The 246118-nt window shown below is 38.3% G+C and overlaps 15 protein-coding genes and 1 pseudogene across 28 annotated transcripts; 8 read left to right on the forward strand and 8 right to left on the reverse strand.

Annotated features, from left to right (window-relative positions):
* Positions 1-22949: 22949 nt before the first annotated feature.
* Positions 22950-39159, reverse strand: LOC121512230 (hydroxylysine kinase-like). The gene is made up of 5 exons (XM_041791398.1): positions 39102-39159; positions 32577-32885; positions 27573-27715; positions 25365-25542; positions 22950-23389 (listed from the first exon to the last, which is right to left on the reverse strand). Exons 1-5 carry the CDS (start codon positions 39157-39159, stop codon positions 22950-22952), a joined length of 1128 nt encoding a protein of 375 aa, XP_041647332.1.
* Positions 39160-40019: 860 nt separating this feature from the next.
* Positions 40020-48597, reverse strand: LOC121512828 (hydroxylysine kinase-like). 3 transcript variants are annotated; one of them, XM_041792313.1, is made up of 6 exons: positions 48546-48597; positions 47859-48032; positions 43985-44290; positions 42738-42880; positions 41943-42120; positions 40020-40803 (listed from the first exon to the last, which is right to left on the reverse strand). In XM_041792313.1, the coding sequence occupies exons 3-6, from the start codon at positions 44286-44288 to the stop codon at positions 40361-40363; spliced, it is 1068 nt and encodes a 355-aa protein (XP_041648247.1). In that variant the 5' UTR covers positions 44289-44290; positions 47859-48032; positions 48546-48597; the 3' UTR covers positions 40020-40360. The 3 variants fall into 3 exon arrangements, with proteins under 3 accessions (XP_041648247.1, XP_041648249.1, XP_041648248.1); XM_041792315.1 differs by lacking the exons at positions 47859-48032; positions 48546-48597 and adding an exon at positions 46226-46323 and having other exon boundaries at positions 43985-44155; XM_041792314.1 differs by lacking the exons at positions 47859-48032; positions 48546-48597 and adding an exon at positions 46226-46323.
* LOC121512232 lies at positions 46802-48213 on the reverse strand (annotated as a pseudogene).
* LOC121512830 (hydroxylysine kinase-like) lies at positions 48040-67430 on the reverse strand. 4 transcript variants are annotated; one of them, XM_041792317.1, is made up of 5 exons: positions 56506-56593; positions 50510-50832; positions 49991-50133; positions 49575-49755; positions 48040-48597 (listed from the first exon to the last, which is right to left on the reverse strand). In XM_041792317.1, the coding sequence occupies exons 1-5, from the start codon at positions 56541-56543 to the stop codon at positions 48593-48595; spliced, it is 690 nt and encodes a 229-aa protein (XP_041648251.1). In that variant the 5' UTR covers positions 56544-56593; the 3' UTR covers positions 48040-48592. The 4 variants fall into 4 exon arrangements, with proteins under 4 accessions (XP_041648251.1, XP_041648252.1, XP_041648253.1 ...); XM_041792318.1 differs by lacking the exon at positions 56506-56593 and adding an exon at positions 67293-67430 and having other exon boundaries at positions 48040-49755; XM_041792319.1 differs by lacking the exon at positions 48040-48597 and having other exon boundaries at positions 49519-49755; positions 50063-50133; positions 56506-56596.
* Positions 64926-92980, reverse strand: LOC121512826 (hydroxylysine kinase-like). 4 transcript variants are annotated; one of them, XM_041792308.1, is made up of 5 exons: positions 92845-92980; positions 75935-76240; positions 68703-68845; positions 68193-68373; positions 64926-67465 (listed from the first exon to the last, which is right to left on the reverse strand). In XM_041792308.1, the coding sequence occupies exons 2-5, from the start codon at positions 76236-76238 to the stop codon at positions 67023-67025; spliced, it is 1071 nt and encodes a 356-aa protein (XP_041648242.1). In that variant the 5' UTR covers positions 76239-76240; positions 92845-92980; the 3' UTR covers positions 64926-67022. The 4 variants fall into 4 exon arrangements, with proteins under 4 accessions (XP_041648242.1, XP_041648241.1, XP_041648239.1 ...); XM_041792307.1 differs by lacking the exon at positions 92845-92980 and adding an exon at positions 80321-80625; XM_041792305.1 differs by lacking the exon at positions 92845-92980 and adding an exon at positions 80321-80625 and having other exon boundaries at positions 75935-76243.
* LOC121512827 (hydroxylysine kinase-like) lies at positions 91073-99680 on the reverse strand. 3 transcript variants are annotated; one of them, XM_041792310.1, is made up of 5 exons: positions 99598-99680; positions 98217-98567; positions 94387-94529; positions 93878-94058; positions 91073-93017 (listed from the first exon to the last, which is right to left on the reverse strand). In XM_041792310.1, exons 2-5 carry the CDS (start codon positions 98518-98520, stop codon positions 92575-92577), a joined length of 1071 nt encoding a protein of 356 aa, XP_041648244.1. In that variant the 5' UTR covers positions 98521-98567; positions 99598-99680; the 3' UTR covers positions 91073-92574. The 3 variants fall into 3 exon arrangements, with proteins under 3 accessions (XP_041648244.1, XP_041648245.1, XP_041648246.1); XM_041792311.1 differs by having other exon boundaries at positions 98217-98522; positions 99598-99650; XM_041792312.1 differs by having other exon boundaries at positions 98217-98525; positions 99598-99647.
* A 1524-nt stretch (positions 99681-101204) lies between these two features.
* dynlt2b (dynein light chain Tctex-type 2B) lies at positions 101205-148439 on the reverse strand. Of its 2 annotated transcripts, XM_041792322.1 has the most exons (6): positions 148312-148439; positions 147984-148117; positions 146436-146505; positions 145844-145907; positions 145648-145738; positions 101205-102844 (listed from the first exon to the last, which is right to left on the reverse strand). In XM_041792322.1, the coding sequence occupies exons 1-5, from the start codon at positions 148356-148358 to the stop codon at positions 145691-145693; spliced, it is 363 nt and encodes a 120-aa protein (XP_041648256.1). In that variant the 5' UTR covers positions 148359-148439; the 3' UTR covers positions 101205-102844; positions 145648-145690. The 2 variants fall into 2 exon arrangements, with proteins under 2 accessions (XP_041648256.1, XP_041648255.1); XM_041792321.1 differs by lacking the exon at positions 101205-102844 and having other exon boundaries at positions 143568-145738.
* nmur1a (neuromedin U receptor 1a) lies at positions 120344-127075 on the forward strand. The gene is made up of 2 exons (XM_041792304.1): positions 120344-121276; positions 126696-127075. The coding sequence occupies exons 1-2, from the start codon at positions 120358-120360 to the stop codon at positions 127073-127075; spliced, it is 1299 nt and encodes a 432-aa protein (XP_041648238.1). The 5' UTR covers positions 120344-120357.
* A 1411-nt stretch (positions 148440-149850) lies between the features above and the next one.
* LOC121512614 (receptor-transporting protein 3-like) lies at positions 149851-151702 on the forward strand. The gene is made up of 2 exons (XM_041791972.1): positions 149851-150022; positions 151057-151702. Exons 1-2 carry the CDS (start codon positions 149874-149876, stop codon positions 151385-151387), a joined length of 480 nt encoding a protein of 159 aa, XP_041647906.1. The 5' UTR covers positions 149851-149873; the 3' UTR covers positions 151388-151702.
* A 961-nt stretch (positions 151703-152663) lies between these two features.
* On the forward strand, positions 152664-154329 carry LOC121512479 (receptor-transporting protein 3-like). Its single transcript, XM_041791762.1, has 2 exons — positions 152664-152927; positions 153490-154329. Exons 1-2 carry the CDS (start codon positions 152779-152781, stop codon positions 153833-153835), a joined length of 495 nt encoding a protein of 164 aa, XP_041647696.1. The 5' UTR covers positions 152664-152778; the 3' UTR covers positions 153836-154329.
* Positions 154330-155893: 1564 nt separating this feature from the next.
* Positions 155894-160659, forward strand: LOC121512233 (5-hydroxytryptamine receptor 3E-like). The gene is made up of 10 exons (XM_041791402.1): positions 155894-155920; positions 156023-156077; positions 156373-156536; positions 156652-156696; positions 157016-157122; positions 158061-158230; positions 158422-158585; positions 159289-159499; positions 160001-160189; positions 160376-160659. The coding sequence occupies exons 1-10, from the start codon at positions 155894-155896 to the stop codon at positions 160657-160659; spliced, it is 1416 nt and encodes a 471-aa protein (XP_041647336.1).
* A 1721-nt stretch (positions 160660-162380) lies between these two features.
* On the forward strand, positions 162381-166914 carry LOC121512234 (5-hydroxytryptamine receptor 3A-like). Its single transcript, XM_041791403.1, has 8 exons — positions 162381-162527; positions 162710-162754; positions 163511-163617; positions 163803-163972; positions 164088-164248; positions 164759-164969; positions 166336-166542; positions 166628-166914. Exons 1-8 carry the CDS (start codon positions 162381-162383, stop codon positions 166912-166914), a joined length of 1335 nt encoding a protein of 444 aa, XP_041647337.1.
* Positions 166915-169361: 2447 nt separating this feature from the next.
* Positions 169362-175160, forward strand: LOC121512505 (5-hydroxytryptamine receptor 3A-like). The gene is made up of 9 exons (XM_041791803.1): positions 169362-169416; positions 170873-171033; positions 171142-171186; positions 172672-172778; positions 172987-173156; positions 173267-173427; positions 174225-174435; positions 174509-174718; positions 174889-175160. The coding sequence occupies exons 1-9, from the start codon at positions 169362-169364 to the stop codon at positions 175158-175160; spliced, it is 1392 nt and encodes a 463-aa protein (XP_041647737.1).
* A 1233-nt stretch (positions 175161-176393) lies between these two features.
* LOC121512235 (5-hydroxytryptamine receptor 3A-like) lies at positions 176394-182882 on the forward strand. The gene is made up of 9 exons (XM_041791405.1): positions 176394-176398; positions 178580-178727; positions 178857-178901; positions 179002-179111; positions 179325-179494; positions 179712-179872; positions 180702-180912; positions 182287-182580; positions 182668-182882. Exons 1-9 carry the CDS (start codon positions 176394-176396, stop codon positions 182880-182882), a joined length of 1359 nt encoding a protein of 452 aa, XP_041647339.1.
* Positions 182883-187968: 5086 nt separating this feature from the next.
* LOC121512236 (5-hydroxytryptamine receptor 3A-like) lies at positions 187969-205077 on the forward strand. Its single transcript, XM_041791406.1, has 9 exons — positions 187969-188020; positions 190035-190195; positions 190321-190365; positions 190511-190617; positions 190861-191030; positions 191253-191410; positions 191614-191824; positions 204326-204535; positions 204722-205077. The coding sequence occupies exons 1-9, from the start codon at positions 187969-187971 to the stop codon at positions 205075-205077; spliced, it is 1470 nt and encodes a 489-aa protein (XP_041647340.1).
* Positions 205078-208298: 3221 nt separating this feature from the next.
* On the reverse strand, positions 208299-236120 carry rubcn (rubicon autophagy regulator). Of its 3 annotated transcripts, XR_005992075.1 has the most exons (22): positions 235879-236120; positions 233276-233429; positions 232753-232836; positions 230408-230567; positions 230110-230216; positions 229229-229460; positions 226811-227236; positions 225626-225718; positions 225026-225141; positions 224581-224779; positions 223831-223938; positions 222820-222894; positions 220549-220609; positions 220153-220285; positions 219871-220016; positions 219191-219255; positions 218705-218943; positions 216130-216191; positions 215856-216009; positions 215613-215706; positions 210839-211069; positions 208299-210459 (listed from the first exon to the last, which is right to left on the reverse strand). XR_005992075.1 is itself a non-coding variant. In XM_041790840.1 (21 exons), the coding sequence occupies exons 1-21, from the start codon at positions 235914-235916 to the stop codon at positions 210930-210932; spliced, it is 2886 nt and encodes a 961-aa protein (XP_041646774.1). In that variant the 5' UTR covers positions 235917-236120; the 3' UTR covers positions 208299-210929. The 3 variants fall into 3 exon arrangements, 2 of the variants coding, with proteins under 2 accessions (XP_041646774.1, XP_041646775.1); XM_041790840.1 differs by having other exon boundaries at positions 208299-211069; XM_041790841.1 differs by lacking the exon at positions 222820-222894 and having other exon boundaries at positions 208299-211069.
* Between the last annotated feature and the right edge of the window lie 9998 nt (positions 236121-246118).

The raw sequence follows: 246118 nt of genomic DNA on the forward strand, positions 1-246118 counted from the left end.
CCTGAAGTGCCGCCTCTAGAACACACCAGTGCTGGGCCAGGGCTTGCCTGCCCACCTCACCTGATAATTGAAAAAACCTATAGGAGTAGATGTATTTCACTGACCTTCCACTTACTCTACACCTTGAAGGGAAGATGGCGCTAAATCTGCTATCACATTTATAATACATTATAAAAGTTTGGTTTCATATTCATCCCTGTTTTAAAATAATTTTTTTAGAAATTGTATTGACATATAAAACAGCTAACTGGAGTGAATGGGATGGGAGCAAACACTGCAACAGGTCGGACTATAAACCAGATCTCCTGGATGGAGTTTCAAACGCTGTGGGTCAAATGTGAATGACTCTGTTCTCTCTCCCAGACTTTAATCACGAACAAAAAGCTCTGTCCCTTAGGAGCTACACATCCACTGAAGTTACTATGAAGTGGAACAAGCTGTCGGATTGAAAGACTATTGAGGAGTCCCTGATATGCCTCTTTCTTAACTTGTGTTACTACAGGTCAGCCAGGCACTTGTTGTGAGGTCATGTCTCCGCTTTCTGCTGCTTCAGGACATGACTTCAGGCTGTCACTTCCCTTTCTTTCAAACTCTAAAACAACACTCTGTTGTTTTCTCTGTAATTGAAACCCCATGAGAGGGAAACTGAAGGATCAAACTTGTGGCTAAGGGTCATCCCCACAGTGCCTTATTAGCTGGAAAAGGTCATTAGCACAACAAAGCTAATCGTCAGTGTCAGCGAGGAAACTCAAAAAAGAGAGTGGACCAGAGTTGCATCAGTTGACGGGCTTAAAGCATTAAACTGGATCATCTCTCAGGTAGTGGAGCGGGGCTTTGAATGCATCTCTGTCAAGTTAGAACAAGAGAGCAATACAAGGCTAACACTAAAGTCTGTAATATCCAACTAAGACACTGAAGGTATCTAATATACATTTTTTAAACATTGTTATTTCAGTGTTATGATGATACACCTTTACAATGATAGAACATTTTTTCTGTCTAGATGAACAGAAACATATTTCACATCTACAAGGTTTAAAAGGACATAATGTCATCAATGTATCTAAAAACTCCCTACAATAAAAGTCAAAAGACTTTAGAAAAAATGGCATGCTTTGTAAATATTTACAGCCTAAATGCAAAAAATGACCTTAATTATGACTCTATTCCCTGAAAGGGTTTTAGACAGAGATTCAATGGTACTGTTAATTATAGTATGGCAGTGAAAGAAGCATCTCAATACAGTTGTGGACATGTGACGGTTTCTAATGGTACGTCTTCAGGGCAAATAGAGTAGTTTAAGTGAGCAGAGCAAAGGATGATGGGAACTACAGTTACTATCCTCCCTTGAGTACCCGTCATTCTTTGCACTCCACTCGCTAGCTTGATTGAATAGTGCAAAAATGGTGAATGGTTCGAGTGGTGAGGGATAACCCAGGGGAAAATGAGAATGTGGAGTCTCCAATGACTTTTAAATCTGACGTGTAGAAGCATTTTGGTTTCTTAGTGTTTAGAAATGAGAAAGGAGAAAAGGTGACAGACAAACAGAAACAACTTGCAGACACCGCCACATTGCAGTGTCACACTTGATGGGGAGTACGAGTAACATGAAGAGCAAGTCATCATCCTGAAAAGATTCACACAGATACGAGGATCAAACTCCAACCAGGCCAAAAGACTTTTGAGGGTGCGTTCACAATCCCACTTCCCCACAACAGCATGAGGGCTCAACAGATCACAAGTTGTATCTGTGAATATTAATCCAAAGACCTACAGCTGTTTTCAGTGGTGGGCAATGAAGGTTTTAGAAGGTTAGTAAACGTGCCAGAGCCAAAGTTAAAGTTCATGTTTTTTAGCCATGTGCACACCTACAGCAAGTTTTTGTACTTTTAATATTCAAAGTGAAATTGTTGTTGAATAAATGCTAATGTCACTTTTTTTCAAGTCTTAATGTGTGGTTTTTGTGGGGTTTCTTTATACCGGAATACATACCATCAGGTCAGCCCACAGATTTGGCTTTGGGCATGAACAAGAACAGAAGAATGGGGCCTCCCCAGTGGTGATTTATTCATAGTATCAATGCATATAGATCCAGAGGTGTCAAAAGAATTCACATTTATTACTCAGGTAGAAGTACAAATTCTAGGGTTTAAAAAGACTTTTGTAGAAGTTGAAGTATCAACTCAAGCTTTTTACTCAAGTAAAAGTATAAAAGTATTGGTTTCAAAACTACTTAAAGTATTAAAGTAAAAGTAATGTAAGGGGGAAAAAATGTCATTAAGGACAAAAGTTTATGCCATGGCCACAGGGGCCTATAGTGCACTACCTCACCTCCCCTAAAAACATTTTTCTAAAGGCCATAATGACTATAATGTTATATTGAAATGTTAATGTTGAAAAATTTGGGATGCACCTGTTTCAGCCACATTTATGCCCATTGAAAATGAAGGCATTTTAGAACAATGAAAATACATTCAAGAACCATATATGTGTACTACCAACCTTCTCGCTGGTGCTTGGTTGGGACATTTCACTCCAGTTCTCTTGAGTCTCTGCCACAGACATCTTCGTACTAGGCTACATACGTCTGCTATTTCCTTGCTGGAGTGTGACGTGATTTGTGTCATGCGCAGGTGCGATGGGTTGTGCACAAACCAACAGGGTGTTGGAATGGTATTATGTTTGTACTTCTCATCCAACCACAATCAAATTCACTCTATCCAGATGACGCAATTTATTTGGATAGGTTTTTGGGTTCTTTATTTGTGTTTTTTTGAACAATGACAAGCCGGAATGAAAACAAGCTGAAACGAGAATGGCTGTCTGAGGCGGCAGATCCACGCCTAAGCAGCGCCAGCGAGGAACTCACGCTCCCATTGATTACTATGGTGTTCAAAATTCTAAGTGCAAGAAAAAAGTTTTGGAGTTTATAGAGTTTGAAAGATGCACGCCCGGTCAAGGAGATGAGTCATAGCATAACAGAGAAAAAGACAGCGAATTGTAGCGAGAGTACTCACAATGCTAGGAGGAATAGAGGAATATTCACCCTCTGCCATGACTTCCACACATAGCGAAGCCAATGCTTTGCCTCACCGTGTCTCCACCCCACCGGGGGGGGAGTAATTGGCAAATTAGATTTTGGGAGTAATCCCGATCACCGTCTGGATCCAGGAAAGTTTTTAAAGAATTCCTCACTATCGGGAGATAGGGCTGATGGCGGAGGTCTGCGCTTTCTGAGTGCTTTCCTAGTTTGGTTCTGATGTTTAAATTATTTATTTGTTCCACTTTTGAAACCCTGTAACCACTTCTGCCACTACTATTTGCCACTTTTTTACCAATTTCACATTTTTAACTCATTTTATTTCTGTTTTTAAAAAGGGGGTTTACATTTTAAGATGGCTATATACTACAGTATATAGAATAAAAAGTTATTTGTTGCTTTGATAAGAGTGACTATTATTTAGGTAAAAAAAAAAAAAAGGTACGGTTATCATATTACTATAACTTAATAATGGATCATGATTTTTCTGACCTCCATGGGTCCCCCATATGACAGGGCCCTTGAGAGCCCTTGCTTTTATCCCTTTTTATCTGTGGTCTTGCATACCTCACTGTGGACTTGTTACTGAAGTATTATCATACTGTGAGATTTTGATACCATTACATCTAGAGATATTGCATTTACAAGCAAGGGGTGAACATGAGGCCCAAGACTTTGACTTTGACCTAAATCCTTCAAAGTCAAAGCAGTTCATCATTCAGTAAGAGTGGACATCTGTAAAAAGTGGGGGGAAAATCCCTTAAAGTGTTCTTGAGATATCACATTTACAGGCATAGTATTAACATGACCCAAACCTTTAACCCCAGCAGTTTATTCTTGAGTCAGAAAAGACATTTATTCAAAGTTGAAAGAAAATCCCTCAAAGGGTTCTTACTGACATACACATGAACATAAGACAACCTGAAAGCATAAGATATTTCTAGCACAGAGATAAGCAACAAAGTGACCTAAAAATAGCAAAGTATTGCACATAAAAACAAATTTGATAAATTCAAATCTGATATTTTGCATCTTCATTGCCAGATAAATTAAATAAATGAATCATGTGTTTATGATGATTATTTTTTTGCTCATAAAACACCAAAATCTACAAAAAATGGACAAAATTGGAACATGAACCCATCTTAGTGATAAATATCCTGTGTTTTGAGTGTACTGTTACATTTCTACTTTCAAAAAACAAATCAAACACTTAGCTGATTGGTATCTGAAAACTAAAAAAGTCATAACAGAGAAAAGAATCAAATCAATCATTAGCCTATATCACTTTCACTATTAAGTATAAAAATAATCTGTAGGTGTTGTTTGCGGTTGTCAGTAAATCTCTATAAAAAGTGTGTTTTGACTATGACGTATAAATTTAGCATGCTTTAAATCATGAAAATTAAACAATAAATGCAACTCCACTAGTAGTCCATGCCATCTAAATCTAAAGTGACCTTATTCTTTTCATTCATAGCTAATAAGAAGGATTATGGGAAATTTATTTACAAGTCTATTAGCACAATTATCCCCATTAAATTTGACATTAAAGCCTATTAACACCCCCCCTTCATTGGTGGTGGTTGGGTGGATGGGTGCACACTGTCAGGCTTTGGAAAATTCCATCTTGGCATTTATGCATAAACAGATTTACATAAATATACAAGCAAGTACAAATCTACGTTTTCATGCATATGCACAAACATTTCAAACATGTATAAAATATTGCCAGGCTGAGATTTAATGGTCCCTGTGGGCTAATTAAATACACATGCATACAAGCTTGTTTTAACATAAAGCAAATAGTTAAACAGACATAAACAAGAATGTTTTTTTCTGCTTTCCTGCTTCTGATCCAGCAGGCGGACAGACGCCTCTGTGTCCTCCCCTCACAAGAGCCAGTATGTACAAACGCTGATTTATGAGGCTGCTGCATGCCGCCAAAACAACGCCTCTGACCTCCTTTCCCACAGTCCTCTGTCCTCCCAGTCGATCTGCAGACGCTCAGTGCTGAATCTGTTTCATGGAGTGGGCTGTAGACCTATGTCAATTATCCTTTGCAAAAACACTAGAGAGAATTACAGCACACTAACAGTCAGACAGATGAGTTCAAGATCATTAAAAATAATAAATGCATTTTTACTAGTGCTGTCAATTGATTAAAAAAAAAATAATCAAGTAAATCACATCACTATGCTGTGATTAATCATGATTAATGACAGCATTTCTTTAGTTTTAATAATTTTTAGATTTTTTACTGAACTTTATGTACAGTACTTTGAAAGCACTTTTTACTAAAAAAAAAACCTACTATTATTATTATTACTATTATCATTATCATTATTATCTAAAAATTAACATTTAAAATATTACCATTTACTTGCATTTTTGTTTGAGATAAATTAGAACAAGTATGGTGTTAAACTAGAGTTTTTAAACCTATTAGTGTTTTGTAAATCAGAGTGTCTTAATTCACTGAGCAATGCTATTTATGAGTTGCTAACAAGCCCAGAGGACAAACACATCAGGTACAAAATAACTTCTGCTGTAAAGTGAATGATCAGGTGTGCTGTTACCCCAAGGTAGCTGAAGTTGCTGACTCATGTCCAGTGGTCTCATCAGTGTAAAAAATGTAGCTCGGGCCAGCTGCCCCACTTTAGTTGCCTTTTTAGCTGTCATACAGTTCATGGATTCTTGTGACAGAAGTTCTCATTCTCGATGATGACTTTAAGCCCCGTGTCATCAATGATGTCGATGGTCTGCAGTCTCGCATTAGCGATCACATTAGTTAGCTTAGATGTTGTCGTTTTGGGGACAAATCTGGGTCTGCTGGACTGCGCCGGTGTAGCTTGGCGTCATGGCTTGATCCTGTGTTGTTGAGCCCAGAGGTGGTACTATATTATAAGTATAAGTCACATCAGTCAAAAAATGCGTCATGAAGAGGAAAAAAACATATATAAGTCGCACTGGACTATAAGTTGCATTTATTTAGAAACTGACACACCGTTGTCCGTGCTTTGATAGAGAGGCGGTTGCGTTGCATGAAGCGGTAACACCAAGACGGCCCACCTGCAAAGTCATTTATATTCATCTCCTTGGCAACTACCAGGGCGTGGAGCCGTAGCTGTACCGTTGACAAGCCTCTCCTGGCAGCACGTTGTTCAAGCACCCATCTGTGGACTCGTTCCTCCAGCTCGGGCCATCTTGCTTTCAGCCCACGATTAGCTTTCTTTGTTTACTTCATTGCAGTAAGAGTAACCGCTGCTTTTTGCCAGTCCCTCACAAGTTTCTCACTCACTCCAAACTTTCCTATTGCTGCTCGATTACCGTTTTCTTTGATTTTTTCAGTGGTACAGGAGCAGCATATAGTTGTCACAAGCCTAGAGCGCCCTCTCATGACTGTAGACGGTAATGTTTACTCCTTGTGCATGTCAGTCAATATGAATTAACATTAAAAAACATGTTAAACTATATATATTTTGATATATAGGTCGCACCTTACTATAAGTTGGAGGACCAGCCAAACTATGAAAAAAGTGCAAATTATAGTCCGGGAAATACGGTACTTCAGACTCGTTGTGCTTCGGTGTAAAGACAGTTCATCACCACAGTATGTAAACATAACTTTTGTTTTATCCAGACCTCCATTAGGCAGCCTTTTTAATCAAAATTTGCCGTGAAGCAGACCTGGGTCTGTCTTTTCACTCATCACTGCTGGCTGCGTTTGACCCACCTTTAACCTTTTCACCCAAGGATGTAAACATCTGCACAGGAGGACTACAGGAGGAAGTTGTGGTCAAACTTAATCATATGATGAAATTGCGTTATTATTTTTTTTAACGCGTTAACCTTTCCAGATTAATCACAAGCGTTAACGTATTTACATTAACAGGCATAATTTTTACTGATAAGATTGCAAGGGAAAACTTTAGTGTTTATGAAGTAAATTGTATCAATCCAGTGAGATAAACAACTATTTAAAGAATGATTTTCTTAAGCCATGAGACAAACTGGAGTTGAGTCATAGAAATGACAAGATAACAGGCGATGGGGAGACTGGAGCAGACACAAAGAGATGGGTCGATACAGAAAGTATATAAAGACTTGAAAAATAGAAACCATTTCTTCCTGAGGTTATTAAAAGGGGAATAAGCAATCGGAAGCAGGACAGCCTTGTTGGGTTAAGGGGTAAACTGGTGCAAAATGGTAGGTTAAGCAAAAAAATCTTGTTACTTCAAAGATTCTTTGTGAGTCTGACGGTTAGCCTGAAAACTGCAACATTGTCTCTATATATCAAACTTATATGCAGACTAACTGAAAACTAACTACTGTGTATGGTGTACACACTGGGGTAAATGGTAGCAGTATTAGAGGCAGAGTAAAGACGGCTAAATTTATACAGAATCCAGGTCCAAAACCTGACCTGGGAACTATAAAGTGTTAACAATATCCGACAGACATTTTGGAGTCATGTTCATGTCACAACAGAAAAACAAGTGGGAAAACACGTGGTGAAGTAGTAATCAGTGAATTGAAGGTCACATATTCTATCCTTTTAAGACAAGTTTATATTGTTCTCAGAGATTTTTGCATGTCTAAAAAAACCCTCTGTTTCAGCTCTGCTCAGAACGAGCTGTTTCTGTGCCTGTGGCTTTAAATGTTAATAAGCTCTCTGACTGTGCCCCTCTTGGGAAATGGATCTGGCTTAATGGATGTGACTCTCCAGCTGGCAGCAGAGAGGACGATCAGGAGAGGAGGGTGAAACTTTACTCCAAGTGGGGAGGGCCAACTAAACCTAGGGGCACTGCTAACTCTCCACATGACATCACGAGGGGAAAATCTGAGAATGGCTTGTTTCAGCACACATTTTCTGAAAGGTGTGTTAACAAACATCGCTATCTAGGTCTCCCAAACTAAACTGAAAGTTGCAGTGCAAATATCTCTGTCTTTGGATAAACTGGAGGACAGTGCATGACTGCAGGAGGACCTACAGGGGAAACGTGCAATTCAGGAGAGCGACGGGCAGAGAGCAGGAAGGTAAGGCACAAGCAAGGCCACCCATAAGGGGGGATAAAGGGGCCCAGCCACAGTGAGAGGCCCATGAAGGGTGGGAAAAACATAGTCGATCCTAAATAATAACTGATATTTAAATGATATTTGAAATTACTTCCGAAAGCAACAAAAATGAACATTTTTCCTGTATTCCTTTAGAAAATGTATTGTTTCTAAATGTAACCCCTTCTCTGAAAACAGACTTTGTACAGTCTTGTCAGGACATAATTGAAAGTTAAATAACTGGAAAGGAAAGGACAAGAAAGGTGGTATATTTGACCCCTTTAATGACCTGTTAGCAACCTTTTTCAGTCAGCTTCAAAGTTTAGCCTGGCTTTAGGAAAAAGTCAAGACAAGAGGCTAGCACTAATGTCACTTAGGTAAACAATGAAGGGATGCGAGATGAAAAGTGTCAGAAATTTTCATATCTGCCAGTAATACTGTGCATCCCTAATGTATTAATATTGGTAAATCAGATGCAAGGAGGGCCCTTTAATTGAGTCAATGAGAGGCCCAGCCATTTCTGTGGAGGGCCGGGTGCAAGTGTGCACATGGGTGCAGACATAAACCACTCCTCTCGTTCAGAATGAAATTTCACTCTTTAGCAGATCATAACCTTTGCATCTATGTAAACACAGCTACTGAGTAGACTAAAGCTCAAGAAACATCTGTCGAATGTTAAGTGTTACTTGTAGGGCTTGGCGATATATCAGGATTGGTGAGTTTTGTGTAGGTTTGTTTCACCCGTAATGAGAAAAATAATCATTTTATAATCAGCGATAGTAAACAACACAGAAAACATTTCAGAACTTTCCATACACTGTAAATGACAGAGTATTTCACAATTACTACATTCTTTTTTTATTAGTAAAAGCTTACATGAAGTCTTTTTCAAAGGAGAACAATGTGCTAAATTTGACTTGATATTGATTTGTAACCTTTCTGCATACAATTTTTCAAAAATCCAATAAAACAATCTATTTTAATCACCATACTGGTGTCATTTAGGGCTGAATTAAACATTATACAGAGCACATTTACAAAAATATTGCAAAATATATCATGTATTGCAATATAGCAAAAATATATTGGGATATAAATTTTAGGCCATATTGCCCAGGCCTACTCGTATCTAGGGATGAGATGAGACACCTAGCTCATGAGAGATGCTAAGATGGGATTTGGATCCATGAGAAAAAGACGAGACAAGATTTTTCACTATTTTTTCATTCCGGTAAAAAACACTATTATTTGAGAGATAGGATGGTGGATAGAGCCAGAAACAGGGATGAGAGAATGGGGAATGAATGTACATGGGGCACTACCTAACCAAAAGACCATCTGTGCCCCTACCGGCAATTTTTAAGTGTCTGGCATGTTTGTTTTCTTTGTAATTTCCAGTTTGGTGTGTTTGTTTACGCCATGGCAGCTGCTCCATCTCTGTAGCATAGTGGCCTAGCGAGACAGTTTTCACCTCAACGGGAAATCTCGTGACGTTTCGAGCCTGCAAGATCTTGCAGTAAAAAAAAAAAGTGTCCTATGCTTGCAAAGAATTTAAATAATGGGAGAAGGCATCCAGATGTTCCAGAATTTTCTGATGTGAATTGACCCCAAGCAACCACTGACCCAATTCCACCATGATGAAACATGTCATCACCGTGTACAAAGACAAACATGCTCTATTGTTTCGAATCGTGTCCCATAGCTTTGTGACATATGGTGTTGTGGCATGTTGTAATGTTTTCAATCAGACTGTTTGCCTCGTCACATAACTTAACATTTACTGTTAAAATCGATCCGTTTGTTGCCTTGAAAGCGCATGTGGTCAGATCAAATTGCACTAGTTACTTCGATTTTATTCACATTTGCTTTGACTTTAAGAGGAGCAGTGCATTTTACTATAACTGTAATGAATCTGTGGATCTGTGGGGAAAATGATGCAACCTTTCATTTCATCACAACATTAAAAAATGTTTTAATGAAATCATGATCTTCTATCTACATCAATAATCTACTTAAATGTGTTTCCACTTAACGTAACAGAAAACTCTCTAAACAATGATACAATATGCTATGACGGACATTGTTTGTAGATCAGAGGGTGCTGAGGAGACCAGGCCGAATGAGTTTGCAGGAGAGCCTTATGGGTAGGATGTATTTTTTGATGTTAGACATAAAGAAGGCGAATGGAGGCCAACAACAGTCCTCTGAGACTTTGCATCATGAAGTTGGATGTGAAAGGTCATGAGAGGTCAAGCTGACCCCCTCAGTCATTCACAATGATTCACAGTTTAGATGTCCACACCTCCCACTCGCACTATTTCCCCCCTCTGGTGGCATCTGCGATGTCATTTCCTCCCAGACTATATTTCTGTAAACACATGCACACATACTTTATCAGTCCTTTATTATACACAGCCAAACTTCATAGAGCCACATCAAGGCTCTTATCAGAAACACATGTCCAGGGTGTAACTATCTCATATCCCCATATTAACACTGAGAAGAATCAAAATATTATGCTCTTTAGATTGAGCACCGAGAAACTAATGAACAACAACAGACGAAATGAAAGTGTTTTAATTCTGTTTCTCTCAATCTCGCCTACAGCCGGGATACAAGAATCAACCCCGAGTCACCTCAATTTCTGCCCTCAAAGAAGGAGGAGATTTGGCAGAATTACTGGAAATTACATGTTGAATTAAAAGCACATTTTATCTAAAAACAGAGGGCCCGTGACGGGAAACTGCGCCGGAGAAAGCTCTCTGATGGCTTAACTGCTCCTGCCACCCTGCACATTTTTACATTACTTTATTGTTTCAGTCAAATAGCTTTCTCCCCCTTAGCATTTCCTAACTTTTCTTCTAGTGGATGTCATTTGTGTTGAAAGAGAGTGAGATAAACACACTTTCAGCTGTAGGAAGACACTGACTCTTACATCGCTCCTAAAACTTTTGGGATTATTGTTGTTTTTTTAATAACGTCTCTCACACTGAAGCTCTCACACTGCAGTCCAGAATAACTGTTTATACACTCTGAACTCATTCAGTATTAAAACACATAAACTCGCTCACCTTAACATACTGTGCACGCTCAGCCAACCTTACTACTGACTACCACATCTACTCACATGGACTTGGCCTGACCTGTGTCCAGCTGGACAGCCAATACCTCATTTAACAATCATGAAAAACAACAAAGTTTCATTCTATTAAACATGACTTCATCGAGCTGACTCCTGTAAACAGGTTTGCCCCATCACCATGTGCTGTTTTGATTCAACATATTGACAGATAACCCCAACGGCATAAAACAGATGCAAACGTGTTTAATAAAAAGGCGGAATAGCCAGAGGTGGAGGGAAATAAAACAAGCCTTTTGCTGTGACAGAGAAACAGCTGTGACAACAAGGCACAAATTAATCAGAGCCACATACTCCAACAAAGTCTGTTCATTTTGTCATTGCCTTTACTCTAGCGTGAACCCAGCCTGAAAATGCTGACTGATTTATGGTAGAAGTTTAAACCAGGGGAACTGGGAAAGAAAGACTGGGTATACCTTTTGTTTCTTGTGTTTTAGAGAAAGTGACAGTAAAGGGTGGAAAAGGAGAGTGGGAACATGCCTGCCCACAGAATTGGTTGGGCCCCTGAAAAACTCAGAGAATGGGACCTCCTTAGTTGTGATTTATTCACAAAATATCAATGCATGTGTGTTTGATCAGTTGCATTGGCTAACAGTTGCGTCATTTTGGAGCAGAAAAGTGTGTCAAGCGACTATTGGGTTTTGATGGTGAAATTATTTTATATGTGTTCATATTTAACTACTTGTCACCACTGTTTTACTCGTATATTCCACTTTTATGCCTTTTTTTGGCTACCCCCTTTTCACAACTTTAGACTTTTTTGGAACATTTTTGACCATCTTCAGCCGTTTTTGATACGTTTTGCAACTTCTAATCCACTTCAGCATTTTTTACTTGTTTCAAATGTCTTTATTCCCTTTTCACTACTTTATCAAGCCATTTTTTTATTTTTTTTATTTTTTTTTTTATTTCTTTTAACCAATTTTTGCCATTCTTTTTGGCCACTGTAAAACAATTTTTTCCTCTCTTAAAACCCATTTTGCCCACATTTCCAGCCAATTTTTGCCAGGTCTGACCTAATTTTGCCACTTTCTACCAATTTTTGCCTCTCTTTAACCTCTTTTAACTCCTTTGGCCTTTATGCAACATTTTTGCCCCTCTTCACCAATTTTTGATAGTTTTTGCCCCATCGTATCCATTTTTTGCCACTCTTTAACCCCTTTTTCACCACTTTCCTGACGATTTTTTGCAACATTTTTGCCCCTTTTTCCCCTCTTTTTTCTCCGTTTGTCAGTCTTTAACCTCTTTGCACCCTTTTTGGATTTTTGCAATGTTTCTGCCACTCTTATGTCACTTTTCATACTTTTTGCCACTTTGTGCCCATTTTATCACTCTTTAACCCCTTTTTACACACTCTAGCATGGAATACAAATTAGAATTTAGTATCTTACCTTATGTAAAGCAATGGTAACTGTTTCAGCCCACTCTCATAAATTCTACTCAGCTCTCTTTGTTGATATTAAACTGGACGCTTCTTTCTGAATAAGTAACTGATGTTCATTAATACATCAGCAGGCTAAACCACCTGAGTGGCAGATAACTGATATCTTTAGCTGGTTCTTAATGTTGAACATATAGTGCCTCATGTTGATATGTTTTAACGAGTTCATGCTTTAATGTCAGGATGAAAAATAATCTTTGTGCTATATCTTGAAATAACAAAATAAATAAGAGGGTTTAAGAACGAACGTCTTCCTGAAAATGGTTGTTGAAAGTATTAGCATAGCCTACTTATTCGGATTTAAATGAGTGACAGCTAGAAACACCATATTTCCTTTCTTTTATAAGCAGCATATAAATGACCGCATTATGCTTTCATGAAACTGACAGAAACCAGCACCAAACACTTTTTCATCTTTCTCTGTCATCAGTTTTCCAGCACTCAGAGGAAACAAAACGTGAACCTGTTTGTTGATGCTGCTGCTAATTCTTTTCAAAGGACTGACAATGCCTTTTAAGCAAAAACTCTCAAATATCTGGAATAATTACAGTCCTATTAAAATCCTTATTCACATTAGATCAAAGCTATGTAAATGTTTGTATTACTGATCTGTGTTTGTAGCAGCACATGCTAAGTGAGTCTGCATGCACTGCCACGATGGATGAGTTTTTCGTGACGTGAAATTGACAAGACTTAACCGTTAAGAGTTACGTGTCCACTGTGTGGCTTTGGGGCATGTGGGGGTGTCAGAAACTTTCTTTCAGTGTCAGACATGGTGTAGATTTTTATACTCTGAATGTCACCAAGTTCATCCATACATTTTCTGTGTGGGAGGATTCAGATCACAACGCCACAGAGTCAGACGATGTCAAGAATGTGAATCACAGGACGGAAAAAGTTGAGAAAGAAAGTACTTAAAGCTTCCTTTACTGTCTTTTTAAACAACTTCCTACTTGCTAAAGGCAATGGTTTAAAGCTTTATCAGAGCTGTTGCTGCAAAGTTTTCTTCTATTTATTAAATCAATATCATCTTCAACCTTGATGAACTATCACAACCGGATCAACCCTTTAAATCTGCAGTATTACAAACTTACTGGTTTGTTTGTTACCTTTCTATGGATAATTCATTTAGATGACAATGTGTACATCTAGCTTACAAATGCACAAGGGTTTAGAACTGTTAGATAAGCCTTGAAATCCATGAAAGAAAAAGCACAAAGTGGACTAAAACAATGATGAAGAAGCTTTCTGTCCAGTTCCAAAAAACATGGATGAAACTTTGGTAAAGTCAAAAACACAATAACCATGAGGATGGCAGTGGCATTTTACTGCAAAGATAAATAGAAACAAATAAGCCATCTGCTCTTCAAATCATAAATAACCAAAAAGAATGAGCCATTATAAAATGTACTTGTCTTAAGAGACCCCTTGTCGCAAATTCGTAGTACCTTCAAGGTCCACAAGATATCCAAGATCCACACTTGAAGACAGTCTGGCTGCAGACTGTTCATCTTTGATGGCTGTATTCACAGTTATCTCAGAATGGAAATGCACATAAAGACTTTAGAAATAAAATCAGATTAAACTTCCATTTAGGTCAGGGTAAGGGTTAAGGAAAGGGTTAGGATACCGATAGTTAAAGGTAATAAACCTGACCTGCAGGTCTGTAGCTACAGTAGCTTTAGCTACGTTTGCTAAAGCTCACTTAGCTACATTGGCTTATGTAGCAATGTTAATTATGTAGCTAAGAAAGCTGTGCCAGCTAAAGTTTGCAAAGCTAAAGTTAGTCAGCCCAGCGTTTAAAAACACTTTCTTGACACATTAAAGGAAATAAGCTTTTTCAAAAGTGGCAACGCTCCCGGCTTTGTGGCATGATGGACGTGAGCTACATGCAAAGGTTTTTGGGACAGTAAAGCAGCAGAGGTTGGAAGGGGTTGCCACTTTTAAACACTTTTACTTTCTTAATATGAGGAAGTGATCCATGACAGAAATGTTAGTTTATTGTTAAGTAAATATACCTTGTGGAGTTCAGTTTTTATTGAAGACTCCTTAATTTATAAAAGCCAGTGAAGAACTGAAGTGGATGACGTTCTGTTGCTGTATGCCTCTATTTCATTCAGTTGGGCCCTGCTGTTTAGCATTCTTCCTATTGCATCCACACCAAGCAGCTTCTGAGCAGCTGTGTGGCTCTTTTCATAACATTTGTTTTGCCATGTGGAGTGTGTGATCCTATGAACTCTCAGCCTATAGTATACTTTTTATCTTTCCAATCAAACCAGCACTTCATAATATTTTATTAAAGAGCGGGGCTGTGAGCAGTGTTGCAGTAGTTACTCATTTAAACTAATCCATTACACATAAGTGCTAACTTTCAAATTTAAAAAAGAGGTTACATTACTTAGTTACTCCCAGCTAAAGTAACTAATTACACTATTTTATTACATTACTTTTGCATTACTCAACAACTGAGATCTTCTGCAACTCAATTGCCAGTGAAAAATACAATGATAAAAGTTACAAATTCCAAAATTAGTGTTGTCCAAAGTAATGGCACTATTTTATGCATTAAAAGATGAAGGGATACGTGAGTGATGTCAAGAAGTGATGTGCTCCCTGAAGTTAGTCAGCAGTCGAGTCCATCTGTCATGTGAGTCAACACTAAAATTAGCTTAAATCCTTCCTCTAATAAAGAGGACATACAGAAGACCTCTCCTTTATGCTATTTGATACAAAAAAAGGTGACAGCAAAGTTGTAAAAATCAGATGAAAACAGCACCTCACTGCAAAATATGTCAAGAACAAGGCTACAGAAGGTAGCGTTTCCTCCACCATATATGCTGTCTTCCCCTGCCTCTCCCAGCTTTTGTGGTTTCCTGTTGCTGTTGTTGAAAATCAAGTTTTGGCTGCCTGATGGGTGTCGGCCTCATGCAGTTATCTTTAACCTCAGTTGGCCTCTTGGGGTCTCTGGCTTCTAGCTTTGTGTTGCTGCCTTTGCAGGTGTTTAGAAAGATTTGATGTGGCGTTCACAGCAGTTGAGAGATGTTTCTGGCCTGGGCACCATTAACACTTCGCTGTCACATTCTTGTCCTTTTGTGCAACAAATCCAAAGTAGTGCTTATACCTCCTTGAATCTAAAGATGTCTTTACTTTTCTCTCTCTCCTCTATGAACTCAAGCTACTGTGTCCGTCACCCAAACCAAAGAGTGCTGCCTGAGTGGGCATTGAAACTCTTGATTGGTTTTCTTGTGCTCCCATTTTACACATACTTGTATAAAGTACAAAGTAACACGTTACTTTGTACTGAAAAGGTGAATGTGGCTTTTAATGCCTTTATTTGGACTGTGGATAGGGTCAGACAGGGTTGAAAGAGTGCTGGAATGACATGTGGGAAAGGAGACATATCTTAAACTGGAACCTAGGCCGCCCACGAAGCAGAGCGAAGCAGCCATTTGCACTACACCATGCATTGGGGTAAAGTTTCAATAGTGTCAGGTCACAAGAAGTTTTATTTATGGCATTTGCTGTGCGTTTCAGGATTCTACACTAGTATAATGATCACAACCGTATAAAGGACACAACCAACTTTTTAGCACAAATAAATGTATTAAAAATGTGTTTTATACACTGAATTTTAGGGTAATTTGGTTAGTCAGTCCCTCAGAGGAATCAGACACCTGCCTCCTCCTCCCACAGACCCACTCAGAGAGTTCTTATACTTTGCCAGTGACTCAGACATCTTTGTAAATCCAGTCTGTCTAATCGATTAGCCACCCCTCTATAAGCACCTCCCTTATGTAGGAGCAGTGAGAGACCGCTGTGCTTCCCACCTGCTCTATTCAGTTAGGCCCGCCATGACGCTTGTTGTAGCGAATGAAGAGACGTCCAGTGAAGAAAGTCCCATGTGATAATGTGTGAAAGCTGAAATGAATTCATGCTGATGGCTTTCTTTTTCTCTCCCATTGGTGAGTTTGATGGGGAATAGTTTTTGATGGAAGACAGAAGCCAGCATCTGTCTGTAGAGCCCAGACGCTCTGAAACAAGCTGATAAGATGGAGAGAGTCGCCGACGGCTTACTAATTATGGCCTATGTCTCCTCTTTGGCTTTACTCCCCACAGTCAAGGGCTTCCCTTTTGTTCTCACATGGACACTGTCGTGATTATGATTCTGTGAGAAAGTTGTCACTCTTTAAGGTGACTCTTGAGGTATTCTTTCTCATTGAATACTAATTAAGACACTAAGTTAAAAGGAATGAGGGACTTCTCAATTCAGAGAAGATGCAGAAAATAATAGCACAAAGCTGTTCAATAAATGTTATTAAACTACAGGCTGGGACTGCAGTATCATTAGGTAATGGACTCACATTAAAGTGTTTAATCTGTTAGCTCAGGACCTTGCCAAACTGCCAACCAACTTAACAAATGAGAACAAAGTTGTTAACAGAGAGACACCCATTAGCCTTTATCAAACTCTGACATCTTGGCCACCATAGATGGTGCAGGAATTAAGCTAATATCAATTAGTATACAAAAGCGTGTCAGAGATCCATGAAGTAAATTAGTCCAAACACGTCGACTTGGCAGCTGCAAAGGCTAGCACATCTGTGCTGTCCATTTATAGATGGAGGTTTTTTAAGGAATTAACAACTGAAAAATACATCCTGTAAGGTTTTTTAACCTCAGGTTGATTTAAAGGACCACACATGCCAACATTTTTCTTTGGGGTTTGAATGTTGTTACTGTGTCTTTGCTAGGCAGTTTTGTGAAATGCAAGAAAATATAAAGTTTACTGGAGGCCAGAACTGATCATGTATGTTAAACAGACCTATTTCATTCAGAAACAAAATTTAAATTAGCTTAGTGGCTCTATAGCGAATGCACACTTACATCGTACTGCCTTCTACCATTCTGCCCACTTTGGCTGAAAAATCCAAATTGGCATGACGTGGTATGACACCTGACACTTGAATTTTTTTGTTTTTAGTCAATCTTTCAAAGGTGTTTGGCACAGTGGACCACACTGCCAAAGCAAAGCCTAATTAGAGCAGGTCTGTCCCAACAAACTGTTTCCTGGTTTGACAGTCACCTTACAGATGAAACACAGGTAGTCCAGGGGCCACTCCTTTTTATTCATCCTTCACAGTTTGTTATATGAACATGTTTAATGGTCTTCTCTGTCTTCACATAGGCTTAAACACTGGTGTGTTCTTATCTACATGGCTATTCTCGGTCTACTTCCTTCATGTCCTCTGACCTACTGTACATGAGTCAGAGGAGCTCCAGAACTAAGAGGGCTATGGCTACAGACCATATGTCTCTGACAGCCACCCTGACAGACTGAGACACCATAGGCTATATCTCAGAAAGGAAATGCTGGTAAAACCAAAGTGAGGTTGTTACATTCATGAATTAACCACATTTTAAACATTACAGACTACGAAGTATTCATAAGAAAACAGAGAAAAAGGTCAGGGGTCTTTTCAGGGATTATATTATGTATCAACCTTATTAAGAAGTAGTTACATAAATGGTGGCTCAATTTTGTTTTTGTTAGCTTTAGCTAGCGCTAACATGGCTACGCTAACTATGTAATTTACTACATAAACCCTTGTAGATAACTAAGCTTTAGCAAAGTGAACTTTATCAGTTATAGTTTAAGCTAAGATAGCTACATAGACTATGATCTACATAGTTTACATAGCTGCTTTTTGAGTTTAGCTTTAGCTAAGTTAGCTGTGTGGGTACATTTGTTACATAGCTACATTATCTATAGCTAAATGAGCTTTAGTAACATGAACTTTAGCGAATGTAGTTAAAGCTAACATAGCTACATATATAACGTATCTATGTAGCTTGCATGGCTGCTTTTTTAGCTTAGCTTTAGCCTTGTTAGCTATGTAGCTACATTAGTTATATAGCTACGTTATTTATATTTGAGCTTAGCTTTAGTAACATGAACTTTAGCAAATGTCACTAAAGCTAACTTAGCAACATATAGATTACATAGAATGCTTCTTATAGTAGCTTCTTTTTTAGCTTAGCTTTAGCTACACAGCCACATAAGTTAAAAAGCTCTGTTTTCTACGTAGTTTACACAGCTCACAGAGCTGCATAAGTTATGCCTGCTGTGTTGGAATGTTTTCATGGAGACAGACCTAACCCTAAGCAGAATGTTTACTTGGCTTTATTAAATGTTTTGTAATCAGGTTTTGCAGGTCAGATTTTTAACTCTTAACTTCTGGTATCCTAACTGTTACCTCAACCCTTACAATAGCCCTAAAGGAAAGTTTATTGCGATTTTATGTTGAAAGTTTTAGCAGTTCCGTTTTGTGATATATGGTCTCTCAGATGAACGTCCTGAGAGTGGCCACTTGACTGTCTTAATAATTATAATTATAATACAAGCTTGGACTGATATAGCACCTTTCATGACGCCCAAGGTCGCTTTACAGAAGAATGGAAGACAAGAAGCAACAAAAAAGACAAACAGTAAGTCGAGTCTATGTAGGGAGGTATGTTTATGAGAGACTTTAGGCTGTGATGAACAGGTGGTGCTTGAGGAGTCTAGCTGGAACCTACCGTCCTTGTTCTCAGCAGTTTTTCTTACTGTCTGTCCCAAGGGTAAGAACTTAACTTGGAAAAAAGGCACTTAAATTTTCTGCTGTCTTTGCCAGGAATGAATTACAAATGGACTTGAAACTTCTGAATGTTTTAAGAGGAAGTTGAATGACTTGGAGGCAGGCACATCTGTTTGTAGATATTCGGCCTGATCTTTGTGGTTTTCATTATTGTGACCTAATTCTGACAGATATTTGCTTATTTGATTATTTCATGTCTTTCTAGTATGTCTGGCTGCTTATTGTCTGGCTGTAACTGTGTCAATTGTGCTGCTGCCTGTCTTGGCCAGGACAGTCTTGATAAAAAAGATTTTAAACTCAATGAGGTTTTCCTGGTAAGATTAAGGTAAAAAAACCAAAACAAAACAAAAAAAACGTTAAATTAAAGACTGGCGCATCAGATCACATAATCAAGCGGAAAAAGGTAAAACAAGCTTTGGAGCTTTGGTCATCTTAATATTTAACATATCCAACCACAAGTTGTAGATTCTTTTAAAAACTTTATATTGTGTTTGGTTTGGGTCACTTTACATTACTTTGTAAAACTATGCTATTGTGGATGCCAGTGGCCTGGTGGTTAAGCTCATGCACCCCATGTACAAAGGCTGTAGTACTTGAAGTGAGTGGCTGAGTTTAAGCTACTTCCTCACATATCATTCTCCTTTCTCTCTCTTACTCTCTACCCGGTTTCCAACTTTGTCCACTGTCCCATCCGAGTATTGGCATAAAGACCCCTCCAAATAAATCCTTAAAACTGTGCTGTTGCATTCATCCTGCTTGTAAACCTGCAGATCTTTTGCCCATACACTGTAAAGTTTCATGCAAAGTGTACGGTCTCAATGCAATAACAATCACTAAGTATATGTGTGTTGCAGTTCACTGGGTTGTAGATCTGCATCATTTATTGCACCCAGTTTATCTGTAAGGCAAGGCAAGTTTATTTACAGAGAACCATCCATACACAAGGTCATTCAAAGAGCTTTACAAAGGTAAAAACTGAATGTTTATAACACTAAAATTATTAAAATAAAACAGAAAGATGTCAGAATGAATTATAATAAAATGTAAGTCAAGTAACAGCTTATTACTTGTATAGTGATCACTTGATTTTAAATCAAGTAAAAATCAGAGATTAATTGACTTAAAAAGATTTGTTTAAAAGAAGCTGAGATGAAATTGAACTCATGGGAATGCAGCAGTAAATGAAAATATTTTAAGACCTGTATGAGAAGAGCTAACAAGTAGAATGCCTCAGTTTTTCTGGGAGTTTGCTCTGCAGGTGAGGAGTATAGAAACTAAAACTCCCTCACCCTGCTTGGTTCTGGGAATAGTAAGTAACTCCATCCCAAAGGACCTGAGGGGTGTGGATATTTCATTGGGCTAAAAGATCAGATAGGTGTCATGGGCAAAGACCATCAAGGGCTTTAAAATCAATCCTTGGACTCACAGGAAGCCAGTGAAGAGATCTGATGACTGCTATGTCTGAGCTAATCGCTACATGAGTGGTAGCCATTGCTACCATCTTGTAGTACAACTAAACCCTGGCTGTAGCTTCGGCCTGGTTCTCCTCACATGACGCAGACTGGTCTGGTCAATTCTCAGTCTAAGCACAGTCAAATCTAAATGGAGCTTTGTGAGATGGACATGGAATCTGGTCAGTCCATGTGCTTTGTAAGGTTATCCTTTTTCATGTCTCTTGTCATTCATCCATTTATTCCCTTTTTGGTGATGTACCAGTGAATACTGAGCAACCATTCTTTCAGCATAGGTGGCAGATAACAGGTAGTAAACAAACCAAAGACATTCCTGTGATGTAAGATCTTTATATTCTCCAAAGGACTCATTTTTGTAGAAACTTTCCCATGATTAACTCCAATGCTGTTTGAAAAAAGGAGGCAAACATTTTGCATCAATACAACTGTAAGCACCACTGGGATGAAAACAATTATGATGAAGTTGACTAGGTAATGAAATCTTGATTAATAGCAATTAGTATCATAGCCATAATAGCACCCTTAATACCTTTTCATTAGTTGTTTGAAAGATGTTTGGCCCTTTAATGGTATCTCTGACTGAAATACATTTCACATACTTAGATCAAATATGTTCTCATCCAAAAGTAAAACACTCATTCAAGTAAATGTGAAATATTTGGGGCATTCAAATGCAGCCAATATTGCTTAATGCATTCCTGAGTAAAGCCCTTTTTTTTTTCAAATCACTGTATTCTGTCGTTACAAACCTGCAGATCGGTGGTCTTTGGAGTGTGAATTAAATTTCTCTGCTGTATTTAAAAAAGGTGCAGCGTAGAACTTTAGCTCTGTTATGAAATGCCAAGAGGATTAATGGCACTGATAAGTGGGGATGGCATATTAAGCAAAGTTTTAGAGTTAGCCCATTTCTGCTCTACTAGATATTTATGATACTGATTTTTTTTTAAGCGTTAACAAAAACAAAAGAGAGAAAAAGAAAAGAGGGAGGGAGTGTGAATCAAAAGGGAGACAGTGCAAAGGTTCAGATGTGTTCTCCTTCGGGTTGCATACCGTGAACTAAAGGGAAACAGACGGAGAGCGAACGTGATCACAGGCACACATTCACAGACGCACACTGTGACTTTTTCTGCATGACTGGAGGAACATATCGAGGACTGCAGCAGGGGCAGAGGGCAGATGGTGCTTTTGAGGTGGGAGGGTGAGATGTGGAAAGGTAAGCAAAGTGTATGTGAGTGTTTAACAAAGAGGTTTGGAGTACAGTGGCATTTATTGGTCAAGTAAAACAACAATAAATTATATTTTGGTCATATTCAGTGGGCCCTAATTACCTATCAGTTCACAGTAATAACTGGTATTTATCTAGTATTTTTTTTTTTTTTTTTTGCAATATTACGGTTGTACTTACCTTGTAAAACATTGGGATTTTACCCAGTAATAACTTGGAAATTTGGAAGTATTAAGTATTTAACTAGAAATAATGTAATAATTATCACATAAAGCCTTGTAATATTGTGGCATTTCTCTGGTAATTAGGTGTTTTTTTTTACCCTAATCTGACCCCCTAACCCTAACTTAACCCTAACTCTTTAGGAAGGACTGGGCCAAATGAAATAAGTACCTGCAAATTATCAAGCAACTTCTACAGAAAATGATCATCTTATTTCTAATAAATGCTAATGCTAAATAGAGTTAGAAGGTTAGGGTTAAGCTAAAATACAACCTGATTATCAGAGAATTGCCACAATATAATGAAGAACTTGAAGTAATATTTCTATTATTTTAGAAGTGATAGAGCTGATTTTAGGATGAGTCTTTAATTGTATCAAATTTTGGTCTCTTTTTTACAATTTCAGAGTGTAACTTTTAGTTCACATGCTTTGAAAACTCCAGATGTTGAACAGCAAAAAGGTGAAAGAGGTTCTCCACACCTCAAAGGACAATGTGAGTGATCTGTGATTGAGTCAAATAAGGTTTTGAAGCCTGAATGTGCAAGAAAATAACTGATTTATTAAAGAGGGAGATTTGCTGACATGAGTGGGATGATGTCTCCATCTAGTGTTCATATTTTTGTTTTTAAGTCCCATAGCTTTCCACAGCAAAGGAAAAGTCCTTTGTATTAATGCAGATATGCTTTGTGAACACATTTTCCTTCCCTTGATAAGCATTAATTGTCTAAGAATGTGCTTGCGTCTGTGAACCATTTCCTCTCCACTTCTGTCTTGCCAAGCCCCCACAGTTTGGTGAGAAGCCGAGTCCCACTTTTGGCTGTAGTCAGGAGATATTCTTTGTTGTCTGGGTATTTTTTGGCATTAAACCTGCCATAAACCAGAGACTGGCAGAAGCGACCGAGCACCAGCAGGAAGAGGGAATCCTTTTCATCGTTGTTGAGCAGCATAATGCTCTCCCATCCTGCCAGCACTGCTCCACCTACATCCAAAGGACGGGGATCTTCCAGCATCAAGTACATGATTGTTACTGCCAGTTCAAACACGTAGCAGTCGTTCATGAGCAGAGAAAAGTCCAGGACCCCCGACACCTGGTAATGCCCATCATCAACGGGTGTGACAAGGATGTTCTGGTCGCTTAAGTCCCCGTGTATTATTCCTGTAAAGGACAGCAAATACTGTTGGCTCCATGTGTGTGCAGCATTGATTGAAGCTAAATAATTAAACCTTGCACTAAAAGATGGAGCTCATTTTTTAAACTGGGGTTTATGAGGTGCTAGTCAATAATATGAGTATATTTCTCAGAGGAGATGATGGTCAGCATGGCCCCATGATTAAGAAATAAGTCACAGTACCAGCATGCAAGCTAGGTAGACTACGTTTTTTGTGACTAGTGTCACACAAAATTATTTTTTCACCTCTTTGTGTTCATTTAAGAAACTGCTTTTTTAACTAAACCTTTTGAATCCAACCTGGCACAGTTTGTTCTGACAGCTAAAAGGGTTGTATCACTGTATGGTAGTACTTAATAAATATCCCTTTTAACAAAATTCCCTCCAGTAGGCTTTGTGTTACACATTTTCACTGTTTTCCATAACAACATCTCAGTTGCCACAGAATCTGGGCTGACGCTAGCATTTGTCAGTATTTAAAACATTTTACATTTCTTGGTCACTTGCTAAGATACACTATATTGCCAAAAGTATTCACTCACCCATCCAAATAAGTGAAATCAGGTGTTCCAATCACTTCCATGGCCACAGGTGTATAAAATCAAGCACCTAGGCATGCAGACAGTTTCTACAAACATTTGTAAAAAGAATGGGTCACTCTCAGGAGCTCAGTCAATTCCAGTGTGGTACTGAGTTAGGATGCCACCTGTGCAACAAGTCCAGTCGCGAAATTTCCTTGCTCCTAAATACTGCACAGTCAACTGTCAGTGGTATTATAACAAAGTGGAAGCAATTGGGAATGACAGCAACTCAGCCACCAAGTGGTAGGCCACATAAAATGACGGACTGGGGTCAGCAGATGCTGAGGCGCATAGTGCGCAGAGGTCGCCAACTTTCTGCAGAGTCAATCGCTACAGACCTCCAAACTTCATGTGGCCTTCAGATTAGCCCAAGAACAGTGTGTAGAGAGCTTTATGGAATGGGTTTTCATGGCCAAGCAGCTGCATCCAAGCCATACGTCACCAAGTGCAATGCAAAGCTTTGGATGCAGTGCTGTAAAGCATGATGCCACTGGACTCTACGGCATTGGAGGTGCATTCTCTGGAGTGACGAGTTGCGCTACTCCATCTGGCAATCTGATGGATGAGTCTGGGTTTGGCGGTTGCCAGGAGAACGGTACTTGTCTGACTGCATTATGCCAAGTGTAAAGTTTGGTGGAGGGCAGATTATGGTGTGGGGTTGTTTTTCAGGAGCTGGGTTTGGCCCCTTAGTTCCAGTGAAAGGAACTGAATGCTTCAGCATACCAAGAGATTTTGGACAATTCCATGCTCCCAACTTTGTGGGAACAGTTTGGGGATAGCCCCTTCCTGTTCCAACATGACTGTGCACCAGTGCACAAAGCAAGGTCCATAAAGACATGGATGAGAGAGTCTGGTGTGGATGAACTTGACTGACCTGCACAAAGTCCTGACCTCAACCCGACAGAACACCTTTGGGATGAAATAGAGAGGAGACTGAGAGCCAGGCCTCCTCGTCAACATCAGTGTGTGACCCCACAAATGCACGTCTGGAAGAATGGTCAAAAATCCCCATAAACACACTCCTAAACCTTGTGGAAAGCCTACCCAGAAGAGTTGAAGCTGTTATAGTTTCAAAGGGTGGACTGAGGTCATAGTAAACCCTATGGATTAAGAAATGGGATGTCACTTAAGTTCATATGCGAGTCAAGGCAGGTGAGCCAATACTTTTGCCAATAAAGTGTATTTCAGTCAGTAACAATTTGGTTCACAACTGATAAGAAACAAATACAGTGGAAAAAACACTGTTATGAAATAGGCACCAAATTAAACATGAGTATCAGCATGCACTCTGTTAAGTTGTTTATGATTTTAAAAAAGTAAAACAGGATGTTATCATGTAAAGACTTTGCAAGTGAAAGAAAAAGTGATGTACTTTTATTACCTCTTTGAAAAGAGCTGATTTTGGGCAGCACATGGGATTTATACTGTTGAATGACTGCTCTGACGATGTCCTGCAGAGGATCTCCATCCATCACTGACAGGTAACTCTCCACAAGAGGAATATTAGACAAGCTCCAAACTTCATCTTTTTCTAAGACACCCATGTCTGGAGATGCCAGCTTTAAGAAAAAAACATTTTCTGTTTTAATATATATGTTACAAAATTTTTTCATACCTTGAAGGTGCTAGAGAAACGATGTGGACACCCTACCTGTTAATTGTTGAATTCAGGTGTTTCAATCAGACCTGTTGCAACAGGTGTATAAAATCAAATACCTTAGCCGCAAATTGGAAGACCACATAAAATCACAAAGGGGCATCAACGACTGCTAATGTGCATTGTGTGTTAAAGGGGCTCTATGCAAGATTTAGAAAAATATCAGTGTAGCGACACCGCCGGCCATTAAGTGAACTACAAGAATATTGTGTAGCTCACCCACCACGGCACGCTCCTTCCTCATGAACAGGTCTCCGGTTTATCAGCTGATACACACGCAGACCAAGGTGATTTACCGGCATCGTGTATACAGAGGAGGTAAGTGAAGTAACACTTAAAAGTTCCACCAACTGAAAATGAAAATGAATAAAGTATATTTGAACCTCTAGTGCGGACACGGCACAAAGGCTATTAAAAAAGGATGATATTTTCGCAACCATTTCTATGAATGAACAACTTAGCCACTTAGTGCAGCACTGACCAATTTAATTGTCTTTTTACGTGTGTAATGTGTGATGTGTATTTAATGGGACGCGTTTTAGAGCAGAAGCAGCAGGGCTAACGTTGCTTAGCTCTGATAATGGTGCCTCAACCACAGATATCAGATAGCTGACATTATGTTTTTAAGATATTTTACAAACTAAGTATCAAAACATAAACTCAGTAAGTTGAGTCCAGTGCCAGGAAGCAAGAAAAAGATGAAATATTATCCGGAAAACACTAAATGAGTAACGTGACATCCATCGATATTCATCCTCCATTTCCCCCTGCGTCTGTTACACTCTCTTTTAGCATGACTGGCTTCAGCAGATAAAACTGTCTTAGTTTTTTATGTTTTCAGGGAGTTTGTGTGGGTGTTTGGGCTGAGCTAGCCGGTCGTTTACTGGCGGAAGCAGCCTTCTCCATTCAACACGCCGTTGTCAGATCTTGCTTCTGACAATAAAGTATTATCAAATCAAATCAAATCAAATAAACAGAGCAACGGGGTGCGCGCATTACATAGTACCCAACATCACTTCCGTTGAGATTTCGCTAAAAATTCAGCCCGAGTTCTTCACAGAGAAACGACTCCACAGGCTTATACAGGCAAACAAGGAAGACATAAAGAGCCTCATTCTTCACATCGGGATAAAGTGCGCACCATTATATACTCAAAAGTGGGAAGTTTTAAAAGCAAAAATCTTACATGGAGCCCCTTTAATGTCCTGCCCTGTGTAAAGCCAGTTAAGGTTTGTTCTTACACCACCCCCTGCCTGTAAAGTCTTTGTATGCAGAGTTAAGTTTTGTTTTTACACTGCCCCCACTGCCATGTAAGAGCCTTGGAGAGCAAGCAGCATTTGATTCATCTCCTGCAGGATTATTTTTGCATTGTTGCCTTGGACACTAGTATGGTGTTTCTTTATGCTTTGTGATCGGGATAGAGGCAGTGGGTCATTTTTTAGTTTGTACTTTGTATTTGTGACTGCAGATGTGTAAGTAGTGTAGTGTAGTTTTGGCTAGCAGAGCTGCCCCCTAAATGGACACAAATTCCTACAAAAAACTTCAAAATCTTGAGGAAAGCCTTCCAAGAAGAACAGAAGCTGTTATAGCTGCAAAAGGAGAAAAGGGGAAGGGGTGGGGGATGGAGGCTCAATATTAAAATAAATTTTGAACACAGTCTCATTACAGTCCCTGTTGGTGTGACTGTCAGGAAGCCAAATACTTTATCTACATAGTGTATTTTGTACAAACCGGATGCATAAATCGACAGAAAGCTGAGCTTCATGAGCATGTGTTACATAAATTCACTATTGAGATGGTGTAACAAACATGCTCTGGCATGACCCAACATGTATTACTTCCATTTGTGCATTTGCAGTTGTTAGAGATGAGGGGTTATCTTAAACAACATCTGAAAATGTCATTTAACTAGTTTAACCTTTAAGAATTTACCTGCTGTAGTGTCTTATCAATGGTTGCCACCAGTGTCCCAACATGATACAGATCTTGTGTTTTGACTGGAGACTTGGCAATGGTATTTCCTGGGAGATAAGTCATCAGCCTCACACAGAAGCTCTGAGCACCATGTCCACAGTCTGAAAGAATAAAAAAACATACAAAACATTTCAATGTAGTCCCATAAAAAAAACATCACAGCCAATTACACACTGCCTTCAGGAGACATGACTATAAAAGGGTTGTATTCTGTGTAATTTTGTTAATTCATTGTTGATTAGTAGGGATGGGCGTTTCAAAGAAAAATTTAACCGTTTATTATTGAAGAAGTGCCCTGCAAAAACTCTTTAAAAATATGGGTATAAATATGGCAATAATAAACTGTGAACTTATAAGGAAGCTATTTTTACAAGAACAGAGCTCAGTGATTGTTGTTCCTTGATTAGACCTCTGACTGGGTTCCTTCCTCTTCCAAGAGGGTCTGGCTGCAGCCCTCGAGCAAACCTCTACGCTGGGGCGTTTGGCTGGAGACCTCTACGGTGGGGCAAAACCTCTTCGCTGGGGCGTGACGTCATTGCCAAAGCCTACGCTTGGGCGTGCAGCTTGTTAGCTGTTGTTAGCATGACCTAGCTGTTGTTAGCATGACTACACCACTGTGCTTATGACACATTAGCATAGCCCCCCCCAGTGTACGGGGCTATGCAACTTCAGCATTTTTGATATTTTTGGTATGTAAATGTAGGGGAGTGTTGAGTACACCACCCCTCGGCTTGTCCTTCTTTTTGGACGCTTTTCAGAGGAGCTTATTGGCATTTGTTTGCCTTATCATTTGTTGGCGAAGCCCCAGCGTACAGCGCTATATTTGGGCGTGCAGCAACACACCCCGACCCCTACGCTGGACCGTGCAGACGCCGCCCCGTACACTGGGGCGTACGGGTCTACGCTGGACCGTGCAGTAGCAGACGCTATTAAACCCTGACTGGTTCGGTTTAGGTGTTTAAATCCGACTGGTTAGGTTTAGGCATTAAAATCCGACTGGTTAGATTTAGGGTCAGCCTGTCGGCAAGCAGATAGAGCTGAAATTTCATTGCGGGTAATATACGTCACGCCCCAGTGTAGAGGTCCACCAGCTCAGGCAATATACATCACGCCCCAGCGTAGAGGTTTCGCCCCGGCTGAGAGGTTTCGCCCCAGCTGAGAGGTCTCCAACCGAACGCCCCAGCGTAGAGGTTTGCCCGAGGGCTGCAGCCAGATGCCTCTCTCCTCTTCAGTGATTGTTCATAACTGATGTAGATTTATGATAAGCCTAAACCAATCAAGAAAAAAGTTTGCACTTAACTTCATTTCCATCATTTTTGGCAAGAGTTTGACAGAAATTTGAAGAAATCTCTGCATCTCTCTGAAATATAGTAATACCGTCAACTTAAACACATAAAAATATATATATATTCTTCTTTGTCATTTATAGGAGGTAAACAAACAGCTGTTAATTGTCAGAAGCTGCTGTCTGGCTGTAGTATTATATTACCACCAGATGTCAGTAAAAACAACAGAAAAATATACAGGTTAATAAGTCACATGAATTTTTTTATTTTTCAAAAGTTAATAAATATTCTAAAATTTGAAAAACATGCCACATCACTAATGATAAGAAGAGTGTAGCAGTTCCCTAAGCTATGGCTTCCACAATTGATATATTTAACTAAACATACTGGTTTATCTTATAGAGAGATGTGTTGGGTTGTTAATGCTAGATTTTGTTTTTGTCAAAATATTAACAACTATTATTATAATTATAAATATAATTAAATACAATTGTTAATCAAGATTCATAAGTAACGGACACCACCCTGAAGACAGGGAAAAACAACCAAGAAGGGCCAAAATCCCAACACTTCACTGGAAGAATGATAAATTAATGAATTAATTCCCTGAGAGGAGATGCATTTCTTCTTATTTCCAGTCACCTGCAGTCAAAGTTGTGCAGGCCACAAGCACCACCAAAGGATAAACAGATAACAAACGGGGTACACAGGAAAATCTGGGGAGTAATTTCTCCAGAGTAAAAAATGTATTTTACTCAAAAATTGTAAAATGTACTTTTTATTGAGTATATTTCCAGCCACCATGAGAGTTGGAGTAAAAATACAGAGTAAATTCTGCACTTAAGTTTCAACTCAGCTGCCATCACTTATGGACGGTCACAGCTGCAGACTCCTCACCAGGTAATGAACCTTCAGACACCTTTGTACTACAGCTTCTTGTCAAGTAACTCCTCTTCAACCTTTGATTATCTAATGATTTTTCAGTAAGTTTTCTTTAGCCTTGTCTAACTCCATTTGTCTTCTTTTTTTTTTTTGTAGTGTCTCTGCCAGTGCTATTTCCAACCACCAGGGCTTGACATTGGCACCTGCCAACTAGCCAAATGCGGGTGGATTTCGGCCGTGGTGGGTAGCAGCGTGACTCTAACTAGCCACGATGGCGGGTTGAATTTATCAGTGTCACAACTTATGCTTCACTCTGAAAGTGCTTGTCAGTTAGCCCTTATGATTTAGGCTTGTTACAGAGAGGCTGTTCGGCACATAAAAGCTCAAATTTACCTCCAAAATAACTGAAAAGCGGCTGGTCTCTTCATCCATCCGTGCGTATTTTACACAGCGCCAAGGGCTTTGATGCTGTATGACACGCACAAACGCCACACACACAGACATATACGGACACACACTTGCACTGACGTGTTGGTTAGACTGAAGGCTTCTATCTGTTTAGGGAAAATGTTTCAGAATTTGCAGAATAAACTCAGACCTGAACTTTTTCTTTCTGCTTTAAAGTGCCTTTCTGTCCACGTGCGTCAGCGCTGTTTATGTGTGTGCTCTCCAGGTGTGTGTCTCTGTCGCTCATGCGAGCCAGGGTGGGCAGTGTGTCTAAATATTGTTTAATTAATATTCCATCTTTATTCTTTGTTTATTGAGGGTGATCTAAATGATAAAAACCTCTGCAAAGGTGCACATACTTTAAATGTCATTGAAACTTTTAAACATTTGTATATTCAGGGTTAATTATAAATTTGCCATAAATTGATAATTAACAGTTATAAAAGACAAGAGAAACTCTAAGGCAGTGAGAAACAGAGGCAGAAGGATCAAAGTCTGTAACTGATCATTTAGGAGTCCAAGAGAATTTAACTGGACAGTGATTTTTTTTCTTCTTATACATCTGTTGTTTAACGTTCTCCAAATGTGAGCTTCACCGCTAAATGTAAGTCATCTATTATTTGATGAGATATTAGATACACATATGAAAACATTTCCTCCATACAGTGTAGAGCAGAGGACAGGAGAAGTTGGACACTTAAAGGAGACATATTATGCAAAAATCACTTTTTCAGGCTTTTCTAACACAAATATGTGCCCCTGGTCTGTCCACAAGCCCCTCAAATACCAGAAAAATCCATTCCCTCTCCCCCTCTCTTTCTCCACCTTTCAGAAAATGTGTGCTGAAACAAGCTGTTCTCAGATTTAGCTCCTGGTGACCTCACCAGGAGTGTAAGCACCCGCCCCCAGGTTTGGTTGGCCCTCCCCCACTTGGAGGAAAGTTCTGCTCTCCTCTACTGATCCTCTCCACTACCGGCTGAGATGCTGGATAGCTCAGTGGGTTACCCTGCTGACTACAGTCTGGGAGGTTCATGATTCAAATCCCAGTCAAGTTCTAACCTTTGGATAAAAATGTCTGTAGTACCAGGAGTACTGCATCCATTTCCTGAGAGGGGTGTTGTCAGGGGCAGAGTCAGACAGCTAATTACCATTTAAAGCCACAGACACAGAAACGGCTCGTTCTGAGAAGGGCTGAAACAGAGGGGGTTTTAAACATACAAAAATCCTATACTGGAGTGTTTTTTTCAGCAACAAACTTCACAGGCATGTTTTGGGGACCTCTGAGACCAATTTAAGCTTGTCTTAAAATTGTATAATATGTCTCCTTTAATATTCTCTGAAGATTTGTCAGAGTGATAATTAGAGCTGTTCTTGTATTCTGCTGTAGCTTTTTCTAATAAACAACCAGTTAACAGTATTTTAATTTTAGCATAAACTTGATACCCATTAACAAAATAAAAATCTAAGAGTTTTGACTCTTAGATGACTGTCTCTGACAGTCTGACCCATATCTCAGTAGTGTGCTGTTTCATATGTACAGGCAGAAGTGCTTTATTAAGAGGAGAGCTGATATTGCTCATATTGGTGAGGGAAAGTAGAGCATGTGTCATATCATACCCTTTGTACCAAATTTGGCATATAGCTCAGAGTTACCAAACACCAAAGTTGTGTGGAAAGCTAGTGGAAATATTGAGTGGCTAGTAAGTTTGCAGAACCACTAGCCACTGTGGCTGATGAGCAAAAAAGTTAATGTCAAGCCCTGCCAACCACCAGCCAGTACACTCACCATCATTTGCACTATTGTTGTCAAACTTCTTTAATTTTACCATCTTGTGTCATGCTCTGCTCCTGAGTTCTTGTCACAAATATTACTCTGCAAGCAGAGTGAATTTTACTCCAAATAGACTGGGACCAAATGTTATATTTTTCAGAGTAAAATTTTACTCAATTTGAGTAAAATTCACTCATGTAAATTTACTGTGTAGTGTGTTAGAAGCAATAGTCAGCTGACAAACTTAACCTACCTGTTTTTGTGGAGTAAACCTACATTTCTGGTCTGAATGATTTTTCTCTGCTATTGCCAGTGCCAGCTGTTCACTATTATCTAGTTTCTCATGCACTCGAATGACACCATGGTTGTAAGTTTGTGTTGCTAGGAAGTAAGACCAAAAAAAATGCTGAAAATTCTTGGAAGTAAAAGCAAAATAAGTTTGTAGGTCCTCATTTATAAAATAATAGCTGTAGTTGTAAAGGTGGGATTGACTCCTATACAGCAATATACATAACACACACTAATTACAGTCATATCACAAAGGACCTTAACTGGACCAACAGTTACCCTACCTACCTTTGTCCTCCATAACCATGAGCTTCCCTGTTGCAGTGGGAACAGCCGTCTGGGCAGGGACTCCATGGCTGTGCAGAAAGGACATGGCAAAGGTCTGCAGCCCCAGCAGAGCGGTGTTCTTACTCTCCCTTGAGTTCATAATCTTCAGGACATAGTGGGTACTGGACTGATCCATCACAAGGAAGTTCTGATCCATGTAACTGGGCAGGGTGGAGATCTCAGTCACTGTCAGTCCATAGTGCTGCTGTGCCAGTTTGGTCGCTTGCTTCGGACTAAAAGTGGGCCTTGGATTGTCATCAGATTTATTATCTGCACACAAGAGAGAAATAATGGGACAGACGTCTTACAGACTAAGGCTGACTTAGAATATTTGTTTCAAAGACAAAAGGTGTACTGATGATATGGTTGTCAAAATAAAAGATACTTCAATACTTTTCGAAATAAAGTGTTTGACAATTGCTCATTATGACACATTATTTTAGTGACTAGATCTAAAAAATAGAAAAACAGTCTAAATTGCACAAAACACTGGCAATGATCTGTCAGTTCCTTGTGACTAAAAGTAACCCTGCATATTGACACACAGTGACTTCATTAGATGATCATCATTGTTTTTTACATGGATGTTGCAAAGATGCATACTTGATTTTGAGAAAATTTGACATGTAGGCTGGTGTTGTGCAATGCACTTTGGGTAGTAGTATCAAATGGCTGTATTGTCCTCCACCCTTTAAGCCTTTTTGACTTTAACCCAAGTACATTTTTAGTAAAGAAGAGACAAGAACAAGGAAGAAGTTATTGCAATGAAGATCAAGGTGAGCACAACTGGGACTTTTTTTCTTTAATTTTCTCAAAATGTAGACACAAGGGCCTGTCTGAACCAACAAGACTCCAACGAGGAGTTTTATCACTCAAAAGTGATTTAGGAGTGTTCTTAGCTCAACTCTGAGTGCTTTTTATATACATCACTAAATGTACTTGTAAAAAATATGCTAGTAAAAAATAAAATCAAGTAAACTCATGTTTACTCATTAAAAATGCACCTGAAATTGATTTAATTCTGCATTTATCACTTTGAATTTTTCATTTCTAGTCGCACTTGAGTTCAGAAACATAAATGTTGATCAAATAAATTATCATTAAAGCAATTTCCTTTCATAGAATTACCAGTCATCATAATGGTTAAAGTGAGCCTATTCGACACTTTGTCAATAGAATTAATACGGCCCTCTTGGTAACCAAAGTTGCCCATCCCTGTGCTGATACTTCTATCAGTTCTTAGATGCTGAAAAGTCCTCCTCACTATTCCTGGCAACTTCTTACCTTAAGAGCTCTACAGGGGCTATAATGCTTTGTGAATAACTTTTTTCGTTTCCAGGATTTAGTCTTGACTGTGAGGAGAAATTCTTACAATTCTAAGAATTATCTTAGAATTCTGTTACTCGGGGCAACTCTGTGGACTTAGGATGCTTTATGAATGCACACAGAGGTATATTTCTTTGTAACCTGCATATAAAATACATTAATATTAACCTAATATAGACAACATGTCTTAACATGTCTATAAAAACAGAAATTTCACAATATTTGCTGCCTCAGACTTCCATTTTTGTCACTGAAAGATCAAAATGGTTAATGAATTGTTCGATTTCAGAATTATAATTATTATCCTTATTATTGATATTGGATTTAATTATGTTTATAGCTGGTATCATACTTGTATATTTATAAAATAAATTTGTATTATAGTTGTTATCAAACACTGTAATTTTGTTTTGTATAGAGCTATTATTTATAAAATTGATTTTTTTTTTCCAAACAATATTCCTGTGTACCTGTACTGCACAACAGTGGCAACAGACTCTATTATCTATCAATATTCTGATCTTATACCAAAAGCTGTCATAAAGCACTCAGATTCCTGCTAAAACATTGACTTGGAACTAGATTTTTTTCAAGGAAATAAACAGAGTAACTAAAAAAAATTAAATCAGCTCAATCAGATACTTTATATGCAGTACATGTAACAATACTAAGGTTTTGTAAGGCTTTGGTTTTAAAAACATTTTTAAAAAATTGTTCTTCTCACCCATGTCTTCAGCAGATGATGTGGAGTACCAGGAGAAAAGCTCAGTGTTTGCCTCAAAATTTGTTCTTCAGCTTTTAACCTACAGTTAGCAGTCAGCCCGGTCCAACTTGATTCCCCCCCCCAGAAGGAAAAATGGTTTACATATTTGTACAATTTTACTGTCATCTTGTGTAGTCTTGTTCAGGCTCTGTGTCAAATGTCATTTTGGTGTTTCTGATATTTCTATCTCCACAGATCTTCTTAGGGATGGCTAAGTTACTTCAAGGCCCCAGGTCAAGCTCTAACATCAGGATTGGGGACTCTCCTCTCTTCCTGGGCTTATCGTCTAAATTCCTAGCTTTGGATAAGAGGCTGTTTTTTTTTTGTTTGTTTGTTTTTTTTTTTTTTTTTTCTACCAACCTGTGTGTCTGAGCTTGCAGAGACAGTTCAACTTCAGAACAAGTTAACTTTGAGGTCAGTCAGTGTAGTCTGTGCTCTCATATTTTGGGTTATGACCAAGGTTAAGGTAGTGTATTGTGTATATTTCTGACTCTTTTTTTTATTTCAATTAATTTTTTTAAGTGTGAAAACTTTACAGTTTACCAGAAATGACATAAGCTCAGAATGATGGGTTATCACAGCATTAATTTTACCTTCTGAATTGTGGAATAAATGACAGGTTAAGGCGAATATTTGCTTGTCCGATTAAAGCAAATTACTGTAATATGAAAAAGGTCTATGATGCAAACAATAATATAACGCTGACTATAATTCAAGTAAAGTCCTTTAAAAGTTCTTTAGCTTTTTTTCTGCTGATAAAGCCCCAGTTTTTAATTTGCAGCCTTATAGAAGAGTAGGACTTCATAATGGCCAGAAGAGGACAGTATAATGAAAGATCTAAATATGTAAGCCCTTCAGCTGAAGATTTTTAACCCTCGTTTCTAAATTTACCCCTTAAATGAGGTTTGTAATGGAAAATTAGTGATACCATCATATCAATGTTATATATTAATAAAATATCAACTTATCACGATGATAAATTTAACTCTAATCATCACAACTACAACAAGAAAGACATTATAAAAAGCACATCAAGTGTGCATCAGTCAGTCTTTTTGTTTTGGTATAATATTATTGAAATAAAAGTTCATCAGACTAATTTTTAAACACCATTATTACCATCTAACTGAGATAGTTCCTCCTCTTACATAATAGCATGAATCTGCAACAGGGCAAACTTCAGATGTTAACCATAAAATTTTGTGAAATAGGAAACTAGCAGCTTTTAAATAATTAAAAGATATTCTGGTACAGTTGAAAAATATATATTACAATGCAGGTCAAAGCTGTAAGAGTAAATTATTTATATGACTAGTGCAATGGAATCCCTTAGTTGACAGTAGCAGATTTAAAAAAGATAAAAACGTTGATATAAAACCCTCTATGGGCTAAGCTCATTTATAAAGATACTACCTATACTGGTGTCTTTTAAAAACTGGTGTTACATCACTGATACAGAGTACTTATACAACATGATACTAGGCACACAGAGGTGCAGCAAAGCCTAATTGACCTTGTACTGTCTAATATTTCTTATACAAGGTAGAAGATTGAATCTTTATCTGCTGCTGTCTTCCACAGGATGACTGGATCAACAGGGTGCTTGCTGATACAGACCTCGTCAGACACTTCCTTACTATTTCTATTTCCAGTCAACATTTTAATGATTTTTTGTTATCACCATGATTGTGCTGTGGTATATACACCTTTGTCTGTGTCTTTATAGACCAATGATCTCACATTTTCTATGCTGGGGTTTGATGAGCCATGACTTAGTGTCATTGAGAAAAGTGGACAAGTGTCTTAAAGACGTCATACCTCTTTCAGTTAGCCTGGCACGCCAGATGGATTTGTTTCACACGCCCATCTGGAAAACCACTCATAGACAGTGACTGGGAAAGGGTGGAGTATTTGAAAAAACTTGGAGGGTGACTGGATGAACGTTCTGTCACATCTTTACGGGCCAATCAGAGCAACAAAACACGTGGCGTAGCCACTACCAAGCTTTGCCTGTACCTCAAAAGTTGAACTTCTATAAATTCAAGATTCATCTCATGCAAAGGGAAATATTCCAAGACTTCTTTTTTCATCTTGATCATTTGGGCTCACATCTCACAAAAAAGAATTCATGATCTCAATGTTTTAGAATATTGTGGAAAAGTCCAATTTGCAAAGATTTCCTGAGCCTTGTGCCATGCCCACAGTCTAACACGGTGGGAAAAAGGGACAAAACATGCAAATACAAACTTACAATAATCTTACTCTGTATGATGGCAAAGTTTGCCAGTTGTTAGTGCTTTAGTTGGACCTTTGGCAAAGTTCCATTTTCTTAAATGATTGTGCATATGAATGTAGACTTACAATAGGCCTATAGGAAGCTGTATTTAAACTTCACACTTGACTAGCTAGTTGAGATGTAACCATGGTATAGCATTGACAATGGCGCTGCTTAATGGACATCTGACAGTTTCAAATAGTAGGTCTTCAGGGCAAAGTGGTTAATGAACTGTACCCATCATCCTTTGCGCTCAACTCACTGGCTTGATCTAACAGTGCCAAAATGGTTAATGTTACGAGTGGCGAGGGAGAATCAGTCTATGGAGAGACCCGATCAACTTAAGGTTTTGAAATTGTGGAAGCTCCAGCAACTTACAGGTGCATCTCTGTATCTATTCCAGAAATTCAATTCAGAAAGTGAAACTTGTATATAATACAGATTCATTACACACAGACTAATACATTTTAATGTGTATTTCTTTTAATTTAGATGATAATGGCTTACAACTAATGAAAACCCAAATTCAGGATCTCAGAAAATTAGAATATTACTTTAAACCAATTTATAGAAAGGATTTTTGACACAAATGTTGGACTACTGAAAAGTATGAACATGTATAGCACTCAATACTTGGTTGGGGCTCCTTTTGCATGAATTACTGCAACAATGCAGTGTGGCATGGAGGTGATCAGTCTGTGGCACTGCTGAGGTGTTATGAAGCCCATTCCATGCCTCTCCTCTCTTCCTCCAGACTCTGGGACATTTATTTCCAAATAAAGTACAAAATATACTTTCATCTGAAAAAAGGACGTTGGACCACTAAGCAACACTCCTGTCCTTTTTGTCCATAGCCCAGGAAAGCCGCCTCTGACATTGTCTCTGGTTCAAGAGCAGCTTGACACTAGGAATGAGACAGTTGTAGTCCATGTTCTGGATACATACGGTGCTTAACAAATTATTAGACCACCAGCCAAAGTAAGGTTTATGCCACAGCTGCCCTAAATTAACAGCATTGGTAATTACCAAAGTCATTTTTTTTGTTTCTGCAATGGTTAATACACCAATATGTAGAAGCTCTTTAACCCAAATGATATTTTTAATGCTAAAATATAATTATTATTGTTATCCATGAATTTTCAAATTTACTGATTTACAAAAAAAAGAAAAAATAGTAAAGCACATTATTATTTCTTGATTACTATGTCAAATTATAGTTATTTACTTGCATTCCTGAACAGAAAAAAGAGTTTTAGTGGTTGAATGTTATGCTTGATTAATTTCTGACTTCTCAGAGAAGCCCAGTGAGTCAGCTCAAATTTGGGTGAATTCAGTTTGAAATTCCTCATTCCTGTTCAAAATGGTAAAACGTGGAGAGCTCACTGAAAATGAAAGAGTCCGCATTAAAGCACTTCATGATGCTGGATGGTCTAAAAAAATTTGTTTTGCACTGTATTTCTCTTGAAGCACTGACTCCAGCTGCAGTCCAGTCCTTGTGAAGCTCCCCTTAATTCTTGAATGGGCTTCGTTTCACAATCCTCTAAAGCAAGGGTGTCAACCTTATGGCCTGCCAGCAGGTGCCATAGTTGTAGTCGTTTGGGGAAAAAGATTGACATTTAAAAATATATATTAATTTTCAATATTTACTAACTTAGGTGTTTGAAATCCCAATTTTCACTCATTTTTCATGATTTATCTATAATATAGAAAAAAATCATAATATGATGCAATAAATGAATTAAATAAGGAACACTGGACTCTCTTTAGAGCAGGGAGGAACATTGTAAAAAGACGCACAGCAGAGCGCACAGCAGCGTAGCTGATTCTTCACCGCCAACACGCTGTCCATAAAGAGGCTGATAAAGACTGCATGATTTTAAAGACTGAAGGAGAAGGATTTATTTTGTCTATTTCTTTTTTGTTGATTTATTTATTAAGATAAAGAGCGTAACCACTGTCCACAGCTGCACCTCTCTCTCACAGAGTCCGGTCCAGTCTGCACCTCAGTTTTCCTGTTTCCTTCCTTGGGCCTTTAATGAATGTCTGAGGTTTTTGCCTTGTCAAACCAAACTTCTATTCCTGTGGGGGACTGAAGCTGCTCCCAGGATGACAAATACTTTACCTGTGAAACTGTCAGCCACAAACGTGGACATCGTCTCTCGCCTCTGGCGATCCCTCATTATAAAAATGTGTGATGCTAAACTAATATCAACTAAATTTACTTATAGAAGATTTAATCATATGTCAACAAGAAGTGCAACTAGGGTCTTGATCACTTACGCTAAAGCGGGACATCATCTGTCTGCTAATAAAGAAACAATTTTTAATTTGCAGCTTAAAAAAAGAGTAGGACTTCATTATGGCCACAAGAGGGAAATACTATATTTTTTTAACACTTCATCTTAAGACTTAACACCCATTTCTAAATTTGATCCATTAGATTTCTTAAAAGGACAGATTTAATTTCTAGCAGAGCTTGAGTAGTTTTCCAAAGAAGAAGGGAGTAAAATTGCAGTGTCCAGATGTGCAAGCCTGACTGAGACCTATCCACACAGACTCAGTGCTGTGATTGCAGTCAAAGGTGACTCTACTAAACACTGACTTGAAGGGTGTGAATATTTATGCTGTCACTTATTTTACATTATATATTTTCATCTAATTGACATCACTTTGTGGAAATGTGTTTTCCCTTTGACATTAAAGAGTTTTTTGTACTTTTATTTTTGTCAAAAAAAGCCACATTGACAATGATTGACTTATAAAATTAACAGGTAAAGACTGCACGCAATTGTCATATAGTTCTAATAACTCTTTCAGTGGTTTGGCAGCCATTTCCTTACACTGTAATTCTGATGTTATTCAAAATCTGATTTAAGCCTATTCTTGTTGAAATAACACATAAAAGACCACTCATAAAGTAATGATACAGAATTCCTCCACAACCAAACAGGATATAGCACACATGTTGGAAAAAAGGAAACAGATTTCAAAGTCTTCAGTTCCTTTATTGGGATGACTGGCACTGGATAGAAGTATAAAATGGTTCATATTTGGACCCAAACAAGTCATTTAACACACAAAGGAAGTTAAGGTCGCATCAAATTAGAACATAAGCCTACACAGAAGTATGGTTCATAAAAAATACATACAGTAAGACATACAGTATATGATGCAAGAGTCGAGTAATTTTCTTTACAAGGAATAAGAAGTTTTAGAGGAAATAAAAAGCATTGGTAGGTTACATTATGTTAGATGTAAATCTCAGTAACAGTAAACAGTAAAAAGACAAACGTGACATTATAGATACAACAAACATGCCTTATCAATGTAATATTGTCACTTACTAGGGCACAAAATACCCTGTTTTGTAAATGGCTTATATCACTTTCCACCATTGTACTGAGCAGCGCTCTTAAACCACACCCTCTCCACCTGCACCTTTCCCAGCTCCCACAGTTGTTGGAGAGTCTTATCACCTCCTTTGGAAACATTCATCAGATACTCTTCATTTTCTGGGTATGACATCATAGAGTTGCGAGTTAAAACTAACAACTGGCATAAACGGCACAGCACCAGCAAATAGAGGCAGTCTTTCTCCACCTCGTTCAAGGGAAGGACACTTTCCCAGCCCGCCAGGATGGGTCCACCCACCTCAATGGGATTAGGGTGTTCTGTCATCATGTGCGTGATGGTGATGGCCAGCTCACAGATGTAATAGCCACTGTTCATGTCCCCGAAGTCAAGGATGCCAGAGATCCTGTATCCGTTACTGTCATCAGGTTGCACAAGAATATTGAGGTCATTGAAGTCACCATGGATAATGCCTTAAAAAAGGATAACAAAAGTTGTTCTTTTTATTAAGTAGAACCAATGTGCATATGTAGACAGAATACATCATGCAATGAGAATCCCAAACTGAGTCAAAGGAGATGACAGGTCTCTTGTTTTAGGGTTTAAAAATAAAAAAGGAGTACAAAAAGGAAGAGTATGTGGACATTTGAGAGTACAAACATTCTTGGTAATGGACACCACATAGGGAAGCATCCTAATTAACAATGGTCATTTACTATAACAAAATCTAACAATTGTTTTTATGCCTTTTGCTATCTAAATCTGGCTTGAGCAATATTAGGAAAATATCTATTATGAATTATCGTAATAAACAAAAGAGTAGAAATTAGCTATAACTCAAATGCTTTCTGCTTTTCTCCAGGTTTCCCACTATACTTGCGATTTATAAAAAGTGTCCATCCTGAACAAAAATGCATTTAATCCAAATAAATAAACTACTGACTGCAAAAGAAACATGGTGTGAAATATGATCTTTTTTTATCCATCCATCCATTTTCTACACAACTTATCCTTTTGGGGGTCACAGCAGGCTGGAGCCTATCCCAGCTGTCATTTTGCAAGAGGCGGGATTCGCCAGGCAATCACAGGGCTGACATTTACCTGTAGAGACAGACAACTAGGCATGTTCACACCCACACCTACGGCCAATTTAGAGTCACCAATTAACCTAACGAGTCTTTCTTGGTGGGATTAAAACAAAGTACCGGGAGAGAACCCACACATGCACAGAGAGAACATGCAAACTCTGCAAAGAAAGGCCCTGAATGAAAAGCGAAGCTTCGTGCTGTGAGACAACAGCGCTAACCCCTGCACCCCCTGCATGGCCTGTTTTAATGCCAAGTAAAATCCACATTTATCATGACAAATTAAAAATTTTGCTATATGTTTATTGGATTGCTCATATTGTGATAATTATGAAATTACAGCTGAAATCAAAACTTATTTTGAAAAAGCCATAACTATATTTTCCTCGAAGGCCTGAGTAACATTAAAAAAATATTATAACCATGTTCAAATGCAACCAATCAGAATCAAGCATTTCCCCAAACAATGTTAAAAGTTTTAATATGATAAAGAAGAGGAGAGTCTAATCAGTAAATATCATACTCACACTTGCGGAAATTGGAGCATTTGGGAACCACAGCGGTAAACTGATGAATGATAGAGTTCACAACTTCCTGTAGAGGATCTCCATCCAACACATGGATGTATTCTCTCAAGAGGGGAATATTTGACAGACTCCAGGTGAAATTCTCTCTCTGCAGCACTTCAAGATGAGGGTGCTCCATCTGGAAAATATAATAATAATATAGAAGCCGTGTTAAATTTGTCAACTAAAACCTTGACTAAAAATATTAGTCAACTACCTTTATTCCATGACAAGGACTAGACTAAAACTAGCTGAAAATAAATCTTGGGTGATAAAAATTTAAGTTTAGTCTTTGTCATGGAGAATGAATGAGAAAAATTAACTCTTTATGGAAGAGCAGATGACAAAGAACAGTACACTTGAGAAGTTAAAGGAAGTTGAGTACACTCTTTCTCTGTTTTTAACCACCTGTATGTATAAGCAGGGTGAAATTTGTCGAGGCATATTGATTGATCAGATTGATCAGTTGATCAGATTGATAATTGGGCCAAGTTGACCCACAGGCAGAAAGTAGAGTAGGTCTGATCTAGTCCTTCTGTTCCTACATAAACTTATTTAGATTCTCAAGCAAGTACGGCTGACAATAGAAAAGATGCAATTATATGAATTCATGACATACTATGGGAACACCAAAAAAGAAGGAGCAGTTACACTTTACAAAGGATGGTTGCATAAAACACTCAATTTTTTTTTTTTTTTTTGTTTAAAACAAACATAATTGATCTTTCAAGTTCATAATGTTTCTGCGGTTTATACCTTCTGTAGGATTTGGTCCATTCTGGCTGCTGTCTTGCCTGTTTCATACAGTAACTGAGGTGTTAAAGGAGCCTTAGAAATAGTTATTCCAGGTAGGTAAGTCAACAGGCGCACCAGGTACTTCTGACAGCCATAGCCGCAATCTGTCAAAGTTAAAAACATCATAAGTATCCCATCTGTTAGCCTTGCTCCCAGCAAACATAGAGCGCAACCTGCATGTTGTGGCCTTGCATAAAGACCTTCCTCTGTAGATATATGTTTGGCAACATCCAAGTAAAAGGCCATTAGTATTCAAGCTAGTCGCAATAAGTGACCAAAAAGGGGTTTTAAATAATGAATACAAATACATTCACTATCAGATCTACCAGTGTAGATTCATTCTTCATCATCTTGAGAAATTCCAGTCTTGCTAGAAATGCTTCTATAAGATCTACAAAGGCAAGGATAGGATCACTTTAATGATGCAATGTCTACCTTCCAGAGGGATGAAAAGTTGCTATGATTTATGTTTCAAAAGTTATTTAATATTTAATAACCTTTATCACTTTTTGTTATATACAACATTGTCAGTCTGGAGAAGAAGATAAAGGAGACTGAGATGGCTTAAGCTGAGCTGTTTACTTCGTCTCAGCTGAGGAGAAACAATCAACACAGTATGAGGTTGAAGCCAGATTTCTAAGGAAGCCCATAGTAGTTCACTCTCTTATATGTAACTCAAAATATGATGACTCCACTCAGTGACCTCCAGTGCTAAGACGTACAGGAGTCACACTTTCTCTGTCTTAGATTCACAGACACACAAGCTATGAGGAAACAACCTTGACCATAGGCACAAACAGCATTTTATCTAACTCAAGCTGGTGAGTTTAGACTATAAACCAAAGAGAAGAGTAGAGACAGCTAGAGTCTCCACTCCAGACAATACAGCTTGACCTGGGCCTTGAAATAACTTAACCCTCAGACTATTTGTGGAGAAAGGAATATTAGAAATCTGAGAAATATAGGAAATTTCCATAACAGTGGCAGAGAGATCATTTTTGTCTAAAGTAAACTACTATTAAAAAACACCATGACAAATTTCTGTGTGTGTTTGTTGTGAATATCTTTACCAGAAATGTGTACAGAAACAAAGAAAATTGTCATTTTTTTTATGCCAAGGCCTTCATCTTATGCTGCATGAGTGAAAAAAAGAATCAAGCATGCAACATGACATTCCTACAGTCTAAACTGTGTGAAGGATGTCATACCAATTTCCTCAAGGCTCGTGAGCTGTCCTGAGGAGGTGGGCAGCGCTGTTTGGGCAGGAAGTCCGTTCTGCTGCAGGAAGGACATAGCATATGTCTGCATCTCGATCAGATTGGAGTTCTTACTGTCCTCTGAGTTCATGATCTTGAAGACGAACTCGCCACCTTTGACAGCTGCCACATAAAAGTTCTGGTCATTATAGCTCGGCAGTGAGCGGATTTCTGATGGAGTTAGCCTGAAGAGCCTTTTCACCACCTGATCCACCTGAGGCTGGCTGAAGTTAGGTTTGACATGCTGGGCTGCCATTACTGCTGAATGAAGTAGTTAATCCTGGTCAATTTCATGTGAAGTTTTAAATGAGAAAATGACTCCAACACAAAGATGAAGACACAGGAAACTCAGGTGGACTACGTTAAGCTGGTTACATTATGTCTTGGCCAAGGAGAAACAGTGACATCAACATTACTGTGAGGCTGAAGCCTGATTTCTAATCAAGCCCAGAGTAGTTCAGCCCTCTATGCCATTAGGGCGTCTAACTTTGATCATAACCCATAATATGAGAACTCAGACTCCAATGATTTGGGTCTTGAAGTAACTCGACCATCCCTCAGAAGATCTGTGGAGCCAGAAATATCAGAGATAGAAATTAAATTTGTCCAAAAGGTCTCATTCAACCTGTAGAGATTTTAATTTATACGTTTCTGAATATTTTTTATTTTAATCCTTTTTAAACTTTCTGTTATTGTATTTTTATCCAAGTTTTATTTATTTTAACCTTTATTTCATTTATATCATTTTATTTTATTTGTTTGGGTTTTTTTAACTTCTCCCTTGTGTTCATCTTTTATGATTTTATTCATTGTCCCTGTATTATGTCCTCCCTGTTTCTTGTGAAGCACTTAGGGCTGCAAGCTATGTATAAAACGTGCTATACAAATAAAGTTGAGTAGCTCAGTATAGCCTACAATATGGATGTGTTTTACACCGCATTAAAAATACAACCATAACTAGAGCATACTGCTTGTCTACTACATAGTTATGGCACACAATGCTACAATGTTTAGCCTGAGGAATGTATGGTTATATTTCATCCTGTTTGTGGCAATGTCAGCAGACCTGGGTAATGTACGGTTAAATTTTTAGGATGTCAGCAAGTAGCATATTTTCCTTGTGGTAAATATGTCTTTCAAGTATACCTCTTAAAAATAGCTAGTTTTAACACTACATGAATGCTATGTGGTCACAGGTCAGGCCAGGGTCAACTGGCGCTGTCCAATGTGCTGAAGGAGAAGATCTGCTGTTAAATCAACGGAAATACTCCATCCAACTTACATTTATTTACTGACACAGTGTTTTATTTTCTTTCAGCGGTATGATCTGTGTAGTATTACTACCTCTGTACTGTTGAGAAAATAAAATCTGCATCGAGTCACCATCAGATCTCAGCAGATTCCTGTGTTATGACTCTGTGTGGCTGTTGCTGTTTGTCATCTATAATGCTTTTGCAGAATATGCACAGAAAGGGTACATCTGTCCCCAAATTACTACGCAATGGTGAAGCATCTGTGTGCTGGTGAGTTAGTGTGTAGCTACTGCACAAGGCTGCACCTGCAGAGACACTGTTCAGTCCAGCATAAGGTGAACATTAAATCCACTGACTGTTTTGTGTGATTTAGACAGTGTCTATTTGATTCGCTTGCACAGTTTTAGAGGTCGCAAAGTCGCCTAATCATTTTGATCAATACGTGCAGATCCAAATGTGTGTCTCCTTCAGAGGTGCCAGATATTTCACAGTGAAAAATCTGAACTTTTTCACCACTAAGTTTTCAACATTTGGTGTAATCGCAAACCACAGTCACATTTATCTTATAGTCAGCAGTTAACACGGTCACTATTATCATCGTGCCACCGTAGACGGTTTATTTTTTTCTCTATGCACTACTGTGTATATTTTCCTCATCGCATTATGTCGACTTTGCATATTCGATTTAAAACTTTGCCAGGAAGTTTATTTCGGCAATCACGTAAGCTACCTAGGTCGCCAGTAACAGGTAGCTAGCTAGTACCACACCATTAACACAAATCCTTGAACTGAATCATACTGACTCGAGTCAGTAGAAATTTCCGTGTTACTTATAGCAACAGTGCTGTCGGTCACACATGGAGATAGCGGTAGGCTATATGAAATAAAAAATTAGGCTAACGGTTCATAAAAACACATTGTATTACAACAGAAAACCTACCCGTCTCTTTGTAGACCTGTAGCCTACTTTAGACAACCACCTGATGAAGTGCAGCCCTCCAAAGCATGGGAGTGGCCGGGAGGAAGACCTGGGGATGTAGTGGGCGTTTGGGGAGGAAGCCAGCAGAATCTAAACACGTTCAGTGGATGTTTGATATTAGTAAATTCAATTTAAACACACAAGATTTATTCAAAATCTTGATCACACGTTTTCCTACTATTTTTATTTACATTTACTTGATAGGCAAGTTGTAATCTGCTGGGGGCTCTCTGTCTCACTTCTTTTTGACGTCTCTGACTGTATAATTACAGGTGCGAGATATGCAACCGGTTTTCTGGAATGGAGGCCATTGTTGCGTGTAGCAACCTGACCCAGACATAAAATTTTGGTCCTTACAAAATCACTGTCTTTCTGCAAATGACGATCATGTAGGACACATGTAGGATACTATCATGAAGGACACATCATGTGCAGAAGTGGAAAAAGTACATGGCTATTGTTCTCAAGTAGCCTACAGTTACTTTGGTTATAATTTACTTAAGTTTAAGTAAAAGGAAAACACTCTGCTCAAGGGAATGATGGGGAACCTTGCCCACACAAGAAGTGCTTTATTGAAACAAAATTGTTTGAGTATGTTCATGTAAAAATTGAGAATAACAAATATATAAATGACATATCAATTGTAGATGAAATATGTGTAATAATGTCTTGCAAGATTACTGTTGAGTAATTTACAAAATATTGTTTATCTTACACATTGTCTCAAGCAGAAGTGAGGTGAAAAGTTTGGTGTTTGCCTCAAGCTTTCCCATCAGCCTTTCAACCACACGTTTGTGGTCAGTACAGTCAAACTAGACTAACATCCACAAGTAAAGTGAACAATTATTTTGTTCCTACTAGAATTTTACTCTGCATTGTATAATCTTGATCATTCACAGGGGTGAATAAACTAAACCTGGAAAATGCAAAAAAACTTTCTATTACAAGCTGTTTGACTGCTGAACCATGGATCCATTTTTAGTGGCAACATTTAATACTTAAAGGGGACATATTTTACCATTTTAAGACAAGTTTATATTGGTCTCAGAGGTCCACAAAACATGCCTGTGAAGTTTGTTGGTTAAAAAAAAACAGTATTGGATTTCTGCATGTCTAAAAAGAGTATCACATTTGTCAATTTAGGAAAACTGACTACTCAGAACAAAAAGAAAATTTCGGAAGATACTGGTGAATGAAGCCCAGTAGTTTTAATCTAAAATGTCTGTAGTCTAAGAGTAATTTTTTTTTTCCAAACGTGCACAACAAAATTTTTTTTTTTTTTAAAGTGATCTTTTAAATGCGGCTCAGTGTAACACCTCAAATATCACTGTCCGTCATTGTACTGAGCAGCGCTCTGAAACCACACTTTCTCCACCTGCTCCTTCCCCAGCTCCAGAAGTTCATGGAGAATTTTATCACCTCCTTTGGAAATACTTAGCACATACTCTTTGTTTTCTGGGTACAACATCGCAGCGGAACGATTTAAAACCAGCATTTGGCAGAAACGGCACAGCACCAGGAAATAGAGGCAGTCTTTCTCCGCCTCGTTCAAGGGAAGGACACTTTCCCAGCCCGCCAGTATAGGTCCACCCACCTCGATGGGATTGGGGTAAACTGTCATCATGTGCATCATGGTGATGGCCAGCTCATAGATGTAGTAGCCACTGTTCAATGTCCCCGAAGTCGAGGATGCCAGAAATCCTGTAGCCTTTACTGTCATCAGGTTGCACAAGAATATTGAAGTTATTGCAATCACCGTGGATAATGCCTTTAAGAAAAAAAAAAAAAAAAAAAAAAAAAGACATTTAGTTGTTCAAATGGAGCCAACTTGCATTATCTAGTCTCTGCTAGATATGCAGACAGAATACATAGTGTCAAAGAGGATGAAAGGTGTCTTGCTTAAGAGTTCACACAAAAAGGAGGAATATGCAGAAAATTTGGGGGCCCATAGAGTCCAGATCATGAACACTGAATAGGGAAGAATCCTGATTAACCACAGTCAACATTAGCTGTAAGAAAAAAAATAAATCACAATGTTTTTTATTTTAATGCATTTCACTATCAAATCTGGCTTGAGCAAAATGAGAGAAACATCCTCAATACATAGCCATAATAAACATAAATTGAAGAGTATAAATTAGCTGTAACTAACAGTTTCAATGTCTTGCTGCTTTTCTCAATATTTCACAATAAACTTATACTGGTAAAATATTGCACCAAAATAAATATAGTTTTAGTAAATTATTTTTTGGGGGTTGTAGGTAGGAGTTGATTTGTTTACACAAAGAGCAGATCTAGGGCTGACAGCATGGGAGTGGCACTGGGAGTCTAGACTGGAGAAAGGAGCACAAAAGAGGTTATAATCTCCAAGGAAACATTACAAAAATCACAAAAGTCCTCAAAGACAAAGCTTGAGGTTGAACCTGTTATTACACTGGATGATAGCATACTCTGGCACCCTCTAAGCTTCAGTCAGGTGAATATAAGCAGGAGCTAATTGCTTCCAATGAGTTGTAGTTGAGTAACTGAGGAGCCTCAGTGCCTCTAAGCCACTCCCACCAGCTTGCAACAAAGGGAGAAAAAAGAAACACAAAAAACACACAACCTTCTAAACCTGAGACTGACTGTTCTAAATAAGTTTTAACATATATTCTGAAATGGAATGCACACAGGACTGTTATATCCCCAATTTGACTGTAGAGGGCAGACAACCCCAGGTATTTTGTGTGCATTACAATGTTTCTCAAGGTTTTCTCAAGGTTTTGTCAAGTTTTGCCAGGTTTAGCCTCATTTATTAATCAAAATGTGTTTATTGCACATAACTGGATGCAAACCAATAAATGTAAACTGTAGAGATGCAATCTGGTCATTAAAATGATTACAAATGGGATTTTTTTTTTTTTTTTTATGTTTTTTTTTTTTCCTTGGGCGGTCCTCAGTCCAACGTTGGGTTCCTAAATTGGCCCTCAGCTATCAAAACTTTGAGAACCCCTGTTCTAAACAATAGCTAAACCTACTACAATCTTTAGAGAATTTTTTTTTTAATTGATTTTAGTGTCAAATGACAGACTCATTTATCACAACAAATTCCAGCTTTTGTGGGATGTTTATTGAATTTATAGGACTGTAGCTCTTATCAAAACCTTTTTATACAAGCCATAACTCTATTTGGCTTGTGAAGCTTGAGAGCCAGAGTAACACTATAAACACCCATAACCAGGTTCAAAAGCAGCCAATCAAAATCAAGTATTTAATCATCAATAATTATAATAGAGTAGAGGAGAATCTATTTAGTAAATATCATACTCACACTTCCGGAAATTAGGCTGTTTAGAGATCACAATGGTCTTAAACTGATGTATGACAGAGTTTATAACTTCCTGTAGAGGATCTCCATCCAACAGATTGGTGCATTTTTCCAAGAGTGGTATATATGACAGGCTCCCGTTGAAATTGTCTCTCTGTAGTACTTCAAGATGAGGGTGTTCCATCTGGAAAAATTTAACAATGATTTGGAGGCAGTGTTAATTTTGTAAACTAAAACTACCACTAAAATATCAGTGTCAGTATTGTCATCAGTGTATTTTCAATCAGTTTAATTACTGATAGTGCATTCAGTGCCGATAAAAGTATACACCTTCTTGGATGTTTTACCCTTTTATTGATTTTATAAATCAATCATGGTCAATGTAATGTGGCTTTTTTGAATGATTCTACGGTGTATACCTTCTGTAGAATTTGGTCTATTCTGGCTGCTGTCTGGCCTGTTTCATACAGTAAATGAGGAGTTAGAGGAACCTCAGAAATAGTTGTTCCCGGAAGATAAGTCAACAGGCGCACCAGGTACTTCTGACAGCCATAGCCGCAGTCTGTCATAGATAGAAACACAAGAGTAAACCTGCTGTTAAAAAACATAAAGCACAACCCGCATGATTTGGCCCTGCATAAAAGCACACTTATCAGTACTAAAAGCATTTGTGTATTAATTTTAGAGAGCGTTGGGGTTTATGCATTTGATTGCTTCCATGTAACCAGTTGAAGAAGACAGTCTACAGTGTTATCTTGTTCTGCAGTTACAATATTTGTAACATTTCCTCTTAAAGCAGCCAAATTGCTTGTAGGTGTTGCCTACTTGACTTCCTCAACAATCTTCCCTCTGCTTTGCTGCTGCAATTAAGAGGATATTTCTGTCTTGCTGTGCAACATGTCATTACTTAGATCTATACTGTGTGAAGGATGTCATACCCATTTCCTCAAGGCTCATGAGCTGTCCTGAGGTTGTGGGCAGGGCCGTTTGGGCAGGAAGTCCGTTCTGTTGCAGGAAGGACATAGCATATGTCTGCATCTCAATTAGCTTGGGTTCCTTACTGTCCTCTGAGTTCATGATCTTCAAGACGAACTCGCCACCTTCACCTGCTGCCACATAAAAGTTCTGGTCATCATAGCTCGGCAGTGGGCGGATTTCTGATGGGGTGAGCCCAAAGAGCCTTTTCACCAACTCAGCCACCTGAGGCTGACTGAAGTTGGGCTTGACATGCTGAGCTGCCATTACTGCTGAATATTGTTTCCTGAAATACAAAGAGGCAACATGTAATAGTATTGTTAATAATAACATCTATTGTAATCTTCATTTAGAAAATGGGTTTGAAAGCAAATTAAATTTGTCTTTAGCATGTACATTTTGAGTACATTTAGAGACAAGTACTTTTACTTCTACTGAAGTGAGTTTTAACTAAAACAACTGCACTTTTACTTGAGTGCAATGCTATTACACTTTTTTCACCTCTGTTAACTGCCCAGTGGCTCATAATTTAGAACGAGAATGATTCCACATCCCAAAACAGCTGTTGTACATAGCGACTGTAGTGTTGATATCTGAGGGTTAAACAAAGTTGATTTTTACTCCCAAAGTTTAATATTAGTCCCATTTCGAGTCTAATAGTCTTCAGGAGTTATTTGACAGTGTCGATCCACCAGTGTTAGTTCAACTTTGTAAAGAGTAAACTGATCTAAGCCTCGCCAAGTGCGATTTCAAATCTAGGAGAATGTGTAGGCAAAGTTCCCCATCATGCACATGGGCAAAGTGTTTCATTGTGTGATGATGTTGTCTGTTGTACAGTGATCCCTGCATCTTTTGGTAATGTTTCTGGTGGATTATTGTTGTTTTTGATGTGAGACACATTTGCACCATGAGTGAAGTTATCCACTGAGTTTGTGTTTCTGCCTGTGACTTTAGTTGTTCCTGAATGACACAAAGTGCATATTCTTCATTGGTATGCATTGCATTGCTATGAGGTTGACTCTCTGCTTTGTTCTTGCCAGAGGAGACCTACCTTGCCACAGACTGTTGTGTTTGCCAGTAAGGAAAGATCATATTATACTGTACAACTCCTGAGTAGCTACTCAGTACTTGAAGCAAACTTTAGATGAAATACTTTTACCTTTCACTTGAGCAGATCTATAGACTAGTACTTTTACTTAAGTAAATTTTGAACAGAGTAACTGTACTTTTACCTGAGTACAACAGTCGTGTGCTTTTTCCACCTCTGGTATGGGGGAGCTGGTCTTTTTCAGTCTTTTCAAAAGCAGATTTAAGGTGCTGAAGGAGGATGCATCAGGTTGTAGATGACTGATGACTTTGAGCTCTGTAACTTAGGATTGGTTGATCTGTGTGTGTGCTATGTGTCATGTCTATAACTTTGTCAGTTGTGCTGCAGCCCATCTTGGCCAGGACTGTCTTGTAAATGTGATTCTTGATCTTTATCAGGCTTTCCTGGTTAAATAAATTTAAATGAATATTTTTTTGTAAGAAAACCAGTTGAATCTCTCACATCAGCAATGATACAGTCTTAGAGGTGTGACTTCACCTGAACAACCTGGTTCAGAATCTATTCTCTTGATATTTTTGACAATATGGAAAGATCACATTTTACTGTACAATTCCTATAGCTACAAAGTAAACTTTAAATAAAATGCTTCTACTTTTACTTGAGTAGAGTGAAAGACCAGTAATTTTACTTTTATTTAACTATAATCAGAGTAACTAAACTTTGACTTGAGTATAATAGTCATGTACTTTTTCCACTTCTGCATTAACCCAGTGCTATGCTGTCTTGGGTCAGGGTCACCTGGAGCTGTCCAATGTGCTGATCCTGGAGCAGAAATGCTGCCTTTTTGTCACCAGTGTGCAGCAGGCGGAAGATCTGCTCTCATAATAAAAGACACACTTTAGCAGAGTTGCTCTCTATGCTCTTTGAAATTACAGTGGTTGAGGCGGACAGGTTTAAGAGGACATGCATGCTTTATTTAGTGTGTAGATGTGTATGTGTGTGTAAAAAATGGAAATGAAATAACATTAGCTGGAAGCAGTAGTATTGGTATCGCTATGTGGCTAACACAACTAAATAGACCTAAATGTTCAAGTGGTCATACAAATTATAACCAATAATTACAATCTAACTTATATAACAAAGCTGCTGTTAGTCCTCATAGAACGTCAAAATAGGGCACAGAAACATACAGGGAATTAGTCAGTGTATTTTCTGGCAGATCCATTTCCTGGTTGAAACCAGACTCAAAAAACAGGAGAACTGTCATTATTCTGATTTTTTCATTTTTGACCAAAAATGGAAAAAAAGAAATATGAGTCAATTTTCCATTTTTGACCAAAACTGGGAAAATTGAAAACAAGCTTTTTTTTTTTTTCTGTTTTAGACCACAAATTGAAAACAAACAAACAAAAAAACAAAACAAAAAAATGAGTTGTTTTTCAATTTTTTCATTTTGGTCACAAAAATGGAAAACAAATAACATTTCAAATAGAGGATCTATTTTTTTAATAAAATTCATGTATTTTGTGTTCTTCATTTAATGAAATACTTGAGGAAAAGGAAATCATGTGATCATTGGGAAAGCAAAGCATTTCAAAATAAAAATATGTATATGTATATGTATATATATGTGTGTGTGTGTGTGTATATATATATATATATATGAAATAAGAATAAAGGATTTAAAAAGAGGTAATAACATTATAGTCCATTAAAATGCCAGTACATTAACAACTTGCATCATTTATCATACATTGTATATAGAGCATTTTGGCCTATTATAATACTGTAAAATTCAATGGATAGCTCTTGTTTTGATATAGAGGCTTTTATTTTGAAATGCTCACATTTCCCAGTGGGTCACATGATTTCCTTTTCCGCAAGTATTTCATTAAATAAAGAAAACAGAATAACAGAACTGAAAAAACAAAAATTGGACCCTTTTTTATGTTATTTGAAAATTAAAAAACAGAAAAACAACTCATTTTTCAAGTTTTTTTTTCATTTGTGGTCAAAAATGGAAAAATGGCTTGTTTTTCCATTTTTCCATTACTGGTCAAAACCAGAAAAATGGAAAATTGGTTGATTTTTTTAGTTTTTACCATTTTTGGTCAAAAACAGAATAACAACAGTTTCTCCTGTTTTCGAGTCTGGTTTCAACCAGGAAATAACCTTGCAAAGCAGATGGATATGCCCATTTCCTTGTTTTTCACTGGCAAATCCATCTTGAAAGCTCCTGTCGGAACCGTTTTGGCCCGGTTAGAAAGTGACAGGACCAATCAGCAACGAGGGGCAATACTTTCAGGCAAAGCGGAGTCATGACGTAAACAAGCAGCAGCAAGAGCTGGTGCAGTTATGGAGGAAAAGATTAGCGTGGATGCTGCTAAAGCACCAGTTTTATCAGAACTTGACAACATTTCTTCATTAAAAGAAGAACAAAGAACAGCAGTGAGTTGTTTTCTTTTCAAAAACGACAAAAGTCAAGTACTTTCCTGTCTATAGTCGCCATATTTCTCGTTAATCCTCAGTAGCTGCGCACACAGCTCGATAGCGGCTACGTCACGTGTTTTGTTGCATTGATTGGCCAGTACAGATGTGACAGAACGTTCACCCAATCATACTCCGAGTTTTTTTCAAAGCCTCTGCCTTTTCTCAAACGTTTCCTATTGACGCTTTCCAAGGTGAGGGTTTATTCATTCATTTTTGTAACCATTATTTTTATAGATTATAGGTCAGTCTTCTTCTCCACCTGCCTTCCAGGTAGCTTTCAGGACCGGCAGGCAGGTTCGTATTTAAAAATCGCGTTTCGCTCTTTCTTTTCCCAAAACGTTGCCGAAGAAAACATGGCAGTTCGTTATGTCAGCCTCCGTGAGGGCGACCCGCAGTAATGTAAATTTAAAAAGTTTTATTCTAATTTTGTAAAAAGAAAACGAAATTTTAAAGGAGATGATTGTGCACTTATTTTAACATACTTCACACAAATATATAAACATTATATCCCATTTACACCATTTCTGTTCGGCAAAATGCAGCCAAATTCTACACACTGTACCTTTAATCCAATCTCTTTAATTTGAAGACCTGTGTTTCACAACCTCTGTGTGCTGTAGGGAAAATAAAAGTATTCTTTTGACGACAGCACAACTGTTGTCTATAAATGATGATTTGGCAATAAGGTCAATATGCATCTAAGGGTTACATTTTCTTCAAATTACTGCACAATGGCCAAGCCTTTGTATGCCAGTGAGATAGGGTGAATTAGATTGTTTCTGTTGGATTCATTTGCACTGTTTTATAGTAGCAAAAGTTGCCTCATAATTTTGTAAGTCAGCTGCAACAAAGCTGGTGGACACTTCATTTTAATCATACAGTACTTGCCAAGTGTGGCCCTTTTCTCTGTTGTGTGTTGTTTCATGTGTGCATTGAGATGGGATTTAAGCCTATTGAAGGAGAGCGTACTTTGATTATGAAGAAGGGAGAAAGTGTGTGATTTCCTCCAGAGCAGCCAGATATCTGTGATAAATCTGAACTTTTTTACCTGTTTCAACAAAGTTCTGTTTAAAGTATACTTTCCATTATTGCTATGTTCTTATTTAAATGTTCTCAATGAGAAATCTGAGTGTCTGATGATCTGATGAGGTGTTTTGATGTTTTAATAAAATAACAAAGCATGTGAATTTTCCACCAGAGGTCAAATGATGCACAGCCAGTTTTTACAGAGCACACCCAGACTCTATTTTTTGGCTACCCTACAGCTGTGTTTTTCAAAGTTAAAACAGATGGTCTAAACTTAAGTCCTCAAAAACACATCTTTGTTTAGTGTAGTGTATTTTAGGCATATATCTAGCCCATAGAATCATAAAGAAAATGATATTCAGCAACAAAACCATATATAATACTGTAGATCAGAAAAGACTCATCCACATGTAGACATCCTTTTTCTGGAATGGTAAAAGGGATTTTGGGAAATCATTAAGTACTCCTTGTTAAAGTTGATTTGCCTGAAGTCTTGAAAGTGGTCTCGGACTTCATTGTAACCACTCCTGAATCGTCCACGCTGAACAGCATATTATGCTGCTGTTTTTGGCAGAGTTCAGATGAGGAAATGAAGAACAGTCTTCCAAGAAACAGGCTATGTCAATATTTGTCAGATGTTCATGATGTGCACCACCGATGTTTACTGGATGTTTTTGATCAGGGAAGAACTGTTGAGGTTGGATCAGGAGTCAGCTAAGGTGGAAACTTTTAACTATAGCCTATTAAAACAATGGCTTTGTCTGGGACTTCCGGGTTTCCTGCAGCATAAATATCTCATCAAAACTTAGCATCGTTCATTTTACCAGTTATTTCAAAATAAGAAAAAGAAACTTATCTTTAAGTTTTCAACATTTTATGTAATCAAGACAAACAAAATCGCATTCATTTTGTAGTCATCAGTTAGCACGGTCACTATTATCATCGTGCCACCAGAGACGTTTTTTCCCCTCTGTGAACCTCTTTAGGCTATTCTTTTCTTATCTGTTAATTTTAAAATTAAAGTGAAAATGTTAGGTCGAGTTTGCATATTCGACTTAAAACTTTGCCAAAAAATTTCATTCGGAAATCACGTATCCTGGATTAACAAAAGTTCGCCAGTAAAACTGACAAGTACCACAGTATAAGCATTGTTAACGGCAGTTTGTTTAAGAAAAGAATTAATGAGAATGTTGTGCATGCGGTGAGAAATAAAAACTGTACCATACTGACTCTGAATATGAATAAGAAGGAAGTTACGCGTGTTATAGCAACAGTTCTATCAGTCTGGTATAACTGTATCCTCGATATATTTATATTATATTCAACACACAGACATAGCTTTATGTAATAACGGTTCATGATAAAACACATTCATTCTTCTAACAGCTGACCTACCAGTTTCTCTGTAGACGTGTAACTTCCGTCAATGGCATCCACCTGATGAAGTGTAGCCCTTTAAAGCAGTAAATGCTGTGGGAGTGGCTGAGAGGAAGATCTGAGGATGCAATGGAAATTTGGGAGGGGAACCTTAGCCGAATCCGCTCAATCTGTTCAATTATTGTTTGGCATCAGTTAATGAAACCTAAAGTAAAAAGGCTACACAGGATGTGTTGTACATTTTTTTCCCCACAATTTTGTTATTAATGTGATCTTGTGAGGGCTCTCTGCCCCACATTTTTGGACATATCTAAGACTGTATCATTACTAATGTGAGAGGGTCAACTGGTTTCTCACAAAACATATTCATTTAAATTTATTTAAACACCTACAACACCGACAACCCTTCTTTATAGGCTGCTCAATATGAAACTTAAAAGTCAAAGAATCATCAATCATATATACAAGGTATTTATAGAAAGACACAGACTCAATCACATCACCCTGAGACATCGTAACAAAAGGCAGGTTCAGAGGTTTTGTCCTTGAAAACATCAAAGAAACTCATGAACACATCTTGAGTTTGGTTTTGTCAGGATTCAGAACCAATTATAACTCCCACAGTGTCCTGTACAGAATCAAAGGCTTCTTATGAGCAACAGAGAGCCTGATGCTGTGCAGCAGCAGCGCAGTAAATGACAGTGTCATCCACATATAAATGAAAATTTGCATTTAGTACATTTTGACTGATGCTGTTGTATAAAGTTTAAATATCAGTGGTCCAAAGATTAAGCCCTGGGGCACTTCATTTTTAACTTAAAGACATTTAGATGTAACACCTGCAGCCTGCACACAAGGCATTCTGTTTGATCAATCATTATAAAACCAACAGACTGTCCTGTAAACTATTTATCAAACAGATTTATGGTTGTGTCTCTGACCCACAGAGGGCATTATTTTGGTACTCTCCATCCATCAAAAAAATCAGTCTCTGTGCACAACACATACGGAATGGTAATGGCAGAAAGACATACTAAATCTCTGTCTTGATTTTGGAGGTCAGATGTCATTTTATGCATCAACTTGACCCTTGTTCTCTCAAGTCGATTATAATGGCTTGATATCTAGATTATTGTAGGACTTTTGTCTTGTAGGGACTGGACAACTTTGACAGACAGGAAATATGGGGAGAGAGAGAGGAATTTTCTCTATTATTCATATCTTCAGTTAGCATAGGTGTCATGGAGAAAACCAGAAAACCATGTAGAAAATTCTTCTCTCCTCTTTCAGTGGTTTGGCAGCCAATTCCATATTATTCTAATTCTAATGTAATTCTATTTTTGTTGAAAGAAAAGATGTGAAAGACCACTCATGAAGCTATAATAATTCCTCCATAACCATACAGAGATATAACATAACACAGGAACTGTTTCATCTCACTGGTATAACTAGGGATGCACAACATCTGGCTTTTGCCTGATATTTTCAATTTCATAGCCATAATCTCACTCCATTGCCACAGGTGTATAAAATCAAGCACCTAGGCATGCAGACTGTTTCTACAAACATTTGTGAAAGGATGGGTTGCTCTCAGGAGCTCAGTGAGTTCCAGCGTGGTACTGTGATAGGATGCCACCTGTGCAACAAGTCCAGTCGTGAAATTTCCTCGCTAAATATTCCACAGTCAACTGTCAGTGGTATTATAATAAAGTAGAAGCGAATGGGAACGACAGCAACTCAACCACGAAGTGGTAGGCCACGTATGACGGAGCGGGGTCAGCGGATGTTGAGGCGCACAGTGTGCAGAAGTTGCCAACTTTCCACAGAGTCAATCGCTACAACCCTCCAAATTTCATGTGGCCTTCAGATTAGCTCAAGAACAGTGCATAGAGAGCTTCATGGAATGGGTTTCCATGGCCAAGCAACTTCATCCAAGCCATACATCACCAAGTGCAATGCAAAGCTTTGGATGCAGTGGTGTAAAGCATGATGCCACTGGACTCTAGAGCAGTGGAGACGCGTTCTCTGGAGTGACGAATCACGCTACTCCATCTGGCAAGCTGATGCACGAGTCTGGGTTTGGCGGTTGCTAGTAGAACGGTACTTTCTGACTGCATTGGGCCAAGTGTAAAGTGTGGTGGAGGGGGATTATGGTGTAGGGTTGTTTTTCAGGAGCTGGGCCCCTTAGTTCCAGTGAAGGGAACCTTGAATGCTTCAGCATATCTTTGCTCCCAACTTTGTGGGAACAGTTTTGGGATAGCCCCTTCCTGTTTCAACAAGACTGTGCACCAGTGCACAAAGCAAGGTCCATAAAGACATGGATGAGAGAGTTTGGTGTGGATGAACTTGACTGGCCTGCACAGAGTCCTGACCTCAACCGGACAGAACACCTTTGGGATGAATTAGAGCGGAGACTCAGAGCCAGCCTTCTTGTCCAACATCAGTGTTTGACCTCAAATACGTTTCTGGAAGAATGGTCAAAAATTCCCATAAACACACTCCTAAACCTTGTGAAAAGCCGTCCCAGAAGAGTTGAAGCTGTTACAGCTGCAAAGGGTGGACCGACGTCATATTAAACCCTATGGATTAAGAATGGGATGTCACTGAAGTTCATATGTGAGTCAAGGCAGGTGAGTGAATACTTTTGGCAATATAGTGTAGCTTTATGCTTCATCTTAGGATGTGAAGCATTTTGGCACATATGTATATTGGGTGTTGGCACATTAGTTAGATACTGACAAAAATGTTCATGTCTGTCAATCTGGTAATTGATACATAAACCTTTTATTTGCTGGTACTGATACTAAGCATTCCTAGTTGAATGTTAACTGTTTGCTTAACCTCTTCATTGATAAAAATCCATCATCCAACATACTAATTAATGGCGCTTTGCCCGTGGAGAATACTTAGTCCCTTAAAACAATATTTAATCATGTATGTTACAACTTATCAGCCTCATTTTCTTAACTTCAATGAAATAATTTCTGTAAGAGTGAAAACTTTACATCAGCAGAAATAAAAAAACTCAGAATGTTGGGTCATTACAACATTTACTTTAACTTCTGATTAAACTCGGAATTAATAACCTGTTACCATAAACATTTGCTCTTTCATTGACATAAAAAGCTGTAATGTGAGAAAAGTATACGATTCAAACAACCATATTATAAGGCTGACTACAACTCAAGGCAGTTCCTTTACTTTGTTGCTAGAAAATCACCAAGCTTTAATTTGCAGCCTTAAATGGGGCAGGACTTTGTGGTGGCCACAAGAGGGCAGTATTAGATTAGATTTGCATGAGAGGAGAAACTTCATCTGAAGACTTTTAACATCAATTTCTACATTTTTGCCATCAGATTTCTTCTAAGGTTAGATTAAGTCATCAACATTTTTTTTAATTTCTGAATTTTTCATTGTAAACATGGTGTGTGAGAATCCAGTGGCACTACAAATATAAGAACCCACTGTGTTTGACATACAACAAATATACACAATGTGCAAACTAAATAAAAATAAATACTACCCCCTATTGGTTAGCAATGCAACAAGTTACTGTAGCTGAAGTAACCTTCAGAAAACATGTACATGGTGCAAAACAACTACAAAAGGATAGTGAAAGGGGACCAAACCTTTGTACTATCAGCACTGTTTAAACCATTGTAATCAGTCTCTTAGACACACACATACAGTGCTTAACAAATTTATTAGACCACCTGTCATATTTGTCTCAAAAACCATCCAGCATCATGAAGTGCTTTAATGCAGACTCTTTCATTTTCAGTGAGCTCTCCACGTTTTACCATTTTGAACAGGAATGAGGAATTTCAAACTGAATTCACCTTTTTATACCCAAATTTGAGCCAGCTCACTGGGCTTCTCTGAGAAGTCAGAAATTAATCAAGCATAACATTCAACCACTAAAACAATTTTTTCTGTTCAGGAATGCAAGTAAATAACTATAATTTGACATATTAATCAATAAATATTAATGTGTTTTACTATTTTTTCAGTTTTTTTGTAAATTAGTAAATTTGAAAATTTGTGGATAACAACAATAATCATATTTTAGCATTGAAAATATCATTTAGGTCAAAGAGCTTCTACATATTGGTGTATTAGCCATTGCAGAAACATAAAAAATTATTTTGGTAATTACCAATGCTGTTAATTTAGGGCAGCAGTGGCATAAACCTTACTTTGGCTGGCGGTCTAATAAATTTGTTAAGCCCTGTACATGTTCCCTGAAGGTTACTAGGTCTGTCTGTGGCTCAGTTTTTTGCAGCTACTGTAACCTGTTGCATAACTATCCAATATGTGGTAGTATTTATTTTCATTCACTTTGCATATTTTGTTTTCGCAAAACAAATCAAAGACGCTTTTAGTTCAACTTAAACATTAAAGTTAGAATGTTGAAGTATGTTGTGAAACTGTAAATAAAAATGCAAATATATGCTATTAAACAAACAAAATATCCTTATTTTCAAATGAAGAATAAATTAACCACAAACTCCAAATGTGACATGCAGGTATCTTTCCAGATATTTGTCAGTAGGGGGCAGTGTTTAAAGAACACATTAGAGAAGTGTTCTGTGTGGTCCATTTAGTCTGTTTTATATCCCCCATTATTGTCCTTATAGGGTAAATAGGTCCGAGTTCTTATGGGTTAACTGTTTAGTGGAGGAAATATCCAGCATCTAGGAGGACCAACATCACCCTGTACTCCATCAGTTTGAACTGTTTCCCCTCTGGAAAAGACTAAAGGTCAATCAATGTACGCACCACCAGACTCATGAACAGTTTTGCCCTGAAATCCATTCTGAACTCTCTTGAAAGCCCAAAGACAATGCTATAACTGTGCAATATCTTGTTTGGCTTGTAACTGAAGCTTTTTATCAACCTTCTCCACAATAAAATGATTAATATATCCCTCCAATGTGTAGTTTAGACCTTTTTGGTGACTTCTAGATGATATGCGATCTTTCTGTCTCCAAAAATCATCAATGGCCTCCTGCGAAATGTCTCCTACTGTGACAACTGCCATAGCGCCTGTCACTGAATGTTCATTGTTTGTCCGAGTGAGTGGAGGGGGCGTGGTTTAGCCATAGGTCAGTTGGGTAGTGTAATGAATGTACATGTGATGGTGTTGGGCGACATCTCCTTCACTGGAAAAACAAAGCTTGTCGCCATTGGAGTCAATCTCAAAGCAGACAGATATTGAGATGAGATTCTGAAACCAGTGGCAATCTCATATCTCCACAGTCTGGGACTGAACTCTGTCCTTCAAGATGACAATGATAACTCCCCAGAGCATGGTTTTTCAGAGACTACTTCCAGAGTTTGGCATAGGGGAGAGTGGGGTGAGTTGTGCCAGTTTTTACTCAAGTGACTTTAAAGTAAGGCCATGACAGTAATGCCTCCAATTTAAGTATGTACATTTATTTCAGGATGTGGTGCATCCCTGGGAACAATAACTTTGGATCTGAAATAAACTGTTTAAGAAATATAGCTTTCAGAAAAAAAGTGGTCTTGTGGCACAACTTGCCCCTGGTGCGGGGTAAATTGTGCCTTTCGGGAGAATACGTTGGGGTAAATTGTGCCTTTCGGGAGAATACGTTGGGGTAAATTGTGCCAGTCATTATTGAAGTAAAACAGAACATTTTAATCTCATAAACTGTAACACTATATAAAAGCAAGACAAATTCAATACCAAATTACTCTTTTAATTTTTATTTAGATATCGTCACCCTATTAAACTAATGGGATAAGACATATTTTGTAGTTTTTGGGAAAACACAAAAAACCTAAACCTATCATTTCATACATAGAACGCTGTCTGAACGCGTTCTGAACTGTCTGAACGCTTACAGAACATATACAAATAAAGTGATTTAGGCCAATTTCTGAACATCCCATTGTGACTTAGGCCACTTAAAAAAGGAATAAAACTGCTCTTTAATAACATAGTGCAAACTCAAAACTGAAATCAGTGTTAGCTACATTAAACAAATGACAGGTAAATCAAACACAGATGAGGCATGCCCATCACCTCACTTATCCAGCTGATCTTGGCCCTTCTTTGCTGGGTTCTAGGTGTGTAGGTCTCGGTGTGTGTTTGCGTGTCTGGGTGTGTGGGACTGGGTGTGTGAGTCTGGGTGAGAGGGTGTGTGGGTTAGGGTCTAGGTCTGTTGGTCTGGGGTTTGTGTCTCTGGGTGTGTGGGTCTGCATGTGTGGGTCTGGATTTGTGGGGATTTGGGTCTGGTTGTGTGGGTGTCAGGGTTTGGGTGTGTCTGTGGGTCTGGGTTTGTGGGTGTGCCACTGGCACATTTTAACCCAGGCCCTTTGGCACAAATCACCCCCAACCCCACTATTTTGAAAAACTAGCATGATCCAGCAAATTAGAGCCAGCATCATGCTAACTGTATAGACTCATTGTATAGCCTACTAAAGCACTAAAACATGTGTGAAATTTTTTCAAAGTTGTCTATTGTTCAGAAACAACAATCAAAAAACCTTTTTACTTTGAAAGCAAAAAACAGTTTTTTCAGCTAAAATGTGCTTATCTCTCATGCCATGTGTCTCCCTTTTATGCAGAATGAGTAAAATGGATAGCGCTTCAAAAATATGTGGTCACATAACCAATTTCTTCTATGGTTTTCTATAAACAAGGGGTGGCACTACTTCCCCTTTGGCACAAATCACCCCACTCTCCCCTATGCAGTACAGCGACTTCAGTCGTTTTCAGCAGTTCCACGCTTACGTGGATATTTCCTGAAACTATCCCGTCTTTACAGAAAACTTTTTCAAAACAAAATGCAATATATCGTTTTCAGCTCCGTGTGGACAGGACCTACAAGGGAAACAAACAGGCTTTCCAACGGTATAGATTTATTGCCAAGAAGCATTGTTACAACAAAGAAAAAATCTACCTGACACACATTTCCTTACTTTTTCTGCTAAGTTCATGTTGGAGCACATGTAGTGTCAGGTGATACTGAGCTTACTCTAAAATAAGTTCAATGTTGTAGTCAGGTTTTTATAGCACCAGACAGCAGCTTGTAAAATAAACAACTTTTAGAGAACTTACACTTATAGCTTTTTGCCTTGAGCTATGGATAAAATGTGCCATTGTGGCAAAAATTAAGATATCTGGGTTACTGGTGACAACTGACTGTATTTCTTTTTCTGGAGTTTAATTCTCGAGATACCTCTGCACTAACGGTAGCCAGGATGAGAGGTGTCGCATTCAGGCTAACTGCTTGTTTGTCAAGAAGTCTATCCAGGCCACATTTGTGAACCTGATATCTCAAGAACGCTTTAAGGTATTATCTTCAAACTTTGCACAAAAGGTGCACTCTGACTCAAGGATGAACTGATTAGATTTTGGAGGTCAGAGGTTACATGTCAAGATCAGTGGGCCTTACCTCCCCCTCCACCACCCAAGTTTGACATGAGGCTACACTTGGACTTCAGAGGGAAGTGAATTGCTTTTAGCAGTCTGAGGTCATTGCATGCCTCAATTTGCCCAACAAAACGTCAAAAAATAACAAATTTCTGTGATTTCTACCAGTCAAACCAAATGCTGGAGTTTGATGAGCTACAACTCAGTGTCATGGAGAAAAGTGGCAGCCATGTAAAAACTGGATGCAATTGTCATACAGTTACAATACCTCTTTGGGTGGTTTTGCAGCCAATTCCAAGCATTTTAATACCAATGTTATTCTTATTCCAATCTAAGCCAATTTTTTACTCTCATAATCTGCTCTTTCCTCTAGGAGAGGTACAGCATCATGCCACGCCAGGCGAAGTGTGCTCTAGCCCCTGTCAGGGCACCTCAACTTAAGCTCTGCCTCCCCCACCCTATTGCTAAGCTCTCATTCTGCTGATCTTTCTCATTTTCTCCTTTGTACTTTTTTCATTTTCACGTGTAATGTTTATACCAGGAATAGTTGTCTTTCTTTAGTTGCAGCTATGAGTCATTCTAGGGTAGGTAGTGTCAGCGTTGTCACTATCTGGAGCTTGCATGTAGGGAGCATTGTTAAAGATGACATTGCTGTTAAGGCTGTGTTGCCATGTGGTAAGGTAGGTAAGATAATGATGTCTCTGCTATCTGGAGATCACTGTTCAGCCCTCTGGAGGCGTTTTGGGACTAAAATGATAAAACACCGGTGAAGGAGGGTTCCAACATGACAACCCTGGCAAAGGTTTCTTGATACCCATCAGTCTGCACGGTTGACTTGTGGAGGTAAATAGTAATGGATTAGGGATTTTTTTTCTGAGCGCTGATCCTTTTTGTAAGGCACAAGTATCTTGTGATTCTTCAGAATTGTTGAAAGAACAGATGCAAAAGACCACTCACAAAGTTATAATACAATTTTCCTCCACGACCAAGCAGAGCGATAGCACACATGTTGGGAAAAAAACAAAAACAGACTTTGAAATGAAGCCTTCATTCATTTATTTGGATGGCTGGCACTGAATAAAAGTATGAAACCTGATCACAAAGAAGTGATTTAACACACAAAGGAAGTTAAGGTCCCATCTAACTACAATATGAACCTACACAGAAGTATGGTTTATTGAAAAAATATACAGCAAGACCTTCAGTCTTAACGCAGGAGTCAAGTAATCTTATTTTGAAGGAATAAAATGATATCAGAGAAAATAATGAAGCCCTGGTCAGTTACATTATGTTGGGTGTACATCTCATGAATAGTAAACAGTATAAAGACAAACTTTACTACAAGCATTATGGATACAGCAAATATGCCTTATCAACATAATACTGTCACTTATTAAGGCACAAGATAACCTGTGTGAACTAATCCAGCAGCAAGTTATGTTACTATCAAGTGTTAAAACTTGTTGTTTCTTTGTGTGAATAGACAGACATTTATAGCTGCACCACCAAATTGGGGTTGTTCAAGACCATTCTCTGCCACCACATTACTGATTTGTTTTCTTCTCAGTCTTTTAAAATAAATGTATTGTTCAAACAAGAAAATTAGTCACACATAACACTTGAAGAGAGGCTGTTGTGTGACTGGGTGGGTTTGTTCGTTTGTTAGTTTGTTTGTTCGCAACATAACTCAAAAAGTTGTGGACAGCTTTTGATGAAATTTTCAGGGAATGTCAGAAATGGCATAAGAAAGAATTGATTAAATTTTGGGAGCGATCCCGATCACTGTCTGGATCCAGGAATTTTTTAAAGGATTCTATACTGTTAGGAGATAAGGCTAATGGCAGAGGTCTGCGCTCTCCGAGTGCTTCTCTAGTGTGTGTTTGTTATTTGGACGATTTATTCTTCGACAAAGAGGGATAGGCAGGACTGTGTTTCAAACATATGTAGTCATTCAATTATCTTCTGACCTGACACGCCAGATGGATTTGTTTTCACACATCCATCTGGAAAACCTCCCATAGACAGTGTTTGGGAAAGGGCAGGCCTTTGAAAAAAACTCAGAGGGTGATTGGATAAACGTTCTGTCACATCTTTATGAGTCAATCAGAACAACAAAACATGTGACGTGGCCGCTACCGAGAAGTAAACTCCATAGAGAACTGCATAGCATGAACCATTGCTACTGTAGACTTTTGTCATTTTTGAAAAGAAAGCAACTCAGTGCTGTTCTTCGTTCTTTTAACAAAGAAATGTTGTCAAGTTCTGATAAAACTGACACTATAGCAGCATTAACACTGATCTCTTCCACCAAAATTGCACCAGCCTCTTGTTGCTGCTTGCTTATGTCATGACTCCGCCACATCCAAAAGTACTGCCCCTCGTTTGCTTTGCAAGGTTAGTTATCCTCTACTCTTCAAATCACTGTAATGTTAAACTTGACATGCAATACCATACACATCACTGCATGATTTTATCACAGTTTAAAGTTCTTAAATTTCTACAAAGACATGACACTGAAATAATTTTTAAATACTATTTTTTTTTAGAAAATCCCTGACAAAAATAAAAAAGATCCCTTTATCCTCACTGGTCTTAAAAACACAAGTAAGACAAGTAATGCCTCATAACATTTAGCTTGTCAGCCTGTCTTGTTTTCAATTTGAATACAATATCTACCTAAAGAACTACTGAGGTGTATTGTTTCAGTTGGCATAAAGAGCATCATCATTTTTAGACATTATGTGAAGCATTCATGCTGCCTCTCCACTTCTCGCTTTAACTCTGTGTGGCTTCAGTGTTTGCACATGGCCCTGCAGTCTCAAGCCCATATCTGGAAATTAAAGAGACATTTCTCTACTCAAATTAGGAAAACACATGCAAGCTTCCAGCTAACATGGACATGGCATTCATCAGATTAAGAAAACAGGTTCTTCAGAACAGATTTAAGTGTAAAATTTAGGAAGATGCTGGTGAATGAAGCCCAGTATTTTACTTTAAAATGCCTCAACTATCAGAGTAAAACCTTTTTAAATTTTCCAAAAGAGCACAAAATACTATATTTCAAAAATCATCCTATAAATGTGGCTCAATGTAGTCACCCAGTCAAGCATTATTTGTAAATGGCTTTCCTTAGATATCACTTTCTGTCACTGAACTGAGCAGCACTCTCAAACCAAACCTTCTCCACCTGTGCCTTTCCCAGCTCCCACAGTTGTTGGAGAATCTTGACACCTCTTTTGGAGGTGATCATCAGATACTCTTCATTTTCTGGGTGCAACGTCACAGAGTAACGAGCTAAAACCAACGACTGACAGAAACGGCACAACACCAGCAAATAGAGGCAGTCCTTTTCCGCCTCATTCAAGGGAAGGACACTTTCCCAGCCTGCTAAAATGGGTCCACCCACCTCAATGGGATTAGGGTGTTCTGTCATCATGTACATGATGGTGATGGCCAATTCATGGATGTAGTAGCCACTGTTCATGTCCCCGAAGTCAAGGATGCCAGAGATCCTGTAGCTGTTACTGTCATCAGGTTGCACAAGTATATTGAGGTCATTGAAGTCACCGTGGTTTATACCTAAAAAAAATAGTTTTGTTGTTTTAGTGGACGCAAGTGCAAATGAAGTCTCTGCTGATAAATAACATAGTGACACTCAAAATCCCAAACTGAATCAAAGGAGACGACAACTCTCTTGTTTTAGGGTTTGACTATGAAATGGATAGCATCTAACACAGGGGAATTTGGGGGTCCATAGTGTTCTGTTAATGGACACCACATAGAGAAGTATCCTGATAAACCATGCTCATCTTTAACCATGAGAAAAAATATGGCCATAACATTTTTTATCAGTGCATCTTACTATCAAATGAAAAGACAAGCTAGCAGTGGAGGGAGAGAAAATGGGGTACAGTGAAGGGAATGAGAGAGAGGAGCATGCAGCGGTGGACAATCCAGGTATAGAGAGGAACAAAACTATAGAAACCAACTATAACCAGCTATAGAACTATAGCTGCACTGACTCATTTAATAATAACCACCCTTAAACAGTGTAGCATAGTCAGAGATTCTAATAGTACTTTTTATAAGGTGTACAACTGACACCCAGCAGTTATCATGATCAAGCATTTACTCAAAAAATCTTAAAGTAGCAATTTCTATGTGAACAGCACTTTTAAAAACAAGGGTTTACAATGTGCTTTGACATGCAGAAAAATAAAGCAGCACAAATCAAACAAGAAAGAAAATCTTAAAGTATCAATACAACACAGTAGAGGAGACTGCAATGAGTAAATATCATACTCACACTTCCGGAAATCAGAGCGTTTGGGGACAACGGAGTTCTTAAACTGATGCATGATCGAGTTCACAACTTCCTGTCGAGGATCTCCATCCAACGCATAAATGTATTTTTCCAACACAGGAAAATATGACAGGCTCCAGGCAAAATTCTCTCTCTGCAGTACTCCAAGATGAGGGTGCTCCATCTGGAAAAATGTAAGAATGATACAGAAGAGCAGATGGCAAAGAGGTATGTCAATAACCATTTTCTCTGTTCTTAACCACCTACAGTGTATGTACTGTTAGCAGTGAGGAGTTTGTCAAGGCATATTTGTTTACTGTTTTAAAGGAGGAAAACCTAAAATGAAACCCACTAAGGTGCCATAAAAATAGCTTTCCTTTAGGGTAGAGCTTTACAACACAGAACTGCAGCCTAATAGTAATGACCTTTCTTAATCATAAGCATATAGTACTTTGATAATCAATAAACACAACAAAACAAATACAATGTTCATAATGTTTCTGCAGTTTTTACCCTCTGTAGGATTTGGTCCATTCTGGCTGCTGTCTTGCCCGTTTCATACAGTAACTGAGGTGTTAAAGGAACCTTAGATATAGTTTCTCCAGGTAGATAAGTCAACAAGCGCACCAGGTACTTCTGACAGCCATAGCCGCAATCTGTCAGAGGTAAAAAAATCATAATTATTCCTGCCGTTTGCCTTGCCCCTGGCAAACATAAAGTACAACCTACATAATGTGGCCTTGCATAAAAAAACATACTTATCAGCTCTCAAGCATGTGTGTATTAATATTAGAGAGCACATAAGCTCATAAAAAAAGATCAGAGCCCAACTTTGCTTCATGTTTAAACTGGTCGTATACTTTGCATTATGTTTTGGATTTATCCCGGTTTAACGTCAAACGGCTACACATGCTCTACATGAGTAGCAGACGTGTTCAAATGGTTACACATTAATTTATACCTCACAGACAGATCAGCAAATATCACTGTACTGCTGTGCAGAGGGGGAAATGAAGCAAATTAAGAGGACACAGCAGAAGGTTTTTTTAAAGGAAACCTAAATTCTGGAAATTTTAAATCAATCATTGCTTCTAATTGTATCACTTCAATCTTTTTAAATAGCTACGTTTAATTGTTTGTGGAATTTTACATTGTAGAACTACATTTTATGGTTGTCAAAAGTATGGGTGCTTTAACTCCATTTTGAAACCAAATGTTTAGGTTTGAAACCTAACTATACGAAAGCTTTAAAAAAAAGGAAGGCTTTAAAAAACAGATCCATTCATTCATTTCTGTTGCATGGCAAATTAAGAGTGTGACAAGAGTTCTGAAAGCAAACCGAAACTGAAACAACAAGCACAGTTAACAGGAACAAAGTGAATTACAGGAGGAAAACACTAGTGAAAGTTTTAATAAGATTTGTTTTTTTTTCTTTCAAGTAATGAAATAGCTATCACACTAAGGCAGAAAAACAAAGAATTTTTTAGTTAACAATTTTTACTATCTCATTGACCTGGAAAAAAAGAGCAGATTTTTTTCATATAAAGGTTTCTTGTAATTCTGAGTGAGGCTATTACAACCTTAGATTTAAAAGCATTATGTTGATGTTTATTTTATTTTCTTGGAAACATCCTTCTTAAAGTAAGGTGAAGGAATTAACTATATTCAGTCAAGGCCTTTTTTCATGGTGACTGAGGTATTCCTCATATAGAGTTTTGCCATGTCTCCGTACAATAAACTTTGATCGATTTTGGGGCCGAAACTAAGCATTTTTAAATGATCGGCGATCAGCAATTTGATCCGATCAGCCCAGCCGATCATTTACATCAGTTGCCGTAAATGGAGCATAATTTATGACAGGCCGTAAATGCCCCAGTAACAACAACGCAGCGGTAGCAACTTTAGCTTTCATGTTTTAAAAATGTCAGCGGTGTGGAAAACCTTCAAACTTGAGAGCGAAAACAGTCCAATGGCCACTTGCAGCATCTGTAACAGGACCGTTTCACGAAGTGGTAGCAGCAGAGCTGCGTTTAACTCTACAAATATGATCAGTCATCTCCGATCAAAACATGAAGCGGAATACAGAGACTTTACAAGAGCAACAGGCAGCTTCACCGAAGATACACACTCTGGACTTTAAGAGAACAGACAAGTACCCTCGGGGGAGCGATAAGGCAAAAAAGATAACAGAAAAAGTGGTTGAGTTCATTGCGTTGGACAACCAGCCCATCTCTGTGGTGAAACTCTAATCTAGATAATTATGAGTATCGGATTGGGACTCGGTGTTGGAAGATATTTAATATTAAAAAATCGGATCCGGATCGGGGCCAAAAATGCTGATCGGGACAACCCTAGATAATACATCCCTGTTTCCATTTAAATCATGTTTCTGACAAAATGAGGATTTTCTAAAATATGATAAAAGGGGCTCAGCTAGCCTCTTAGCTCAGCACAAGGCTCCTCAAGACTCTTGTGTCCCTTCATCTGGCTAGACGACTCTAGACTCTAGGTCTGCTGGACTGAGTATTTGTGATATTGATCGCCTGCATGCCAGGTAAATCTATTAAAATTTGGAAAAAAAAAAAATCTTTATTTTGTAAAGTACAGGGATTGTAATCAATGTACGTAGAAAGTTTCGGATGATAATTACAATGTACAGGTTGATTTAAAGCTGTAAAGTAGGTTACTAACTTTCCTTCACTCCCATTTATTCCTAACAAATGTCCCCCATTTCCTGCCCCCCTCCCCCATCAAGCATTCAGGATCATGTGATTGCAAACAATCTATTAACGCTTGTAGTGACAAACCTGTGCCAGAAGTATGCACAAAAAGAAAAAATGGAAATTTACATTTTTTGTGAAAAGGCTTTACTTTCATACTGTGGTAGTTAAAAAGCTTTCAATCGTTTTATTTATGGTAATAGGAATGAACTGAGGTTTACACTCTTGGATCATGTATCTGCAGCACGTACATATGTAAGTGTTTGCAATTTTCCATCATGAAGTTCTTGTAAAGTAACAACCATAAATCTTTAACAGTGCCATAACTCTATATTCTAAATTCTCTGATTTAGGTGTAAGTGGTGATGCAAAACATACTTGGATGCTGTTAAAGAGAATTCAACAATGACCTGATTGGAAAGTGCTGGCTGCTAAGGTACTGTCACTCTTGCATGTATATCCTTCACTGATGAACATGAGTCAGGATTTTACACAACCACTGCACAAGCTTTTTATTAAAAAAACGGTTACAGCACAGCACAAAAAAATGATACACTGCTCTAAGAGCATGTATTTTAATTTGCATATTATGTTGTATTTATTTGTAATTTTTCAAGTGAGGAGATATTAGGCTGTTTTCTGTTTAGCCTTTCATTTTGCATATTTTCTTGTTTTCTTATTTTTTTGTCTTATCTTTAATATTACTTCCGGGTGCTGAGAGAGTTGGCAGCACATCGCAGCAGCTCCGACCTCTTCTCTATCTTTTCGTCGCTTTTTTGCTATCTTTTGTAATTTTTCTACACTATTTTTGTGTCCAGTTGTTTGCATTGCCGCAGCTTTTTAGTTGTGGTTAAGTTGCAGACATTTTGTGTTTTTTGAATATTTGTCTACACTCGGGAGGAACTCCTGTGCTTCAAACATGGAGCAGGATGTCCTGCTGCACATATCCCAGAGGAGAAATGGTGAGGATATCACCGAGGGAAATAAGCCAGTGTGAAAGCCAGAGAGAGGAGAGAGAGGGACAGGAGAGTTAAACCTTCCCTGCCATCGGTCATCATGGGGAACATGAGGTCACTCGCAAACAGAACTAATGAACTGACAGCCTTGGTTAACAGCAGGGGAACACACCGGACAGTGTTATTGATCTGACTGGCTTCACTCTGGTCTGAACGGACTGGGAGAGACAGAGCGGTAAGAAGAGGAGAGGAGGTCTTGCCGTTTTTGTCAACACAAAATGGTGTAATTCCGGACATATTACTGTGAAGGACTGTATTTGCACTCCGGACGTGGAGCTTCTGGCTGTGCGTTTACAAACCTATTCTCTACCCAGCAAGTTCTCCCATGCCATTGCTGTCCTCGTCTACGTGCCCCCTTCAGCAGCTGCAGCCAGCGCAAGTGACATCATCCACGCAGCGATCACGGGGCTGCAAACTCAACATCCCAGCACCCTCATCCTGATCAGTGGGGACTTTAGTCATGTCTCTCGCCCTCCTGTCCTGACAAACTTTACACAATATGTGGACTGTGCAACAAGAGAGAACAGGACCCTGGACCTCTTGTATGCCAACGTGAAGGGAGCATACAGGTCCACTCCTCTCCCTCCTCCGGGGGAATCAGACCACAATCTTGTTCACCTTGAGACCACCTACAGGTCAGTGGTGGAACAGCAGAGGGCCAGCACAAGGACTGTGAAGGTTTAGTCTAAGGACAAACTCCATACCAACAAAGCCAGTGGGCCAGACAGCATCAGCCCCAGGGTCCTCAGGGCGTGTGCTGGGCAGCTTGCTGGAGTCTTTCAGCACCTTTTCAACCTTTCCCTGAGGTTGATAAAGGTGCCTGACCTCCTGCATTGTCCCAGTACCAAAGAGAGGATGTCCCAGTGCTCTCAATGACTACAGGCCTGTGGCTCTAACGTCACATGTCATGAAGACCTTTGAGAGGCTGGTTCTTCAGCACGTGAGGACCCTGCTCACTGCTTTCCAGGATCCTCTGTAGTTGCATACCAGCAGCACATCAGTGTGGAGGATGCCATCATCTTCCTCACCCACAAGGCCTTGTCACACGTGGAGAGGCAGGGGAGCACTGTGAGAGTCATGTTCTTTGACTTCTCCAGTGTTTTCAACACCATCCAGCCCTGCCTCCTGAAGGACAAGCTGCTGGATATGCAGCTACACCCCAACATCACTGCCTGGATCCTGGACTACCTCACTGGCCGGCCACAGTTCATCAGAGTGGACAGCTGCATCTCTGAGGTGGTGAGGAGCAACATCGAAGCACCCCAGGGAACTGTGTTGGCACTATTCCTCTTCACCCTCTATACATCGGACTTCCAGTTCAACTCCGGATCATGCCACCTCCAGAAGTTTTCAGATGACTCCTCCATTGTTGGATGTATCAGCGACGATGATGAGGAGGAGTACAGAGGACTGATAGAGAGCTTCATCAGTTGGTGTGACAGTAACCACCTGAAGCTCAATATCAGCAAAACTAAGGAGGTGGTGGTGGACTACAGGAGGAACAGGAGCCCCCCTGCCCCTGTCATCATCCAGGGGGAGGAAGTGGAGTCATACAAGTATCTTGGGGTCTACATAAACAATAAACTGGAATGGACTCACAAAACTGATGCCCTCTACAGGAAAGGACAGAGCAGGATGTTCTTCATCTCACCGGTCTTGGCAGCAAGACTGGTGAGATCAATAGGCTCAACAAACTGGTGAGGAAGGCCGCTCTGTGGTGGGTCTAGAACTGGACTGTCTGGAGACAGTGGCTGAGAGGAGGGTGAAGGACAAAATCACCTCCATCTTGAATAACCCCTCTCACCCTCTCCACAACGAGCTGTGGCAGATGGGCAGCTCATTCAGCCATCGCCTCATCCCACCCGGGTGTAAAACGGAGTGCATCAGATGCTCCTTTATTCCCACTGCCATCAGACTGTACAGCAGCAGTACAGTCTGTCTTTGCACTGAACAGTAATATCTGTCATACTTTAAATTTCAATCTCAACCTGGACGCACTATGTTGTAATATCATTATTACTGTCATTTAAACCGGAACACTTATTCTATATTCACTGTACACTTACTGTTCATATTCACCATGCCATGATTGTAGCATTTATAATGTTGTATTATATTATGTTGTATTATATTACAGTATAGAATACTATGTTATTTTATATTTTACATTCTATTATACTACCTTTTTTTGCACCTTAACTTGACATCAATATTAATTCTACAATACCATCTACGCTGTTATCTGTTTATGTCTGTTCATCCAAGTGTACCATGTCACTTCACACAAACACATCACTTTGTTTAGTCTTCCTTGCAAAGAACGTATATTGTATAAATGTACAGTCCCTTATTTAATTATTTATTTAACTTTATTTAGTTTATATTGTTCAGTTCTATTCTAATGTATTTTTGCTACCTGTTGTGTTGCTGCAGTACCAGAATTTCCCTTCTGGGGATCAATAAAGTCTTATCTTATTTTATCTTATCTTACATCACAGGCTGTACCAACTATCACTGATAGTTCTTAATACTGTTACACCACTGGTATTTGTACATTTAAAGGGATACTTCAACATTTTGGCAAATTCGCCCATTGCCATAATTCTTATAGTCTTAGTAATAGGTTCGTTACCTTTAGTTGTCGGTGCAAGCTATTTTTAGATCGGCGCTGCTGAGTTTGGACCTGCTGTGCCAACTCAATGGCCCAATCCCAATGTCCACAGTCACACACTCACTGACTTTGAGGCGCGCTCCCGCTAAGTCCGTGAGGGCTTAGGGTTGTCCCACTGTCAAATCATAAAGTGCGTGAGGGATCTCTCACTGACTTTTTGAGCCCTTTATGTACCCTTTCCGTGAGTGGGCATCTCTGCAGACTTAGGGTGAGGGAATTACCCATAGTTCATTGCACTGTGACATATGGCAGGGATTCACGTGGGATACCTGCCAGTAAACCCTATAAAAGTGAAGTGAAAAGAGCAAAAATGTAAACAAAAAACATGGAAGATGCAAAAAGGGGCGGATGTTGTGAAAGGAAGTATTTTTCCTGTAAGTATTTTATATAAAACAGCCTTCATCCACTGAGAAAAAAGGTCTGGTGAGGCATGCTTGTTTTTATCTTTGTTTTAAGCTCTACAAGATGCCGACTGTCAACAAAAAAAAACAAAGGGCTGTCCCATTTCTGTTTCTACCCTTCAAGACCTTGCAGCCTCACTCACTCAATCACTTTCCAGGTGCAGTCAGTTAAGTCAATGAGGGCTCAGGGCTCAGGGTTTAGGGAGGAGACTGAGATTCAGCCAATGTAAACAGGCGGTATTCCAGCTTTCCCTCATCAAACTCATCAAATACACAATCCAACAACTCCAAAATGCTCCCATGGACAAGTTAATCATAATCATGGAACATTACGAGACGGAGATGTTTAAAAGCTAAATGCAAAGCCGTAACCACATTCCAGACAAGGCTGCTACACTGTGTCACTCCGCCCAGTGGTTTACTCAGGAAATAGTTCCGAGTATTTGCTTCATGTGTCATAATGTTACATAATTATACATTATTATTTCATAGTGTGGTGAATGTGGAGGTCACAACTTGTCCACGAGAGTGTTTTGGTGTTGTTGGATTGTGTATTTGATGAGTTTGATGAAGGAAAGCCAGAATACTGTCTGCTTACATTGAGTTGGCACAGCAGGTCCGAACTCAGCCTGCACCCTAAAAATAGCTTGCACCGACAACTAAAGGTAACGAACCTATTACTAAGACTACAGGAATTATGGCAATGGACGAATTTGCCAAAATGTTGAAGTATTCCTTTAAATTATGAGTAAACAAGATTTAGTTAATCTGGTTCAGTTCTATTTCCTTCTAAAGCAGGAAAATTGCTTGTAGATGTTGTCTATTTGGCTCCCTCTCCAACTGTCCCCATGCTGTGCTGCTGAAAATAAGAGGATATATCTGTCCCGATGTGCAACATGTCATTCCTAAAATCTAAGCTGCATAGAGGATGTCATACCCATTTCCTCAAGGCTCATGAGCTGTCCCGAGGTGGTGGGCAGTGCTGTTTGGGCAGGAAATCCGTTTTGTTGCAGGAAGGACATGGCATACGTCTGCATCTCAATTAGCTTGGGTTCCTTACTGTCCTCTGAGTTCATGATCTTAAAGACGAACTCGCCACCTTCAACTGCTGCCACATAGAAGTTCTGGTCTGCGTAGCTCGGCAGTGAGCGGATTTCTGATGGAGTGAGCCTGAAGAGCCTTTTCACCAACTCAGCCACCTGAGGCTGACTGAAGTTGGGCTTGACATGCTGGGCTGCCATTACTGCTGGATGAAAACAGATGTGCATTTTAAAATGAATATTGTTTCCTGAAAAACAAAGAGGCAACATGTAATAGTATTGTTAACATCTATTGTAACCTTCATTTAAAAAATGGGTTTGAAAGCAAATTAAATTTGTCTTTAGCATGCACATTTTGAGTACATTTAGAAACCAGTACTTTTACTTCTACTGAAGTGAGTTTTAACTAGAACAAATGCACTTTTACTTGAGTGCAATGCTATTACACTTTTTCCACCTCTTTTAACTGCACAGTGGCTCATAATTTAGAACGAGAATGATTCCACATCCCAAAACAGCTGTTGTACATAGCGACTGTAGCGTTGATATCTCAGGGTTAAACAAAGTTGATTTTTACTCCCAAAGTTTAATTTTAGTCCCATTTCGATTCTAATAGTCTTCAGGAGTTATTTGACAGTGTTGATCCACCAGTGTTAGTTCAACTTTGTAAAGAGTAAACTGATCTAAGCCTCGCCAAGTGCGATTTCAAATCTAGGAGAATGTGTAGGCAAAGTTCCCCATCATGCACATGGGCAAAGTGTTTCATTGTGTGATGAGGTTGTCTGTTGTACAGTGATCCCTGCATCTTTTGGTAATGTTTCTGGTGGATTATTGTTGTTTTTGATGTGAGACACATTTGCACTGTGAGTGAAGTTATCCACTGAGTTTGTGTTCCTGCCTGTGACTTTAGTTGTTCCTGAATGACACAAAGTGCCTATTCTTCATCAGTATGCATTGCATTGCTATGAGGTTGACTCTCTGCTTTGTTCTTGCCAGAGGAGACCTACCTTGCCACAGACTGTTGTGTTTGCCAGTAAGGAAAGATCATATTATACTGTACAACTCCTGAGTAGCTACTCAGTACTTGAAGCAAACTTTAGATGAAATACTTTTACCTTTCACTTGAGCAGATCTATAGACTAGTACTTTTACTTAAGTAAATTTTGAACAGAGTAACTGTACTTTTACCTGAGTACAACAGTCGTGTGCTTTTTCCACCTCTGGTATGGGGGAGCTGGTCTTTTTCAGTCTTTTCAAAAGTAGATTTAAGGTGCTGATGACTGATGACTTTGAGCTCTGTGACAGGATTGGTTGATCTGTGTGTGTGCTATGTGTCATGTCTATAACTTTGTCAATTGTGCTGCAGCCCATCTTGGCCAGGACTGTCTTGTAAATGTGGTTCTTGATCTTTATCAGGCTTTCCTGGTTAAATAAATTTAAATGAATATTTTTTTGTAAGAAGACCAGATGAATCTCTCACATTAGTGATGATACAGTCTTAGAGAGACTTCTGCATTAACCTAGTGCTATGCTGTCTTGGGTCAGGGTCGCCTGGAGCTGTCCAATGTGCTGATCCTGAAGCAGAAATGCTGCCTCTTTGTCACCAGTGCACAGATGACAGAAGATCTTCTCTCAAATAAGGAGGCACACTATAGCAGAGTTGCTCTCTATGCTCTTTGAAATTACACTGGTTGAGGCGGACAAAATGGAAATTGATCCCTGTTAGAGAATCAGGCTCCAGAGTAAGGATATATTTAAATGGTTTATTTTGCTTCTTCAATGTTGTTGGGTACAGTCTTGGATTGGCAGGTTTAAAAGGACATATGTGCTTCATTTAGTTTGTAGATGTGTGTGTGTGTGTGTGGGGGGGGGTGTGTGTGTGGGTGTGTGTGTGTGTGTGTGAAAAATGGAAATGAAATAACATTAGCTGGAAACAGTAGTTCAGTTTTGGTATCACTATGTGGCTAGCACAACTAAATAGACCTAAATGTTCAAGTGGTCATACAAATTATAACAAATAGTTACAATCTAGCTTATATAACAAAGCTGCTGTTAGTCCTCATAGAACGTCAAAATAGGGCACAGAAACATACAGGGAAATTACAATATGCATACTAAAACATCACCTTAACAAAGAAACACATAGACATTGCTGTACATGTGGTAACTAGCAGAAATAGCATACAGCTAGCACAGCATGCAGCTCAAAAGTCCTAAAACAGGACAAATCTAACAAAGAAGGACTTTTCTACACATAAAATGTCCATAAGAGACAACTGGTAGACAAACTATACTTAAATATGCTCATTTACACAAAAAACACCAAAGTCCACATGGTAGAGCTCCATAATGTTTAACTGTTAACCACCCTGCTGTCCATGAGACTGAGTGAAGCAGTAGGCCAGGCACTCTGTATGTGTTATTTACTCTGTCCACCAGGTGTCGCTGCCAGACTCTCCAACACACACTTCATCCAATCACTTGAATTTGTTACTGATAAAACCTGTTTCACAACCTCTGTGTGCTGTAGGGAAAATAAAAGTGTTCTTTTGACAACAGCACATTGCAGATATTATAAAAGGTGTGTCACACTGCAGTGCAGTCACCATCAGCTCTCAGCAGACGCCTTTTTTTTTTTTTGGCTCTGTGTGGCTGCAACTCTTGTTGTCTAGTTGCCTCATAATTTCGTAAATCCACTGCAACAAAGCTGGTGGACACTTCATTTTAATCATACAGTACTTGCCAAGTGTGGCCCTTTTCTCTGTTGTGTGTTGTTTCATGTGTGCATTGAGATGGGATTTAAGCCTATTGAAGGAGAGCGTACTTTGATTATGAAGAAGGGAGCAAGTTTGTGATTTCCTCCAGAGGAGGAACTGTTTACCTGTTTCAACAAAGTTCAGTTTAAAGTATTATATTACTTTCCATTATTGTTATATTCTCATTTAAATGTTCTCATTGAGAAATCTTTCTGAGTGTCGGATGATCCTTTTAGGTGTTTTGGTGTTTTAATAAAAAAACAAACCATGTGAATTTTCCACCTGAGGCCAAATGAGTCACAGCCAGTTTTTACAGAGCACACCCAGACTCTATTTTATGGCTACTCTACAGATGTGTTTTTCAAAGTTAAAACAGATGGTCTAAACTTAAGTCCTCACAAATACTTCTTTGTTTAGTGTAGTGTATTTTAGGTATATATCTAGCCCATAGAATCATAAAGGAAATGATATATTCAGCAATATAACCATATATAATACTGTAGATCAGAAAAGACTCATCCACATGTAGACATCCTTTTCCTGGAATGGTAAAAGGGATTTTGGGAAATCATTAAGTACTCCTTGTTAAAGTTGATTTGCCAAAAGAAAGACATACTAGTAATGGTGCTGTTTTTGGCAGAGTTTAGATGTTAAGTTACAGGAAATGAAGAACAGTCTTCCAAAAAACAGGCTGTGTCAATGAAATATTTGTCAGATGTTCATGATGTGCACCACCGATGTTTACTGGATGTTTTTGATCAGGGAAGAACTGGTGTGGTTGGATCAGGAGTCAACTAAGGTAGAAACTTTTAACTATAAAACAATGGCTTTATCTGGCACTTCAGGGCTTCCTGCAGCATGCATGTCTTATCAAACCTTTGTATCGTTTATTTTTCCAATTATTTGAAATAGGAAAAAGAAACTTGTCTTTACGTTACAAACGTGTAATACGTGAAATAATCAGGTATGCACCCACTAATAAACAAAGAGGCATACCTCTTAGTTTCGAACACTTTAGGCAATCACGACAAACAAAATCGCATTCAGTTTGTAGTCATCAGTTAGCACGGTCACTATTAACATCGTGCCACCGGAGACGTTTTCTCCCCTCCATGAACCTCTTTAGGCTATTCTTTTTTTATGATCGCATAATTTTAGAGTTAAAGTGAAAATGTTAGGTCGAGTTTGCATTTTCGACTCAAAACTTTGCCTTAAAATTTAATTTGGGAATCACGTATCCTGGATTAACAAAAGGTCGCCAGTAAAACTGGCAAGTACCACAGCATAAGCATTGCTAACGGCAGTTTAAGAAAAGAATTAATGAGAAGTTTGTGCATGCGCTGAGAAATAAAAATTGTACCATACTGACTCTGAATATGAATAAGACGGAAGTTACCTGTGTTATAGCTGGGCAGCAACAGTTCTATCAGTCTGGTATAACCGTAGCCTATATTTATAGCTTTATGAAAGCTTTATGAAACAATGGTTCATGATAAAACACATTCATTCTTCTAACAGCTGACCTACCAGTTTCTCTGTAGACGTGTAACTTCCGTCAATGGCATCCACCTGATGAAGTGTAGCCCTTTAAAGCAGTAAATGCTGTGGGAGTGGCTGAGAGGAAGATCTGAGGATGCATTGGAAATTTGGGAGGGGAGCCTTACCCCTAAAATACACCAGATACGTGTTCGGTCCGTTTCCGCTCCAGCACGGTAACGGAGCAGATAGGTTTTAGTTTTAGTCAATGAGAGAGCTTCCACCAGCTCCGCAGCTCCGCATCTCTGCTCCGGCAGAGCTCCGGCAGTCCGAAGCCCTCCGCAGCAGATAGGCTGCAGTTCTATTTCTGCCGGAAGCCGGAGCTCTGCGCATAAACCCAGCATGGAGCAGATCGAACGGGCAGGAGGTGTCGCCGAAACCAAATTAAAATATCCGTTTAAATTTCAAAATAAAATACCCCGTGTTGACGCCAGATTTATGCCCCTACGGAAGCGGATTAGGGTCATTTTTGATGGAGAAAATAAATTTGGGCAAGTTGAGATTAAAGTCGGAATGACGAGAATATAGTCGAAATTTCGAGATTAAAGTTGAAACACAATTTCGAGATTAAAGTCGAAATAACGAGAAAGAAGTCGAAATTTCGAGAATAAAGTTGAAACACAAGTTTGAGATTAAAGTCGTAATGTCGAGAAAAAAGTCGAAACTTGTTATTGATAACAGCTGATCATAGACACTGTGTGTTTATGTGGCAAAGAGAGAATCTCTTTGTTGTTAAATCCAATCATGAGGTATTATTTCACATGTTCATTGATATGAGGCATAATTGGCATTTTGCAGAGACAGTTCTCTGTTATTGTCTTAAATAGCCTACTCATACACTAACAGGAGCACAGCAGCGCTCTCTCTCTCTCTTCCTCCCCGTCTGATGACCTGTAGAGACGCACAGGTGACATACTCAACCTCATTAATGGGAGAGTAGAGGAAGATTGATCACTCGTTTATCGATCAGTGTTTGTTGAGGTGAAATAGACAACATCAATATCTACTGACATATCCGAGGGGAAGCGTGGAGGCGCTGCATGAAAGCAGCGATGAAAACATACGGGGATTTTTATTTCTAAATTCCATACACAAATGTAGTGTACATCGTGTACCTGGCGCTTTGCAGGTAACATTTTCTTTATGTATCATACACAATACTGTTAGAGTTCCCAATACAACACGTGACAAAGTGTTCCTTTTTTGCCTTTTCTAACATTTTGTCATTAGCAGCAACTTGTCTATGATCAATAAACGAGTGATCAATCTCCCTTCACTCTCCCATTAATGAGGTTGTCTGCCACCTGTGCGTCAGGTGATCAGACGGAGAAGAAGAGGAAGAGAGAGAGAGAGCGCTGCTGTGCTCCTGTTAGTGTATGAGTAGGCTATTTAAGACAATAACAGAGAATAACTGTCTCTACAAAATGCCAATTATGCCTCATATCAATGAACATGTAAAATTATACCTCTTTATTGGATTTAACAACAGAGATTCTGTCTTTGCCACATAAACACACAGTGTCTATGATCCGCTGTTATCAATAACAAGTTTCGACTTTTTTTCTCGACATTTCGACTTTAATCTCGAAATTGTGTTTCAATTTTATTCTCGAAATTTCGACTTTTTTCTCGTCATTTCGACTTTAATCTCGACTTGCCCAAAATTATTTTCTCCATCAAAAATGACCCTAATCTCCTTCCGTATATGCCAGACTGTATTTCCTTTCACTACATCAACAAAAAGTCTTAATGGGGCGTAGCAGAGCCCGTATTTAACATATAGGAACAAAAACCGCACATTTATTTATAAAGCGTTACTGAGTAGGACCAGAAAAATCTAGGCTATATGAAAGAAAAAACAGGGACACCTCAAGTTCATACTACTCCTGCAGTTCAGAACAATGTCTTCAAGTGTGTTTATTTTGTTTTATGGCACTTCAGTAGGTTCTACTCGCACAGCCAGGTGTGATTTTGTAACTACCGCGAAACTCCTCGGTCTCGCGAGTCTAGCAGTCCAGTGGTGCTGCTCCGTGCTGCACTGCAAACGCAGTCAGTGGGAGTTAACGGACAGCGGGGCACGCAGTCAAATTGCACTGCATCCGTGCTGGAGTGGAGATGTAGCCTATCTGGTGTATTTTAGGGGTTAGCCGACTCCAGTCATGTTCAATTATTGTTTGGCGTCACTTTATGAAACTTGAAGTAAAAGGCTACACAAGATGTGTTATACATTCCCCCCACCACTATTTTGTTATTAATATGATCTTGTGAGGGCTCTCTGCCCCACATTTTTGGACACGTCTAAGACTGTATTATAATGTGAGAGAGTCAACTGGTTTTCTCACAAAACATATTCATTTAAATTTATTTCTACAACACTGAAAACCCTTATTTACAAGGTGCTCAATATGAAACTAAAAGTCAAAGAATCATCAATCAAGAATACAAGGTATTTATAGGAAGACACAGACTCAATCACATCACCCTGAGACATTGTAACAAAAGGCAGGTTCAGAGGTTTTATCCTTGAAAACATCAAAGAAACTCATGAACACATCTTGAGTTTGGTTTTGTCAGGATGCAGAACCAATTTTAACTCACACAGTGTCCTGTACAGAATCAGAGAGCCTGATGCTGTGCAGTAGCCATGCAGTAAATGACAATGTCATCCGCATGTAAATGAAAATTTGCATTTAGTACATTTTGACTGATGCTGTTGTATAAAGTGTAAATATCAGTGGTCCCAAGATTGAGCCCTGGGGCACTTCACTTTTAACTTAAAGACATTTAGATGTAGCACCTTAAGCATGCACAAACTACATTCTGTTTGGTCAATCATTATAAAACCAACAGACTGTCCTGTAAACTATTTATCAAACAGATTTATGGTTTGTGTCTCTGACCCACAGAGAGCATTATTTTGGTACTCTCCATCCTTAAAAGAAAATCAGTCTCTGTGTACAACACATACGGAATGGTAATGGCAGAAAGACATACTAAATCTCTGTCTTGATTTTGGAGGTCAGAGGTCGATTACAATGGCTTGATATCTAGATTATTGTAGGGCTTGTTGTCTTGTAGGGACTGGACAACTTTAACAGACAGGACATATGGGGAGAGAGAGAGCTATTTTCTCTATTATTCATATTTTCAGTCAGCATAAGTGTCATGGAGAAAAGCAGAAAACCATGTAAAAATTCTTAGTGTCATATAGTTATCATACCTCTTTCAGTGGTTTGGCAGCCAATTCCATTTTATTCTAATTGTAATGTAATCCTATTTTTGTTGAAAGAAAAGATGTGAAAGACCACTCATGAAGCTATAATAATTCCTCCATAACCATACAGAGATATAACATAACACAGGAACTGTTTCATCTCACTGGTATAACTAGGGATGCACAACATCTGGCTTTTGCCTGATATTTTCAATTTCATAGCCATAATCTCATTCCATTGCCACAGGTGTATAAAATCAAGCACCTAGGCATGCAGACTGTTTCTACAAACATTTGTGAAAGGATGGGTCGCTCTCAGGAGCTCAGTGAGTTCCAGCGTGGTACTGTGATAGGATGCCACCTGTGCAACAAGTCCAGTCGTGAAATTTCCTCGCTAAATATTCCACAGTCAACTGTCAGTGGTATTATAATAAAGTAGAAGCGAATGGGAACGACAGCAACTCAACCAAAAAGTGGTTGGCCACGTAAAATGACGGAGCGGGGTCAGCGGATGTTGAGGCGCATAGTGCGCAGAGGTCGCCAACTTTCTGCAGAGTCAATCGCTACAACCCTCCAAATTTCATGTGGCCTTCAGATTAGCTCAAGAACAGTGCATAGAGAGCTTCATGGAATGGGTTTCCGTGGCCAAGCAACTTCATCCAAGCCATACATCACCAAGTGCAACGCAAAGCGTTGGATGCAGTGGTGTAAAGCATGATGCCACTGGACTCTAGAGCAGTAGAGATGCGTTCTCTGGAGTGACGAATCACGCTACTCCATCTGGCAAGCTGATGCACGAGTCTGGGTTTGGCGGTTGCTAGTAGAACGGTACTTTCTGACTGCATTGTGCCAGGTGTAAAGTGTGGTGGAGGGGGATTATGGTGTAGGGTTGTTTTTCAGGGGCTTGGCCCCTTAGTTCCAGTGAAAGGAACTCTGAATGCTTCAGCATACTAACTTAGCTCCCAACTTTGTGGGAACAGTTTTGGGATAGCCCCTTCCTGTTTCAACAAGACTGTGCACCAGTGCACAAAGCAAGGTCCATAAAGACATGGATGAGAGAGTTTGGTGTGGATGAACTTGACTGGCCTGCACAGAGTCCTGACCTCAACCGGACAGAACACCTTTGGGATGAATTAGAGCGGAGACTCAGAGCCAGCCTTCTTGTCCAACATCAGTGTTTGACCTCACAAATACGTTTCTGGAAGAATGGTCAAAAATTCCCATAAACACACTCCTAAACCTTGTGAAAAGCCGTCCCAGAAGAGTTGAAGCTGTTATAGCTGCAAAGGGTGGACCGACGTCATATTAAATCCTATGGATTAAGAATGGGATGTCACTGAAGTTCATATGTGAGTCAAGGCAGGTGAGTGAATACTTTTGGCAATATAGTGTAGCTTTATGCTTCATCTTAGGACGTGAAGCATTTCGGCACATATGTATATTGGGTGATGACACATTAGTTAGATACTGGCAAAAATGTTCATGTCTGTCAATCTGGTAATTGATACATAAACCTTTTATTTGCTGGTACTGATACTAAGCATTCCTAGTTGAATGTTAACTGTTTGCTTAACCTCTTCATTGAGGAAAAATCCATCATCCAACATACTAATTAATGGCACTTTGCCCGTGGAGAATACTTAGTCCCTTAAAACAGCATTTAATAATGTATGTTACAACTTATCAGCCTCATTTTCTTAACTTTGATGAAATAATTTCTGTAAGAGTGAAAACTTTACATCAGCAGAAATAAAAAAAACTCAGAATGTTGGGTCATTACAACATTTACTTTAACTTCTGATTAAACTTGGAATGAATAACCTGTTACCATAAACATTTGCTCTGTCATTGACATAAAAAGCTGTAATGTGAGAAAAGTATATGATTCAAACAACCATATTATAAGGCTGACTACAACTCAAGACAGTTCCTTTACTTTGTTGCTAGAAAATTACCAAGCTTTAATTTGCAGCCTTAAATGGGGCAAGACTTTGTGGTGGCCACAAGAGGGTAGTATTAGATTAGATTTGCATGAGAGGAGAAAGTCTTCATCTGAAGACTTTTAACGTCAATTTCTACATTTTAGCCATCAGATTTCTTCTAAGGTTAGATTAAGTTATCAACATTTTTTTTTAATTTCTGAATTTTTCATTGTAAACATGGTGTGTGAGAATCCAGTGGCACTACAAATATAAGAACCCACTGTGTTTGACATACAATAAATATACACAATGTGCAAACTAAATAAAAATAAATACTACCCCCTATTGGATAGCAGTGCAACAAGTTACTGTAGCTGAAGTAACCTTCAGAAAACATGTACATAGTGCAAAACAACTACAAAAGGATAGTGAAAGGGGACCAAACCTTTGTACTATCAGCACTGTTTAAACCATTGTAATCAGTCTCTTAGACACACACATACAGTGCTTAACAAATTTATTAGACCACCTGTCATATTTGTCTCAAAAACCATCCAGCATCATGAAGCGCTTTAATGCAGACTCTTTCATTTTCAGTGAGCTCTCCACGTTTTACCATTTTGAACAGGAATGAGGAATTTCAAACTGAATTCACCTTTTCATACCCAAATTTAAGCCGGCTCACTGGGCTCACTGGGCTTCTCTGAGAAGTCAGAAATTAATCAAGCATAACATTCAACCACTAAAACTATTTTTTTCTGTTCAGGAATGCAAGTAAATAACTATAATTTGACATATTAATCAAGAAATATTAACGTGTTTTACTATTTTCAGTTTTTTGTAAATCAGTAAATTTGAAAATTCGTGGATAACAACAATAATCATATTTTAGCATTAAAAATATCCATCCATTTTCTATGCCCTTTATTCTGTTCCAGGTCGGGGGTGGGCTGGAGCCTATCCCAGCTGTCATTGGTCGCCGGGCTGACATATAGAGACAGACAACATGGCATGCTCACATTCACACCTATGGCCAATTTAGAGTGATCAATTAACCTCATGAGCATGTTTTTGGTGGTGGGAGGAAGCCGGAGTACCTGGAGAGAGCCCACGCGTGCACGGGGAGAACATGTTAACTCCACACAGAAAGGCCCTGTTTGGGAAGCGAACCAACAACCTTCTTGCTGTGAGGCAACAGCGCTGACCACTGCGCCACTGTAAATCCTTATTTTCAAATAAGGAATAAATTAACCACAAACTCCAAATGTGACATGCAGGTATCTTTCCAGATATTTGTCAGTAGGGGGCAGTGTTTAAAGAACACATTAGAGAAGTGTTCTATGTGGTCCATTTAGTCTGTTTTATATCCCCATTATTTTCCTTATAGGGTAAATAGGTCCGAGTTCTTATGGGTTAACTGTTTAGTGGAGGAAATATCCAGCATCTAGGAGGACCAACACCACCCTGTACTCCATCAGTTTGAACTGTTTCCCCTCTGGAAAAGACTAAAGGTCAATCAATGTATGCACCACCAGACTCATGAACAGTTTTGCCCTGAAATCCATTCTGAACTCTCTTGAAAGCCCAAAGACAATGCTATAACAGTGCAATATCTTGTTTGGCTTGTAACCGAAGCTTTTTATCAACCTTCTCGACAATAAAATGATTAACATATCCCTCCAACGTGTAGTTTAGACCTTTTTGGTGACTCCTAGATATGTGATCTTTCTGTCTCCAAAAATCATCAATGGCCTCCTGCGAAATGTCTCCTACTGTGACAACTGCCATAGCGCCTGTCACTGAATGTTCATTTTTTGTCCGAGTGAGTGGAGGGGGCGTGGCTTAGCCATAGGTCAATTGGGTAGTTTAATGAATGTACATGTGATGGTGTTGGGCGACATCTCTTTCACTGGAAAAACAAAGCTTGTCGCCATTGGAGTCAATCTCAAAGCAGACAGATATTGAGATGAGATTCTGAAACCAGTGGCAATCTCATATCTCCACAGTCTGGGACTGAACTCTATCCTCCAAGATGACAATGATAACCCCCCAGAGCATGGTTTTTCAGAGACTACTTCCAGTTACCACAGACTGAAGACGCTGTACTGAAGACGCAGTACAGCGTCTTCAGTCGTTTTCAGCAGTTCCACGCTTACGTGGATATTTCCTGAAACTATCCCGTCTTTACAGAAAACTTTTCAAAACAAAACGCAATATATCGTTTTCGGCTCCGTATGGACAGGACTTAAAAGGGAAACAAACAGGCTTTCCAACGGTATAGATTTATTGCCAAGAAGCATTGTTACAACAAAGAAATAATCTACCTAACACACATTTCCTTACTTTTTCTGCTAAGTTCATGTTGGAGCACATGTAGTGTCAGGTGATATTGAGCTTACTCTAAAATAAGTTAAGTGTTGTAATCAGGTGTTTATAGCACCAGACAGCGGCTTGTAAAATAAACAACTTTTAGAGAACTTACACTTATAGCTTTTTGCCTTGAGCTATGGATAAAATGTGCCATTGTGGCTAAAATTAAGATATTTGGGTTACTGGTGACAACTGACTGTATTTCTTTTTCTGGAGTTTAATTCTCGAGATACCTCTGCACTAACGGTAGCCAGGATGAGAGGTGTCGTGTTCAGACTGACTGCTTGTTTGTCCAGTAGTCTATCTAGGCCACATTTGTGAACCTGATATCTCAAGAACGCTTTAAGGTATTATCTTCAAACTTTGCACAAAAGGTGCACTCTGACTCAAGGATGAACTGATTAGATTTTGGAGGTCAGAGGTTACATGTCAAGATCAGTGGGCCTTATCTTTACCCCTCACTTTACAGGTCATTCTTGTGAACCTGATACCTCTAGAACGTGTTACAAGGATGAACTAATAAATTTCATGAGGTCAATATTTCTCAAGAATTCATCAAGGATCCCCACCCCTCCACCACCCAAGTTTGACATGAGGCTACACTTGGACTTCAGAGGGAAATTAATTGCTTTTGGCAGTCTGAGGTCATTGCATGCCTCAATTTGCCCAACAAAACGTCAAAAAACAAGACATTTCTGTGATTTCTACCAATCAAACTACCTCAGCAACCTTCTTGACCCAGTATCATTTGTATAGTTGGCAGGCTGTAGTTACAGCCTGCCAACTATACAAATGTATACTTCAGGCAGGCACAATGGCAGGCAGTACTTCTAGTTTTTCCACATTTTTTTTTAGCCTTCTGCCTTTGTTTGACTCATAGGAAAGCTAAAGAAAGATTAAATAAGGAGAGAGAAGGATATACATGTGCAAAATGGACTGGGAAATTAGCAGCTTTATAATTAATTCAAAAATATTGTGGGGCAGTCGTTGCAAAACATGATTTACAACGCAGGTCAAAGCTGTAACAGTTAATTATTCATTGGACAAGTGCAGTGAAGCCCCTTAGTCAACAGTAAAGCGGATACAAAGATAAATGTAGCTGTTATTAACTTGGCTCATTCTTAAAGATCCTACCTAAACTGTTGTATTTGAAATTTGAAATCTGAAATTACGTCACTGATACAGAGCAGTTGTACAGCATGAGGTAAAGCAAGGCCTCACTGACCTTGTACCATTCATTATTTGTCATATGAGGTAAGAAGACTGAATCTTTTTCTGTTGCTGGTTCACTGGATCAACAGAGGGCTGGCTGATACAGAAATGTCTTTACTATTCATATCTCCTGACAGCATTTTAATGGAATTTCATCATCACCATGATTGTACTAAGGTATATACACCTTTGTCTGTGTATGTGGGGGAAGAAGGGGTTTTTTAGACCTATCTCACACTTTTTCTGCTGGAGTTTGATGAGCTACGACTCAGTGTCATGGAGAAAAGTGGCAGCCATGTAAAAACTGGATGCAATTGTCATGCAGTTACAATACCTCTTTTGGTGGCTTTGCAGCCAATTCCAAGCATTTTAATACCAATGTTATTCTTATTCCAATCTAAGCCAATTTTTTACTCTCATAATCTGCTCTTTCCTCTAGGAGAGGTAAAGCATCATGCCACGCCAGGCGAAGTGTGCTCTAGCCCCTGTCAGGGCACCTCAACTTAAGCTCTGCCTCCCCCACCCTACTGCTAAGCTCTCATTCTGCTGATCTTTCTCATTTTCTCCTTTGTACTTTTTTCATTTTCATGAGTAATGTTTGTACCAGGAATAGTTGTCTTTCTTTAGTTGCAGCTATGAGTCATTCTAGGGTAGGTAGTGTCAGCGTTGTCACTATCTGGAGCTTGCATGTATGGAGCATTGTTAAAGATGACATTGCTGTTAAGGCTGTGTGGCCATGTGGTAAGGTAGGTAAGATAATGATGTCTCTGCTGACATGGTAGGTGGTAAGAGCTATCTGGAGATCACTGTTCAGCCCTCTGGAGGCGTTTTGGGACTAAAATGATAAAACACCGGTGAAGGAGGGTTCCAACATGACAACCCTGGCAAAGGTTTCTTGATACCCATCAGTCTGCACGGTTGACTTGTGGAGGTAAATAGTAATGGATTAGGGATTTTTTTTTCTGAGCGCTGATCCTTTTTTTAAGGCACAAGTATCTTGTGATTCTTCAGAATTGTTGAAAGAACAGATGCAAAAGACCACTCACGAAGTTATAATACAATTTTCCTCCACGACCAAGCAGAGCGATAGCACACGTGTTGGGAAAAAAACAAAAACAGACTTTGAAATGAAGCCTTCATTCATTTATTTGGATGGCTGGCACTGAATAAAAGTATGAAACCTGATCACAAAGAAGTGATTTAACACACAAAGGAAGTTAAGGTCCCATCAAACTACAATATGAACCTACACAGAAGTATGGTTTATTGAAAAAATACACAGCAAGACCTTCAGTCTTAACGCAGGAGTCAAGTAATCTTATTTTGAAGGAATAAAACGATATCAGAGAAAATAATGAAGCCTTGGTCAGTTACATTATGTTGGGTGTACATCTCATGAATAGTAAACAGTAAAGACAAACTTTACTACAAGCATTATGGATACAGCAAATATGCCTTATCAACATAATACTGTCACTTATTAAGGCACAATATAACCTGCGTGAACTAATCCAGCAGCAAGTTATGTTACTATCAAGTGTTAAAACTTGTTGTTTCTTTGTGTAAATAGACAGACATTTATAGCTGCACCACCAAATTGGGGTTGCTCAAGACCGTTCCTGACACCACATTACTGATTTGTTTGCTTCTCAATCTTTCAAAATGGATGTATTGTTCAAACAAGATAATGAGTCACACATAACACTTGAAGAGAGGCTGTTAGGTTGATCTACTTTCAGCTTACCATCATTGGCTTTATCAAGCATGTAATACAATGAATCCAAAGTCCAGAGAAGTGACCTTTAAACATTCAGATTAGCAGCGAGGTGCAATGGTTTGCATATCTCTGATGATTTTTTGCACTTGTTAAACATAATAATCCCATTATGGTTAACTATGCATAATGAAACCTGAGCAACTTGCAAGCTTTTTTTTACCTCCGCCAAGGAGGTTATGTGATCGGGTGGGTTTGTTCGTTTGTTAGTTTGTTAGCAACATAACTCAAAAAGTTGTGGATGGATTTTGCTGAAATTTTCAGGAAATGTCAGGAATGGCATAAGAAAGAACTGATTAAATTTTGGGAGTGATCCGGATAACCGTCTCGATCCAGAAATTTTTTTAAAGGATTCTATACTGTTAGGAGATGGAGATCCGAGTGCTTCTCTAGTTTGTGTTTGTTATTTGGACGATTTATTCTTCGACAAAGAGGGATAGACAGGACTGTGTTTCAAACATATGTAGTCATTCAATTATCTTCTGACCTGACACGCCAGATGGATTTGTTTTCACACACCCCACCTGGAAAACCTCCCATAGACAGTGTTTGGGAAAGGGCAGAGCCTTTGAAAAAAATTCAGAGGGTGATTGAATGAACGTTCTGTCACATCTTTACGAGTCAATCAAAACAACAAAACATGTGACGTAGCCGCTACCGAGAAGTAAACTCCATAGAGAACTGCATAGCATGAACCATTGCTACTGTAGACTTTTTTCATTTTTGAAAAGAAAGCAACTCAGTGCTGTTCTTTGTTCTTTTAACAAAGAAATGTCCTCAAGTTGTGATAAAACTGACACTATGGCAGCATTAACACTGATCTCTTCCGCCAACATTGCACCAGCCTCTTGTTGCTGCTTGCTTATGTCACGACTCAGCTGCAGCCGAAAGTACTGCCCCTCGTCGCTGATTGGTCCTGTCACTTTCTAACTGGGCCCAACTGTTCAGATGGGAACTTTGCAAGATGGATTCACTAGTGGGAAACACAGGAACAGGCAAATCCATGTGCTTTGCAAGGTTAGTTATCTTCTACTCTTTCAATCACTGTAATGTTAAACTTGACATGCAATACCATATGCTTCACTGCATGATTTTATCACAGTTTAAAGTTTTTAAATTTCTACAAACACATGACATTGAAATAATTTTTAAACACTGTGTTTTTTTTAGAAAATCCCTGACACAAAAACGATCCTTTTATCCTCACTGGTCTTAAAAACACAAGACAAGTAATGCCTCATAACATTTAGTTTGTCAGCCTGTCTTGTTTTCAATTTGAACACTACATCTACGTAAAGAACTACTGAGGTGTATTGGTTTCAACTGGCATAAAGAGCATCATCATTTTTAGACATTATGTGAAGCATTCATGCTGTCTCTCCACTTCTCGCTTTAACTCCGTGTGGCTTCAGTGTTTGCACACAGCCCTGCAGTCTCATGCCCATATCTGGAAATTAAAGAAATGTTTCTCTACTCAAATTAGGAAAACACATGCAAGCCTCCAGCTAACATGGACATGGCATTCATCAGATTAAGAAAACAGGTTCTTCAGAACAGATTTAAGTGTAAAATTTAGGAAGATGCTGGTGAATGAAGCCCAGTATTTTACTTTAAAATGCCTCAACTATCAGAGTAAAACCTTTTTAAATTTTCCAAAAGAGCACAAAATACTATATTTCAAAAATCATCCTATAAATGTGACTCAATGTAGTCACCCAGTCAAGCATTATTTGTAAATGGCTTTCCTTAGATATCACTTTCTGTCACTGAACTGAGCAGCACTCTCAAACCAAACCTTCTCCACCTGTGCCTTTCCCAGCTCCCACAGTTGTTGGAGAATCTTGACACCTCTTTTGGAGGTGATCATCAGATACTCTTCATTTTCTGGGTGCAACGTCACAGAGTAACGAGCTAAAACCAACGACTGACAGAAACGGCACAACACCAGCAAATAGAGGCAGTCCTTTTCCGCCTCATTCAAGGGAAGGACACTTTCCCAGCCTGCTAAAATGGGTCCACCCACCTCAATGGGATTAGGGTGTTCTGTCATCATGTACATGATGGTGATGGCCAGTTCATGGATGTAGTAGCCACTGTTCATGTCCCCGAAGTCAAGGATGCCAGAGATCCTGTAGCCGTTACTGTCATCAGGTTGCACAAGAATATTGAGGTCATTGAAGTCACCGTGGTTTATACCTAAAAAAAATAGTTTTGTTGTTTTAGTGGACGCAAGTGCAAATGAAGTCTCTGCTGATAAATAACATAGTGACACTCAAAATCCCAAACTGAATCAAAGGAGACGACAACTCTCTTGTTTTAGGGTTTGACTATGAAATGGATAGCATCTAACACAGGGGAATTTGGGGGTCCATAGTGTTCTGTTAATGGACACCACATAGAGGAGTTTCCTGATAAACCATGCTCATCTTTAACCATGATAATAAATATGGCCATAAAATTTTGTCTCAATGCATCTTGCTATCAAATGAAAAGACAAGCGAGCAGTGGAGGGAAAGAAAGCGGGGTACAGTGAAGGGAATGAGAGAGAGGAGCATGTAGCGGTGGACAATCCAGGTATAGAGAGGAACAAAAACACAGCTTTAACACAAAATATTTTATCTGATTCTTTCACAGTGGTTAGGCTTAGAACTTAGAAACAACATCTCTTCAACTCCACACAAAGTTGCAGACTGGAACAAGTAGGCCCTGTTAATAATATTCATAGATAAAGACACAAACAATTTTTGACGAGAACTATAGCTGCACTGACTCATTTAATAATAACCACCCTTAAACAGTGTAAGATAGTCAGAGATTCTAATAGTACTTTTTATAAGGTGTACAACTGACACCCAGCAGTTAATCATAATCAAGCATTTACTCAAAAAAATCTTAAAGTAGCAATTTCTATGTGAACAGCACTTTTAAAAACAAGGGTTTACAATGTGCTTTGACATGCAGAAAAATAAAGAAGCACAAACCAAACAAGAAAGAAAATCTTAAAGTATCAATACGACACAGTAGAGGAGACTGTAATGAGTAAATATCATACTCACACTTCCGGAAATCAGAGCGTTTGGGGACAACAGAGTTCTTAAACTGATGCATGATCGAGTTCACAACTTCCTGTAGAGGATCTCCATCCAGTGCATAAATGTATTTTTCCAACACAGGAAAATATGACAGGCTCCAGGCAAAATTCTCTCTCTGCAGTACTCCAAGATGAGGGTGCTCCATCTGGAAAAATGTAAGAATGATACAGAAGAGCAGATGGCAAAGAGGTATGTCAATAACCGTTTTCTCTGTTCTTAACCACCTACAGTGTATGTACTGTTAGCAGTGAGGAGTTTGTCAAGGCATATTTGTTTACTGTTTTGAGAGGGAAAACCTAAAATGAAACCCACTAAGGTGCCATAAAAATAGCTTTCCTTTAGGGTAGAGCTTTACAACACAGAACTGCAGCCTAATAGTAACGACCTTTCTTAATCATAAGCATATAGTACTTTGCTTGTAAATAAACACAACAAAACAAACACAATGTTCATAATGTTTCTGCAGTTTTTACCTTGAGTAGAATTTGGTCCATTCTGGCTGCTGTGTTGCCCGTTTCATACAGTAACTGAGGTGTTAAAGGAACCTTAGATATAGTTTCTCCAGGTAGATAAGTCAACAAGCGCACCAGGTACTTCTGACAGCCATAGCCGCAATCTGTCAAAGGTAAAAACATCATAATTATTCCTGCCGTTTGCCTTGCCCCTGGAAAACATAAAGTACAACCTACATAATGTGGCCTTGCATAAAAAAAACGCACTTATCAGCTCTCAAGCATGTGTGTATTAATATTAGAGAGCACATGAGCTCATAAAAAAAGATCAGAGCCCAACTTTGCTTCATGTTTAAACTGGTCGTATACTTTGCATTATGTTTTGGATTTATCCCTGTTTAATGTCAAACGGCTACACGTGCTCTATCATGAGTAGCAGACGTGTTCAAATGGTTACACATTAATTTATACCTCACAGACAGATCAGCAAATATCACTGTACTGCTGTGCAGAGGGGAAAATTAAGCAAATTAAGAGGACACAGCAGAAGTTTTTTTATTTTTTTTAAGGAAACCTAAATTCTGGAAATTTTAAATCAATCATTGCTTCTAATTGTATCACTTCAATCTTTTTAAATAGCTAGGTTTAATTGTTTGTGGAATTTTACATTGTAGAACTACATTTTATGGTTGTCAAAAGTATGGGCGCTTTAACTTCATTTTGAAACCAAATGTTGAGGTTTGAAACCTAACTATACAAAAGCTTTAAAAAAAGAAGGCTTAAAAAAACAGATCCATTCATGCATTTCTGTTGCATGGCAAATTAAGAGCACGGGAAGAGTTCCGAAAACCAAAGCGAATCTGAAAGTGCAAGCACAGTTAACAGGAACAAAGTGAATTACAGAGGGAAAACACAAGTGATAGTTTTAATAAGTTTTGTTTGTTTCTTTTTTTTTCCAATTAATGACATAGCTATCACACTAAGGCAGAAAAACAAAGATTTTTTTAGTAAACTTTTACTTTCTCATTGACCTAGAAAAAAGGAGCAGATTTTTTTTTCATTAAAGGTTTCTTGTAATTCTCAGTTCAACCATTAAAACTTAAATTTAAAATCAATATGTTGATGTTGATTTTGTTCTTGGAAACATCCTTCTTAATTAATTGTATTCAGTCAAGGCCTTGCCTTATGGTGACTGAGGTATCCCTCATATAGAGTTTTGCTATGTCTCCGTACAATAAACTTTGATCTTGCACATATTTCATTTCCCGTCCAGTCTCTATTGTTCAGTCTGGAAATCCATCTCTTCATAGAGATCCAGATCACTTGGCTCAGCTAGGTAGAACTGGTTGTTTGGATCCCAAACAGATCTTTTCATTTTTTTTTTAACAATTTGGCCTTTTAAATGTGGATTAAATAACAACAAAGGATGGCGGAAAACTGGCACTTAAACAGGAGCTAGCTAAAGTGGCTCACATTCATGAGTCATTTCATACAACAGGCTTGTTCATGAACAACACATCATTACTCAGTTGCTCGCCCCACAAGGTTTTTACAGTTGATAATACATACCTGTTTCCATTTAAATCACATTTCTGACAAAATGAGGATTTTTTTTTTGTATATGTTGTATGGGGCTCGGCTAGCCTCTTATGTCAGTACAAGGCTCCTCGTGACTCTTGTGTCCCTTCATCTGGCTAGACGACTCTAGACTCTAGGTCTGCTGGACGAAGTATTTGTGATATTGATCGCCTCCATGCCAGGTAAATCTGTTAAAACTTGGAAAAAAAAATGTTTTTCTGTAAAGTGTAGAGATCGTAAGCAATGTACGTAGAAAGCTTCAGATGATTACAATGTACAGGTTGATTTAAAGCTGTAAAGTACTAACTTTCCTCCACTCCATTCATTCCTAACAGCTGTCCCCCATTTCCTGCCCCCCTCCCCATCAAGTATTCAGGATCACATGATTGCAAACAACCTATCAACTCTTGTAGTGACAAACCTGTGCCAGAAGTATGTGCAAAAAAAAAGGAAATTACATTTTTTGTGAAAAAGCTTTAGTTTTATACTGTGGTAGTAAAAAAAAAAATTTCAACCATTTTATTTACAGTACTAATAACGAACTGAGGTTTAAACTCTTGGATCATGTATCTGCAGCATGTATGTAAGTGTTTGCAATTTTCCATCATGAAGTTCTTGTGAAGTAATGACCATAAATCTTTAACAGTGCCATAACTCTATATTCTAAATTCTCTGATTTAGGTGTAAGTGGTGATGCAAAACATACTTGGATGCTGTTAAAGAGAATTCAACAATGACCTGACTGGCAAGTGCTGGCTGCTAAGGTACTGTCACTCTTGCATATATAGCTGCAATTCTCCTTAAGTGGACTGTGATATCCACAGTTATCTTCTCAGCAGAATAAGCAGTGGTGTTTTCTCCTATCAGCCAGTCTTTTCAGCCTGATGATTTCTTTTTAATGTGCTATGTTTTACAACAGTTTAGGGGGTACTTTTGCGCTGGTGCGACTAAGTGTAACGATACCATGTTTGTTATTGTACAGTAAGTGACGTGCCCCTCTGTGTTTTATGTGTTAGCTGTTCAGGGAAACCCTGTATATTTCATTTCTCAATCAAAGTTGGCATTCCTTGCCAAAAAAAAAAAAAGAAAGAAGAATTAACCAATCAGATTAGGATAAGGTCATGACACTGCCACACTAAGATTTTTCAGGATGTTAACATCATCAGCAACTTTAGGTGTAGAGGCAAGAGAGTTTGTGTTTTAATTTTCAAACACCTTAAATACACTAACCCTCTGATGATAAAATAAATCCCAAACTAGTGCTGACCAGGGAGGAAGAACAAATAGAATTTTCATGGCAGTAATTACGGGAAAACCAATCTGCTGATGAAGTTAACCTTGTGGTTAAATTTCATGTGATCGCCCCACCATGAATGACAGCAGAACATTCCTCCTCAAACAGAGTGAGTTTAATGCAAATAACCCTCTTTCTCTGAGGCTTAACTCTCAATTAAACTGGTTATTTCACTCTTGTGCAGATTTTGAAGAGGTAAAAAACAAATACAGCACAGGTGTGGTTACCTGGTATAATATCAAGTCACCAAAACTGATTATGTTGTGATTGTTTACAGCATCTGCAGGAGTGATAAGTTACTGAACTGTCAATTTAGGTAATAAACAAGAATATTCTACATGGTGCACAACTGCCCCCGTTTTAAAAAGGCTCCAGATGTAAAAGCAGAGAGGGTTGAAGATATTACTGCTGCTAATACATTTTAAAAGCTACACTGACCATTAGAAGTAGAGAAGTAGAGAGCATCTACAACAAACGTGTTTTTAAGTGCTCTGCTCAGTCTCCATTCTAACGCCCCATCATGTGTTTACATGAGCTAGTCTGGAATCCTTCACTGATGAACATGAGTCAGGATTTTACACAACCACTGCACCAGCTTTTTATTGAAAATGGTTACAGCACACCTTCAACATAAAAAATGATACATTGCTCTAAAAGCATGTATTTTAATTTGTATATTATGTTGTATTTGTTTGCAATTTTTCAGTGAGGAGATATTGGGCTGTTTTCTGTTTTGCCTTTCATTTTGCATATTTTCTTGTTACACCTCTAGTATTTGTACATTTAAGTTATGTGTAAACGAGAACTAGTTAATCTAGTTCAGTTCTCCTTCTAAAGCAGGAAAATTGCTTGTAGATGATGTTTATTTGGCTTCTTCTCCAACTGTCCCCATTCTGTGCTACTGAAAATAAGACTATATTTCTGTCTCACTGTGCAACATGTCATCCCTAAAGCCTAAGCTGCATATAGGATGTCATACCCATTTCCTCAAGGCTCATGAGCTGTCCTGAGGTGGTGGGCAGCGCCGTCTGGGCAGGAAGTCCATTCTGGTGCAGGAAGGACATGGCATACGTCTGCATCTCAATCAGATTGAAGTTCTTGCTGTCCTCTGAGTTCATGATCTTCAAGACGAACTCGCCACCTTCAACTGCTGCCACATAAAAGTTCTGATCATCATAGCTCGGCAGTGAGCAGATTTCTGATGAAGTGAGCCTGAAGAGCCTTTTCACCAACTCAGCCACCTGAGGCTGGCTGAAGTTGGGCTTGACATGCTGAGCTGCCATTACTGCTGGATGAAAACAGATATGTTTTCAAAATTGAATATTGTTTCCTGAAATATACAAAGAGGAAACATATAGTATAATTCAAATTAATAATTCTAGAATAACTTTTAGTGTGTACAGCAATCTTAATTTATCGTTAGCATATAAACACATTTTAATTTCCCTGCTTCTTTCTTTAATTACTCATTTCTACTAACTTGCCAAATAAACACGTTTAAAAACTATCTAAAATTTGTCTTTATCAAATTTTTTCATTTGCTTACTTGTTTGTTTCTGTTTTCACAGTAGCAAATGCTGTTCAACATCTTGTAAATTCAGGTTTAATTCACCACAGGTTTCGGTGTATCGGTTTACTTGGTGACCGTGTAAACTGGAGATTTTCAGCCGAATGTGCTTGTGGTTGACAGTCTATGGTTACAACAGATGCTGAACACTTCAGGGTCCTTGTGAATGCTTCTTTTTCAGTTCAATGTGAAATATGCCGGTCAGATATGCATATAATAACTACAGACAGGGTATAACTCTAAGCGGTCAACATTCAGTCTAATAGCCACATCCACAGACGCAACCGAGTAGCTATTATCATCAAACCACATGAGTTATTTTTACTCTATGCACTATGTAGCTTTACCTTGCGCAGTAAGAATGTTGAGTAAAGTGGAAATACTAGGACAAAATGGCATATTCGACTCGAACTTTTTTTCCGGAAGTTTATTTCGGGAATCATACATAGATATATAGAAGAGTGTTCTATAGATATCGATGCATGCATACGCTGATTGAAAAAAAATTGGTCGCCATTAATGGGACATAATCAGTTTAAGTACCACACCATAAAGATCAGTGAAGACAGTTCATTGAAAACGAGAGGAAATAGGTACGCCAAAAACAACGTCTAACAGACTGAATATGATTAAGGTTCCGCGTGTTATCAACCAATCCACGTCAGTAGCTCTGTCGGTCAGGCTGGTGTCACCGTACCGTTATATTCATCACACGCAGATAGCGGTTTGCCAGCTACATGGAATAACAACGGCTTATGATAAAGCACAATTATCCAGACAGCAGCAGACCTACCTGTTCCTCTCCAGCCGTGATATGCCTGTCCATGACATCCACCTGGCGAAGTGTAGCCCTTAACCCTAAATGCTAGGGGAGTGCAATGTATCCATATCCGCTGGGGATTTTCAAAATAAAACTAACGCCTATCTTGAAAAAAAAATGTAGACACCTTTGAGGTATTTAAAATATTCAATTCATGTTTAATCAGCTATTATAGAGTATACACGGAGGTTTTTATCTTCAACGGCAAATAGCAAAACAAACAAACAAACAAACAAAAAACTGTCGACTGGTGTTTCTGCTGTTGGGTGAAAAAATAAAGTCATACCGGGAAAAGACTAGTTGGTAGCTGGCTTCATTAAATTCCCCTTCTTAACCAGTCATATCAGTTATGTGGTGATAAGACATTGTCAAGGCATTTTTAAAATAGAACATCGGCAACTTCTTTTGACTTTTCTTTTAAAAATCAAAGTCTATACAGTGAAGGCCCATGTCTGAATTAGCAGAAAGGGAGAGTAAAAGATTAATCAAAACAATAACTGCTGTAAAAATGCTTTAATGATAGCCTTCAAAGTACCAGGTGTTGGCAGTCATTTAAAAATACAGCCATGTTTGAATCATATGAGAATATTTCCTAGAACAGTTTTAACGAAAAAATAAAATTGAAAATACACTCTTATTTTTATCCCAAAAGATAATTTGTTGTCCTAATTTCTAAATTGAATTCCACTCTGACACTAATTTGCCACTTGAGCCTGAGTAAATCATGGACAAGGTGACCCGGGGGAGATTAACAGGAGAGCTGTCTGGGTCCAACCAAACTGGGGGCCCATGGAGGTCAGCAAAATCATGGCTAATGTAATGTTAATCTGTGATAACCACATTTTATTCTTAACCTGAAAATACCCACTCTTAGCATCAAAGCAACAAAAAAAAAAAAAAAATTAACAGCAACAACAAAAAACATTTATTTTATTTAGTTATGCCTTAGTACAATATGTACTACAAAAAGTAATGTCAGACTTCTAAGTCCTATTGTCCACAAATGTCAGGATGGTGAAATAATTAGAAAGCAGCTAAGGGTTTTTAAGTCATAAAAAAGTGGCAGAAATGGGCAAAATATGGCAAAAAGGAGCAAATTATGGCAAAATGGAATATAGGTGCCAGATAGGAGTGGAAACAATGAGTTAAAAGTGGAAAAAAGGGTTAAAACAGCAAAAATGGGTTCAAGTGGCAACAAGAGGTGGCAACTTGGACCAAAGCAGAAATAAGAAGTTTGTAGAGGCAGAATGCACAAAAAAAGGGCAAAAATGGGAAAGTGCAGCTAAAATAGGTGAAATGAAAAGCTCAAAAAGAGATGAAAGCAGCAAAAGGGGTTTTAAAGTGACAAAAAAATGGCTAAAATGGGCAAGATGCAGCAAAAAGTGGAAAAACATGGCAAAATGGGATATGGGTGCTGATTGGAAGCTGGAAAATTGAGTTAAAAGCAGCAAAAGCAAAAGCTTTCAAAAACAGCAAAATGGGTTAGAACTAGCAAAAAGAAGAAGCTGGACAAAAAGCAGCAACAATGAGGTTTTGGTGGCAAAAAAAGTGTCTAAAAATTGGCAAAATACAGCAAAATATGAGAAAATGGGATATAAATGCCAAAAAGAAGCAGCAAAAATGGGCAGAAAATGTGTTGAAAAGGGTTTCAAAAGTAGCATCCAACATTTAAACACAATAATAGGCTAGATTTTCACACTTAACAGGTCCAAACTTGGAAAACTGTTAGCCAGGACGTTAGCACCAATGCTACTCATGCAATAAACAGGCAATGATATCATCATTAAATCACAGCTTGGGAGCACCCGTTCTCTTGTTTTATAAGAAAAGGAGCTGCACAAATGGTGGTTAATCCATAAGCATTCCAGTGGGCAGGTCTGATCATGGATGGATGGAAATCCCACTCTGCCTTTGGATGAACACCTTAAACTGTGAGGCTTACCTCATTTTATTTATTGTGGTAAATTAACACACAAGTTCTTTATCTTCTTTATAGCCTACTATTCTGTAGGCTAGTGTTTACCATTGATGATACCACTAAGATATTGAATAAGTCAAAAATAAGACTATGAGGTATGTCATGATAAATCTATTGGTCTCATTACTGTACAGACGTTACATTTTTTAAATGTGTATTTACTTTTATACCTTGGTGTATTTGTGATGCATGAATCAGTAAGTATCATAAAATAATAGCCCACAAACCTAAATCTCATGCTGACCTGGACTGCTTATGGATTAAGTACTGTTTGTGTAGCTCCTTTCTTCAGGGCAAATCAGAAGTTACCAGGACAGTTACTTGACATACTGTCACACCAGTTCAATCAATGAAGCTCTATGTTCTTACTTTTCATGATTATAATGTCTAATGGCAGAATGACAGTATTTGTTCAAAACAAAGTCTATGTTTACACAGTAGGCTTCAATGCTCAATTCTGATGATTTGCTAAGATCTGATTTTTTTTTGTTTCAATGTTACATTCTTAATATGACCTGTAAGCAGACTGCCATGTAAACAGGTCATGGTCCTGAACAACCGAATTGAACTGACTGCTGGGTCAAACATACAGTCCAGTTTAAAAAATGGACATGTGATCTGACCATGACTGCTACATTGATTGAAGTCTACAGCGACAGCAGCCATTACAATTGGATTCCAGTACAACTAAACCCTGCCCATATCTACCAACTTGTTCTCCTTAAAAGAGGCTGATTGGTTCGGTCCATTCTTGGTCTCTTCCCTGTCTTGTAACAATTTTCTTTAAAGTTTTTTTGTTTTTGTTTTTTTTAAGTTTACATGTAACAGACTCAGTACTCTGATGTGTGCTCACAAACCCGTACCATTTGACTCTGAAAAGCTTGTCTTTCAAAAATGTTTACCAAAGGCAACTGACAGTTTTTCACCCATTTAGTTTGCTCTTCTGTGCATATTTGCTCATGGCCAACAAAGTAAAAACCAAGATGTCTGATCAGCTTACTTTGGATCCTTTGGTAAAACACACAGATGTTGGTGGGTGTGTGTATATAGTGAGCTGAATAGGGGTGTTTTTCATCATGGGCACATGTGTGAATGTGAGAAATAGTGTGAGTGAATTCATGTCAAGTGCGCCTCAGTGATCTCCATTTTCTTATCACAGCTCCCACATGGTGCCGACTGCTGTGCAGCTGAAGCAGGAGACATTGCCAGTCTTCTCAGACCACCTATCACAAGGCTTTTCCACTACAAAGACAGAGGAGGTTAGGGGAAAATGTCAGACGCTGCTTTTGTTACTGCCTGACAGGCAGCCACACTATGGAAGGATATGATACTGTCTCCCAAATCTTTATTTAACCTGTCGTCTTCCTCTAGACTCATATGCATATGAATTTTTGAGTGGACTGTGTTGACATTTAGATTTTATTCTCAAACCCTGAAGCAATAGAAGATTTAACTTACAAAATAATATTTAATGGGCATATGCTTATTGAATACAGTCAGTGTACTATTGACTCAGAATTTAGTGTGGAATGGTGGAAATTGGCACCATCAGTGAACGCCTTTAAGTGATGTAGCAGATTTTGTACTGTTAGCGTGCTAGCATGCTATCTAACTTTAGCTTCCTAATGTGCTACTAGCAACAGTGGCCCATTTCAATCAAGTATAATGCATTTATGGCACAATATAATGTTTTTGTTCTATGAGGGAATAATGTTAAAATACAAGTTAAATGAGTCTAATTGTAGGTGAAACAACTGGTCAAATTTTGATTATAATCATCAAACTTCTGTCTACAATACACCATTTAAGAAGTAAAGAAATAGGAGGCAATTAAGCTGTCGTCACTTCCGAAAGGTGCAAAACGACAGTGTGTGATTTGAGACAACCCTACCCTGTTGAGCTTATTACTGCACATGACAGCATACTGCAATTAAGTACACTGACAGAGGTATGTAATTTCCAGAGTTTTCAACTGTCCCGTATTAGCTGGGAAGTCTTTTTTTTTTTCCCAAACCTGACACCACTTATCCTGTATTTTAATCTTTTAATATTACTTGTCTAGACGACACTTTACTGGGCCTGGATCAGATCATCTGGCACAGCAAGTAAACAGTCATGCACTGATCACGTCCATCAAGTGTCACCTGTCATCAATCACAGCCCTCTCACACCCATCAGTGATACCCACAGCATTAAAAGTCACAAATCCTGATGAGATAGGTATCATTTTTAGATGGTGCTGCTGTTTGTGCAGAAATATGGATTAAAAATATGGAAACTCACAAAAAAAGACAAAGTTTACAGCTACAGTAAAAGACTGGGAGGCATCAAAGATGCAGCTAAAGCCAGACAATGAAGACTGGCATTATGCCCTTTGTGCAGGCCGTGGAGGGGAGATGACCAATTACAGCATGCTGCTACAGTTATGCACCAGAGAGTCATGCTACCTAAAGGTAACAGCACTGCTGCAGTTTTTCTGACATTGACAACTCCACAAGATTGAAAAAATTGCAGTAAGAGAGAGGAATCATGTGCTGCAGACTCACCTGGTGCAGGTGCAGCATAGAGCTGATTAAAAGTGAATGTTCTGTGCAGAATTTGTCATGTCAGGACTTTTCTCGAGTGTGTACAACTAGACTCCTCAAAGCAGTTAAAAGTAACAAGAAATATTAGTGAAAAAGTGAACTTGGTGAGACAAGCCACTCTTGTTGATTTTTTTTTTTTTTTTTTTCATTTTTGCTATCATAAGACTCCAAGCTGAGGTGTATCTTGCCGTTTAATTGAGCAGTTTTCAAAGTGGAGTCAAGTGACTGCAAAAGGTCAATAAACAATTTACAGGGTGTCCAAGATCATAATCATCTTAAAAATGACAGAATGTATTTACTGTAAATGGTTTTATTCATACATCTATAAACATTTGGTTGAGCTCTGTATGGTGTTTCAGTGTAGAGGCTATTTTTGGGGTAACAAGAGGTTTGTTATGAATTACATATTTGTTAGAATTAAACATTTCCTGCTTTTACTGTGCAGTCATGCATCATACACACCGCTGTCGCAGCGAGCTCAAAACAAAACAACATCCCTTATATTAAGATGGTATATCTAGAGATTTCAAACACACTAAATAAGCTTGAAATGCCTCAGGTGGACCTTTCATATCCACAGAAGAAGTCAAGCTTTTAGTCTCCTATAGCTTAGGGAAAGAACATATTTGTGATTTGTTGTATTTTAATGAGAGGGCTCTCATGATTGTTGAGAGGAAGCCTCAAACATTTTTAAAATTCTGCCTTTTTTGAGTAGCTACTGAGGTATCAAGAGGTGGCTAGTACATTTTTAAATTGGCTCAATCCTGTTTAATTTTGTCTTGTCGTACTAACATCATTCTTCACTGACATTTTACAGCTTTTGGGTTGAAACTTCAAACAAACAAAAACCATTGGCATAGCTTTACTGACTATAATAAGTAGAATTAGGATCAACATTTCCTTCAGGCGTATGTAAACACAAGAAATCAATTAAGCCTGTTGATCTGGATGTATTTGCAAATCTTAATACCTCCATGTGACAAAATAACACAGAAATTGGAGATGTAGAACAGAACCAACTCACTCCCCTGGTCACAAGCATGTTTCATATATATTATGTCAAAATATTTGATTAAAAAAAAAACCTTAAATATATTTCTAAGCTGTTTGTGATGGAAGAATATCATACAGAACTAAGATCTAGCACTTGTAAACAACTATTGTATGCCATACATTCACTTCCCCAAGGCTGACTTATTATAAAACTGCAGCAATAAAAACAAGAACAGTGAAGAATAGCACATTTGTAGCATGGAGTTATGCAGCCTCCTGCATGCTATCGATCATAGTGTGACTTCAGCATCATGATAGTGTCTTGCCACAGGCGAAGCATCCCCTTACACGTGTCCCAACCTTCCTGTTTATACATAACACATACACATTAACCAGTAATGCCTGACAGATTACTGAGAAACCAAGGTTATTCTGGTCATTATGGTGCATACATGCATGTCATTTTAAAGGTCAAGGCTGTGGAGTCTGAGTGCTAAATCTTTTGTTGATCCCTGATATGATTAAGTGTGGGATTTAAAAAAGAAAAAAATGGATTAAGATGATCACATTTCTTATGCATGTTTTCATGGTTTTAATAAATGCATAGTTTTTCTTTAAAAACCTTGATTAGCATTTACTTCATGAAGCCATTTTCCACATTTTTTATCTGACTGAAGTCAACTGATATCAACTTTCATCCATAAATTTTCTCCATAAATTCCATAAAAGTTCACACTTCCACGTGAACATGTTGGTTCGCATTCACAAACAATTAGTATGGGACTCTTATTAAACAATATTTTTATATTTCTTTATGTTAAGGTTGAACTCTCCCAAGAGAGAAGATTTTTTGAAATCTCGAAAGGTTTCAAAATGTAAAAGACTGTGACAACATGACAACATATCATGACAGATTTAACAGTTTTATGTGGTGTGCAATGAGACGACCAACACAGAACACCGGGTCCCCTCCAGGTCAGTTGACCACTGGTCAAGTTGGCAATAGTAAGTATATCTGTGTTTACAGCTTGATTGAACACCACCTGCTGTAAAACGTGTACATAGGTAGTAATCAAAGTGAAAAAGAAAAAAAAGGTCAAAAACACCTCCATCTGCCATCCTGTACATATTTATCAAGTGACCTTTACCTTCTCTCTTCATTCCCACTGTGTGACCGGGGAAATGAGCAAGAGGTATTTGGCATGTAACTGTGAAACAGACACTGTTGATGGGTTGCTTCAGTGCTGCATATGAATACCTCCATAATCAGGGGTAGAGACCACCAAGGATCACTGCTGTGATCAGTATTTCTACTTTGAATAGTCAACGGCACAATGGACTCAAGAGCTAACTAAAATGAAAACAAAAAGAGGAAAACGAATAAGCTAACCAATAGGGGAAAAACTTCTTTCTGATGTTGTCAGATCCAGTCATATAATGAATTTCGAACAATAACCCATGTGCCTCTGTTTAATCTAGTTCAGTTTAGTTAGTATGCCATACAGCAAATAAGTTGTGTTAAGGCAAAAAGAAAACAAGAATCAAAAGGAAGTGTTGTGGGGTCAAGGCATTCAAGGAAATTCCAGTCTGGGCTTTTAGTTGAGTCATTTAATTTGAATTTCTGCCCCTGCTGTAATTCAAAGTATCTGGATAACTCCAGGTAAGTAATTCTAACAGAGCTTTATATTGGAAAATAGGGGGAAGATTAAATTTCAGCCCTAAAAACAAAAGAAATCAGAATCAATGAGTTCAAGAGAGGGAGTCAATTTTAACCCTGGAGTTTCATGGTGTAGATCAGCCCACTTCCTCATGCTGGTCACCAGCCTGGTCATACACTGCCATGAAATGGCATCGCATTCTTCAACCAGCATTTGTCACAAGTCAGCCAGTGTGGTTGTGTTGGTCACTATGGCATAAATAGCATGCACAAACTGATCCCACAAGTGTTTAATGTGGTTGAGCTCTGGCCTCCTGGCAGCCCAATGAAACCAGAGACTGGCTGTGCACAGTCTGTTCCTGATTCTCTGGTAAGAGAACCGTTAGCCATTAAGTCCTGCAAAGCCTAGTTGAGTCAGGGTGAGGAAACGTCTTCTTAGGACGCCCACTTGGAGGCCTGTGTCTGACATCCAAATATATGGAACTTGGCCTTCAGTTTGGAGATGGTACTAGGGTTCACTCCAAACAATGCCGCAATTTGGTTTGGAACACCACGGGCCCTATCCAAATGTGGCATGCCGATTTTTGGAGCAGACACCTACTGACTACTGTAGCAAGGCCCATGGGCACATGTGCTGACAATCAGGTGTCAATCAGGAATCTGATTGTCAGCACCTGGGGATACCAGAAGCTCAAAACAAGAGTCAATAGCAACAGCACAATAAGTTGTCTGACACTGGCAGAGATATTGCAAATTCTTCAACAACCCACATACAATATGATATGATACGATACACTTTATTGTCCCCTTGGGGAAATTTGACTCAGCTCTGCTGTCCCTTACAAATGTGGCACCATTTAAGAGGGAAATAAACAAATATTCCAACAGTATAAGATTTATTGTCAAGGAGCATTGTTATAAAAAAGAAATGATCTAACCAAACACAAATTTCCTTACTTTTTATGCTAAGTTTATATGAGCACCAAGTTACTTATTTTGAGTTATGGGAACATCATCAGGCTATGAAATCTTCTCTCCAAGCAAACATTTTTTTTTCCTTTCAGTCATCTTTAAATCAAGTAAAACATATCTAAATCATTATTTCAGGTTCTTTCCTGGGCATTTTTCACATAAACCAGGTTTTATCATAATCTTCATAAACTTCTTAAAAAATGTCATGGTCTAGGGGGAAACACTGCTAAAAAATGATTACTCATCTGTGGCAAGTGCAGCCTGTATGATCTATGTGCTGTCACCGTCACCAGATCTTGCATCTCTGACGTCTTTGTCATTGACTGCAACTTTTTAAAGAAACTGCTGTATCATCTGGCTTTTTATGCTTTGACAGTTACAGGAAAAACTCACAATGTCCTGGAAGGGTTAACTGGAGTGGCAAGCAACAATAAAAAGTAATGGAGACATTGGAATCTGCAGTGTATTTGTCATCCAGCCATAGCTCCATACAACTTAAATACACTTGACAGTTACTAGAGTTATCGAGCCTTGGCTTCAAGGCTCTAACAGTCAGACATATCATTCAGGCAAAATGTGAAAAGATGTCAGAAATAATGGATTTCACTGAAAGGAGAAGCTATCAAGCTGTCACAGCCATTAGTGGACCTGGACACCCACTACAGAGCCCGAAACCAGAAATCTTACCAAGCATCTCCACACGTCTTCTTCTTAATGCTTTACTCTGACTGACTTAATCATGAACAGTTAAATATTCTTGGTAAGAGAAGGGAAACAATATCATAAGAGAATTTAAGCTCATGTTAAAGTACATGGGCAAACACTCAAATGTGAAAAAGGGTAAACTACTGTAACACTATTTTTACTAGAAACTTTATAGATATGTTATTTTTATCCACTCAACCTAACAATAGATCCAGAGATGTGTGTTTGTATGAAGGAGTTTGAGGTCAGTGTGATCACTTATCAAAACGCATCATTGTTGTGAGGTTTTGCCAAACATCTGCTGAGCAGAGATTTATCATTCATGGTAAACTAAAATGTCATGTGAAACCTGTTGATTCATTCACATCTATACTCTGACTATGTTCCAACTGAAATAAGGATTATTCCATGAATTCTGCCAGCTGTAGAAACCTAATAGGAGTGTTTAAGGCAATACAATGTAAGTGTCAAACGGTCATTAATGTATTGTTTTGTTTCAGTGATTCCCAGCTGGATCATTTGAAGTCATAAGCTCCTGTCTCTCTCCATTATCACTGTCCAAACAGGTGCATTACTTCCCCTCAATATAATCAAAAGAAAAGGATTTGCCTTGTTAGAAACAAATAAATCATCACTTAATAGGATAAATGAGCTAATTGAAGATGTCAGTTCATTTACATGTACAGTTCAGTTGATTCAAAGCTGCAGCACAATGGCATTTTAATTAGGTTTCTGTCTTTGCCCTTCAAGCACTGGGGCGTCCACTGACAGTAACCCTGTTACAGTCGATTGTGGCGTGCCTTCAGCCAGTTACAACTGTACCTTTAGTTGACAAAAAATGGCTAACAAGTATGTAGAGAAGAGACAATATTAAAATTTCATATCAAGATTATAGTGACATAAAACATCACAGTTTATCAGTGTTATCACAGTACTGTCATATTTTTATGAAAATGCTTAACAAGCTGATGCATCATTTAAAATAATTTCACCAAGTTTAATGTGTAATAAACATCACATATCCAATCAGCAGTACAGAAAACTATGAGCTTTTTGTTTGTAAAAACATTAAAATATTAACATGTCAGATGTTAGCATGACAGTTCATCAAATGTGCATCAACAAAGGCACTAATGTTTGTCAAAACACTTTCAAGACAGTCCTGTTGCAGACAGCAGGTCTCAAATCACATGCAGACCACCACTTAAAAGCCTCTGTCAGAACAGAAATACAAGCTAAAACTGTAAAAATAAAATATGATTAAATATCAGGTTAGGGTTTTAAGTTTAAAGTCAAAAACCTGACTTGCAAAACCTAAGCACAAAATGTTTAATAATGCCAGCGAAACAATCTGCTTCCAGAAAAACAGATGTCCTCCATGAAAACGCTCTTATGCAGCTAACATAGTTTCAGCTTAAGCTAATGAAGCTGTTTTACCTCACTAAGCTACATAGGTAAAGTAGCTACATAGCAAAGGCTAACAACACCATGTTGTTTTATGCTGCATTTCTTTAAACAAACCTAGCTATATTAGCTATGTAGCATTACCTTCATAGCTAATGTAGGCAGGTTATTGCTAGCTTTGTTTACTAAAGCTCACAATGCTAAAGCTAACACAGCTACATTGGCTTACAAAGTAATGTTAACTAGGTAGCTAGCATAGACGTTACCTACATAGCTATCATAGCTAGGCTAGCATTAGCTATGTTTGCTACCGTGTCGACTAAAACCATGATTAAAAATGTTCGTCCACTGCCTTTTTTTCCTGTGACGTAAACTAGACTAAGACTAGGGAAAATACATCTCTGATGACTAAAACTGTTTAGTTTTCGTCAAGATGACGAAAACTAAACTAAAATGTAATTTGGTTTTCGTCAGAAATTCAAAATTCATGATATTTCTCTTCTAAATCTGCCCAAAAACCATGTATATCTCTGTTGCCTCTTAGCAGTAGAAAGCAGGGACCCTAGGTTTGGCAGAGTGCATTGAACACACTAGCAGGATTTGGTACCAGATTTAGGCAAGAAAATAAATGCTTGGACTAAAAGTAAAGACTATAATGTGACAATGTTTTATGGTTTTATTATCGTCAACTAAAACTAGACTACTACTTAAAAGGGTAGAAATGACTAAAATGTGACTTAAACTAAAAGACATAATCAAAAGACTAAGACTAAAATAAAATTTAAAAAAAAGAAAAATTGTGGTTGCTGCTTGACTAAATCTGACAGTCAAACTGAAAAAGACACTTCCAGGTAGTAACTTGCAATCTAACTTTGCACAGACACCCAATACAAATACCTCTTTGCTGTATAGACCAGAAGGCTCCAACTAATTATGTAGAACTGGTTTACAGAGAGCTATTCAATCAGCCCGGCCTGGTACAATCATCTGCGGACCACTAAGCTGTTGCAGAAAAGCACCAGAAAGCACTTTGGCACAGGAGGTCGAGTATCTTGCCTAACAGCATTTTGTCACGGCTATGGCCACACTCCAGAGCTGAATGAACTCTCAAGAAGATGAGGGGAGAGGAAGAGAGAAGCTCCAGGAGGACAGAGGTGGATCCTTCTTGGCAGTGAGTTATCGAAAGTTTAATGTGCTGCACATTGAAAATAAAACATTCTTTATGCAATAAATAATGAAAAAAACAGGTTTTGCATTGTGGGTTTTTTCCTTTTTTTGAATGATAAAACTAACAAAGTTGTTTTTTTTCATATGTTGATCCTCGGCACTCAGCTTTTAGTCAATAGAAGTAAGGAGGGGTCTAAGGTAAAAGACAAATGGACAAAAATATAATCATGCTGCCATGTACAGTACATCTTTGACTCTTTTCAAGCCAGACCTGACCTGGGCCAAAGGGGATGGGTCAGGATCATGGTCCAAGCTCACTGGAAATGGGAATCTGCCTCCTAACTTTCTTCCTCACTTGCTCATAGTCTGTAGTCAGCAGTTTGGAAACTATTTTAAACCTGTGCTAGACTACTTTGTCTCTGAATACTGTCTCCCCTGCTTTAGTGTAGCCTAGTGGTCACCCATGTAGTTGTAATTTCAGATAATGGAGATGGGCCTTTTATTAAATATAGATGAGAAAATATATATGAGAATATATATGAGAAAAATTACCTTTTTTTCTCATATTATAAAAAGACAGACACACCAGATAACTCTTAACTGGATGCTCATATAGGAACAATGTTCCCTTCTAAGTTTATGTATTTCATTTCTTTCAGGATATATTAAAACTATGACATTTTCATCTGCACCTCAATCAAACAAGATGAAAATTGAAACACTACTGAGTTTGAAAAAAATAAAAATAAAAAATGCAATCACAGTTCAACACCTAAGCTGCAGCAATCCGTGGCATAAATCTGTCAGCTGTGGCCCAAAATGTTGGACAAACCCCCTCATGACAGACCAGAAAAATGGTTGGTTATTTTCTTACCCAGGAGATATATTGGGAAAATCACTGAGCAGAAGTAATTGGGACGTAAAAGGAGTTTTGCCATTATGTCTTCATTGAGACTTTCAGTCTGGCTCTTTTTTAAGAAGAAAGACTGAATAACAGTGCACTGGACAAGAGTAAGTCTATGCTGGGTGCAGGAAAGACAAAAGCTAGAGGACAGCAGACACTCAAAAAAATGAGTTTACAAAGAGTAAGTTGTTCTTTACCTGCCAAGCTTCAGATCTGGTGTTTCTCCGTGTTGCAGTGATTCATTTACTACTTTTTACTTTAGCTAATCTGTGAAAAGATCACTCTGTGGTTGTTAAATCTATTCAGAAAATTTGGGGGTGTATTTTAAAACAAGATCATTGTGCCCCGGCAGTCCCTCTTAATCCAGTTTGATTTTAACACCAGTTACACTTTAATTTTATTTCTAATGTGTCAACTTCACACAGTACAGCTCTCAACTTTTAGATTATGTGGTAGAAACTGTTAGACACTATAGTGCTGGACACTGTTGCTTCATGAGGCATTTACAGAAATAACTTCAGCTTTTAAATGCTAATTTAAAAAGGCTACTTTGTTTAATCTGTGATAAATACCAGTGGACTTCACAACAGTTTTAGTCTTCCTCCTACAAAGCTGTGTAAATCAGACATCACCGGACTTTGCACTGTTAATTTCACCTAAATTTTTAATCCATTATAATTCATTGTCATCAGATGCCTTGTTGCCATAGATATAATTTTACCGTATGGTTGATTTGTTGAAATATAGGGTTTAATTTTCCTGACCACTGTGAACATCATTAACATGTGGCTATTAAAATGACTCTTCAGCTGAAATAAAGCAGATTACTGCTTACTGATTTCTATCACATGTTTGAGCTCTCTGACACTCAGCAGCTCAAACAGCAGACTTGCACTTTCTGTGACATCATCCTCTACAGTCCACTTACCAAGTGAGGGTATGAGTGTCTGTGGAAACTCCAACTCTTAAGGGGTTTATAGTACCAGACCATGACAAACCGTTCTCAATCAAACCACCTGGACCACCTGACGGAAACACAGTTTAAAAGATACAGGGGTATGATGTTCTCACCTCTTGAAATGGATGCTGTTGGTAAGTTGATCTACCTTTCTGTTTTGTTGAATCCCTCCATGAGGCCATCTGCTCAGTAATTATAAATACTGGGCTCATTTTAATGGATGCCCATTAAGCTGGACAGCTGGTGCAATTTGACTGACATAAAGGGCTCAAACTGCGTGGTGAATATGAGCTGCCATCAAAATCATTTCTCTATTAAAAAATCCCGCCTCATTTTATAGTTCTCTTGGCTAAGTAGGATAGGATTGAAGGATAGTAAACCCTGCTGGTGCACACTGCACCTGGTGATCACCAACAGCATGTTGGAATGACACTGCTCCGGGAGAAAATTTTCCATAGGGGAAAATTTAGATTTGAACACACTCTGGCATCTCTCCTTGTATATTCCCTGCAGGGGTGACATCAGCCAGCTGTGTCTCACCAGCAGACACATCATGTTCAATTGGAAACCTGTTGCAACTGTGCATCCTCTTTATGGCCCATTTCCCTCTAGAGGCCGATCAATTAGCCAGAAATAACACAGTGCGTAACTCAGGTGCTGAATGTGCTTTTGAATATCTGTATGTTGCCTTTTGCACAAGCATATTTATTTTAAATATGGGTCATAATAGGTTTTTCATGCAAATATCATCTACCAGTTAATTTCTTGCCTACAGCAAGAATCTGTCAAAGGCTGATATCTATGCCAAGGGCTCTAAGTGGAACCACTGCACCTCTGTACCTGTTCAGTTTTCTTTTGCATCATGCAGAAAAATGGTTGCAAAGGTTAGCAACAACTTAAGAGTAACATCATTCATGTCTACCATACAGTGCCACAGGCTTGTCTTTGAAATAATAAAGAAGCAAAATAAAATAAATAGAAGCTTTGAAGCTCAATACAAATACCATCTTTGTTCTGAGTATTGAAAGAATCCGGTGGAAGAATGAAAGGTACACAGCCCATATCATTACTTAATTAATGTTACAATAATTATGTGGTTAAAGGGTGCAGAATGAATCATGCTATTTTCAGTGTTCCTGTGAATGTGTGGCACATACAGAGAGGATAAAGAGAGGTAATGGAGGATGATAGAGTGAGAGAGTGGCCATGTGTATGTGTAAACTGAGCATATGTGTGTAATCGGGAGCAGGCTTAAGGAGAGAGCGACAGACTGGGAGGAGAGTGGACTGAGAGAGCAGCGCATTGTTCACAATCCATTCAAGACACTAATCTGTGTTTACATCTGGGAATAACAACAAGGAACCACATTAGAGGTAAGAAGATTTATGATCATTGGGAAACTAAAGATGAATCAAGAGATAAATCACTATCCAATTCACCAGTTATGATATAATGAATGGGTATCAGCATGTAGTCAGTCAATTAATATGACAAAAAATCATTCTGCGATAACTGTACTGCAGACTTTTTAGTAATTTAAAAACACATTTTGAGATTTAAGAAACTTTTCTAAATTACAATTTAACTAAAGTGAGAAATGTGTATGTTTTACCTGACCATCATTAATGTCCTATTTAACATATAAATGTTTCAAAACCTGTACATATATTACACATTTTGAGCAGTTTCTATTTGTGTGTGAAACCTACCAAGGCTGAAACCAGATTATTCTATTTGCAACTTTTCTGTCACCTTCATTTACCTAAGTGGTGTCTTTCACTTAAAGCATCTGCCAACATGAGCCTAAGTGGATAATGGTGGAGAAATGTCATTGAACTAAAACCACTAGAATGAAATTAGAGTTTTAGAAGTGTGAGGGGAAATGCATATCCATTAAAAATAATAAAAATAACGTTCATGATTCTGCCTTTTTTCAGTTTTCAGTTTTTTCTGCCTTTTTTTCTGGTGGCTCACATGAAGATGCGCCATTTGCTATACAGTGTCTATAAAAATTATTCACCCCTTGGATGTTTTACACTTTTACTGATTTTATAAATCAGTCACGGCTAATTTAATTTGGCTTTCTTTTTTTTTTCTTTCTTTTTTTTTTTTTTTTTTACAAAAAAAGATCTTTAATGTCAAAAGTGAAAACATATTTCAAGAAGTTACGACAATCAAATTAAAATATGTGAGGTGGACGCTACATTTCACTCCATTTTTCTTTGCAAAACTGATCAAGCTCTGACAGGTTGCAGGGGGATCAGCGTGAACAGCCCTTTTTAAGTCCAGCCACAGATTCTGCATTGGGTTGAGGTCTGGGCTTTAACTCAGCCATTCCAGAACATTTACCTTGTTGTCTTTAACTATTCCTGTGTAGCTTTTGCTGCATGCTTTGGATCATTGTCTACAAGGATTTTTCGATATGTGGCCACTTTCATTTTACTCTCAGCCTTTACAGGCCTTCCAGGGCTGGCTGCTGAGAAGCATCCACACAACATGATGCTGCCACCACCGTGCTTCTCAGTGGGGGTGGTGCATCTGTAGTTATGTGCAGTGTTTGATCTCTGCCCAACACTGAATCTTGCCTGATGGCAAAAAAGCACAATTTTGGTCTAATCAGACCAAAGAACTTCTTCCAGTTGACCATGAGTCTCCCACATGCCTTTTGGTGAACTCTAGTGGAGATTTGAGGGATTGGAGGTTTTTTTAAACAGTGACTCTCCTCTGAAGCTTTGACTGGTGGTCAAGTAGTCATGGGTCTTTAGCAGCCCCTCTCACTAGTCTACTTCTAGGCAGATTCACACGTGCCATATTCCTCCCATTTCTTGGATGTTCTTGGATGGTACTTTCAGAACATTTTCTCTGAGTTGTTTGGAGTGTTCCTTTGTCTTCATGATGAAACAGTAGCCAGCAATACTGATTAACCCCTCACTGGGTCTTCCAGACACATGTGTCTTATACTTCAATCACTTGAGACACATTCATTTTTGTGTAATTTTTTTCGTAAAAAAAAAAAAAAAAAAAAAAAAAAAATATATATATATAGATATATATATATATATATATATATATATATATATATATATTAGACCATGACCACCCAGACTTTTTCTCTGCACATATAGAGGCAAAAGTTATTATTTTTAAATAGAACGGAAAGTAACAGTGACCTGAAAAAAAATCCTTAAGTCACAATCATAGAGACAAAAATAAGTAATGACTGGTGCTGAGTGCTCTAACAAAAGGAATAACAGATCAATTGTATCAGCGCAGTGAGATGGATCAGAAAGTGTGCAGTGTTATTAAAGTGACTGAATTGATGGATATGTGGGCAGGTTGGCTTCTGTGAAAATGCACAATCTATGTACCACACTTGACTAGATAGAAACACAAGGAAGTAAAATTTACGGAAGCAAGGGAAATGGACTCTTAGTCCCACAAGGTATGACATTTTGAGTAATTATGGGAAAGAGTTTCATGTCAACACCACAAACACAATTGTTAAAGTAAACAACTGGTGTGTAATCTCTTATCATTTAGCACAACTGATAAGAGAGATTCTGAAAGAAATGTCCATTTAAATTTACCATGGTAATATTAAATTATACTGTAAATATTAAAGCTTAAAGAGATATTTTCACTGAAAGATCAGAGACACATGACATTGAGAGCCTTCATGAGGAAGATGTGATCTGTCATCCTTGCAGATGTAAAATCTACTTGTATACCACAGGACTAAACTATTTATCACAGAAGAGATCTATTTTTATATACGCATTATGTTTTTCCTGAAGTATACAGTGGGCACAAAATGTTTGCCTATATGGCATGTTTCTGATTTTTAGAACAACTTTGGAGTCCAAACATAATAAAATGTTATTTCTATTGTGTCTCATGAGTATGATGGGCATGTACTGAGTGTCATGGCAGACACAAGAGGCTATAGCATGAAATTCCTGGTGACAAAAGAAGTAATTTACAGCACAGTGGTGACTGCACTGAAGGGCCACATGGGAATGCTTCATGGTATGCTATTCATTGTAATGCAGTTGATGTGCTGCTGTGGTACACTGACAAAACGCCTCATTGTTTCCTGCTCACTTTCTGTGCAGATTGAAGGCTTTAGCCAGGCACACTAAATGCATCCTGATGAAAAGTATCTGCAGTCAATAAAAACATATCTGCATAGCATATATAGAAAAGTTATTGTTGTCTTTTCCTGCACATAATCAACAGTCATTTAAAACTAGCAGGGTAGCATTTTTCCATCTTTGCTGTTATCAATAACAGACAATGAAAATATTACAACACATGATAGGTTAACCCTACTATTGTTTCCGATCGGTTAGTTCATCAAACTATCCTAGAGCAGAAATACATTTTGAGCAGGCAAAGAGAAAGATGTGCGTGCTGGAACAGAGAAAAATCAGAGAGATGAAGTTTTCCAAACAAGCAGAAGCAGCCTGAAAGAGAGGAGAATCGTTTGAGCAAAAATTTGAGCAAGAAAACTAAAGATTTGAAAGAAAGCAGACATGTTGAGTACAAACAGAGGAAAACTAAGCACAAGGAGGCAGTTTTAAGCACAAATGTAGGTTTTAATGGAAATGTTGAAGAAATTTTATTGTCAATTGTTATTGCAGGGTGCCCTGAAAAAAGTTTGATATATTCTGGAAACAGACGGCAGAGCCCCCTCTCTCATTTCATTTTTTTTCTGTTCCAAGTTTTCTCCATTTGTGGATAATGTCTCTCACCATGGTTTGATGGAGTCCCAAAGCCTCAGAAATGGCTTTGTAACCCTGTTCAGACTGATAGTTGTCTATGACTTGTTTCTTATCTACCTTTCCCAGACCAATAGATGCTAATGACTTTGTTTTTCATCTGATCTTGAATTTCTTAAGATGGCGGCATGACAGGTTACTATGTTTTTGTAGCTCTTTTAGCCTACTTCACTTTGTCAGGCTCTATTTAAGTGAGTTCTTGATTCAACAGGTCTGGCAGCAATCAGGCCTGAGTGTGGCAGGTGAAATTGAACTCAGCTTTCTAAAAAAAAAATATTGGGGGAAATTACTTTTTCACATAGGGCCAGGTAGGTTTGGGTGGCTTTTTTCCCTTAAGTTAATGAAATCATCATTTAAAAATTTCATTTCTTACTTGGGTTATCTTCTGATGAGCTGAAGTGTGACAAATAAAATGTGTGATGCAATATAAAGAAAGAAATCAGGAAAAGGGCAAATAATTTTTACAGCACTGTATCAGAAGCATATTCAATCTTTAAAGTATGACATCAGAGAATGTAAGAGAGAAAGCACAAGAAAAACAGTGCCATACTATTGTTCAACTACAGAAATAAAAAAAAGAAGAAATAGATAAAATATTAGTGTACACTTGTTACCTGACAACTGCTCCCACCCAATACATTGTATAGTCAGCCATATAATTACAAACAAAAATGACAAACTGACCTTTTAAAGACATACAGCTGCTGCAGACCAAGCACATTCCTGCCACAACCATACAATAAGCATTATTTTCATGGTCATCTGCTGTAAACATACAGAATAATTACATCCCTAGAGACTGCATGAAACACAACGGCTAAAAAAAAAAAAAAAACACCAGGCATTCACATTCAAAACTAGACGTCTCAGGCAGATACATAGGTGTGCATTCATATCCTAGGCTACATTTATTGTGTGACTCAATGCTGTCAGTACAAAATGTACCATATGACTAACAGAAAATCTCTCCTGTGTGGTAGATCAGCGACCGTGTCATCTGTTATGTTTCATGGCACACAGGAACTGATGTGTTTAACTCGTTCATGGACAGAGCAATTCTTCATCCACAGACCTTAAAGGGTCCAGATAATACGTACAAAGAATACCCTCAGGGACCTTTTATGTGCCTTTTAGACAGCTCTGTTGTTCGAAAGGTTTGTCCCCTGTGTAGCAATTCCTTTCACTGTGTTACTGCTATTGAAACATTTCCTCTGATTTGAGAGTTTAAAGAGCCTTTAATTTTTTGTTTATAAGTCAGGTAAAATTGCCTGGTCTATAGGTCCGACTACATTTCTTAGTTGCTTTTGAAAATTGTTGATCCTGTCTGGGAGACGTGTGGGAAGCTTAAGACAGTGCTGACTTTGAACAATTAATTAAATTAATTTAATTTAAATTAATTAAATTAGAATTAATTTGGAGTATTGTTCCAAGTGAATCAGGCTAAAAAATAAAGAAAATGTATCTTTTCTACAGAAAAAGTCTCTAAAATCTCTAAGCTACACCTCAATCTTTGGTTGCTAATTGTTATCCAATGTTCTTGTTGCTAAACATGTTGCCTTACTGTGGTTCCAAGCCAAGAACACCCATAAAGGGGAGAACTTTCTGGGAGAGGTCAGAAAAATCATGGTCCATTGTAAAGTTAATTTGTGATAACCATATCCAATATTTAATCTGAATAAAAACTTTTTTTATCAAAGCAACAAAAAATTGATTTTATGTATCTATGCACTAGCACAATATAGCCTTTTTAAAATGTAAATGCCTTTTATTTAAAAAATGCAATAAAAATGGGCAGAAATTGATAACTCAAATCCAAAAGGAGGTCAAAATGGGTGGAAAGGGGTGAAAAGTGGTTAAAAAGTGGCAAAACTGGTTCAATGTGGCAAAAATGTGCAAAGATGGCCAGATGAAGTAGGGAAAAGAAATAAAGTGGCAAAAATATCTAAAAGTGGAACAAATGGGTTAAGTACAGCACACGGGAAATACTGAAAAATGAATTTTTTTATACAGAGGCAAATAATTTGGTCCTCAACTGTTCAGAAAATGGGCGCTTCTGCTATCCAGTGTCCTCAAGTCTCAAGTTTTATCACCATTATTTAATCAGCCTCCGTAGAGGTAATCAGCCATCAGCTTCACCATCAGTGTCCGGGAGTTGTGTCTTCCTGCTGTACAGGGCAGATGTCCTAGGATTACATGTTGGCCAGTAGAACATTAAAAACTTGTACCAAGATGTTTTTCCCCTAAAAAACATTGATTTGTCTTCCCTTATTAAACAGCAAAATAATCTGCATCATTGAAAAGGACTCCTTCTAGTATATATACATTTCTCTTATTGCAGGTCCCATTTATTTTCAGAAGTAGTGGCTGGCATTTCTAAAAATCTCTGTCATGGTAGTTTAGTAATTGGATTCTGTAATAGTAATTATTTTTGTGATTATTGAAGATTTATGCAAAGCTTTCAAACATTTCGAGACCTTTAATAAAAGTTAAAAAAAACAGGCTGAGGTGCGAGCTTCTTTGAAAGCTCATTTTCAGAGTGGCTAAGTAAAAGGCAAGGTTTGAAATGACATTTCAAGTTGATATCTTTTTCATCTTTTTTTCCACAGATAACCAGTCTGCCGCCGCTAGCAGGATGTCAGCTTACAACTGCTCATTCGATTTAATGGCCGAGACAGGCGAGTGGCTTTGTCCTCCAGGGGGAAAGTGTCCAAATCTGACCTCTGATGTGAACAGCAGCCGTACAGATCTGGTTGACACTTGTCTGACAATGGAGGAGTACTTGGAAAAATATCTGGGTCCCTGTCGATCGCCCGTGTTCCTCCCGGTCTTTCTCATCTACCTTGTCATCTTTGTGGTGGGTGTGGTGGGAAATGTGCTGACTTGCACCGTCATCGCTCGCAACAAAGTGATGTGGACACCAACAAACTACTACTTGTTCAGCCTGGCCGTGTCAGACCTGCTGGTGCTGCTGCTGGGCATGCCGTTAGAGCTGTACGAGCTGTGGCAGAACTACCCGTTCCTCCTGGGGAAGGGTGGCTGCTACTTTAAAACATTCCTGTTCGAGACCGTTTGCCTGGCATCCATCCTTAATGTGACGGCACTAAGTGTGGAGCGTTACATCGCTGTCATGCACCCACTTCGTGCAAAATATGTCGTAACACGCACCCATGCCAAGAGGGTCATCCTTATAGTGTGGAGTGTTTCAGTGTTGTGTGCTTTACCCAACACCAGTCTACATGGGATCACAGTGCTTCACGGTCACTCCACCGGCCCTGCTGGAAATACTGACTTTGAGATTGCTGACTCAGCTATCTGTACGCTTGTGAAACCACACTGGATGTATAAGCTGACCACCCAAGTGACCACTTTGTTGTTTTTCATCCTGCCCATGCTCACCATCACCGTCCTCTATATGCTCATTGGGCTGCAGCTGAAGCAGGAGAAGATGCGCCAAGCTCTGCAGGCTAAATCAGGCTTTGCACAAGACAGCTTCTGTAATGTTCGGTCACAGCAGCAGAAGGCGCGGCGTCGACAGGTCACGAAAATGTTGTGTGAGTATTTAACCCTCTAAGTTTTGCTTTTTCATTTTGTTAGGCCACATTCCTTCTACCCATGCTCATGCACTGAATCATACACCTGAAACTGTGATGATTTGCAAAGCTCATATCCACAAGGTCCTCAGAGAAATAACAGTTACTTCAAATTAAAAGACCAGAGACTCACAAAGAATACCCAATGAATCCCTGAGTGTAAGGCTGTCTTCCTTTGACTTTCTTAACTGTTTATCTGCCATTAAAGATTGTACAAGTCTTTTTCAATTCCTAATGACAAGTGAGCTTAACATCAATACTGCAAAAATGTTTGCATGCAATCAGTTTGACTCAAACACCACTTTAAAAATGTTTTTTAAACATTTTTGTCTGATTAAATCATAGCCAATGAAGCCAATGACCAAAATGTGGATAATTGTCTTCAAACTGGTCTAGGCATTCTGCATGCTCTGTTCTACTGCTGGGCTTTGATTTGGAGGTCACATAGAATAAACATTAAAAAAAAAAAAAAAAAAAAACGGAAGAAAAGCTGGGAGGAAACAAGACTACTAAGGTATCAATGTAGCAAGTGAAAAACAAAAAAATCAAAAATACACTTTCTGGAAATACTGGAATATTCGTGAAAAGTCCAATTTGCAGAGGTTCCTGAGCCTTTATTATCACACTCTGGTTCAGTACATACAACTGCAAACATGCAGAATCAGTGCCACCCTTCACAAGGAGGGTAAGCCACAGGTCACTGCTGAAAGGGCAAGCTATTGTCGGAGGCTGTATCAAAACATATTTATTAAACGTTGACTGGAAGGGAAGGGAAGGTGCACAAGCAACAGGGCAGACAGGTCCAGGATATGGGTTTCAAGTGTTGCGTTCTTAGTGTCAAGAGACTCCTGAACTACAGATAAGCATCTCACCTGGGCTAAGTAGAAAAAGAACTGGACCATTGCTCAGTGGCCCAAAGCCCTGTTTTTAGATGACACAAAACACTGAATTTCATTAAGAAATCAAGGTCCCAGAGTCTGAATAAGATCAGAGAGGCATAGAATCCCATGTGCTTGTAGTTTAATGTTAAGTTTTGACAGTTTGGGGTGTCATGTCATCTGCTGCTGTTGGTCCACTTTGCTTTATCAAGTCCAGAGTCAACACTGTCAGCCGTATACCAGGAGATTTTACAGCGCTTCATGCTTCCATCTGCTGAGATGCTTTACTGATTTCCTTTTCACCTGTCCAAAGTGAAGCCTTGGGTATTGACAAGAGGAAGATGAGAGACACCAGAATCAGCCATGCAGATGAGCTGAAGGCTGCTCTCAGAGCAACCTGGGCTTCATTACAAGACAAAAAGGCAACAAACTGATTGACGCCATGCCATGTCGAATAGATGCAGTAATTTCTGCAAAAGGAGTGCTAAACAATTACTCAGTGCATAAATGAGCATAATTTTCCAAAAGGTCAACAGTCATGTATTTCAAATCCTTTTTAAGACTGGGGTTTTGTGATATTGTGTGTGGATTTTGTATTTTTGAGTGATGTAGGCTGTAATCATCTAGAATAAAAGGAAAAAGTCTTAAAATATTTCACCATGTAATGATGAAGCAAGCATATATGGAAGTTTCACTTCTTGAATTTAATACCAGAAAAAAATGAACTTTTTCAAGATTTTCTAATTTTTTGAGAAGCACCTGTAAGGGAATGTAGCTAAGTTAATTTTAGCTCAATTTTCTGTAGCTCAAGCAAGCCACAGTTTGTGTTACTACTTCTAAAATGGGTTCTAGCTTTAGCATAATCTAACATAGCTGACATAGCTTTGTTTTATTAAGCTTAAGCTACGTAAGCTCTCTGGCTGCATTACCAGTGTTGCTAAATTAGCTTTGTTAGCTTTCGCTTTAGCTGAGTGAGCTGCATTAGTGTTTTCATGGAGGAAATCTGTTTTCTATTAGCAGACTGTTTACTTGGCTTTTTAAACATTTTGGTTTTGGTTGTACCTGGAAAATTAGATTTTCCAGGTAATGTTTTTGACTTTTAACTTTCAGCAATCTAACCTTTACCTTACCTTAACTCACCAGAAGTTTAATCTCATTTTTATTTTGGAAATTTTGGCCTGCATTTTCGCTCTCACAGATGTGGTGTCTCACTGTAATGGTCTTCAAGGGGGGTATCTGAGATCTGCTGTCTGCAGCCAGGCAGTCGTGGGAAGCTTTTAGGGCTTAATCTTTGCAGCTTAATCTTGGGCGATGGCAGCAATCAACAGTACCAAATACATTGCAGCACTCTGCAGTGACACTGGAGAAGGATAAATGCTCAAATGTGGTATATTGTTAACGGAGCACTGCCACTGCCAAGTCCCTAAAAGGTGTGCAGGTTTATCATTATTTAAAATGAATTAAATCTAACAAAATAATGAAAGTACTAAGTGAATTCACACATTTTTGGACGCAGTTTATGTTGAGTCACTACCAGCTGAGGGAGTCAAACATCAAGACATGGGCTGATGGGAAATGTAAAACAGCATTATTGATTGTTTAGCATGTGATGTTGCAGCTCCTCCAAAATAAGAGTCATACTTGAAAAGGAGGCATATCTCAACTCGCTGTGGGGGTCTGGCTGGATTCTTTCTTGATACTTATGTAAATACTGGGACAATGATATTAGTGAAGTAAAATGGTCTTATCAAGCAATGTGCGAGTAAACAAACCAACTACCTCTCTGGATAATAAAAAACTGTAATTGTTTTCACTCCCTGGTGAAAACTCCTTAATGTTACAAAACAGCCCTCCTTGATTAAGAGAGCTTGTGAAGTGAAGTCACAGTGGGTGTTGTTAACTGCAGAAGTTGAGTGGCAGTAAGCATGTACTGGTGACAGGAATACGTAAGTAAACAGTAAACAGCTGGGATTCAGCTGAAAAGTACTGACTTTTCAGGTATTTCTTGACAATATTCAGCATATGAATTATGAACTTATTTTTCCTTAGAAAGTTTTTTAAACATTTTAAACAAAAGATCACCCTTAAAGAAGTCCTCAAGTGTATTGTTTTGTAGGGCCACTGTGTGCTAAAGACAGCATCAAGCCCCTTTATACATAAGTCACAATACTTCATCACTTATATTACAAAATGAAGGAAAGAAAATTCTACCATCCAGCTAGCTCTGGATGAGGCCTGTGGTGAGAGATGACCTGGACATACAGAGAGCAAAGTTCAAATACCTGCTTGCTGGTTCATGGTTTTGTCAGGAAAAGGTGATGGTGAAGAATTTTGATATTTGAAACATTTCTCGTCATTTTGTAGGAAACAATTATAATTTGCTGGTTTTCTTTTGTTGCTTTTTTTCATCATTATCTTTTAGCAAGCAGTGATTTCTTTAAGACAATTTGAAAATATAAGGGAACGACAATGTGTAAGGTTTTTTCTACAACTCAAAAAATGAATTAAAACTAAGTGCATATCAAATAATTATGTGTAAACCTGGCCTAAATATAAAGTAAAATAAAATAAGAACAAAGCCTTGCATGTGTTATCTCTGTTTTACCTTTGATAAAAGAACAAATGTAGTTGCTGCTGATTCATCCATTAGTGTCATTGAGAACAGAAAATTAAATGTGTGAGAAATGAATATTTTGCATACATTTTCTATATGAACTCTCTCTGGTATGCTGATTACACTGTAATTCAGGAGGCATTACACCCCCCACCCAAGTCCCAACACATTATACAGTAGCTTTTTGAACATGAACATGTACTGATCTGACAATAAAAGGTGACTCCAATCATGCAGATAATATTAAACAGTTTCTCCTACGGTGGCTGAGAAGGGCAAATGGCCTGCAACAGCCAGACACATTCCAAATGAAATAAGACGGCTGCAATAAGAGGACATGCTTCAACTTCTTGAAAAGTCTGAACCAACTTCAAACAGGTAAACATGATGCAAAAAAAAATTCATGAACAACAAACACGCTCCAAACATAAAAACTATTCCAAACTCGAAACGTGCCTCAAAACCAGAAACTTCAAAAACCTCCCAGCCTGTAGGGGGCTCTCTAGCAGGGTGTTAGGCACTAAAACTTAGGTTAGAAATGGATCATGGACTGTTGGCAGCTGAGGGGAAATTAACAAGAAGAATTCCTGCTTTTTTTATTAAATATGTAGCTTGTCTTACAAATTAGCTTAAACTGCATTTAACAGTTTGTGACAGGAAAATATGAGAAATAACCAAAATAATGAAAAAATGAAAGGCTAAGAAAATTATTAATATTGATAAGCTATTATTCTGAAATATTTGAGAAATTCATTCTCATCTAACACTTAATAATGGATATATACAACAAAATAGCTGATGTCTTCACTAGGAAAAAAGATAAATACTTTTTAAATTCATGATTAAACTTTAGATGCATGCACGATTAGGCATGTACCAATCCTCTGGCTGTTCCTCGTTTAAACTGAAACCAGCTTTCAGGCTGTAAAGGACACTTTAATATGCATGCCCAGGTATTGCTATGATAAATGCAACATGGATGAAGCTGTGGAATTCAGGCAGCAGTCTCTCTCCACCAAAAAACGTGGTTAATCACAGTTAATTTATGATTTAACACTAACACTTTGTCACATAGGGGCAGGTAGGTTTGGGTGGCTTTATTTCCCTTAATAAATAAAAAAAAACAACAATTTAAAGACTGCATAACCTGGGTTATCTTTGTCTAATATTGAAACTTGTTTGAAGATATGAAACATTTAAGTGAGACAAATGTGCCAAAACAAATCAGAGAGGAGGGAAATACTTTTTCACAGTGCTTAATAAATAACACACATTTCAAAAGAACTGTAAATTTGTGTCTATCATGACAATAAAGCATGGTATTTTATCTGATTGATAAAATATAGAAACAAAAAAAATGCTAGTCTATTTTTTATATAGCAAATATAAAATAAATATAGGCAGCTAAAAGTTCATGCTACTTAACATCTTTAAAAACCAAAGTTTCTCACAATGATGGTCAGAGGTTTACAAAAATGTTAAATGATAAAGCCATATCTAAACTTAACACCATCAGATTCACGTTACAAAGCCAGTCCACACTGAGCTGAAAACGTGCGTATGTCTGCTCAGACTTGAGCATGGTACGCTCATGTACACATTGATGAATTCTGATCTCAAAGTGACTGTTCACCCAAATTTCTGCCTTACACACGATTGATGAGAGCCAGAAGCTTTATGGGTAAATTGTCCTTTTAAGTGCAGATCTATACGTTTAAGTTCTTTTGTACAGGACAGAATTCTTCTGTCAGTGACTCACAGCTCCAAAAGGAAGAACTTAATTGAGAGCAGAGAGAGAGCATGTTGGCAACATTTATCAATGTACTGCTGTTAAATTGCCCGTAAACCTCACCTATGTCCTATTAACTTTCTCCTGCTGTTCTCCCAGTTGTCTTGGTGGTGGTTTTTGGAATCTGCTGGGCACCATTTCACACTGACCGCCTCATGTGGAGTTTCATCAGCGACTGGACCGACAACCACTTAGAAATCTTCGAGTATGTTCACATCATCTCAGGGGTGTTTTTCTATCTCAGCTCAGCAGTCAACCCCATCCTCTATAACCTCATGTCTACACGCTTCAGAGAAATGTTCAAGGAGGTCATGTGTCACCGGCAACATCATCATACCCCCAGGAAACACTCGCTCAGTGTCACACGGGTGACACTCCGCAGCACCCTAAGTGATGCCCCACATAACAACGGTGCGGCTGTTGTTGAAGCTGAGGCAGAAGATGGAGAGGTCAGGATAAAAGATGAGTCCAGCTTTTAAAGAAAAAAAAAAACAAAAAAACAAATACAAAGCTTTTTTTAAGAGGGGACATGTTTTCATAGGATGGTGTGGAGACCTGGGACACTTCAACCATTATACTACTTTGAACAGGTGCATTAGCAAAAACAAAACAAAGAACAGAAAGACTGCAGATAAGCAGGTACACTATTCTGCTGAAGCTGTCAGGCTACAAATAGGTGTGACCACATAACAAGACTGAACTCAAACCAGAATGTCATCTTTTTGCTTTAACTACATTGATTGTTCCATGTATGACTTTTTAAAGCACTTTATTCAAGTTAGGAAAGTAGTTTCATATGCTGACAATGCTGCTTACAAATGATGGTGTATTGTAGTTTAAGTGACATGGGTTGACCAATAGATACTAAAGTTGGTCCTAATTTTAAAAAAAAGTTAGAATTTTGAAACTGCTGGTTTTGTGTGGTAAGTGTACAGGAATAATAAAATAAAACTAAATTTGGGGATTTGAGAGAGACAAAAATCTCATTGTGTTAAAGGGTAACAACTGCTTAAAAATGTTGTTTATAGGCTGAGATATAGTTGTGGAAAAGTGTGTTTATTTTTCATTTATTCTGCTTGACTGTTTGACTTGTATTGTCAGTGATGTTGGGAGAAAACTACACTTCATGTACAGCAGTTATTTATGTAAAATCATTTGTACTGAAAAAATTCTGTGTTGATACACACTGTATAAGAATTATGTTTAGCCCTGTTTACAGCTTACAGCAGTGTTTGTATGTTGAAGTTCAGCTAAATGTTTTTAAGCTTTTTTACTGTTCCAAATGTACCTTGTACTAAAATGTTGCCATTACTATGGAAAATTACTGACAATTAAATATTATAAAACCACCCGCTGTATCCTTACTTGCATGTGCTAAATATAGCTGTTGTCATTGTCTTGATCTGTTTACAAGACTGTAGGGAAACATGTTGGCATCTTTCAAAGAGTAGTATTACCACATCCTCCATAATGTCTGGAAAGATCAGGGTAAATTTTTTGTGTCATTGGTCTTTTCCTGCAATTTCCACATCGTGTATCTGCAGCATTCTATCCACACCACACACTCAGAAGCAAATTGCTAATTACATTCCTTTCCAGTCAGGTTTTGGGTTTCCACAGAACACACCATGGTCCATCACTGGTGCATGGCAGAGGATTTGAAAAATATTGGAGTGTGATTGGATGAACATTCTGTCACTTCTTTACAGGCCAATCAGAGCAACAAAACGTGACGTAGCTGTGACCGAGGTGTGCGTGCGCAGCTACTGAGAAACAACACGAACCATGGCGACTATAGACATGTAGGTACACAACTTATGTCGTTTTTGAAAAGAAAACAACTCCTGTTTTTTTGGTATTCTTTTAACGAAGAAAGTTTGTCAAGTTCTGATAAAACTGGCGCTTTAGCAGCATCCACTCTAAGCTCTTTCACCATAATTGCACCGGCCTTTTGTTGCTGCTTGCGTACGTCATGACTCCGCCGTGCCTGAAAGTACTGCCCCTCATCGCTGATTTGTCCTGTCACTGTCTAACCAGGCCCAAACAGCTCAGACAGGAGCTTTGCAAAACGGATTCGCCAGTGAGAAACAAGGAAACGGGCATATCCATCTGCTTTGCAAGGTTAACACAAAGCAGGAGCAACTTTAGAATCAGGACTTTACAGGTGCTCAGCTCCTAAAGACATATTGACATGCAAAAAATATTATGTCCATGCATACTGCATTCGTGCCATCATCATAATCGTAATAGTTACCATTATGATGTACAGGTGATGTTCAATCACTGATGTTTCGGGAGGCGGTGGCCCAATGGGGATGTCTTCCAACCACTCCCGACAGCTGACCTGAAGTGTTACACCCAACACAACATCCTTCCTCTGCAGCCACAACTAAAAGCTTGATTTCTGTGCCTCTTCTGGCAGCCCTTGATGGCCTTCTGTAGCTTTGCCCCAGACATGCTGACGCAGAAGTTGAAAGATTTCTCAAGGAAACCCCTGCAAGCTCTACTGGATGGACTGATGCCAGCTTACCTGCACTCTGCTGCTAGCTTGGTTTTCTCTGGAGTATAATGAAGATCACCTTCATTGCAGCTGTGGACCACATCACAACATCTGGCCTGAGCACCATCTGTGTGATCTCTTTGGGGAAAGCAATCCACTTGCCCAGGTTGACCAGCATCTCCCATGCCTTTCTAGGGGTAAGCGTAGCGATGTCTTCACTGTTGCTGGCTTCTGACACTTTCATCCTGGCTTGACAAGCCGACAGGCTGTCATTGGTTTGTTGGAGTTGTTGGCTGTGAACCTGCAGTTCTCTAGTTGCTCAGCCAACTTCTGTAGTTTGCCTGCATCCGACGCACCCCTGTGACAATGCAACCTTGCACACTGAAGGCCTGCATTGGTTTTGCTGCACAATAGGCACTTGTCCTTTTAAACAAAACTGCTGCAGACGGACCTCTGTGGACAAAGGTCAAGTGAAAATAGCAGGTTATGCTGGTTCTAAGTTAGTTTCAATTAAACAAACTAAGAAAAGTGTTAAAGCTAAAAGGACTGTAAGCTTGAAACCTATTGGCTTTAAAATATTCAACAATGCACAAAATTAGGTGAACTGCATTTGAGTCCATTTGAAAAAGATTTTAAATCCCGATCAATTGCTAAAGAAACCTTATTGCCAACCCAATAAGGTTTCCAGTGTAATAGAATTGATGTATGAAATGACAAGACATAAATCAGCATGAAAGAAGCTAATGGTCACTACTGATTTGACATGTATTCTAACTTTAAAATGTGACCCATGTTCCTACATGGAGGAGTCAGGATTATCAATATACTGCAGCCAGTGAGCAAGGGAGGGCTTCATTTCTTTTCTTCACTCCCAGGCATCTGTTGTACTGTCCTTTTTTATGTACAGCTTATGGGTGTGATATAATTCCTGGACCTTATGGACTGAGTGGAGCTTGGAAAAGGAGTTTATAATGAGCAGATGGACAAGAAAAGTCAACTACTGTATTTATATGGGAATGTGCAAGTTAGTTAAACCTAATGCTCATTTGCTGGTTGTTGGCATTTACAGTTCTCTGTCCTGTCTTAACAGGGAACTCTGAGGGTATGATGTGATTCAGTAAAGACAGAAGCTACAGATATAGCAATGATGTGAACATACACAATAGTGTTGATAAAAATGTTTATAACTTCTCATCTTTCTTACTGTACTATAAGCACATGTAAGTCCTTAGACATAATGTGGTACGCGTGTCTCTTCTCATAAATATTTGAGTGAGGGCTGCGCACCCCTCCAGGAGAAAAGACGGTACATGAGGGACATCTGAGTGGCAAAATATCCCACTTGGCACATGAATAATGGGCATACATGACAAGAGGCTGCAGCTCTGTATGATTGCCTTGTCAGGCTTTAAATTGCACCTTTCATGCTAAACGAGGGTTGAGACTCTTCTCAATCAAAATCCTGAGGAAAGGAAATCAACCCTTGTGAGACTGACTTGAATTGGCCTCTTATAATACCAACCTTGATGATAAAAGAAATTCTGAATGGTCTCTAGTCTGTTATTCACGCCATGCAAAACACTTGATGTAAGTACTATCTGAATTAGCCACAGCACCCAGCCCATCCGCCAAGGCTTTTGCAAACAACACAGACAATGAACTGACAAAGAGAGACTGCAACAGAAAATAAATACAAAGAGACAGGGATCACAACAAAGACAAATTGACACATTTAACACTAGAAGTTAAAACTAAGGAAAGAAATACACAAGGAAAACACTGGTAGTGGCTGATGGCCTGGTGGTTAGGTAGCGCTCCATGTACATGAGTGGCCAGGGTTCAAGTCTAGCCTGCAGCTCCATTCCCATATTTCTCTCCTCTATTTAAAATGTATCTTAAAAAACACTGCGATAGCAATGTCATAAAGGGCATTTTTCAATAAACCCCTTTGGAATCCAGGTAAATTAGTCAAAAATGCCTTTTAAGGCATGCCCAAACTAAATTGGATGCTGTGTTTGAACAATTTGGAGTACTTTGAAAGTTACCACTCTAAAGTTTATTTGAGGAAAAAAATACTTGAAAAACAAAGTACAACCTTTTTTGCAAGAGAAAGACCAGACTAAAACTAGCTAAAAATAGATCTTTGATGACTTAAACTCTGATGAAAATTTAGTTTAGTTTTTGTCAAGATAACTAAAATGAGACTAAAATGAAATTCTGTTTTTTAGACATTCAAAATAAATGTTATTTCTCTGCTGAGGGTAAATCTGTACACAACAAGGCATGTCTGTAGTTCTGCCTCTCAGCTTAAAGCAAGTCACATAGAACCCACTTACATGATTTGGTACCAGATTAAAGAAAGAGAATTAGGCATTAAGCAAAGACTAAAAAGAAAGGATCTTTAATCGACTTAAACTGGACTAAAATTATTTCAAGTTTTTGTCAACTAAAACTAGACTAATACTTTAAAGGGTAGAAAAGACTAAAATGTGACTAAAACTAAAATGAATTTAATCTAAAGAATAAAACTAAGTCTAAACTTTAAAATAGCTGCCAAAATTATCATTGGACAGGCTGGGAGATATTAGCAGGAACACTCAAGTGCCTGAGGCCTTACCTTGCTCAGGTTCAAAGTTGATAACAATAGAACAGAAAATGAGTTTTTAACACCTGTTTTTCGGAGGAAAAGTCAGGTGTTTCTAAACTGGAGACTCCCAAAAGGACCCTTGGTAACCAAAGCAAGTATGGTCACATACCTATGAGAAAAAAGGTGGCTGCTCCTGAATGCTTCAACACACTGGTGGGCTCTATTGAAAAGTGGACACTAAAGGCTGACTCAGTCTGTCGGATTTCAGCCAGACTTTGGCCTGACTGCAATGTGTCACAGCTCATCATCCAACCTCAGGCCAGATTAAGAGCATCTAAAACAACAAACGTTTTTGTAGTGTGACATAAATGGCAATGCATCCAAGACACTCCACGACCATGACTAAACAAAACTAGTATGTCAGAATCTTTCTTGCATTATTGCCTAGTTTGATACCCTGACCTGAAGTCAACGATAGGGGAGCATTTGCTTTATCTTTTTATTATTAACAAGAGTGACATTAAACAAGTTCCCACTTCTCCCCCCAGGGTTTTATTCGTACAGGGGTTTTCTTGGCATCTTATCACATTCATGCCTCAATTTCTCCGTATCTGAAGTAGAGCCAGTCCATATTGTCCTCCTCTTGACACATTGGGACGAGTCCATAACTGTTTCTTGTTTGTTTTTGTTCTTTTCAGAGCAAAAGAACACTACAACCACACTCAGTGCCTCTGTTGTAGCTATGATTCACTCTCTTTGACCTGCCTCCCTGACATAATATGAACTTGCACACAGTCGCACACACAGTGGTGAAGTCAGCGTATGATGAGCAGCCGGGATCACACTTGTGACCTAACTTAAACCTAAACAAGCCCATGGAAGTGCTTTTCTCTCTGTGTAAACACCGAGCTAAGAACAAAAAAACCAGAGGGAATTTGACTTCACTCTAAATTAGGAGGTCATTACATGGTGATTTCTTAGCTATGTATAACTGATATCTGCTTTATATGTTTAAAATGTTGCATATTACTCCTTTAAAACACATTATTTTATTGATAGCTTTAATAAAGTACAACTGTGCCACCAAAGAAACAAAGCTGGGAACATAGCTGTGAATTAAAGCTAATTTCCCAGTAGCTACCAAACCAGAATCAACACAGTTCTGCTCTTCTACATTATTCGCACATTGATTGTCATGAACCATATTTTGGTATATAGTTGGTGTCACTCTGCTTACTAGGCGTATTTTATATAGTTTTCAGTTCTTTTTCAGATATCATTGCATTTACACGGCTGGGGCTCAGGTGGTAGAGGGGAGTTGTGTATTCATTTCAAGAACCCAAGTCTGGATATCATAATTTCCCTGTAGGATGGCCTAAATTCATATTTGCTTCTGAAGACCCAGCTATTATGGCATGTTTGTGTGTGGATGGGTTGAACGGCATGCCATATAAATTGCAGTGAGTGGTTGGATGACACTTTATAACGGCAGACCATTTTCCACGCCTGTCATCCTGTCATTCAAACAAATCATTGCATTCACATCACAGCCTTGTCTTTCAGATGTCCAAGTATTTATCTGAAAGCAGTCATCCCTCATCTGTTGACTTTACTTCAGCAAAATCATCTGCCCTCCAGGAAATCTCTCTGTTCTTGCTCTTCATGAGTCTATATTGGTTTTGATCAGTCTTTGTGTTTGTACATCTCATAACTTCATATGCATACAATTGCTCTCATTTTAGTAAAACAGCACACATAAGCATGCAAAATGAAAATGAGAGGTTCAGCTCTGAATGGCTGGTATATTATGCAAATCCAAATTTGCATATCGTTCAAAAGGTTCTCAAATTCTTACTATGAGTAGCATATTCACGGTTCACTTAAGAGGAGGAATAGTAATTGTTAAACTATATGAATCAGGCTTACATAAAAGACAAAATGTTGTTCAGGCTTGCCAGAAATGATGCAAAAAAAAGAAGTTTTTTTGTAGAAGTCAACATTTTTGGCTTTTTAAACTTGGAAATTTCACATTTTTTCTTGTAAATTACTAATTTCTTAAAATCTGAAATTCTGAGTTTGTTTTCCCCCAAATTCTGACCCTATTGCTATTTTTATACTCTGTCATACATCATCTAATCATGATTTCTAAAAAATACGTGCATTTTTCTTTTCTTTTTTTTTAAGGATTTATTTTTGGGCATTTTTGTGCCTTTATCAGATAGAGGAGGACAGTGGATAGAGTTGGAAACAGGGTCAAGAGTGGGGGGAGAGACATGCGGTAAAGGGCCTCAGGCCAGATTCGAACCTGGGCTGCCCGCGTACATGGGGAGTGCCTTAAATCACTAGGCCACCTGCTCCCTGTGCATTTCTAATTTTGACGTTAGAGTAGACAGGGTCTGCTTTTCGTGTGTTTTTCTGTGCCCCCTGCTTCCACTAACAGCTGGTGTTTAATATATCTGTCCCTGCCCATTAATGCTCATAGACATTCCCCCAGGTTACAGCTGACAGTAGCATTGAACTCATAATGCTGACAAAAAATATCGTACTAACATTACAGGTTTGTAAACATCACTAAAGTTCTGGCAAGGACTTTGCTGTTTATCTAAATTTTGATAGTACCACAGTGTAGATAAGGTAACGTGATCCCAAACATCCAGTTTTTCAAATTAATATCTCAGTTTTTCTACAGTTATCATGGGATCTAAATGCTGAAGAGATGAAGAATGAAAATGCTGGTGCTGAAGCTCCACATGGTGGTCAATGGTAGCCACTGTCCTAAGCCCTTTCCTTCCTTCAGCCCTTCATGCAGGCCACATAACTGAAAATTAGAAATGCACTGTATCAGACACCATTATTTCACTTCAAACGTGTGCTTTAAATGAAACCTCAAGACTTATGTGCTGTTTATATGACTTAAACAGCACCAGATGCTTCAAAGTCTTGAAACAGCTGGTCTGATGCGTGTCTGCAAATCTTGGAGCAACACTAAGCCCCACTGAAATATCTTTACTCTAAATCACAGCTAGCAATCATCTCTGTACTAGCTCTCCCCAGTGGCAGATTGAAGACTGGGTAATAAGGTATCAGGAATGCACAAGCACAGCTCTCAGCAGAGTCCATCTGTAGATTGAACACTGAGACACACTAACTTCACTCAAATCCATCTGGAACAGCACAGACTGAAGCTTAACTCTGCAGTGAAACTATGTTTTCAAGAACACCAGTAGAAGAAGAAAACAAACACCAGGTGAAATTGTCATGTCAATATGTAGTCTACTATAGTGGCACTTATCAGCAGGTGAAAATGGGAAAAAGGCGGGGGGGGGGGGGAGTAAAGCAAATGTATCACAGTACAGTTTGGGGCATGATGGACACATGATGGTCTGATTTTAAGTGTTAAATTCAATATTTTATGATAAGGTTAAGAGTTTTCCTGCAAAAACAGTCTGTGTATTGGATTGTTAAAGTATGCCATTTATCAGATATCAAAAATACGCTACATAACTGAATTATGACTAACAGTGGGATTATATTCCCCCTGGGTTTGTTGTTCTCAGCACTGTATTTACAGAGATGGGGAAGTGCCTCCCTCGGTTTATGTAGAGGCTCAGATGGTCCATACAGGATCTTTATTAAGTATTCACCCCCTTGGATGTTTTACCATTTAATGGTTTAATAAACCAATCAACTTCTACAAAGTAATGCCAATAAAATAAAAATATGTAATCTAAAATAAGTGCCTGCACAAATATTCACACCCATCAAGTCAGTATTTAGTAGATGAACCTTTGGCTGCAATCACAGCTCTGAGTCTGTGTGGATAGGTCTCTATTAAGCTTGCATATCTGGACCTTTCAATTTTACTCCATTCTTCTTTGCAAAACAGCTCAAGCTCTGTCAGTTTGCACAGGGATCAGCCATGAACTGCCCTCTTCAAGTCCAGCCACAAATTCTCTGTTGGATTGTTATCTTGTTGTCTTTAAACCATTTCTGTGTAGCTTTTGCTGTTTGCTTTGAGTCATTGTCTTGCTGGAAAAATTATGGCTTCTCCCAAGCCACAGTTCTCTTGCAGACCGAATAAGATTGTCCACCAGGAAAGTTCATATTTTGCTGGATTTATTTTACCCTCAACCTTTACAATGCTTTCAGGGTGTGCTGCCAAGAAGCATCCCCATGGCATGATGCTGCCTTCACTGTGCTTCACAGTGGGGATGGTGTGTTTGTGGTGATGTGCAATGTTTGATGTCTGCTATAGCATCTTGTCTGATGGCAAAAAAAGTACCATTTTGGTCTCATCACACTGAAGAACTTTCTTCCACTTGACCTTCACATCTCCCACATGGCTTTTGGCGAACTCTAGCCAATAGTTGATATGCATTTACTTCAACCGTGGCAGATTTACACGTGCCATATTCCTTCCATTTCTTGATGATGGATTTAACTGAACTCCGAGGGATGTTCAAAGCCTTGGAAATTCTTCTGTATCGATCCCTTGACCTATACTCTTCAATAACCTTTTCTCTGAGTTACTTGGAGTGTTCCTTTGTCTTCATTGTGTTACTGTAGCCAGGAATACTGATTAACTGGTGACTGGACCATCCAGAAAGAGGTGTCTTTATACTACAATTACTTGAGACACATTCACTGCAATCAGGTGATCCCCATTTCACTCATTATGAGACTACTAGCACCGATTGGCTGGACCCCTTATGAACTAGGTCATTCACTTTAAAGGGGGTGAATTTTATGCTATGAATTATTTCACATTACATATTTTTATTTCACTGACATTGTGTGTGTTTATGAGAATGTTTATTGGCAAAATGACAGAGATTTGTTTCAAGGGTGCAATTCAAGGAGAACATAAGGACTTTAAGAATGTGTCTGATATCACTTGGTACTGAGTCATAAGATGCTGCTATAGAAACCAAATACCGTCAAAATGGACTCAAAGGTAAAGATGTTTCCTCAGTAGAGTTAAATCACTCTCTGCAACAATGCTTCCTCCTCACATAAGGTTCTGACAGAAAATTACATGAATTAGAGTTTAAGGTTATCTTCAGAGTGGTCTTAGAATCATTGAAATGGTTGCAAAATTAGCCTTGTTGGAAAAAGAACAGAATAAAAATGTCTAATCAATTCCATAAAAGTGAATTATTAACTCACTTACTAGGTCTAAATTTGAAGCAGGTGGATTTTGCCAAATAGCAGCAGCAGCAAATGCAAAGCGCAGTCACAATTAACAATTTTTCACTGAGGCTAGTTATGTACCAGTCTAGAAACTAAAAACACTTTAGAAATGATAAAGAATTGCATGAAGTACAATAATACAGAAAATGTTCCAAACTGCCATGTGCAATATCAGTGAAATGCTGCACCTTTGTCATTGAAAGATTTAACTGACAAAACTAAACACTTTTCTGTCGAACTCTTTTTGTGTTGATTTTGGCGCCCCCTGTGGTCAAGCAGTCATATCATACAGATTTTGTCTTGTATGCCTAATAAGTTTTTGTTTGTTTGTTTTTTTCCATAAAATCTCATTATGTTGTTTCATTTTCTGAGAATATTGGTTGTGACAAATGTAAAAACAAGGCTGCATGCTGTTAATCTTCTTGTCTGACATCCATCACACAGCAGTATTTGCTAGCATTAATGATATAATAATTGAAATACTAATTTCTACTAATACTAATAAAAGAGGACTGCTTAGGGGACCCTAAGCAGTCCCAATGACCAGTCATGTCAGGCCAGATGATCCATGAGGGACAGAGAGAAAGAGCTACAGCTGAAGGAGAGACTTCAGTCTCAACAGGTTAAAGTCAGAAAACATCTCAGCAACTCTCTCTCATCAGTCTCATCCACAGTGACTGACACTGCACCTGCTGAGAGTCACATGTGATTTTCATAAGATTTTCAAGATGTTAACCTATTTTCTTAAAACAGAATGACCCTTTTATTGGTGATGTTAATGATGTGGATGGGCACACTGACTAAACCATTTAATAAGTACTGACAGACTTCATAGCTAAAACACAATGTGCACAAACATCAAGAAACCAGAGAATAAAGTAGAAGAAACTGAAGCAATTTTAATGTAAAATAGTTGAATAATTGTAAAAAGACACATTAAAATGGGTAAATGTGGCAAAAATAAGCAAAAAGTGGCAAGAAATTGGCTTGTAGTGTCAAAAATTGGTGGTAAAAATTGTTAAAAGCAGTTAAAAAGTGGCAAAAAAGGGTTGAAGGTGACAATACGGGCAGGAAAAAAGTAGTAAAAAAAAGTGATTTTAAAAAAGTGGCAAAAATAGGTTAAAATAGGCAACAGGGATAAAGCAGAAAATACGTGTTAATGGAAAAAACTGGCAAAAATTGGTGGTTAAAATGGTGAAAAGCTGTTAAAAAGTGGTCAAAATGGCTTAAAGTGGCAAATATTTGCTAAAGTTGGCAGAAAAATTGTGTGAAAAATGGTAAAAAAAAAAAAAGTGGGGAGGAACAGTGAAAGGTGGCAAAAAATAGGTTTAAAGAGGCAAAAAGGGATAAAGCAGCAAATATTGGTAAAAAGGAAAAAGTGGCAAAAATGGGCATTAAAATGGTGTAAATTAGTTTAAAAAAAAAAGTGTGCCAAAAGTGGGCTAAAAGTGGCAAAAATAGGTGGCAAAAACAGTGAGAAGCAGTTTAAGGGGTAAAAAAAATTGTCTAAAAGTGGTAAAGACTGGTGGCTAGAGAAAAGGACAAAAATAGCAAAAAATGTCTTAAACTTGCAAAAGTGAGTTTAATGTGGAAACAAATGTGGCACAATAAGCAGAGACTGTGATGAAAAGGGGTTTAAAAATGTAATAAATAAATAATTTTAATCAGAACTCAATAATAGCTTGACACACTATTTAGCTCCAAAATGAAGTAGCTGTTAGCCATGGCACTAGCACCGATGCTACTGATTCAACACACATGCACTGATTTCATGAATAAATCACAACTGGGAAGGGCCTAATCTATGGGTTTTTCAGGGGCTCAGCCAATTCTGTGGGCAGGCCTGGTCACACAAACCAACAGCAAACCAGTAAACCTCAAGTGTATTATAATAATGTGGGACATGATGAAGGACACCTGAACCCACCATTAATAATCACCAGGATGATAATTTAATTATGGTTTGCAGAATCGACAGCAGAATGTGCATTTTCGATTCAGCAAACAGAGCCTTGGCATTGACAATAAGAAATATCCCTGTGTTTGACAGTGGCAGTCTGTCCTGTAGAGCCTTGGAAAATTTTAAGAATGGAAAACTCACAAATTGAGTGAGTGCTTGCACTGCTGTACCAAATGAACACAAATTTCTTGAACATTTGTAGAAAAACTCTTAACAAACCCCTAAAAAAGCACAGGCTGTTAGAGCACAGCTGACATTTTCTGAGTCTTCTGTGAGCGTTTGTCCATTTAACACAGAGAAATCATGTACAAGAGCATGTTATCTAGTCTCAGAAAAATGTTCTGGTTCTTCCTCTTTCTACTCTGGTCCATACCAGTATTCTTTTGTATTCTTATTAAATGTTATGTAACATTCTCTGTAAAAAGAAAAAAAAAAAAGGTTGTATTTGCTGTCTCTTTGAAGGCCTGTAGACCCAAGGAGCTGATCAATGCATTGGTGAAAGAGGAAGGAATATATATGGTGTGCTGAAACATAGTGGCTTGTCATAGGAAAAAATAAAGCACTGTGTTTTTTTTTTTTTTTTAATATGGTGTATATTTACCTCAGCAAATAACTCTCATCTTCCATTTGCATAGCCATAGTTGGCCTGCATGCCCTCTCTTCCTCTGTAAAAGGTCCATAATGACGGACTAAATAGCTTTCTATCAGCAAGTACCTCATAAAACCCCACTTCAAAAATATTGAAGTATACCTCTGAGGAAAAGATGTAGCAAATGGTCTACAAAGTACAGGGGATGTAACATGGGGTTCGCCAGTAATTGACTGTTGTTTTGGAAAAGGCCGAAACTCCCAAAATATTCTTGCAAAATATTCAGGATTTAAATTCCTGCCATTTCCACTGCTTGTCATAATTTATTTCTTTATTTCTTCACTTTCTAAATCAAGAGACAGAAATAAAGCCTTTAAGATGACATATCAAATTCACTTTGTTTAACCACGCTGTTTTTACAGATGTTACAGTTTAGGTTTTAAGCACAGAATATATAAAAGGGCATGGTCACCGTGAAGTCATCCATTAGTTATCACCTGCGAAGATGAAGCCTTAAGTTTGACATTTGTCCACTGCCATGCTGGTTTTCAGAAGTATTACTTCACTTTATTTGAAGGAGACAGAGCTTGAAAGCAATGAAGGACTGGCTAGAAAGAAGTTAAGTTAGGCCAAGTTCCATATAAGGAGGATATCAAAGACAGGCTGCGAAGTGGGCGTCCCAAGACGACGACACCCCAAGAAGACAGTTTCCTCACCCTGTCAGCACTTGAGAACTGTAGGCTGTCTTCTATCTGCAGTCAAGGTTTGCAGGACGACCCTCTCAACCACACTGGCTGACTTGTGGCAAATGCTGGTGAAGAATGGCATTCCATCCCACAGCAGCAGTGTGTGACCAGGCTGGTGGCCAGCATGAAGAGGAGGTGTCAGGCTGCTGTGGCTGTTTGGTTCTTCCACATGCTACTGAGGCTCCTGTTTACATAATGAATACATTGTTATGCCTTATTTCTGCAGACTTCAGTCATCCAGTCCGCCAAACAAGAGTCAAAAGCAGAATACGCTGTTTGGCATTGGCAGAGAACATTTTGCAAATTTTTCATTGGCGCAGTCCAACTACTTAGCTCTGCTGCTCACCCCACAAACATATGTTCTTTACAAATGCAGAACCATTTAAAATAATCTAATTCTCCAATTTAGATAGATATATTGCAATATTTGCATGGAAACGGAATTATTTGGAAAAATATCAAAGTAAAGTGAAAGCTTTTGTGCCTTTAAGTCCCCAAAAAATCTGATGTGAGACAAACAAAATCATCATTCATGCATGGAGATGACGCATACATATTTTCCCTTGTTATGCTTATAGCAGCTTCTATTTTCAGCCTTTATAGGTAAGCTCCCATTATTATCAACATCAGGAGGTGGGTATGATGGGCAGTATGTAGATTTGTGCTCTTTCCTATCCAGAGCTGCTCTGCCTTTCTTTAGGGGAATAATTTCAATGAGAGAGGTTACCAGCTGTGCCTGAAAGTACCTCCTGTTGTCACTTCTTTTTCTGGCTTCTGCAGGCTTCAACTGCTTCCAAGCATTTACGTGTACGAGGATGACAGAGTGTCAAAAATGTACCAATGCCAGCGTGCTAGAAAATCAGTCCTACCCATTAATCTGTCAATTGTCTTCCCAGTGGATGGTCTGCTCATTTCCATGTTGGACATTTTGGATTTGTCTCCACGGGCATCATTGTCTGGTTTTCGACCATAAAAGTGAAGAAAAGAGATTGGATGGTATGGCAACACAGGACTGATACTGTCATTTTTTTCCCCAGAGGTCAAAGCTCTCTCTGCCTTTATTCCCCTGCTCCGTATCTTCTACTGTGCTGAGGTTTTGCACACACAAGTAAGGCATGCTGTTCAGAGTCAATTTCATGCTCAAGGAGTTAAGCATGAACAAGATGTCTGAAAATAGCTTAGTTTTGTCATGCATAAAGTGTTGATGCAAGCCGATTGATTACATCTTCTAATCATCCAGGCTTAGACTTCACGCACCTGCTGGTACAATTAAGAAATGCAGAATACGCTTGAGATTCTTGTTCTTGCCTTAACCTAGAAACAAGAGTGATTGATTTTCTTACACATGATTGGCCTGATTCCATGAGACTTCCTCTGAAACAAATTCAATTTTAATCTACAGCAGTGCTCCTATGTCACTATCCTTAATCATCTCTTGCTGAATGCATGCAAACTTGGCTAAATCTGCTATCAAAGTGGGTGCATGAAAGCAAGGATTCAACAAGGATTCAACATACTTGTAAGGAATTATCTTTGCAACAGGGCCAACATTTTTGATATTTAACCCCTTTGCAAGAAATACCAGATATTTTGTCCAAGTGCTTTTTAAGACGTGTCCTTGTGTTTCCCTTATTCCTACAGAGAGTGTTCATTGCCCTTTACTGTTATATTCCAAGGTCTCAAATCTCTGTGTATTTTCAAGCAGCTGCATAATCAGCAGCTGTGAAGCTGTTTTCAGGGTTTTAGAATAATTGGGGTACATCTCATGTCTCTAAAGTTATGTCCATGACTATTATGGAGAGATAGAAGGAAACAAAGTGGAGGACTGAGGAAATATGTTTTAACAGATATGAGATGTCCTTTCCTCTACAGTCATTTTGCGATGGCAGTGCCAGCTGATCATCAATTAGCTGCCAGGAGGTTTAAACAGCTGTTTGTGTCTGCTAAAATAAGCACTGTATTTATTCTAATAAAATATCCACGATAACAGTGCTTGGTTTCAGTCTATGTGTGATCACAAACACACGTGCCTGAGGAGAAACCTGCAGTCAATTAAAAAAACATACGGACTGTTTCTACCAAAAAAAGACTTTATAAAAATACTTACTAGCCTTACAATTTGATGTGTAAACTACCAACATTTCATCTGACTGTGCGGTCTGTGTTTGATTAGCACCAATTCTGTTAGAGTGCCATGAACAACGAAAAAATAGACTATTTTTTAGGTGTAACATTAGGAGAATATTGTTAACATAAAAAATAATCAAACATGTCATTCATTAACAATCTGTCTGGCCTAAACTTTATTGACACCCTGATGAATGGTAAATTGTGTTTCTTAATGACAAACAGACTCCAGCTCTGTCAGATGTTAATTCTCTTCATAATACAATAAATCCAGAAAATAACTGACCACTAAAGGAAATATTTATTTGAATCTTCTGATTTTTAGACCTTTAGCATGTTTCATATTTGATGGTAAATTTGGAAACAAATCAAATATTAAACTCCAAATTGATAGACTGTTTAATGAATTTGATTAAAATTATGCACGATATTTCACTTTTAATATTAAGTTCAAACACTTTTTAACATCCCTCGTCATATCAACTCTTCCAAAATTGGTTCTGTTTATTATCTGTTAAGTATCTGTGTCTGTTTTAGGTCCACTGTGCAGCAGCGTCAAATCAGTGATACCCAATAAGGGGGCATGCTTTTCAATTTAAAGAGTCGGGGGAAGTCTGTACTGGTGTGTTTTTGAGCATTTGCTCTTGAATCCCAGTTCTGGGTCCTCGATCCTCTTTCTTCCTACCAGTTTAAGAGCGTTGAAAGGTCTTTAATATGGCAGGTCAGAAACTACTTCCAGTTTGACAAAAGATCAAGGACTGATCAAATAAGCCAGTGGTTCCCAACCTTTTATCCACTGAGCCCCCCATGCTCATATCTAAGAAGAGCTGTGGCCTCCCATGTGGGAAAAAAAGTGATGTATTTCTATCAAAAATACATAAATCTGGATTGTTTTAATCCTTTAAAGTAGAACAACCTAACCCAAAACACAAGTGTTCTTACCAAAATACGTACCTTTGTATGAACTATTCATAAGTGTTTCATCATGATTCTAGATAGAATGACTAAACCTAGTTTTAATAACCTCAGAAAAGACAAAAAGGTCCTAGACCCCAGGTTGGGAACCAATGGGATAAGTGACTTGGACAGTCAGATTTCCTCATGGCTGCTTATGCTGTGTTTTGTTGGGGTTTCTGCCCTCTTGGCATACACTGAAAAGTACTGATCCTGTGTTTTCCCATCATGGTTTTCTAACTCATTTTCAAAAGAAACCATCTGTCCCTTCTATTAATAATGAAAGCACTGATAATCACACTTAAGTCAATTTTGTCCTTGTCAAAGACATTCTGAAATGAAAAGGGTCTTTTATGAATTTAAGACTCCTGATTCCACAAAGAGGCAAAAAGCCCAAACAGGATGAATGGAGACATGCAGAGATTTTATTCTAATTGCTGTTTTTTTTTTTTAATATAATTTAGCTATTTTGAGCATAATTTCAGTAATATTTGAATAATTATTTCACCATGTAACAACTTAGTGATTGTGTTCTGCTTAAAACATCTTCGGTCTTAGTTAATATGCTACACCTGACATGCTTAACAGTGAACTCATTCTTGTCCAAGGTCATGACAAAGAGGTAGAGCTTTGTTTGTGGAGACACAAGTTTAATCCAGTCTCAGTGACCTTTTCAGTTCCCAACTCCATCTCTGAGAGAGTTTCAAAAACAAAAAATGGTCTGAAGAAGAAAATTAAAGAGAAAAAGAGATTGATTGGAGGACATCCAAACTCTTATTTAGAGCAGAGCCAACTGAGCAATCTGACAAAGGAACAAAGAAAACCACTCAAGCAGATTTTTTGGGAGGCATATCCTGCTACATCAGGATCACAGTTCCAGAGGAAGCCTACTGTAGAACAGCCTCGTCCACTTAACAGCAACATGACAACTGACCTTTCAGCCCACACACAGCACCAATCTAATCTGGGTCACTTCGGGTAGCACATCATATTGGTTTTGCCTATGCAACTGAATGAGTATAACTCATCTAACTGAGCTAAAACCTTGAAATTCATTGTAAGTAACTTCTTGTTTGAACACAATGAGGTTCTTGTGACAAAATTATCAAAATACTACATAATGTCATTTGCTATGGGTAGATCTGCCTGTGTTGAATGTGATGATAACTCATTTATTCTACAACATAACGGAAGTGTATTCAGTGTTTATCAAATTACAGTTTGATACATTTTAAATGATGTTACAGCCTTCAAAGTACCGTTCTAAATCGATTCTCGATACTTAAGTTTAGAGAAACATTTTGAGGTTAATCACAATACAAAATTAATCCAAAAATAGTGTCGTTGGGGTGCTGGTAGTCTAGTAGTTATGGCAGAGTTATGTCACAGTTATGTCTAACTTTTGCAGAATACATCTGAAAGACGGCCCACAGTGACAGCCTGCTTAATGAATATCTTAGCCAGTAGAAACTGAGGAGCCAGAGGAGTTGTTCTGGAAGGACAAGCCTTGGCAGATTGAGGAAGTGGCTGATAAGAAAAACATAATGACTAGAAAAGCCTATGCTGAATTCTAGCATAGCGGCACTAATCATGGCTGCATAAGAACAGGCCCTAAGCATAGAATTGATAGAGACCAGGTCTACCGTATCTGACAGGAGCCAAGGTTCAGAATGTGCAAAGATGCCCCTGAGACAGTGCAGGACATCCCAGTGGGGAATAAGATGCCGGCAGGTAAAGTATACATGGAATGCTACCACCAAGTTACTGACATAAGAAACAGAATCATCTGTACCAAGTGGGGGTTGGAGGCTCCGGGATGGAATGGAAGCCACCCCTAAAGGTGGTCTAAAATACCCGAGGAAGGTGGTGCAAAGCTTCCAAATCCAAACCAACAAACTTGTGGTTGTAAAAACAACTGCCGCCACACTGCCATTTCAAACAAACAGAGATCACATTCAGTCAGTTACGCAGTTGTACCTATTCTAAAATACGTGATACTACTGCTACTGTCTTCTACGATGATTTTAATTCTTATCAACACAAAGAATCTTAATAACCTGAATTAATTATGTTACCTGACAGAAATACTGATTTATGGGTACTTTGCATTTTTGAGACTTGTGTAGAACTACAGTAGGTATTTCTGGCACAAATTCCCAAACTTTCAAGGTGATGGAACAAGTATTGAAGGAAAAAAAGCTTCATTACTTGATCATCACAAAGAAGTGGAAGTTAGGTGATTCCAGTAAGTCCTTTATTTAAAACCCTGTAAGCATCAGCACAGATATCATTGCCTGTACACTGGACAATGTCTGTGTGAAGTGAGAGCTACAGGCGCACCACAGTTCAAATCACCGCTCCAAGAGGGTGACAATAAACAGTCTTGTTTGAATGTTACCCAACATCTTCAGTTGAAGGAACTTTCATTCATCCTTTAGTCCTTAGTAGTAATAGCTTCCAAAAACTGCCACTGCACAGAACAAGCTGTCCTACAGGGACAGAAACAAGGAACAAGTTCAGTTTAGAAAACTTGACTTTTTAAAAATCTGTGTGTTTCCCCTTAAATCCACAAAACCAGAAGAAAAAAGACTTACATTCATGAAAACATCTTCAGCATAGTTGTCTGTGTCAGCATCCCACAAACACCTTGAAGACATCCTGGTCAAACAGAAGAAGGGAACGAGAGTATCTCAAAGATTGTGCATTTATTACTGTAAAACAAAATTGTACCAAATTTTACATTATCCAAAGCTAGGATGTCTTGACTGTATTGCATTATAAACTAGATCTGGTAATATAACACAATGCATTAATTATTGCTTTAAATTTGATCTGGATATTATTTTCCCCCCATGAGTCCCAACTATATCTTCCCTCTTTATGTAAAGTTGTTCACTCTTGTAAAAAAAAAAAAAAAAATCATTCTCTTGAAAAAACATTTTATTTTTTTTCAAATTTTAGGTTAATGTAATTTCAGCACAGCAGTACTTTTAGTTTTTAAAATGTGTTCTAATACTTAAAAGGTTATGTTGTATTGTTGTCGTGTTGCCAGTTTTAAGGCTTTTATTGCTGCCTGAGCATCCAAAGCATACAATATTATGCACACATCCTGTGGTATGCTTCAGTTTGTGTTAACAAATGAAACACATGCTATGCCTGCTTTCCCAAAACAACAGAGCAACTCACTTGACTCCTTGTCCTCTTTGTTCTCCAATGACTACCTGCACCACAAGCTTATATCTGTCAAACCCAGAATCTGTTAAAGAAGAAAAATGAAGTCTTATTGAATTCATAAGTAAATCTTTGAACAAGCTTGCTATGCTGTCAGGTGTCAGCCATGGAGCCTTATCACCAGTACTGTAACAGTGCTGATTAAAAGTATCCACCCCTTGGATGTTTTACCCTTTCACTGAGTTTATAAATTAACCATGGCTGGTATAATTTGCCTTGTTTTTTTCTGTTTTGTTATTTTTTTTATTTTTTTGTTTTGATTTTTTTTTTACAAAAAAACTCTTTTATGTCAAGGTAAAAAAAAGATTTCTGCAGCATAATATCAATGAAATAAAAATATATGATGTAAAATTATGATGTAAAAGTGACTGCATAAATAGTCACTCCCTTCAAGACCCTTTTTAGTAGATGCACCTTTGGCTGCAACCACAGCAATGAATCTGTGGGTCTCAATCAGGCTTTCACATCTGGATGCTGCAATTTTATTCCATTCTTCTTTGCAAATCTGCTCAAGCTCTGTCAGGTTGCACAGGGATTCGGTGTAAACAGCCCTTTACAAGTCTAACCACTAATTCACAATTGCACCGAGGTCAGGGCTTTACTTGGCCACTCTAGAACCTTCACCCTGTTGTCTTTAAACCAGTTCTGTGAAGCATTTGTTGTATGCTCTGAGTCATTTTCCTGCTGGAAAATACATTTTCTCCCAAGCTATAGTTCTCTTGCAGACTGAATAAGATTGTCCACCAGGATTTTCCACATTCATTTTACCCTCCTGCTTTATAGGGCCTCCGGGACCGGCTGCTAAGAAACATCCCCACAGTATGATTCTGCCTCCACCGTGCTTCACAGTGGATATAGTGATTGTAGTGATGTGCAGTGTTTGGTGTCTGCCAAACACAGTGTGCTGTCTGATGGCAAAAAGCACAATTTTGGTGTCATCAGACCAAATAACTTCTTACACTTGACCATTGAGTCTCCCACATGAATTGTGGTGAAGTCTAGTCCAGATCTAGTCTTTCCCATCTCAGCTGCTTAAGTTTGTAACTCCTTCAGAGTAGTCATAGGTGTCTTGGTGGCTTTTCTCACCACTCTCCCTGCATGGTCACGGAGTTTGTGAGGATGGCCTGGTCTAAGCAGATTTATACATTTATGACATGCCTTCCAATTCTTGATGACAGATTTAAATGAACTCCAGGAGATGGACCTCTGTTAAATTAGGTCAGTCACTTTAAAGGGGTGAATATTTAAGCAATCACTTATTTTACCTTACATATTTTTGTTTAATTTACATCTCTTTGTAGAAATATTTTTTTTCTTTTTCAAAAAAGACAAATTATATTGATCATGAGTGATTTATAAAACCAGCAAAAGGGAAAACATTCAAGGGGGTGAATATTTTTCCTGTAACTGTAAATTTCATTTATTCATTCCAAAGAATCATTCAAAAAATGTACAACTTGTGAATATTTTCCCTCTCTTTGGGTTTAATTGAGCGCCACTCACCATTCACTTTGTCCTTAATACGCTCCGCAAGTGAACGGGAGAGCTCGGGTACTTCTTCTGGGTCATACTGCACTCCGGACAGTCTCTCCCTCACAACTTCACGAATACACTCCTTAACTATGGTCGGCTTAAACCTGCAACAGTGGGCAAAAACAACACTGACAGGTCATACAGGCTAACATAAAATTAAATAAACACTTAAAGTTAGCTGACGAGCTGCGTAAACGTTATTAGCTTACAGTTAGCTAAAAATATAGACACTGCTATGAACAAAACCCGCTACATTATCCTGCTAACATCTTTTATTTAACATGACTGAACCACTCACTTGTGCTGGTGATTCGGTCGTATGAGATATGTGTCCGAGCCCGTCATTTTACTTTATTTCTACAACAAAAGACGAAGACGAAAAGCTGCTGCTAACGAGCTAATCGTTACATGTTACCATAGCGACGCTGTGTTCCGGTACTTCTTCTTCTGTGTTTATGGTGAGTGGACAGTCATGGTGCACTATCGCCACCTACGATGCTGAAGTAAAAGAACAGGTCTATTAATCTTCTGCAGTAAAGTAAATATTTATTTACCCAAAGTACTGAGTAGCTACTTTTGTTACCCAAGGGGCTTACACAGTTAAATATCATCTTTCCTTATTGTGTAATAACAACAAGAGGATATGACTCTCAAACCATGTTGGTAATTATAAGATGTGACTTAACCTTAAGTAAATTGTGAACGCTTTTTTGGGATTAAATGTAAAATCCATATCCTTATATGTGCTATCTTTGGAAAGTGTATATAACTATTTTGTAGTGTTGATTTTTTTTAACACTCAAAGGATTGGTTTTTTTAATACACTGAAATGTACTTTTAACACAACAATGAGGTCTCTCCTTTAACTATGGGTGTAAAATTAAAGTATCTGGAGGATACTGGGTGTGGGGACTGACTAATTCAGTGGATAACTTCACTCATGCTGCAGAAGTGTCTGATATCAAGATAGTCTCTTCAAAATAGTTAAGTTCATCTTAATATAGGTGGTTGGGTAGCTCAGTGGTTCACATTATTGACTGTGGTATGGGTGGTTGGGTGTTTAAATCTCAGTCAGAGCATGAGTGTCCAGTGTGGTCCCTTGGGCAAGGTTCTTCTTCATGCCAGGAACACCTGTCCCAGATGTAAGTCGCTTTGGATAAAAGTGTCTGCTAGATGACATTGTAATATATGAATATAAGGAACTTGCACAGTTTGATGCAGAAAAGTAGCAATCATTTACATTTCTGTAAATTTGTTCATCACAACTTTGTGTCCTCCCTGATACACCCTATCAATCATGTCAGTTGTTTATTGTTTAAGTATAAATAAATGTTTAAAAAAAATAAAATAAAATAAAATAAACTATTATGTTTATCCTTGTAAATATGTGTGGGAAATGAAGTGCCAAAATGCAGTCAATAAAAACATAGTCATATCCAATCTCATTTCCCTTTAATTGAAGAAGATGTGTGTGGAAATTACATTGTAACTTAAAAAAGAAGGTGTCTTAAAAAATTGTTTATTTAAAAAATTGTTGTCAAAAAAAAAGCGCAAAAATTTAAATTTTAATGTCACTGTGCAATTCATGTGAATGTCTGGTAACAGGGTGGACATACAGCCGCTGTCTTGTGCAGACATTTTTTGAAATTTGATATTTCTTGAGCTTGACCGGTATATTTTCTCATAGTTTAGCCAAGTTACAGACCAGAACCAAAACTGAAAAGAAAAAACAGGTTTTCACTTTAAGTTTCATTTCTCTGAATGTTGAGTCATCCAGACACCGCAAGTTGTTAATAAACAGCCCAGACCAGCTGTGAGTTTGTTTCCTCCTCTGGCATCAGCTGTGCTGACACTGACGGGATGGCTGAATCTGAGTGGACAAGGATCTTTAACATTAAAGTAAGCAATCTAAGAAAAGGAGATTCCTGGGGTCTTGAGTTTGATGACAGTATTGTCCCTAACAGCCCAAAGTTTGGCTGGGAGCAGTACATCAGGAACACAGGTGCCAGGTCAGTGCATGATTTGCTGTTTACTATTATTGTTGGTGGAAATAGTATTTTTAGTGAGCAGTTATAGAAATGAGTAAATAATAATTTAATAAAGCTTTGAGTACCTGTGCTATTTAAATTGTGTGGATTTTATATTTACATCTTTTGATTATGCTATTTTCTATGGGGAAAAAGCTGTTTCCAAAAACAATTTAAAAAAACCTCAAGATTTAGAAAATGTATTTTGGAATTAAAGTGATAATTATGGTTAACATAAGATAAATGTTGTTATAGGGTAAAGAAATAACATATTACCTTATCCAGTCTTTTAAAAACAGGTTATTTAAATGTTAGAGTTGTATAAAATGTAATAATCAAATCTAATACAAAAAAAAATAGAAAAATATCTACTGTATAATTCTGTAAAAAGCAGGATGATAGTGGATTTAGGGTCAGTAACTTAGTTATTTCCTGTAGGTGTGGCATTATATCCTAAAAACACGTGCATTAAATCGTGGTTTAAATATAAATCCTTTCTGATTTAATAATAAAAAATGGACTTTATTTAAACACATATGACACAAAAAATGACCATAGGAATATTACTGCTGCTGCTAATGGGGATTCTTGCCACTCTGGATACTTAACAGCAGTAAGGTGTTGGACCATGGCCTCAGTCTTGTTGCACTTGCATGACTTGGACTTGTGTGTATTTTTATATTTTGTCTGACATTTATTTAGTAATGAATATTTGAAAAATAAGCACACTTTACACCCAGTATCAGAAACTTTAAACACTTAACTGACATTTTTCATAAAATGGGTTGAAGTCATGTGATCATAAATATTGTTAAAAGGTTTTGTGGATTTTGGTTAAGGAGCATTTAAAGGCTGCTATTAGCATTGCAAACCACATATAGTACCTATTTGATTCCTAATTTTAAATGGTCAATCAAAGATAGGATCTTTAGCTGTATTCATGAATTATGTGTTAACTCTGAGTGATGGTTTTCATTTGCAAAGAGGCTGACTCTTACCTCTTTTGTATTTTTAAGGTTCCGCTGCTCAAGGTGTGGAAGAACCTGGCCTTCTAACCGTGTGATGGTGGTCTTCCACATGCAGCTGAAAGATGGCCAAGGTGTTGTGAAGGTGAGACGATTCTGTCAGAATTGCAAGAGGTGCTACAATGCTCCGATGGAGAGGCCCAGTGTTGAATCTGACAACATTGACATCCTCATGGAGAGTCTGATGGAAAAGATCAGGATTAAATGCTACCATGAAGACTTGGGCAAAAGGAACCGCCCATTCAGGAAGCTGGATGTCAACAATCCACATGAGCCCTCTCACTGTGAGGCCTGCAGGCTGGGCATCTGTACACAGAACTGAAAACGTGAGGGTTTATCGGGAAAAATAATATATGATGCATGGGAATAGAAATATGTGTGTTATTGCATATGTAATACTCTTAATGAAGGATGCTTTTCCCAGGTTCACCTGTATTTATTATCAACATTTTTAGCTCATAATAGCAAAACCTCCATTATAAATGGCTTTCTTTTGGTCACTCTGTTAACTTATATATAAAATCTACATCTATATAATAATCTGCATTAAGGTTTTAGTGTTCTCCAATTCTGCACATATCAGTATGTTTGCTAAAAAAAATAGTCTCTAAAATGAAAAAAGTTTAATAAAGCTTTAATCAGCAATAAACTTGTGTGTTTTATCTGTTGTCGAATCAATAATAATGGGTTTCATGTTAATATAAAATGTGTATCAACATATTAGACTGGATTTTTGGCATGAAAAGAACATGTAGGAGACACTGATGCAAATTTTTACAAGAGAAAAAAGGAGATGAGAGATTTAGGAAGTCATGTTGGGCAAGAAATTGTATTTTACTCCTAAACAGAGCATACTGGACTACTGCTGGGGGGGGGGGGTTGGGCCCAGAGCCATTGAGGGGCCCATGGATATAAGACATAAAATTACCTATTCTAATTTTTTGGCAATTATTACCCTTTATTTGTAATACAATTTTCTGTTATAACTTATCAAAGCAACCAAAAAATGTTTTTTTTTTATTTATGTTGCATGTTCCCTCTTCTTAAAATCATTTGAGCCTTTATTTTTGTAATATTAATAGTAAAATATGCCCATTGGACAAGGACAGTAATATCCAATGATAAGACCCGCGACCTTTTTTGCCACTCCAAAGCTGACAGAAGCCAGGCCCAGGAAGTGAAAGTTGACCAGGGGGCTGTATCAAATGCAGCGTGTGCATGTGTTGATATCACTAAATTAGGAGGGCTCTTTTCCTTTCCTGAGGCTGGAAACAGTACAATGCATTCACACTTTAAAAATGTTAAAATATAAGAAAATAAGGTGATCTTGTTTCAGTATCCACACTAATCATATTTCATAGTGATGTTGTCCTGTTAGAGCATGAAAAGCTAACACCCTAACTACCACAGCTTATTCAAAAACAGGGTTCTCTTCTCTGTGTTTCTTCGTAGTGTATAAATAGATCATCAGGTTATTATACAATCATTTTCTCATGTTCACATTCAGTTCACAGTAAACCACTGGAAAACGAAACTTAAGGAAACCGATTGTTATGATTTGAGTTTCATTTCCCCAAACTCTCGGTTGGAGGGTATAAAGTGAAAGTCTATCAGTCTGAGTGAGTCATTCTGCTCGGCTGTTTGTGTACAGTGCAGATCAGCTGAGCTTGTTTTGCCTGTTTGTCTGCTGCCCACTCTTCTCACACTGATAAGATGGCACATTCCGATTGGACCCGGATCTTTGAAAATAAAACGAAGATTCTTAAAGATGGAGACAACTGGCGTCTGGAGTTTGATGAGAGTCTTGCTCCAAAATACCCAAACAAGGGCTGGAAGATGAGTGTCAGGAGCACCTGTGCAAGGTCAGTGAAAAGGACAGTTAAACAGGGATGAACATGCAGGTTAACCATCAGAAAGTTCACTGGGTTTATAAAGAGCTGTGTCCATTTCAAGTAAAAATATCTGTATCTTACGGAGCCCCTTAAGTCCAATTAGTTTATTTTAATTTTGCTTCTTTGTGCAATAGTCATTGCCTGGTGCACACAATACAATACTCAGACCTAATGTTTTCTCATTAATGCTGTACTAATGCTGGTATTTGACATGTAGCATTAGCACACTCTAGTGGAGCTCCTGCAGACTTGTCATAGAAGTAATAGGCAATGCAGCACTTCCTCATTAGTGTGCACAACCATCAAACAAGTAAGTCATTATCTCCTTCCTCCTTCTATCTAGGAATTCTTCCACCTAACCACTTAAGATGTTTACAAAGTAACATTGTCCAGTTTTGATTCTGACCATATCCTTTTTTCCATAGCAAGGCTGTTCCTAAAAGTATATTTATGAGTCAAACCTGAAATTTCAGCTGTGTCGTGGATCTTTGGTTGTCATTTCTTTAACCTAGATCCTGGTGTTCTTTTCCAGGTTCAGATGCAGCAAATGTGGGAGAGTCTGGGCTTCCAACAAGGCAATGGTTGTCTTCCACATGCGCCTGTCGTATAGACAGGGCATCGTCAAGGCCAAACCTCTCCATCAGAAGTGCAAGACATGCGACGACGGTCCAATGGAGAAGCCCAGCATCAGCTCTGGGAACATCGCCATTCTCCTGGAGAATCTGGTGGAGCAGATCAGAAAGAAATGTTACAATGAAGATGTGGGCAGAAAAGTCCGGCATTTCAGAAGCTTTGATGCACAGAGTCCCCATGAGCCCGCTCACTGTGAGGCCTGTATGCAAGGCATCTGTCCAAGACAGAAGTGGGAAAAGTACTAAACTATTGAACTCAAGTAAAAGTAAAGTTACTTTGGATAAAATGTACTTAAGCAGAAGTAAAAGTGATGATCTATAAATCTACTCAAGTAAAAGTAAAAAGTAAGTCATTTAAAATTTATTTTAAGTACCCAGTAGCTACTTTTGAGACCTGAGGTTATAATATATGATATTCTTAATGTAAAATAACTACAAGAAAATATGAATCTATAACCAGGTTGTTCTTATATACGGTGAGATATTTATAATGCCATGTACTCTTTTTGTGGTTGTTTTGCTTGTTTCAAAAGTTTAGAGAATATTTTACCACTCTGCAAATCTGTTACTTTTTTCTGCTTCCTCTTTCATATTTCTGTAAAAAAAAAAAACAAGTGCATGGTTTCACTCATATTATTTTTAGTTTCTAGTTTGCTTCAAACAAATTGTGGTGTTGCAAAAGTATTTTGAAAACTATTTTGCAAACAGGAATGAAAAATAAAGTTTCTTCAAGCAATAAACCCCAGTCTTCTGATTATTTCTTCACTTATTTTTATCTAATGTGTAAGTCTGGGTCTTTGTAAGAAGATTTAATGAATTTTTAAAGCGTGTTTATAGGACTCACAGAGAACCAAAAACACTCTAAGCTAAAGTTTTTTGACATTTTCAGGCAAAACTTTAGGATTCTTTTTTAAGTATGAAAAACTGCAACACAATCTTTCTTATATTTGTTTCAATAAATAAAACTTCACTTGAATAAAGGTTTAAAAGTGTGTGGTGCTGAATGCTGGGTTAATGTCCTCCAGGGCTGTTACAGTATTTCATTACAAAATGTCTCTCTGAGGTGTTTCAAGTCAAGAACAATAACTTCAGTTCTGACTGAAATAATTGGAAAAATGTACTCATTATCTTATGTCTTCTATTCTTTAAATGAAATAATATGGAGTCAAAGTATGTGTTTTATGTTGGAAATATACTGGAGGGAAATTAAGTTTACAGAAATACAAACCTCCAGTACAGTACAGACCACCAGATAGATACTTGGGTACTGTAACTGTTATCACTTCACAACAATATCACACAAAACAGATAATTTATTCTACTGTATAGCATGGTTTAAAATGAGTGTTTTCCTTTGCTCTCCAAACATTGAAAAATGTACAAATTTAGATCAAAGATATAAAAAATTGAGGTGAAGTTTCCAGAACCCCTCAGCTTTTGGACCTCAGTATTTCTATGAGCCCATGTAAAGCTCTGAAAGGAGGCATAGCCTGTATTAGGCTAAAAGAAGTGGTCCCACTATAGAACCATGGGGAACACCATAATTAACTTTGGACACATAGAAACTAAAAGAGTTGGTGTCTCTTTTAAGCCCATACACAGGTACTGTCCATTAAAAAGTACTTCAAAGATATTAGAAAGACATCAATATTTTATTGTTATTAAGAGAAAGGCAGCTTAGTCAAGAGTGAGTCTTAGAGACAGGTTGATGTATTAGATTAAGAATATTTGAATTTGATTCAGAAGCTCAATTGGAAAAGACAAGCAATAAATAAATCTGTGTTCATCAGACCAGCATGAACAATAATACTTTTTACAGTAGTACCCCAAACAACCCCAGACTTATAATGCTGCAGAGTTACCTAACTACATTTTTGAATACCCTGTTTATTTGCATTAAACCAGCATGTGTGACACTTGTTATTTCTGAGGTCAGCCTTTGCCATCTGCAAGTCACACACTGTGGTGCCAAATGTAAACTGTGGTTTCTCTCTGTTTTGTATGAAACCACTCACAGGGAGAGAGGCTGACTCAGAGAGTTTTCCATTTACCACATGATTTGCTGGAGGTTTGTTCACATCACGCTTGGGTTACAGTGGCACTATGTATATCTTGATCAGTGAGACTGAATTTAGTCTTGCAAAGTAAGTGACAGGTAAGTGGTTTAGATGCAAGTAGGGAAGATGAAATGTAGAAGACTGCACATGCAGCAGTATGAATTGTATTCTTTGTCCTCTGCAGACATTCACTCTACTGACCATACGGCAGTCCTCTGAAAACAGGTGAAAATCAACTCTAAACATCATGACATCCAGGGTCATTCCAGGGAAGGTAAACTATCTATTCCTGGGGTATTTTTCATGATTTCTTTTAATTATTTATTCCTTTCCTCTAAATGGTTTAATGAAATGAAACATGATTCTTTCATTCTAGTGGCTTCCTTCAAGAGTTGGGCCTACACTGGTCGTAATTTTCACTCTTATACCGGGTAAGATATTTGGAGGGCGCATTGTTGAGTATGAGGCATATATGTGGATCAAATGTTTTGTTTTTCTTTGAGAAAAAAAAAACAAAAATATCTAGAAACTTCTTTTATAGATAAACTTAAATATTCTATTTACAATTTCTAGATAAAAAAATAAAAGAATTAATTTCTATGTACTAGTAAAACAATGACATAGATAACTGGTTAGTGGTAGCTAAAGTTGAGGTAACTGACTTTGTAAGTTGTCTTTGTTGGCTAAAAAAAAAACACGTTATTTTTTTCTGTGCCCTCTCATCAGCTCTGTGCGGTACCATTGATGTGAACTGCACCGAGCCAAACCAACCAGCCCTGCTGAAGGCTCTGAATCCAGTGTTTAACCTGAGCGCCATTCGCCCCGTGATGAACCTGACGACTCCCACCAATATCAAAACTTACTTCACCATGTATGGCATACTGGGAGTGGTAAGTTCAGCACCAGAGAAAGAAAAATACCAGCAGATCAGGCTTTATTAAGACATAATTCAATGATAGAAGTCACAAAAACACACACTGATGGTAAATTCTTCTTGTCTTTCAGGATGAAAAGGCTCAACTCTTAGAAACATACATCTGGCTGCATTATGTATGTTCTACTGCTTTTATTCTCCTTTAAACCAGTAGAAAATCTCATTGATCATATCTGTTTCCTTACTACCTTACTATTGAGCGAGTGTGTAACACTGCTATTGTTAGGATTTTACTAGAATGTAATGCTACATCTTCATGTCTGTCTTACTTTAATGTTAAAGTTGCCTTTATCAAGCTTGACGTGAAACTGCAACATAAAACTACTTTCTTGTGTTTATTGAGATTGAGCTGATTTTGAACTACAGTACTTGTGATTATTTCAGTATAATGAAGACATATTGTGCGCTAACATGATCAGTGTGTGTGTGTTTTAGTGGTGGCATAATGAGTTTGTCAACTGGGATCCAGTTCAGTGTGGCACCAACAAGATCTCTCTCCCAAGATCCAAGTTTTGGGTGCCAGATATTGTCATCAATGAATTGTGAGTTCAAGAATGACTTCCATAAATAGTTTCTTTTATTTTTTCAATAAAATGTCAGAATTTCTTTTTTAGGTACTCTTTTATTTTAATATATATACAGTGCTTAACAAATTTATTAGACCACCTGTCATATTTGTCTCAGAGACCATCCAGCATTTTCAGTGAGCTCTCCACATTTTACCATTTTGAACAGGAATGAGGGATTTCAAACTGAATTCGTCCAAATTTGAGCCAGCTTCTCTGAGAAGTCAGAAATTAATCAAGCATAACATTCAACCACTAAAACTAATTTTTCTGTTCAGGAATGCAAGTAAATAACTATAATTTGACATATTAATCAAGAAATGTTAATGTGCTTTACTATTTTTTCAGGTTTTTTGTAAATCAGTGAATTTGAAAATTCATGGATAACGATAATACATTTATTTTAGCATTAAAAATATCATGTCGGTTAAAGACCTTCTACGTATTGGTGTTGTAACCATTGCAGAAACATAAAAAATGATATATACATACATACATACACACACACATATATATATACACACACACATATATATATATATATATATACACACACATATACATATACATATACATACATAGATACATACATACATACATACATACATATATATTTATTTTTTATTTTTTATTCTTTTTTTACCTGAGTTCTTACTTGATTTTCATAGTTGTAATGAGGCATGTCTTGTCATGTTGCTGGACATGACAAAGCTACCAGTACATGATATTTCCATGGGGGGCACAAAAACTGCCCCTTCTGGTTAAAGCAGTGAGCTCTAGGGTTCAAAGCTTACTTTAAATATAAAGATGTTCAAACAGTTGACATACCAGTCTAGATGTTTATAACTCAGAGTTGCCATATTTTTTTTCGCTTATATTAACAGAAAGCTTTTCTGATTGTTTGTGTCTCACAGTATGGATGAAAACACGGCCCCCTTTGTCCCCTATGTATACCTTTATAATGATGGCAGGGTGCATGATTCTCAACCCGTCAAAGTGGTCAGCTCCTGTAACCTCGACATCTACACCTTCCCCTTCGACATACAGAACTGCACCATGACTTTCAACTCCTACTTACACTATGGTGAGATGCGGTCTCTTGTCTCACTAGTTGCAGTAAATGAAAAATATGCGTCAATGGTAAGAGGAAGTTTAAGCCTGGTAGTGTCTGGTCTGCAAAATGTAACAAAACCAACTCCAATAGCTCTGGGGTGTACGTATGTCATATTTTTGGCCTTGACTTTGCATATTAATGTAAGTATCTTTGCTTCTCAGCCATGGACATCCAGATTTTCCTCAACATTTCGGCAGAAAACATTACAAAGAACTCCAAGAGGGTGATGACCACCATGGGGGAGTGGGAGCTGCTGGAGATCACTTCCTTCAAAAATAACTCAAGGGGAGATAAGGAATATTACATCGACGAGCTAACATTCTATGTAGGTTGATTTTAAGTTCTCTTAATAGCATTTTAAGCTTTATTATAAAAGTTTACATTCAGGTGAAAGCAGACAAACTTGTGTTGTGCAGCGTCTAATGTTTCCCTCTGAAACATTTGTTCTGTAGTCAAACGTATCAGACTTATTAAGATTGTTTTGTTGTTCAGGTTTAGTTTAACTGATTGTTTATCAAACTTTTAAATTAGGATGTGTGTTTTATCACCATTTAGCTTAAATATAATGGCTTGAGCATTTAACTTAAAGCAAGAGATGGTAGTTCACCTAAAACTTTCACTTACATAGGCTGTTCAGTCGTTGTCATGCAATTCTGATTAATTATAAAGCTCTTATTCAGACTAAGTCCATCCTGCTGCCCAATGTGGAAAAGGAGATGGTTCATCTCTATACAGATGTTGTTATGAGCATGCTTAACTAATGTTTTCTCACAATAAACTAAATTAAATTGAATTAAAGGATGATCTTAAACTAGGAAACACATAAAAGACTGTATAGTTGTATATAAGAATTAGTATTAGTAACAGTCTGTTTTATAACATGCTAAAAAAAAACATTAGCCTCATGGGGGCTAAACATAAGCAAAATAATAAAGTTACCTTATACACCTTAAAACATCTTCAATTTGAATTCCAAAAGGGCACAGAAAGATACCTTACTTCATTTTTCGGTCTTTCTTTCTCTGCAGGTCAGAGTGAGGCGCAGGGCCACCCTGTACGTGGTCAACCTTCTGATCCCCAGCTGCTTCCTCATCACTGTTGACCTCTTCAGCTTCCTGCTGCCTCCTCAGGCTGTGGATCGCTCCGCCTTCAAGATGACCCTGATCCTGGGCTACACAGTCTTCCTGCTCATCATGAACGACCTGCTGCCCATCACTGGAAACACCATACCGCTCATAAGTCAGTATTAATCAGACTCAGCGAATGTTGTATTTATTTAAATCATCATTTACATGCATTTGAAGTACTTCTTCCCTCATCAAGGAGTTCATAGATTGTTATAGCAGAAAATTTTGTTTTTTCCAAGACCAGGTATAGAACAGGTGGGAGCCTGCCCACATTTTCAGCAGCTCTGGCTCCAGTAGTAAATTTCATCATTGAAATCCTCCACTGACATTCTGTAAAATCCTTATGTCTATGTTTTTATGGTATGTTTTATGGTATGCATATGGTATGCACACTATATTGAGATAAAGGTTTATTTTCCTATTAATACAGTGAGAAGAATAAGAGTAACAGATGTATTTCACAGGCCCATCTGGAGCAGGGATCGAAATTCAGTGAGATTTTAAACGCTTCAGTGTGTTGCATTAGCTCACTTGTTCCATAATGTGCAACATTAAAGACATCTAATAATGTATACCTTGATTGACTGTGCACTCGCTTCCCTCGTTCTGCCAGATGTGTTCTTCTCTCTCTGTCTGGCTCTGATGGTGGCCAGTCTGCTGGAGACCATCCTCATCACCAACCTGCTCAACAGCTCTGATAATTTAGGACCCCTCCCACGCTGGATCAGAGTAGTTTTTCTGCACTTCCTGGGCCTTGTTGTTTGCCTGCCTCAGAAGAAGCAGAAGAAACCAAAAGCTTTCGGTAAAACATTAGACAATTTTTACAACACTTCAATACATTAGGGCTGATATAAAGTATAATAGCAATGGAACTATTAACCATATCATCACTTATCACAATATCAAGCATCATACCGTTTTGAATTGTCTCTAAATTTTCTCAGTTTACTTTTGTTTTACAACTGAACCTTTTTCTCTGCTAAACTAGACATGAAACCCGCAGTACCAAAGCAGACAGTGGATATGAGGTCTCCAGAGGTAACGGGGTCAGGTGTGGACAACAAGGCCGTTCAGGAGCTAAGCAGCCTGGGTAAAGACCTCAAGGCCATCCGCCTCCTGGTGGAGAAACAGATGGGCACAAGCGAAAGCTCAGAGGAGTGGATCCAGGTGGGTTTCATCATTGATCGTCTGCTGTTCGGCGTCTACATCCTCTTCATATCAGTCAGCTTCATTACCATCATCATTATCTGGGTGAACTCTTACAGTCAGTAGATTAATGTTTGTTTAAGGGCTCCATTAATGTAGCTAGAGGCTAAAATGTTGGTTGAATTTCAAATTATATATTCCTGTTCTGTAATGCATGTAAATGGAGCCCAGATAATTATACTTATCCTAAAGATAAATTATTGTGAGTAGTTGCAGATGGTTAAATTAAGACATTAATTAACCCTTTATTAAATAAATGTAGCTTTGAGTATCTGTGTAAAACTGTGCCATTTAAAATGGAGTTAAACACTGTAAACAAAATAAAATCTCTTGAAAACGTCATTCGGCTTTATTGGCATTTATTTCAAACTTCATAACCTTGTTCTGTTTCTTTTTTTTTTTTCATTAAAATTATACAATAATATGTCAGCTTTTAGTTTGTAAAGATACATGTAAATAATGCAAATTAAATTAGTTAGTTTGCTAGTTTCACTGCTGAAGGTTAAACTAAAAATGCTTAGATTGAGTAAATGGATCTATCTATAAAGGGTTCCCGACAGAAATATCATTAACACGAATACGTATTAAATCTTAATGTAAATTTCACCAAACATACCCCTGAAAAGTTTTATCCAATTAGCATATTATAAATAAAAAAGATACTTACTTAAGCAGTTATAATTTAACTGGTGAAACTTATTTGGGGGAAAAAATCTATATTTTCAGGCATCATTGTGGTCTGATGACATGTAGCTAATTCCTCTATAAAATCGAACAATGAAACACCCTTTACTACTTGGCAAATGTTATCAAGATATTGCACCAATTTAAAAATTCTGAAAGAAGTAACTGAGGAATAACCCAGACCTCCAGCACACCATCAGACTAACGACCACTTCTGACCCAATGTTGATGTTTTTAGTGCTGCCCGCTGAAAGTCAAGCCTTCTAAGGTTCTATTCATCTTCATCTCTCTGCTCATGTACGGTAAGTAAAGACACAAATATATTTATCTTATATAAAATAACAAAGAGCTGATTGTCCTGCAGCTTTGATTTAAAACATTTAAGTGTCCAACATTTCCTGTACCTCTTGAGTCATGTTCAGTGTCCCAATCATTCAAAAAAACTGCTTCTGAACTGGTCTAGCCTCAATACCCATCACCAATCTCTCACTGAGAAATTTCTACCCATAGTCAGAGAAATTGAATGTTGTCATGGGAAAACCAAGTCTTGAATCCAGCTTTTTTTATTGCTTCAAAAAATAAAACAATGAACAGTTACTCAGTATTACTGTAAAACTGAGGAAAATGAATGTAAATGTATGTCTACTTAGGGATTCCATAAATCATGCACACTTGGGTGTGTAGAAATAGCCCTGTAGCTCACTTTGGGTCCTGACCTACCCTTTGAGAACACCTGATTTTAAAGATGCAACAGGTTTTGAATCTGCTGAGGTGCTTGAATGAGACAAGCAAACAGACCTCTGTATCACTAAACAATGGTAATACTATAGATATGTGCTGACCAGTACTGTTAGTATTGTTGGTATATGTACGGTAATCTATGTTTATGTATGTTTATGTACATAAATCTGTACATTTTTGAAAATGCACTTTTTCACAAACCAAATAAACCTGCCAAGAACAATGCATAGTACCTATAAATAACATTTCCAGGCACAGCAATCCTCTAACTTTTCAATGCAAAGACAGTTGGGTCTGCTTCAACAATCATTTTCACTGCAGTTCTTTCTTTTTTTTGTCCTGCAGCTCCGTGCAGTCCTGTCATGCTAAACTGCACTAGACCTGACACACCATCACTGCTAGAAGCTCTGGGACCCGTGTTCAACATGAGCTCCATTCGACCTGTTATGAATGCATCGACCCCAACCAACATCACCATTAGCTTTGTACTGGCGGGCATTTTAGGCGTGGTAAGAGAGATTATGTTGATGTGAAATTGTTTAATTATATCACCATGTTGGTTTTCTTATGTCAAACTGAGCTACACTGTGTTTTGAAGTTGCTCTAATTTTAGCTTCTGTGTGGTTAAAAAAATCAGTTTCAATAAATGTTTGATAAAAAGAAAGCATTCAACATGTCGGATCTCTTTCAGGATGAAAAGGCCCAACTACTTACAACGTATATCTGGCAAACTTTGGTAAGACCCTTCTTTAGAATCAACCTCACAGTTTACTCAGAAAAATAAATATTCACTCATTATTCAAATGTGTCTCAGGAAGACTGAAATTCTCAGCATGGATGATAGTGAAAGCTGTTGGGCAGGTCTTATTCCATGTTCACTGGGAGGCCATTTTCCACACGTCCTCCTCAAGATGGGACGCTCAAATACTGTCATAGTTACAGCTACTACAAAAGAGTCCACTATCACTGTCCTCATCATTAGAAGCTTTATGCAATAAGGCCAATTTACATGGAAAGGGGTGTTTTTTCTCCAAATAACTGCATAAGAGCTCAACGTCTCTGTGCACCAGTGTGGTGACAGGCCAACAACACAATAAGGGGAGTATTAAAGCTGTGCCTTTTGACTTATTTACAAAGATTAATTTATTTTTTATGCTATGACCAGTGTTAGAAGTAAAACAAAAGTTTAGCTAATTATCTTGAAATCCTGCCTTACTCATCTTACACTATAAATGGTAATACCAACAATTTTAGCAGCTGCCTCATTCCCATTGTCATGGGCAGCTGGAGCCAATGCCACAGTACTGTGAAAAACTATTTCCTCCCTTCCTAATTTTTCCTTTTTCTCATATTTTTCACACTTGGATGTTTCAGAACTTCAAACAAATTTGAATATTAGACACAGATACCCCAAATAAATACAAACTGCAGTTTTTAAAAGACGATTTTATCGATTAAGGGAAAAAGTCATTCAAATGTTTATATGTTGCAGATTTGGAAAAACGAGTTTGTGAGATGGGATCCAGAACAGTGTGGAAAATCATTGATTACCATCCCACGAGAGCTGCTCTGGGTGCCAGACGTGGTCATTAATGAATTGTATGTACCATCTGCTCTGTAAAGGTAGTACACATCACTGTTAGCTGTGTGTGTTCATTTTTGTCCTTTTACCATGAAAAGAGACTGGTGGTTTACTAAAGAATATAAATACTCCATATCATGCAATGATACAGATGTTATCCTCTTACCCCTTATTACTTGGTTGTATTTTTCTCTTCCTGTAGCATGGGCAAGAACACAGCTCCATTCGTCCCATACAGCTACCTGTCTTCTGATGGTTTTGTTACTGATAAAAAGCCCGTCAGAGTGGTCAGCTCCTGCAGACTCGACATCTACACATTTCCATTTGACACCCAGAACTGCAGTTTAAGCTTCAACTCCTATTTACACACTAGTAAGTACAAAAAACACTAGATATACAGAGCTTTTAAGCACTGTAAACCATAAGGAACAGGTGTTTGTGTAAATTCTGTAACCTGTGGGGGATAAACTTTGTGTTGTCCTTTCAGTTTCTGCTGTGTTCATCAACCACACCTCTGTAGACGAAATGTTACAGAGATCTAAAGAGGTGATGGCAACGATGGGTGAATGGGAACTGATTGGAATCACAGTGAAGACATTTCAGTTTCCAACAAATTTGGGGGATGACTACCAAGAGATTCGCTTCTTTGTGAGAAAATACTTCATACTGTCACCTTTAAAGCATCACATAAAACTGATAGTCTGTTACATTTTTCAAACTGATCAATCTAACTGAATTTCAGAGTCATTGATTAGTAAAGAGGGCATTTAAAGAGATTAATAGGTCTAACGGAGTTGCTTACAGGCATTTATGCAGCAATAAAAAGTGATAAAAGTGGTCTTTTGCCACTTTTATCGAGAAAATAGTCTTCACTTTTAAACTTAAAGACAGAAAGATGTCATGGGGTGTGCTATATGTCAGCTCTGCATTATGTGTCTGATGTAAACTGCTTTACCACTTTATAGGTGTTTTTAGTATTGCACTTACAGCATTTTTTGGACAAAATCAAAAGTAGACAATGTTTAGCTTTCCAGAGTAAATCATATATCCAGCTCACTACAGCTGTGCTGTACATCTCAAACTTTTGTGACTTAAGCACAGAAAATTTAAAAAAAAAAACATGTGTTTGGTTCACCAGCTGTTGTCCACCTGTTCCAGGTGTCGATGAGCCGCAGAGCCACCATGTACGTGGTCAACCTTCTGATCCCCAGCTGCTTCCTCATCGCAGTCGACTTCCTCAGCTTCCTGCTGCCTCCCAAGAGTGTCGACCGATCCTTGTTCAAGATGACTCTGATCCTGGGCTATACCGTCTTCCTGCTCAGCATGAACGACCTGCTGCCAATCACCGGAGACACCATACCTCTACTGAGTCAGTTAACAAAAACCTAAAGTGATGTTCATTAGCAGTAATGTTGATTAGTGTACCTACAACCGTGGCTGTTATTGGTGATGGCTGCAGTCTGTTTGTTCCTGATCAAAAGCAATGATTTAAATACCATAAACCCTCTCGACAAAGTAGTCCCAAATGTGAAAAGTGTCATTCCTATTTGTTCATTTAATTTGCAAAAGTAACATATTAATCAACAAATGACACTTTAAAAATGCATTTTTCAGGATGGATAAAACTTGAGATAGCACTAAAAAATGAATAAGTAATAATGCAGTCCCTGAGTGAGTTAAATATTGTTTTTTATAAAGCTAAAAGTACCAAACTATATAAAACAGAGCAAAGCATCAGGCTAAAACAGGATACTTTTAGTTGTATTATCACCAAATACTTCTGCACTCTACTCTTGCAATGCTAAAGAGCTGTGGTTTTTCCATTTGGGTTCCCTGGAATTTTTAAGTTTTTCTTTATGATTCTGGGTCCTGTTAATGATTTAAGCTATTTAATTGAAATGAGTGAGTCCAGTCAACAAAGCAGGTCTGGATAATGGTGCACTAAACATTTCAATTATAAGACCCAAAGATTGTTAGGGCATTAAGTCTACTGTAATTTGTTTAAATCTTGCTTTCATACAAATGTTTTCTATCTTCTTTATTAAAATGTTCTCATATGACTTACATTCAACACCATTATATTAGTTGCCTTTTAATTAGGACTATCAGAGTTAGTGCATTAAATGTGATTAATTAAAGGTACAATGTGTAAACCTGGAAAATATCTAACAGTCATATTCTAGATTTTAATGTTCAATTCTGGTGGTAACTGTTGCAACAAGTAGAATTTGTTAACACTGCACCTTTAAGGTCCATAATGAGTGTATTTTTTAAAGTTGCAATTAATCATGTCATATTGCCCCTTTTAGCACACTTTGGTGAAGCCACCGCAGTATTTTCCTGCAGTCACAGTGATGTAAATTAGGACACCACTGCTCTTTATCATCTCATTTCACTTTAAAAAACAAAACTCACAGACAGCTCAGCAAATAACTCAAAAGTCACCTGCACTTTGTGATATCAGATCTTTACCTTTTTAACATTTACACTTTTTCGACTATGACTTAAAGATGAATTGATTAGATTTTTTAGGTAAAATGTCAAAGTTAAGCTTGTTAGATTTTTCCGTATCATACTACCACAAAATCCACCCAAGTTGTTCTCCTTGACCCACCACTGTACTTTCAGTTTTGTAAACCTCACACAGAAGCATATTACCATCAGGGGATGGTCTTTTTTACATGAAGCTGCTTTGTGAACAAGAATTTGAAATGTGGTTATTTTTATTACCCTAGACGTGTTCCTGTCTCTGTGCCTGACTATGATGGTAGGGAGTTTACTGGAGACGGTTCTCATCACCAACCTGCTGTGTGGCTCCGCTCACTATCCTGTCCCTCGTTTTATCCGAGTGTTAGTCCTTCACATCCTGGGCTTCCTTGTGCTGCTTCCTCCAAAATCCAGAGACCCAGAGGACACGGTCATTCAAAATCCTGCAGCACAAGGTAAAATATCAGACCATGGCTGATTTTACAGACTAAATTGTTCATTTTCTTATATCCATTTACCCTTTCATCCTCTCCTCGGCAGCAGAAATTAAAGACTCCTCCCTGGTAGCAGAAAGCAGCAGGGATCCAGAACAGAAAAGCCCACTAGATGAGGACAAGGCGCTGCAGGAACTAAGGAGTGTGGGCAGGGAGCTCCAGGTTCTCCACCTTCAGCTAAAGCAGCAGCTGGAGGGAAACCAGAACTCAGAGGACTGGATCCAGGTGGGTTTAATCATAGACCGCCTGGTGTTCTGCCTCTACATGATCTTCATAGCAGTCAGCTTCATTACTATCATTGTTTTGTGGATGCAGTCACCCAACAAATCCTGAGTTTTTACAGTACTTAGTGAGTTTGTGAATTCTATTTATTTCTATGACAATAATTTGCAAATGTGTTTTTGTCATCTAAAATGATTATTGATCTTGATGCTAAACATTAAAAATATCCTAACTCAATTTAATTTGATCCGTTGTTATGCAGAAACAGAAGATAAGCCCTGTGACATGGTATTAGCAGCCCCCATTTCTCCTTTTCGTTTTTTTAATCTGTTCACCGTTTATAATAACCACACACTTTTAGCAGTAATAAATCATTAGTCAATACTTTAATCCTCATCTTTAACATATTATTAATCATTTATATGCCATTTGTAAACTGATTTATAAATGATATATTGATGCATTACTAAAGCCGTAGTAACCCTAACCTTTCCCTCACATAGCTGTACCCCTTTACTAATGCATCAATACAGACCGTGTTTATTATTAATGATAGAAAGGTAGATGGATTCCAAATAAGCACTTTTCTGGTCATCTAAACATCTTACACACTCCCTGTTACACCCATTAACACCCATTCACTCCACATTCACACATAATCAGCGAAGGCTGATATGTGGCGCCTCAGGGCCACCTCTGACCTAAGTGAGGCCCTAAGCAGACACTGGTATGAAGGCCCCCCCCAAATACATAAAAATGAGTAAAAAATACTTTATTATCAGATGAGTTACATATTCACTAAGGTTTCATTGATGGTTTATTAACGTTTAAAAGTGATGTAGTAATAAAGAGTTACCTTATGTTTAATCTCATCAGTGAATTTTGTTTGCCATTCTATAAATTTTACACATTTCAAGCAGTTGACTTTTTTATCAGCTTTTTTATACATGTAATATCACAAAGATGAATGAGTAACAATGCTAACATGACTAGTAAATCAATGATGAGGAATGTCATTTATCAACACTGCATTTCAACCAGTTTACATTAAAGTTTTCCACTGCAATTTCTTTTGTCCTGTTACTTTGTTTTGTGTTTCATTAAAGGAATCAGCGAAACAAAAATCATGGCATTTTTATTATTCACGCACCTGAAAGATGTTTATGTCACGTATAGAAAAAATATGACTTTACTATGATTTTTATTTGTATGCATTTTTAATGAATAGTTGCTGTATTGTTTATTTTTTCAGAGGGGTTGGATTGGTTAATTCCTAACATTTGGGAACTTTTCTTGACTTTAATATATAATCTAACTCAAGTAGTTACAGTTTATCTTCCACATCCACGTTTGTACTCTATCTTTTAAATCAAGATAAAATATGTTCACAGTTCTCTTTAAGCAATGGTTCTCAACTGGTGGATCAGGACCAAAAGGGCCGTTTCAGTAGGTCACAACTGTGCTTGGAAAAATGGATGTCCTCAGTTATGTTTAAGTAATAACCATGTCAGTTCAATTGAAAAACTTAATACAAAAATTAAAATGCAACTGTCCTACAAAAAGTCATCTTATGCAAACTGTAGGATTTTTGTTGAATTTAAATGCTTTTGTTTTACAAAACAAAATACATGGTTTGGTGGATCAATCCACTTGACAGTAAACCCCACTGGTTAGAAAAACAGGGGTGTTACTTCATCAGCAAAAGAGGGGGAAAGAGTATTGTGAGGAGGAGAAAGGGAAGTTAGGTTAATGAAGGAAATTATTAGAGACTGAGGAAAAATTGAAGGAATCACTAACAAAATGATGATTGAAAAGTAAAATAAAGGGTTTTTTTTTACTCATAATCTCTCATTAAATTTGTTATGGTGGGTTCTAAGGATAAAGAAGTTGTGTCTTAAAGAGCCTCTATTGTGTTTTTTGATTTACAGTTCAGCAAACGTTCCCCAAGTGACAAATTTCTGCATAATTCAACAAAGCTTTTAGCCCACAGTGCTCCACCCTGAAGGTGAACAACAGAGTAATACTTGCCCAGTGTCTTTAAAGGTCTTCTGTTTGCTTTTTTTCCCCTCAAGTAAACAAAGTAGAGCGCAGGACCTCTCTGAACTAAATAGCACTCACGCAAAAAACTTTGCAAAATTAAATTTATATTTATGATGAAAAATAACCAATTTCTTACACTTAAAGTTTGGAAAACTGCTGAACGTAATATCTCAGGGAACTTCACTTTGTTTTAATCAGCATGTGTTTAATTTTCTATTCATTTTCCATTGCTTTGGCTGTTGTGTTGTGTCTTAATTACAAACTAAGCCACTGCCTTTAATGTTTGCAAAATGCAAAAGTAAATGGGATGAACAAGTCAAAAAGAAATTTCAAAAACATCCCAGTAGCAGACATCCTTGTTTGTCAAGTTTCTCTTACATTTTCAGCATTGTTTGGACACTTGTGCAAATAATTCTGAAAGAAAACGTGTAGATTGGTTTGGCCAACCAGACAAAAGATACACAACTTGTTTAACTGTACAAGTTTAGCTTCTTTTTGTTGGAGCCGACACTAGCAAGATGACAGAGGTAAAGAGAACGGGGCTGGTCTTCATCTGTTTGTTACTGATTCGAGGTAAGAAATAAAACTATTTAAATGCCTTCGGAATTACTAACTAGAAAATTAGAATAAATTAGTATGAATATGCTAATCTTGTTAAACTTTAACTTTTGCTGTTATTTAGAGGTTATCTGGTTTGCTGGGGACAAAATATCTTTGAGAGACCATCTTTATAACTACAAAAGCACTCAGAGAGCGCAGACCTCCGCCATTAGCCCTATCTCCCAATAGTGAAGAATCCTATTAAAAATTCCTGGATTGGTGATCTGGATCACGCCCAAAATCTAATCAGTTCTTACTTATATCATTTGTGATATTCCCATATAATTTCAAATCAAATCCATCCATAATTTTTGGAGTTATGTTGCTAACAAAGTAACAAACCATGCCGATCACGTAACCTCCTTGTCAGTCGTTTCACTCTCCTTAGACAGTTTTCCCATGAGTGTATAAGAGATGTGGATGTGCACTTGTGGTGTTGACAATATTAAATACCACAATGCATGGTGATACAGGCGTTAATGATCCCGCTTCGATGCAGAAGCCGCTCATAACCAATGTAGACGGACACTGCTTTAGAATTTTTCCCCAACCAACCATAAATACTCAAATATCGACCTGTTTCCCTTCCAAACAGGGCTGCTTTCAATGAATTTCAACAGTAGTCTATTTTAAATAGCACAGCTTTTCCTGTCCATGCAGTACAAGCAGTCTCATGTGATGCTTCTCTACAAATTAACTGCTATATTAAGACTATGGTGGCCCATCATCCTGGAAATACACTGTACTAAAAAGACGACAGTGAAAAAAACATTTTATGAGGATGGATGGACTATTTTTTGTTTGTTGCCCCTACAACAACTAGTTTTAAGAGTTTTAAACCAGCATGTCTCATGTATTTCCATACCATTGTGATCGTTAAATACAGTAATGTTACACATGAAAATGAGACAAAACACGTGTGGAGCAGACATACCATACAATGACATGGAAAGTAAATGACTTACTAGCCCCATATGATCGATTCAACAGCATCCTAACACAGGGAAACACTAACAATGTGACAACAATGTTCCCTTAAAGTTACATTAGAGTTCAAATTTGACCCATGTGCAGTCACATATATATATAGTCAGTCAAGATGCACAGCTCTGATGTGTGCCCTTATTTGAACCAGCAGAGGGCACTATCTGCTTTGGGCATTTTGTTTTGGATGTAAGTAGCTGAAAAAGAGAGGCATACAGACATGGCAGAAGCAACATTCATTCATAATGCAAGCACAATGGTGTGATTCATATCCCATCATGATAAGTACATCCAGAAAAAAACTCTTCTTAATGGGCTTATTCTCTCCTATACTCTGTGTATAGGATGCATTTCATTTAACCCTTTGAAAAATATTTTTGAAAAGTAACCTGTGTTTTGTTTTGGGATCATAAACTTTGATTCTGTTGTCTGTGTTTGACCTCAGGTCTTGTTGCAGAATTGAACTGCAGCAGCCCGACACCTGAGGGCTTGCTTGAAGCACTTGAGAAAGAATTATTTCCCAGAAAGCTGCTGCGACCTGTAAAAGGATTTTCAGAAACACTTGAAGTAACCATCGACATAACGCTGGTGGGGATTTTAGATGTGGTGAGTCCATGAGTGAGGCATGGCTTTTTGAACAAAAACATGCATGACAGTGTCAACTGAGCATAAGTGAACCTATAATAACTTGTGATAATAAACATTTTTTCCCAGAATGAAAAAGCCCAGTCCCTGACAATATTCCTATGGCAAACCCTGGTAAGCTTTCAGACCACAGAATTTACAAATACAAGGCTGCTTTCTCACCTGCAGCTTAGCTGCTTTGTTCTAGTTTAGATAGTAAAATGATATGTGGTTCCTTTATTCCCTTTGGGCTTTTTTTGTTCCCACTGCAATTTTACAAAGATGGAAAAAGTACATACAATCATAGGCTGCCCTTATGCTTTTGCACCACAAACACCTTCGGCTGAATACGTTAACAAATGCCATGTGTAGTTGTCACATTTTGCTTAGATGGCTCCTTACATTAGCTAGCTAACCTACAGATAAAATGAATCAAGATTGGACTTACAGCAGCAAGGAAGTCAGATATCTCATCTACATTTGGGCTTATCAAAACATTACACAGATGTTTAGCACCAGTTAAAACATGTCTTTTGATTGTTTCCAATTATTATGGGATTGCTCCAGCCAAGTATAAGTTCAATATAGTGTCATGTGTATTCCCTTTGTTCAGAGGCACAATAAAAGTAGAGAAGTTAAATGAGTTAGCTGGAGTTCCACCTAAATGATTTAAGACGAAAGGTCGAAATTGCCCATGTAAATACAAAGCCACCAGCTTGAAGGTGCACCTAGCTCAAAGGAGAATGGCACTTTAATTGGTTTGATTCAAATTGAGACCAAAACATATTGTATGTACAGTCCTGTGCATACGTTTTAGGCATGTAGGGTGCTAAGGATTCATTACAGGGTCAAATGTGCCACAACCCAGGGCTGGAGAGGGGGTGAAGAGTGGCCAAGAGCAAATTTGACACATGCAAAAACATGTATTGCTTGGTAGCCAAGGTCAAGCTCAACAGCATCTCTTTTGTCAGCGCCTTTTTGGGCCCTTGGGACATCTGCTTTGCAAGGTTAGCCTTTACAGGCCTTACTTCAACTTCAAACTTTGGGCCAAACGTGACTTCAGATTCTGCACAGTAATGTACAATATATCCAATTAACTTAATCCAGATCCTTTTACCTTGCACATCATTTTGGGCCAAGATTGCGTGCTGTATAACTAGCAAAATGTAGCTGGACATATATCCTAAAACACTATGTGCCACAGACTTTTAACAGTAGGCTTTCACTGTCAAAATGAGGCCATAAATCTAAACAGGCTTACCTAAAAATGTGCTGTCAAATTCTGAAATACAACACAATAAGGCAAGCGTCAACTCTTCTATATTACTCGTAAGAGTGTCAAAGGACACAACACTTTAGACAAAATGAAGACAAGGGTCAAAACAACTTCTAGAAGCAAATCCAACAGAGTGTGTAGCAAAGAATCATGCTCCATGACTATTTCAAGGGTTTTTCCATTTTTATTGGTAGCGTTGTCATTTGTTGTTTGCTTTTCTTAGGTTTAACTGACCATATGTAGATTTTAGGAAAGAACAGGCATATCCTAAAGTATCCAGTGACACTGTTAAAATTGGCATTTTCTATGCTAAGCATCACATGGCTATTATTTGTTGACTGTAGGAGTGGAAAATAGCAGGGCTAAGCTGGGATGTGGAAAAATGTGGAACTAAAAGGGTCTCTATTCCACGTGAAAACCTCTGGGTCCCTGATATCCTCATCACAGAGTTGTAAGTTAAAAAGGAAGTTCTGTTGTTCATTAATATGTTCAAGTCTTCATAGGAAATCATGGTTTTTATACATAGGGTGTGGGCTGGTTTGTCTTTTGGACTGATTTCCATGAACCTGCCTTAATTTTAAAAATACTGCAAACATCTTGGGCTGAATCTTTTTGCATGTTTTTGTGTCTTTTTTAAATTCTCTCCCATTCCTTTCCAGCATGGATGAAGACGTCTCTCCCCAAACATCCTACGTCTACTTGTCCAACACAGGTCACGTTCATGACGATAAGCCAGTCAGAGTTGTCAGCTCCTGCCGATTAGTCATCTACACTTTCCCCTTTGATATTCAAAACTGCTCCTTGACTTTTCAACCCTACCTGCACTTTGGTAAGGCAGCCACAAGGAGCAGACATTTCTCAACTTAATCTACCTACAGGAGGGTTGTACACAAATGGCACCTGTGATTAATATCCTTTTTTTCCCATATTTTGTTCCAGCTGAAGACATAAAGGTGACGGCAGAACGTTCAGCTGCAGATATCCTGGAGGAGTCTAAAAGAGTGTTGAAGACAAAAGGGGAGTGGGAGCTTGTCGATATCAAATCAGGATCCAGTACCCTGGAGATAACTGAAGGAGGCTTTTCTGAGATCAAATTCTTTGTAAGCACTATAAGCTACTGAATTTTTATTCAATACACACAACATAAACCAGTAGTGATCTTTGTTGCTCAATGCTAAATCAGTTCTGATTCCTGTAAGAAACCATGTGTATATGGTATGTGTGATAAATCGAAGACATTTTCCAGTCACTCAACCAATCTAAACTGCATAGTGTCAATTAATACCAAATATCACAAGAAGAGCTGGTCTAGACCATTCTCTTTGATATAATGTTAAAACCTAACCTAGGTAATTTGCCCTGGAATTTAAACTCAAGGCAGGGGATTAACAACGCACGGATGTCCTGCGCCATTATTACATATTAGCAGGGTCCCTTGGTAAAACTAATCCTGTGCAAATAGAGCTCTTGTGTGGAGTTGTAGATGTGTTTTGAGGTCCTGAAACAATCAGAAAATGTATTCATACTCATCACGGCTGTTTTGTGTCCCTCTCTCTACCTGGGTTATCCATCGCTGCAGCCTCCTCTCTCTTATTCCCTGTGCTCCCATTTCATGAGTGCTATGTCAGTGTCAGGGTGCATGCCCTTGAGGTCAGGTCAGAGTGTCAAACTAGACAGAAAACGCAAAAAAAAAAAAATCATACATGTCAGTCTTGACCAGTGTCTTTGTATTGATTATGCCTCACAACAAGACAATTTGCATTTTTGACCAAGGACAAAGCCTTGCAGAACCCCAGAGGTCGGAGATGCCACTAAAAAAGCTCTAGCAACTATGAGGGAAATTCTGTTAAAAGTCTTGCAACAACTTTGAGACTATGTCATTCTGTCTCACTGAAAGATCATCCTAAGACGCAGACCGATCCTCTACGTGGTCAATCTCCTGATCCCAAGCAGCTTCCTTATCACAGTGGATGTCTTCAGCTTTTTCCTGCCTCCTCATAGTGTTGACCGTGGCGCCTTCAAGATGACCCTCATCCTGGGCTACACAGTTTTCTTGCTAATCATGAACGACCTGCTGCCTGTCACAGGAGAAACTACCCCTCTCATCAGTGAGTGATGCCTTTATTTGAAGTCTGAATATATATTTCCTTATTTATTTCCAATTTTTATTGTTTCCTGCAGATGTTTTATTCTCCCTCAGCCTTGCTTTGATGGTGGCCAGCTTGTTGGAGACTATCTTAATCACAAATCTGCAGTTCAGCTCAACACAGTACAGCGCAGTGCCCAGGTGGCTCAGCATACTCGTGTTGCAGTATCTAGCAAGGATTGTTTGTGTCCCTCCAAAGAAGAAAAGCAACAGAGTCACTGTTTCTCTACACCCACCTAATAAAGGTATGATAACATTATTGTCATTTTCTTTTTCCACTACTGACATACCGAATCACATTTAGTCTGTAAGCTCAAAATAGCTAGTAAAAAAAAGCCTTAAAATTCAATCCTTCAGTCTTTAACTTGGAAATGATAAAAAATAATCCTCTAATCTTGACATTTCTTGTACCCAGTAATAGATTCAAGCACCCTCTCTGCCAGTGACCTTCAGTTAGAGGTGGAGAAACCACCTCCAGACCCTGCTCTGGATGAGCTGAGGAAGCTAAGCAGAGATCTCACGGCCATCAGAGTCCAGGTCGACAAACAGGTCGAGGGGAGTAGCTCTTCACAGGAATGGCTAATGATCGGGATCGTCATTGATCGTCTGCTGTTTGGCTTGTACATTGTCTTTATCTCAGCAAGCTTTGCTAGTATCATATCGATCTGGATCTGGAATAATGCCTAAGATGACTAACCAGGAAGTAAATTACACAATCCCTCTTCTGTACTGACCACTCGAAAAAGTTAGAGCAGTTTGCAGCACAGATACTAAAAAAGTGTTTGCAGGCCTAAACACAGACAGTGCACAGTGTCCACCCGCTCTCCTGCTCAGTATGACGCACATAGAGATGGAAAAAATACACGTCTATTGTACTCAAGTAAAAGTAAAAAAGTGTTTCATTGTAAGTTTACTTTAAGTTTTAAATACTGAGTAGAGTTGAGGAGTTGTAAAATATGATCTTTCCTTATTGGCATGAACAACAACAACAAGGTTGTTCAGGTAAAGTCAGACCTCTATAATAGGGTAAAATTCACAGCTAATGGACACTGTTAATTAAACCAATATGTAGTAAAATTGAACACTTTACAGGTGTTTTTATTGGTCCACACTACATGTAGTTGTTAGATGTTTTACAGTATGACAGACCTGCAATAACTCTTGAAAATCTGTGGCAAGTAGGGTTTCCTCTGGTAAGCAGAGAGTCAACCTTATAGTAAGGCAATGCATACTGATGAAGAATATGCACTATGCATCCTTGAGAAACACCTAAAGACACAGGTGAGAACTCATTGGATAACTTCACTCATGGTGCAAATGTGCTTCATATCAAAAACATCAAATTTCAAATCTTTAAACAAAGTAACTGAACTTTGACTTGCAAACGTGCAAAATCTGGCACTTTTTCCACCTCTGCTGCTGATAAAGAAAGTCACTAAAGGAGATACAGGGAAAGGGATAAACAGAAGATGGACAGGTGTATGCATGAAGAGAGAGGAGGGTGGGGGTGGAGGGTTAGAGCAAGATGAGCTTATCTAAGATTTCATTTTGAGGAGAAAAAAACAAACAAAGCAGAAATGGTATTGGTATATTGATACAAAAATAACCCAGTGAATACAATAATACCCTTCTTTATATATACCTGGAACATACAGAAATTTAATACATGAAGTTGGGATTTGCAACAAGCAAAAAAACATCAATGGTCATTTCTTGATGCATCTTTCTAGGTTAGTTACTTTAGTTGAAAGACATAAGGTCACATAGTAGTAGTATTTTGTATAAATTCCTTATTAATTACTTATTTGTAGCTCATAATTATGCATTGCAAATGTATATCTCAGGTTAATTTACAAAATGAAATAAAACCTTGTAATTATTGTTATAATTTGAGGTATACTCTGATTTTGTGAGAGTAACATGAGGTGAAAAGGGCGTTGTGTAGTCTGCTGAAAGCCTCATGTTGGCCCAAGGTAGCCCAACTTGTTTGTAATTTTCTGTTATTTTCAGACATTCTGGCTTCAAATTCTACATTTGATTTAATTTATGGAAACAAAATAAATTGGAGTTAGAGTTTAAATGCCTTTCAATATGTTCAACTAACAGCTTCATTGTATGCACCTATTTTTTTCTTGTATTTTTCTTATTTTGCCTCGTCAATGTCAGTCTATTTGACTTACTAGTAAACATGACTCAGTCACTGAATAAATTGTTATTATTTTCAGCACTCTTTGGTCAAAGTCTTTAGATTTGATTTAGAGTTTTAGGAAGATTATTAGCCGTGAATCTGAAATACCTTGGAAAAACAAGTATTTTGAAATGTCCTTTATTCACTGGTAAACCACAGATACACAGTAATCAGTAAATACTTTATGTTCACCAGTGAGTCACAAGTTAATAATAAAGCACAAGACAATGAGCACATGGCTGCACAACTCTGGAGAAAGAAACAGTCCTCAACTCCCAAGGGTGGAGGTGTTAAAAAATAAAATGGATGAGTTGTTATCGGAGGTGTTCAACAACAAGTTCTATGTGGTCTGTCTGTTTTTATGATCCTTTTGTATAAATCTGTATTCGTATGCATTTCATATCCATTTATTTGAATCTGTTCACAAGGAATAAATGTCATTAAAAATCCTGGCCTTGAGCTTTGTTAAAAAAAGCCCTTTCTTTAAAGTTTAATCAGTGGATTGTCTTTAAAGGAAGTGAATTTAGACATGTCTGCATGAAAAGAATCCAACTTTTTTAATGTGTAGACATACATTGTTTGTGTTTGTGTGCAATCATGTTTTAATTATTGTATTTGTTTTGTTATGGAGCAAAAGGGTCAAAATTGTTCATTTATTTGCATAATTAGAATTTGTTATTCAGTAAAAATTTAATTCAAATGGGGAGCTACTTAAAGACTTTGTCTTATAACTTTGGTTTGGTTATTTTTGTTCAATAGCAGGTTTATGTGGTGTTTGTTGTTAAAGTGACGGTGAGTCTCCAAAGAATTCACTGAAGTCCATTCAGTGCCCTATTAAGAGGCAGAAAGGTGTGCATGTGCATGTACCCAGCCAGCAGGAAGTGTCTTTCCTCTCTACACTGCCTGTCTGACTGTTGTGGAAAAGATTTGTTTTCTCAAAGGCACTCATGATGAGTCCTTCTCAGCAGAGAAGCAGCATCATCTCAGGTTTATTCCTAATCTCAGGTAAACTTTTTTTTTTACTTCTTTAGTATTAGCTATGTAATAATTTTATTATACAAACTGATGAGTGTTAAACTCCACAGCTGAAATGCTTTTCCAATGTTTCTTATGTTAACATGTTGATGTTAATCCTTTCTGATCAAGGTTTAAATCTTCCTCATAAAGTTTTTACAAAGTATGAAAGATTTCAACCTAAATTCTAAGGTCATATTCATTTATTTATTATCAGACTATTTACAAGTGACTCTAACTTTTGTGTGTCACTGGCATCAAGCCAAAACCTCCAAAAATTAACACTTTCAAGGGTATTAAAAAGTACCGTATTTACAATTGACTTTAACACTGAATATTGATAGTTAACATCTTTTTACACTTTTCATTAGTTTAAAATCTGTAAAACCCACTGACAGATGTAGAGGGTGACCAATAGCACTAATTCAAGAAAATAAAAATAAAATCATGAAATATGGAGATATGAGGTTTTGGCCTGGCAACAGTGATGTGCAGGTGTATAAATAGAAAAATATCTTTTGTAATTGTATATATCTAGTTTAATTAACTGATATTAAATTGACTATTTTCTGGCTCAAATCTCTCTGTTATCCCTCTGGTGCTTTAATGATCCAAGGGCCACTATGGCTGATAGATTTGAGAAATGTACAGTACCTCTAAATGAACAAAAATGTGTAGCTGGCTGTTAACCCTCAATAAAGGCAGTAACATCAGCTAAAAATGGACTGTACATATTTACAGCAAACTTATTCTGACATACCTAGCATGTTAAGACACAAAGTTTTGATTTCACTTTACAGTGACTTTACATTTTTTTTTTAAATCGTTGAGGAAAATGACAACTTCGATTTAATGAAAGTATCAGTAAAGTAATATTTTTCCTTTCAGTGTCTCTTTGTCACAGTAAACTCTCCTGTGAAGAAGGACACAGTGGTCCGACCTATGAGTCCATGCAGGATGTTTTTGACCTGAAACCCTTCAGACCAGCAGTGAATCTCAGCAATCCCACCATAGCTAACATCTCCTTCACCTTGTACGCTGTCCTCGGCGTGGTAAGTTTATCAATAAGCCTTTGTCATATTCAGAGCACCTGAATCAATATCCACTCCCTATTTACATTTAAGTTTAAGAATTAGTAACGAACTTGACGTAAGGTTTGTCTTATGTTTACGGTATTTCAGAATGAAAAAACTCAAATACTTACTACCTTCTTGTGGCTGAGACTGGTAAGTACAGCAGGTAAACTAAATTAAACTGCTATAAAAAAACTGTCATAAAATGGCAAGGAAGCAGATACATTTAAAATTCTCCGTTTAATGATGGCAGTATTGGCACCATGAGTTTCTGGTTTGGGAACCTGATGAGTGTGATGGCGTCACCAGGATTTCCCTCCCTGTGAAGCAGCTCTGGTCTCCAGACATCATTGTGTATGAGTTGTAAGTTCTAAGGTTGTTCTTACTTTTTCTTTTTGAAGGTTTACTGAGGGTTTTGTGCACAAACTAAAAGATAGATTTTATGCAATCTGAAAAGCAGGAAAAATTTGGAAAGATAATCATTAAGCTGCAGCCATTCACACTGATGACTTCTTTTAACACCCTCTCAATCTATTTCTCTGTTACTGTGTTTCTACTCACTTTATCCCTTCGTAGTGTGGATGATGATGTTTCCCAAGCATGCCCTTACGTCTACGTGAATCACACAGGTCATATCCGCTGGGACAGGATGCTTCGACTCGTCTCGGCGTGCAACCTGGAGATCTTCAGTTTTCCTTTTGATGTGCAGAACTGCACATTTACATTTGGCTCCTACATGCACACCAGTAAGAAAGAGCATCTTAACATCATGCATATGCACTTTCAGTTTATAAGGAGTCCAAAACGTTTTTAAAAGACAAGGGAACTATAGTAATATGAATTTTTCTAACAATAAATCTGGTGGTATATTCATTAGCTTGTGTATTTAGGACAGCCTGGATTGTACCAGAGAAGAGTCGTTTATCTCTTATATATATATATATTTTTTTTTTAAATCTACAGTAAGGGATGTGAGAGTGAGTCCAGCTCTGACATTTACCGAGATGTCTAGAAATTCAAAGCGTTACCTGGAGGCCAGTGGAGAGTGGGAGCTGGTGGACATACTGGGGGAGAGTTCCATCCTCAAGTTTGGGATTGATGAGTGGGACATCATCACCTTTTGGGTGAGGAAAAAGCACTGATATTATCGAATCATAATACTACTGTAAATATACACTGAGCAATCAAACAGCAGCTGCAACAACATGAGAATATTACCACTGCCATTTTGTAGTGTAAATAAGCTGCAGTAGCTTAGCACAAAGACAAGAAATAGGAGGAAAACAGCTAGTCTTGCTCTGAGCTAAGAAACAAAGTTTGCCTCTCAACACATCTTAAGCTCACAAATCAACATGCAATTTGTCTAATCTGTTAAATAGACAAAGTACATCTCTGTCATAGAATAAGCTAACATGCTGCCTGGTTTAGCCTTAAGTAAGTCAGTAAATAAGAGGGTAGTGGTTGTCTTGGCACCACTACATCAGGGCAGTCCCCTCCTCTCTAGGCTGTTCCATGCCCACAGCCCTGTAGGGGTCAGACCTACACAATGGTGTTAAAGTCTGTGTTGCCACTTGGGGTCTAGCCCTGAGGTGCTCCAGTCCTGAGGGTCTATGTTTAGTGCCAAACAGAAGACTAAGAGATTCAGATACTAACACTGAGCAGATGTTTGTCAGAAATGTTGTTCAAACAAGAGCCAAAAGAAAAGAAATTATTCAAATATGTTAGAAAACTGCATTTCCTAAGTTCTAATGTGTCAATGTCAAAAAGAAAAAAAAACACATTCCTAAAATATGACTTCATCACAGAAAATGCATGTTGATAGCACTAAAAATCTTATTTACAACAAGATAGTGGATTAACTTCTATGATAAAAAGTAACATTGCATGATTTTGATAAATTATCATCCCTGATGGTCTTATGATAAATGTAGTGACTGTCTGCCTCTGCACCAGGTGGTTATAAAACGACGCCCAGTGCTGTATGTGGTCAACCTGCTGATCCCCAGCTCCTTCCTCATGCTCATCGACATCCTCTCCTTCTACCTACCCCCACACAGCGTGGACCGCGCCTCCTTCAAGATGACCCTCATCCTGGGTTACACCGTCTTCCTGCTCATTATGAACGATCTGCTGCCCAGCACAGCAAATGGCACGCCCATTATAGGTCAGATAAAAGAGACATAAACTAAGTATCAAATTTAAATGGTTGTAGGCTTGAGTATCACATCAAATGTGGTAATAATATGTGGTGTAAGTAAAATACATGTACTGGTCTATGTGAAACAAAATTTATTTTCTTACACCTACATAACATTTCAAACACTCCATTTCTGCCATGGGCTGGATGGTCTGAACTCTTACTGATTTTTAGTAGTGGTGAACGATTGGCTGGTTGGCTGGCATTAGAATCAGCCCATTTTCAGCCTCTTCTGCCATCATCAGTGACCGGACGGTCCTCATAGATATAGCCAGTTCTACTCTCATGTCAGACTTTCCATATGAGTTACCAACTCAGCTTTACTCGACTGGTTTTCCTCCTCAGTGTAGGCAGGGTCATTATAGCAGTGTCGTCTAACAACAACAGGACGGTGAGGGAATATTGTGCCTGGTTCTTTTTGCCACAGTAGGGTCTCAATTTATGTTCCTAAGATGGTTGCAGGTAGTGAGACAGAATACAGGAGACTTTTGGGAAGCTGTGCAGAAGTGCAAATCTGATGATGAGAGGGGTTCATTTCCATGTTGGATATCCTGCTTGTGATGCTAGTGACAATAATCTGAGAGTATTGGCAGTGCCTTGGAAGTCCCATTTCACATCAGCTTACCAGATGGGTAACATAAAAACCTGTTAGGTGCAATCCCTGATGGAAAATTTTGAAAATGAGAGTCAAAATGAAAGTCAAAGTTTATTACATTTAGGCTGCTACATGAGGGAAAAACACAAAAAAAGCATTTTTGCACTCCCTACGAATGTGATCATTTCTCTTTCCTACTGCCCTCATATGCAGGACTTATAGTAATATCCAAGTTTCTACCATTCCATTTTAACTTATTGGGATATTTCAGTATTTTTAAAGTGGGGTTGTATTAGGTACTTGACAATAGTAGAGGCATAAGCCTCATTTCAGTGAGCATTGTTGCCCCTTTGAACAGGAAACCCTTGAGGAAGCTAGGCCATACAGAGCCACATACAGTTGCACTGCGTCATTTAGCCAGGTGAGGGTAAAAATGGCCCAAGAAACAACATTTTTGAAGCATTTCATTTTTTCACCTGCTAAGCCTCTGTGTTTGGCACTGCTTTGCAATGCAAGCTTCATCTGCTGGCTATGTGCTCTTCCACCTCGTCTTCATCAACTATCTGGGTTTGCAGGCTTCATCAGAAACAAGCTAAACTAAAACTGGTTCATAAAGTAAAATCATTTCACTGATTGTGGCTTGTCTTGTTAACAGAAGAATAAAGCAACTGCCAAAAACCTATTTGGATGAAAAATTTCTATTCAGTTGTCTACACTTCAACATCTCAATCTCTCTTTCAATCTAGGAATATATTTCTCAGTGTGTCTGGCCCTGATGGTCATCAGTCTACTGGAGACGGTCATCATCACCAATGTCCTCCATCACAACTCTATGAAGTATCGGGAGGTTCCAAACTGGGTGAGGGTGGTTGTCCTCAAACACATCGCTAACCTCATTTGCTATCGTTGGCCAGAAGACGCCCACCCCCCGGCTACGCCACAGAAAGATAATCCTGACGGCTCAAGCAGCAGCACTTCGGGGCCTTGGATCATCCAGCCAGCCAATCAGACACCTGTACAGCATCCAACCAGCAACGGAGGTATCAAAACATAGATAAGAGATCAAATTATTGCTTTTACTCCTCTCTCTAAACTCGTCTCTTAGAAGCTGTCATCCCTGATTCCAGGTACAGCTGCTCTACCTGAACTGCAGCAGATCTGCCAGTACCTGGGTGACCTCCGAGCTCACCTGACCTCACTGCAGAAGGAGAGTGAGCTGCAGGACCAGTGGTGCCACGTGGGTTATGTCCTTGACTTCCTGCTCTTCCGCATCTATCTTCTCCTCATCTCCTGCTACGCCCTAGTGATCATCTCCATGTGGTGTATCTGGATCAGTCAGTAGTTTCGTTACATGATTCTCATGTCAATAAGGGCAGGGCGGACAATTCACATGGTAGTTAAAACATCATAAAAAGCTATTTGTACAACAAAGCCTCTGTCACAACGTCTATCAGTTGTTTCTGTAGAGTCACGAAACAGTTTTAGTCACGAAGAGGTCCTTGCATTCAGTTTCCAGAGATGGACAAAAAAGTAAATTCAGATGCACAGTTAAGACAAAGAAACATGGAAAGAAAATCATGTTGCTTGTAATCATGAGTTGAGTTATATCTCCTGGTTCAGTAAGTTCATGATCTCCATCTGAAAGCAACTGGAACAGACATCAGTTTGTAGAACTTTAGACTTTTCATGCTTCCACTGGTTGAACCATGGAGAATAAACTGAAGCTTCTTCAGCCACACATCTCTGATGTTGTTTAAAACTACCAAATGTCTTTTAAAGTGTCTTCAGTTGTTGAAATTGGCAGAAATAGATAGACGATAACTCTTTAATCCATATTAATAATATACATCTATGTAGCTCCTTCTGTATAGTTTCTTCTCAGTTCTTTTAAATAAATGTATTTTAAAGCTATTGAAAAGCATTTGTTTTCCACTAGGCAAATAGTATGTGGGACTATTATTTCTTTCAGCAGTGCCTCAGTGTCAAACCAAGGGCTGTTTTTCAAAGTCTTATTTCCACCCTGTAATCTGCACTGTAAATAACAGTAAGCTGTTTTAGTGTATGATCATTACACAAATTCAAACACAGGTTACAGTCCACAACCTGGTGACATGCTAACCTACATTTCTTTGACACGATTATTTTTGTGTTGACATGACAGTTCTATGTTAGCGAGAAAAGTTACGCTCTGTGTAGAATTAAGAAATAAAGCTGCTCATTACAATAATACTTATTCTCTAGCCATCAATAACACACTTGCTTTGTCCAAAATGTCACCCTTTTCACTAAAGCACTTCACAGTTAATTCATTGTTTATATAGGTTTCTGAGTTCTGAGTGAGCATTGTTGTACCCTATCTAGGGCACTCATTGTATCCCACAATGCACTGTGAAAAGTAGTGTGCGACCACTGGCAGCTTTCTAGGCCATGTTTACCATCATTTGTAGCTTAAAGCTCCAAAAAGCAGTAAGTGACATTTGACAGCACCCATACATGACTGACAGACAGACAGATTGAGCACAGCAAATAGGAATAGAAAGCACAGAAACACAAACCATGTGGTACCTTTAGGATTTTTTTTTATGAAGACGTACAACCCCAATCCAAAAAAGTTGGAATGCTGTGTAAAATGTAAACGAAAACAGAATGCAATTGTTTGCAAATTTCAAAAAAACAATATCTAATATTTTACCATTTCATGAAAATAATTTGCTCCTTTTGAAATCAATGGCAACAACACATCTAAAAAATAGGGACAGTAGAAACCCCTCTTCTTTTAACAGTCTGGGAAGTGAGAAGGCCTACTGCTGGAGTTCTGGGAGTGGAACGTCGTCTCATTGATGTCTGATGTAGGATTCTAGCTGCTTAACAGTCCTGGGTCTTCTTTGCCAGGTTTCTCATTTCATGATGCATCAAATGACTTCTATTGGTGAAAGGTCTGGACTGCAGGCAGGCCAGTTCAGCTTCTAGACTCCTCTACTGTGAAGCCATGCTGCTGTGATTAATGCAGTATGTGGTTTAGCATTGTCATGCTCAAACACTAAAGGCCTTCCCTGAAAGAGATGTTGTCTGGATGGGAGCATATGTTGCCCAAAAGTTTCTTGATACTTTTTAGCATTGCTGGTGCCTTTCCTGGTGTTTAAGCCGTCCACGCCATAGGTACTAATGCAACCCTACAGTGCCGTGAAAAATTGCCCGCTTTCCTGAGTTTTTTGCATATTTATCACATTTAAATGCTGTGATTAACCAGTTTTTGGAAAGCTGAGTTCAATTTAACTAGCCACACTCAGGACTGATTACTGCCAGATTTGTTGAATCAGGAAATCACTTAAATAGAAACTGTCAGACAAGGTGAAGTAGGCTACAAGATCTCAAAAAGAAACTCATCATGCCACGGTCCAAAGAAATTAAAGAACAAGTGAGAAACAAAGTGATTGAACTCTATCAGTCTTGAAAAGGTTTCAAAGCCATTTTCAAGGCTTTGGGACTCCAGCAAATCACAGTCAGAGCCATTATCCACAAATGGAGAAAACTGGGAACAGTGGTGACCCTTCCCAGGAGTGGTCAGCCAACCAAAACTACTCCAAGAGTGCAACGACGACTCATCCATGGTCACAAAGAACCCAGAACGACATTCAAAGAACTGCGGGCCTCACTGGCCTCAGTTAAGGTCAGAGTTCATGACTCAACCATAAGAATGACACTGGGCAAAAATGGCATCCATGGGAGAACTCCAAGGCCAAAACCACTGCTGACAAAAAGAGCACAAAGGCTTATCGCACATTTTCCAAAAAACATCTTGATAATCCCCAAGACTTTTGGAGAAATATTCTGTGGACTGACAAGACAAAAGTTGAACTTTTTGGAAGGTGTGTGTCCTTTACATCTGGAGTAAAAATAACACAGCATTTGATAAAAGGAACAACAGTCAAACATGGTGATGGCAGTGTGATGGTCTGGGGCTGCTTTGTTGCTTCAGGACCTGGACTACTTACTGTGATTGATGGAACAATGAATTCCACTCTCCTGAAAATCCTGAAGGTCAGCGTCCAGCCATCAGTTCGTGCCCTCAAGCTCAACCGCTCTTTGGTTATGCAGCAGGATAACGACCCAAAACATATCAGGAAGTCCACCTCTGTATGGCTCAAGAAAAATAAGATTAAGGTTTTGGAATGGCCAAGTCAAAGTCCAGACTAGAATCCAATTGAGATGCTGTGGTGTGACCTAAATGGGCAGTTCATGCGGAAAAAACCCCCAATATGCCTGAGTTAAAACAATTCTGCGAAGAAGAATGGGTTGAAATTCCTCCACAGTAATGCAAAAGACTCACCACCAGTTATCGCAAATGCTTGATTTCTGTTATTGCTGCCAAGGGTGGAACAACCAGTTATTAGGTCCAGGGGGCAATTACTTTTTCACACAGGGCCAGCTAGGTTTAGATTTTTTCCCCCATCAAAAAATGTAAGAATCATTCAAACACTGCATTTTGTATTTACTTGGGTTGTCTTTGTGAAATATAAAAATTGGTTTGATGATCTGAAAAATTTAAAGTGTGATAAATAAGCAAAAACCAGGAATCAAAAAGGAGGCAAATACTTTTTCACTGCACTGTATACCATCAGCAGCAGTGCTGGCTTTTAACTGTGCTAATAACAAGCTGGATGGTCCTTCTCCTGTTCAGTACACAGGATCAATGATTTCCAAAAATAATTTCAAGTTTTCATTCATCTGACCACAGAAGAGTTTAGCATTTTGCATCTGTCCATTTCAATGACCCAGAGAACTTTTCTGGATCATGTTCACTGTTCTTAATGCAGAGCCGCCTGAGGGCCCCATGATCATAAGCATCCAACACTTACCTTCGACCTTGTCCTCTGTCCAGATTCTGTGAATCTTTTGATTATATTATGTTCTGTGGATGGTGGGATGTTCACATTTTTCGCAATTCTAAATTGAAGAGAACTTCTTCTGAAACTGTTCCAAATTTGTAGAAGCAGTTTTTAGCAGATTAATGAACCTCTGCCCTTTACTTCTGAGCAACCAATACTGGATAGTTTTTTGTAGCAACAAACTTTACAGGCATGTTTTGGGGACCTCTGAGACAAATATAAACTTATCTTAAAAGGGTAAACTATGTGACCTTCAAGAATTTCTTTGTTACAGTATTTATTGTGACAGTTAAGTCTGCAGTAAATATTATATCCACCCTGTAACACTAATCCTCTCCACTGGATACGCAGTGGAGAGGAGGGAAACCCAAGTTGTTGGGTCACAGGCTTGTTACTTGTAACATGTGGGTCCCCAGAAAAAAAAACTTTAGGAAACACTGCACTAGATAATGATGAAATTTTTATGTAACTTCAGTCATTTGTAGTTGATTTCAAAGCAAACAGAGGTTAATGGTGTCCACACCAAAGAGCAAACAGTATCTGCTATTATATTTCTTACGAAGTAAGAATGATCACGACAGAAGCTGTCATGCAACTCTCTAAAACAGAAAATACATCTGTTCCCTGCAGCAATTTCACATTAACCACAAGTTTTTGTTATCCAGGGATGATATGTAAAGCGCAACTTCATATGAGCTGTATGTAAACTAACCATGTAAATGATTTTATTAATAGTCATTATTAACTTAAAATAATCTATGCTTGTTTGCTCTTATTTTCCCCCTGAAACAAAGCGCACTGTTATACTGAGTCTTATCTGTGTCTTCTTTCTAATAGATATCAGAGTAACTTTATTAAAAAATAATAATTACATTTATAGAAAACATGAAAAACATACTAAACTACTGCTGCTATTACTGCCATTTGTTTTGGTACACAGTAGCTCTGAGAATTGCCCCTGCAAAAACTTGGTGAAAATGCAGCATTAAAGCCACTTTATTGCTTATAATTTAAAGGTGTGGACACCTTATCAGGTTGTAACTTAGATACTTTCTGCTTGTTTTGCTCAATCTCCAGTGCAAAAAGTAAGCCCTATAGCCATAGCATTAGTTTCTGTGTTCTGTGGGCTTGACCCAACTTATTTAGTAAACCCCATGAATTATTATATCTATTTAAAGCAAGGATAACTAAAGTCATTCAAATATTTTAGAGAAAAAAAAAATAAAAGTATTTGTCTGCCATCCCTTCATCATTTGACATACATAATAAAAGTCCCGTTGCAGATGATTCTGAAGCCTGCTGTGCAGTCCAAACACTCATTATGCAAACAGTCGTTTGTCACAAGGAAATGAGAATGCCCTAAAGACACAAGTCATGCTACAGTACACATTATTACAGAGTCAATATTAGTCTGTGAAGGAGTTTACATATGTCTCCTTAGTTTTCGTCAAGCCACGTTTTCCTAGGTGAACATCTTAGTCTGATGCAGCTGAAATAGAAAACAGCATTTGTTTTGGAGAAGACATATCGGGGCTGAAAATGAAGGAAAAACCAGCTGAGCTCGTCATCATCTATTTCATGCTGCTTCACGGTAAAGACATTTTTTGACTATCCAATCAATGAGTAAAGAACTTTCTCTAAATAGAGAGAAATGTTTAACGTTAGCTGAAATTACTTATGGTTTGATGCTACAAATTATCTATATAACAATCACTGTAGTAAAAAAAGACTTAGATGTTATACAATTGAAATAAATGAGTTTTTCTTAACTGCTAAAGCTACTTTTATTTCAAGCTTTTACTACCTTATGTAACAAGATATACGTTATTAAGATTACAGTGGAAAGGTTGATGGAAATGGAGAGTTCATCAGATACACATCTGATTAGACAATGCGTCCTGTCCTCTTTTAGGAATTTTAGAAGTTTAAAAAACAAGTGTAGTTACTACAATAGTGGAGGAGTGAAAAATCCTACATTGAAATAAAACACAAGCATGAGAAATTTTAATCTAAAGGAAAAAAGAATATCCTCAACAAAACTTAAAACTATATGAGTTTTGCTGCTTATTTGCATCAGTTTCACTTAGAAATGAGAGAAAACACAACCCAGACATTAGAGTGGAGCTTCGGGACTTACTTCATATGACTTCATAATAAAAAGGAATTAAAATCAAACTAAGGGTTTGAAAATCCAAAGGGAAAGGTTTGCGCAGCACCTTAAAATTTAGCCACCCAAAGAATATGCAGCTGTTTATAAAAATGTATCTCCATTCATCAATTTTCTGCACCACCCACATGATTCAGTGTCACAGGGGGGAATCAAAACTTGTAGATTTAAGTAGTTCATGGGCATGACCCCAAAGTTTCAGTAATGGTTTGAGCTTTTACAGTAGAAAGCAAAAATTGGCAAAAATTAAAGAAATCAGTTAAGACTTGAGAAAAAGAATTGTTGATGCTCTAAGCTGGAGAAGGATATATAAAGTTGTCACAGCTTTTCCAAGTGTCTAGAAGTATAATCAAGAATTTCAAAGAGAGCCACACAGTACAGAGCAAGCCTGGAAGAGGAAGGAAGACAAAATTTCAGACTTTCAAAGATGAGTCTAAAGACCTCAGAACAACTACCAGGGCACTACAGAATGACTTAGCCAAGGCCGAAATCGTAGTCTCAAAGACGATAATCACTAGAGCCCTGCACAGGAATGGACTGTGAGGTTGCAGACCAAAAACACTCCACTTCTGCAGAAGAGACGCCTTCAAGCCAGAGTGAAAAATGCTAAGGACAACCTAGAGGGGGATTATGAATACTGGAAGTATGTCCTTTAGTCAGATGAGATCAAACTAGAGCTCCTTGGCCATAGAGACGTTGCTTATGTTGGGAGAAAGAAGGGATAGGCGTATCATTCAAAGAACACCGTCCCCACAGTGAAATGCACAAAGCCCAGATTTGAATCCTACTGAAAATCTGTAGAGTGAACCGAAGACCAAGGTCCATGCTAGAAGACCATCACATCTGGAGGAGCTTGAGAGATTGGCCAGAGAAGAATGGGCTGGGATTCTTCAGGAGACGTGTCTGAGACTTGTTGAAAACCACAACAAACGCAGGCTGTTTGTTTTAGTTTTATCTAGCAAAAAGGAGACACCACTAACTATTAGCATCAGTGGGCTAATCATTTTGACCCAGGTAGTTTTTGGTTTTTGGAAAATAATTTTGTTTTTATGTCCAAAATAAAATAATGTAAGCATCCAAAATAAAACTAAGATGATTGGAAAAGCTGTGATAAAAATGCCTTGCTCTGTTTTACAGCATTTGGGAAATATTTGGGAAAAACTAAAATTTTTATAGGGGGGCTAGTAATTTTGTCCTCATCTGTAATTGTAAAGTATGATGGGTCACCAAACTACTGAATTCAAATTCAAATACAGAGCACCGTGTTTCTCCTTGCCATCTTTTGTTATTGTTTTTCACTGGGCCCCCCCCGGTGGCAGAATTTACATAATAAGTATTCAGGTGAAGACAATCACAGAAGCAGAATTTGGTTGTTGTTTTCAACATGGACTAAATATGTTTGTGAAAGAATTGCTTTAAAATATTCTTTTCGAATCAGGTTTAGGAGCAGCATTGAACTGCACAAGCCCAACCCGTAAGGCCTTGTATCACGCACTTGCAGAGGAATTACTTCCTCAAAAAATGGTGCCTCCCATAAACAGCTTCACACAACCACTGGAAATCACCATCAGTATCACTGTGGTGGGAGTCGTAGGAGTGGTGAGTCTAGATCAGGGTCCATTTGTGCTTCTACAAATAAAGTTAATCTTTTGCATTCAATTCTTTAATGACAATTTTTCTGCATTGATGGCTTTAATTTACTTGACATTTAATGTCGTTTTCAGGATGAAAAGGCCCAAACTCTGATAACTGTCTTGTGGCAAATACTGGTACGTTAAAGTGACTTAAATTTTGCTCCAAATAAATTGATTTTGGGACATTTCTGAGATTCTGAGTTAATCATTTTATGATTCAGCAAGCTCAGAATATTCAATAGCAGGAGGTGTGATCCATATGAATCTATGTTTAATGTAGGAATGGCAAATAGATGGCCTGAGCTGGGATAAGGATGAATGCGGAACCGAAAGAGTTTCTATTCCTCGGGAAATGCTCTGGGTCCCTGACGTGCACATCGGAGAGTTGTAAGTAAAATTATGCATTTGTGATTCAGCAAGTTCAAATAATTGTCCAAAAATAAAAGACAGAACCTTAAAATCTAAATGTCAGCCCTAAAAAAACAATCTGCCCTGTGAATAAGGCAAATCTCTATGCAGGTCCTAAAACTGTTTTGCACTATGGAGCTCAGAGGGAACAATTTCTTAAATTATGACCTTTTGTTGATGTATGTTAAGGCTAGATTTCAATTCCAGTCTTTTCTTTTCCAGCATGGATGAGGACACTTCTCCTGAAACTCCCTATGTCTACTTATACAACACAGGTCACGTTTATGATGACAAACCGGTCAGAGTGGTCAGCTCCTGTAGATTAGAAATCTACACTTTCCCCTTTGACGTCCAAAACTGCTCGCTGACCTTTGGTGCATATATACACTTTGGTAAGTCTGTTAAAGTATCAAATGTCTCATCTTTAAGGTCAGTAGTAACAATATTTGACATTATTTGTAATTGACTTTACTGAAAACAAGCCTAAAGATGCTTATACTAAGCAGACTTGGCAACTTGGTGTATACGTATGTGTACATGACATCAAAGTATTTTTCAGTCTTCTGCAAAATAAAAATAAAGCTGTAATATATGTTTCTATTTTTACATTTAAGCATCAGATATACAGATGATTCAAGGCGCCACAGCTGAAGAGATCCTGGAAGAGTCCAGACAAGTCATAGAGACCAATGGGGAGTGGGAGCTTGTAGGCATCAGAGCCACTCCGTCTGTCCTGACCTTAGAGGAGAGCTACTCTATGATAGTTTATCATGTAAGCACTTCTAATCATTGTTCTGTGTCTCTTCCAATCTAACTTTATGTTTTTTGTGTGTGTTATGATTAATATTAGTTTTTAAACTAATACAATATTATACTTTGTATCGGTTTTGTATGTTACAAAAATTCAAGTTGCATCTAAAACAAAGTAAGATGAATGAAGTAAGATGCAGTGTTGTACCTGTGTCTCCACCAAAGATCATCATCAGACGACGGCCAGTCCTCTATGTGGTGAACCTGCTGATCCCCAGCTGCTTCCTCGTCACAGTGGACCTCTTCAGCTTCCTGCTGCCTCCTCAGAGTGTCGACCGGTCTTCTTTTAAGATGACCCTGATCCTTGGCTACACAGTCTTCCTCCTCATCATGAACGATCTTCTGCCCGTCACAGGAGAAACAACACCTCTGATCAGTGAGTGGGAAGTGTGATACTTTTACTTCTTCATCCAAATATAAATGCCAGAAAAAGAAGGAACTCCATGCTCCAGATCTCAGATCAACATTTTTTGTTTGTTTGTTTATTTAGTTTGTCAGTAGCATAAGTATGAAGGGCAGGCCATCTCTTTTTGTACATTTCCTTCTTTTGTTAGCCTTTGGTTTAATACAGGTTCAACACAACAGGTTCATTATAAGAGGACTACAGATTATGTTATTTATTCATTATAAGGAACAGTGTATATTAATGAGCTTGTAAATGTGCCATATAGTAGCCAGAAGCTAATTTCCATCTGTAGTCCCCGTAGGATGGTAACTGAAGACTGAGTTATCACAGTTAATGAAAACAGTAGGTTACTACACAACCCCAGCTAGATGCCAGCTCTCTGTAGTCTGAGCCAGAGATGGGGACTTGAGTCCAGGACTTGGACTCGAGTTGCACTTAAATCGCACACATCAGTGACTCAAGACTCGACTCAGACTCGTGATCTGGGACTTGTGCACAATCTTCAGTTTTTAATTTTTCCATCATGATCTCTTGTCCCCCATCACTCTTTTCCCCTTTCCTCCCCTTCCGTTTGACGGTTTGTGCGTCTTTTATGCAGCACCAACAGCTGCTCTCCACTCTTCCTCATCTCCGTTCATGCTGCATAATGACAATGACACACACAAACACGATGCTCATGCACACACCTACTCTGAAATGCATGCTTACATGTTGGTAGTGCAGACTTCAAGCTTCAGTCTGTTGAGGGCAAAAGTTTCAGAATACCTAAACTTTCTTCTCCTGCATTAAAGCTCCTCTCTGACCATGGAGGATCAGTGTCAGCGCTGTTTGTGTGTGCGCTCCAGCTGTGTGTGTCTGTTTGCTGCCTGCGTGAGCCATGGGAGTGCGCAATGTTAAAATGCTATTTGGTTAATATTCCCTTAATATCATATGTTGATGGGGAACATTTTAATGTTAGAATCTCTGCTTTGCCCCTTGTTGATAATCAAAGGACATAAAAGATGAGAGGAACATTAAAACTTTAAACACGTTTCATCTAGAGGCAGTGAGAAACAGAGACAGATGGATAAGAGGCTGTAACAGATAAATTAGTAACTAAGGAGTCCAGGAGATTTCAGCCGAATAAAGTAAAATTTAGCTTGATTTTACCCTTATATAGAAATTTACACCATAAATGATGACAGAAGTTTCTTCAAGAGAATGAAGGGAGAAATACTCAGCATACTCTGTTGAAGATCTTCTCATTGAGAATTAGAAATGATCATTAAGTTTTTATTTTATTTCAGAATAAACAGTTAATTAAAAGTGTTTTTGTGTTAGTATAAAATTACTACCATTAAAGAAATTCACTATATTGCCAAAAGTATTCACTCATCCATCCAAATTATTGAAGTCAGATGTTCCGATCACTTTCATGGCCACAGGTGTAGAAAATCAAGCACCTAGGCATGCAGACTGTTTCTACAAACATCTGTGAAAGAATGGGTCGCTCTCAGGTGCTCAGTGAATTCCAGCGTGGTACTGTGATAGGATGTCACCTGTGCCACAAGTCCAGTTGTGAAATTTCCTCACTCCTAAATATTCCACAGTCAACTGTCAGTGGTATTGTAACAAAGTGGAAGCAATTGGGAATGACAGCAACTCAGCCACGAAGTGCCATGAAAAAGTGCTTGCCCTCTTTCTGATTCCTGATTTTTTTTTTTTTTTGCATATTTATCACAATCCAATTGAGATGCTGTGGTGTGACCTTAAACAGGCAGTTCATGCTGGCAAACCCCTCTAATATGGCGGAGTTAAAACAATTGGGCCAAAATTCCTCCACAGCGACGAGAAACACTCATCACCAGTTATCACAAACATTTCATTTCAGTTATTGCTGCCAAGGGTGGAACAACCAGTTATTAGGTTCAGGGGGCAATTACTATTTCACACAGGGCCAGATAGGTTTAGATTTTTTTTACCCCTAAAGAAAATTAAATAACCATTCAGACACTGCTTTGTATATACTTGAGTTGTCTTTGTGAAATACAAAAATTGGTTTGATGATCCGAAACATATAAGTGTGATAAATATGCAAAAAACACAGGAATCAGAGAGGGGGCAAATACTTTTTCACAGCACTCTATACTTGGCTGTAGGTGGTCATTAAGTTGGAGTCCATTCGGACTTTTTTAAATTATTGTCCTCTGTTGTATTTCACCATTCTGGTTTGAATTGTTGGCTGCATTGTTCCACACGACCCAATGATTGCCAGTGGTACTGCAACATTTGGTCCCTACTGGTAAGCTTCTAGACCAGGGGTGTCAAACTCATACTGGGTCTTGGGCCAGATTTGCTACAATGAGATGACCTGAGGGCCGGACTATTTAGGCCAGAGATGTAAAAGTGTCGCAATGAGGCCCATTTTTGAGTTTTGTGTAAAATAATGTCAGTTTTGGCTTTTGTCTTCTGCTTTTTTGTTTTGTTCCAATGCACATAAAGGAAATAAACATGTTTATACCAAAAACATTTATAATTGCAACAATTTCTGGGAGAAATGGTATTTTCTGGAAAAATTACAAGGGTGCCAATACTTTCGTCCATCGCTGTAGACGCCTCATTGACTGGCTGGCTGTACGTTGACATAGCCGCCATATTGTGAAAGGCAAGTCCGCTACGTAAGGCAATACAAGTTGACGAGGAGTACGTGAACTGTCGGAATAAGCACAAACAGTTAAATTCATTGATTTAAATGCAAGTACCGATACTAAAAACAAAAAATGAACGAGATTTTGAGTAAGAATCTGCATTTTTTTTGACCCAAAATTATTCAATTAGCATTTAAATTTCACCTCCACGTTACATAGTGTGTCTTGAAAGAGATATTTAATTTCTAATTTCCAGAAAATTGTCTGTCAACTAGATAATTATTTAAATGTTACTGCTCCTTTTAAAATTTAAAGGCAAGATAGAAATTGGATTAAAAATGGGTAAAAAAAAGTGATATATATATATATATATATATATATACACACACACACACACACACACACACACACACACACCTATGTACATACACAGGTTCAATGGTGGATTTGATGTGGATTTAATTTTTAAAGACCTCGAAAAGCCACCCAAACCTAGGCCTGTCAAGCTTCTGTAAGGGCTACCACTCAGTCAATAATAAAACGGGTAAAACCCCATAAAAATCTTTAACTCATAATTATCAAACAGAACCCTTATGTTCTCAGCAACATTTATTAAATAAAAACAAAACACACGAGGCATAGAAGCATAGAAAACACACAATATGCAAGACTTTTGACAAATAGGAAACTAATTCTTAGGTCGAGTTATTTTATTTCAAGTCAACATAAGAGGATACCTTAAAAATGTGGAGAAAACAAAAATTAAATGAGTTGTAATGAATGCAGTCTATACATTTGAACAATTTTAAACCAGTCAATAGGTTTGAGAATTTTAATTTTCAATATTTTTGGTTAGTATTTGTTATTTTGAACACCACACATTCTTAAGACGTCAGATTCTACCATTTGATTATTAAACACTGCACAAATTAATACAATATTTCATTGATTATCAAGGTTAAGATTTAATTTTATCTTAAACAGGACAATAATTAGTGCTGAAATCTTCAACACTGACAGAACAAGGGAAAGACAAGGAAGTGGACAAGCCGCCATTGCTGTGGTGGTAACCCATTCTAATATATAAGTGTTTGAATGAGAGCATGTTTGCAACCACTTACAGGATATAAAAAAGAATCAGTCGACTTCTGAACTGCTTTAGAAGTCATGAAGTGAAAGCACAAAGCTTTTTTCTTTCAACTGTTCTTGAGTGATCTGTAGAGGTTTCTTGGGATGCATGATATTATCAGTCTGATATCAGTATGAGCAGTTTGACATCTGCTGGTATTTGCCGTTTTTTAGTTACTGATGATATTTACAGCTAGTATTTTGGCTGAGAATACCAGCATATATTGACTCTAAATTTTGGCCATATAAACAAAAAAAAAATTAGTGGAGTTTTAGGTTTGTAAAACATGTAAATATTGGTATTATATTGGTACTATCATGCATCCCAAGATGTTTCCTACAGTAATCTCATATCTACTGTTCTTGCAAGCATAGTTAAGTTAAAAATGCATGTACCAATAGATGGTTGGATTAAAATTGTTAGCTGCTGGTAAAGCTACCAGAATCAGATCATTTTTAACTAAAGTTCGATTTATCAAATTACAGCCAACATTTTTAATCTAACAATCTCAGCTGCTGTCACAGTCAGCAGGCAACAGGAGACAGCATTGCAGTGTAAATCCTGCAACCATATAATGGCTGCAGGATTTACACGACAGTCACTGACTACTCAGGATTATTGGTCAATACCAGCAATTTGCAAGACTGACAGAAACAGTCTAGAGATGAGAGATTATCCAGTTGTCAATTAAAGTTCATTGTGATAACACTTTTTATGACAACTTCAAAACTTGAACAAAAAAATAATAGTGAACCAAAGATTAAACATTAAATTGAGGAAATGCCATTAAGGCATTGTGACTAGGAAACAAGGCAGTTGGACTAAAAAGGAAAAATTTAGAAGACAATAGAAAAGCAAACTATCAAGACAGTAAAACTCTAGACTCCGTAGAACAAAATATATTATGATAAATTTTCCCAAATCCTTCAGGCCTAGTTTGGTGCAAATTATTCACTTGCGATTTTTTCCCAAAATTTTGATTGCCATTTAATATGGGATTTTTAAATCCGTCATCTTGTGTTTTAATAAAAAAGAGGAATTAATGATTCTGTATTATAACAAATACCATATTGGGTAGATAACACTAGGGCTGAAAAATCCTGAAAAAATAACCAACTTAAAATATATATTTTGACTTGTACTGTAAATTTGATATGATTTTTTTTAATGAAGGGAACAAATTATTTTTGCAAATTATTCTAGAAAAACAAACAAATGCTTGCAAGATGTATTAAAATGGTATTTGACACGTTCAGGTTGAATTAAAATTGCACCTTTTGCAATCTGATATCTGCCATGGGCCAGGCTGATTTCATCTCAATTTTGCCCTACAACCAACTAAAATCCAGAAAAAAACAAACAAAACAAAATTAAGAGGTAATGAAAATGAATATAAATCCAAACAAAAATAGGCCTAACGTTTTTAACAAAATTAGTCATCCAATCCAATCAAGACATGCTGCGTTTCATTGTGTGCACACTGAAAGTGAACCCATGTGGTGGAATTTACTCATTCCTTGTATAATGAAAGTAGCATTGTGTTTAAAAGGCAGCTAATATACTGTGTGCTGACTGTACCATTCGATCTTTTTGTCAACCAGTAGTTCAGCACCAGTTCTTTGAATCCTGAGTAAATGGAAGGCTGTGAGGTTAAGGCCAACCCTTCCTAGATCAGGAAGAGCTTCCTAGAAGCTCTTCCAAAGGGAAAGGCTAAAGCCATTAGCCAATGAAGTAGATGGCCCTCAAGCCAAGAAAGCTGGGGGCCATTTTAGTAGAAGGCCCTCCAGCCTCCTTGGCCCCCTGGCCAAGGTAGCCCCAGCTACCTCGGCCGCCCCCGGCCGAGGTAGCTGGGGGCCATTTTAGTAACAGCCCCCAGCTACTTTGGCCCTCCAGTCGAGGAAGCTGCTGGTGAGGTTGTGGATGTTGCACCCCGTGTCGTCCAGTCCAGGCTGCAACAGGAGGACTGAGACCCCATTGTTGCTGTCTGTAGAGCCTCTGGCCACATCCAGCAGAGAGGTCAGGGCTACACTTGTACGTCGAGCTACTGAGGAGCGCTTTAACGATCACTAGAGGCAATATCACCCCGAGGTTAATATCAGCAACAATGTGGCTTCCAGATGCCAGGAAACAGCCAGAGTTGGAATTAAACAGAAATGAAACATTGGAAATGTGATGTCTGTAATGGAATGCTGTCAGACCATCACAACCTGAACAGTGCAGAGCACAGACCCCTAGGAGATCTTCACCATGACACATAGTTACTGGCCTCAGATTCGCCAAGTCCAGGCCTATCACATGATCACCGGTGGACTTGTCAGACAGACACACAAAACACAAAGGCATTGTGGGGCTGCAGTTTCAACTAAACTTCCTCACTCAAATCCAATAATGCTTACAAAACCTTAACGTCAAACAAGTTTTAATCTACACCAACACTATCTTGCAAGGCCAGTAAAGCCTTTATAAAACCATCTTGCTGCTTTGAAAACGGCAGGTGCAGGCGGCATCTGATCATCCCACAGGCTCAGAATCCCGAAACCTTATAAAAGCGTACCTAACAAACCCCTGAGCCGGCAGGACAATCAGACACTACCCGCAGATGCTGCATGCAAAGGGCACAAGATGCTACGCTAGCAACTTGCCATCTCTGCCAATACAGGCAGTGAGATGTCAGATAGCAGTAATCCTGAGTCTTTGCTCACTGCCACAAACCATGTCTATCAGAAGCACCCTATCACCTGTGACATGACTGAATAGATATGTCCTAATGGATCACATAACAAACCAACAATCAATCAGAAAGACATAAAGAAGCTGGGAACAGGCACATTCCACCTGTGAAAATTTGAGTTCCAGCACACAGTGAAAAAGACCCGTCTCTGGCAAAGATGTGATGAACCACAGCCTGGTAGTCTCATTCACATTCAAGGGTCAGAATAAGAGAACCATGCATACTAATCAGTCAGCCATCCATCTACAGGTTATCCTGAAGAGTTTTCTCAAACCCAAATCACCATGCCTGGTGTCCACAAGGCCTACGAGGCTAAAGGGAGAGTCCTGCGTCTTAGCATACAGCAACCACAGAACCATGACGCACCGAGAGTTCAGGGGTTTGTGTAAAAGGTACACAATTATATGGTTTCGGGATTCTGAGCTGTTGGGACACAAGGCGTTTTCTGCAGTCACAATACACCTAGACTCAAGACTCTACATCTCAAGCCTCACTGGCCCTGTAAAGCACCATGCACAGGGACAATGGACATGACAAGATGCTTCAGGATAACCCACAGACAGACAGCTAATGATTAGTGCAGATGCTTCTCTCACCCCAACCCTGAATGTAAATGAAAACTAACCAGGGAGCAGATGATCACAAGTCCGTCTGAGATGTTTCTTTGCCTGTGCCCAGGAAGTCAGCCTTCCACAGGTGGACACCTAAACACCTGACTGCACAACCACTTAGTTACAGTCAAACCTAAATGTGGCCACTCAATGACCAGCAAATCAAACATCACATCATCCAACACATTTGTGTCTTGTGGTTGTGACAGTGCCGTGGATGACCATGCCACAGGTCGAGTCAGGACAAAAATGACGCTAGGAACTCTACGCCAAGGATTAGACCACCTAGGTTGCAGCTGCCCAGGCTGTGAAACAGACTGAAGACACAGACAGGAAGCAGCTGATGAAGCCTCGGCAGTGTGCTGCCTTCTGTGATTGCTGCGGTCACACAGCAGTGCGAGGTACAGGCTAAGCCTTGGCCTACAAGCTGAATATGGCCAAAGGCACAACAGGCAGCACCAATTTTTTGATCCTGGCCATCCTGTGGCAGCCTGGACAGGCCCTACTGATGGTGCCACACCTGTCAAATTTCCACTTCAACCTCACCATAATCAGAAAGGCATAACGGAGAGCTTTCAAAAAAAAAAAAGTGTCTATGACCTGCGCTTCAAACATTACCAAGTGATCTATACAGCGATGTGCCTGTGGCATGGATCCATGCCACGTGAGCTCAAAGGGTTAACCTTCCATTAACACAAGACCACTGTATGGATCAGCCTTGAGCAACATCAACATACAATCTGAAATCTAATGTAGCATCTATTTATGTTTTCTAGGATTTGTGATTTGGTTGATTCACCCGTTACTTCACATGAAGAAACAGACTGTGGACTCCTGCACAATACCATCTGCAGACAACAACAATCAATAATATAAAACACATTTTACCTGAAGTTCAGGTACCTTGACATCTTTGGCCCCAAGTGTTAGTGAGGGTGTAATTAGTCCTGGTCCCTGCAAGGCAATTATGCTCATCCCAGCAACATGGAGGAGGTCCAAAGGTCCTAAATTTAAAAAAAACATATTTGCATTCTAAATATCAGCCCCAACCACACAAAAAATACAAATAAATAAAATCTGCATAACTTTGTATGTCATTGATAGAAAAATGCAATTTTCCTGTTCTTACCATGAAATGCAGATTAGTCAACACATCTCTGCAACAAGACAATCTGGTTCACTATGTCCTTGACATGCCACAATGATGTCCATCCTGCAGAAGCAACAAGAGGGTATAGTGCTGTTAACCAGAAAATCAGCAGTCTTCCACTTATACAGGAGTAGTGTATGGGTCAGTCTTGGTCCTACCAGAATAGTAGAGACAGTCTGCTCCCTTTCTCAGCCCAGGTCTTTGTCCAACTGCAAGGCAATCATGCTCATCACAGCAACACGACGGAGGTCCAAAGGTCCTAAAAAATAGAAAAGTATTTATTTGCATGCAAAAAATCTGCCCCAACCACACAAAATTTAATAACCGTCTGTTTTTAAATAACTTTGTAATGGATACAAAATTGCTATTTTCCAGTACATACCATGTAATGCAGATAGGCCATCACTTCTCCGCAACATGACAAGAGTAGTTCACTATGTCCTCGACATGCCATGGTGACGTTAATCCTGCAGAAGCAGTAAGAGGGTACAGTGCTGTTAACCAGAAATTCAACAGCCCTCCATTTAAAAAAAAAAAAAAAAAAAGTACTGTGAGTGTTGACCCTCAGGCATCCCTAGGGACATTTCTGTCTTTTTTCCTCCTTATCTGCTCTTCATTTTGGCTGTGTTAGTGCATATGGTCTAATTGTTTGCAACAAAGTTTCTTTCGAGGCAAATTTTTTAATCCAAATTTCAACTGCTCTAATAGGTCAGGGGAACACTGTGAAACACATTTACTTACCACCCTTTAAAGCCATTAAGTGTCCATTAAATGTCCACTTCCAAATATTTCTTATAAAAACTTAACATATTAATATTTTTTTCCTGCCTTTTTTTTTAGCATAAATCTTTTAAACAACTTCAGCTGTGTTTAAAACTACCAAACATTCAATCATTTGGAGGATTTTAACCTTTTATATTTTGGTCAAATCTATTGATCGACTTCAGTTCTGATCAAAACAATCAATTATTGAATAATTTTCAGGATTTTAACCCTTTAAATGCCAGTTTGATTACAGGACGGCCATATTTTTTCTAAAAAAAAAAACCTACACAAAACAGTAATTATTTTCCAGATAACTAATGTTGAGGGGGGTTAAATCAGTCCTGGGTATGTCAAACATTCACTGAAATATTGACTTTGATGCATATTTAGTTTTTGCATAGCATCCGATTTAAAAATTTACCATCCTTTCAAGTCACTGGTGGACAAAAACATCCCACTGACTCCCATTCAAACCACATTTTTTTTATCTTTAAGTAATCAAACCGGCATTTAAAGGGTTAAAATCCTCAAAATGATTGAATGTTTGGTAGTTTTGAGCACAGCTGAAGTTGTTTAAGAGATAAATGCAAAAAAAAAGGCAGAAAAAATATAAATCTGTTAAGTTTTTGTAGCAGCTTTTGGGAAGTGGACATTTATGTCCTTTAATGGTTTTAAAGGATAGTGCATTAAAGTGATGCCTGAGGGTTAAGCATACCAAAATAATAGCGACAACAAACTTTAACTGTACACGCTGTAAATAAGAATGTACCAGTTAAAAAGATTAGACTCCTGCATCAATACCATCTGCAAACAACAACAACCACTAAAATAAACAATATTTACCTGAGGTTCAGGTACTTGGGGGCATAGTGCATAGTGAGGGTGTAGCAAGTCCTGCTCCCTCTCTCAGTCCAGGTCCTTGTCTGACTGGCTGCAAGACAATCAGGCTCATCAGCAACATGGAGGAGGTCCAAAGGCCCTAAAATATAGAAATATATTTTTTTGCATGCTAAAAATCTGCCCTAATCACAGAAAAAAATATACACTAAAAAAATCTGCACAATGTTTTTTTTTTTTTTGAAAATTGGTATTTATCCTGTTCTTACCATGAAATGCAGATTAGTCATCACATCTCTGCAACATGACAATCTGGTTCACTACGTCCTTGACATGCTACAATGATGTCTATCCTGCAGAAGCAACAAGAGGGTACAGTGCGGTAATCATCAGCTCTCCATTAAAAAAAACATGCCATGGTGATGTCTATCCTGCAGAAGCAACAATAATGATTACCTTCAATAAAGATAGTCTTACAAACAACTTTAATTAAGGATGCTCCCTGGCTTGAACGCAGGTCGACTTAAATCGTAGTAGGCCCAGTTTAACCATCAAGCTATCAGGTTGCCAGCGTAGATGTTTCAGTACTAGTGGACAACAGACTAAGCGAGCACATAGATGCTTTATTCCTACATTGGAAGTTAAATGAGAACATGATATGTTTTCAGTTGAAAAGCCTACAGCATAGCGAGCTAGCACAAGCTAACCTGAAGTATTCAGACTCACCTGTCCAACAGAAACAGCCCAACTTTGGGTCGCTCTCCAGCCAAAGGCTCCCAAAATCCATACTGCTCTTCATCCGAAGCGGCTCCTCATGTTCCCACAAGCCGGTAAAAGGCAGCTTAGTCACGTTTGTTGTTTGTGAACAAGTTCTTAGCTGCTCATTAAGTACTCTCACAAAGCTGGATCCACCATGGCTACCTCAAACAGATTTCCATGTGTTGGCACCGGTTTAAATACACACCGCCCCCCCACCGCTCTCCAGATGAAGCACAGCCGGACTGGCTGTGACGTCACTCTGCTGCTCTTCTTCTTCTTCTCTGGTGTTTCACAGCAGTTGGCATCCATGAAGTTCAAGTCATTATGTCCAATCCTCAGTCTTGTTATTATTACCTGCTCTTTTCTTTTATGTCCTCTGTTTGTTGATGATCTAACTCTATTTTGTAATGAATACAAATGTCTTCCTTTCACAAACACCCCCATATCTTTAGCTATTCTATTTCCTTTCCATCCAAAACTTTCTTTCTGTGCTCTTTCCTTCTCCCAACACATGTGCAGCACACTTTTTGTAGGGTGCCCATCACCCTGCCCTTTAATGTTGACCCAGTAGTGGGCCATCAGTTGCGTCCCCCTCAAGCACAATACAGGAGAAGATCTGACTGTTCCTAAACACAGTCTTAGCGCTTGTGCCTGGATTACATCTAAGCCTGCCAGCACTGACTTTGCTGCTGAACCATATACTATATTCCTATAGTCCAAACGGGATCCGATTAGGGCCACATAAATGTGCATTAGTGATATAAATCTGCACCCCACCGCAGTCCTACAAAGCATCTCATTACATTTAAAACTTGTTTACACTTGTTGATCATCTGACTGACATGATCTGCTAATCTCTGGTCAAAGTGTACCCCTAAGAAGCCAAAGCTTTCATCTCTTCCAATTTCATCTCCATACATTTTTAATCAGCAATTTGTTAGTTTCTTTCTTGGAAGGAAAACCACTTTCGGCTTTTCCACTGAAAACTTAAACCCCCGTTTAGTCCCCCACCTCTCATCTTGACTGATTCCCTCCTGTACTTTCTTGACTACATGCTCAAAATTCCTCCCCCTTTTCCACAAGGCACCATCATCTGCAAATAAAGATCTCCCCATTCCACATGGAGCACTCTCAAAAATATCATTAATCATTACTGAGAATAGTGCTGGACTTACTACGCTCCTTTGCGGCTTACCATTCTCAACTTCATACTGGTTGGATAGTTCTGTCCCTATTCTCACCCATGGGTGTAGCACAGGGGGGAGAAAAGGGTACTGATTACCCAGGCCTACATAGAGAGGGGCCCCTGAGAGGCCTGCAATGAAAAGAGTACTTTGATTCATTTTTTATTTGTAATTAGTGACATTATTAAATCAAAAGTGACTAAAGCAGTGATCCTCAACACCCATTTAAGCTGCCTTGAGCAGTTAAATTTTTTGCCACTTTCTGCCCATTTTTGAAACTTTTATTGCTTTTGTTATGTTGGGACCATTTTTGTCACAGTTAACTCACTTTTTGGTTTCTTCCCCACCCATTTTTGCATTTTCTGCCCTAATATGCCACTTTTCTTCCCATTCTTGCCACTTTTTCTCCCAGTATTTGCCGCTTTAAGCCCATTTTTTTCACCATTAACTCATTTTTTGGTTACTTCTCACGCATTTTTGCCATTTTTTCTCTCAGTGCTTGCCACTTTCTATCTATCTATCTATCTATCTATCTATCTATCTATCTATCTTTACAGGTTCAAACTAAAATGGTGTCTGTTGACATAAAAAAAAATGTTTCCAAAACTAACACAGATATTAATTATGTGTTTCTATATACTGTACTGATAGCTCACATTTTGTCATTGTTTCCTGCAGATGTTTTCTTCTCCCTGAGCCTGGCTCTGATGGTGGCCAGTCTATTGGAGACGGTGTTTATCACTAATGTCCAGTTCAGCTCCAGTCAGTACAGTGCTGTGCCAAACTGGCTCAGCGTGCTTGTACTACGTTATCTAGCTGTTGTTGTTTGCCTCCCACCAAAGAAAAAGAGCAACCGAGTCACTGTCCACCTCAACCAACACACTAGAGGTATAGTTTAAACTTTTAAAATTACCTAGACCATCTAATGGTAGCCTAATAGACTGTAGTTTTGCCTACCAGTTTGCAGAGAACTGGAGGAGAAATCTTCTGTAGAACCAGGGCATATTTCTCAGGTTTTACTTTGATCAAATCAATAAACCTTACATTTTGGAACATATTTTGATATTTTGACAGAGCCATCAATGAATCCCAGCATCAACAGCATCTCAGTGAGTCACCTTCAGAGCATCTCAGTTGATGAAACTCCAGTGAAGCCCCCTCCCTCGTCTCCCCCCACTCCCCTGCCTCCCCTGCCTCCCCTGCCCCACCCGGAGCCAGCTCTGGATGAACTGAAGAAGCTGAGCAGAGACCTCACAGCCATCCGCCTGCAGATAGACAATCACTTCAAAGGCACAAACACCACGCAGGAGTGGCAGATGATCGGGATAGTCATCGACCGGCTGCTGTTCTGGTTGTACATCATCTTCATCATCGTCAGCTTCATCACCATCATCTCTATCTGGATATGGAATAATTCCTATGCAGTATGATGATGATAATGAGCTAAAGACTGATAGGAAACAACCATAGTTGTTCCACCTGTACAAACAAACACTGAAAACCATCTTATCTATTCTCTGAAAGATAGGACATGTTCATTCACTCTGCCATGATATACAATATAACTCTAAAATTTGGCAGAGTTGAATTTGACAAAGAAAGACCTATTAGGTGTACATATAAAAGTTGATTTTGTTTACATATTTTTATAATAATAAATGGTTTTCCTAATTTATGTGCCTATTCAGTGGCTATAAATACAGAATAAGGGGGTTAATGTGGGTTGGTATTTCTCCTTGCACACAATACTGGAAATCCTGGAAAACAGCTAACCTATTTTCTAATCATGGAAAATGTGAGGAAAAGCAAATTTTCCCAGAAAATTTTGCACTGTCCTGGAAAATTATGTTCTTTCAGAGTTCCTCCAAACATGATCATGTGATCTAAAAGGGTCCTGCAATGTTAAGGATAATATCAAATTCTTACAGCAGTATATGGAATCAGGAGCAGAAATTGTCAAAGTCAGATACATGCGATAAGATGTGCAGGAACAAATGTTATCATTATTATTATTTCAGATAGGGCAGATGCTAGATTCTGTCATTTGCTATTTATCCGTTTCAAAAGTTCATACATTTTTCAAGTTTTCAGAGAAAATAAAAGCAAAATTTTGGTTAAAAAAGCCACAAACATTATATGTCAAATTAAGTGCTGTACATCTGCAGGTGTATTTAAATTAGGGCTGAATGATTCTGAACAACATGTCACTGCAAATATTTTGACTCATATTGCAAATTTGATATGAATTGTTGCATTGACGGGAATAATAATTAGCAAGATTTTTTGCAAACTATTCCAGAAAAAATGTTTGCATGATATGTAGAGCATATCTGTTACAAAGAAAAAGTATTACACTGATATTTTATTACATTTAACATTATAGAAATATTATACCTTCTGCGAAAATTGCATTTTCTCATATTAAGATTAAGTCTAAATTTCCATAATTGCTCAGCCTTAATTTGGATTACTCTGTGATCATGAGCATGTAAGAGTTCATAAGCTTAGACGTAGACTGCACATCTTTTGAATCAGACTGCCAAAGATAGGCTCATACTGGTGTATGGCGACAATGCGTTGCTGTCATACCAGCTAAACTGTCTATGATGTGTCCTAGAAAATTATCCTGTAAAGAGTGAGAACTCTGTAACATGTACTGAATTACAATCCCAACATGCTTCAGTAAGTGTTATTTTTTTTACCATGATCACCATTTACATGTGTTGAAGCATGCTTTGTTTGATTCTCTACTAATGTCACATCCTGCACCAATCTCTTGTAGTTTATTTCATCAACAATGTCCTGCTTGAAAAAAGGAAGTTTTGACTGATTCACTGTAAAAATTAAAGTGAGTAACCTCCAAATATAACAAAGATTAAGTTGCTTTTGGCTTTACAAAACTCTTCTGCCCAGCAGCAAATTTTGATGTGCATCAAATACAATGCACATCTACAAGCAGAGCTTTTCACAAATACAGTAACAGCTTTCCATCAAACAGGATTTTATAGGATATATTGTCTTGAATTAAGTATTTTCCAACACAAAAATCTGAAAAGTGTACTGTTTTCAGGCTCCTGAAGTGTATGACTGTGTTTTCAGCTGTAAACCTAAGATATTAAGATGACTGCGGCTCTTGAAAACAGTTTAAAACCAAAGAGAAGCATACTTTGACTCAACATTACAGAGAGAGCAGAGCAGGAAGTGACTCCCAAAGGTGCAAGTGTTGAAAAATTAAATGGGTGAATGATTATCAGAGCAGTTGAACAACAAGCCCTGCCATGCTATGGTTGTGAGAAAGATCTAGATACAATAACACAAAACTTTTCCTGGCTTTTTGCATTTATTTACAATATTTATGACAATCAGATCTCTTAAAAAAGGACTCATCAGCATGTCATTGTGAATTTTACTGCAAAAGCAGTTGAACTGACCATGTGTTTCTTTGTTCATGAATAGATGAGTTTAAGAACTCTGTATTTTTGTTAAATACACAAAAAAACAACATTATTTGAGTGTGGGGACGGCATTTATGAGCACATCAAGAGGTTTATAATAAACAGTAGTTACACCTGTTTTAATCCCTTTAAACTATGGGTTTCCTCCCAAAGTGAACATTATTATATAGATTTCAGCTATCCAGGCCATGTATGGCAGCTGTGCTGTGTCTGACAAATTTTCACTTTTTTGCAGTTTTTGTGGTTCATAAAATTTAATTGGTGAGTAGATCAGCATATTTGGATGCCAAATGTTCTGCTGAGATACTGGCTATACCACATAATATCCACAAGATGGAGCCATTGCTTCTTTAACATTTTTGTATAGCGTTAACTGTAGGAGCTGGCTGTAAAAGAGTGAATTCAGAAGAAATTTATTTTATTTAGATTATTTACTGTTAAAGTACTACATCCACTGATATGAAAGATATGAGTACATCTCCCCTTGTTATTTATTTTCTTAAATAAAGATCCATATACATGATTGGAAAAGGTGCAAAATGTTTTACTTCTCAAAAAAAGGGCATATGCTCCTCTAAAAATCTGTTAAACTGGAGAGTGCCTGTCAGGCTTTAAATGTATACAAAAGCGGTTGTCAGACTTTGTTACGTAAAGCTTTGAGGAAAATTAACCTTTTTACACAAAGCTTTACTTTTAAGGTGAAACTACAGGTCAATAACAGATTAGTCAATCTACAAAAAAAAATTATATTCAATCATTTGAATCTCATTTCAAGAAATAAAACATATTAAAAGGCTACACAAACTCTAGTGTGGGCTACTCGTATACAAGAGCACGCTGTTTTATTGTTAACAAGTATAATTTTGTTTTTTGTCTCAGGGCTTGACTTCTGTGTATCTCATTTAGAGATATCACTAGTTTTTCCATGACAATGAATATTTTTTCAAGTAAACAACTCAAATTTAATCATCATAGGACAGCTGGCATTATCCAAAGATAATTAGATAAATGAATCTCAAGAAAACAACTGTAACTTACTTATCATTGTAAAAGGGACTTAAGGGTTTCTGTTTCGTTGGCCTTACTGAACAAACAATATTTCCCTCACAAAAATAATGTTTTTTTATTTAAATAATTTCAGTTTAGCACCAAACATTAGTCTTTTTAACAGCTAAGTAAAAACAGTATCACTCATCAACAGTCTAGCCAGTCTTTTATTGTCAACATAATCACAGAACAAAGGCAAATTCATACAAATTATAATAATAATCAAAATAAAGGAAATTAAAACTTTTAATAACAGACACTTTAGTGCACTTTAAATCTCCACACGCCTCCATGTTAAAGGCAGTCTAAGGACAAACACTCTGCTGAGCGGATGAGGCGATGAGCGTCACTTTGTTCAGGAGCTACAAAACTTCAGCGTTTCGTTTAAGAGCCGCCTTATGGGTGCAGTTTGTAACTTTGCCAGGACTCAAGGAGATGAATGTGATATTTATTGCTTTAGTTGCATCGCATTACAGACTGACATAAAGCATAGCCTCTAATGGATATAATGTCCTCTGGAGCTTCATCCATTATTAAGTCAATGTTACAGTCATGAGCAAAGTTCACGTTAGTTTGAATACATCTGTGGGTTGATTCCTTTAGGCTATTATCTATGAGTGCACTTCATATATTCTAACCGAGAATCTAATTCAAGACAGAGACACTCTTAAAACAACTGACACCAAGCCCTTGCAGTAAAATTAGCCTTGTTGAGCTCTTAAAAAGTACAGGAAGGCAGTAACAGAGGTGTCTCTAAAATGTGAAGTGGTTCCCTGCTAAAAGGGCCCAAAATTCAATTTAAGTTTAGCACCTGATAATTCAAGACCAAAAAACAAAGTGACTAAATGTTAAGGAAAAGCACTTGTCCTGTATTCCTTTAATTCATGTGATAGATCTATTGGCTTTTACAAAACTCCTAAAAGAAAAAGGGTACAAGAAATAAGTGCCATGTGTAAATGCTTTTAAAGGAATAGTTTGACATTTTTTGAGGAAATATGTTCCAATGATTCTTTGTGCTGTGATGAAGTAAACATGCCAGTTTTTTTAATAAATCACACAGGATACACTTGTGAAGTATTGTGACTGCAGTAGAGGCAGTAAAGGGCCAGGCTTGCTTTTCCCAGCCTTTACGCTAAGTTAAGGTAATCATTTATCATAAGTATTTTCCAAACTATCAAATCAATCCTTTAAAGAAGTCAGTAAGGTTGGGAACCACTGTTCTTGATGTATTATGAGATATGTTGGAGAAGAATACCCACTTAAAAAAGAATTTCAGTCCAAGCAATGATGTATAAACTTATTTTCTCTAAATATAAGACTGTGGTTCTCTTGTTGTGGACTGAAACCCTTTACAATACAGTGCAACCCAGGTGACAGGATCTTCATAGACGAAACGGTAACATTTCACTGTTGTTGTGATTTATGAACACAAAAGAATCTCCAAAGTGACGTCCCAAACTCGCCCCTCCAACAACAACAGAATAAATCAGTGCAATCAACTCGACTTCTCTCTCTCTTCGTCCATTCACAATGTTAGAAAAACAGGCAAGTGCTGATTAGGCTGGTGCAAACCATTTGTGCATGGCTGCTTGTACAGCAGGTAGACATGTGCACACATAGGCATACACTCTTATTCACAAAGCTTTTTCTAGTAACCACACACTCATACATCCAATCACTCAAAGCAGCACATAGAAGGAGCATCTTCAGCTTCATTAAAAACAGCTGCAACACTTGCTTTAACACCCTCTCTCTGAGTCCAGTACTTCTATAAATTAAACTCTCCAATGATACTCCGCTAGCTCTACCAGTCTAAGCTCACTGGTCCCACAGGCACATCAGCATGGCTAAAACAATGTAAAAAATACTGAAAACAGGCAGGAGCAAGAGAGGATTACCAAATATTTTCAAATAATAATAAAACTCAAATACAGTGTCTGCATTGAAAATCTCTCACATCATAAAATTTTACTAAATTTTTGCTTTTTAAACAGTTTCTGCCATTATAAGTCACAAAAACAAACGTCAGCTAAGCCAGTAGCCATTAAAATCAACAGAGTTGAAGCAGAAGCTGCAATCGTAGGAAGGAGGAATATCAAACCTGGGTTTAAAAATCTGTGCACACGCTTCATTATCTGATCTACTTCAATCAGAGCTTTAGTAGTTTTAACAACCAAAGACAAAGTGCTATGATGTTGGGATGATCTCACACCCTTTTCTGATTTTGCAAGCAACAAATATCCAGATAAGTCAGACAAGTTTTGTCATTCACTCTCAGATTTCTTTTGGGAGAGCCACTCAAAAAGTTGCCTAAAATGGAAAACAAACAAAGAGATATTTACTTGTCTACTACAGACTTTTTGATACTGCTGTTCGGTAAGAATATCAAATTGTAAATTATTTCAAAAAGGTGATATGAATGAATGATTTCTGAATACAATATTAAGGATAAGTGTGTAATTAAAGAGAAATACAGATTATTTAATGTTATGTTTCCTGTAAAAATCTTGATTAGTAAATTACAAAGCCTAAATGATCCCCACACAGACAGTTAAGTGCAGGTGTGAAAGGGGCTTTGCTTCAACCTAACGCAGCTGATGATGTAAAACTAACACAACTGATGTAGAAAAAAGTGCCCTTGTGGCAATCTTTGTAGATCAAATTATTTGTTTGAGACAAATATTGTTACCCAGGTCTGAGAGGACTGGAACGTAAAAAGAGAGGTGGTCTGTCACTACAATCATAGTCGCGTTGTGCTCGTCATCTTTTGTCTCCGGTCCTCACGAGTTCCCACCTCCCTCATCCTCTTGTTCTTCCATGTTTCTGCGTGCCATCCTCTCCCTCCGCTCTGCCAATCGTTGACAACGAGGACATTCTTTACCTACCCGGAAGCAGTTGCGATGGTAACACGCGTGGCACTCTGGGGAAAATAAGAGACAGAAATCACAAGAGTCAGAGTCACAAAATGTGCCACACAAAGAAAGGAGCATAACAGGATTCAAGCAGAGCAGCTCCTAACAGCTAAACCAAACAATGCCGCATATTCACAAACCAGTAGAACAAGTTTGTCAAGAGGTGTCAACAAAACAGCCAATCACAGTAAGACCTGAGGGAGGTGGTAGGACGACCGGAGTATAAAAGACAAAGAAGTAAGAGGCAGCATGGCAGAAGTCAGGAGGAAGCAGCAGAGAGAGAGCTGATTTCCCAGGAAGCATACACCACACCCTGAACCTGTTTAGACTCATCCCAGTCCTCCAAGAGAGGACACTAGAGAGCTATTAGACTCTTATATCTCCACTAATGTGCTCCAATAGGCAATGACTGACTAAATGATTATGCTGCTGATGAAAAAAAAAATAATAATCATGACAGACTGATGAAATGACAGGCAAGTCCAATTTAAAAATAAAGTTTATTTCATGTTCACATAAAATTAAATTATAGCAGTTGGATGTAATAGAAACTAAAGGCAAAAAATTACACATTCACTCTTTTAAACAACTACAAAACACCTCGTATGCAAGACTTCCTTCAACAAACACCTGAAATAAAACAAAATAAAAATGGCCAAAAACAGGCTATGAAGTCTAAGGTGCAGAGCCAGGCAACATTACCTGCAAAGCTGAAGAAGCTACAAAAAAAGCACGTCTGTCTTTGATATTAAAAACACTGCAAAAGCCCAGATCTATGCAAGTGTGTGTCAGTTTTCTCGTAAAACAACGTATGCATTTTGCTTTTGCTGTCAGGACCATATGACTTTAGGATGACCTGCCTGAGGAGATAATGCATGCAGAATCAGCAACTTCTATAAAAATCTCTTCTTTAATCTCAATTTAACAGGCTTGTTTAAATGTGATGTGAATCCCCTTTTAAAAAGATCTTTAATTTTTCATTTTCTTAAATTTGTTTCATTGCTCTTGTTTTTTAATGTTCCTGACTCCTATTAGATATTCTGCAGTTATCTTTCTATAAAGTCCCTGTAATGTGACAAAAAAAAATCTTTATTTCAGGTTTGATGGATGACAAGCCACTGTGTTATGAACTAACTGGCTAAATTGAATTCATGAAAAATATCTCTAAGTTTACAAATTTAAGTTCCAAATTCATGAAAAATGAGGCAGTAAAATCTGCTCTAGGATGGTGTGGGCATGTCAGTTAAATGAACTGAAGCCACACCCACTCACAAGAAATACCATCCTCTCACATAAAAAAAAAACCATTTTTGATCAAAGCGTAGCTGCTAGAACAGAGAGACAGAAGTTTATAATTTCATTTACTGTTTTCTGGTACAAATCTCTTATGATACTTTTCTTGACCTGTAGGCCACTGTGGCCGATAGATATGGCGAATTTACCTTACAATGAACAGAAACGCAGCATTTAGTTGGCTATTAACTTTCAATGAAGGCAGTGACATCAGCTAACAACAGACTGTACTGAGATGAACTGCTCTTGGATCATTGTGGCGTTAGGGAGGTGGGGTATTTCCCCATCAAAACTGGTGATGTCATGCTCCAAGTGAATCCAGCAAGGAAAAAGGTGAACAACTTTCTAACGGTCCAAATCAAAAATTCAGTCACACATAAATCTCAGTGTTTTCACATGTTTACAGTGACCTTATTCCAACATATGTAGTGTGTTAAGACACACAGTTTGGATTTCACTTTACAGGGACTTAATGACTTTTTTATATCTACTAATGGTTTTAATCTTCATTTTGTTTATATCTCCATTCACATTGTCATTTATTTATAATTGTAATCATTCCAATCTCATACTCACAGGCAGATTTTTTTTATTTACACCTGAAATATTGGCTGTAAATATTAGCAGAAATTTTCTTATCAGCCAATACCGATATTTCACTTTTTGATACAGTATATCAGGCCAATAATATTGTCCATTCCTAGTTTGTCATAATATAGAATTATTTATTGCTTGATTGTTGAGAAATACATAAGATGAGGGATACAAAAAATAATCGCTTATTAAATCGCAATTGCAATACTGGGGATTAAAACAAAAAAAAAAAATCACAATTAGATCATTTCCCCAACTGTTAAGCCCTACTATGGACACCCTACTATGGACACTTATGTTATTTTACAATACCTTTCCTTAGTTTTTTTTTTTTTTTTGTCAAAGCACATTGTAAACATCTGTTTTTAAACATTATAACTTGTACAAGAATCATTCAGCCAAAAACTCCAGATCAACACCACAATGAAAGACATGAGCTGTATTAACTAATTTTGAAATTACATCTAGTTTGTAGACATTGTTTGCTGGTAGATTTTTCAGTAATCACTGACAATTCTGGCTTTATTTTTTAATATTAGATCTTTATCTGGATTGACCAGGTGAATGCAACTTAAACTGAGGTACCTGTATTTCAACTAGAAATCAATCAAATACACCTACTAGATTCAAGGTTTTGCAGTGAAAAAGACTGACCAAAAGGTGCAACCAGCCAAGCTAATGATGGGTTTACAGTAATGGCAGACACCTCCAAGTGTTTGGAGAGACTAAAATAGCTAGACTCAAACTGCATATGCTACATCCAAGCTGAAATGCATGACCAAGGCAAACTGAAGGTAAACATTTATGAGTGCAACACCCCTGTAGAATAACTGCCACCCTGCATGGCGAACACAAAAGCTCAGAGAAAAGGAGAGAAAACCTCTGAAAAACAGCTTCAAAATCCATCACCAAGCTTTAAACAGCAACACCTGAAAAATCAAAGCTTCAGGCCTCCACCACCAAACAGCTGCCAATAAACCCTCCACCAGCTGTGAAACCATGCAAACATCTGACATACCAACGCCAGTCTAGTACAAGAAAACCCAGGACCAAATGAGAACAAGTGAAGGAAAAAAGTGTTCACTAAACAGAAGTGAGAAAAGTTAGAATTAAGAAAGTGGACAGAAAGGGGATAGGTATAACTGAAAGGCCACTCTGTTTTTAAACTCTTGAAAATTAAACATTTGTGAATCACACAAATAAGCTGAAAAAATGGTACAATTCTCATTGTCAGTTTAATATACAGCTAGTGCAGCACAGCCCCTTGTAAACTAAATGATGTTTGTATACTTTGGTTTTTAACCATATATATATATATATATATATATATATGAGATATTTTTTTTTACCAAATATGTCCAGCATAGTGCAGCCTTGCAAGGAAAATACTTGATATCTTCCTTCTATAGGCACTTGTGACAAATTATAAAGGGTAAAGCCTCTGTAAAACTTAAAAACTATTCAGGTTTAAATGATTAAATAAGTCCCCAAAGCCCTCAGATAACTCTAAAGTAGAGTTATGTAGAGGTTAAAAGCTACTATTTTATCCAGCAGATATCTGCAGCTTAAAATGCTGTAAATAAAGCTCCATAAAGCTCCTCTTAGTTTATGAATCTTCCTCATCTCTCTCACTCCTGCTCTCTTTGTCCATTCCCTCCCTCGTCTTCCTGCCTCTGGTTACCCTCCTTGCTTTGCGCATTTTACGACTCCTCCAGTTAGTCTGTTTTATGACAGCTGAGTCTTGTTGCCCTTCCTTTTCAGTGTCAATCTCTCTTTTTCCATCACTGCTGTCCTCCTCTCTCCTGCCCCTCTCTTTAGAGAATGACAGCTGGTTTGGTTTAAATAATTTCATGAGGGGAAATTTCTCTGCATTTTCTGAACCAGGTTTTTCAGTTTTATCTGCCTGAATTTGGCTTTGGTCTGAAATGTCATGCTCCTCTATAGCCTCTCTCCTAGTCTTTGTTTCCTCTTCAGTGACTGTAGCTTTCTCTAAATATCCAGTTTCTGTCTCTGCTTTCACTTCTGTCTTCCCTTCTTTTTCTCTTTTTGAGAAACCTTTGGCAAGACTAGCTAATCCTGATATCTTCCCACGTCCTTTCCTCTCTTGGCCTATTTCCTCTAGACTTTCTAAGCTACTGCCAGTTTCACTCTCAGATGCACTTTTCTTGAGTCTATTTACATGAAGAACTTTTAAAAAGTTGACTTTCTCCTTCCTTACATGCACATTTTCCTCACTTGTTGCTACTCCTTTGCTAAAAACCTCCCCCTGCTCACCGCTGTCTCCCTCCTCTTCTTTATCATACTTTGTCTCCTCCTCTCTCTCCGATTCTGTCCCTCCTGTCATCTCCTGCTCCTCCTCTCTGCCTTTATTCCAGGAGAAAGCTTTCATCAAATTAACCGGGTTTAAGGCTTGAAATATCTTCCCTTTTCCTTGCCCCTCCTCTGCTGTTTCCCACCTTTCCTCCTCTTCACTCTTCTCCCCCTGATCCACAGCAACCTCTAAACCTTCCTCCCCTCCCTCCCCCTCCCTCCTGTCTCTCAAGAGGAGCCTGGCAAGTCTACGAGGTTTGGAGATCTTCCAGTCTCTCCAGGTTAGCTGAATGGCAGGGCGGGGGGAGGGGGCTCGAGGGCCGCCCAAGCCTGCCACCAGCTGAGAGGGCTCACCTTCGCAGCGCTGGCACTTGTTGAGCTGGAAGGGGAAAATGATGTCTTTGTCGTTCCCGCAGAACTCGCATACAAAGCCCTTGGCCTGGCACAGCTGAGAAAGAATGGAGAGAGAAAGAAGATGAAACTAATCTCCCACTGAGGGAAAATAAAGAGAATATGAATCATGAGTCCTGGTTCTGTTGACAGAAAATGATGCCTTTAAAGAGGATGGTAGAGGAGAGAGTTAAGAGGGGATCTTACCACACAGCCAGCTGCGTGTATGGTACCAAGTTTAAGCAGCTCTTTCATTCGAGGAGCCAGGTCTCCATTACGTACAGCAGTGAGGTCGTTGAGGGAGAAGAGGTGGAGGTCCTCCGTTAGGTGACCAGGAAGGGTGTCAAACTGGTCCAGAACCCTGAAGTATGCACAGATAAATCACTAGTAGTAACAGTAACAGTGCCTTTTAACAAAGAATACAAGGCACAAAAATGGTTATACAGCTGTAAGGTTGACAGACATGCACGTGCAGGCTTACTCTTTTGCAAAGCGGCACGTCTTGAAGAGGTTTTTCATGTGAAATAGCTGCACCCTCAAAACCTAAATAACAAAACAAAAAGATAAAGGAAATGTGTTACTTACATAATTACTGACGGAAACAAATAGCCTTACAAATCCATACAAGCAAAAGAAACAGGAAAGTAAAAGGCAAATTAAGTTATCTTATAAAGTCATCTTCAAGTTTTCCGACTACTTAAAGCTCTCAGACACTATCACATCCACACACTAATGTAAAAGGCCTATCAGTACTAACTTAAAACATTTATGCACATCGACCCTCATATAGGCTATGCTCATATGTTTTTTAAATCCTTGGATTACACAATCTTTGATTGTTGAACTTTATGCAGTTAGTTGTTCCCCGAGTTTGAACCGAGCTGTGAAAGAAGGCTTTTAGGTTCTCAGCACCTTTTGCTTGGATCAATCTGCTGACTAAATTTAAACTGCAAAATTTAGCGACTCTGAATAATTTTAAGTCTGTAGTTAAGACTTTTGAATCCAACTGAACTATTAAACTCATTAAACTGGTAATCACTCTTGCATTTTTCCATTCAAAAGTTCAATTGGTTGTGTTCATTTAGAAATAATCCAAAATTTTTATTATCTTTTTATTCTGCTTTGCATTGCCATTCCGCTGCACTACATGGGAAAAAATGTTTTCATAACCAAGAAATTAAAACCAGAGAACATGTAAGCCTGCATGTTATTCAAAGATTTACTTTGTATTGGTAGTATTTGTCACTCTGATAATTAACTGACAGTGGCCTTTAAGTTTTTGATATCTGATCATCTGGTTCACTGCTTCCCAAAGAGTGGGCCAGGGCCCCCCAGAGGTACTGTAGGTGGGCTGCAAGAGGTCATTTACAATGACAAAAAAAATTAAAGAAAGAAAGTCATGTTTCAAATAAACAAAATGCTTGATTATGTTATTTTTAAAAATTTAGAAGTAACAAAACACAGCCAGAAGTTTTAATCAACATCGCTCTTTAAGCATTTATTTTGTCTGATGTATACAACCCGTTTCACAGTTTAACTGGTATTTGATTGACTGTTAACCACTCTGCTATGCCGCTAGCTTCCTTTTAAAAAATTATCAGCATCTATGGAGACATTAATGCTACTTAAGAAGAATTTGCTGGGCCACAAAGTTTGTTTACAGATATAAAGATTCCAAAATAAAATTGAAGACCCACATGCTGAATGGTTTAATATGATGGGTACGAATGCCTATATGGCTGGAAAAGAAGGAAATATCTATGCTGTACTGTTCTTGACGGAAAATAAATACAAGAAATAAAAAAGAAAATTTAATTGACTTTGCAGGTGCCTGATGTTAATGTATCTGAAAGCAAAGCATCTGTATTGAAATTCATTGTTTGAAACAAAAGTATGATAAATAAAAGGTTAATATTTGAGTCTTGTGTTATGGTTGTACAAGGGTCCCAGGAAACTTTTAGGTCGCAAATTGGGCAACAGCATTCTGAAATTTGGGTACGTCTAATGTTGTGGTTTCTGTGTGGATTACAGATAAAACAAAAGAAGTCTGGCTTTTGTTCTTCACTTTTAGCGATGGGCCTTCTGTATTGTAGATGCGCATGAATAATATTGCTATAAAGTAACCATGATGCAGACTTAGAGTAAAAAAAGGATGAATCATGTCCTGTCTCACAATAAAAATGTTACTTGGGAGTCAGGAAGACGGTTTAATGTGTGGTTCATCTGTTGTGTTACAACTGAGAACATAGATAAATAAGCGGTAAAACAAGTGAGAGAAAAAGATTTGACAAGTAGTTGACTATAGGCAAAATCTGACCAATTAAAATTGAATAAGTAAATCCTTAGTTTGGGGACACTCCTACCCAAGACATTGAGACTGAAATCAAACCACCTACTACACTGTGGGCAGTTAGATATCCTATTAACAGCATTTGTGCTGTTAGAAAGTTAAATATTCAGCATCTCATCCTGCTAACTTAAGTGACAGTTACCCAACTTTTCTCCTTCCTGTTGGAAAATAGGTAGAAGTATCTCTGCATTCAAAACATTTAATTCAGTCCTTGCAAAAAGAAGCAGTCCCTAATAAAAAAAAAAATGAAAACGATCTTGTTAAAGAATCTAAACTTGAGCACAGAAAAAATATTCCTCCTGTAACTCCCCTGAAAGAATTCCTGTGATTAAATTACTGTACTGGAGATACTTCATGTGTTTGAGAGTCATGTGTTAAAATGGCTAAGAAGGTTAATTGTCCTCTTTCACCTCACCTGACTGTTTGTTTACATGGGAATGAATGGCCCCTTTCTTTCTGACCTTCATACAGATCATTTGAGTAATTTTAGCAGCAAACAGTCAGTGTCACCTTTTAAGATTAGGATATTTAATGCTTAGAAAACACAGAGGAACATTTTTGCCCACAGTGGCTTTGTAAATACAATTTTATCTATTTCATAAGCTGCTAACTCAAAAAATGCAAATATTCAATATAGTTGGCCTCCCCCAGTTGATGGAATAAACAGAATATTCTGATTAACCCTCCCCATGCTAGCTTTACTCACCCTGACGGCCTCTAGAGCTTTGATTTTCTTGTACAGGCCGCTGTTGATGTCATTGGGGTTGAACAAGGGGTCTCCGGCAATCTTGCTCAGCAGATCCCGGGCAAAGTTGCTGACATAGTACTTACTGAAGTCCCACTTCCTCAGAACTCTGCCAGGAACCACCGCCTGGGCGTTCTCATGGCAGCACTGGCAGAAATAACGGCCGAGGTATTCACAGTAACGCAGTCGTTTGATATAATCTGAAGCATGGACAGGCAGCAGAAACACAAGGTGAGAAATCTGAATAGTAGTACGAAAGGGGAGATAAAATACAGATATTCTATCGCATTTTAAAATTTAAAAGGAATGAAGATGGGAAAACTCTTACACTTGAACAAAAATTAAACCATAAATAAAAATGTGTTTTAACGGTTTGACTCACTGAACAATGTTGAAATGCTAAAACATCAAAAACACTTAAATATATCGCTAATTTGCTGGTCATACCAGGGTCAATGCGGGTGCCACAGCCAGCGCAGCGGTAGTTCTGTTTTGAAACAACAATCTTCCTCCTGTTAGGGTTGGAACAAAAGCCAGAAACATCACATTATTATGAAAAACAAGTAAAAGTCACCCTCACTTTATTAAATGAAAACACATTGACTTTGACTTGATATGCATCTTAAGTTTAGAAATGATGAGCTGCATCTAGACTCATCTGACTAACAGCTATGAACCCTTTTTATGTCAAACCCTGCTTTCTTTGTCAAAAATTTACAAAAATGTTATAAAAATATATCCAATTTGTAAAGCATGATATTATTTCTTTCAAGACTGTTTTGGAAGACTTTTCCTTTGAGGAACCTGACTGGAAAATGTGCTCAACGGTTTTATTTTCTGTCTCCATGTGATTGTCATAAAAGGTGTTATGTAATGAGATTAAATTGCAGCTGTGTATTAACCTCTTGACCATAAAAGCACTGCCTTATTTCTCTTCTGCAGACTCACCCAAACAATTCTGATGGGATTAGCATTTCATTGGCAAATACTTGTGTATGCTTACAAAGGGCCAAGTTGTGTCTGAATGCCATCAGAACAAAAAAATAAATAAATAAACAAACAAGAGAATGAAGGACCAAGAAAAGAACCAAATACAGATCCAAACAGAAAAACCAGTGAGGGCTTACTTTGGGGCGGGATGAATGTTGAAGATGATCTGTGGTCGGGGTGGGGCCCACTCTAGGTTGCCTCGAACACGAATCCTCAGCTTGTAGATGTCTGCATGTTCTCCATCATCAGGTGAGATGGGTAAAGAGTCAGGGATGGGTAACAGCTAGGAGAAACAAAATAGTTCAGGTTTGTTGTGTGAATCAAGGGGAGCTATGATGAAGAGAGGGTGCTCTACATTGCTACTCAGCTTTATGGTTTGTGGATACCATTGCTAAATGAGTGTACACAAGATGTTGTACCTTCTGTGGAGCATCATGTTCTGGGACCAGCCAGTCAAGCTCTGAGGCTGCAGGAAGCTGCATGCCCTCAAACTGCCTGAGTAAACCCATCGCTACTGATTCAGCTGAGTTAGACTGAAGGAAGGATGGGGAACTAAAATAAAAAAAAACACAGAATATATATTTGAGGGCATGTTTTTTTGGAGTTTGCTGCTATCCACAGGACCGATACAGTCATATCATTATGACTGTATCAGACTGTTAAAACTCTAAGAGTAAATTATTCATCTACTTTCACACTGTATTTTTCATCTAAAAAGGTCCAAATGAACTTCTAAGCATTGCATTATTAAGCTTCTCAAAACTGCAGTCATTATTATGGATAAAGAGAATCAAGAAGTGGATTTTTCTACTCACATGGACTCTGAGCTGAGGAACGACCTGCCGCTGGAGCTTATGCTGCGCTTAATGTCTGCATCTGGAATACACAGGAATAGTAAAACTAATAGGTAAGAGAGCTTCAGCTATTTAGCAGCGGATTGAAAGTCAGATATGGAGAAAAAGACCTGTTAATCCACCAGTCAATTTTTTATAAGATTCTTTTCTCTTCTTGTGTGATAAATTAAAATGGTAGGATTGGAAATAATCAGATAAGAATGAGTTAGATCATGAACACATTTGTCAAAAAAGTGAACCAGCAGCTGGCTGGTGGATGGATTGTGTCAATTTCTCACCACAGGTTGGAGCTACAAGAGCAAAGCAGCAATCAGTGGGTTTATAAAGATTTTTCTTTTGCATGAGGCACGTAATCAGGGGCACAAAATTAACAGAAATAGAAGAAGATAGCCTGCTGATGGCTTGCAGAATAGCTGCATTAGTTTGTTACACATCACAAACAAGTAAGCAAAGAAATTAAGCATGAAAGTAGTTTGGTAGATCAGGAGGTCGCCAGCATGACTAATGCATGACTGAAAGCATTTTTTTTCCTCAATCAGAGGATTAAAACTGTTTATTTTATTAAAACACTTGATAATTCAGAGGCCTTTTGGCCTGCAGTCAGTCACATTTCTTTGAAAGCATTGTAAAGATTAATTAGCAAGTCAGTCAGCTGCAGGGTGCAACAAGTACTCTTTGTTGTTTATGTGCAGAAACAGTTTCAATGAGGGATTGTTGAGAGAAATTTACGCTTTTCTCTGGATTAAGTTTGACTGATATTGCAGACATGATTTTAGAGGCTCATAAAAAACAGCTCATTGTGTGTTAAAGTGCAATCAATTTGTTGTTTTAGTGCGGTAATGCAATCACACTTGTGATCTTTTTTTGGTTCTTTGGATTATGATTTAGGTTAAAGACTTCAGTTCATGGATACAATTTAAATGAATCAATTGGGCTGATTATGCATGACAGACATTAAATGTTATTTCCATAAAGCCAATAATCTTACATGACAAGACATCAGTAAAATACATATATATTCCCTATGACAGACCAGTTATGCACTATTTTAATCAATGGACAAAGTCAGAAGCAATTTCTGGTCCCAAACTCCATCATAATGTGTTATTACGTTTCATTATATGCATGCTTACATTAACTCAGACAGATCATTCTATGCACCTCTGATAAAATAATCACTGTTGTTTTCTTATGGATGCCATTAGCTTTCACTAACTTTTGACTGTACTTCAAGCTTAAAAGGAGATAAGCTGGAAGGAAATGACACAGCAAGCACACGTCATTCTCACCGAAATTACGAAAGACAAAATGAAAAATGTTGTTAATGGATGATTTGATAATGGGATTGAACCTTGCAGTTAAAGTTGTAGAATTACACTCCTCCCATAAGCCTCATTAAACTCTAATGGGTACAGGCACCTCCAAACCCCCAGGGAATTCAGCAACAAGCAACAAGACAAACAGCCAAGCAAGTCAATCAGCTGAGATGAGATTCAGCTGACTCCACTCCAAACTAGAACTTACAGCGTTTCTAGCTCTGCTTAGGTTTTTTTTTTTTTTTTTGACTTTAAGCTTTCAATCATTCAGAGTTGTGTGACACAGTGGTTTTGACCCCCTTAAATTCTGAAAATAAGAGTTCAAAGGGACTTTAATTTTAAAAGACAGCCAGTTACAGGCTGCGAGCACATGTGGACAGTTTAGCACCACTTTTTAACAGTTGTTTATCATATATACAGGAACTGAAGCCGGAAATTGTTCTATCAAAATGTCCATATTTGGATAACCTCATCTGCAGTAGCCTTGATAAAAAGTATATCATTTACCCGTCGTACTAAAAGCTACTGCTCAGCATTGAATGTACTGAACTGAAGCTACTTAAAGCTGCAGCAAGTAAAAGACGGAGAGTACCGTCTAAAATGCACAAATACATTTCAAAACTACAATTATTGCAAAATATTGGTGCAATTTCAACAGTGTGCAGAGGTTTTCCTGTATTATTTGGTCATTAAAACCAAGGAATTAACCAATATTTGGTGCCTTTAACTTTTTGTGTTGTAACCTAAAAAATTGAGAGAATTAAACAAAAAAAAATCAGCATTAAGTTAGTGGGCATAATGGCAGAAGTTTTCAGTTTGGAGCAGAGCTATCAGCTTCCTCTCAGAGGAGTGTGGTCACACTAAACAGTCTACATGAGGCTGTGGAGCCCCACCCACTCGTTCCACCTGCAGATACCTGAGAAGAGGGAGGCGAGTGACAGGGAGAGGCCGCTCTGCGACACTGCCAGCAGGGACTGACCCTCACAGCCATCTGAGAGACAGAAACTAACACTCAGCACGACCAACACCAGTACTACAGATGCTTCCAGAGCCTCCTCTGAGCAGAGTGGCGGTGTCACAGGCAAACTTATATCACATCCCACTGATATGTGTGGAAGTCATGCAGTTATTCAGCCTCAAGGAAGCATAAATTGTCTGTTCTCACACTGCAGCACTGAGAAGTGCTTTAAACAAACATTAACAAACCCAATACTCAAAATGCATGCGCATGGAAAAATCCCATAATCCATGTTAGTGACAAAGCATACATTTAGATCTTTTTACATGTTAGTGATTAGGTTAGAGTTTGCTACATACAAACAGAAATCAATTTTGTTGATTCAGACAGCCTTAAGCTTTCCCAGATCAAACACTCCCTGTCAAATTATCTTATCATGAGATACATCACAGACCTGTGCACTGACATGTGGGTAGAGACTGCATAGTTACACTAATAAAACATTTTACAGCCACTAACATCACAAACTACCCTAGTGTGGCTTTTGTACTTTCATGTTTTATGGTCCATGGTGAAATGTGACATGCTGAGTGAGCAACATGAAGTGAGTGAGGTGATAAGTGTTTAATGAATCATGACCACACCAGAATCAAGCTCAATGATATACAAAAATATGAATCCTGCACAGAATTTACCCACTATGAATTTTCAGTTTTAAACTTCTTTTTTTGTCAGATTTTTTACTTTAATTTCTGAATGTTTAGAGCAGCCAGAGGATCAGATTTAGTCTTAACTGGAACATAGTTGTAGCTGTATATCATCATGTAAAATGATACTGGATATTTGGGCAACTACACAGAAAGGGCAGCCACTTAAAAAGTTAAAAATCATTGAGGAATCATTCTTTGTCCTTTTTTCCTACAGCATTTTTTCTTTGGTTATCATCTTTTCCTCATTCCCTCTCTCTACCTCGTAGCTCACACTCCTCCACCTCCTCAGCTGAGCCGGAGTCCGACAGGCCCTGACAGGAGTCCTGAGAGCTCCTCCTGGAACCTCCGCTGTCTGTGGAATGGAAAACTGCAGAGAGGAAGTGGAGAAGAGTCAAAACAACAAATGAAGCAAATAAATGAACATGACATGAATCCAAAGTTTACAAAAGGCACAATGCATGTCAGCATGTTGTCATGATCACAGCAATTATGGGCTATTCAGGTCTTGTTTTGCATGGCCTGGATAAGTTATTCTTAAATGATGTGCCAAGGCACACTGGCATGCCTTGAGGTCATATGCACAGCCATATATTATAACTATACATTAATTTGAGACACTGTAACACATGTTAGAGGCTTTTTTTTGCAAAAAAATATTAAAAGGTGTGCCTTGAGATATTTGCTTGATTTTATTGGGAAAGAGTCTGAAAAACACTGGCCTAGATAAACGGAAAGACGTGGAAATATTATAACCATTTATCTAAGGGATTGTCTTGACAGTTTAATTTTTACGATAAATCCTAGTAAGGCAGCCTTAAAAAGAAATGTGTGGACAACTATTGGTGAAAGTATAAATCTTATAAATCAAATATTTGCATACCAGAGTGCACTCAACATTACAAATAGACATAAAATCTTTAGTAACACATGACCATACTGAAAGGGATTGCATCATTATGTGTCTGTTCAGGCAATGACTTCTCCATTCAACACTTCGCTATTCACTTACTGTGCTGGGAGGTCGCACAAGGCGGCAGGCGACTGCGTCGGATCTGCTGCCTCCGTAGACGGATCTTCTGTTTGAGCTGCTGGATCTCAGAGTCACTGTCTCCCTCCTCCTCACCCTCCTCCTCCTGGCGCCGCAGGTTGTATTTCATCAGCTCAATAGCAGCAATCAGAGACTCTGATATGCTGAAATGGGCATTTTCCTAAAGAAGATTGGGAGAACATTTAATACGCTAGTGGAGGGCAACAATTCCATATTTTGAGCAATGCTATGTGATCATTTCAACTATGTAATTTTTCTTAGTTCAGCACTTTTTAAATAAATTATTTATCAGTTCTCATATCTGCATATGATAGCATTTTGAGCAGTGCCAATTTTATGATTAATGTGCAGAATCAGAGTTGAGAGGTCTGTGTTTATTATAAGTTAAAATGGACAACGCTCTGACCTTCTCAAGGTCAGCACAGCTGCCAAAGTCCTGCTCTGACAGGTAGCTGATGAGACTCTGACCCTCTGATGGCTTCCTGAACATCCCATCTGAAACACTGCTGTACTGGGAGCCATCTGAAAGCATCAAAACATTAAAACTGAAAACAAATGAAACAACCACACAATACAGAGACAGTGATGTAAATCGTATTTTCTGCTGAGTTTTCATTAGCTTTTGAATGTAACTTAAAGAGATCTACAAATGATGTGGAAGAAACTTGTCATAACAAAGCAACAAAAAATTAATTCTTAACTTTTCTTCTATTGACAAAAACCATTCAATCTTAAGATGACTACAGGTCCAGAGTGTCATGTTCATGAATCAGTCTCACAATCCTAAACCTCTACTGTCCTACTTCTGCTCATATGTAGTAGGTTTTCTGTCAAATCTGTGGGTTTTCTGTCAAATCTGTGTCTGAAATCGTCCCTTCAACCAAATCATCACTGTATGAGAGCAGTTCTTTCTACAATAGTACTCATTTAGTAGTATATACACGTATACAGTTATTAAAATGTAACTGTAAAATGTGTCTTTAATAGTTGTTAACAGTAAACTCACGAGACTCCATGTAGAGGGAGCTGGGTGTGCTGGCGTCACTGCCCTGAGGGGTGAAGGGGCTGTAGTCCTTCATAGAGTCCTCCACAGCTGATTCTAGGAGATGATAAGTCCAAATTTAAAACCTTTTTTCAGCAGAAAGTAAGGTGATTAAATAAAAAACAAATCATTTAGAATGAATGGGAACATGCATTGTTCTGCACAGAGTAAGCTTAGGGCTGTTGGGTGTTTATGCATCTTAAAAATCAATGAAATCTTTGGAGATGGATTGTTTTGCATGCACAAACAAAAAAATGACTTTCAAGGAAAAAAATGAAGTATGTGGTATCTATGAGAATATAACCATTTCATTATTTTCTTGAAAAAATAGGCAACTTTCTTTACGGTACTGTCCAAATTCTGCAAAAATATATACAAGAACACAATAGATTTGCTTAAAAATGAGACAAAAGATGGGAGGTATGAAAAGAAATCGAACATATTAAGGATAAAGTCAAGGACATAAATTGTCTACTTATTAACTTTATAAGTTTTCCAATAAAACACAGGCAGGCCATGAGAACTGCGAGCTCAACTGAAAACAACACAATGAAAACATCATTCACCTCATCATCACATCTATTTGACCTGAATAACACAGATGAGAAGAGCTTGAAATAAAAAAAAAAACAACAACCAAGATCACATTTTATGAGCTGAAGGACTTGAAATGAGAAGGGAAGAACATCTGCATGCAGAGGATAAAAAATGAGAGGGGGACTGATGGAGCACAGTGGAACTGCACTGCCAACCTGCTACCGGATCTTCTATTATTATGGTGATTTTTCTGTGGCCCCCTCCTTCGCATAAACAATAAAAAAGAGAGAGATAGAGCAGAGGGGGAGAGAGTTACCTTAAGCCAAGAAGGTGAAACAGAGAGATAAAGGTTGATCTGGATACTGAATAAAAGTTAGACAGAAAGTGTTCACCATCTTTGCAGTAGGGTGTGGTCAAGCTGTATCTCACGGAACCACAAACACATACAATCACTGTGTCTGTAAAGCTGCTTTAAATTAATTATATATCAATATTTTACAGACAACTGTTTTTCTAGTGTGATTTCAGAACTTGCACAAAGCAGTTTTTATGCTGTTGTGTTTTGTTGGGTAGGCTTTTTATTTTCATACTAGCTGCCACAACCACACTCACCATTCCTGAGTTTCTGACTGACCCCTGTGTCAGAAAATGAGCGTGCGTGTCCTCGGGTCCCCCGGCCTGGTCCCCTTTGGCCCTCTGAGAAGGATGAGCGTCTGGGCTGGGGAGGAAGCAATGGGCCCCGCTGCAGGGACTGGTCCTGGGTCTCTCCCTGCTCGCTGCTGTGGGTGGAGCTACGAGAGTCTCTGCGACTACGTTGCCCCAAGTTACCAATAGCCAGGTACTCTGGACCATCGTCATAGTCGCCATCACAGGAGTCCCCCCCCACAGGCTGAAGAGAGGTGGGTGAGGGGGCTTCTGTGAGGGATATGCAGGGTACTGAGAGAGGGACAGGAGGGGGCGTCACACCCCGCTCGCTCTCCCCCGGTCTGGACACACCCCAGGGAGCGCCCAGGCTGCTGGCTGGGGTAGAGGTAGTGTCTGCAGCAGAGGGGGAAAATCAGGTGAGGCTGATATTGACACAAAAACAATTCCAACAATAAAAGTAACAATGAGTGAAACTAACAATGAGCAAACCCCTCTATTTTCGTATTTATTTTAGAGAACACAGCTGGTTCAGGACACTGAGTTTCAGAGGCTGCATCAACACATTCTTTAATAACTGACTCCATCCACAAACAATCAGGCCTCTGTATAGTTAAGTCAGTCAGTCTATTCACATACAAACTGTAGTGCATTCATAGTCCCATTCCCTCACCCTACCCCCTCCAACCCTGTATGTACTGATTACAGATTAGACACCATTTTCTCTTCATTTGCTTTACTCAGCACACAACCTTAAAATCCTTTGCTAAAATAGGAGAAAACACCCAAAGTCTAATTTGAAACTTGACTGAAAAATATCTAGAATGGCTTTGTTACTTATACTGAGCCAAACTCAGCTGTGGCCAAAATTCAGATTTGACTGTGTTGTGTAACCTTCAACTTACGTATCTCTGATCTTCCTGATTTTATAACTGGAAAATAGTCAGATACAAATACAAATGGACCTCAGCAAAAGCAGAAGCAAGAAGACTGCATCTTACTTGTTCATTTGTCACCACTTGTTCATATCTGTCCTTCTTTCCCTCATCCCGCCTTGGTGATCACCTGACTATGGGCCCTTGCTCTCTCAAGCACTAAACTCATCAGATTCTGCCACAACCCTATTTGTCCAAACATCATGCACCTGTCAGATTTCAAATATGGTGTCGTCTTTTTCACAGTCAGCCTGTCCTTCTAATGTGGATACTGCAACCCCCCCCTCCACCCCAGCCACCCCCCCATTCAGTTCATCAGCATCTATGCCAGATCCTGAGGTCTTCCGTTCATCTCATCCTACATACCTCAACCTCCTCCTTCAAGTCACCTTATTAGTGTCCCTGTCCAGCTCCTCAGAAGTCTACTCCGCATCTGATCCTGCATCCCTCATCAACACCACTACCAGTGTCTAGACTCCATAGGGAGGTATCTTACTCCTGCCATCTGTCTCCCTACCCCTTCAAGTATATGAAGTCATCAAGATGGTGTCTAATTGTTAAACTTGGAATAAGTCTGTCCTGATAAAAATATAGTAAGCATCTCTGGAAACTATCACAAAATTAAATTAAAGCTTGGTCCACAAGTAGGCTGGTAGTTTTGAAAGCAGAGGTTTTTCAGTGCATTTGGGGATTTTGTACAATCACAAACAGTGCAGTTCACCAAAAACTCACCTTTTGGAAAACTTCTTCCAAGGCACCGAGTCTAAGAAAATCTGTGTAAATTTATGTTTAGACTTGGAAATCTGATTTTTTAGCTTGTTACGTCACACACCATATGCCAGTTTCTCCTCTGTTTTAAGTCACTGCTGTACAATGTTAGACTTGTGCTGGAGTTAACATTGCTGAGTTGACTTTTTACATGCTCACACACACATAGTTGCTCTCTCACAGCAACGTCTGAATGGACTACAGAGGTCACTCCTGCTTCATGAAACACTGTCTAAACCCTGCTACCAATGTCAGTGGGTTTGGAAAAGTCACGGTTTGGGATAATTGAACAACTCGAAAATAAAATGGTTATATCAGTGAAACAAAGAGGAAATTTCTGTCAAAGACATTGTTGCCGTTTCTCAGTGAGCTGCTTCACCCACAGAGTAAAGGACAGACTACTGTTGATATGGCATTGTCTGTATGAAAAGTAACAGTGTGTTTCCATGTGGAAGATGTTTTTGAGAATCTATCATTGTGAATGGTTTGAAAAAAGAGGAGGAAAACATCAGTTTTCAAAAAAACCTGCCCATATGTGGACTAAGCTTATAATGAAACTGATAGAAAACAGTCTAAATTGTTCTAGCTATACATCTTTAAGCACTGAATTAGAGGAAATACAGATTAAAAGCACATTATTAAAATGATAGAAACTCTATTTGTTGCACATCACCCCTGTTCTCACTTGTGCTGTAGCTGTTTTGGGATCCAGCTCCTGTAGAGTTCCCAGAGTTGTGGCTGGTGGTGGTGGTGGCTGCTTCTCGGAGGGAGCAGTTGGAAGTGGTGAGTCTGCGATTTAGAGGTTCTCCTCTGGGAGCCAAGTCAGCACTCCTCCAAGCCCCACCAGCCCCTGGCAGGACACACAAGCTCTGGCTTTTCAACAGACCCAGACATGGCGGGACCTTCAGAGGGGACAGCTGGAGTATGAGGAGAGATAAAAAAAAATGTGATGACTTTGTCCCAAATGTCCTGCATTAAATGTGCCTTTTAAATTTAATTCTTGGTTTTGAGTACCTGCTGTGACTCACACAACACTGGTTAACAGAGTGTGAAAAATCATCTTTGTTCCTGTCTGATCTGAATTTTAACACTAATACAACAGGGCTGTTATGATAACAGTGTTTAAACTATATGTGATACTGCTTACATTCAAGCTATGTCAATGCTGGTTTCATATCAGTGCAACAGCAACTGAAAAGACACAAAAAATGTGAAAATATTGCTGCCTGAATTTCCAACAGTGTTGCATATATATCTATGTAATTTAGACAATGATGACATTTTCAGTTTTTGGTTTGAAATAGAGCAGATGATTTTTCAATGCATTAAATCATTTATAAAATCATTCTACCAGTTTTAAAAGGCTTTGAAAAGTAACAAACCTTTAAAAACTTTATGAACTTTTACACAAACTACATATCTATTTAAGTATTGTAACCATCATTTTACTATCCATAAAAATACACAAACAGCTGAGCTACAACAGATGAGATAAATAAATATATCATGTGAGATAGATTCCATTAAAGCATGGCTCAAGCACCGAAGTTATGTCTTTACACTCACCCCAACAGTATCTACTTGAGCCAGCAGTTTGGGGTTATTCTGCTCCACAGCCTCCAGACACTGAAACATGGCAGTCACATGCGGCTCGCTCAGCAGAAACGCGTCATCTGACAAGCAGAGAGGAGGGTGAAAATGAGAAAAACAAAGAGGGGAAGAAGATAAGATAATGAGAGAAGGTTAAATACTGAACAAAAAGATCAGTCAATGAGAGCAGAGGAAGTCCTCCTGCTACCTCTTCTGTTAGTTCACATTTATAAACATTTTCTCTAACAAACTGGGTGTTTATTTTGAGGCCTACCGTTGTAGTATTTGCGTGTGTGTCCCAGATGTCTGAGCAGCGGTCGCAGCTGAGCTGAGAGCATGTGAACCTGTAAACTGTGAAGCAACCAGCGCTCAGCTTTGTAACTTTCACCGGCACTCTTAATCCCACCGCTGACAACGGGCTCCAGGTGACTGAACTAAGGACGAGGAGGAGAGGGGGGTCATGACAAATGTATCAAAAATGTTGGCTATAACAGACTGCAAATAGAGAAAAGGGTGCAACAACAGGGTATATTTTACAGATCATTTCATTACAAAAAAGGAATCAGACTTTTTACTGTTTTTCCAACATTAAAACTAACACGTTAAGTACTATTTATCTGTTTAGTTTTGGTTGTTATCAAAGCTCATGTTAATGAATTCAAACATGTTCTCTTTTCTTTTAATAGTCACAGAAAGATGCAAATTTGCAGCCAAATTAAGTATCATTTTGTTTCACACTCTGGGGCTGAAACTTTAATAGGCTGGTCTGATATGATGGAATAAGCAGATAGATGGCTTCATAGTTAAACAGAGAGATTAAGAAGCCAAACAAGGAGTAATAAACATAAATATACAAGAAGGTAGGAGACAACAAGCGACATGTCGACCACAAATTGTCACATGATGATTACATCATGCTTATGCCCTTGTTTGTCTGAAACAGTGAGTTTAATGACGATAATTATGTTCCAAGTAGCCCTAATCTCTTTTGTGGTTGCACAATCCTGTGACCCACAATCCTTGAAAGAGGGGACTGTAAGGGAGAGCTGACAGTGTGAGCTGTGTTGGGTTTTTACCAACATGAACAGCAGAAATTGGAATGTGTTATATTCGAAGCTTCGAAACACATTGACTGACACAATCCGTGTAATGTACTGTACAATTTATCCGCTAAATTCCTAGTCTAAAATTTATATAAATCTGACGATAAAGTTGTACATTTTGCTGATATTAAAGGCCAAGGAGTTCTTTTATCTTCATGGTGTTACGGTAGCCAGGAATACTGATTAACCAGTGCCTGGACATTCCAGACACAGGTGTCTTTATACCACAATTACTTGAGACAGATTCACCGCATTAAGGTGGTCCCCATTTCTCTAAATGTAAGTCTACTCATGCCAACTGGCTGGACCTTTGTTGAATAAGGTCAGTCAATTTAAAGTGGGTGAATATTTTTACAGCCACTTATTTTACATGACATATTTTTATTTAATTGGCATTACTCTGTGGAAATATATTTTCACCTTTACATTAAAAAGATTTTGTAAAAAAATATAAAATAAATAAAAATTCAAAAACACTCAATTCTGTTGACAATGATTGAAAAACAATAAAATGGTAAAACATCCAAGGGGATTAATACTTTTAAAAGGCACTGTACGAAATATAGCGCCAGTATGTATGGCTGATATACAGTATATCAGCTGTAAATATCTTCAAAAATATCCATATCTGCAGATACAGATGTCATGCAGATATCATGCATCCTAACAGAATGGGATTACATTTTTGGAAAAGAACAAAAGGCCTTTGAAAATCAATTATAGATTTAATTCAGACAAGTACAGAATTAAACAGCACTTGGATAATATACACCACTAATTTCCAGCATCGCTACTACGCTCAGATATTCGGACCTCCATTTGCTGTAAATGAAGAAACTTAAAAGCTTTAAAAGCAGAACAACAAGATGACTCAGAATTAGAAAATGCATAAAAACCACAGGGTGAAATGGTGGTTCACCAAGCAAGGGTGTCGTCAACAATTTGTTTTTCTTTCATCTTTGAGAGCAACAAAGGTGATACTGCATTAGTGATCATATAATTTATACTTTCCTTTGCCAACATCCATCTGCTCAAGATTGATTATCTTACCTGTTGAGCAATAATCACTGATACAGGTGGTTAAACAGTACCTACTATGTCTCTATACCACTGCTTGGCACGGCTTCATTCAGATTTTCGGGTTGAAATTTTCCTCATTAGTTTTCCAGTGATAAACACTACCAACATTATCTGGTCCTTGTTATCTATTTTGAGATTACCAGCAAAACCCTCAGGATCATGCAAAGAGCTGCCCATATTACTGAGTTTTGAAACAGTAATGCAAACTGCAATGCAAATTAAGTTTAAGCTAAACCTTATATGTTTTAATGAGATTAAACCACCAACATTTGAATCTGAAGGACAGGATGAGCATAGCCTTAATCAAAGTACCAATGTTTGGTCACGGGCAAACTCCCTTCCCATAACAAACTCAAGAGACTGATGAGCCGCATAGATGTGAAAATATTTACTGTAAAGATCATGCTGCATGGTATTTGGCAGTGACCAAACATACCTGTTCAACATGTGAGGCGAGATGGGGGCTGATGTAACGTACACACCACACAAAGGGCCAGTAGTCTCTCTGCTTGTAGTACACCTGCAAAAAAAAATCAGCTGCTAGCATGATCCATTGGCAGAGAATATGGTCATCAATAAAACACAAACCTGTCCCCTGTATTTTAGGTAGTATATTAATTTCAAAGGGAAGACTAGCATAATGATGGAACAATGTTGACAATAAATGACTATCTGTGCTGATAAAGCACGTGAGAAAACCTGTCAGACCGATTACTGGCAATTTGTAGGAAGGGAAAAATGAAACTGTAAAGTACCTCCTGATGACAAGATGGAAAATCCGTGGTAAAGCAATAAAAGCTAAAATGTAACTATTTATTTACCAAGGCCTCATAGATATTTCTCATGGCATTCACAGCTCCATTCACATTTTGCTGATTAATGTTTTCTACTAGAGTAGTACTGTAGGATTACAGAAAACACCATAATCTGCTTATTGAGTGGTATCCCTGAGCTCTAACCTGCTCATTCTTCAGTCCGTGGCTCAGGATGTTGTTCATGTCCTTATGCAGCCGCTGCAGGCCGCCATAACGTGACCACACATTGGGGTTGTTGGTGGATACGAGCCCCTCCACTGTGGTCTTCAGGCTGGACAGCAGCTTCCAGTGCTCCCTCCTGTAAAGGAAGCAATACAGCAGGAGTGAAGTGAGGCAGGGTGAGGGAGGAAGTTTAGGAATGAGGAAGGAGGTAAAGAATTGCTGGTGTTAGCTGTGCTGTGGCTTAGACCATTACTCAATACTCTTACAGAAAATAAAAACCAATCCTTCAGCATTTTAGTTGAGCTGGCTGACGAGGAGCTGGATTTACTGTGAACCTGGAGAATGAGTGGGAGTGTGCTGACCGTCAATAAATATTTTTACCACATCCTCGACTAACTTTAAACTGCCCTACTGCTCCCGATAAACAAAATGTGTACAAGGTTAAAGGAAATTGTGTGTTGGTAAAACACAGACAGATTTGCCTATTATGGGACCATAACAATACTGCATAAAGGTGAACACTGGGACACCAGTGCAATGAAGGATTTGGAAAAACAAGTGTCAAAGCTGCTCTTCTATAGAACAAACAGCAAACAATGTGCTTAACTCTAACAGCTATCATTTCTGTGTGTAGGGCATGAAACCTTTCCTTACAGGTATCGAAAGCTGTTACTTCTAAAGTGTTAAAAAAAAAATCTGGTCACAATCCTTTAGCGCTATTCAACACAGGCTTACATTCAGGGCTTCCTCCGTTTCCCCCAAAGTCAGCAGTAAACGCTTCAAGGATATGAGGAACTCGTCACACAACTGTAGCACAGGAGCAGGACAAAAATCTTCTGTCAGAGTGTACTGACACTCTTGGGTGGGGTCCTTAACTGGTAACTTTAAGATTATAATACAGCATGCAGTGTTTGCTGTGATGCATCATTAAAATTCATTGGTTGAAAAGAGACCTGTATTGTCCTGTCCAATACTGAATGCAGTCCTGCAGCCGAACAAAGTAAAACACCATTTCTAATTGTTTTATATCTTTAGTCTTTAAAAGAAGATTACTTGCAGCAAAATAATGAAGAAAATTATCTGTTAAAAATTTCACATCCATACAAATATGGACAACTTGAATTGGTTTGACAGAAATTAATTTAACTGTACCATTTTAAATGAAGAAACAGGATATTCTGTATTTAAATTGTCCTATTGAGTAAGTCTCATATTCATCTATGGAATTACTTCAATCTCATGTCTCCGTATAAAATCTGGATTTTTTTTTTACAACTGAAAAAAAATCATATTGTGGGCCAAGTATATATTACATCATATCTTAAATTAATAGGATGAGACAGGATAAGAGGAGATGAGATAAGTTTGTCACGTGCACAGAGAAGACAGTTTGAAACCACATAGGAATAAACAAAAGTTACAAATTCTGTAGGATAAGGTGCATTATCAGTTGAATTACTGCACTGGTGAGAGGTGACATTTGAAATGAAGACTGGGGGTGCGGGGTTTGTGTGGACCATTAGGTGTGAAGAAACTAAGACCTCTTTCAGGCAGGAGCATCACGAGTCAGTCCGTCTGGCTAATCTATTTAATACCATCATGGAACATGGACGTCAGAGAACATTCTCCACATACTTCAGATCATGAAACATTCATGCAGCAAGAGAGATGCGAGGGGGACTTGGGTTAAGTTTAACTAATGAGTGTCTATAAATGTACAAGCAGCACTTCATGGAGTAAAAGTCTACAAGTAGCAGAAAGGTTACTGAGGTTAGGGATAATTATCTCTCCTTGATGTTTGTATAATTGCGTCTCTGTTGCAGAAGAGAAGTCTAGAGTGAGCTTTGTTTATACAATCTGACATTTAAATCTTAAATAAACTAAAAGGATCTTTAAATAATTATGGAAACCATGTTCAGCTTATCAGTAACTAGTTAACGTGAGAAAGCAGGCTCTGTAAAACTGCACCATTTTCTCATCCTACAAGCGTGTTGTCAGCAAAGGCTTAAACATGTCATTATGTTTCTCTGCCTCTAGCTTCTACACCCAACGATGGATTTCAATTTCCGTTTATAATGTGTGATTTTATAAAATATCCTGACATCAGCCAAAGGATAAATTGACAGCTAGCGTTAACTGTTAGCATGCTCTAGCCCTAGCTTAAATATTACCAACAGTCAGCTTATATTACGCCGTTTAGTCTGCAGAGTCAACAAAAATGCACAAGATACATTTAAATACAATAAAAAAATTCCTTAAAAAGTCAAACAATTGCTTTTAAAAAGTTGACAACCTTCGTAAATAGCCATGTTTCTCATAAGCTGTCAAATCTTGATTTTCAAGCTAGCTTACCCTAGCTGAGCGGTTTAATCCATCAATGCTCGCGCTAACTGGCTCCATTTCTAAAATATTACAACGAATGAGCTGTAAACCCCTAAATATTAATGCGACAAGTCTTCCTTGTTGACGAATTGGGTGTGGATTCAATACAGCCGTACTTGTTGTGTACACGGGTTTAAATGTTATCACTGTCACTTTTAGCATGACTAGCCGGGGCAAACAGCCTGGCCCAGACTGTCACTCACCTGCGCTCTTCCGCCTCTCCCTCCGCCGAGATGTCCATGTCATCCGGCCGGAATCGAACACCACACAGAGCCGCCAGCTTCCCCGACTATATCAGCCTTATTTGGTACGAATGAGGTAAACTCAAGCTGGTTATCAGCTTGAAAAAGTTACCCAGACTTCCAGTCTTCCGTCATCTCTGCTCTGGTTGCCCGAGCTTTCTGATCAAAACAGAAGAGGCCGCATGACCCACGACAAGTGGGCGGGGGAGTTTCCTCTTATGGAGGGCCTGGAGGGTCAAAAGTGCTGTGCATTCGCGGATTGATAATAATAACGGCAGAGCCTTTGAAAATGTCAACACTGGCTCATTAAGAGGAAGACTATCGAGCTCCAATTTACCATTAACAACCGCTACCTGAAGTACAAGAACTAGTGTACGATTTGCCTTTTAGTGCTGCGGTGTGTCTCATTGACACAAGGCATTTAACGCCTCCTGGTGTTTACTTCACGCTAGTTGGATTTAAATCAGGAAGAAAAAATACGAGTATTAAAACGACAATAAAAGGAGGAAAATATGTAAAGACTTTTAGTAATATGCATTTTGGTCAGATATGTATCCACACTATAAATATGAAAAATTGGCCTATATACATCAACTGATTATAAATATACTTTACCTACAGATGCAATCATGTGCATACGTTTTAGGTATGCAGGGTGCAAAGAATAAGTATCATAGGGCCTGTTATGCCATAACCTAGGGCTTGATAGGGGATGGAGGGCAGCCAGAGTCAAGCTTGATACAAATGTCACTCACCATCCAAAGTCAAGCTCAGTAGTCTCTCTTTTGTCCAGGCCTTTTCATCCCTGGTAAAATGCTGGAGATCACTGGTGGTTTTTGGGCCTTTGGGACATCCACAGCACTACTAGGGGCTCATGGCTTGCTCACCTTACTTCAGCCTCAATCTGGTCCAAACAGGCCTTAAAGTTCTGCACAGTACCGTACTGTATGTGTATCACGAATTCTAATTTAAAAATAAATACTAAAGGGGTATATAGGCCTTTGGGCAAGGTCCTTAATGCCAGGAACACCTGTTCCAAATGTAAGTTGCTTTGGATAAAAGTATCTGCTAAATGGCATTGTAATTGTAATTTTTGTAAGTGCATCAAATAATGGTCCCCACTCTGCCATGCAGTTAAGAGTTTTTAAAAATGGGCAGACTAAAAAATGTAGGAAAGATCTTCTCTCTCCTTTCTTCTTTCAATCTTTTTACTCCAACCAAAAGAAAACCAACTTCTGATAATGGTAACCAATAAGATTTTGGTGTTGAAATGTATACAGTACATGTAGTACTTCATTATTTCAATCCAATAAATTGATACCAATAAATCCTGGTACCTACTGAATTTGGTTGCCTCCTTTGTTCCAATCTGTGCTAAAGATCAAGTTTTATACCAATCCCTACCAATTCCATGGGTGATATATGCTGCATGTGTTTTACATGCATGCCTTGTTTTCAAGCTACAAACTACCACAGTCTGTACCCTATTTTTGGAGCCAAACCACATGCTGTTTCTGTTGATACAGCGCTCAAAAGGTGATTAATTGCTAATTCACAAGGCAACTTATTACTTTTGGTATCTATTTTTTTCATTTACCACTGTCGCTACCATCATAGCTTGCCAGGCAAACAGGATGGTCCAGGCTATAACTCACCTGCACTTTACAGCTTCTACCTTCAGCGGGACTTCCATGTCATCCATGATTCAGATTTCCCGTTGATGAGGTAGTGAACAAACCAGTTTTATTGGGTATTTCAGATATGGCAATCTAACCAGCTCACAACTTTCTTCATGTGCGACAGCTGATTAAAACTTATTCTCAGGAATTCTTGAACAAATTGGGGTCTAATGTGAAGACTTGCTTAGACATACAAAGTATAGCATTTTTTTCAACAAGTAATTCTTCTATGCCTTCATGGGCCATAACAAGCAAAGCGTGCCTGTTATAACTGAGTGTAGAGCTACACTCAGCATAGATTCACTGTTCCTTTCCACTAAAACCATGCTTAATGTTGCTTAGTGTTGAACTGTGGATTAATGTTGGGTCTGTTTTTTAAAATAAAATAACAGAAGGTATGGTCTTGACCTTTGGTCCTCAACTTGAAGGTTGGGAAACAAAAGTGGGTCACAAAACCTTTTTAAGTGGTTCGCAAATGTGGGCTGAAAAAAAAATGTGCCAAAATGTCTATGAAATACGTCCCTTCTCTCTGTTTTGCTGCATTTCTTTTACAGTCTATGGTCCAAAATGTACTACTTTCTTTATACATAAATCTGATTAGTTAAAAAAATATCAGAGATTTGGGTCACCATTTCTCCTAGAGGAGTCCTGAAGCTCTCATTAGGTGTCCATATTTTTTTTTAAATCACAACTGGAAACATATGGTGTATTAAGGCCAGTCTAAAATATATATTCTCTTTAATTAAGAGAACCTGCCATTTTTTGAGGGAAAAAAATGTCAACATTTTTTGGGGAAGAAAGATTGAATTCAGAATTCAGATTCGAAAAAAATCATAAATTTATGAGAAGCAAACTGAGTTTTTGGCTTTTCTTAGATACGAGTAGGGGGTATCCCAATGAATATAGGCATAGGGAAAGTGTCTTGAAATAACCTTGAGATAACCTATACACTAATGCAATATAGATAAAGACTGACTGATCGGTGTTGGGGCCCATACTAATATGTCTTTAATGAGGCCTTGAGTTTCCCATGATGCCCCTGCTTAGGGGTACCATAACACAGAGCCCCTGTTTCTACCTCATCCATCACTTCATGCGTCCACATGGTGGCAGCAGCGTCTTGAATTACCTCCAGTTTTTCATGTTCCACTTTACATGGCTCTGTTTTAACGCTAGGTGGCAGTGGTGAGTAAAGACAGCGATGGCTCCTGAAACAATAAATCAAGTCAGCAGTAGTGTCCGGGTGTGGTGAGAGATGACTGAATGGTGAGTAATTGTCACCATTAATACACAACACAGTTGGGTTTACATAATCTTTTCCTCCTCCAAATGCCGGGGGCCACTGTGGTTAAGATTGCTTAGAAATGCTTTTTTCTTTCATTTTTTTTTTTTTTTTTTTTTTTTTTGCCGTGAAAGGATTTTTACGATTATGTTTCCCCGCAAGCAAATAATGCACTAAAGTGCTGCTATAGATTTCTGTGAGGACTTACTGATTCATCTTCTCTGCCCTATTTTTGTTTATGACTTTAGAAGCAACAATACGCAAATAGATTTAGTCTCATTCATCTACCATGAAACTTGATCATCCGGTCATCGACAATACTTGTATAATTATCTATTCAAAGTTTTTAATGACTTCTTTGGGGCGAGGTTCAGAACACCAGAGCCGAAAGCATTCTGATCCTTCACTCCACTAAAAGATGTCACCACCATTTCATTACAGACTAATTTACTGCAGATGGGAATTCTGCACTCAGATCTTTGAGGTTTAAATAGCTGTTTCTTCAGCAAAACAACAATGAAATTTCAGGGTGTTGTTTTTAAATGCAGTTATAATACTGTTTTTTCTTTTTGTTGCTGATCCAATTAATATGGCATTAGGATGTTTGGCCTTAATAGGGTTGCTGCTTTCACATGCATTTAGTGTAGAGCACATGAACTTTATCAAGATTAACGTCATTATTAATAGACAATGTCATGCTTTTCCAACCAAAGCTGGGCCCCTGAAAAAAACCCATAGACTGGGTCCTCTTCTGTTGTGATTTATTGATGGATCAATGCATGGTGTTGCATCGTTGCTGTCAGTGTCCTGGCTAAGTTGACTTATTTTGGGGAGGTCTGATGTTGGAATAATTTTTTGTGCTATCTTTTAACCTCTTTTCACCACTTTATCTCCCACTTTTCCACTTCTTCTTACTACTTTTAACCCCTTTTGCTGCTTGTTTGGTGCTCTTAGCCCATTTTTGCCACTTTCACCCTTTATTTATCACCCAATTTTTTGCCTCTTGTAACTCATTTTGCAATCTTACAATGCATTTTTGCCATTCTTTGCCACTAGGGAACAATTTATGCCACTTTTTCTAGCCTTGATTGTCATTTTTGCCATTTTGAACCAATTTTTGCCACCTTTTCCCCACTTTTGCTGCTTGTTTTGAGTCTCAGCCTATTCGCGCCACCTTTTGTTCTTTTATGCACCGTCTATTGCAACTTTTAATACATTTTTGCTGCTTTTGCCCTTCACTTGCCGTTCGGTCTCATTTTTGTGACTTCAGAATATTTTTGCTACTTTTAATGAATCTTTGCTGCTTTTTGCCTTTTTTGGTTCCTGCATCATTTTTCAACTTTTTACACATTTCTGCCACTTTTCTGATGTTTTTTGCGTCTTTTCACAACAATTTAGTTCTTTTCTATTAAGTTGTCTCAGTTTTTTTTTTTTACTTTGTTTCTTGGCATCTTGACAATTGCACAGCTCATGGTATAGCTATAACACCTGACATTACTTTTATAATTGATTAGTTCAGTTTGGCCATCAACATTGTTAACATTACCAAAGCAGAAAAGATCATTCTGTCCTAAGAACAGGGGTTTACATTTTGAATAATTATTTACTTAATATATTTACTGTAGCATAAGTATATTTTTAAAAATGTGTTGCTTTATTAAGAGTGGTTATTATTCATGCTAAAATATGGTTACCACAGCTTCACTTTACAATGGACCATGATATTGCTGACCTCCATGGGCCCCCTGGGCCCCAGAAAACTCTCCCCTTTATCCCCCCTTATGTGTGGCCTTGATCCTTCATATAAATGTTGTTGTTTACTCCCCCCTTTCCTAATACTTTCTCATGCAAATGTTGAAATAACAAATAATGGTCTGATCAGACCAAACACTTTTTGGTCTGTGGTCATGTCTTGCCGAACAGACTGGCAACACTACAAATGTGATCCTGTTGAATGACCATATGCTGTCATATATTCACAACTGTGTGTGAGTTCATTGGTTGACAGGGAGGCAGGTCAAGGAGTGTCAAGAAGAGTGTCACAGAAGGCCTCTGTGCGATGCCAGCAGTCTTGTTCTCCAAGAAGAAGAAATAAAAAACATTGTGGACTTGTCCCTATATATTAATAAAACTGGATGTACAAATTTGATAACATGTCGAGAAAATAGCTCAGTTAGCAAACAATGCTAGCTTTGAAGCATGTAACAGAAGATCTCCAAAGGGAAAAAATACTGTTGGGACTTGTTTAATGTCACTCCAGTAAATGACGATACAAAGATAGGAAGTAAATGCTAGCCTATTGGTCAGCAGCAGGGTACATGCTGTTGACATCAGGTCAGGGTGTCAAACTAGACAAACAATGCACGAAAAACTCTGACATGCCAGTCTTGTTGAATTGTGGTTGTGGGACATCCTTGACATATCTTTGATAAAATCCCACTCAAAGGACGTTTGTCGTTCCCGACAGTCATATTCAGGCTCAACATTTGACGATAGGCTGCAATGATGCAATAGGATCAAACATCCATTGTCTACACTGTCAACTGAAACATCCAGGCACACTCACACCTACGGGCAATTTAGCATTACCAATTAACGCAACATGCATGTTTTTGGTCTGGGGGAAGAAGCCGGAGTACCCAGAGAGAACCCATGCATGCATGGGGAGAACATGTAAACCCCACACAGAAAGGCCCTGTCAGACTGGGATTCAAACCTTCTTGAGGTGAGGCACGATTGGACCAAAATCTGTCTAAATTTACAGTATGTTGTCTGATCTGGTCTTAATACATTAACACCTGTTTTGAGAAGACTGGAGGGAGAATTAAAATAGCATGCTGACTGGCACACAATCTTTAGGACAAAGACTTCATGAGGAAGTTTGTTTCTGTTTTTCTCTTTTCTCTTTTCTGTCCTCCATCCAGAGCAGAGTCTTTCTGCTCTATTTTCTTTCCCATGCATGTCCAGAATGATGGGTTTTGTTGTTTCAGTTTAGGTTGTGGCTTAACAGTAGTCCCATTTTTGTCATTAGTTAGGTTTTTATCTTTATTCTTTTGGCCTGTTCAGGAGATGATGGGGGGCTATACCGCCCACTGCTGTTTGCTTTTCCCTTCTTCCCTCCTTTTGTTCTGTTTGTCCTATAAAGCTTGGACTTTTTGTCATCCAACAACAAAGTGGTGAAGCATCCTGGGTGCCACCCTTTATAAGATGCGGTCTCTTGTGTTTTAATCCTCCGTTATTCATTTTTAAAGAGGCAAAACAAACATGAAGAGATGTCAAATCTCTCATTTGATTTCTCACAACTTCTCTGGTCTCCTTTTACTCCTTTTCACTCAAAGGGGCTTAAAAACAATAAGGCATGAATATCAAGATCATGAAAAGTAATTAAATCTGTAAAATGTATTTAAAATTGAAACATTTGAGTGAATTTTAGTGTAGTGGATGGATAAAGTAGGACAAAAAAATATAGACTTTTGTACAAGAACTTCCCTATTTTGGGTCACTGACATACACTGATTGGATTAATCAACTTAGCTGTTTTCTTCCACTGCATCACTCACATTATATTTTCTGTTGGACGTGCTTATATAACAGTCATTTGACAAAGGTTAGGATTCAGGCCATGTAAGGATAACATGAAAACCAATTTACGTTCAGAGAAAGTCTCAGACTCTTCATTTGTGGTTTCATATTTCATGATGTATTTGTTGATAGTGACACATAAATATGTCCCATTTTTACCACAAACTTTGAGGAGCCCACACCTGCTGCACCCTAAACACACCATGACAAGAAAAGTTGGTGAATCTGCAGAGTTGGCCCGGTTAATCCGGTTCATTGGTTTAAGCTTGCAATGATTTACTAATTTGAGCCTTGTGGTGTTTTTTCTTTGATTATTCCTTGATGACTGAGTCAGATAATTGATGTTGTGGAGGAGAGTAAAAACTGTTTAAAGTAGTTTGGCACTAGCAGGTAGCTTACCTAACTCAGAGATAGAGTAGAAAACCCTCAGAGAAAGAAGCGGATGACTCACGTTATGTCAGATCTATTAATTTGAAGCTGAATTATCAGAAGTCTCTGCTGTCAGTGTTACACAACAAAATGTTTGATCATCCCCTGGCTGGGAGGGTGATGTTCAGCTGAGGATAGAAACTCTAATAAGATCAAATAGGATGAAAGAGGACTCAAAGCCATCTGGAGATCCAAAAAACTACTTTGATAAATGTCAAACAGGACCATTCCTCTGTTATATTTCAAACTAAATGATGATTAATTAGATTTAACGTAACCTTGTAAAGCCTAAAGGAAAATTGGATTCACATGGTTGCACCTGTAAACATGAAATTCGGCTCCAAGCTCCATGGACTCCGGAGCAATACCTTCTAACACAAAGACTGGAAAATTTATAGGAAATTTCAAGGCAGGCTTCCCTGACTTGAGTGTTGACATATGGACTTTCTCTGCTGGACTGGAAGGGAAGGTCTTAGGAAGCCAGGCATGATGTAGAAAACAGACAAATCAACAATGTCCAATAACAACAGTTTGTGCCTTTAAATTAAAAAGTATTCACCTCCTTGGATGTTTTACCCTTTTATTGATTTTCTAAACCAATCAAAACAGAGAAGACAGCTTCCTACAAAGTAATGTCAATTAAATAATTATGTAATGTAAAATAAATTACTACATAAATATTTGCCCACTGGCTGCAATCACAGCACTGAATCTGCGTCGATAGATCTCAATCAGGCGGCTCATCTGGACGCTGCAATTTTACTCCATTCTTCTTTGCAAAAATGCTCAAGCTCTGTCAGGTTACACAGGGATCGTGTATGAACAGCCCTTTTCAAGTCCAGCCACAAATGCTCTATTTGATTTAGGCCTGGGCTTTGAATCAGCCACTCCAGAACATTTACCATGTTGTCTTTAAACCATTTCTGCATAGTTTTCGCTGTATGCTTCAGGTCATCGTCTTGCTGGAAAACAAACCTCCAAAGCCGTAGCTCTCTTGTAGACTGAATAAGATGTCCTCCAGGGTTCTGCCTTGTATGATGGCCAGAAAGCCCCATTTTAGTCCAATTTTACTCCAAAAGCCTTTTCAGGAAAGTTTTCTGTATCTTTGGTGCTTTAGGTTTACAGGTAGAATAATTCAAGGTTTTCTTTTGGAGTAATAATGGTGGCAGATTGAGACAATAAGGCTTTAGAGTATCACAGCAGACGCTAGTCATTCTTGCTGTGCTTGCATGATGCTCATAGGGTTGTGACTCAGTTATTCTGTAACTTGTTGATATCTCTTTTCTTGAAAACATTTTTTGTCATTCTTGCTGTTCTGAAACTGAATTCAAATCTGTTGTTGATTTAAAGGAGCATGAGGTGAGAATTAAGTTGCTGATATATTTTCATGTTTTTGTGTTTACTGATTGCGATATCTAAAAACTTATTTTACCCAGTTCCATTTTTACCACCTCAGATCTACATAAGCCAGACTAAGGATGACTTTACACCTGCAAACATCCATGATGAAACTGAACGCCAAGCCAACCTTCTTTCACCACTTACATAGCCGAGAATTTAAACCATCTTTATTGAAAAGTACCTGAGAGAGTGCTAGATTGATTTAGGACGTGACAAATGTGCTCATGTCTGCCAAACACAACACTGAGTCAGAATCAGGAGAGAGACCAGAGCTGGAAGGTTATGCAACAAATAAAAAGACGTGCTTCAACGGGGACACATCCAGGGCGCCAAACTGGAGAGAAGAGAATGAATCATGAGAGAAATAAAAGGAGAACAAAAGGCCTGTTGACTTCAGATGTATAAATCAAAATTAGCATTATATGCTTAATTTCCCTATGATCTCTGTGTTGTGTAACTGACATCCTGTGTCGGTGGACGTCAGCTCAGGGCTGATGAAGGACAAGCTACATTCCAGAGTAGCTTGAAAATAACTAGCTTTCTGTGTGAAGCATAAATCTAGGATTTTTCACATGCTTCTGAGCAGGACTCATCTCCTCCTCGTCATTTAGAGAAAACAATTTGTTTTGTTGCATCCTTGAACAAATACACAGGAACTATTTTGTCTCTCTTTGGAAATAAATCTCCATTGTTTACCAGCGAGTTGTGGGAACATGATTCAAGCCGATACATGGTAGCTGGAAATTTTTCACACATAAACATCATCATTTGGCCTTATGACTTCTGCCATGTTTTACAAGTTTTAAAGAATAAACTTTTGTTGGAAAATTTCTTATTCCATAGTGGGAATTTTGTTAATTCACAATGCCATCAAAAATATGTGCCCATTTTACTTAAAGTTATGAAATTTTTAATCCACTTTTACCAAGTAAAACCTAAAGTAGTACACCCTTGGTTGAATGGTACAAGTGATACAGTATCTTTCTGTTGACCTACCTGTATTCATCTTTATCATCCCCCCATTTTACAGTCTTGAAGAAATACTGCAGAATAACAAACAGATGACCTCATATCACCCTAGTGAAATGTTATAAATAAGTTATAGATAATAAAAATCCAAAATATCTCATCATGTTTCTGGGACTGGGGCAATCCAGAACTAAAGTTAGGACATTTTAACATTCCTTTATTTAAATGTCAATGTCTGTCTTTATTTTGGCAGATGTTCTCCAGGAAATTGATAAATAGGAAAAAATTCTGATCTTGAACCAGTTGCAGATGCCACAGAATGATTTTGAGATCTTGTGTTTTATTTATTCCCAACTTTTCAAACAAACAAACTTGGTCTGACTTCGCTGTTCAACAGGAAATTTTAACTTGGTGTAAATAGGCAGGGTTGATAGCCGAACCTGGGCCTTTCTGTATGGAGCTAACTTGGTCTGAGTTTCTCTAGATCGGTAGTTCTCAACTGGTGGGTCAGGACCAAAGGTGCAAAGATACTCATACCTACATTTTTTTACTCTGTTTTATTGTGATATTGGGTAAATTTAAATGTTTTTAAAAGTTTTATTTTGGCACATCTTTTCTGAAGATGATTTTTTATTCTTGTTTTATCAAATCTGATTTGATTATGAACCAACTCTGATCTTTTGAAATGGGAAGGTGAAACTGCTTTGAGTTGTTTTGGGAGCGCGTCATTGTCAGGTATTGTTTAAGTGGAGCACTTGAGTTTCGCCATGCGCGTTGCCTCTAGCTCTGCGTGGCTGCACCTGCATCCGATAGGGCTGGAAGCACTTTGTGGTTTACTGATGTTGTTTCCTCCTTTTTA

This window comes from Cheilinus undulatus, linkage group 7 (genome assembly GCF_018320785.1).
Source record: "Cheilinus undulatus linkage group 7, ASM1832078v1, whole genome shotgun sequence".
Classification (NCBI taxonomy): domain Eukaryota; kingdom Metazoa; phylum Chordata; class Actinopteri; order Labriformes; family Labridae; genus Cheilinus; species Cheilinus undulatus.

Excerpts from the sequence above, each read along its gene's own strand:
- LOC121512230 (XM_041791398.1), bottom strand. The coding sequence starts at position 39,159 with ATGAGGGATCGCCAGAGGCGAGAGACGATGTCCACGTTTGTGGCTGAC. Across the intron at positions 25,543-27,572 it reads TTGATAAGACACTACAGCAG|CTGGCATCTCCAGACATGGG; the intron begins GTAAATTCTTAA and ends TTTTTCTTAAAG. Across the intron at positions 23,390-25,364 it reads AATCAGCTCTTTTCAAAGAG|GAATAATACACGGGGACTTA; the intron begins GTAATAAAAGTA and ends TGTCCTTTACAG.
- LOC121512828 (XM_041792313.1), bottom strand. The coding sequence starts at position 44,288 with ATGGCAGCCCAGCATGTCAAACCTAACTTCAGCCAGCCTCAGGTGGAT. Across the intron at positions 42,121-42,737 it reads TGGACCAAATCCTACAGAAG|ATGGAGCACCCTCATCTTGA; the intron begins GTATAAACCGCA and ends TATATTTTCCAG. Across the intron at positions 40,804-41,942 it reads ATGCTCCAATTTCCGCAAGT|GCATTATCCATGGTGACTTC; the intron begins GTGAGTATGATA and ends TCCTTTTTTAAG.
- LOC121512830 (XM_041792316.1), bottom strand. The coding sequence starts at position 56,543 with ATGCCATTGACGGAAGTTACACGTCTACAGAGAAACTG. Across the intron at positions 50,833-56,505 it reads ACACGTCTACAGAGAAACTG|GAAACAATATTCAGCAGTAA; the intron begins GTAGGTCAGCTG and ends TTTGTATTTCAG. Across the intron at positions 50,134-50,509 it reads CATGAGCCTTGAGGAAATGG|ACTGCGGCTATGGCTGTCAG; the intron begins GTATGACATCCT and ends TATCTATGACAG.
- LOC121512826 (XM_041792308.1), bottom strand. The coding sequence starts at position 76,238 with ATGGCAGCCCAGCATGTCAAGCCCAACTTCAGTCAGCCTCAGGTGGCT. Across the intron at positions 68,374-68,702 it reads TGGACCAAATCCTACAGAGG|ATGGAGCACCCTCATCTTGG; the intron begins GTAAAAACTGCA and ends ACATTTTTCCAG. Across the intron at positions 67,466-68,192 it reads ACGCTCTGATTTCCGGAAGT|GTATAAACCACGGTGACTTC; the intron begins GTGAGTATGATA and ends TATTTTTTTTAG.
- LOC121512827 (XM_041792310.1), bottom strand. The coding sequence starts at position 98,520 with ATGGCAGCTCAGCATGTCAAGCCCAACTTCAGCCAGCCTCAGGTGGCT. Across the intron at positions 94,530-98,216 it reads CATGAGCCTTGAGGAAATGG|ATTGCGGCTATGGCTGTCAG; the intron begins GTATGACATCCT and ends TACCTTTGACAG. Across the intron at positions 93,018-93,877 it reads ACGCTCTGATTTCCGGAAGT|GTATAAACCACGGTGACTTC; the intron begins GTGAGTATGATA and ends TATTTTTTTTAG.
- nmur1a (XM_041792304.1), top strand. The coding sequence starts at position 120,358 with ATGTCAGCTTACAACTGCTCATTCGATTTAATGGCCGAGACAGGCGAG. Across the intron at positions 121,277-126,695 it reads ACAGGTCACGAAAATGTTGT|TTGTCTTGGTGGTGGTTTTT; the intron begins GTGAGTATTTAA and ends CTGTTCTCCCAG.
- dynlt2b (XM_041792322.1), bottom strand. The coding sequence starts at position 148,358 with ATGACGGGCTCGGACACATATCTCATACGACCGAATCACCAGCACAA. Across the intron at positions 148,118-148,311 it reads CGACCGAATCACCAGCACAA|GTTTAAGCCGACCATAGTTA; the intron begins GTGAGTGGTTCA and ends CCACTGTTGCAG. Across the intron at positions 145,908-146,435 it reads CAAAGAGGACAAGGAGTCAA|GATGTCTTCAAGGTGTTTGT; the intron begins GTGAGTTGCTCT and ends CTGTTTGACCAG.
- LOC121512614 (XM_041791972.1), top strand. The coding sequence starts at position 149,874 with ATGGCTGAATCTGAGTGGACAAGGATCTTTAACATTAAAGTAAGCAAT. Across the intron at positions 150,023-151,056 it reads ATCAGGAACACAGGTGCCAG|GTTCCGCTGCTCAAGGTGTG; the intron begins GTCAGTGCATGA and ends TGTATTTTTAAG.
- LOC121512479 (XM_041791762.1), top strand. The coding sequence starts at position 152,779 with ATGGCACATTCCGATTGGACCCGGATCTTTGAAAATAAAACGAAGATT. Across the intron at positions 152,928-153,489 it reads GTCAGGAGCACCTGTGCAAG|GTTCAGATGCAGCAAATGTG; the intron begins GTCAGTGAAAAG and ends GTTCTTTTCCAG.
- LOC121512233 (XM_041791402.1), top strand. The coding sequence starts at position 155,894 with ATGACATCCAGGGTCATTCCAGGGAAG. Across the intron at positions 156,697-157,015 it reads CATACATCTGGCTGCATTAT|TGGTGGCATAATGAGTTTGT; the intron begins GTATGTTCTACT and ends TGTGTGTTTTAG. Across the intron at positions 158,586-159,288 it reads TCGACGAGCTAACATTCTAT|GTCAGAGTGAGGCGCAGGGC; the intron begins GTAGGTTGATTT and ends CTTTCTCTGCAG.
- LOC121512234 (XM_041791403.1), top strand. The coding sequence starts at position 162,381 with ATGCTAAACTGCACTAGACCTGACACACCATCACTGCTAGAAGCTCTG. Across the intron at positions 163,618-163,802 it reads GACGTGGTCATTAATGAATT|CATGGGCAAGAACACAGCTC; the intron begins GTATGTACCATC and ends CTCTTCCTGTAG. Across the intron at positions 166,543-166,627 it reads TCAAAATCCTGCAGCACAAG|CAGAAATTAAAGACTCCTCC; the intron begins GTAAAATATCAG and ends TCTCCTCGGCAG.
- LOC121512505 (XM_041791803.1), top strand. The coding sequence starts at position 169,362 with ATGACAGAGGTAAAGAGAACGGGGCTGGTCTTCATCTGTTTGTTACTG. Across the intron at positions 172,779-172,986 it reads GATATCCTCATCACAGAGTT|CATGGATGAAGACGTCTCTC; the intron begins GTAAGTTAAAAA and ends ATTCCTTTCCAG. Across the intron at positions 173,157-173,266 it reads TCAACCCTACCTGCACTTTG|CTGAAGACATAAAGGTGACG; the intron begins GTAAGGCAGCCA and ends ATTTTGTTCCAG.
- LOC121512235 (XM_041791405.1), top strand. Across the intron at positions 179,873-180,701 it reads GGGACATCATCACCTTTTGG|GTGGTTATAAAACGACGCCC; the intron begins GTGAGGAAAAAG and ends CCTCTGCACCAG. Across the intron at positions 180,913-182,286 it reads AAATGGCACGCCCATTATAG|GAATATATTTCTCAGTGTGT; the intron begins GTCAGATAAAAG and ends CTTTCAATCTAG.
- LOC121512236 (XM_041791406.1), top strand. The coding sequence starts at position 187,969 with ATGAAGGAAAAACCAGCTGAGCTCGTCATCATCTATTTCATGCTGCTT. Across the intron at positions 191,031-191,252 it reads TGGTGCATATATACACTTTG|CATCAGATATACAGATGATT; the intron begins GTAAGTCTGTTA and ends TTTACATTTAAG. Across the intron at positions 191,411-191,613 it reads ACTCTATGATAGTTTATCAT|ATCATCATCAGACGACGGCC; the intron begins GTAAGCACTTCT and ends TCTCCACCAAAG.
- rubcn (XM_041790840.1), bottom strand. The coding sequence starts at position 235,916 with ATGGACATCTCGGCGGAGGGAGAGGCGGAAGAGCGCAG. Across the intron at positions 227,237-229,228 it reads CCAAAACAGCTACAGCACAA|ACACTACCTCTACCCCAGCC; the intron begins GTGAGAACAGGG and ends CCTCTGCTGCAG. Across the intron at positions 218,944-219,190 it reads TGGCACCCGCATTGACCCTG|ATTATATCAAACGACTGCGT; the intron begins GTATGACCAGCA and ends TCCATGCTTCAG.